Raw genomic sequence first — 288358 nt, 5'->3', positions numbered from 1 at the left:
TTTATGGAATTGCTGTAAGTTATAGATAGCTTATGAGAAAAGAGAAAATGTATTTCTTAAATCTGAAAAAAGAAAACATTAAAGAATCAGCAATGTTTCGAATTAAAATCCATTAAAATTATAATGATCCTCATTAGTTCATTTAGCCCCATGTAATTAATTCAGTTTTGTTTTTTTTAATCCATAGGTTTCTCCATTAGAGTTCTGGAAATTTTTACGCAGTTCAGTGGTATGATTTTAAAGTTATCAGAAACTTGTACTTGTCAGAAATGTTTTTGGCAACCCGACATTGCCATAGTATCCAAAAGCATGATTTTTGTATTTTACAAAAGTATTCCTCTACACTGAGCAATTAGAACTTATGATATGGGATATATATATATATATATATATATATATATATATATATATATATATGTATTTTACCATTGTTTTGTTTCTTAACCTTTGTAGCCTCTCCTGAAACTCTGAAAAAATAGGGGGAAAATCTTATTGTAATATCCTGTTACAATAAAGATGGAGAATAATTGTTCTACTCAGTTTGGATATAACCAGTATGCTCAGTCTCCAGACTGTACATATTGGATCTTTTCATCAACTTTACCGTGTTTCCCCAAAAATAAGACCTAGCCAGACCATCAGCTCTAATGCATCTTTTGGAGCAAAAATTAATATAAGACCCGGTCTTATTTTAATATAATATAAGACCCGGTCTTATATAACATAATAATAATTAATATAATGTAATATAATATAGTATAAGACTGGGTCTTATATTAATTTTTGCTCCTAAAGACTCCTTAGAGCTGATGGTCCGACTAGATCTTATTTTCTGGGAAACAGCGTAGTAAGAGGAAATCTAGAAGTCCAGGCCACCCCAACAAGGCTCCCCCCACTCCCCTTATGTGTCCAGGGTGCCTGGTACTCCCCAGTCAACAGTGGAGGCCAGTATGACTTGGTCTCGTCTGGAAGTACTCCTGCTGAGATGTGTAGGTTCTGTAACAAAAAGCAGCCTTGCGAGCTTGTGGTTGTGTATCCTAGCTCCTAAGTAGACACATGTGCACCTTCAGCTTTGAACTGTCTGCTTTCCATCCCTGAACAGGGGCACGGAAGCTGCAGGTATCAGCTATGGGGTTGGCTGGGGCTAGGTAGGCAGGTGATGGTGCTCAGGGCCAACTCAGTGATGGAATCTCTCAAACCTGACACACGGGTTATGGAGAGGAGGGTCATGCCCACTCCTGTGGAGCAGTGCCCAGGCTGGGTTCACTGCAAAGAAGCAGCTCCTCCAGGAAAGACCGGTCCCCACCGGTCCTTAGACCCCAGGGGCTGGTGTCTAGAGCATCTGTTACGGACTCTAGCCATCAGCGATCGTGTCTAGCGCATACACACCATCGCTGCGCAGCGCACAAGCCAGCCCAATGTACATAGAGTCAGGACTGGTACCCGTAACACAGGGAAGGGACGAGGACAATTTTTACAAAAGAAGAAAGTAGGAGGTTGGATTCCAAGCCTGCTGCCTACGTGCTCCAAGACACAGAACTCAGGCAGACGTTAATCATTCACTCAGAACAAACCATCCAAAGGCTATTAAGCAAAGAGATTCCCTTATGGCCACCCCCATCCATAGTTAAGACTACTACACACAAGCCACGGGTTGTGGCCCACGAAAGTTAAAGCTAAACCTGCCCCCATTCTTCGTGTATTTACAGAAGTTGAAGATAAACTTACCATTGTTCTTTCCTCCTTTGCCCATACCCAGAAATTGTCCACCGAAGCCAGAAAAGGTGTAAAAACCCTGGCCCGGTGGATGGAAGGGGTCTCTCTTCCACTAGCAATTAGAGACTACCACGCTGTCTGTGGAGTAGCCTTCCTTTTCTTACTCACTCTCTGCTAAATAAACTTACCTTCCCTTTAAACTCTGTATCGGCTCAGTTTGCATTCTCACGTTTGAATGCTTGGCCCAGGGCTTGAGTCCCCCTTTGGGGGATTCACCCTGCCGGCATCACCAGCGTCTGACATCTCCTGGCCTAGGTCCACCATCATTGCCTCCCTACCATTCACCTTTGTCCAGGACATTTTCTGGAGCTGCCCTCGGAGAGTCTCAACGAGCTTGGGAAATCCACCTCTATTGTACTGTCATTCACTGGTTCCCCAACTTGACTGCAAGTTGCAATCCACTGGGAAGTTTTAGAAAATACTCATGCTGGGTCCTACCTCCAGAGCTTCTGATTTAATCGGTTTGAGGTACAGCCTGGGTGTCATGAGCTTCCAAATCTCCCCACTCCCCGCTGTGATTCTAAAGTGTAGCAGGGTCTAAAAGCAACTGGTAAAGCTGCTAACCCTTCTCAGAGCAGAAGAGAAGAAAATTACCACACGTGTGGGCTCTAGTGCGTTGCTCCCTTTGGTAGGGCTCCCCCCCAACTCACAATTCTTCCTGAGCTTTTTCCTACCCTTGGCTCAGATGAGGGTAGCATGGAGCCCCTCCTGACACCCTGCCACTGCTGTACTCCCAGCATTTCAAGTTGATGAACTGGAGGCTGGATCATCACATCCCCCTGCTGCAATTAAGAAAGTAATAACAATACTAATTATAATTATAATTATTTTTAAACAATAAAATGACGTGCTCCGGAGAGTGTGCCAGATCAGTAAAAAATGCCAGCAGCATAAACTACCAACGGCGAAGACTGTAAATCTCAGAACAGCCACAAGTTTTATTTCCCTCATTCTTGCAAACTGCATAGCACTTGTAAAATCTGAAATGAGTCCCAAGAATCACATACATTTAATTATTGGAAGTTAACTCTAGCTACTTTGCCAATTACTTTTAAGGGGGGAAAAAGTAAAAAGAACACGTATTAAGGCAAAATGTGATATTATAATTCAGCCGCTAAAAGGGCCTTCAAAGAGAATATTTGAAATGAAGAGCAAATACAAGTATATATTCTGGGTTCACCCCTAAAAATATTCAGTAAAAATATCTACACTCCAAAAGTACTTATTTAGTGCCACTCCAACGTTTACCCCCATCTTTCTGTCCCCCGACAACATACATATGGAATCACCTATTACACACCCACACACATACATGCATGGTGAGGAAAAGGTGACTTGGGTCATATTTAAACTTACAGAAGGCGGCACGGGGTTTTGGAGTCCTGCAGAACTGGCTTTGAATTCTCCTATACTGCAATTTAAGTGTGACCTTGGACAACATATTGAAACTCCGAATCTCCATTCCCTGTAAAACAGGAATATTCTCACTTTTCTCACAGCACCATGGCATGGTTGAGAGGAGTGAGGCGGGACAAAAATTGAGGCACATCAGTGATGCTAGTCAAATCTTGGTTCTTTCTCGTCCCTTCTCTTAAATTCCTTCAACTGAAAGCCAAAACTACCTAGGGGCCCCTCTCAGGGTACTGATTACATTAACATAACTTTGCTCTTCCAATTACCTTTATTAGCACAACTTTACCATTCCAGGATATTCTTGGCCAAGCAAATAACCTGATTTTTCGTTATAGGAACTTTCCAGAAGACTCACAAGCTCTTCAATAGGAAGCATCACCAGCTGGTGTATAGCCTATAATTTTCTTGCTTCAAAACCTTTGCCTGGCTGTTTCCACTCATCCTAAACCTTGAGAGGCTCAATGTACAAATGAATAATGACCAAACCACAGGACAATAAAACTCTGACCCACAGTCTGCAGCAGCCAACCCGGAAAGCTCACTCATTATCAACAGGGAGCAGGAAGCCAACCTACTATCTACAAGTCACACCTACAGGAAGTCAGACCACTACCTCCACTCAACAGTCCAGGAAGCCAAACAATAACTCTTGTGACAACGGACCTCAAAACAGCCAGGACTTGACTGATGACTGCCAGTTCCCTGACAACTTAGGACCAACCTGAGGAGAAAGCCAAATAGGTACCCTAGCCAGTCACATGCCATGCCTTGTATCTAGTCTGTCCTGCCTACAACTTCCCCATGTGAGTAGGCTCCAATCAGGACACACATGAATTCCCTTTTTTCCACTATGTTTTCCCACTCCTCTGCCTTCCTTTGAGTCTATGGCAAATGCCAGGGGGTAGTGTTGGTGACAGCTGGGGAGCTGACATACAACCATTATTTATTTGTTGAGCATTGACTATATGCCAGGAACTGCTCGAAGCACTTGGGCTACATCAGTAAACAAAACTAATAAAACGGCCAGCCCTCAGGAGCTTACATTGAGTGGGGTGAGATATACAAAAAAAAAAAAAAAAAAAAAAGAGGTGTATAATACAAATTAGTGAAGGTGATAAAGTGTTAAGGATGAAATAGCATGAGATTTGAGCCAAAGGTTTCTGGCGAAGGTAAAACAATTTTCCCTCTCCCCTCCTAGGTTCTTGGCTGAGACCCCTTATAATAAAAGACAGATAATTGGAGGGGAAAAACAAACAAACAGTAGTTTAATAACATGGATACTATCTGTATACATGGGAGACACCCAGGAAAACTGAGAACACTCATAAATGGCCCAAGTCTTCACCTTAAATACCATCTCCAGCTAAATACAAAAGAGGGTGGGGGTGGGGGAGCCAGTTATAGGAGCTTATTCGGCAAAGCACAGTTACCAAAGGTCTGCTTGTTATGCAGCTGGATGTCACCGCCTTTTTCATTGATAAGAGTTTCTAGAAATTTAGTACCTCCCCTTCTAGATACAGACAGGGAGACATCCTCACGAATGTGGTTTACAGAAGGGTAACTTCTACTCAGTTTTCAGAGCTTTTCCTTTGCCTGCTGTTTCTTAAAAGTAACCAACGCAAGATAATCCTGATGCCAAAGAGGTATATTTTGGCCCGTAACATGTTCTGCTCCACTTCAGCTTTAAGGAAGGGAGGGAGCTAGTCAGGTGCACATCTGGGAGGAGAGGTCTCGGGCAGAGGGAACCCCTAAAGCCCTGAGAGCGGAAATCATCCTGCGTATCAGACCTTACAAAGCAGTCATTAGGATTGCAAGTGATTCTAAAACGCTTCCTTTAGCGCTACCTTGAAAGAGACTTGCCTATTTCCATATCTCCACTGCATTTGCAATTCAGTTCCCAATCAGAAATGCAATCCTATGACTCTCAGTGCACAGTAAAGAGAGTTAATAAATTATGTCTGACATTTCCAGATGGAAGGTTCTTTACAAGGATTAAATTTCGTGGTGCTTAGGACACTAAATATTTTACGGGATTTGCAGCAAGAAAATGTCACAAGTAAGGCCAAACTTTTAATAGCAAAAGAACAAAGGTATTAAAATGACTTTGCATTCATAAGCCCTCCTCCAATGTATGAAAACAATCAGCTTTCAGTCTTGAAAACACAATAAAAGATTGGTGCTGATTATTAGAAATCAGTGTCTTTGTTTTGGTAGTTTTTATTTTGTGAAGTTAATAAAAACGAAGTCATATTCATAACCGTAAACCAGCAGAGAGCACCTCTGCCGGACTTATGCCAGTTAAGAAAGTAATAACAATACTAATTACAGTTTTAATTAGTTTCAAAAGATAAAATGACGTTTTCTGGAGAGTGTGCCAGCTCAGTAAGTAAATAAGTATATAAGTAATAAATAAATAAATAAGTAATAAATAAGACCAGTCCTGCCCGTGGGCAATTCACAGCCTCAAGAGAGATGCATATAGATAAATAAGTGCAACAAAAATGGCAGGAAATAACAGAGGGGTGTTGATAAAGCTCACAGAGGAAGGGTCATTTGAAAAATGACAATGACAAACACAGCGCCTGCCATGTATTGGGCACAGTCCTAAGCACTTTACTGCCAGCAGCTCCCCGTATCTGAACCCCACTGCCATGAGGCAGAGATACATTCTGATCACATTTGTAGGGGAGAAAACTGATGCCCAGAGAAGTTAAGAAACTTGCCCAAGGTTAACACAGTAAGTCAGTGACCCAGTCAGGGACAGAATCCATGCAGTCAGTCTGGGACCCAAATGGGTGCCCTTCATGCCTATGCTTCTTCTCTAACAAGTGGGAGTTTCTCTTCAGGCAGAGAAAAGGAAACAGACATTCTAGTGAGCTGGACCGGAGTGTGTGCAAGTGGGGGGCTTGGGAAAGATGTGGCCACCAGGAGATGCCATTCATCTCTGTCTATGCAGTGAGCTGCGACCTTGAACTGGAGAGCAAATGGGACAGATGGCCTCTGGGGTAGGGGTTGAGTTATTTAAGTCCTAGTGTTGGAGCAGTAGGCTTTGGTGAAACAAAACAATTCATTGCGATCCCCCAGAAGTGAGATTAGAGATCCTTAACATTTTTACTCTCAGAATTTATTTCTTTGGGTCATGGCTGTGTCTACCTACGTTCCCCTCCCGAATCCCTCCCCAAGGGATCAGGAAAGTGGGAGACACAGATCATTATTTCCTTAGGAATAAGGAAGAAGAGGGAAAGGCCTGGAACAGAAGCTGCAGCTGGAGGAGGCCAACCTGGGGTGAGGGGACAGTTCTCTGGGGATGCTTTGAAATAAGGAATGTGCTTAGTTAGAATCCTCTCTACCCGGGAGGTCTCCCAACAAAGAGCGGGCATCTTTGCGATGATGTTGACAGGTTTTCTGCCTTCAGGTTGCTCCCCTTTCTGGAGTCTGAACAATTTTTGTAACATATTTCAGGGGAAAAAAAGTTTTCCTGAACTCCCTTAGGTTCTCTGGCTAGGTCTTAAAAAAAAAGTTGTTGACCTATAACATTGTATTCATTTTTCAAATACACAATACAGTCGTCAACTCCAGTCACCACGCTGTACCCAACTGCTGAGTGTTTTTATTATAAGTAGATATTGACTTTTGTCAAAAAGTTTTCTTCGACCCTCTTAGGGTCCCGGACTGGGTCTGAAAATTAAACTGACAAAGACAGATTCACAGAGAAAAAAAGTATATGCATTTTATTAAAATTTTACGTGTACAATGGGAGCCTCCCAAGAGAATGATGACCCGAAGAAGTGACAAGGGCAAGAGAATGTTATATCTTTTAGACCAAAGAAAAATAACGTTATAAAGAATGGACAAGACAAAGGGGTTTGGGCCACGGGCAGTAAATGGTGGAGAAGTAACGGGGGAGGTAAGGGTTGTTTTAACAAGGTTTGTTTCTACAGCCTTGTCCCCCCAAATTCTCTACCTTTGGTGACAAGCATGTCACCCCCCTCTCCTGGTGCAGGAACACATAGGGTTTTAGGACCCTTTTCAGGTCAGAATGACCTTCCCATTTCTGCCATTGAAGAAAATTCTTTCAGTTTAGAATATTTCACATATCAAGATGCCATATCTGGGGAGAGGCACACCCCAGGGCCGGTCCTGGAAACCCCATCAGTATAAATACTAAACACCCCAGGAATGCGTCATTGCCTTCACAACAGCACAGAACTCCTGGTCCTCTGTCATCACGCCCTCACACCTCGAACTCACCTCCTGAGCCAGAACAATGCTTCAGCCTCCCTAAACATCAAGGCCAAATGCACCCTGCTTTTGTTTCGTTGGGTTTTCTGAGCTGGCAAACTCTGACTGGTCTTTCTAGACCTATCACGCACCTGCGAAGCCCCCTGACTCCCCTTCCATAGTGTTTTCCCTCCACGAGGACACGTCTCACTCTGCCTACACCAGCAGCCCTTAGCTCTGAGCTCACCAGAGGGTCTGGTAGAAGATACCAGAGACTTGGACCCAGTTGGTCTAGGGTGAGCCCTGGGCAGGGGGACCCTGAATTCCGGAAGGACCCTGATATTCATCCTTAGCCTGGCCTGGCGCAAAGTAGGACTTCAACCACAAATCAGTATTTGTCCAGCAAGCAGCACTGACAATGGCTCAGTGAGTCGGGTACTATTGTTGCCCATTTGTAGTTGAGGAAACTGAGGCCCAAGGACATGAAGTGATTTGTGAAAGATTACAGGAAGTCACCTGAATTTACTTCTTCTGATCCCAAGTCCAGGGTTCTGCCAGCACCTGAGGAGGAAAGAGCGCTGTGGGGGGAAGACAGCACCCAGCAACGTGCCTACAGCAGATGGGACTGAAAGAACCTGCCCCCTTTGAAGGAAAATGCCCCCTTTGGGTTATTTCGATGTCGTGTTTGGGGAGGGACTTGTGTTGTCTGGATTCTCTGTAACCTTTCCTGAATTCTTCTTAAAACTCATGCTTCCTTAAAACTTTTCCCACCTTCTTGTTTTTAATGAATTATGAGCCATCATTTATTTATAACCCATCTGCAGCTGTCTTTACGGGGCAGAAAATGAACTACTTGCCAAAGTGATTACCCTTTTTATAGACTCAGAACAAATGCTCAGAGCCCATTCCTTCCTCAGCGGCTGTTGTGCTGAGTTTCTGAGGTCTTGTTTGATCTGTCGGAGTCACTATGCTCATTATTGGGACTGCTTAGGATTATTTTTCTAACTCACCCCAGAAGCCAGCCCAATTTACGCAGAAGGTTGGCTTCTTTCTGCAGCAGATCGAGCATTTTTAGCAAAAGGCTGTTCCTTCCCCAGCAGTGCACAGGTACTTTAAGACTAACACAGTCTTCCCTGGGTACCCAGGCTCTTAATTCACTTTTCACAGATGGGATCTCTTAGGCGTAGGGCTCAATCGCCGGGACGCATGAGAGGAAGCTTTGCCATTTATCCAGCTTAGGACACAAAACATTATGGCATTTGCATCCCTACAAAAATCACTACAAAAAACTGACTAGTAATTAATTGGACTCAATCTTCATATTTCATAGTTACCTTCAATACTCATATTTAGAAACATATAAAATGCATACACACAGAACGACATATTGGTCCTTCAGGAATCATTCCCCTCTGCCATGAACGGAGCACTGCCAAAGTGGCCGTTACTAGTTACTTCGTTTACAGATCTCCTCGGTACTTCAATTGTTACTGAATGTTATTATGTTAGAAGACTAAAGTTCTCCAAACACTGTATATAATTTTAAAGATGATACTAAACACATATTTTGAAGAGGGAGGTTAAGAAATCCAGTACAATTGCAACTTTATTATAGATGGAAATTCAATGGTCTGGATTCGTTCAGAAAAAGGATTTTAAAATAAAAATACATGAGGCCTGCAGTCAACATTACCCTAGCGTTTTGGTCTCTGATCATAGCCCAGAAATTGCCAGGTCTGGCCTCTCATTTCTTTTTTCCATGATTACAAAAAAACCTTTGAACTCAGCTCCAGAGTTTGCCTAAAGATTAGCCCGTAAAGAGACTGTAGGGAGACTGAAGATGCCATTTAGCTTGTGGTGCGGTGACTTTAAAGCTTTATTCAGGGATGGTGGTTATGCCGTAAGTGACTGTGATTTGGGGTGAGTCACTGAGCCCCCTCACTGCCCCAGGTTTTCTTACTTTGAAATGAGGCGTCTGTGTGAATCCATGACAAGAGAGTAGGAAGGATGGAATAATCGATGGGTGAGAACAAGGGGTAGCAGATCGTATGAAAGATTCACCACCCTACAGAAAAGTAGGGTGCACGTCCCACTAGATCCAGTCGCCACCTGGGGATCATCTCTTGCCCATCAGAGAAGGGGAGGAGGAGAGAGTTGGCGAAAAGAAACGAGAGGGTGGGAGAGGAGAGGGATGAGGATGGAGAGGAAGAGAGACAGTGAGAGAATGAATGAGTGAATGAATGAATGAACGAATGATTGAAACAGGAGGACAGTGAGTGAAGGCAAAGCGGTACACATACTCGCCAAGCCTGATGATGGGTGTGAAACTGGGTGGGGGTCATAACTGGCTGAGTGCCTACAGCCTCTAGCTTTTTACCGTCTTCTAGTCACTTCTCTGGAAGATTCTGGAGCCACCCAGCCTCAGCTCGGCAGCCTCACAGCGTTTTGGAGGCTGGAGGAAATGCCCCGTCTGAAGAGGCCTGGTCAGGGTGTTCAACACTGCAACTTTCTCAGGGTGGCTGTTTTCTTTCAGGGCTTTTTAATGATGACTGTAATTCCAAATATGTGTGTTTGAATTCTAGCATTTTAGACCGAAGGGAACTTAAAACGATACAATTTCACCCTTTAACTTTACGGATGAAGAAAATACAGACCTTATTTTAGTGCAGCATACGTGGAGTAATGCAAAAAGTGTCCGAGGACTTCATAAACATGGACATTCAGTAATAATGACACATTTCGTAGGGACTTTGCAGTGAAAGGTGGCCCATGGATGTCTACGCTATTTCACTGCTGCGTGTACATTGAATCTCCCCAGCTTGACTGCAAATGTATCAAGGGCAGAGATTATAACGAGCTTTTTCCTACTTTTGCAGCAAACACACATTCGTACACACTGCACGTGCTCATAAACATGTCACGCATATGCAATCCACACACATGTAACAAGCACATGTGTGTACACATGCATAAGTGCACGCAGGCACCCAGGTACACAGCACATGCACACACCTGGCCACACGCGTGCACACACATCAGCACACACGCACCTGTGCACATAAGCACACACTCATGCACACATGTACCCACATGCACACACCCTCCAAGTTCAATTTTCTCCACCGGTAGGTGCTGGGCCAGCCCACAAGGGCTGTGTGACTGACGAGGCCGTGAGTGATCTCACTGCACACACAGACGCATATTTAACATCTGTACCAACAGCTTTTTGAGGAAAAAGAAATCCACACAAATTCTTCTCGAGGACCTCCACCAAGGAGTAAAGAATCATAGCAGGCTCTGAACAAAAGTCAACGTTGCAAGACAATAAGAAAGCCCCCAAATACTTGTCTCCACCATGTAACCGTATCTCTGGGGGATTTCATCACACCTGTAGGTCTGGACATCAGATACCTGTTCTGAGGGAAGGAGGGACACTGGCTTCCTCCAGGCAAGAGTGATGCAACATAACAATAGTAAAAACAATAATAATCAACCTACATTCCGCCCAAACCCTCTCCACAAAGTGATGCTTTTCAAACTTAAATCTTCACTGGTCTGCCCTAAACCTTCCAGGAGCTCCCCCTTCATTCACAGTAAAACCGGAAGTCCAAACTATGGCCACATGATCAGGCCTCCCTGACTGGTTCACCTGCACCTCCCGCTACTCTCCCTCCCTCCTTGGCTCCTTCCTATTCTTGAGCACACAAAACAAGGTCCCACCCCGGGACCTGTGCAGTTGCTCTTGCCCCGGCCTAGACCACATTTTCCCGAAGCAGGCACACCGCTCACTCCCTCATCCTTCAGTCTCTGCCCAGATGGAACCATCCTCTAGAAACGAGCACAGCCCAACCCCTCCCTCTCTAGCCCTTCTCCCTGCATTATTTTCCTTCCGTGTCTTTCTCACTACCTGCACTTACCCTCTTTGTCCATCTCCCCTCAAGACACTGTAAGCTCTGTGAGAAGGGGGCTGTTTTGCTCACTACAGAACCGTGGCCCGCATGCACTACTGAGTACAAAATGCCCAAGAAGTCTATGTTGAATAAATAAGTAAATCTATTAAACATTAACTACGTGCCAGGCTCTTTCCTAAGTGCATTAATTAGGGGTGATCAAAAACTATGGTGAATGTTTAAATTTAAAAAAATTATTATAGCAAAGGACACATTGCCATTAATCCCCCTCAAAATACTCCCCTCGCTTCTAACACACTTATCCCATCCTTCTTGCCACTTTCTGAAGCAGTTCTGGAAGTCCTCTTTCATGAGTGTCTTTAGTTGCACTGTCGTGGCTGCCTCGATGTCCTGAATCGATTCAAAATGTTTTCCTTTCATGGTCATGTTGACTTTGGGGAAGAGTCAGAAGTCGCATGGTGCTAGGTCTGGTGAAGAAGGTGGATGATGACACACCGTGATGTTTTTATTTGACAGAAATTGCCATACCAGAGGTGATGTGTGACATGAAATGTCATGATGGAGGATGAAACTATTTGCCCATTTCTCAGGCAGTTTTCTACACACATTGTTTCTAAATGCTCTAATAAGCCCTTATAATATTCAGAGTTCACGGTAGTGTTTCTGGGTACAAACTCAGCTTGCCCAATTCCATCAAGGTCAAAAGACACAATCAACATCACCTTTCCGTCGGATGGCACAGGGCGGCAGCATTCACCGTATGTTGTGATCACACCTCCTCTACGTAAATGCGTCTGGCAAAATGCTTCCCATTGTTACGAAGTAATCACAGGTCTGAGAGAGGGTCCCGTCCTCAGGACAGAGTTGATCTTACCGCCCATGTCCATTTATACCCCATTGCTGCATAATCCCATAGCTACTGCCCTTTCATAAGCCTTTTGGAAGAAAACAAGTATCTTTTCATTATCTGCCCGGCACATGATACGGTGTTACTACTGCCCAGAATAATTGTCATCTTTGTCTTCTAAGAAATACTTCATGGCATTAATTCCTGCTATGCTAAAGAGCCTTCGTTCTCAAAGCAAAATAAGGAAACAAACTTCCTCTTTTTTTCAATTGGATAGGGTCAGCATACAGAGGGAAGGAAGACAGTGGAGGAGGGGGGAAGGAGACTTGGGTGGGTTACACAAGAGTTACAGAGAGATTACTTCGCCTCTCGTTCCATCTCATCTTTCAAACTCAAACCATTTTAGGAAATACCTTTCAAAGCGTAAGCATTTCTGGTGATGTTTCAAACCTACCATAGTCCCTTGACAACAAGAACGGCAGCTTTCTTCCAAACTATGAAGACAAATTCATAGGAGGAAATGTTTTTAGAAACATTATCTCGACACACCCCCAGCAAAAAAAAAAAAAAAGACAGTTCCCAATGGTGATGTTGACAAAGCTATTTATCATTCTAGAGCTGAAGAGAAAGAAGCATATGGTACACAAACACCTTTCAGGTTCACGGATGGGAATTTCAGAAGCTGTTTGTGAAAAACATCTCGGTTCTATACTGAAATGCCTGCGAAACAGCTGCCACCACTGTACAGTGTGCAATTCTTGGTGGCATTTGGTAGATTGACAACAAAAGAAATTGGTACTGAATGTACTACTGATGTCATAGAAATAATTATATAACCAAACAGTTGCTGAAATCTATTTTTAACATAAATCTCAATAACAGACATATAAAAATGAAAAATTTTGTAAACCTGTCACATACAGAAAAAAAAGACTCAAGGTTAGAGAATTAAAGTAAGCTAGGAAGATTCTTACCACAATTGTACTCAGAAAGGTCAAGAATGACCGCTCTCCAAAGCCTGTTGCCTGTTATCAGGCCCCATCTTCCTTAAATTCTCTTTAACTCTCCTCTTTCTTATAATTCTCTTGCCTTTCCCTCCTAAAATATTACACTCTCCTGGTTCTCTTCCTACCTATTTCTCTGAGACGTTCCTACGCTTCTCCTACTCCTTGCCCTTGAATAAGCTGAAATAAGTAGTTAAGAAAGTGATCTTGGACTGAATTCTAATCTGATCACTCTGAGTGATTTTGGGAAATAACTTAATGTCTGTGAAGTTCAATATTTTCATCTATCTAATCAAGGTTAGAAGTGTACTACTAAAATGTGAGTTCCCTTCAGAACTACGCTTTTGTTCAACTGCAGAGGGCCCCATTTCATTCTGTGTAAATGCCCTGTACCCCACAGAGTTTGTATGATGTAGCAAGCAGCCCTGGCTCCCTCACTAGTTGAAGATCTATGAGGGCAGACACTGTCTGCTTTGTTCATCAAGTACCTAGAACACTGTGTGGAGCATAGTAAACAGCCAATAAATATGTACTGAACATTGGCTCTGTCATTATCAGTTACTCAGGGTTTTGGTTTTTGTTTGTTTGTTTGTTTTTGTTTTTTAATCCTTCTGCTCTAACATCCTGCAGCATAGCTTCTACACTCAAGGTCATATCATAGTCCAAGATGGCTGCTGAAGTGCCAGCCATTGCATCCATAGTCCAAACAGCAGAAAGAAGAAAGGACAAAAAAGCATACGTCTCAGCAAATCAATTCTCTTTAATGAGCCTTCCAAGAAGTCACAAAACCCTTTCATTCATAACTCTGTTTTGAACTTAGATATGTGACCATACCTAACTGCAAGGAGATGGGAGATATACTCATAGTTTTGGGCTAGGCACATTGCTGCCCCAATATAAAACCAGGGTTCTATATTAGAAGAAGGAAGAGGAGGAGGAGGAGAAGAAGGTGAAGAAGAAGAAGAAGAAGAAGAAGAAGGAGAAGGAGAAGGAGAAGGAGAAGGAGAAGGAGAAGGAGAAGGAGAACGAGAACGAGAACGAGAACGAGAACAAGAAGAAGACAAGAAGATGGAGGAGGAAGAGAAAGTGAAGAAGAAGAAGGGAAGAACGTACATTGGATAAGTGACTAAAAGTTTCTGCCACTTACTTACAGACAGTAAGTTATTTCCCAAGCTTACCCAAAGAGTGATCAGATTGGGATTCAACCCTTATATCTGACTTCAAACTCACTTTCCTTACCACTTAGTTCAATGTCTTCAGTTTGGCACAACTCCCTCCCCGGGTTCTCCTCTGTGAGACCTGGGCCCAGGCGCTGCTGCCAAGAGCTCAGTACAGGCAGCGTACTTCTCTGTGAAGCAGCTTGTCACATTGTTGGAACAATAAATGTCTGAGAGTTTTTGTTTGTTTTTCGTCTTGCTTTGTTTGGGGCTCTAACAATCATTTTCCTGTGACTTTTGCCAATTTGTACTAGTTCTGCTCCATGAAACCAAACTGGAAAAAAATCATTTTGTTTTTCTTCAGTATGACAGTGGATGTTTTATTGAGTGATTGGACAATAGCCCTTCAAATCTTTTAAGAAAGACATTCCTTAAAATAAGCAACTCAAAGGTATGGGAGGGGGAGGGGGAATAACGTGATCCATGAGGGGAAAGAAAGGCCGTTAGTAACAATGACATTGATTAGGCACCTACTGTGTACCAGGCCTTACACTAGGTTCTCTGCACGGGCTGTATATATATATATCTTTTACTCCTCACGTCGACCCATGGGGTAAGTGTTCTTACCCCTGCCTGCACCACTCACCCTCCTGCAAGTTTACAGGTGAGGAAACGGAAGTTAATGCCTTTCTCGAGACCACTGGGTGACTTGTGTGATTCCAAACCCGCACACTTGACCCCTGAACCACGCAGCCTTCAAAGAAGCTGGGAGGGAGAATGACAACTCTGTGAGAACCATTAAGAAGAGAGCTAACCAGTTGTCTCAAAGCCCAGAGGGAAAGGACACCCACGGGTCCTCACCGCTTTTGAGAGTGCACTTGGGAACCCCACTGACTTGTGCTGCTGAGTCAACGACAGAGACATTTGTCATCTTATGGAAGCATCCTCTTCAAACTAAACTACCGTTCCAGGTCCCCACCAGTCATGCCACTAGCCATTCCCAACCGTTCAATGTGGACCCTCTACTCTACCCAAACTCTTTTCTTGGCCCCAAAATGCCCAACACACTTTCTTCTCAATTCAGAGCTTTAGTGTGTGATATACTTCCAATCTAAAAAATTCATCACATTCTTCTTTAGCAATCTAGGTTTGCCATTTTATTTCAAGACGCAACTCAGAAACCAAATCTGGAATTGGCTTTGCCGGATTCATCTCATCCTCAGCATTCATTTTTCCTAAGGAACAAGAACAGCAGGAGAAAAGAGACGTATAGCCTTGCAATTGGCCTTTCTTACCGCTAGGTGGGGATCTTATGATGGTCAGATGAAGTGCTGACTCAGTTTCCTAAGAGAAGTCAGGAAACGGGTCAGTCAGAGGCTGAAGCTTATAAATCAGCCAAGTAAGGCAAACATATATATTTAAGAAGAACTGAATACGTGAATAAGTGGAATGCATGATCTCGTGTGTGGACTCATAGCATATTGGAGCAACCGTGTGCTATTGTATGCTATGCCCATTTTCTGTCCACACAGCACTGGGCGATCAGAACCACCCTGGAAATGTTCTCAGTGGGGTTCCGGCTGACCAGTGGAATGAGCTGGGGCTCCGCTGTCTTCTGTCCCCCTCTCTGACCTGGGCCAGTCAGCTCTGCTCCTGTGCTTTCGGTGTCCTGGGCTGTACACTCTGAGGGCCCACCAAGCTTCATGAACTCGCTGGACTTAGTCGGTGGCCATGGAAACAGAGTGGGGTGGACCAGGCAATTAGCCCTTCCACCAAATGTTTATTCAGTACCGGCTGTGTCCCCGGCTGGATTGCTGAGTAAACATGGCGCTTGCCCTCTGAACCTCTCCCCCCGCCCCCCACAAGTGGAGGAGACAAACAAGACTCGCTGGTGTGAGCTGAGAGGACCTGGGGGAGGAGAAGGGCTAAGGAGCCCGGGGCTGAGGCGGTGACTTGACCTCCTGTTCAGGGCTTGCCTGGCACCATTCCTCCCCTCACCAGTTCTTGCCACTTCTCTGCTTGGGTTCCCAGCTGATGGCCAGAGATCACCTCTCTTCATTTAGAAAAAATTTAATTAAACACCATGTGGTGGCCTGAGAAGAAGCCTACCCTTTCTTCCAGGCAGGCAGAGTGCACAGGTGTCCACACCACCAGCAGAGGGCGCTGCACCAAACTGGCTTCTGTCAAGGGCATGTGCTGGCATGATACCTTGTAAGAAAATTCTCGAAGCTGGATCCCCATTATACACCCATTCTAAAACACTGGGTTTGAAGGCTCCTGTCAGTAACTTGCCTTGGGACATTTAAATTAAGAATGCTTTACAGAATTAGGCTGACCCGTGCGTTAGGATTCTAGAACGGGATGAGGGAAATCTGGGTGTCCCTTCATTTGAGGTCTGTCTGCTGGGGCACAGTCCCCTCCCCCCTTGGTTAATAGCAGCTGTCATTGACCCGCCTCTGTCAGTACTAAGCACTCTGCGTGTGTCATCCCTTCCAGCCCTCTCAGCCATCCTCCCACTCGTCCTCTCGGAGCCACAAGCTCTGACTGACCACGGACACCTCATGACGACCACCAGTCCATGGGGCTGGATGGATGGCTTCAAAGCCTCACTCCTGTCACGACTGCAGGCACGCACAGCGTTCCTTTGGGCCTTACACTTTAAATATGATGGCTTCACCTCCTGAAAAGACCTATTTCTCCTTCTGTGTTCCAGTTTCAAAATGTCCTAGAGAAGGATTGCCTTATAATTCCCCCATTTTAACCAGATGTTCACTTCTGGACCAACCAGCTGTAGTAGGGGAGGTATGATTCAGAGAAGGAAACGAAATTGGCCCCTGTTTGGTCAAGTGCCCATCCCAGAACCAATCCAGTGTGGCCAGAGGTAACATGAAGTTACAAAGGCTAGAAAGGTAATGTGGATGTATCGGGGTAGCAATTCCCAGAAGAAAGGGGGTACCAGGCAGAAAAGCAATAGGTGTCACGATGGAGAAGGAGAGAAGCAGGTAAGCCTGTAAGGTAGGCCAACTTGTGTGTGGCAGGCTTCCAGCCTTAGCCAGTGGATGAGTCAGGGGACAGAGCAGGGGCACCCAGGGAGGAGTGTCATGATCAGAGTTCTGTTTTGAATAGATTGCCATGGCCTGGTTGTAAAGGATGAGTGTGTGACAGGTGAGACTTGGGGCAGAGAGAACAATGAGAAGGGGACTGCTGTCACCCAGGCCAGCATTGAATTCATTTCATCTTACCTTGTGCGTACAATGTTGTATCTTGTTTCCTCTTTTTCCTTTTGCTGGCTTAATACTATTCATCGCTTTCTTCCCTGTGTGCCAGTGTTTACTACACTGCTGGTTATCTTCCTTTACCCAAAAGTCATAAGCAAGCTCATGTTTTTCTCCGATTCATGCCAAACAAAATGAAACTATTTCTACATACAAGGTCTTTTAATTTCCCATTGTCTCCTCCCTTAAAAAGCTGAGACTTTTAAAAAGCCTTTACTTCCCAAGTTTTTCCTTGAAACCTTCAGAACGCTCTCCTCCAAAGGTTTACTGTGATTGCTTAGTATGCCGTGTTTTACCTCATTGTGATAAAGAAGTGGAGTGTAGTATTAAGAATATCAAATAAGAAGGAGAATGCATTGACAAAGGCAAGACTGGAAGAGCAGGAGAGAGTCAGGGGACAGCCATGACGGCCTGGAGGTCAAGGATAGCTGGGGAGGAAAGAATAATTACACTTGAGTGAAATGGAGCCTCCAGAGCAGAGCAGAGGGAAATGAGAGGAAAGGGAAGAAAGACCAAAATTGCTTTTGAATCACTTTTGCATGTCAGCCTCTATTTCTCTGTTGGACTGTGTTTGTTGCAAGTCTGGTCCGTCGGGGGTCCCAGATATATGTAAGTTATAATTTGCTAAGTTTCTTTGTGAAACTGAGCCTTTGAAAAACAACCACCCAGTGAGGTTTTGAGATTTTTTTTGGTTTTGAAATAAAGATATAGAAAAGGACTACTAAGTGAACAGCTCGATGAAGTTTTACAAACTGAACAGAATATACGTGTGTACCCAGCATCCAGATCCAGAAATAAAATACGGCATGCACCCAGGAAACCCCCCTTATGCTCCTTTTTGATCACCGCTAAGTAAAAAGATAAACACAACCGTTGTTTCTAACAGGATAGATTAGGTTTTGCCTGTTTTTGAACTTTATCTCTATAAGTAGACTCATATGGTATGTTTTCCTGTGCATCCAGCTCCTTTGGTACAACTTTATGTATGTGCTATTCATCCATGTTGTAGCAAGAAGCTGTACATCAGTCATTCTCACTGATTTGTAGAACTCCATCCGGTGAATATGCTACCGTTGATCTATTCTTCTGTTGATGAGCTTTTGGGTAGTTTCCAGGTGGGGTTACGATGAATAGTGCAGCTCTGACCATCCTGTTAGCTGTTAATATGAAAACTACAACTAAATGTCTTCTGCCTAAACCATTAATTTATTTACCATAAGGAGTAGATCCAAGTTTTAAAGGAGGCGTGAATTAGGCAATCTAATCTTAGTCACAAAGGAATGTAAAGAACTATACAGCATGAGACAGAGGAGAGAGAGAGAACAACAGAAAAAGAGAATACAATTTTGCCTCAAGCCAAATAGAATTCAGTGGCAAGACAAGACCACAAAACTATAGTGTCTTCATCTCCTTGAGACACTGCCTCCATAAACTGACCTCTTGTGTCACACCCAGCTTCTCACAACAATAATAGAATAATGTAATGTTTCACTTACTCCATCGTTAATATGCCATGGTGACCCTTCCCTCAGTGTCTGCCCAAATGCCATTTTTGTTGAACAACAAATCCAAGATTTAATTACTCATTTTGCTGAGAGAGACCCTGTCATGTTTTAAATTACTTCTCCCCTTCCCCTTTTCCTTTAGATCTCCATAGGCATTTTCCTTTGAGATAGAATTTGAGCCTATTCACTATTCAGGAAACAAAATTGAAAATGATCTCTAATTAAGGCCATGGACTGTGGGTCCTCAGAGTTAGTTAGAAACGCAGGCATACAGAGTTTTCTACTATCAGAATTTTCTACCTTATCAGAGTTGACATTGAGCCCTACATCTGAATTGTAGAAAATGATTCTTCTAAAATAAACTGGCAAAGCACTGATGAACTTGCCATCTGCAGGAATTATTTTAACTTTGGAGTTGAACACAACATGTAATAGCAAATGTTGCATTCCCATCTCATGGATTCACCCAATTGCCATGTTTTCTGTTTACTAGTTGAAATGAAAGAAGAGGGGGAGGAGCTGGGGGTTGGAAGAGGGGGAGCGTGGAGGGGAGTAGGTCTTCCATATCTTTGACTGAAACCTGACAATGGCACTGCATAGATTTCACAGGTGCAGTTTGGAGGCAGGTGAAAACACTGATACGGTGCAGTAAACACTGTCAGCCTGGTAATTGGCTCTCTGTAAACACTGCAGTCAGGGTGAGAATTTGGAAGGAAAGTTCTGCCAAGAGCTTAAACAATTTTTTTTCCATCATTGATCGGTTCTTTGTTTGCAAAGGAAAATGTTTGATTTGAAAGGCTTTGCATTGCAAAATAGCTGTCAGGCCAGGAAAGAACACTAGATCTAGCGCCCAGAGACCTAGGCGCCAGTCCTGTTTCTGCCACGCATCAGCTGTGTGACTCTGGACAAGTCATCACTTCTCTTGGCCTTTGTTTCTTCAATGATGAGTCTCAAATAAATAAGTGATGTGAAAGTGCTCTCTGTAATGGTTCAGCCCTGCTTCCTGCCAATGAGATAAGCTGTGACAAGATATTTCCCTTGGAAAAATGAGTCTTACAGAAACAACGTGCCAGCTGATGATATAAATGTTTGCACTCTGTCCTTCTGTCAATTTTTTAATTCTGCCTGTTGGTTCTGGGCCATGTAGAAGGCCCACAGTCCCACGTAGGTGAGCCGTCTGGACATATATGTAGTGGTGGATTTGTCCCCACTATGGTTTTATTGCCCCATAAGTAGAGTGTGTAAGTGTGGGTGCATTGGTGGGGGTGGAGTGCAGGAGGAAGAAGCAGGGAGTCTGGGTTTCCAGATTATCAGTAAATGTTTTTTGATGGTAAAGCTAAATCGGGAGAGGAAAAAAATGAAATTAATCTGTTTTCTCCTGGAAAGCTGCAGGCCCTCTGGGACACACCCTCTATGCAGTCTCAGTAGGGAAGGACTCTGAAATGGGGTCTGAGGGCTCCAGGGAGGCCCAGCTCAAAAAGATTCTGCAATCACTAAGCACTAAACTTCCACCATCCGACCTTTGTGGCTCACTAGAACCCAGATGGGATGAGCACTTTTAACATTTCTGGACATGTGATAGGTATTCAGGTATCCAATCATTTTTCCAGTATCATGGATGGCCTTGGGTAGCCTCATGATCTTGAGGGTTGGGATGGGATTGTGGTAAACAGAAAACAAAAAACGTGTCAACTTTGCAAAGAACCAGCCCAGCACTGGGTTTTAGGGGTAACATATAAAGACTCTATTCTCAAGGAGGACAGTCTGGTCATAACCCCAAACAAAAGCAAATAATAATGCAAGTTAAAAAGTGCAAAGATAAAAAAAAAATTAAAAATAAAAATAAAAAAATTTTAAAAAATTAAAAGTGCAAAGATATGGACACCCATAACTTATGAGTCCAATATTCTCATTTAATAGGTGAGAAAATGGAGGCCCAGAGAGAGAGAATTGACTTGTTCAAGAACTCATACAACTCAATGGAGAAAAAAAATCCAATTAAAAAATGAGCACAGGATCTCAATGGACATTTTCCCAAAGAAGACATGCAGATGGCCAACAAGTACTTGAAAAGATGCTCAACACCACTCGTCATCAGGAAATGCAAATCCAAATCACAGTGAGCTGTCACCTCACACCTGTTAGAATGGTTATTATCAAAAACATAAGAAATAATGGCGAGGATGGGAAGAACAGGGAATCCTTGTGCAGTGTTGGTGGGAATGTCAACAGGTACAGCCACTATGGAAAGCAGGTTCCTCAAGAAATTAAAAATAGAACTGGCATATGATCTAGCAATTCCACTTCTGGGAATTTATCCAAAGAAAATGAAAACACTAACTCGAAAAGATATTATTTGCACCCCCCACGTTCACTGCCCCATTATTTACAATAGCCAAGTCGTGGAAGCACCCTAACTGTCCGTCCATGGATGAATGGATAAAGAATATGTCACACACACACACACACAGTGTAATATTATTCAGCCATAAAAAAATAAAAAAGAAACCTTTCCATTTGCGACAACACAGAGGGATCTTGAGGGCATTATGTAGTGAAAAAAGTCAGAGAAATACCAATACTGTATGATCTCTTTTATCTGTGGAATCTAAAAAAAAAAAAAAAAAAAAAATCACGCTTATAGATACAGAGAACATATTGGTGGTTCCCAGAGGTGTGTGGTGGAGAGTGGGAGGAATGGTTGTGGAGGGGGTCAAAAAGCAAAAAGAAAAACAGATGTCTATAGAGTTTCAGCCATTATAGATTAATAACTGGGTCCATTTGTACGGCAGTTGGCGACCCAGTCTATGACAATGAAATGTAACCTAGAATAGTTACGTAACACATAGGAGGTCACACAGCAATGCAATGGTTTGGTCATGATTTTTACTAAGGTCTGACTAAGTCTAAAGTCTAAACCTGAAGTCATTGGTCTCCCAAGTAGGACACAGGATAAGCCAGTTTGAGAGGGCAGGATTTAAACATGAGAAATTCTATTAATGTTTGTATTTTGTGCATATTTTTAAATGTACACATGTATTGATACAGTTGTATACAAATATCATTTATAAATAAAAATGTATGCTTATTTTGATGAGAGGTGTTTGAAATTTTTTTAACGGATGGGGTGAACTACGGAAACAGTCGGCCTGAGCGGTCCTCACTGTAAAATGTTGGTGGGCACTGGTGATGGTTTTGTCCCTGTGGTTTGCTGCCATTTGCCTTCAGATTTCAAACCAGAGGGACCTTTAGAGATGCCACTTGTTTTTCATTGATTACTAATTCATCTTTGCCTTCAAGTCTTCCTTTTTTGCAACTTAAGAGAACAGAAGAACACTTGCTTTGCCTTCCCTACCTTGTTTAGCTTCCCCGGAGCCTTTAGGCTAGGTCTTTTGCAGGATCTGTGGCTGGGGGGATACTTGTCAGCAGGTACTTCCATCCTCTTTATCGCTCTGATCGCTGCCATCCCGCATTCACTGTACTCAGACGTGTGTTTCTATGGAAGAGGCTTAGAAGTCTGACTGCGACCGGAAGTCTGACTTTCCTTCCAGACTGTGTTTTCCTGGCGGCCTGGACTGCTGCAAATTCTCTGTCACTTCTGTTTCTGACATGCTGCCTGGCCTCTCCCTGGTCAAGAATTTCAGCCCAACACCCAGCATTTCCGGGCATCCCGTTAACATGCTCTTCCCTCCTGGGCTTTCGGGGACTTTTCCAGTGATTATCACTGCATCACAAATTACCCCTAAACTCAGTGTCTTCATATAACATTTATTTTGCTCATGAATCTGCAATTTGGTCAGGGCAGGGTGGAAATAGCTTGCCTCTGTTCCACGTGGCCTCGGTGGTCATGGTTCAAGGCTGGGAACTGGAATCACCGGAAGGTAACTTACTCGTGTGTTAGGTGGTTATGCTGGCTGTCAGCCTGTCTAATGCTGTTCTCTAGAACAACTACACATGGCCTCTCCATGTGGCTTGGGCTTCCTCACAACATGGTGGCTAGGTCCCACCGGTGTCATGACAGAGAAAGTAAGCCAGACATAAGTCATATCACCGTTCATGACCTACTCTTAGAAGTGTCACTTCCACCACACTGTATTAATTGATGCAGTTGCAAACTACCCCCTATCCCGAACCCCAGTTTTAAGAGGAGGGAAAATAGGTAGACTCCATCTCTTGGTTGGGGGAGTAGTGATATTCTGAAAGCACATGTGGAAACACAAATATTGCTGTGCCACTTTGGGAAAATACATTTCACCACAGGGATGCTTGTCACGGTGATATCGTGGGTTCTGCGGGTCAGGAGATTTTATTTATTTACATTTCTAACCATGATTGGAGTTTTTAGGGCTGCTTCAAATTGCAAACGTCAGATTTTTTGCTCTTTGACTAAAACGTTTAAAATTAAAACAAAAATTCTCAATAACGTTAAGGAGAAAACAGAGCACACATTTGCATGCGTTTATAAAAGGTATTGCTTGTGAAGAATAAAAGAAGATTCTTATTGTTTATGCCAGCACAGAGGATGATCTTCCATTGATATTTGTTTTTGACACGGGAAGGAGACAGGATTTTTCAAGAGCTTTCCAAACAAATTCTTCTCTTGCAGTCTGCAAACACATTTCCATCTGTTCATGGCTGACATGGGAGGCAGCCTAACTTCCTTCAAGGTCATTGAAAGGAAACTTTGGTTGCATCTCAGTAAACACTTTCACTTGGTAAAATGACTTATAGAGTTATTGGATGAGTGCATTTTGGTGAATTCAACCAACAGATCTCTTGGATCCATCTCTAGCTTCCCACCGAGAATAGGCAGCACTTCAGCGACGTCCACAGCCATGTTTGTGAAAACTAGAGCTTTGGAAAGCAAGGAAATCTAAACCGATTAACCCATGAGACACGTTCAAGACTGGCCAGCCCCACCGAAAGCCAAACCTTTCAGGCACAGGCCTGAAAAGTACACCACGAAATTGGAAGTGGGCTGTTTATGTTATGAACATCTTCTGCCTTGTTCACTCATTTTGTTGAACATTCTTGCTCTTTAATGTCCCTGAAATTGATCCTGTTCCAAATTTTTCCTGTCTCCATCCTGATAGACGCTTCATTATCTCATGCCGCGTGCAATCACCTGACTGGGTTTTTCTGTTCCCTCCTACAAACCCAGCATCTGACACTATTGGTACCCATTTGGAAAGACTTCAATGGCTATGAGTTAAAATTTACATTTCTTCATGCAGCGCAAGAGGCCCTTTCTACTTCCAACCTCATCTCCTCCAAAATGGATACTCTCCTCCAATACGAAACACTGATATCTCCCAAAATACAACCCGCACTTTTCTTTTGTCATTACACCCCTGCTCCTGGCATTCTCTCAGCCTGGAGTGCTCTGCTCTTGATCTGTCCACATCCTGCCTACTTTTCAGGATTGAACTAAAATGCTCCATGCAGCCTTCCCTGATCCCTGCACCTGGAAGGGATTTCTCTCTGCTCTGAACTCTCAGAGCACTTTATTCGCTGAGCCTCTCTAGTTACTCACTTACTTTTTCTACCTTGTATTGTACTTTTTAAAGAAAATGTCTTAGTTTGCTTGTTAGACTGGAAGTTTCTCGTGGACAGAGTACATGTATATGATTCATCTTTGAAGGCACCACAGCTTCTAGGCCAGCATTTGGCACATGGGGCTCAGACTCAGTGTTTTCTACTCCAAACTCATCCACTTCCCCTTTCCACCTATGCGTTCTCCTGATTTCTCTATTCATGACACCATCTTTCTTCCATACTCATAGCACCACCTCCCCCACCAATCCAAACCCCTTCCCTGTTGATTTCTCCTTTGCAACCCTGTGCATCTGTCTTTTCATTGCATTTCCACTTCATTGCTACCTCCTTACTCGCCTGCCTTCTGACCCGAGCTTTTGTAATAGTTTCCTACAGCATTCTGGCCTTCCTTCAGCATCTCTATCTTCAAATTTATCTTATAAAAAAAACACAAGCTTAGTATTCCCGCAATGCTGCTCTATGCAAGTGCCCTCCTTTTCTCAGAAACTATACGATTCCTGATTTCCCCACACACAAGTCTGAATACTTGAATCTGGTGGGTGAGAATCCTCCCCGGTCTCACCTTGACATTTCTCCCTGGCTTTACCTCCCAGTTTTCCTACACTGGGTCTTCTTTCCCAGCTAAATCAAAGGCTCTGCGATTGGCCTCGCTTCCAACATTTGGACTGTGTCACAGCCTGGATTCCACCATTGCCTCTTAGAATCCTAACCAACTTTAATCCTGGGCCAAATTCCATGTCCTTCATGAGGCTTCTCAGATCCTCTCAGCCAGAAACTCTCTCTGGTTATACCAGTTTGCCACGTTCTGGTGATTCTGCCACCTTCTATCTCTCAGGGCTCACTTTCTCCTTTGTTCACGCCTTTTCGTCATTGTAAAAGGTTTTATTGGGACTACCCTGCCAGCCATCCATTTAGTTATATATTTTTATCACCATCCATGACTGACAAGTTAAACTTTTGTGACTATGACTATTAAAATATATCATTTTAACATGCTATTTCTAAATATTTATTGGGTCTTTGCTCATAACTCTTATTTCACTCAAGTAGCACGTTTCCTGGACTAGGCAACCCAGGCTTAGCAGACGCTGCTGCTGCCCCACCATTTCTTTGAGGCCCTTGGGCCCTTTAATACTTGGGTGGACTCCTACCAACTTCCAAGGGCAAGCACAAGGTCAGACAATTAAGTTTGCGAACTCATCCTAGAAAATGCTACATACCTCATTGCTGAATATCACTATGTTCACCTCCAAAGTACTCCCCTTGGGAAGCTGTGCACTGACGCCAGCACCTAGTCTACCCTTCAAAGTAATTTTGGAACTCTTTTTCTGGAATGGCCATCAGAGCTGTCATCGTATTATCCTTGATGTCCTGAATGTCATCAAAATGTCTTCCTTTCAGTATTTCCTTTATCTTTGGGTAAAGAAAGAAGTCATTGGGAGCCAGATCAGGTGAGTCGGGAGGGTGTTCCAATACAGTTATTTGTTTACTGGCTAAAACTCCCTCACACGCAGTGCCATGTAAATTGGTTTATTGCTGTGATGCAAGAGTCATGAATTGTTGGCGAAAATTTCAGGTCATCTAACTTTTTCACGCAGCCTTTTCAGCACTTCCAAATAGTAAACTTGGTTAACTGTTTGTCCAGTTGGTACAAATTCATAACGAATAATCTCTCTGATATCAAAAAAGGTTAGCGACATCGTTGCAATGAGTTTGCGAACTTAATTGTCTGACCTTGTATGGGCATCTCTTTGCCTGAGGGCGTTCTCTGTAGCCTGAGGGAGCTGGGGCAGGAGTGATGAATTAATATACCCCTGAAAAGCCCTCCACAAATGACTGAGAGGAGTTAGGGTATAAACACCCCAGGCCCCTCATCCCCTCGGGTGGGGTAAATCTGAGGAGTGTGTTTTACATTATTACCCAGAGTTTCCCCTGGGGGTTAAGCTCCAGACACTCACAAAAGTAGCTGGCTTGATACACTCTCCAGGGGCTGCATCCCTCCCATCTCATCAGTCACCCCTCCCTCTGAGTGCTTCCTGCCCCTCTCAAACAAGCCGCTTGTCTTAGACTCCTTCTCTCTGAATCTCCTTCTGAGGTAACCCACACTAGGACACCGTGTGACAGACCTAACATGTACCTCTGAAAGCCAATATAGCCACCATCAGAGTTTCGATTTAACATAAAGACAGTTTCCTTTCCTTACTCCCCACAGACAACGGGTGTGAGTTTCCATTTCAGACCGAGTGGTTTCCATTCCCTGGGCTCCTCTGACTCTCATGTATAGCTCACATTTGGGAGTGTAACTCAGGCAAATAAGATTTGTCGGATCCACCGCTCAGTTCTAGCTTCCATTGTGTTGATCTTTGTGAAATTCTCCACTTCAGAGCTCTCACCTGCCAGGTACAGGCCAGGCTCCTTGGTGTGGCATTCAAAGCCTCTTCGTATCCATCTCTCATGCCTGCCGATCTGTAGTAGTTTAGATATTGTGTGGTTTCCGGAGCAGATTAGTTGGTTCAAATCCCAGCTCTAACACTTAGCAACTATGTGAATTGGACAAGTCACTTAAACTCTCTATGCCTCAGATTCCTCCTCTGAAAGATCTGCATAATAACAGAACCTAACTCAAAGGCTTGTTGTGAGTATTACATGGGTGGAAAATACAATAAAATGAAATAGTGTCTGGCACGCAGAAAGCACTTAATAAATATGAACTATCATTAGGAATAGTAATATTATTAATATTAACATTAGTATTACTTATCTTGATATGCCAGAGCAAAGAGTACCTACCGGGGGACATGCATTTGTGAAGCTTTTGAAAAAGAGACCTTCCTGAGACCCACCCATACCTACTAAATAAGAATGTCTTGGGGTGCAGGGTGGAGGAAGCTAAGGAGAAAAGAGAACTAATTGCAATGTGGAATCCTGGACCAGATAAAGGACATTCACGGGCGAGATTGTGAGATTTACACGAGGTCTGCCGATTGATTAACAGTATGCTGTCAGTGTGAATTTCCTGGTTTCAGTAATGCCGTGGGGACTGACTGGCCAAAAGCTGAGTGAAGGATATACAGAAACTCTCTACACTGTCTTTGCAGTCTCTGTGTAAGCCTGCCTCCTGCAAGGTTGGGTGTTGTCTCCTAAACAGGAAGATGCCACACGTCTTTCCATGAGCCTGGCTGACAACAGCCACTCACTCTTGCTTTCGTGTGTCTGAACAGAAAGTTATTCTCCTGTCTCCTACGAGTCTGAAACATCACCAGCCTGTCACTCAGGGAAACAGAGAATGGGCTGCCTAATTGAGCACCCCATTTAAGCCAGTCCAAGCCAGCTTCCAAGTCCTACCTAGTCAGGGAGGAGGGTAGGTAGACAGGCCCCCCTCCCCTACCCCCATCAGGTTTCCATCTCGTTTCAGATTTGCTTTGTCACACAAACACACCAAAATCAAAGAACCAGCACTCAACAAAAGGACACGGAGAGCAATGACATCAAGCTATAACAACATCACACTTATAATTACCACCCCACGGGGCTGATCAAAACTTGACAAAAGCCCCCTCAGTACCTGATGTGGTTATTTTGGTTCCTCACAGCCAATAATGGCTTATTCTTCAGGCTGCATTTCCTATTGTTATGTCCTGTTGTGTTCAGGACTGTGTGTTTCAGTAACAAACTAACGGGGTAAACACAAGTGTCTTGGGAAAAATTCAATAATTCTTCTATTTATAATTTAAAATGAGTCCAGTGGAGTGTTCTCAAATCACACTTGCCATGGGTACAACACAAAGCAATAAGAATGTCAGCACAGACAGCTCGAAGCAGCAGCCAAAGAAAGAGAGAGAGACCCTCGTGTGCAGGCTGTGGCAGGCATGTGGAGGAAGAAGAAGAGCTAAATTATACCTGCTCTGTATGAAGAGTGCCTAGGACCTTGCCTACTACATCTAATCTTCTGAATGTTTCTGTGAGGAAAAGATCATCTTGTTTTGTACTGGTCTCAGCCTCTCATAAACCAACTTGGTCTGCTTGCTGAAGAGCTCTGTCCCATGTTGACATTTGCAAGCAGATCTCCCTCACCCAACTGTCGTCTCAATTGGTTTGACCAGTCTAAAGAGACTATTAAACTCCATGGCCACCACCACGATAAAACCGAAATCATCTAATTTTTAATATCACTTAATAAAAGGGCTACAAATGACACAAGAAAAATAACAGATAATATGACCTAATATTCTTGAGAGCCAGAACCATAACATATTAACCACGGAGCCCTCCAGCATTTTAGCATATAGCCATAAAGACTCAAGACTGGGGATACAGGATGATGTCTGAAGTTTCCAAAGTATTATGTAGCCCTTACATCTGAAACTGGACTCCTTAGCTTGCATCTGTGAGCCACCTCTGAGGAGCACTGGGCATTTGGCAGTTCTCCCTGTGTCTGTAGTTTGAAAGAATGGGATGGAGAGAGACAGTGGGGTTTCTATGAAAACAACACTGCACTGCCAATGAAGAAAGGACATGATCTAGTCCCAGCTCTTTTTCTCACTACGCATGGACTTGCGCAAGTCATTTAATCTGTGAGCACCAATATTTTTCTCTCAAAATGGAAAGTAAAAAGGATTTGCCTTATTTATAGAATTATGAAGATCAGTTAAGATCATATAACCCAACCATATATAGCAAACTCAGTTTGGTTTTAAGGACATGCATAGGCTGAAAGTGAAGAGATGGAAAAAGGTATTCCATGCAAATGGTAACCAAAAAAGAAGTGATTATATTTCTATCAGACAAAATAGACTTTTAAGTCAAAAACTGTCACAAGAGACAAAGAAGGACATGATATAATAATAAAAGGAAGACATAACAATTACAAATATATATGCACCCAACATCACAGCACCTAAATATAGAAACCAAACACTGACAGAACTAAAGGCAAAAAAATATAGTGATGCAGTAAGAGTAGGACACATCAGTACCCCTCTTTCAATAATGGATAGAAGTTCAACCAGGAAACAAAGGACTTGAATAACACTAGAGACCAAATGGACCTAACAGGCATATACAGACCATTCCACCCAACAGCAGCAGAATACACACAGATCTTTCTCCAGGATAGATCACAAAATAACTTTTAACATTTAAGATGATTGAAATCATACAAAAATGGAATGAGACTAAAAATCAATAGCGGAAGGAAAAATGGGATATTCATTAACAGGTGGAAATTAAACAACACACTTTTGAACAGCCATCAAGTCAAGAAGAAATCAAAAGGAAAATTAGAAAATACCTTGGTGAGTGCACATGCGCACACACACACACACACACACACACACACACACACCAACCCCCACAACATATCAAAACTTATCAAAAGCAATAGTCAAAAGCAATAGTCAGAAGCATATCAAAAGCAATAGTCAGAAGGAAGCTTATTGGGATAAATGTCTATATTTAAAAAGAAAAATAATCTCAAATAAAAAAATCTAACTTTACAACTCAAGGAGCCAGAAGGACAAATGAAGCTCAGAGTTAGCAGAAGAAAGAAAACAATAAACATTAGAGGAAAAATAAACAAAATAAAGAATAGAAAAATGATATAAAAGATCAATGAAACTAAAAACTTTTTAAAAAATATACTAGAAGGAAATGCATTTAAATGTTGACAGTAATTAACCTGGATAGTGGAGTGGTGGCTTTTCTCCAAATTTCTATATTCCTGTATTTTCAAATTTTTGTATAATGAACCCATAAATATATTTAATACAAAAATAAATATTTATTAAAGATAGCAAAAAAAGGGGGCAGCATTAATTTTTTTAAATAAAGAGAATAAATGACTCTTGATTGAAAAGAAAATCAAAAAGTTTTTTGGAAGATCCAGGGCTCCAGGAAAGGACAATCCATGAAGATATCACCTGTAAGTTTGCACCTAGATTGCCCATAAAAAAGGCAACATGAATATCTGAGTCACTAAAAAGTTACTGATATTTCAGGAAATAAAATTGTATTCACCAAATATTACCATAATATAATTAAATTTTCTCCTTTTTAGCTATGTGACTTGGGAACGGTTTTTAATCTTCCTGAGAGTCCATTTCCTCAGCCATGATGTGAGGTCAAGATTAAATGAGACAATGTATATATGAAAGCCACCACTTTTCCCCCTTCCTCTTCCAGCAAAGATCTTTTCATGTCTTTTTATTATAACTCCTTGTTTTATTTGCAACTCTTTTATGTGCAAATAACTGAAACCAACTGGAACCAACTTAACCAAGGCAAACAAACAAACAAATATACTGGAAAGACGCAGGAGCATCTCACAGATGGCAGAGCCAGGCTTCAGGGCATCACATGGCACCTGAACCAAGAACCAGCAAGCTGTCGTGACTCAGAGCACTGCTCTCACAGTCTGTCTCTGGGGCCACATGTCTTCATGCCTTCCGTGTCCGTGACATTCATTCCACCTCTCTCCCGTGCAGATGGACAGTGTCTGCTTTCCCTCATTATGGTAGCCCCAGAGCTCTTCAGTTTACTTTCCTCAGTACCAGCCTCTCTCAGAGACTGACAGGAAGTTGCTCACTCTCAACTCTTAATTCCTAGGAAGAAGTAGCTGATTGGCCAGCATGGGTCAGGTGTCCACTCCAGGTCCATTCAACTCCCTTCTGTTCATCTACACATATATGATTATACATATACAATTTTTATACATAATTTCAAGGGGTCCACAGATCCTCTGCGGCATAACCACGAGCCATGGACTCCAGGTGAAGAAAACCTGTTCAGGAGAGTTTTATTGATATAACTTACCTCCTCTTTCTTTCATATGTGAGTCATTAATATAATTTGCACAAGATAAACGTTCATATTCCAGAGGCACTTCTTATAACCTGATCATAACAAAATGCTCCTTGGATACAAACACAGCAACAGCAGTTATATTTTATTTCTAATTGACTGTGGCAACCACGTCTTTACAAACCATTGCCATCTATCCTCTCAGCTCAGCGCCCACCCGCAGCACCAGCAAATAACATTTCCATGGGATTGTTCAGTTATGTCACTTGCTGCTGCCCCCACTCTTATACACACCCACATGTCCTCTTAAGATTGTGCGAATTCTAGTCTCCTTTCCTTTCCTATTTTGCACCTGGATGCTATGATGTATGGAACACTTGTCTCATGTGAATGGCTTCCTAGCCAAGCTTTTTCATCTGTTTCATGTGTCCCACCCACCACACTGCCCCAAGTTGCATGCTTCCGCCAGGATTCTGAACTGCAAAAACAAACACAGAAAACCCAGAAAAATAGCTCCAATTTAGCTCCAAATATAACTTGGATTAGAGAGAGAGAGAGAGAGAGAGAGAGAGAGAGAGAGACAGAGACAGAGACAGAGACAGAGACAGAGAGAATGAGAATGGGAATTATTAGTTTATTACCTAAGAATTAGGTCATATGACTAAAAAGCGCAAAGTAGGGCTGGCATTAGGTAGCTCTGTATCCAGGGACTCAGGTCATCCAGACCAAGCCCATATTTCTTTTCTCGTCTCTCAGTTCTGCTTTCCTCTTTGCTGGTTGTATCTCAGACCGGGCCTATCCACAGTGAACACCTTCCTGCTCCGGGTTTATATTCTCCTTTTAGCTAGCAACTCCAGTAGGAGAGTGTCTCCATTCCAACAGTTTCATCAAAGTCTGAAAATTGAGTCTCTTTGGGAGCACTTTGAATCCTGCGTGCATCCCTGAGCCAATCACTGTGGGTAGGGAGACGGCAGGCACTCACTGGGCAGACCAAGGTCACATCATTATCCCTGGAACTGGTCCACCCAACCACCAGTGGGCTTGTCCTCACCAAAACCTTCCAGAGTGAACAGTGGTTTTACAAAGGAAAATCAGAACTATTGCCAGAAGGAGGAGGGACAAACAGTAGGCAGGAAAAAAGCACAAAGACCATGACTATGTTAAATTGCCGTGTCCTTTTTCTTCCATCCTCTTCTTGGGATCTTAGTTTTAGAGCATCTGTTCACACCCCAGAACAAATGACAGTTACCTTAAAACTCAGCACCCATTCTGAGGATCTCTCCACTCCAATACTATCCTTCTCTAGTGTCAAGTATGACTCAAGATGGTGGACCTTGAAACTCCTGGGCACTAGAGGGACAAATGATGGGACGGAAGTATAACCTCATGCTATCCACACCTCACATTCTGGACAAGAACATGGATTTGTTTTCCAGTCTTAGGTCATTAGTACTGGTTTTTTAACTTCAAGAGTAATTCTATACATGTGTGTCTAGGCTTCCCCATTCGTGACTCAGGAAGCAAAGCCATCTGTTCATAGCTAAAGATAATTAGAAGGAATATTATGGTTCCCACAAAAGGGATTCTGACCAAGCACACAGTGTTCTCCAATTTTTTCTCATTGTGCAATAACCAATGTAACTTGGGCTATAGCATCTCTTCTCTAAAGCTTAAGAGGAAGAGATTGAATTTGTTTTTAAAGCCCTATCAAACGTTAACACTTTTCCTGCCTACTTCTCAGTAGGCTCCAAGAAGCAAATGAGATAATGAGTGTGAATGTACTTTGAAAATCATAAAGTACAATTCAAAAGCAAGCTATTACAATTAAACAGTCATTTATTAAGTTATCCAACAATTATTTTCTAAATATGTATTGTTTTTCAAGCATCATGGCATTTTCTAGGACTACGAAATGAATAAGACACAGTGTGAAAAATGACAGACACTGGACAAGCTCATGCCAGGTAGACATTTGTTCAAAACTTCCTGGTGGTTTGCTAGCTTATCTATCTCAAACTATGCACACCCGTCATTCTCAATTTCCTGGTCTTTATTGGATTTACTACCATTTTAAGTAATACCATGGCTCAATTTTCTTTGTCATCTAACATTTGCTGTCATCCACCTTTCATTCTTTATCGCCTTCTTTCATGTTTAAAAATCTGTCCTTCCTCTCTTTCCTCAGAAAGCATCTATGACCACTTTCCTGCTTTAAGGAAAAGACCCAACTTTTCAAATGCCACAGAACTAAAAAGTTGCCTTTAAGTTTGGGACCTTATTATTAACAGCCAATGGCAGCTAAAACTTTCCTAATCGTGCTTTGTAAATAAAGGAAATTAATTTCACGGAGATACTTCCTTTCCAATAAGACAGAGCAATATCCCATACAAGCAGGCATAGTAAGGAGGTGGAAATTCACAGGGCTCATCATAACTGTTCATTGAACATGGCTTCTAAGTTTCACCGTCTTAGCCAGGAGCAGGGTTCCAGTTTTCATTCTACTATGCTGTTCTAGAGGAAATTCTCTGTTACTTCTCAACCCAGATGTGGATTCTCTGCCTCTGCCTCCCCATCCGCAACACTGTCTGGCCCAGCCCTTGTTCTACTATGAGTCGAATAAGTGGACTTGTAAGTGTTCCTGTTGTCTTTCATGACCCATGTGTCATCTCCAGGTAGAGAAGTCAATTCTGCTCTTGAAAACAAAACAAAACAGACAAACAAAAAAATTTTGATCTCTGTGGATAGCTTGGAACATAAAACATCTTTGCTGCTGTTATGAAGCCAGCCCATGTCATTTTTAATAGACATATGCAGCCAACACTTCTGGTCAGACCAGGTGATGGTAGGGGTCGCATCTCTGTCCTGTCAAAAGAGGGAAGTATATGTCAGATTTCATCCTGCACGATGTTTCTTCCGTCAGGTGAGGAAAGGCGAATGAAAGAGAAACTGAGATGTGAATGGGAAACAGAAACATTTTCTGTCAAGCTGCAATCTGGAGATAGAAGATGAATCTACTGCCTTTACAACCATTCACATCTAATTAGGAAGAGACAATCCATTAAATCGCTAGGCCCTTTATTTAATCACTAGTGAAGAAGAAAAATAAAACAAATAAATAAAGTGAGTGTCCCATGACTTCCATTATTCATCATTCTCAGTGTATAGATTCCTACAATTCCGGCACCGGCTGCCTGCTGCTTCTAATGACATTTTAATGGCTCTTTGCTCAGACAGTTTTGTTTGGAACAGTGGGAGAGAATCAAGATTTGGACATGATGCTTCAATAATGAGGTTGAGATTCCACTCAGGCTCAGGAGGAAGTCAGGGTCTGGCTAACCCTCAGCAGGACGTTTAAGGCCTCCTGCCTCAACCCAGAGGCCTCTGGTCTATTAACTCATAGTGTTGTTTGCCTTGACATTTCTGTGGGAAACGGAGACATCCTGAGTTGATGTTTGCTTCTGGGCAGACAAGAAGGATGAAGGGGATGGAGAAGGGAGTAGAAAGGCAGGACCTAGAGCTTTGTCTTACCTAGCACAACACATGCAAAGCAAAGTGGACGGTCCTGTGGCTACCATCCGAGGAGCCCCAGTCTTCATCTGACACTGGTTTCATGAGCTCATCCACTCTTTCTTCAACAAGTAGTTATTGAGGGCTTATTAGAAGATGCATTATCAAGACGAGGGAGTGACCTGAGATACAGGGAGATACTGCCCCCAGGGAACAGGCAATCTGGTACAAGAGGCAAGGGGAATGTCCCCAATGGTGATAAAGGGAGATTCTAGGATGAGCTATGCAGCTGGCCAAGACATCAAGCAATTCAAATCAGAGGAGGGAAAAGGGGGCGGGACTTCCTCAAGAAGACAAAGTTGATAGACTACCTAATGGGTTTTGAATCTATTGAGAGATTTACATAACTAGGGTTACGGGACAAGTAAGCCATAAGCACCTTAAAAACTAAGCAAAGGCCATTATTAACTAAAAAACAAAAACAACTTCCCAAAAGTTATGCCACAAAGGAAATGTAAATGGCTCAGTTGTGAATACGATTTCCACGGTCATTATAATGTAAACACTGACTGTTCATCAATCAGAATTACCATGTAACTATATTAGGACACTATGGAGAAAGGAAGTATGCTTGAGGAGTGTGGTGAAAGCTCACATTCTCGTTTTCCATAGAAGGAAGTCAATAGATAAATGTCTGAAACTGAGAAATCAAGATGTAGCAATATGAGCATGGCATTTAGAGAAATGGAGCTAAACCTCTCTTTCCAGAGAAAAACAAAATCAGTTAGAGGAGCTGAAAATAGCTGTTCCTGGACTATGGGAAATGAAGAGAGGGAATAGTGGAAGAAGCATGTTTTTATAGCAAGCTATGTGGAACTATGTAACTTCCTGAACTTTGTACATATATAACATGGATAAAAATAAAAGGTAAAACAAACAAAATAAAAGCAGTTTATGAGTCTCAATGTTGGATTTATCATAAGCCAGCTTGTTAGATAAAATATGGAAATTCCAGTTAAGTTTGAATTTCAGATAAACAGCAAATTTTAAAAAATTTAATTTTATTTATTTTTGGCAACAAAAATTGTATGTCTAAGGTACACAATGTGCTATTTTGATACATGTATACACTGTAAAATGATTCGCACAAGCAAGCTAATTAACATGTGCTTTACCTCACGAAGTTACCTTTTTGTTTTGTAGTGAGAACACCTAGCAAATTTTAGGTATATAATACAGCATTAACTATAGTCACCATATGGTACATTAGGTCTACAGAGTTTGTTCTTCCTGCATAACTGAAACTTTGTACCCTTTGACCAGCATCTCCCCATTTCCCTCTCTCGCCAGCCCTTGGTAACCACCATTCCACTCTCTGCTTTTATGAGTGTGACTTTTTAGATTCTACATATAAATGAGATCATGTAGTATCAAACAACTCTTTGATATAAGTTATGTCCCAAATATTTCATGGGATATACTGATACTAAAACATTATTCATTGCTTATCTAAAATTCACATTTAACTGGTGTCCCATATTTTTATTTGCCAAACCTGGCAACCCTAATCATGAAAACATCTTATTAGAAGATACCTTGTTTACTATATTACCGAGGACACTTTATAGGAACCATGGAAGAAATTTCTTTAGGGTCTCAGATAATATAACTCTTTCTGCAAAAGAGTTTATTATCTCCTGAGTAACTCATTCTTTTTTTTTTTTCTTCTGGACACCGTGAGCCATGTATGATCTGGACTAGAGTTGTCATTCTGAGGAAGTCTACCCATTGGTCTAAATCTGACAGACCCACCACAAATTCGGCAGTACTGATTGGCTATAGGCAATGAGGAAAATGACTACATAAACCAAACAGACAAACTTGATCATAAAAAAATTTTTTTAAACACACAAAAACTAAAACAACAACAACAAAAGAATCCCTTTCATTTTCTGAGTCAATCCATTTTTGATGGTCTCAAAGAAAAACGCAGGGCTGGTTGGGCCAGAGATTTCAGCACTGGCAGGCTGAACTCATGATGGTCCCAGGGGCCAGCTTTTGGGCCGCATAAGCCAACGTCCTTCAGACAGAACAGAAACGTATCTGAAAATCGGCTCACCCCATGAGTACCGGGCGTGAACCTCCACCGCCGGCCACTCATTAGGATGCCAGATTTCACTTCTTTCTCTCTGTAGGAAGAAAGTGTCTGTCGTTGAGGAGGTGATATCGTCAGTTGCTGGAGAAAGGGAATAAATTATCCCTTTCTTGACATCCTCTGCCAGCTTTTCAGCATCACTGACAACTGCTCAAGAAATAGCAGAACCAGAGAAGTGGGAATGAAGGAGGGGAAAAGAGTTTCCACTTTCAAGCTCCCATTGAGCAGACTCTCCTTGAGATCAATCCGTCAGCATCGGTTTTGCTCAGAACATCTCCTACTCCCCTGGTTTCCTATAAGACAACTCACAGTGAAGCCTGCCACCTCTACAGCTGTCACGGTCATGCGCTTCTCTGCTCTGGTTACATCTCACTGGGAGGGGACGCAATGCATGAAAAGGCATGCGAACTTCTGAGAGGGCAGTATGGGCGTGAAAGGGCACTCGCTGGGGTCAGATGGGCCTGTGTCACTGACTTATTAGCTGGACAAGTAGCCTCTTGAAGCCTGTTTTCTCATCTGTAAAATGGGTATAATGAGTCTATCTTCTCCCCAAGTTTACTGTGAGGACTAACTATAAAATGCTGAATGGGGCTTGGCGTAAAGGCTCACCGAATGTGCTTATAAACCTGCAAACCCAACCCTCTGAGCTACACAGCCCTCTCCCTCCAACCGTCCATCATTATTGCCTTCTTAGACCCACTGAGGGCAGCTAAATGATCAGTCCAGCACTCTCTGCCAGAGACGACAGGGGACAATGTCTGATACAGAAGGTGTGCTAGTTGCAGGTCTCAGGCCAGCTGGTGTGGCAGGAAGTTTCTGTGTGAAAAGAGTCCAGCATGGAGTCATCCCTGGGTAGGGTGCCAGGGCAGCACCAGCCTGCTGGACTACACCTGACAGTGCACAGGTGTGCCCTTCCTTTCTGAATCAGTGACTTGCTCACATGAGACTTATGTGAGACTTAGCAGCCTGAACGGTCTCCCAGAGCTCATGGTAAGAATTTTTCTGGGGTACCTGATTAGAAACATTGTTGGGGTGGCATGGCTGAGGAGGCTCAGGAAAAGCATTTTATTCTTAAGGCTCCCCACTTTAGGTGAGGAGGCAGGGCAAGAAAGGAAAGGCTTCTCAGATCCTATTCGTCACCCAGCCCAGAGCTGCCACAAGCTGTTTCCTTGTGGCTAGGATATTACATTTTCATTTGCATTGCATTACATTACATTACATTTTGATGTTACATTACATTTTGTGGCTAGGCCAAAACTACAACTTGCTCAGTCTACTATCCATTCATCCTTCTGCCTTAGCTCTGGAATCCCTCATTTTCAGCTGTGCACATGCATGCCCAGACTATTTTCCCATTTTCGCTTGCATTTAGACGTCTCCATGTGGCTAAGTGCTGGTCAGTTAGATGGAACAGAAGTTCTGTCCAGCAACTCCCAGGAAAGTCCCTTAAAGGTGGCGAACACTTGCTCCTTGCCACGTTCTCTCTTCCTCATTCTTACGGACTAGAATGTGGACATGACAGCTGGAGTTTGAGCAGCCTTCTTGGGGTAGAAGTCAAATGCTGATGGAGGAGCAGATGGACAGAAGGAGCTTGGGAAATGAGGATCTAGGTCTCTGTGAGCAAAGCCAACACAGAACTGGCAAAGGAGTTTCCAAACGTGGCTTTGTAGTTAGAGGACCTGCCTGCCTTTGTCTTGGGCAGGCGATTTCACTTCTTCGTGCTTCAGTGTCCTCGTCTCTAAAATGGTGCTAACAAGTCCAACTTTTCAAGCTCGTGGTGAAGAATGGAAATAATATATCTATGTGACATACCTGGTGCTTAGCACAAGCCCAGCCAATGGTGGCTACCAGCATTGTTATGGTGACAATTGTATGAGTCTGAAGAGGTCTTAATTTGTATTTAAGAATGGGGACTTAGAGACGTATTATTCACGGTAGCCCTGCAAAGTGCAGATAAATTTTATTATTATGCTGATTTCACAGATGTAGACGCTGGACTATATGACGTGTGACAGACACTCCTTATTTGTATTGGACATGGGATGTGAAATCGGTCTTTACTGCTTCAAACTCCCACTGTCAGAGGGGTTGTTGAGAAGAAATCTCTTGATTGTATAGGTCACGTGAGTATCCCAGACCTCATCTGAAAAACTTTAATTTTCATGGATCAGTTTATGTTTGTATGCATGGTTAATCAACCTAGAATGGTTTTTAAACGTTTATATTGCCCAATGTCGGTCTTTCCCGCTATTCTTAGCTTAGAAGATTGGTAAATCCCCACTATTTTTTCTTTTTTTGTCTACTTTGAATTTTTTACACCTAACTTCTTATTCCACCAAGAATTTAGCTTAGCATGTGGAATAAGGTATGGAATTGAGGTTAGTATGTAAAATGAGAATGAATACATTTTTGCTCTCAAATTCTTAACCACTTCACCTAATTCTGTTTATTGCAGATAGTCCCTTTCCCATTAAAAGACATTAGATTCCTATATGCAATCGAATGTGTTTCTTTCCCTTCTCATTTATCCATTCGCTCATTTAGCAAATATTAATTCAGTGCCTATTATGTGCCACACACTGTGCCGGACCTTGTGGATACAGCCATAGAAGAGAGAAGATTTACTAAACAAATAATTAAACTAACAATTATTGAATTATAATATGTCTAACCGCTATGAAAAAAAGAGAGAGTGCCATGATGTCTCACAGCAAGAGGACCTGATTTATTCTTGCACGAATATCACACTTTTAATTACTGAAGTTTTCTGAATTTTAATATCAAATAATTTAATATTCCCTCTCTAACTCATTGCTATTCTTGCCTGATTTTTCTGCCAGGTGAAAGTAGGGATGATGTTTTTCAACTTACAAAAATATCAAATTGTACTACTGAGTTAAATAAGATTAGAGTGATTAAATTGCAAATAATTGACATCGTTATGATATTCCATAATTCTATCCAAGTTTACTTTTATAATTCTCAGTAACATTTTGTAGTTTTCTCCAAATACACTGTGTAGTTTTCTTGTTAAGATTGTTTGTAGGCATTTCATATTTTTTTCTACTACAATCAGGATCTCATTTTTATTATATTTTATAACTTGTTTTTAATGTTATAATAGCAAGCTACTGATTTTTATGTATTTATTATGCATTCAGCTACCCTACTGAGTTCATTAATTCTCATATTTTTACTCATTTCAGTTTTCCATATATGCATTCCTATCTGCAAATAATGAGCTTTTCTCTTCCTTTACAATATTGTTTTCTATGCTATTTTTATTAATTGTCCAGAATGTCCAGAAAAATTAATAATAATGATGATTATAGGCTTCCTTATTTTGTGCCTGGCTTAATGAAAAGTTCTTCATTATTTCACTGTTTCATATGATGCTGGTTGATGGCAAGCATGATACTTTTTAATTGGGTTAAGAAAGTATCTATCTAGTCCTACTTTTTACAAGAGCTTTTATTAGGAACAGGTGTTGAATTTTATTATTTCTGCAATCTTTGATGATGTTTTTTTTCCTAATGATCTCTTATATAAGATCATTATTTTTTAAGAGTATGAGCTGCTTGCTCGGCTCACATTAGACTGTTGCTATTTGATTTTTTTTCTAAAGTTGGCTGCAACATTCTAGAGTAATTTGGAAGCTTTGGGAAGAGGTTTGGACCTGGAGTCAGCCCACCTGGGAGGTGCAGAAACAGCTCTGTGAATTCAAGTAGAAGATGCTCCAGGCTCCTGGAGAGACCCAAGCCCCAACAGACACCTGAGGGAGGACCACTGTAAAATGTTCCGTAATTTGGGGGAATACGTATTCATTTCTCTGAGAGAATGATGAATTGATTTGATAATGGAAGGAACATTGACATTTTCAGTGTTACAGAGTTAACAGATGAATAAACAAAATATGGCTAATGGTAAACTAAACTCTCTAACAGTGACAGGTTTTCACTCCCCTGACTTAACTCTTCCCTGAAATGGGTCAAAACCAAAGAGGGTTCCAAGGATAGAGCTTCGGGGCCACGTGCTGGACGAGGAACCCTACTGGGAGCATGTCATCAGGGCTGGATGGGACAGGCATTCTCCTGACAGCTGGTCCTTGTCCAGATGGATGTGGGGTCCCTCTAGCTCTTCTCTCCTATGTGGCTTAGAGTGGGGTGGGGGGGAGGAATCTACTCCTCAGGATGATTTCTTTACCTCCCCCCAGGAGGTATGGAGATGGCAGCTTAGGCCCACTCTTCTTTAAGGCTGACACATCATTATTCTTGCTATGAGTTCATCAGTTGACCATACAGGCCAGTTCCTGCTCAGCATCAAACTTCAGGAAAGAGTTCAGCGAACTAAAGTCTTTGTTAGTGACGAAGGGGACCCAGATGCCCCAATTTTTTGTTCAAAATAAGAAATCTAACCAAGTCTAGGTTTTACTTATTTTTATATCCATTCATGTGAAAAAAGACAGTGTCAGTGAACCTCTTCTGGTTTATCAAAGAAAACTCCCAAGCATTTATACCTTTCAGAAAACACAGATATCAAAGTAAACATTTTTCCATTACCAGAACAACTAATTCTTCAGTAAGACAACCATTAAGGATTGTAGAATTCTCTCCTCATAAGCCTCCTTTGTCATTTGCAAGAATTACTTTATGATGCAGAATGGTATCAAGAAAATGGAGAACTTTTTATCTTGCTGAGATTGTTTTCATCAGCAGTTACAAGGATGCAGTTTCAAGGCTAAACAGCCTAATTCCATTGTTTGGCCTCTGGGAAAAAGGAATAGGCTGAGAATCTGAGAATCTACAGTATGGAAAGGAGACAGATAGCCTGGAGGTACGAACAAATGAAATACAAGGCATGAGATGTCTTTCATCTATGTATTTAAAAGCCATTCCGATTTTTACTGATGTTTGCAAAGCATATCACAGAAAATACAGTTCTAAACCATAGCAATGGTCTCCTCCTTCCTTCACGTCTCAATCTTGCTTATCTACATTTTGATGAAAGTCTTTCTCTCCATTTCATTTCCAGCTTGCTGACAACACTCCCTGATAACTCAACTCATTTGGCTCTCCTCCACCCCCACTTCTGAATCCATCTTTTTTCTAAGTAAATATTTGCTTCCTCTTTTGAAAATGCCCTGGCCTCTCCCACTAGATGCTCCTGTCCAGATTGAGCTGACAACTTCAGATTTGCCCTTGGAAGGAAAGGGGTCAGGGAGATTCAAGGATTCTCTCTCTTGCACCGTCCGGGGGATGGGGAAGATGCTGTAAATCTCATAATTTAATTTTTCTTTATGACTCTTCCCATCAATGGGGCAATATCTTTAGGGCCCAGATTAGGGTGTACATTTAGGAAAAAATGGCTCACAAAACCCATTTGGCACACTTTTAGTCCAGACCACGGATACTTGGGGATGAAGGATGGAGGTGCTGGGAGAGGAGAGAGGAAAGCTGTCAGTCTCCAGAGGGACGGTTCCCAATGTTGCCTCGCCACAGAAATTCTGAGCCCTTTCTCTCAACTGAGAATCACCTTGATTTCTCCTCTCAATTCCTATATTCATTTTATCAGTAAATCCTGTTGACTTTACCTCAGAATACGTCCAGCATCTAACCCCTTCTTGACATCTTTCCTGCCACCACCCAGTCCAAACTGTCACCAACTGCCACTTGCATTATTACAATAGCAAACATGTATTAGTTTCCTACGACACAAATCTGTCTGACAATTCTGGAAGTCCGAAGTTCGAAGTGGACCTCGCCAGGATAAAATCACGGTGTCGGTAAGGCTGCTTTGCTTCTGGAGGCTCAAGGGGAGAATCCAGGTCCTCGCCATTAGCTCCCACAGACGACCTGCCTTGCTCAGCTCCTGATCAAGTCTTTGTCATGATGCATCACTCTCACTTTCCTGCCTCCCTCTTTCAGTTATAAGGACCCCTGTGATTACATTGGTCCATTGTGGATAATCCAGGACAATCTCCCCATCTCAAGGTCAGCTGATCAGCAAATGTAGTTCCATCTACAACCCTAATTTCCTCTGGTAAATTAACATAGATTAATTTACATATGTAAATAACAGAGTCACAGTTTCCAGGATTAGGATGTGGACATATTTGGAAGGCTATTAGTCTGACTACCACACCTCTAACTCAGCTGCCACCCTTGCCTCACTTCAGTCTCTTCTCCACACAGCATCCAAAGTGGTCCCATGAAACCATTTATCACGTCACTTCACTCTGCTCAAATCCTTCCCATGGTCCCACTTCCTGGTCCCAACACGCCACAGCATTACTAAGGCTTCTGCGAGTGCTATGAACACACTTGCTAATGCTGAATAATGCCTTCATTTCTGGCAAGGACCCTACTGCATTATGGGGAATAGGATTGTATTCTGTCTGCTCATGTTTTATTTATTAATAGAATGTCTTCATCCATATTCATAAGTGAGGTTGGTCTTTTGCTTTGTGTTGTCTTTGTTTGGTTTTGCTTTGCAGAATAGATTGGGGGCTTTGCATCTTCTATAGCTCATAAAATTTAAATAGCATAGAAATCATTTGTTCTTTAAAAACTTTGAAAATTGTATATCTTTAAATTTTTAAAAAGTTTAACTGTGCCTCAAGTTGATTAAGCATAAGAAACATGAAGTAGCAGGGCAAAGAAGCCTCATAGAAGGAGCTTTGTGTAAACGCATGTCATTTGTTGCCTTTCTCGGGATTCTTCCCATTCTGTTCACCCACTTTTTCTAACCAAAACAGAACAGAAAACTTGATTTAAAGCGCTCCTTTCTAACACACATCCAGTCCTTCCTTAGACTCTAACTCCTGAGGTGCTCATACTCCCAGGGTTTCAAGCTAGTTTGTTGTCCAAATGTCCCCAGTCCACAGGGGTCCTGTTCACCCTGGTTAGACGGAGGGAGCTAACTAAAGAGAAAGCCTGGAGTCACTTTCAAGGTTCTGGAGGAGCGAGGAGACACTTCACCAGTCCTTTCCACCCCCAGATGGGCCAGAACGAAAACAAGAATGGAACCAGCTACAATTCTCCCCACACACATTAAGACAGTGTCTTAGCTTACTCAGCTCGGGCTGCGTTCACAAAACACCATACATTGGGCAGCTTAAACAACAGAAGTTTATTTCTCACAGTTCTGGAGGCTAGAAGGCTAAGATCATGGTGTCGGCAGGGTTTGTTTCCAGTAAGAGCTCTCTTCCTGGCTTATGGACCACTGCCTTCCTGCTGTGTCCTCACATGGCAGACAGAGAAGAGAAGAGAGAGGAGAGCTCTGGTTTCTTCTTAGAAGGACACTAATCCCATCACGAGGACCCCACCCTCATGACCTCATCTACACCTAATTATCTCTCAAAGGCCCAGCTCCTAACACCATCACACTGGGGATTAGAGCTTCAATATATGAATCTGCGAGACACATTCCGTCCATAGCAGACAGATACTCTCTAGTCAGAAAGAGGTCATTTCCCACTTTAGTCTAACAAGAGTCAAGTATTACTCCCACCCACAACCTCTTAATTAAAAGCAACTAACTTGAGATTCACATACTGTTATTCTCCTTAACATCACTTCAGCCAAGTTTTATAACTACCCCTCCAAGAAAGACACTGAAACTGCTCTCAGAAAGAGCTCAAATCCATTGCAAAAGGGAAGTCCCATGGCAAATATGTAAACAAGATTTTAGAATGGAGATTGGAAGTTCACTCTGTTTCTTCGAACAAGCTTTTGCTGCCCTGAAGAGCTGATGGAAGCAGTTGTGGAACCCTTGACTGCCCAGTAATCTGTCTTTGCTGATCAGCTAAACCACATAATTGCTAGCAGTACTGGGCTTTGCTGTGTTTCAGCTATCCCAAGATTTAGATAGAAGTAGTTATGCATGTTACCTCCATACGTTCCTCCCATGTTTGCTAAGGAGGGTGGGGCATCCCCATTACAGTGTGAAGGGAGGTGTTCCAGACCATTCTGCAAGTAACCCTGCGTCCAGTACTGCAGTCTCAGTGCTGTGTCAACCACACGAGGGGACAGATGGTCGACACTATTCTCCCCGCTGCTCAGAGAAGCGTGGAACTAGCTAAGCTTATAGCAGTGACCAGGGGCAGAGGAGTGCCCTGTTATGTAGCTTATTGCTCAATATTTTCCTTCTCCCTGTAACTATCTCAAATCAACCAGAGAAGTAATAGATGTTATAAAGTGATGGGCTAACTAAAAGCCACAGGAGACCATTAGCTCCATTAGATTATAGTGGCAACCTGCGTAAGACATGACCCCTGGCCCCAAGCAACATACAGGAGAGTTGGAGAAACAAGAAACACAGGACAGGAGATTATCCAGATAAGTATTTAGCATATGCCTGGCACATAGTGTGGCTGCAAAAAGCATCAGCTATTCGTGTTCCTCTGGTTGTCGTTGTTAATACAAGGTTGTTGTTAGAAGCCTGAGAACGATGTTGAAACACACTGCTATCCTCACTGCTGACATTGTCAGCCTCCACCTTCCTCTGAGCCCTTGCAGGGGGCCAGGAGGCCGACAATGAGCCAGCGCTGGAGGGTGGTCTCCAGGCACACGTATCCACTCTCAGCTGGCCAACCATAAAGACTCAGAAGGGGGAGCCAGAGCCAAGACCTCAAAAAGTGCCAAGAGTCAGGGCCAGGGGAACCAGCACTAAAAGCTAGATGGAAACGCTGCTGGTGACAGGAGAGGAAGCGGTGGGTCAGGAGCCAGGTAGAGCCCGGAAGAGAAAAGAAGCCCATTTGGAGCAAATCAAGGAGGATTCTGGGAGGTTGTCCAAAATGGTGCTGGCATAGCCACAGTTCACCTTTGCAGACCACTGGGCATGGATGGCTATGTTTAACCACCCGGAAGCTAGCGTCAGGGCCCATACAGTGTCCTACAGGACAACGGTTCTCAAAGTGGGGGCCTTAGGGCCAGCAGTGTCACCTGGGAACTTGCTAGAAATGCAAATTCTCGGACCCCACCCAGACCTGCGGAATATGAAACTAAGGGCCCCAGCCCCTGCAATAAGGAACTACAGTAAGGCAAACTGTACCGCAACGTTCCTTGACATTAGCTATACCACGACATCAGCTGTGCTACCCTCCCTAGGTCAGTTAAATCAAAATCTTTGAAGGATAAGGCCATGAAGCATTGGGCTGTTTTTTTAAGTCCCCAGGTGGAAAATCACTAGCTCTATAAACCTTCCTAAGGAGAAATCCCTTTATAAATGAAGGGTGTTAGTACGTCATCATCGTTACCTGGGCTGGGAACAGTGGAGAGAGCCTATGTTCCAATTTTATCAGCCCTCTTCTCCGGGTTTTGTGTAGCCTTAAAAAACGCTTATTGGACGGACCTTGCACATTAACTGACTGCAGTTAGCGAGGCTTTCTCCTTTCCGGCCCATCATGTTACTCCTCCACTGTCAGAATAGAAACTATAATCCTTTGAAGTGAGGAAGGGCCGGATTTCCAGAGACCAGGGATCAACACAACCAACATGAAGACGACCGTGTGTGTCGTCTCCTGGATGACCTGGTCAAGACCAAGTGCTTTTTCAACTGAAATGAAAATTGACTCTGAAGTCAATACAGGTTCAATGTGTTTAATATGGTGGAGGATCTGCTGAATAATTTCATTGGGGGTTTAAATCTTCACTGTCTGCTCGGCACATCAATCCGTTTTCAGTTTGTTATGCTTCTCTACTGGAAGCATAGAGAAGCTTCCAGTACGATGCCCTCTCGGGTTTTTCCTCTTTGCTCTCCTTGTTCCTCCTCCTTTACTCTTCACATGATCTGAGAAATGCCGTGTAGATTTGATGTGAATTACACAGCCTTGGGTCTGTGCCTTGCTTGTGTTAAGACCACTTGCAGCTCCTTCCAGCCATAATTGCCAGTATAATTAGATGCAATTTTTTGCTGTGTGTACCTATGAACTAGCCAGAGAGGCTAGATTAATTACCATTCATAATATCGTATCATGTTAAAGGGCCACTTCATTCCTTCCTTCTTCTAAATTAATTAATTCACAAGCAATATGTGCTTAATAGTCTCTGAATAATTACCAAGCTGGTCCAGTCTTTGCTAAACTCAGCCCAACCAGGACCGTCACGCGGGTCCCCCCGCCCCCCGCCCCGGGGGAGCAGCACCAAGCGTCAGGGCCAGGGGAACCAAGGCTAAAAGCCAGATCCCTGTACGTGGAGCTCCCTCCCCCGGCATCTTCCCATCGCTGCCTCCTGGCCAGCAGGTAAACCAAACTCGCTCTCCTCACAGTAACATTTCTGATCATTTTTATCTGCCACTTTGCAAGAGAAGAGATATGGGAACAGAAATAACCTCCCGCTGCCAAAAAGCTGGTCTCATTACACCTAACGTAACATCTCATTGAGCTGCAGGGGTGATTGAAGGACAGTTAATGGTAAATGGACAAGTTCCACAACCATGGCCTAGAGGAGATATGGCACCCAGGAACTAAAGTCACCAGGGATGAGGGGCTGAATCACACCGCCTAGCAGGCCACACAGACCAGCAGAGGCGTTCGCTGACAATGAGGGAGATCATGAATATCAGCTGTGGCCTCAGACCAGCTCCCGTGATGGGGGCTGTCGTTTGTCCCACTAACCTTTTTCTTAGATGCCTCTGCCAGGAGAAGAGGCTTGCGGACATCCTGGAGAAGCTGCTTCCAGACATGGAATGAAAAAGTCGATCCATGCTGTGAACCCTCTCGTGAGCTGCCAGGATCTACTCTGAGGAATGAAGGATTTGCTGAGTCCTGCTGGCTGACAGCCCTCAGCAATTAGCCCTCTCTGAGATTCGCCCTTAATGGAAATACTGCTGTCTCCCAAGGTCACGACCCTTGTCAGAGGCAGCCTGGCCCATATAGAAGCAGAAAGACCCAGCACGCCCCAAAGAATTAGCTGAGGTCTCTAAGGCTGCATCACGGATGCTCTCCCCTCTGCCAAGCCTGCCTTCATCCCATTCCCTCCTAAGGTTGTAGATCCCCAAAGAACTCCCGAATAGACTTCTGCAACCTCATCTCCTTCTCACATTTTGCTTCCCACCATCCTGCAACAGAAACCCATTTTGCTCTCACACTCAGCAAGGTTCTCCAATCTAGCCCTTCTGGGATGCTATCTGGCCTACATCTACCATAGTCTTCGCCTGATTTCTGATTCAGCATCTGGACAGGGAATGGAAGCACTGTTCGTTGGACTGCTTCAAAATCCCAACAGCCATTATCATTAGGAAATCCAGGAAAAGGCCAGTGCACAGAGGCAGACAGGGCACCAAGAGCGTCATGCCATGTGGACCGTTATTTACAGTACAAGAACCCAGCCGGGAGACCGGCGGCCAGGAAACCAGGGGTGGACTCAATCACGGCGAGAGTGAACGTAATTTCAGGCTTTATCCTTCATAAGCAGCCTCACTGAAGAGCACCTTTCAGCTGAGGATAAGGCTAAGAATTTCCTAACAATGAGGAACAAACTACTTAACTTTGCTGAACCTACTTTCCTCTTATCACGTACCTGACAACTTCAGTATCTGACCAGCCCTTTGCAGTGGGGTCTGGTGAAAATAGCACAGGCTTGGGACAAGAGTGACCAGTGTCTGATTTCCAGTTTCCTTTTCACTATCTGCGTGACCCTGAACAAGCTACTTGACTTTGCCGAGCCTACTTTCCTCATCTGTAAAATAGAATAAGAAGAACCTTCCAGAGTCAGTGGGAGGATTAAATAGGATAATGATTGCAAAGCCCCCGGCCCAGAGCCTCGTCTCCAACAACTGATAAGCATTAGTATTTTTCACATAAAGAGTTTTTAAGTTTCTCAATGTGATGAGTTATGACTACTCTCCCTGACCCATTCATTTACCTCTCACGGGGCCATTACTAAATAGGGAGACTATTTACACTTGGCCAGAACAAGACATAAGTTTTGGGGCAGCTATATAGGGCAGGGAGTCATCTAATGAGCATGGCTTATTTTTATCCACCACTTCTGCATTTTAGACGTCACTATTTTGATACAGGTCAGCCCTTCCGGTAATGTGATATTCCTACTCACCTGCAAAGGGTGAATTATATAACACCTCTTGGCCTCAAAGGACAGAAAGCAACCAGTTACAAATGGACCGAGGGGTCAAAGCACAACTTAAAGACGTGTGAGATTGGGAGACCACAAGGCCAGATGGTGACGTGGCCAAGCCCAGGATCTTTGCTGGGACAGTGTCACCCTAGAAATAGTTTCCTTGGTCTACTGCAATTCTTGATTCATTTCTCCAGAGTCCATTGCAAGAAAGCAATGTCAGTAATTCAGGGACATGCTTCACTTCCTTCCAGCATCGCCTTCTCCAGAACTATCAAAGCGATGAGCTGTCCAAGGCTGCCATCAGGGAAGACCCACACCTCTGCCCAGCCATTTGGTGTCACAGCCTTTAGGAGTCAGTTGGCAACAGAATCTGTGGCTGGGAAGCCTGCTGTTTGACCCAGTGTGTCCCCATATCCCTGGGCTCCAGCTTTGGAAAAACTAGAAAACGGGCCTGGCCAAGGAAAGCTACTTAAAAACTGTTCAAGATAAAAGTCTGGAACAGCTCAAATTCGTCCTCCAACTTGTCTGAGAACTTGAAGTCTCACTGAGGAGCTCAGGCCCGGAATTACTCTTTCATCTCCTCTGACAGCCCGAGCTCAGAGCCTTTCAATTATGTGCATGAAAAATAGCATTTAAACTAGTAAACCCTCATCCCAGTGTAGTTGCACATTATTCAAAACCAGAGTAATGATCCTTTAAATAGAACTGTGGATTCATCTCTCTTTGCCACCAGGCCCTTACTCTTAAAAACAAGAATTAGCAGTACCACCAACAGAGACAATTTTACGTATTTCTATAGTCTCTTAAATTAAATTAACTAAATATAAGTATTATTGGTAATTCATTTGATTACTTACACTAACTCGGAGTGGCAGGGATCTTCTGGATACCAAGATATAGTCCAGTGTCTCTAAAAGTCCTTTCAGTGGACAGGTTAGCCCAGGCACATGGCACAGTCCAGAAGGTGGGCTCTGGACCCAAACTAACCATCCCCAGCTCACCTCCGTGTCACCTCACAGCCCTGACCTCAGTTTCCTCACCTGCTAATATGGGAGTGGGATGGCACCTCACCTAGAAAATTATGATGAGGGTTTAGTAGAATAACACTAGTGAACTACTTAGCACGGTACTGAGCATGTAGAAATGCTCAAGTGTAATTAAAACCATTCAATTTTTAAAAAATCATTCCTGTTTGAGATTTAAAATTGTTCCAGCGAGATTTGGCCCTTAAAACGTGAGCTCTGTCAGCTGAAATTCGGTCTGGTTCACTGTCAGAAAGTATGCCTGACAAGTCTCACAGAAGCCAAGAGACTGTAAATAAGTTCGCTAGTGTGAGCGAGAGACAGGCAGAGGGCGGCCCCAGCCATTGTGTCAAGCGCTGAATAGAATAACTGGGCAGACAAATCGACCCATTTATCGCACTGCCGTCTTCCTGGCTCCCGGCACCCCTGGCTTCAGGCCTCGCTCAGGGTCCCGGTTTTGCTCCCTGTGTACCTGTCGGGCCTGGTAGATGGCACAGTGGATCCAGCTATGAGCAGGATTCTCTGAGCAAGCAGCCCAGGTGGTTTTGGGGTACACTCCCTCTCCACTCAACTCATCCCTGGGACTGAGCGTCATGGAGGTCTCTTGGGGGTCATGGCCCTCTATGGGCAGTGCGGGAGGGGGGGTGGGGGGCACACCTGAGCCTGGACCAGATGAGCAGCCAAATCAAAATGTAAGTACCAAATGGACGTACACTTGGTCCCCAGTTTGCCCAGGACCATCCCTGTTTTAGCACAGAAAGTCCTAGGCCACCTGGGATGGCTGACCACCCGGGGAGAATCCTGGAGGTCCCTTCAGAGACGGTGCCTGTGCAAAAGTGTCAGCTTATGTCAGAGTGGGCGGGAGCCCAACAGCGCTGACCCCAAACCTTTCAATGGTGTTGTAACAGTTCTTCTGGTTTCTTCAAGTGCCTTCAGAGAAATCAATACTAGTCGCCAGTCTCTCACTGGGGAAGACCTCTGAGGTACTTAGGATCATTTTTATTTCACCAGTTTTCTCCAGATTGAATAATACCGGTCCCTTCAGGCTGTGTGCTCACACCTTGATACCATTGTCACTGTCCTCTGAGCTCTCTCCATATGCCCCAGGCCTTCATCCTTTGTCCTTCTGTTTGGAACCAGAGAAAGATCAAAGTCTACAGGAGTCAGACTTGCTCCACTGGGTCAAATTCTCACCGTTAGAATCCAGGAGGGGGCATGGGCTGCAGGGTCAGGGCACATGAGGCTCTAACCTGGCCTGGTCCAAACCTGAGTATCCATCCTGGCGTCCAGTTTAGGCCTCAGCTTTGTCAGGGGCGTGGGAAGGTGAGGCGTAAGACAGAAATATGTCTGCCTCGGGGTGAAACCAAGTGAGCGTGAATGGACTTTCTCCAGAGCACCCCTCTTACTCACCAGCCACCCCACCCCCACTCTCGGGGGCTCTCTGAAGCAGCCCTCGCTGGACAAGCCGCCTGAACATCAGCTGTTAGCCCTCAGCCCGTGATGCCTCCTCTGAGAAGCCCTCCCAGCCCCTCCTGCCAGCTCATCTGCTCCTTCTATAAGCTCCTGATGCCCCCAGAGGCTGCACCTAAAACTTCCTACTTCATGACTGTCTTGCTTTGTTTCTTGATTGTTTCATGCTAATTTTATTTTCTCAGTGATGTTTTGAGATCTTTTGGAAACAACAAGTTTGTCTCACTTATCTTACGACTCTTCTTCTCTTTTTAAATTTCCGTAGCATGTATCAGGATGTCAGGGAGTGAAAAAGCACTCAATAAATACAATCAGAGGATGATGAATGACTTTTGAAAACACCATCACCTAGCATGCAACCTCACACTCCAAAGCTCAATGAGTGTTTGTCAAATGAATGAATGAATGAATGAACACTGCCCTATCTCAGAAATGGACTCTACTCATCTACATTCCTCTATTCACCAGGTTGGTAAACAAGAATTCACCAGAAGCAGAATAAAAATATAAAAACTGGACTGAGACAAAAATATAATAGAGTGGAATGAAGTGCTTGGTATTTAAATGATTTCTCTACATTTTATGGGGGAAATCTTGGCTCCTTACCCACTCGTATAATTAGCAGAGCAAGCTGGATGTATATTTGAAATACACATCTACCATAGGCCCTGCCTCTAGAATTTTCACTTGTGTCACCTTTCAAAAAGTCCCTGTTTCTCCAGGGGCTATAAGGCAAGCCACAAGATGGCAGAATGTAATTATAATAATAATAATAATAATAATAATAATAATAATAATAATAATAATAAACAGCATACATTTAAACTACTGAGAGAAAATCATTCTGAGAGAAAACCTTTCATAGTACTTTCAATGCTTTTAGCTCAAGAAGATTTCTATTTACTAATGGTGGCAATTAAGGCAGAGTCTTAGGCTTAGCAAAGTGGTCCCTTACGCTAGCAGATATGCTAATCAATTTTCCTGCCATGTTTCATTCTTCCCTCTAGTGTAATATGTTGTTACCACAGCGTCAGATGGAGCCGCCCCTGTACTATAAAATCCATCTTCCTGGCCACATATGGAAACCTGACTGGCAGTGGCCTGTGAGATTCTGCTGAAAGAAACGTGAAATGCATGGCACAGAAACCCTAGCCAGGTAGCTTTCAACCTCACTTATTATCAGTCTCCTCATTTGTAAAACAGGCATAGGATTTTGGAATTAAATGTAATCACTTAAGTAACACACATACCACAGTGCATGGAATATAATAACTGCTCAAGAAATGTCAGCCATTGCAATAATGACAACTGTAAAATATATTGTTCTCAAGTACATTGTTCGGTTTTTGTTGTTAATGCTGAACCGAAAAGTATGTGGAGTTGGAGCCTAAAGCGACCATGTTGCGCCGTGAACAGGAGGAGAAGGAAAGAAACCAGAAAGAAGCAGGGATGAAAGCGACCACGAGTTCCTATCGTCCCAGTTCTGGTTCTGCTGGTTTCTTGCTCTGAGATGTTCATTAAGTGGAATCTCGTGCCCTTAAGTACGTGCCCCGTGGTAGCCAGCCTCCAACATGGCCCTCGATGAGCCTTACCACTAGAAGCCAAGCCCAGGTACAGCTCCTTCCATCTTCAAGGCTCCATCATAACATACACTGGGATTTCTCCCTCTCCTCTAGGTGGCTCTGGTGGAATCGTGTACCGTGTGGGAAGGAGAGGCCCACATTAGGAGGCACCACGGCCTCCTGCTGACAGCCACGTTTGGAGATACCTCGGACGCATATGTCATGCCTCCATATTTCACCCCCGTCAAGTCCACTGGCCTGGACGACATCTGAACTATAGTCTCAAGAGACCCCCTGAGCCAGAAGACTCAGTTAAGCCACTCCCAGATTCCTGGTCCTCAGAAACTGTGAAATGATGTTCATTGTTCTGTGCAATTAAGAGTGATTTGTTACACAGCAATAGGTAACGAATACATGGCTCTTTGCTTAAATTTGATTGAATGAATTCTTGTACTTTGCAGTGCACGATCTCAGGCCAGGATACTTACTTTCGAAACATTAGCTTAAGAACTAGAAATGCAGACAGAATTGTAATTGTGGAAGTTTTTTTCCATTTTCTTTTTCTGAGGTATATAGGAGCTGACCCTAGTTTAAGGTATACTACTTACCTATCTGCATCTGTCTTTCAATCATTTCCCATTACACATTCATCTACCCAGGCCATGCCTTAAGACTGGGGTTTTAAGATAGAAGACACATAAATAATACATAGTAGGGGGGGAATCACTTTTCTTTCAAAAACTCCTTTTGGGAAGGTTTCTTCAGAAAACTTCTTGATCAACTGTTTGATCAACTGACTTAAGAGTAAAAGTTGAACTTTCAGGATATGATCTATTCAGTGTGAGACTGTGTGTGTGTGTGTGTGTTGGGGTAGGAGGGTTGGAAGTCACGATGATTTGTGTACCTTTAGAAGAAATACAAGAAGAGCGAGAGAAAGGGAGAGGAAAAGGGTGGAGGTCACATGATCCATGATATGACTCTTCCCTTTGCTCCTCTCCCATCTTATGTCAAATTACTAAACACAACATAATTGAGGCAGGTGAATTGAAGAGGTAAAACCAGTGATGGGGCAAGACTTTGTGTTTATGCTCATGTACTAGAATAAGGACTGTCCAGGAAGCCCAAAAGCACAGAGACAGAGGAGAGCAGGAGTAAACATCAGGCACACAGAGAAACTAGGGGGAGGGAGGGCTTTTAGAGCTCTCATATTTGGGGGTGAAGGCTCGGCTGAATCTCTCAGGGCTCCTGAGGTCTCAGTGGGCCATCTTGGATGGACGGATGGATGGAAGGATGGATGGATGGATGGATGGAAGGAAGGAAGGATGGATGGATGGATGGATGGATGGATGGATGGATGGATGGAAGGAAGGATGGATGGATGGAAGGAAGGATGGATGGATGGATGGATGGATGGATGGATGGATGGATGGATGGCAACAGTGGTAGAGAGATAGACAGGTGTGAGCTCCTTGACGGTTGAGAGTAGCAGCCTCACCCCATTCACCTTTGTACATTCAGTGTGATGCATGGCAAAGATTTTATAAACTTTTATGGTGTAAATGAACAACTGAGTGAGTGGGTGAACGAATGATATACAAATGAATAAATAGATGAATTAAGTTGCAAGTATTCATCTAAGAGATGCTCTCTATCTAGCCATTCACTGTTATGCTCATCCTGAAACTTATCAGTTTATGTCATAAACTTACACATATTTCAGGGTTGTGGAAGATAGCCCACCAGCTTAAGTATACTTGCCATAAAGCAATGCTTTACTGCTTACAGAAGACATAATAATTCCTTCTTGCCCCCTAGACAAGCATTTATGTTCTGTTTTCTCTTTCTGCCATCCGTCTGGGGGCAGAGAGTGGAAAGAGACGGTAGAATGGACGTAACCAGCTAATGCAGAAACACACCTCCAGCCTGAGCAAAGCAGGAGCTACTACACATGAGCTGGCTTGCGCCGATAAACGTATTCTGATTCTCTTTCTCCGGTTTCTCCAGGACTCTGGAATTGAACGTGCCATTCTTCTCTGTGTATCTGAGCTGCTCCTCTCATGGGACGGATGTGAGAGTCCTCTGCCTACGAAGTCAGGCGCAAAACTTCTGCCAGCTCCACACACATCCACACGCAGCTCGGCTGGCCTGCCCTGGTCTGCACACCGTTGCAGATTAACTCGATTTAGCTGTCTTTTTTCTTAATCACACCGAGAATTTCAATAAAAAGGGGATCGTTCCAATACCGGCTGTCAGCGCCAGTGCACTCCTGGTAATTCTCACCTTGTCAGACCTTGAAATCCTCCTACGTGCTATGTAATCGTTCTGAGTTCAACTGAGTTTATGAATTATTTGCAGAGATTATGAAACCTATCAGATTACCTTTCAACTGCATTTGAAATGAAATTAACTGGCAAGGAAACCATAATGACTTATGGGAAGATTGTTCGTATCCTTAAAATAGCAACCTGATTTCCTCTTTCCTTTACCTACTCTGCCATTCCTTCACACTCCTCTCCAATTAGCCTGCTACTTCCATTTCCTTCTTATCGGAGGCTTTGAAGGGCAGGAGACTGGCGTGTGTGTGTGTGTGTGTGTGTGTGTGCGTGTGTGTGTACAAGCTGCTGATTTTAATTCAAAGAGAACAGTATGCCTCATCTTCCGGCTCAATTTATGCTCACCCTCCAACACCCCCTTACTGCTAGTGATGTTCTGGAAGGCAATCTTCAATGATGAAAATCAAACAAACAGAAAATTACAAACAGAATTATTCTTTTTCTTTTTCTCCTTTTATCGCCTAGAAGGTGATTTATAAATGCAGAGCTCTAGCCAGAACTTTCTCCTCAGCCCGCTCTATCACACTACCTTTTAAATATCTCACCTCAATGACCAATTGACATTCAAAGTCAACATACATGTGGTGGGGACCCCTACACATTCACAAAAACCCACCTAGATGAAGTTCCCCAACCTTGTGTGGGGGTGGGGGTAGCTGTCCAACTGAGCTCCAAGCAAAGTGAGAAACGACGTGTGTCAGTTCCAAGCCTGACCCCTTCAAAAACCTGTCACGGTATCCTATCTGCTCTTTTCCCATCTGTTGACTGAATGGAGAGAGTCCTAAAAAATGTGAATAGGTGGAGCGAAATGATGGAAGGAGCCTGGGTCTCCCAAGAAGGTCCAAAAATGGTTTGAGAGAGTGAGAAGGGGTGGCTAACTTTGGCTTTCACTGTGGTTAGGGTGAGGGTTCCCACACACAGGCCAGGTTCTGTGAGGCATGTAGACTTTCTTACCTGTTTGCCCAGATGTGGAGAAGAACGGGGAGAGGGAGTGATGGGGCTTGAAAACTGTCAGCAATCAAACATCCAAAATGGTGTCAGACTCTATCACACCATAGCCAGAATCACCTTCGCTTATACAATATCAGAACTGAACTCATTAGCTTCCATGACGCAGCTCAGACCTGCCTTCTTCCCTGCTCTCCGTGGGACCAGACTGACCAATCCCCTAAAATTTGGACACGAACCAAGGGAAACCTTGTAGGAGTGCTTGGGGTGAATGTCATTCTCACTGTCCACTTATCCTGCACTCACCTGCTCCCTTCACAGCCCCGGCTTAGAGAATTTCCAAGGGTTTGTGAGGAGAGTACGAGCGCTACCGCCGTGTTTCTGCCAGAAGCAGTGCACAAAGCTGAGCCAACAATCAACTGCAGACACCCCTACAGAACCTGGGGAACGGTACTTGGGCTTCCTGTCTACTACTCCCCCATGGTGGCTTCCGTGAGCCAGACTCTCCCATGCCAATAAGTAATCAAAGGTTTTCTAAACTGTTCTGAGTACAACAGGTGATGGATGCAGGGATAGTCACTCTGGGTCTGGAGAGCCACTTGTCTTGCCTCCTTTGAGTCTAGGAGTCGTATGCTTTAGTGATTCGAAGAATAAGCCCAGACAGGTTTTTGGTGAACAACAATTTGCAGATGCCCTGTACGTGCCTTTGCTTGTTTTATTGCTACTGAACCTGACACGATGTAGGACGTAGGCTGCAGGAGGCCTCCAGGTCACTTTGACATTCTTCCCGCCTCCATTTCTCATAGGAAACTGACTCCCACTAACTGCTGGCTGTTACCTCTGCCTCCTGCTGATTCCGAAAGAGATCCAAAATTCAACTTAATTTAACATATATTTCTTGTGGCCCGTTAAAGACTAAGCCCAGCTCGGGGGCTATCTAAATAAAAACCTGTTCTCAAAGAGTTTATAATCCTTGAGTTCAGAACCCTTGGGATTCTGAAGTCAGCCCTTCCTATTTATTTCTGCATTTGAATGACGTGGGCTAATTATCAGCAGTGTTGTCCAATTTGGAGCCAGCCCAACTTTTTCACGTTACTTCTGATACTTAGTTCTGTATGTGAAACCCATCCCATAATACATACTCATCTCTCGGTCCTGGACCCCTGAGAGCTCTGTCCCACTCTTCTCCCTGGGTCTCTCCTGCTGCATTTCACAGAAAGTGCCCCAAACCATCATCCCCATTGATTCTCAAGACTAGAGGTTCCACGCCGAGGTAGGTTTGGGAAGCCGGCTGATGTGTTCAGCCCAGCAGCTCCCACTGCTGTTCGCCCACAGAACATTCCTTTCACCTGACTCTTCTCCAGGACCTTCTTTGGGAAGCAACTATTCCAACACCGTATGAAGAGAAAGGGGTGAGAAGGGCTGCTTCCACCCAATTCTTGCCCTCTGCCCTCTTGGAGCCTTTGATTCTTTGAAAACAGTCTTCTTGAAGCTTCTCTGACTAGTCCTGTGAAATAAACTCGAGTGTGCCCTGCCCTGGGTACCCTTGAATTCCTCTGTGTCCCATGGAAGGCACATGGCTACAAACTGAACAGTGTTCCTCGTGGAGAGCTGATGGGGGCCGGGGACCCAAAGGCCATCTTCTATCACTTCACTCCAGACCTGTTATGATGACGCCTCACAGACGTCGCTTTGTGGCAGGCAGATCGCACATCTGGCTCCACATCCGCTTCGTGGCGATGAAACCATTGGCCACACCAGTCACCACTCCACCCCGGTCACACTCACCCCTTTAGAGGTGGCTCCTGACTTTTGTGAGCCTAATCTCAAGACCTTCTACATCTGCCTATCACATGTCCTTCCACGAGTCTGGGCTGGTGAGATCTTTTTGATAGCTCTTGTTTCTGTCCTGATTTCATCCTTTTCAGCTTTGTGTCATGCCAGGATGGATCAGGCGCTTTCATGGGAAAGTCACTGATAACAAAGACCTTGCACAGCACAGGGTGAAGTACAAAGCCCCGTGGCACCCCATCCAGAAGGACCTTCCACCTTCTGGGCTGACCCTCATCCATGTACCACCATTCTTGGGTTCCCTCTATTTGCCTCCCTAGAAAGTATCATCCTCCAACTTGTGCTGACCGTTTGGGCCTGGCGCAGACTGGGCTTCCCCAAACGGTGAGGCTGAAAAACCCATGGTGGGGGTTTCCTAGTAACGCAGGTGGCATATGTCTCCAGTGCAGAGTGTGATCAGGCCTCATTTTCTTAGTTTTACCTAGAAGTTGTTACTGCTAGAGCTGCCGCCGGGTCCTTCCTGCTGTTTTCTGCCTCGTTCCCAACCCTGTCGGGTACGGGCTAGATCTTGAGACAGTTGTTTTAGTCCAATCTGTCATGAAATACTAATTAAACGCAAAGAATTGCTGGTTTTTAAGACCAGTTTCCAAATGGGGTGCAGGGTTCCGAACCGCCCCTTGGGGACCTGGCCCATTTGCCAGGCATGAGATTATATCGTGGTCTCCATCTCTGTACCTACAAGGTACCTTGTAGGTTCTAGAAAGTTATCTCCACGTCAGACTTGCTCTCAATTTAGTTATGGGGGACTAAGAACCCCACAAGACCTGTCCTATGACGCCATCCACCATCAAAACGTCCCCCAAAGCCTCTGGTGCTGCCCAGCTGTTCTCATCGCTACAGTCAAAACAAACCGTTCCAGCCATGGCGTCCTGCCTGATGTGTTTCATTATAATTTAATATGGGGCTGGTATTTAACCGACTTCTCATTTCCCCTACTTCTCCTGCTCGAAAATATCAGAAACATATTCTTATCATAAAGGTGATGTTTTTCTGATGTGCCAAGCATTTTTGAAAAGGCCAAGGTTTACTGCCCAGACCCTGGTGCTGGCATTTGAACAGAAACCTTGCAATGGCATTTGAGCCTCTCTGTGCTGGCTGGCGGGTAGTCACACTCCAGAAAACAAAACGACCTCCTTGGACGGTTGCATTTCTAAACCACAAGTTGTGTGTCTGCTCCGTGAGGTACCTGGGGGGCCCAGGGAGGGAACTGGCTTGCCTGGAGGAGAGAATGCACGTAGAGGAATAGCCGCCCTAAGGCTGGTAGGGGAAGGGACACCCATATTGTGAACAGCAAGCCTGGCCGAGAAAGGACGAGCGGAGGAAGAAGTGACGGTTATTTACTGAGCACAGCATCAGGCCCTTTACAGGCACTGTCTCACTTATCACTTAGGCCACCGTAGCAGGGGGGTTCACTCCAGCATTTGGACAAGAACCATGGACCCAGCTCCATGCGGCTCTTTGGAAGCCTCCTGGGAAGGGACCCATCCTACAGGAAGAATGAGAGTCCCCTAGTCAATTCAAGAGCAGTGAGACTTGGGTCCAAATATCAAAGTATTTTCATGCTCAGCAAGTATGTTTCACTTATGTTACCTCCATGCCCAAGCCCTCGTGACCGACGGTGCATAAAACTTAAAAGGCTACTTTCCTATCATCTCTAGGGGACAAAAAGAGACTGAGTGGCAGCACCACTGTTGTCACCGCTGTGGGGTGGGTGGCAATCTGGCCATGAAGGCAGTGGCACCTTCAGGGTTTTAAACATTGGGTTTTGGTGGCGAAGCCCTCAGAGGCACTGGCCGCCAGCTGCCACTCTGGTCGCTGACTTCTCACTGTGGCCATACAGTGTCCCAGAGCTGGGAATAGTACATGCTGATAAGTGTGAACAGCGACGACTGGCAAATGGTTAACAACTAGCACTGGGGTGGGAGGGAGGAGAAGTGACCTGATCTGTATAGAGCATATGCCAATTTCTATGGTGCAAATATTCCCACCATGGCTGATTTCAAGCAACTAAAGGACATACTGAAGACAGAAATGACAAGAGATGCACAGTCTTATGCTGCTATAGTATGTCCACCACAGATACAGAGACGTAACCTCGAGAACATAGGTGAGAATAATTAGGACGTGATAAGTTTTAACTCTGTAGTACCCTGGTTGTTAATAATTTATTGAATTGTAAGCTTACATGATCCGTTTTTAATAATGGCTGTGTCTAACAACTATTTAGCAAAATCCCTAAAAAATTTAACAGTTAGCTCTCACAAGCCTGACCGGGCCAGCCCTGGCACACCACGAGCTGAAAAGGAAGAAAATGTGGGCATCCCGTGGTGTCCCGGAAGTCAAGTTCATACAACAGGAAGATACTCCTGGGGCATCTAGAGCTATTTGGGCAGAATTTAACGGGAGCAGAAATGATCCCAGAGAGGTGGGCCAAAAACTGGAATAGACTATTTTGTGGCTGTGCTGAACCTGTTTCTATTACCGGCATCAATTGAAATGCAACCCAAGGTGTCAGTACGCAGGTCTGTCTCTGTACAAATGCGGCTGTGCAAAATACTTCCATCACACGCAGAACTCTTGGCAACAAGGGAACTCTGCTCCCTGCTCCTAATCAGCACGAACCTAAGACATGTCTCCATCTCTCCCTAGGAATGCTGGGAGTTGTGTCCTGAAGAACCACCCCTCCGCTCAGCTCATTCTCCCCTCTGGCTGGAATGAGGCAAGTCATAGGGCACATTCCAGGGCACATCCTCAAACACCCACAGTACTTCCCGCCTTCTGCGTAAGCCTTGGGAGCAGCAGCAGCCCCGAGCTGTCCAGCTTGGACAGGCAGCCCTGAGATCTGGATCGCCTTTGCCCGAACAAGTTCTGCAACAGAGCAGGCCAAGTCCAAAAAAAGGAAGGGTTCGGAAATGGATCTGTGCAATGATGCAGCGTGAGCACAATTAATTGTTGTCAAAGCACTTTGCTGGCTGTATTCATCTCTTATGTAGGAGAATAAAACTGTCATAATGGTGACAACTTTATTCAACATTGGTGCAATTACCAGGCCTAAAAATAGGAAGCAAAGGGAGATTTTCTTGAGTGGGCTGAGCTCCATTACTTGTGTTGCATGTCTGGGACAGTCTGCCCCCAGGATCGAGGAAGGAAAGGAAGGAAACTAAGACTCACTGAACGTTGTCATGTGTTACTATGAGAAGCTTCTTACTGTTTTATTCTATATAACCTTCCCTTTAGCTCTGTGTGTGGAGGGGGAGTGGAGGGAAGCTTTGAAGACCAAAATTTGTTGAGCAGCCATGACGAGACAGGCTCTCCGTGTATAATTTACTTAAATTATCACAACCACACTCAAAGCCGGGTATTATTAGCCCCATTTCAGAGAGGGGAAAGCTGAGTCTCAGAAAGGCTCAGAAGCTTGCACAAAATCCCGATTACAAACTCCTTTTCATGGAGTTGCTTGCTGTGAAGCACATGCCTGAGCAGGGCCACAGCTGGGTGAGCCCTTCTCCTGTTGCTCCTTCACCCCGTTTGTCTCTTCTTTCTCACATCCCACTGCCCTCCCTGGACTGTCTCACCCTTTCAGGAATGCACAAGTGGTCAAGGCCCTGGAATCGGAAAGCCTTGGGTTGGAATCTAGGCTCAACGATTTGCTAGTAACTGTGACCTTGGCTCAGTTGCTCGACCTCTGTACGCTTTAGGATTTTGACTCTAAACTGGGGACAGTCACAGTTCCGTCTTCACAATGTTGTGACGGGGAGTCAATGAGCGCATGCACGTCCAGTGCTTAGCGTAGCGTCGAGCACACAGCAAACATTTGACAGCAGTTATCATTACCGGCTAATGAGCATGGCGTTGAAAGCGGTCTCAGATCCTGGCCTCCTCTCAGGGTGTTACAGATGGGACAAGGCAGTAGGAGGGCAGCTGGGTCCAGGGGTCTGCACTGCCTTCCCACACACCTGGTAACTTCTTTCCCTTCGGAGGACCTTGCCTTGGGTGGGCACAGGACATAGTAAAGATGGCCAGGAAGCCTCCCCCCTACAAAGAGTTGGGTAGTGCCTAGCACAGGCGGGGCCCTCATCTAAGTTTTTGCAAATATGAACTCACTTAACCTTTCTAACAAGGCAGCGCAGTGGGTGCCATTACTCACTTCACTTAGCCAAGGGAGGAGTAAGCTTAAGTGACTCACCGTCCTGCTCTGACTCAGGCACAGCCACAGCAGCCCCACAGCTCTGCCTCCCACAGGGAATGGGAACCAGGTCACCAACACCTGTGCTGTCGGTGCCCCCGAGAAACTCTCTCCTTGATGCCCAGGCTCAGGCTTGGTAGGGTACCCAAGGGTACCACTCCCTGTGTGATTTACCCAGGGGCCATTGCTCCTGCCTCACTGTCCTTCCTCCGTTTGGTTATTTCTGTGCGATAAACAATGAGAGACAAAGATATTCAAGCAGATACAGTTACGTGAGAAGAAGCAGACCTGGGTTGAAATTCTACCCCTGACTAGCCGTGGGTCTCTGCAAGTGACTCATCTTCACAGGGTTTCCTCATCTAGAAAACAGGGATATGACTGACCACATAGTGTTGTTATGAGGAGCAGACAAAAGCACGTGAAGCAGATAGAATAATGCCTGACCCTTCAATTTACTTCAGCTTCAAGCTACTATTGTGTTGGGCCACTTATTCGTAGCCCTGAGCTCCTGTCTGGCGAGTTCACCCAGGTGAGACTCCCCTGCCCTGAGCCTCCTGGTTTCTCATCTGTAAAGTGGGGATAAGAATATGCAACCTGCTTTGTAGGTTCATCGTGAGGGGTGGGTGAGGTCTGGGGTATATAAAGCACTTAACACAGCACCTGGCATACAACACCAACTCTGCCCACCACTCTTACTCTTACCATCATGGTTAGCTTCTGCCAGGATTGAAAATTGGCTCAAATTCCCAACAGACTACTTGAGTTTTTTTCTTTCCTAGCACAACCTGTGAGAGCAAAATATTTGACATTTCCCTTTCATAAACATAAGAACTGCCTAAGAGGCACTTGCAGGTTTTAAAGCTGTCAGAAGACCACCTTTGAGAAGCACCTCCCAAAATGAAGCCAGTCTGAGCCTGGCGCATGAAGGAAACTAAAACCAGGCACTTCTGCTATAGCTTTAGTTTTAAAATGTTCTCCTGTCATCAAAAGTTAATGCTACTGGGCCGGCCCGGTGGCTCAGACGGTTGGAGCTCCATGCTCCTAACTCCGAAGGCTGCTGGTTCGATTCCCACATGGGCCAGTGGGCTCTCAACCACGAGGTTGCCGGTTCGACTCCCACAAGAGATGGTGGGCTCTGCCCCCTGCAACTAGCAACGGCAACTGGACCTGGAGCTGAGCTGCACCCTCCACAACTAAGACTGAAAGGACAACAACTTGACTTGGAAAAAAGTCCTGGAAATACACACTGTTCCCCAATAAAGTCCTGTTCCCCTTCCCTAATAAAATCTTTAAATTAAAAAAAAAAGAGATTCTTAACAATAGCAGAGAAAGATAAAACTTGCTAGACTACTAAATAAAAAATTTAAAAAAGTTAATGCTACTTATCAAACCTTAACAGGACCTAAGTTACTTTGCTAGCTTTCAGGCATAATGGAAACGATGTGGGGTTTATAAAGTCACATGACCTGGATTCAAAGGCTGTGTGATGATAGGTGAGTCACTTACCCTCTCTGAGCCTCAGCTTCCTCACTTAGAAAATAGGAAAAAGAATAGTCTCAACTTCATAGGATTGTGAGGAAGGTCAAATGAGAAAACATGAAAGCAGTCTGTAAACTGTTCAGCACTGTGGAAATGTGAATTGCTGTTATTTACTGCTAAGAGAAATGATACCAACTTCAACTCTCAGCCACAGTAAATAGAGTATCTCAGGAGACACGATAAAGTATCTCCTTTATAAGTTGGAATCTGCATTTCCACTTTAACCATCTTCGTGTACTACTGTCCGCTATTATAAGCCACTTCAAATTTTTCTTGGAAGGCGGCAAAAATAGAAAAAGAAACAAACAAAATAGCTCCACGGTGAGACTTAACCTAAACCATTTACCCGCTCCATTCAGCTGCATTTGCAAGATAGCTGTGGAGTTAGATTTGCTGTCTGCAGCCTGGGAGCCCGAGCTAGTTCTCTGGATGGAGGGAGCCCGTCTTCTCAGCAACGGCATCAAACACAAGGCCAACCAGCCCTAAAGGTGAGTCTCTGCCCCAATCTCACTTACCCAGCCTGGACGATGGGCACTGGCCAAGGGGAAGTCTGCTCCCACAAACAGCACCTCGAATTCGCTGGTTTTATACCTGCAGCCTAAGAGCAAAAGTCTGTATTTTGTTTTCTGTAGAATTTTTAGAAGCCAAATGCCTTTTTGAAACTTTGCTTTTTCTACCTACCAGTTTACCAACCACATGGAGATGAATCCAGGCAGTAATGGGGTTTAAATGAGACAGCCAGGCAGGTGAGACACTCAAGTTGTCACTGCGTTTTAAACAGAGCACACGACGCGTTACACAAACACCATTCATAAGCCTGAGTCACAGGGTTCAGATGGGATCTGGGTACATGTATAAATAGCCTGTGTGTGTCAAACAGAAGAAAAGAAGGGGCATTGGGGGAATGGGGTCAAAATCATTGTGCCCGATTGGAACATTATAAAAATCTCAGCCTTGTCGTTATTTACAGCCCCGAGCACAGCTCCTGCACAAAAAGGAGAGAACGGCACGTGGAAAATTCTAGGTAAGCAAACATCCTCAGTGTTGACCTAAACGGTACGAACGCTACAGCATCATATGAGGAAGCTATAATTACGTCGTCTCATTTCTTTGTTGCCAAATGCCCACAGTTCAGAGCAGCCAGTCCAGCATTTTCTGAGCATGGAACTATCAGGGGAGCCTAGCGTTGACTAGTCTTCACCACTTGATCTGCACCCAATGACAGCGATGGCGCTGGGTGGCAACAGAAAAATACAGTTTGTTGTGGTGAAGAACTAACGACCTTGGATATGCAGTAAATGTTTAAAGACATCTTTTCTTCCCATGATTCCCCCCTCCCTGGCCCAGCCCCCCACCCGTGACTTTGGACATGACTTATCACCAACATATTGCCCCAAACCCAGCTCATGAGGTCACTAAGCTGGGCTCTCCCAAAGCAGGCTACGAAAGCAGGTGCCCCTGCAAACTCAGGGCTGGTTACAGCTGAAGGCAAGCGCACTCCTTCCAGATGCTCCCATGGAGGTGAAAGGAGTGGCCATGGCTTGGAAGAAACACAAGAGCCTTAGGTAGCCCACGACGTCCTTCAGGCTTTCAATGGGTCCCATAGACTCAGCTTTAACTCGGGGTCTTTCTGTTCCTCAGCAGACACCTTCCAGCTTTCCACTCCCACGGTTCAGGGCCTCAGTGTGAGCTTGTGGAGAGTTGTTTGAGGAAGTGGATTCCGAAGGCAGCAATTCTCACTCCAGAGTGGTCTAGTGTTTCATCACCCACGCCCACGAGCCCCCCCGCTGCTCAGAAGGGAGCTGCAACCTTGTTGTGGGGTGATGAAACACTCAGTGTGGGGTACGAACACCAAACAGTGTGATACACGGGGCAACGACATATGCACACAGTGAACTGGGCCCACCGGCTGCTGCCTGGTTCCAGTTCCCGATTCAGTGTCTGCTGGGTCTCTTTCTCACACATCCCCACTCTGGTTCCTTTTCCAATTGCCAGCAGAAGTGACTTCTCAGCCGCAGGCCTCTCCCATCCCGTCTCTGATGACATGCGTGGTCTGTGAGTTAAGAGCTCACTAAAGTGTAGATCATGCTGAATGCAGAGAGAAAAGGGAAAGAAGGCATTAGTGGGAAGCCCGTGGAGGATTCAGACTGGCCCTCTGAAGAGGGACCTGCCGAAAGCCGGACGCCGTGTCATTCCTGTCACTTTCTCATTCCTGTCAGTAGAGAAGCTCCATTATTCCCCCACAACATTGGCCTAACATTTGTTCCGAGAACATATTGTGTCCCTTAGATAAAAGAAAGATGTTGATTGCTCTAAGTGCCTGTTATTATTCTCTTCGCGATGATTATTATGGCGTTAGTCGTCTTTCCTGCAATTACAGGGCAGACGTGGGGGCAGGGTGAGGGGTGCCATGACCCTTTACTCCACCAGCTACCCTGTGCTTATTACGTGTGTCCAGGGCCTCCCAGCTTATGCTGGATGATATGTTCGAGCTGGGGAAGTGACCGCCAGCACCATTGCGAGGACTGATGTGTGAACACAGGCCCTCTGGACACATACACTAAATGGATTCTTAATTGGGGAACCCCCTGGCCCTCCTGTTTTTAACAGAAGCCAGGCATTAAACATGCAAAGAGTGTGTGTCCTGAGGTGTGTGTGTGTGGGGGGGAGTCTCGTGCATCCCTGTGCTCTTAGAACGGGCTGCAGGCTAATCCTGAAAGACCAAGGAATGTTCTGCACCAAAATATAGATTTTGTCAATTTGAGGAAAGAAAAGCAAGCATCTTTTTATGTGGTAAAGAGAAAAAAATGATAACCTGAGAAACAAAACCAAAGGAAAGAACCTGAAGTGTTTTACTTCTAACCCTATCCTGCAACATGGAACCTCGGCTACTCAGAAATGCTTACTGGGGCAATAAACATTTCTGAGGAGCTGAAGTTCCATTTTTGAGAACCTGTTTATTGAGTGCCTCCTGTGTGCCAGGTACCATCCCAGGTGCTAGGAAACAGAGGTGAGCGTTTAGACCCCACCCCTGCCTAGAGGGAGTGTACAGCCATGCCGTAGCAATAACAAGGGTTTAATGAGCACCTAGTATGTGCCAGGCACTGGCCAGGGCACTCACTCCAGCTACAGAGGCAAATGAAACAGACAAAGTCTCTGCCATGAAGTAAACCATAAATAACATAATTATAGAGTGAGAGAAATAAACATGCGGGGAGGCAGGCATGACCCAGAGTAACTGGGCAGGAGGGTGGTGCTACCTTAGGTAGATAGTATTATATCAGCCTGCTTTACACTCTTGATTTGAAAAGATCTTTATCTCAGGCAGGCAGGCGGAGTCCACACTGGACTAACCAGCTAGTATTAGTGTCAGTGTCAGCGTTAATGTATTAGTATTAGTATTAGTGTTAGTATTACTATGAGGATTAGCTACTCTCCATCCCATGTAATTTGCAAACCTCTCCTGGTCCACAAGGCAACCTGAGAAGGGGGTGTCTCTGGGGGCCGGGTGATTAGTGGGAAAAGCCCAAGCTCTGGGACCAGATAAATTCCTGTCAGCTAGGACCTGGGACACATCTCAGAACCTCTCTGAGGTCCTCAGGAACTGCCATCCCACCTTCACAGAGGTCCCAGCTGCTGTCACTTGAGCCTCTACCATTTGCTCAGCTCAGACACAGCTCTCCATACGCATGGGTCCCCTTGCCTCTGTAAAAGAGCCGCCTGGGCTGACAGTCCTGTACTTTCCACCAGGTCCGGATCTCAGGGACTAGGAGCTCCTGAAGCAGAAGAAGCACTGTCTTTGAGGGGCTCTGGAAAGCCCCCAAAAGATCAGGTTCAGCAGAGGAGGAGGAACCCTGGCAGCCACCCAGGGTCCCAGGGAGGCAGGAGGAGCAGTTATTTCCAATTTTGTTTTGGAAACAAAGTAATTAATGAACATGAAGGAACACCAAACTGAAGGACAGACAGTCAAACAGAACGTCTGGAACACAATCAGTTACAGAACGATCACATCCATCTAACGGTGGGTGGGAGCCGCCAACACCACCCCACACCGCCCCCGCCGCCCCACAGCCCAGCAGACAGAGAGCTGTTTTGCTTGTCTGTGAATTCCGATGCTTTCTTTCCCATAATGCCTTGGGCTCAGCAGTTACTGCAACAAAACTGAAATGCGGGAGGCTGACCTGCCTCAGCCTCCATCCAGACTAAGATGGATCCCAGGCTGATGGGGCAGGAGCCAGGGAAAGCCCTTGTTCTGCTGGATTTGAGAGGGGCAGTGCTGCCTCTGGGACAGGCCACTCAGCTATGACTCTGCAGCAGGGGCCATCTGCAGGCCCACAAGTACACTCCGGCGAAGAAACGAACCTCCACGTTAGCCCAAGGAATCAAGTCGCCAAGCGCATGAGGGCTTGGGCCACCCTCTTTAGTTTTCCCAACGCGAGAACCAGCCAGAGCAAGCTTTAGTTGCTAGAGAACTCAGACCTGGAGTCGTAAAGACTCGGGGTAACCTCAGAAATCTCCAGGGAGCCTTCAGAGACCCTCAGACTCCTCGCAAGCTGAAGCAGGCAATCTCCCAGGACACTCCATCCGGGAGCAGGAGAGAGGTCACCCAAGAGGACCAACCCTTGAATCCAAGAAGAATGTGGTAAAATAAATGAATCCTCTCCGAGGCTGAGTTATTCCAGCGGACGCTACACTTCCAGGGCCTCCGAGTCTTCTGGACAAGAGGCAGAAACAAACAGCACCCCAGGGCAACGGGTCTTACTCTCAGGTGTGCTGCCGAGCCTTGAAATCCTAAATCAGAGCTAAGCCCAGGAATCTGCATTTTTAAGAAGCGTTCCCTTCTCACCCTCTGATTAGTTGGATGTAGGAGCTCCAAAGACCACATTTCCATCAAGACTTTTCTAGAGGTTTCCTAAGACAGCCAGCAGTTAAGAGGTTAGTCTTTGGGAACTAGAGACAGACTCAAGACGGTGACACTATTAGCTGTGATTGGGGGAATTATCTAATCATCTCAGATTCCACCTGCTCATTGTTAATATGTGGGCAATAAGAGCGTTTATTTCATGAACCGAGCAATGCACGTAAAGCCCTTAGACCAAAGCCTGGCTCATTTCTAAAGGTGGAGTAATGCGGCCATCTCTCAGCCTGTTCCAGCCCAACGCAAACCCTAAGGTGGCCCTGGCGTCTAATACCTGCCACCCTCCTCTTCCTCACCCAGCCACTGTGAACCAGGCCATTTGGGAGACAGTGCTAGGAGACGGGAAGATATTGTGCCCTGCCCCAGGTAGCAACAGGATAGCAAGGTGACAGGGGAGACACCTCAGAGATGAACCAAAGGGGAACAGGAACGAGGAAGAGACGTTTCCAGAAAAGGCACTCTCTGAGGTATCAAACCAGAAGACAGTCTGTTTATAGCCATCTGCTTAGCTAGGATGTTCTGAATAAAGAGGTGAAAAAAGGGGAGATGCCTGAAACGGAATTGCTAAGTCAGTGTGTTTTACTCAATTAGAATGCTGTTATGTAATATCAGGAGAATTGTACATGTAAGCATTTAATGACCCAAGGTGCCACTGGGGTCTCTGTTATGGTCCCCAAGAATGCGTCCCCACAGGCTTGGGACCAACGGGTGACGAGGTTGTGTGCGCGGGGCCCCTGGTGACCTGACTGGCTGAACTATGCAGTTGCTAGAGGCAGCTGGGGAGCAGCAGGCCTGCTCGTCACCAAGAATCTTGTCAGAGCTGTTGCCAGGATGTGTTTTCGCTGTGTGGCCCTATGGCTGCGGCTCTCAGAGGGCAGGGCCTCCTGCAGGACCTTCTGCCCTTCTCACTGCTTCACACTGAAGCCCTTGCTCCTGAACCCGAGTCACACAGCTGGCGCCACAGGCCACCTCCCAAAGACCAGGAGGCCGGTCTGGAATCCGTCGGGCTCCGGCAGGAGTCAAACCCCCCGGCAGGGGCGCGGACTCACCAGTACAGGTAGTAGAAGAAGGACAGGAGGTAGAAGGCCAGTTTACACCAGGCCTCCTTCTGACAGTAACTCAAGGTGTCTGCGTTCATGACCACCGGCGGGTCGTAGGCCAGCTCAGAGCTGTCTGCCGGGCAGTGGAAGTACCTGTAGGGGAAGAGGATATGCGTCACTGGCTCTGAGGCTTGGAAGGGACATCTGACGTCATCGAGGACGGACTGGCCTCTGAGGAAGCTCAGTAAGCAGCAGTCCTCTGCTTCCTGCCCGAGTCACAGCCCAGGCAAGGCTAAAAGTATCTCAGCCCCTACCTTCCAGCAGGTAGGAACTCCCCCAAATACTCAGATCTGCTGGCACCACGGTGATTTCACCCACGTACAGAGCTGATGTAACGGAAGAAAAACATGTCACCTGGTGACAGCTGGAGGTACCAGGAAGAGCATCCTTTCTTGAGGGGTCTGCAATGTGTGTCCATGTGGCATCAGAACAGGCACAGGTGTGGGTGGATGTGGAGCTGCGTCCCTACTGCCTTGATGCCACTGTACCGCTAATTACTTCGGATTAAATATTGTTCTCTACCCAGACCCTCTTTTAAAATCCTGAGTATTCTGGGAAAGACATCATATTCCCACTGGAAGGAACAGTAGTTTACAGGTACTTTTCTGCTTGATAGAAAGACCCAGAACAGCAAAAAGAACAGTGGCCATCGTGGGGAGAGAGCAGCTGCAGAGGGAACTGGGCGAGTAAAAGAACAGTGGGTGGAAGAGAGGGAATCAACTTGCTTCAAAATGTCAATTGGCTCAACATGAACGTGAACCAGCCTCATTCATGGGAGGAGGGGGACTGTCAGGCTGGGAGACACAGGCAGGAGGCCCTTTGGACGTGTCAGACAGGTGGCGAGCACTGCCCTTGGGACTGTCCCCTGGCCCCCAGGGCCTCAGCCAAAGCCTCACTGGGAGGAACAAAGTGTGGCTGACATGGCTCCCGGGCTGCTTCTTTGTCAGTCTGGTAAAGGAATCAGGAGGCCGGGGGAAATGAAGGGCTCCTGTGAGGCCCCAGGACAGACAGGCTGTGGTTCTTGACTGTGACGAGGACCCGCAGAATGGCTCTGACCAGACTCATGAAGCTGGCTTTGAAGAATGTCCCTGGAATGGAGCCGCTCACAAAGCTGGTATTTCAGTTCCCACTTCCTTCCCCTTCACAGGATTGCACTGACATGACTTACTATCGGCACTGTGCTAAGTGCTAAGGGAAATCACAAGCCAGATCCCACGATATCTGCCAGCTCATAGCCCTCCAGGCCACTCGCCTCTCCTCTTCCCGGGAGCAGATTTCGAAACCTATTTGCTTTTGCTGTGACCTTGTTCCCAGGTGACCTCATTAAATGGAGGCAGGGGTGGCAAGGTGGCCAAGTGACTCTGTGGAAAGAGCCAGGGCTCTGCCACTCACCGGTCCCCAGACTGACCTTCTGCGGGCCAGTCGTTACCCTCTCTGAGCCTCGACTTTCTCATCTGTAAAATGGGGATGAAACTGCCTACTCCGAGGGGCTACTGTGATAATCATGTCAGGAGACCCATGCAAATAATCTGCAAAGAACAAGCACGGAATGAAAGTTCTACAGTTCTGCTGTTATTTACGCAAGCTAAGAGCTGGAGCAGAAGGGGGCTTTATCTGCATGAGAAACATCTGGACTGGACCTGTTAGACGGGTGGGGGAAAGACGAAATGAAAAAAGGAGGGTGTTCAAGGACTCATTTTTAAAGGACCCTTCCCTCCTCATTCCTTTTTCTTTCATTTTCTGAGCACTTATGAAATGCCAGAACGAGGCTAAACCCTGTCAGGGATTCAAACAAAAAAAAAGGAAAAAGAAAAGTAAAGTAAAACAAGGTCCCTCGTGGCAAGGAGACTGCAGTCGCTCTTCTCTTACACAAACGTAACATTCCAAGTGTAAGGACACTGGCTGCCTCTCCCTTCCCTCCCTTTTGGAGGAGTGCTAACCCTGAGAAGCAGCGCACCAATCAAAGTTCTGTAAACTAACCACATTTTTGACGCCCTGGAATGACAGCACACTATTCCAAGGACCTCGGGATAAATGCCTTTTATAGTGAGAAGAGCCCGCCCCCTGGGGCAGCGTGCCAGATGGCAAGGACAGAAATTGTGACCCATGCAAAGGTGAGGCTGAGCCCTGGCCCTGCCGTGTCCTAGCTGAGTGACTCTGGGAAGTAACAACCTTTGTGAGGTGCTGTGTCTCCATGTGTAAAACAGAGAAAAGGAACCCCACCTTAGCCGGTTGTTATAGGTACTGGAGGAGGGAAGGCGTGGAAAGTCCCTGAGTGGGTATGCAATACATTTCAACACCATAACGCTTCTGTTTGACTTCTCTCTAAATTCAGATTTTAGTAGAATTACCTGCACTTAAAGCAGGACTTTCTTATATAACCAAAGCATTTTCCTTCCTGCCTAAATCCGCAATTTCTTTTCTCCTGCTCTCGGTTAGTGGCACCGTCACCCATCCTGCCTCCAGCTCAGAGGTCCCCTCTCCCTTACCTCCTGCACCCCGTTATTAGCCAAGGCCTGTCCAGTTTACCTCTACGGGTCCTCTCCTTCTCTTCATTCCAACTTCCACTAGCCGTTTTCTCTTCACCTGACATTTCATCATAACCTCCTAATTGGATTTCGTCCTCAAAATTTCATCCTCCAACCTGCGCACTGGTGCTAGGGTCCCATTCCTAAAAGTCAGATCGGGTAATGCCATTTTCCTCCTCAAAAGCTTCTGAGGGTCGTCCGTTCCCTACAGGATAAATTAATTCCAACTTCCCCATCAATTCGTTTCAGACCCCTCATACCTGATCCCAGCTGTCTGTCAACCCAGCTCTGCTCACTTCCCTCCAAGGACCCCACATGCGGCCACACTGAACAAAGGCTGTCCCCAAACAGGCCAAGTGCTCCCTGACCTCTGAGCCTTCGCATATGCTGCTAGTCCCTCAACCTGAAATGTGCTTTTCCAGATTTTCCAGTGTCACTCTTCCAGTCTAACTTAAACGCTCATTTCTCTACATTCCTGCATACAGTCCACATATATCTATTAATATATTTCCCTCTGCCTCGAGGCTGTACGAGTATATTCCCTGAGGGTAGAGATTCTATTTTACATTCATCTTCTCTCCCCCACTATGTCTGACTTGTGGTCTGTGTTTCATATGTTTGCTAAGTGAAAGAGTGAATGCTCTCGACATGACTATATTTTTGGTAAAATCACAACGATGAGCTATTTGGGGGGACCAAAGCCCCGGGAGCCATGGGGTTATGTAAAGGGCACTTCATTTATCTGCGCAACACACTCTTCACTACTTGGAATGCCGACCGCTTCCCGCCTCCTGTACCCATACGGTGACTATAGTTTACGGAAAGCCCCTCTCACATGGTATGACGCATGGTCTTATCAGGAAACAGAATATTGAAATCAGAACTGTCCCAGAAAATCTAGCGCATATGAGAGGTGCTTTTGTTTTTCTTAAGATATAATTCACATACCAAAAAATTCACCTTTTCAAAGTATACCATTCCGTGGGTTTTAGCATATTCATAGAGTTGTACAACCACCACCAACACCTACTTTCAGAAGACTTTCATGACTCTCAAATGAAAACCTCGTACCCATCAGCAATCACTCTCCTTTCCCGCTCCCTTCCAGCCCCTGGCAACCACCAGTTTACTTTCTGTCTCTGTAGATTTGCTTATTCTGAACCTTTCATATCAATGGCCTTTTGTGACTACTGCCTTCTTTCACGTGTAATGTTTTCAAGGCCCATCCACATTGTGGCATGTATCAGCTCTTCACTGCTTTTTATTGACATAATGTCCCATCGTAAGGATATACTGCATTTTGTTCCTCCATTCATCTGCTGATAGACATTCGGTTGTTTTTTTTTTTTGGCTGTTGTGAATAAAGCTGTAGCTGCTTTGAACACCGACCTACAGGGCTGTGCTTATAGCGGGGCCTTCCCTGGCTGGACTCACGGGCTGAGCGTAGCTCGGGAAGAAGGCTCTGGAGAAAGGTCTCCAAAAGGAAGGGCCGAGAGGAAGGCCCTAGGTGGCTGGACCATTTGGGGGACATCATCTCTGGAGGGCAGGTTGCCCAAGCAGAAAAGGGTAGGGACAGACCCGTCGCAGGCAGACTTACCTCCAGAAGTGATAGAAAAGTAGGGGGACATTCAGCCCCAGGGTGAGCCACTCCTGAGCACACAGGAACATGATGCAGAACAGGCTGTGGATGGAGTATTCTGGCAGCACCAGCTGAGGAGGGAGCAGACACATAGGCCGCATTAGAGGGGGGACAGTCACTCACTCCCGCCTCAGCGGCAGCTGACTTCTGCCCCAGACGCCTGCCTCCAACCTACTGATAACACAAAGGGCCTCCCTGGAGCAGCAGGGTCACTACCCCAAGACTAGGACCCATTTCTGGGAAGTTCTCCTCTTGATGGTCCTGGAGCCATGCTTTGTACCCGGCCCCAAGTGGACACAGGCCCTCAGCACCTTCCTTACCAGAAGAGGGCATGTGTTTCTGGCAGTCACCTGACCACCGTAACGACTAGAAGAGGCCGTGCAGCCCCTGTGATGTCTGCCCGCAGGCAGGACCCACAAGGACAAACACTGATAGGCTTTCCAGTGATTCTATAACTGCCTGCTCCTGGTTTTCTAGCCCTTGAGTATCCCCCTATAGAAACTCAGAAATCTAAAGCAAATACGTGTATTTATTTCAAACATGGGAGGGATGGGGGTAAAATGGAGCATTTGGCTTGACGGTGAGGGATCAAGAGAAAGGACGTGTCATGATGATAAAGGAGGAAAAGTTAGCCTTTGGAGGAAGGGCAAAGAAGCCAGCTCAGACCTGGAAGGGTCACAGGGTGGAAAGCGACCAGCAGGAAGACCAAACCCCTGCCCCCCCCAATCCACCCACAGAGGTGTAAATGGCTGAAAAGAGCTTAAAATGATGTGGACCCCCTCCCAAGGGTGTTTACATCTCAACAGAAATCAAAGTGACTGCAAAGGAGAAATATGGTCTCCAGGCCAGTAGGCAGGAAACCCCAAGATAGAGCTGCGAATGGTCCATTTTTCCCAATCCTATAGGCGTGTGTGTGTGTGTGGGGGGGGGGGTGGTATAGTCCCTCACTTTCTCATTTCCATCTGCAGAGTGTTTTTTGCCCTTAGTAGAGACTTGACAAGTATTGGAGAAAACGAATTGAACTGCCCAAGTGCAGATGTTTGCAGCTGGCTGGCTGGCACTCGGGATGCAGCCTGTGTTCACAAAGCAATGTGCCCGTGGAACATGACTTTGGTCTCATTCACCTCTTGTTTTGGTCAGACAAGCTAACTGCCCAGATGGCAAATCCGGGGGCGTGGGGAACATGCATTAAAAATAAATACATGCAAAAGCACTCGTGTGAGACATGCATTTTGTAATGAAGTGGCATCTTCTTTACTCTCAAGTCCAGGGAGGCGTGACTTGCATGGACCCACGGCTTAGAATTCTCGCACAGTAACCCTGGAATCAACGTAAAAGAGCTGTCACTCCAGCTGCAGTGACCTCAGTGGGTGACCTGGTCGCCGCAGGCCCCTGTGAGCCCCAGCCACCTGGGGGGAGGGGAGGTGTGCCTATCGTTTTCCTCGCAGGACCGTGCAGCCATCCTTGCCAACTCCCTCTGCGCCTGGCCAAGGCACCACCCTGCCTGCTCCTGCTGGAAGAGAAAGCCCACGCTCTCAGAGCCCGGCATGCCGGCCCAGGAGGCGGGGGCTGTGACTCCCGCTCTGCACATCTCTCCATGTTTTTAATCATCAGTTTCAGCCACTTATGCTGAGATAATTAACATGGTTGGAGACAGCCACCCTGGGCCTGACTCATCTGTGACAGCACCAGCCCCGTCTCCGACTCCGTGACAAATCTGACTGATTACAGCCTGGATTTCAGGTCCCACTATTAATCACCACTGCTTCTTCCCTCTTTGGGACGTGATTTATAGTGGAAGCCGCCACCTCCCGAGCAGGGAGGATTTGTCATTGTCATCGTGTGGAGGAAAACTGCTTCATGGAGGCCAGCTGGTTCTGGAGGTCCCCAGCATGTGGGGGGCTGGGGAAAAGCTGGAGAACTCATCCAGCTCTTCTGGGTGGCTTCTCCCAATTGCCTCTGCACGGAACAGGAGCCTTACACGTGGGAGTGGCTCCTCCAATTCATCTAGCGGGACGTTGGGGAGCAATGGTGCCCTTTTAACACTCACACTGGTTCTCTCTTGCTTCCCCAGGGCGTCCCTGCCATGGTGCTGTGGAAGCTGTTCCTCCCAGAGCAAACGAAAATCGGCCAGGCCGCGTGCACCAGGCCTGCTCTCAACACATACTTCCACGGCTCTGCCTGTGGGAGCACAGAGAGGCCGCATTTCTGCCCCCGTCCTGCCATGGAGCTGCAGGGCTGGGGGCAGGAAGGTTGTGCAGAGAAGGCTGGAGCATGTACTAGTCAATGCAAAGAACCCAGAGTCTCCCTCTCTCCCCTCTGACAGAGCAAACAGCACTTAAGGTGCTGGATACTCCATCATCCTGAAACCGTACGTGAGGAGAGAGGCCCCAGGGCAACCGGTGACGTACATAGACTATGAGCGAGCAAGAAACGTGGGCTATTTTAAGCCATTGAGAGTGGAGAGTTCTTTCTTACCACGGTGTAATTTAACCTATCTTGTCAGATACAGAATGAGTAATCAATGGGAAAAGGAAAGTCGTGCTTGTCTCTTTATCCTCCCCTGACGATCCTTCCACATCCAGATCTTCTTTCTGCAAGCACCGGACAGGCTTAGGCAGGGGCTAAACGACCACCAGGCGGGCATCATGCTTATTCATGTGTGCGGACAGCTGGGCTACATATGTCCCCTCCCACCCCGAGCCTCTGTTATACAAAGACCACCCGGAATCACCAGCCACACCACAGGCACACTACGTGAAGCACTCTCCATACCCCACGACCACGAGTCATCCCTTAGCACTGGAAAACATTGGGCTTTTGGTAAGAGAAGCACGCAATGGTGCCAATCTCATTCTTTCATACAACAAACAGAGGAACTGTTTCATGTAGGCCAGTCTATTAAATTCCCATGTCTTACTATGCCCTGCTTTAGAGAGTTACAAATATTAAATAAGTGGTCTCAAGATAGGTGTTGGGGAATTGCTGAAAAGACTGCACTTCATTCCGACCAGGGGGGCTCACGATGGTTCTGTGATCAAAGTAGAACCAAGGGAAGTTGGAAAGGATGAGTCAAACCTGATCATGCGAGTGACCCAGAGGTCAGTATCTCAGGAGCACAAAAGCAGAGAAAGGTGACAGTCCCTGCTTGGGTTGGTCCTGCACCAGCCCCCCTGAAACGGCCACTTATTCACCACTGAATGGCATTATGGCCAGGCCTGACAGGAGCCGAGGGCTGGGGAAATGTTAGTTTTACTCCCCAGCCTTCTCAGCTCCTAGTGCTAGAGGCTTTGTGTGTCACCCTCATAAACTGAAGGGCGGGGACCTGTCACGAGAGCGTGATGACAACACACCCTCTTCTCACTAGACCCCGTTCTGAGGGATGGCCGAGGTCAAAGGTCAGGTGCAGGTCTCCAAGCACACTAGCAAAGCTCATACACTTGGTAGTGAGGATCTCAAAGATGTCACCCACGGCCCAGCTTCTTCCATGACTTCTAAGAGGACGGACGTGGCCTCAGGTGAGGACCACCTGTCCTGACTTCCTATCCAGATTCTCCACCGCAGTTTGCACTTCCTGGCCGACATTTCCATATGGCTATTACACAACCACTGCATGCTGAAAACTCGCATTCCTCCCGGTACCCAGAGACTTTATCTCCCAAATTGCCAATTTCTGCTAACGCCAGCCACCTCTAGTCCTTGGTCTCCTCCATTTCCACATCAGCCTGTTTCCACATCTTGCCATTTTTTCACAGTCACTTACACTTGCTCCTCCCGTTTCATTTCTACTGCCCCCATTTCTACTATCTGGGCCTCTGCACCTCCTTCCAAGGCTGGTCCAAGAAACTTCCAGCGGGTTTCTGTCGTTGTACCCACGCTCCCTCCATCCAACGGAGGAGCCACGACCTCGCCCCACTCAGGCCACACTCAGCGCAGCTCTAACCCTTCACCCGCAATCTCGTTTTTCCAGGAATTTCTTTTTAATTCATTTTATTTATGTTCAAAATATTTTGCTTCTAGTTAAGCATCTTCTTTTTCATTCATGTCTCCATTCAGTCACTGCTTTAGCCCACAGGTGATTTTATTTCACTGCTGTGGTGGACCGGAGCATTGGCGGCCAGGGGGAGAGCTCTTCCAACCCCCAAAGGGAAAGGAAAGACAGAGGCGAAAGAATGAAGCTTCCTGGGGGAGAAAGGGAAGATGGCAGAGACGAGAGGTGACAGCAAGCGCCCCCGTGCTGGAGATCTGCTCGTGGCTCCCACCCTGCGTCCCACGGGACAGGTTCTAAGGGCCGGTGTAAGCATCGCGGGACCAGACACACTAAGAACCAGGCCACGGAAGCCATCGGGAAGGTCCTGGGGCTGAGTGTAGCTTCAAGGGAGTGGCAGCTGTGAGACCCCGAGTCTCTACCCACGTCTGAATGGAGCCCGTTGACTCAGACAAGCTTTTCTGCTATGACCCAATGTGTTTAGTGTTAGCCCGCTGTCTCAAAGTGTAATAGAAATTCTTACCAGCTATATATGATCAGCTGTGTGATACTGAGAAAAGCAGCTAACCATGCTGTGCTATATTCTCCTCATCCGCAAATGCTAACATGTGCAGCCTCCGTCCCTGCAATGCTGCTACGAGGGGACAGGACGTCTTACGACGACTGCTCTGGAAGGTGAAGAAGCAGGAGCCAAGGAAGGCGCGCTCGTTGTGAGGGAACTGAAAGGTAGTGACAGCGCCCAGAACCAAATTTGCTTTCCCCGTTCTCCAGCTCATCTCCTCTCACCCCTGTCTGATTAAACCAAGCTTCCAGCTTCCCCAAGTGGGAAGAAAACCCACGGGCTGTTTAAAGCCTGCCTCTCAAACCATCAAACCCTCGTGGTTGCCTGATCCAGTTCCTTCTGTGTCTGCCCTAAGGTTTATCGGCCTGGTTGCCAACGAGTGTGAAGAAGAAGAAAAGGATAGTGTGTCTTTTACTTGAATCCCCAGCCTGTGCTAAATTGGCCCTAAGACAGGGGAGCCCATCTAGGATGAGCAGGGGGAGGGCACTTTCTCATAAATGTCCAGTATGGGGCTCTGTGATCCATTTGTCCCCAGGTGAATAATCGTGCATGTGACTCATGAGGGGACAGTGGAAGGAGGGAAAGGATGGCGTGCGTGGGCACCTGGGAGTTTGCTCACCTGGGAGACTATGCGCAAAGCACCCCAGCACTGTCAGGAGGGCTTATTCTGAGTCCCTTTGCTCCAAGGAGGCTGCTTCGTCTTTAATTGCTCTGGGCAACGCTCTCCTTGATGGGTCAGGCAAGAGCCCACCAGCCTGGGGTGGGGAGCCCACCAGCCTAGCCCCTGCAGGCTTCTGACCCCCACATGCCAGCCACCCCCACCTCAGCCAACATCTAGGATTAGGGGCTGTGACCATGGGAGGTTGCCTATTGGATGGTGCCCACATGTTAAATTGTTTGACCTCCTGGATTTTGTACCAATGTTTACCAAATATTTTTAAGAAGCTCACCCTGGTACATTGACCAGAGGTTTGAGGGCACACCAGGCACTTTCGTTTTGAAGACCCTGGGTCCCAGGCTTCACCCCAACTCCCCACAGGGCAGTGCCAGGCCCGTGCTTACAGTGCTTTGCTCACGAACCAGTGCTCATGGACTCGAGTCTGGCCAGGTGGCATGTACAGGTGAGAGCGTAGCATCTGCCCCCCGCTGCCCCCCAGCTCTCCAGCCAGCACCACCCTGTGGGTGGACGAACACCCACAAAGCTCCCTTAGTCCCCATGGCCAGAGGTCTGTAACCTTGAATGATGGCCGCGGCATCTTCCTGGGATGGAGGGCAGCTCTCTAGCTCCTTCCATCTCCAAACCCACCATCTTCTCGGCAGGTCACCTCTGTGCCTCCCGCTCCCGCGCTCCTTCCACCCGCCTCTGGCCCTCCTAGCCTCCAGGTGGACTGTCTGTTAGGGTTTTGGCCCTGCCCTGGCCACACCTCCCAGTCTGCCTTTTATCTTTGTTTTCAGGCAGCTTCCAAGACACACTCGAATTTCAAAAGCCTGTCTGCCAGTTTCCTTACTCTTGTTAAATTGCTGAACTACCTAAGAGCCCACTGGGGGATGAGGGGAGAACAAAAGCACTCTCTCCGGTCATGCCTTATGTTTAAAGGGACAAAATTCTCCCACAACTTGCTGGCAATTCAGACGTCTGAAGTTAGCACTGGCAGCGACCCACTTCTTTTCTTTCTTCGGAGCCCAGCGTAGGGGAGTAGGAACCCGTCCAGCACACGGGGAGTTAGATGAGGCAAACGCTCAGAATGCTTTGAGGAGAGACGCTAACAGAATGGGATGCTGTGGAACGACAAGGGCAGAGTGGCAAGGACGAGCCTTCCAGGGCTGACGAGCACCCCTGAGGCATTCGTTCAGCAAGTATTTATTAGCAGCATTTACCAGGCCATGAATGCGACACGGTCCAGCTGGGGGGGGGGGGCCTGCGATGGACGTAAGCACGTCTGTCATGGATTCCACAGCACGGCAACGTGGGGACCGCGTACAGACAGAGGCAGCATGCAAGCAGCAGGACGCTGGAGGAAAGGCTGGCGGAAGCCATTCATTCCGAGGGAGGAGGTGCGGGACGGTTCCTTGGAGAATTGCCTCTGAGTGGAGATTTACAGAAAGAGCTATATGGGGTGGGGAGGCAGAACGGTGAGGCAGAGGGCATCCTTCATGGAGGTGTTTGAGACCGTCACTTTTTTTCTTTATGTCCTAGAAAGACTTCACTTCCAAATCTGCCACAGAAATGACATTGAGACCAAAATCCTTTATACCAGCCTCCTCTTAAACGGGGGGTGGAGGGGTAGGGGTGGAGGGGTGTGAGTTGGGGGACACACACGACACGGGACAGACTTCCCGGAAACAGTCATGATGACTTCAGCTGACCAGGGAAGCCCAGAGACAGGAATGGGGCCCAGGGCAGAAACAAGTCACCTTCTGCCTTGGGTTCTGTCCATGGCCCGAGCGAGAAGCTTTGCATGCAGTAAATGCCAACACAGCTGCCAGCCCTGCCCTCCCCTCTCCAGCCTGTCCCAGCCCAGTGTGAAGGGAAGGAACCCCAGCTCTTACTGGGGAAAGAGGGTTCCAAAGCCCCAAGGCCACACCTTCCTAATTCACTGCCCTTCTTGGTGATGTTTTCACCTGAGGTCCCTGGTACCACCTGGTTTAAGTGACAGGAACTGCTGTGTTTGGTGGAAGGGGTTTATTTCATTGCACCACAGATCCTTCCTTCGTAGCAGACTGGGTCCTGAGCAGCACCATTTGCTTCCAAAGGACAGCCTTTTCCAGGATGACAAGAGGTGATTATCCTACTTACCAGCTATTGAGTGGTGTTAATTACCTATTACTTTCAGCAGGTTGGAGAAAGTGTTCTCAAAAGAAGCAAAAGAATGAGACTGGATGACAGATCAAGTGTTGGCCTTTACAGGAGAGCCAGCTGTCATCATCACCATCAATGACTATTTACTGAGTGCCCACTGCTGCATGTAACGGTCAGGATCCCAGAGCCCTGAGTGCAAAGGCAAGACACACGAATAGAGCCCTCCCAGACTGCACAGGTGGAGAGGTGGTCTCGGGGCAAGCATGCGCAAGCCTTCTGCCCAAAGTGTTACCAGGAGCAAACTGGTAACAAATTAACATAAGGAAAGAACAAAATATCACTGCAACTTTTGCCTCCAATAAGGGCTCCAGTGCCAGTGTCTTAGTGAAAAGATTAGATTAAGGAATAGGAGACGGGCTCTAGACCTACCTATGAAGCTACAGAACCTTGGATAAGCTTTTCTTATCTGAATGGACTCAGTTTCTTCATCTATAAAATGGGAATAGTCATAGTATCTACTTCATAGGAATTTTGTGAGTATTTAATAAATATGTGTGAAGTTCTTAAAACAGCCTCTGGACATAGAAACTTACACTCCATAAATATTAACTAGTGTCTATAAGAAGAGGCATTTGACCTGCACAATCCCTACTGTTTTTACCAGGTCAAATATTCCATATACTTTATAAAAAGCAGCAATTAAACTCCCTTGAAAATTAAACCAATGTATCTTCTCTTTCCCTCTCCAGTCTATTTCTAGAGCCTGCCAATTTTTTAAATTCTCTTCCTCCACCAATGTCTAGCCCCAGAAACGCCATGTGTTCTGGGGAATCTGATCATTTTGTGCGTCAACAGAAAAAGCGCCCCCTGCTCCTGACCATGATTTCCTCGGTTCTCTTGAGTCCCTGCTGTCTGTGTATGTGTCTGGGCCATCAGTTTGTCTTTGTGGATCTCTCTCGTACAACTGCTCTCTCGGCACCGGCCTGGCACATAGTAAGTGCTCTCAGCTAACTCACCATTTATTCGTTCAACAAACGCGTGCTGAGAGCCCACTGGGAGGCATCAAACACTGTGACAGGCCCTGGAGGTGCCAGGATCCGGGCATCCTCAGGCTGGAGGGAGAGACTGACAGCTGAACAATGGAACATGCTGCAGGCTGCACTTAAGTGACGATAAGTAAAGGTGTCAAAAGAAACAGCCTGCACAACAGGCAGTGGGAAAAGCAGAGGCAGGCACGGGCCTCGCAGGCGGCCATGGGGAAAAGGCTCCCGCTACAGAGACACAGAAACACCTCGGGCCAGTCCCAGCCTGCGTCACCTCTCCCGGGGACCACGGCCTCCTCCTCCTCACGGGTCTCCCCTCTCCAGCCCCTCATCTTCCCCACTCCCAATCCATTTTTCCACCCAATAGCCAAAGAACTCATTTTGAAATATAAGTGAGGTCACCTCCGTTCTCCGTTCAACCCTCCAAGGTCTGCCCATAGCTCCTCGAATAAAACCCACACTCCTTACGATGACCTGTAAGGAGTCATCTGAGTGCCCACTGCTGCATGTACGGTTACTAACGGCCAGGCCAGGAGCGATCTGGCCTCTGTGCCCCTCTGACCCCACACCCACCATTGCAGACACGCATCTGTCCGGCGTTGTTCCTCAGACCCAGCCTGTGCGTTCCCAGCTTAGGGCCTCAGCACGTGCTGTGCCTCTGACTGGCGAGCCCTCCCCGGACATCCTCACGGCCGGCTCAGAATCTCCTCAAGGTCACCCCTCAGGCGAGTCCTCCCTCCCCATCCAGTACCGGCTCTCTCCTTATTTGCTACAGCTTCTTCATGGCACTTAACATTATGTCAATGATGCATTTGTTTCCTTGTTTATGTCTGTTTCCCACACTAGAACAGTCCAGGAGGACAGCTTGTCTCATTCACAACTTTACCCCCATTGCCGAGAACAGCCACTGGCACAGAGTGTAATTTTTTTGTCGAGCGAATAAATAAACGGGTCCTTTGTTCAACCCCCACACAAACATAGCTATCGCCACCATCGAGCTAATTCCTGAGTGTGAAAAACCATAATAGCCTCCTCAGGAAACTACGCCAGTAGAGCTGACTCACGGACTTAGCACGGCTCCCGTTCAGTGGGCCTGGCCCCCGTGTAGCACCTGTTTGCCCACATCCACAGACGGTGGCCACAGCCTTGGTGGGCCCCTAACACATGTGTGCAACTGGTAAGAATGACCTGGGCAAAGAAGAATCGGTGCAGATTCAAACTCAGCTCAGCTCTCCAAGCTCTGAGCACCCAAGGCCCTGGGTTAAATATGGTAGGAGGCCCAGGGATGAGGAAAACCCGAAGAGCTTGCAATAGACCAGGGGAGATGAGTTGAAACCCTAAATTAATATATAATCCAAGGCAGGATATGGGGAGACTTGAACTAGAAACACAAGCATCGTGGGTTAAAGGAGAAAGGAAGTAGATTTGCCAACACTGGCCCTTGCTAAGCTACTCACTGCTATGGACAGAAGGTTTGTGTCCTTCCAAAAGTCCTACATTGAAACCTAAGCTCTAATGTGGGAGGTGATTAGCTCATGAGGGTGAGGCCCTCACGAATGGGATTAGTGCCCTTATAAGAAGAGACAGGACACAGAAGATCTCCGTCTGCCATGTGAGGACACAGCAAGAAGATGGCCGTCTGCAAACCAGGAAGAGAGCTGTCGCCAGAACCCTACTACGCAGAATTCCCAGCCTCCACAACAGTGAGGAATAAATTCCTGTTGTTTAAGTCACTCAGTCCATGGTATTTTTGTTACAGCAGCCCAAGCAGACTCACACACACACACACACACGCTCAGTCTCAGGGGAGCCTCTGCCACTTCTCCCCACTGTCAGGGCACAAGGTATGAAGCGGAATGGGCTGGCCAGAAAGGGATGACGGGCCACCTGCCCCCCAGCTATTGTCCAGAACCCTCTGTGGCTCCTGTGGTCCCCACGAGGCCCCCAGCAGTGGCTCCCAGCACTTCTGTGGGAGAAGCAAGAGCTCCAATGAGGAGGAGCAAGGACACAACACTTCCCCTCCTTTCTTATCTCCATTATTCATCACTCCCAGTAGAGGAGGGCAGGAGAGGATGAGAAGATAGATCCCACTTGGGGTCCTTCTCCCCACCCCGCTGGTCCCTCTGCTCCATTGAGAATCTCCCTTCTGGGCTCCTCAAAACCCGCTTCCTAAGCTCTCAGCCTACTTTCCAAACCACCAGACTCCTCATATTGTACCCCATTTTTTCTGCAAACCTCCATCCTAGCTGTGAACCCCAAGAATCTTGTTCCCCAGCAACCTCACTCCCGGAGCTAATGTATCCTTGGAGAAGCCAAGGCTACAGTGCGGACAGATGGCTTCTGTGATTCCCACGCAAAATTCAGGACGCAGAGCCACTGTGTTCACTCACTCACTCACTCACTCACTCACTAGCTACCAGGTTCTGTGTGCTATGGGGCGTATACAAAGTGGAATAAGACATCATCCCTGGCTGCATGGCGCTTATGTCCGATTGAGGAAAACACACATCGTTGTCAAGGAGAAGAAAGAGATATTATGAATGGGGAACAGATGGTCAGAGATGTGGGGGCCTGGGGTTCTGGGAAGAAGAACTCTGGGGTTCTCCTGAAGAAGAAGCTGAAGGAGACGAGTAATCCTCTGGCCTCACCGTCTCTTTGTCGTGGTCCAGGCAAGAGACGGTGGTAGTTAGTTAGGGCAGAAGGGGTGGGGTCGCACTGATGGGTCTGATAAATACACACCCCAGAGGCTCCATCCGTAGACCTCAGTCACCGATTAGGTGAGAGGTGAGCGAGGCAGAGGAGGGGTCGAGGCTCCTTCTCAGAAATCTTCAACAGCTGAGTGGTGGGCTGCCTGAGAGGGGTAGCATTCAAAGAGGAAAGGTTTGGGGGAAGGAGATATGAGCCCAACCCTGGCCAGGGGACAAGGCATCGGTCGGACACCCCGTTGGGATTAGAGAGCTGGTCCTCAGAAGAAGGGTTTGGAGGTTGTGGGATGTTGATGGCCAGCGACATTCAGGCTGCGTAGCAGGAGAGAGAGTGAGAGGAGATCGAGAACAAAGTCTGAGTGCCATCCTCGGGTTCAGCAACATTCAAGGGACGAGCTGAGAGAGAAGAGCAGCCTGAGAGGGCTGACAAAGAGCAAGCAGCGAAACACGAGGAAGACGGCAGGTGTGGTGGTGGGAAGGCCAGGGGACGGAAGGAGAAAGGGGCAGCCGAACGCGCCGAGGGAGATGAGCGACACGGGAGAAAAATGCCCGCTGGCTTCGGGGACATGCGAGTCACGGCCACTTCACACACTGTTTAGAGGCTGTGGAAAGTATGGCTGGAGAAGGGCCGTCGCTAGAGAGGGCCCTGGGCACAGGGCCTATTTTTGTTTGTGTGTTTGTTTTCAAGATGGTGCATGAGATCATCCCAACTTTATGTGCAGCCAGGACAGCATACGAATAGTGATCCACCCCTCACCACAGAAGGTGACATGAATCTGTGGATTGGCCCAAAGACTGAACCCAATGGGTTTTTATTTCAAATGATCGACTTCCAGGTGAATTTTTGGAAAGCACACAAACCATCTATATGCTGAGAACAGTCCACGCTTTTCCAGTAGCTCCCGCAGCTCTGAGGGGCGGTGCTGTCAGGTGTCCTAGAGCAGGTGTTCAATAACTTAATCTGACGACTGGATGAATGGAATGACCCTGAGACCTGATTAATCACTTTCCCCCGGGATTTCAATGCTGGCCAGCTCATTCATTCCATCCACTTATTCTTCAGACAGTATTCTTGGCCTAGCATGTACCAGAGCCCCAGGCCAGCCACAATTCACACCACTGCACATCCAGCACCATGAGTGTGTGGGAGGCACAGCACGCCCTTCAGAGCTCGGCCTCCTTCCACCTGGGAGGTGCAAAGCAGCTCTCCACACTCCTTGCAAAGGGAGGCTCCGGGATGAGCATTCAACCCCCTGCAGAGAGCCGAGGAACCGCCAGAATTATCATCATGGTCTCCCTGTTACCTTTCATCTTTTCCCTGGCACCGTGTGAGGAATTTGTCTCTATCAGCTCAGTAAGGTGATTCTCAGAGAGTTTAAGTAAATCTTCCGTGCAGCTGTTCTCATAGAAAACTCTGGAAATGTTCAACTGAAAGAGGGGCTATAGGTGCCATCCTGGCTGTGACTCCCCAGGTGGTTTCTGGAGGCTGTTTTAATTCCAGGGAACCCAGGCCTTGTAGAGGCTGCTTAGAAGACACACAGCATTAGTGCTATGAGTTACAATGTTTCCATGAAAACTTCCCTGAAACAGGAGGAACAAAATTCAGTCAGGCCAAAGTACTAAAATAGACCGATTTCATACTGGGTAGAAAACAGTGTATGCTTTTCTCCTTTCTTCCAATAAAGCTGGGCTGTGCGCATATGTGTTGGTTGATGATAATAATAGTCATAGCTAATGTTTATCCGGCCCCAACCACAATGTTAAGTGCCTCACTGCCTTATCTCATGTATTCCTTGCACAACCTCTAAAGTTGGTGCTTTTATAATCATTTTACAGAGCAAGAAAATGAAGCTCCGAGAAGTCAAAATAACCTGCTACGATCATACCCCGGAGTGACTCAGCCAGGACTACTGAGTGTAGATTTACAGACGTAAACCCCTGGATACACACATATCATACACGTGTGCGTGGGGCACAGCGAACGTCACCGCAAGGCCAGAGTCGTGTCCACACTGCTTGGCACTGCGCAAGGACTCAGCCGTGACCTTCACAACCACACATACTTCTCAGAAGTTACACGTTCTTTTCTCCTTTTAACTTTTCAATAAGACCAGAGATACATCAACAGTAACTGAAAAAATGTTTTTAATTAAAAAAAAGAGAGAGAGAAAGAGAGAGAAACGCGTTCGGGAAGCCACATGTGTGGTGACTGTGTTTTAAACAAATGATGGGACCACAGAGGATGGTTTCCTTGGCCGTGTGGGCTCCAGGCCTGGTTAACACACGGCTGAAGATACTTCTCTGAAGGTCCAGGAGCCAACAGCAGTACAGGCAGGAAAGGGACGCACAGCAGCAATGACGCTGAGGCTGCTGGGGGCTCTTGAACACGTTTTGGATTTAGTTAATTCATTACGATGATTTAAGGTGAACCTGAATCTCTCAGGGCACTGCTAAAACACGGCGTGGCAGCCAGAAAATCTGAGAAGTTCAGCAACTTAAAGCTTTCCTGAGTTTTCAAGGTGGTTGCCAGAGCAACCTCAGGAACCAGATCCTGGAAGAGCTGAAACATTCTATTTTAAAAACACCCAGTTGATCCTCAGAAAGCCAGCAATGAAACAACCAAATAATAAGGTACACAACAGGAGTTCTTATAAAGATGAGCATTTTCTCAAAACCAGAAATAATTCAATTTTTGAGGAATATTTTGACCCTGGGAGCAAACATTTCAAAATGACTCCCCAGAGTTCTGATTGTTACCTGCCTTTTGCACAAAATATTGAAATTAAAGGCTCCTCTCTCCACTTGGAACTCCTGGCTACAAGTTCCTTCTATCCTTCAAGTGTCACCTCTTTAAACAAGTCCCTCATACACGCATACATGCATGCATGCAATCATTCATTCATTCAACAAACACTGGTTGAGTAATTTATCATATTACTGTGAGCGGTATCTTGCCAGGTGATCCAAAGGCAAGACAACTTGATGACACAGTCTTGCCTTTAGGAAGAGTCCAGAAGGAAAGATGAGATAGGTACAAAAATACTCACAACACAAGGCAGTATAAGATCCTACCATGTGATTGCGGGGTGCCAAACGTCACTGGTGCCCCAAACTCTTGGCCATCAGAATCCTTTGGGAGAGCTTAATAAAAATGCAGATTTCCAAGCTGCACATCAGAATTTCCAGAGGATGGGGCCCAGGGATCTGTATGATAAATGCTGTGCATCTGACTCTGATGAGTCACCAGGTTTGGGAACAGCTGCTAAAGCTGAGAAGGATCACTTAACCCCCCAGCTGAAATGATGCAGATTTCATGGAAGTGGGGGGGTGTTAGGTGAGACTTTAGAGTCCAGGGAAGATACGGCACCCAAATGGAGGCAGGGTTACCTGGCTGGCCCGGGTTCAAGGTGGGAAGCAGCAGGACAACAGCCTGGGAAAGGCTGTGGGGAGGGCCACCAAGGTGAGGCGGAGGAGTTGGGACTTGACACAACGGGCAGTGAGGAGCCAATCAAAGCCTCTGAGCAAGGGAGTGACACGCACAGCAGTGTCAGCAAAAAGAATTTGGCAGAGTTTGATGGACGGATCAGCAAAAGCTGGTATCTGGTTTTAGAAAAAGCAAGAAGGAAACCTCTGTTCTTCGGAGTAAACAGATAGAAACCTAAGTTGGTTGCAGGAGGGATGACTAGGCAGAGATGAAGAAACACTGTTTCACATTTTTATATTCTGCTTTGTTTCAAACTAGTTTGTAGGTGGTTCACAAATGGGTTGTTAATTGATGATGACATACTTGTCTCTGGACAGCTATATTTATAGGATCGTGCTGAATATATTTGTGTTTTAGAATACTTTTCTCTGGGTTTGTTTCATTTCCTACTTTGGAGAAAATGCAATTTTATAAACACTCATGGACAGAGTGCCTATGTGTTAGGAATACAGAGGCGCCACGGAGAACTCAAGACGATATAGCGTTGGCCCTCAGGTAGACTGCCGCCAGGGAAAGGAGTCAGACACACAGACAAGACATCACTATGCAGGAAGACCCTAATTAAACCAGTAAAGCAGAGAAGGCAGAGATTATTTCCTGTTCCATAGATTAGACAAGAGTCATGGAAGAGGCAACGTTTGAGTTGAAACTGAAAGCAAATATTTAGCCAACAGAGAAGAACATTCCAGGTGATAACACAATGTAAGAAAAAGCACAGAGAAAGGGAATCACAGAGTAGAGTCTTATATATCTCTTTTCACAGCACTTGGTACAATCTCTGGCACATAGTAGGTACTCAATAAAGGTTGGGTTGGCAAATGAGTGTTGGAAAGGAAGTGGATTTCAGTAAGGTTAAAGATAAGTTAGGAAATCACAGAGGGCCTTAGAAGCAGAGCTAAGTATTGATTATTTATCCTCCAAAATTGGGATCCAGAGAAGGCTTTTGGATAAGGAAGTTATATGTGATCAATGTTTGCTTAGATCGTCCCAACAATGATATGTTGGGTGAATCGGGGAAGACGAGGGAACAGAACAAAGGCAGGGCGGGAAGGAACCATCTAGGAGGCTAAAAAGAAATGGGTGTGAGCTCCTGAGCACGTGGCTTGGGGGAGGCGGGTTATAATTCATAAAGCCCTTGGGAAACCATCCACGGCCCCATAACAGATGCGACAGGTGTTAAATCTGAGTGACTTGGAAGATGGTTTCTCAATGAACCAAGATGGGTTCACTGAAAGAGCAGGTTGGAAAGCAATAGGGAGCTTATGGCAGGTTGGATGAAGGGAGAACTCCGGACCCTCCAATTCCTCCCCTGCGTTCCTGCTCCAACCCATAAAATAGGAATTCCCACCAACCGTTTCCGTGTGCTGGGGAAGCGCAAGGAAGCAAGCGTGTGGCCGGGCTTCTCCTGCGCTGGGACCTGCCTGTCCCTGAACTGCACACAGTCTCTCTCCACTCCTGCGAGCACATGGTCCAAAGCCTGCCTCCTTGGCAACACAAGCCTGCAGCTCACCCCTCTTTGGCACTCTCATTCTCACTGTGTCCTGTACTCGAAGGTGCTAGAGTCCTGCCATGACCTCGTGTCTGCTCTTGAGGTGGAGAACTGCGATTTCATCAGCACTGCAAACCCCAATACTGAGTTTGAGGTACAACCAGGTAATAAAGATGCTCAGCAGATGATTAAAAATGCTTGCCTGGAATTCAAGACAGAAAGAGGAGGAGAGAAGGTATAGATTTGGGGGGTGCTAGAGGATGAATGGTGACAGACACCAGTATTGGAGCTGAGGAGAAAGCAGAAGCTTACATTCAGGTGCATACAGTGCTAGACAGATGGGGGCGGGGATGGCAGGAGTGGAGGTACCTGAAAAACACCCTGTGCATCCCAGGCCAAGGGGTCAGCCCTTACCCCACTCCAGCTGATTGCTGCCTTGAGGAATATGGTTCCAATATTGCCAGATCCTGCACATGTTGTCCCCAAAGAAGCTGAAAATCCAGATTTTTGTGTGAAACTTCCAGATTCTTAAAATTTTAAATGGGTCAAACAAAACAAAAATGCCAGCCATATGTGACCCACAGGCCGCTGACTGCAATACTTAGGGAACAAGAAGAAAATAAACTCAAGGGCGGAAGTGAACGGACACCTGTATTTGGGGTGTGACGGAGGCGGCGTCACGAAGGAGACAGAGCTGAGTGTGCACGAGACAAAAGGAAAACTAAGATGGTCTCATGTCAGGAAGCCAAACAGATGGAGGTGACTAGTGTGTCACACTACAGAAAGGTCGAGGGGGATGAGAATGAAGAAGTCAAGCTATTGGACTTGGTAACTGGGATGTCATTGGTGACCTTCAAGGTATCAGTTTCAACAGAATGAAAAGAGATCTGCCCCCTCGCATGGGGTCCTGAGACGAGTAGGATGAGGGAGTGCAGGCACGCGTGTCCATGACTCTAGAATCCACAATATTTGAAAGAAGAAATGTGTGGGTTGGTAACGTGAAGGGTTTCCAAGGTCGATGAAATCGTGTAGAACAAGGAGGACGAGATGTGTTTGAAGATGGGGGGAAAATCTGCTGGAAAACAATGAGAGAGAAGGTACTGCAGAAAGGGGGAGCTAGTTCGGATGTGCTCCAGTCTGAGTTACAGGGAGACTGAATCAAAGGAGCCCATGGGAGGGAGGGTCTTAAAATGGGGCGAGAGGGGCCCTGAAATAGGAGAGAAGGATCAGAGAGACGAGGGTGTAAAGCAGAGGGAGAAGTGACAGGGAGCCCCACGTCCGTGGTCCTCACTTCCTCGCGTGAGTGATCACAGATAAGCAACAGCAGAATAGTTGGGACACTTAAGGGACGTAGAGAAAGTCAGGAGCAACCAGTGGGGCCGCGTGACAGGAGGGGTGCGGGTGAGTGAAACCCTGCGACAATGAGGGGCGGGGATGTGGCAGACAGACGGGGCTGTGGCAGTGCCAGGGGCCGGCTCAGGAGAGGGGCAGGCAGGGCCGTGGACACTCAGTGAGTGTGGGGAGCGAGCGGAAGTCAGCTCTGGCTCTGACAGCCGGGGTCTCCGCCACACGGCCTGCGTGCTGTGCACACTAGTCTCCTGCAGGTGGTGCTGCCCCAGGGCCGGGTGGGGCCTGAGAGTCTGCATGTGTCAGGAGCACCTAGGGGACACCGTGCTGCTCGCTGGTCCGCAAACCACGTGAACCGCATCCTAGGGCTCGGGCTGCGGCTCCCACGGCTGCGGGGCCTATCTCACATGGAGGGAGAGAAGCAAGCTGCCTCTGTGAACTTTACGGTTAACTCGCTGCGGTCCACACCAACAGAAGGGGTCCCCGTGAGGTGCCAAAGCAGCACAGAACCCCTTATTCAAGGTGGGAGGGGTTGGAGTGGGTTTTGTGATCATTGATTTTCATCCAACAGATTTGCTCTGCTGGTCATTAGACTTTTATTGAAATGGCTGTCTCTTTCCCGTGGTCAGAAGGGAGACACAGCCAACCAAAGGTTGGCAATTTGCAGTAGGTAACAATACGAAGGATTACTCACAGGTGAGTGATGGAAAGTCAAAGGGATTTGGAAGTTAGAAATGAATAAATAGCCCAGTGAAATAAAGGTGAGGTATGGGGAAAAGGACCCAGTCAGGGTAAAGAGGAGACTGGGTTAGAGTTAACTGTGAATTGGGGGCACGGGGAGGGTCTCCACCTCCTGCAGTCCGTTTCCCTTTGGAGAAGGAGCAGCACCAGAATTCACCAGGCCTTTCTAGCCCAACTGGTCTGTGAGGCTTCCCCAGGGAACCCTGACTGCAGGGGTCTCAGGGCTGGACCCGCCTCTCCCTCCACTTCCTTTCACTCGCTCAGAAGGACTGAACACCCACCCTGCTGGTGACAACTCTCAGGCCCTGGCCTTCCGCCGCTCTGGGTCTAGCTGGGCAGAGAAAAGGCAAAGCTGCCTGCTAAGGGCTCGAGCAGACTTCTGCGCAGGGTGCTGGGGGAGCCCACGAAGGGCACAGAACCCAACTTAGCACAAAGGCTACAGGCTTCCGGGAATGGTGCCATGAGTGGAGCTTTAAAGAACTGAAAGATTCAGGGAAGAAAAAGAAAAGTTGAGAAGGAATGAACAAGAAGGGCGAGAGTGAAAGATGCTTACTTCGCTGTGTCCAGAGCGAGTCCTGTGGCCGCCTCAGGAAGCAGCGCCCTCCCCACGGAGCTCTCCCCCCACCCATGCTGCTGCTGATGGGACAGCGACACCACCCCCACTCCCCAACCCCCATCCGAGAGGCTGTCTCACGCAATTAGCAAGGAGGGCTCAAACCTTGGACCTCCTGCACACACATATCCACACCCCACAGAACGGGCACAGGAGACCCTGGGAGGGAGAGGAAAGGAAGAGGTGAAGAGGCCGAGCAACCAGAAAAGGTACTGATTAGAGAGGCTGTGACTCCAGACCAACTGAGAATAAACACAAGGAGGACCAGGGCTGGGGTGTCACATCCCCTCTGCAGGGGGCAGGGGGCAGGGGGCAGCCCCCAGGCCAGCAGCGGGTTTGCGTGTATTTTTGTATCCCCACATAAATATTTATATGAGGACAACAAAATATGCGACCTCTGTGGCAATGCTTCTCAGCCCTGCTGCCATTCATCAGAAATGCCTGGGGGAACTTCAGAAACTACCCACATCCGGGGACTTGGCCCAAAGGCCAATGTCTGGAAAAAAGTGGAGTGACTGTTCTGGACTAAAGGGGGTTATGGGAAACATGACAACCAAATGCAATGTGTGGTACTTGATTGAATCCTGGATTTAAAAATATATACATACATTCAGAACATTATTGGGAAAATGTCACTGTGAACTCTAGTTAGAAAACATTATACCAACAGTGTCCTTGGGTGTGATCATGATATCCTGGCTGGAGAATGTGCTCGTATTTTGGGGTGAAGAATGAGAATGGGTGCAACTCAATGGTCCAGCAGAAAAGGTGTATGGTCTGCACACGTGCGGGAGGGAAGAACAGATAAAGCTAACGGGATAGGTGATGAGTCTTGACGAAGACTGTACGGTAAGTCCTCACTTAATGTCGCCGACAGGTTCTGAAACAACCATAACAAAACCAGTCCTACCCCAGGCTGATGGATAGAAACCAGCGTCAAGTTCCTACAGCACCTCATGGATGTTATCATGAAACGAGGCTGAGGTTGAACAAAATGGTATCATTCGAGGACCTGCTGCGTACGTACTCATTACACGATTCTTTCAACATTCCCTTACATCTGACGTTTTCCAGCATTCCCCCCCCAATTTTTTTTACGTTCCCTTGTCCAAACCTCACCACTGCATTGGAACTCGGAGTGGGGTGAGGGCCTTGGCATTTTGTGAGCACTGCCAAGGGGGCTGTAACATACAGACAGGAGTGAACACAACTACCCTGTTTTATGTCAGAGCTGGAAACACTTCTGACCCCTAAGGGACGATCCATGCCAGCTGGTCAAAGGCTTTATCCAACTGTTGGAGGTGCCAGTGGACTTGGGGTGTCTGTGCACCCCACACAGCCCTGCACTGGGGAGGGGAGGGCCAGCAGCCAGGCCACCAAGGGCAGCTTAAGTGTGTTCATAAGGCTGAATGATGAAACCTGCTTCGCAAAGGGTCTCAAACTCGGCTGCACTTTAGAATCACCCCGGGGAAGTTTTAAAAATCCTGACGTGCAGGATGCATTATTCCAAACCAATTAAGTCAGAATCTCTGGGGATGGGACCCAGGCATCAGTATTTCTTAAAACTCCCCAAAGGATTCCCTTGTGCAGTCAAGTTTGAAAAACAGTGCCCTGAAAGAGCACTTTGCAAGTGTTAGACGTCACGGTTAACAATTTTGTGGGCCTGGCGATGAGGGTGGCAGGCTACGGATTCCTTACTGTCTCGGAGTCTTTACTTGCCTGGTCACCTCTCTCAAATAGCTAAGCAGTTCTTGAGGTAAGAATAGAGCTTTTGAACGGTGTACCAAGCAAGCCACGGAAGAGGCCAGATTTCGGTGCACTGGACTCTGCATAAGGTCTACACACCTCTCGGCACACCTTCCGAGTGACACTTCGGGCTGCTAGTCCGTAGTCAGACGCACGTGTCACATTAGTGCACACTTCCTGTAAGGAGGGGCCGAGTGCCAAGTGCAGGAACGGGTGACCTGTGCCCTGCATGGGGTAAGTGGCATCGCCTCCTCTGCATGAGGACGTCGCTGGGACCTCCATGTGTCTTTGGCCGTGAAGAGGAGGGACTTGCAGCCCTTCCCTCCAGGAAACAACCCCACGCCGGCTCGGGGTGCGGAGGCTCTCGCGTGCGCACTGTGGTGCTGTGGGAACCTGAAGGCCCTGAAAGCCAGCAGGGGACTTTCTGCAAGAGCCAGTCGGCCCTCGGGCCCTCGGGACCAGGACAGGGGGTGAGAGGCTGCTTGCTGAAGGAAAAACCTGCAGTTTCCGTAAAGTCTCCCCTGAGCTGCAAGGAGAGGACCCCGAGCAGGGAGGAGGCGGGAGGGGAGGGCAGTCAGGATCCTGGCCTCTGCAGGGTCTCTCTGGGAAGCTCTCCACCTTGGCAGACCAGTAGAATATTCTGGAGAGCTTCACCTCTGCCCGTGACAAACTGAGACTCTGGGGTGGGACCCTGTACCTGCATTTTAAAAGCTCCCCAGGACATTGGAATGTGCTGCCAAGATGGAGAAACTCTAGTCCACGACAACGACTTCCTGTGCATGGAACTCTGCCTCTGCCTCGGGCTGCACCTGGAGCTGGGACAGCCAGCAGCCCCGGGCTGCCCAAAATATGACGGCGATGTGGGGAACCGGACCTCTTACTCCGCTGGGGGGAGTACAAATTGCTTCAACCTTTTGGCGAAAGTTATCTGGCAATTCTTAGAAAAAGGCAAATTCATATACTCTTTAACCCAACAATCTGACTCCTGGGACATAGACACACAAAGGTGTTTATTGCAGGGTTATTGATAGGGGTCTAATACAGAAAACTAACACCAGACAAAATTTCTGTAAATGTGGAAATGGCTGGATAAAGTCTGTGTACTATGGAATATCACGAAAGCTTGTGCAATTGTTTCTACGAGAGCTAGATTTATAGCTACTGACCTAGAGGGGTGTCCAAGGTGTAATGGTATGTGGGGAAAACAAGCTATAAAAAAGCCATGTTTTCCTTATTGGGAAGAAGCAACAAACAAAAAGGCGGTCCTGAGTGTGTGTGAATATGTGTGTTTGTATGCACTTGTCTGCGTTTGAATGTGTGTGGAGATATCAGTGCAAAGACACAGACCCAAGCTTTTAACATTAGTTACGTCACAGAGTTAGGAACAGAGAGGGGTTGGGGAGCTCATCAATCTTTTCTGCCTATTCACTTAGCATCCTCTTCAAGTCAAAATGAGGACGCACTACCTTTTTAATTAAAACAGTTAATAAAGAAAAGACAAAGAGCGAGCTCCGGGGTGCGGCTGCCTGGATGCCACCCTGGCTTTGCAGGTACTGGTGTTAGGCCCTTAGCCCCTCCGCCGTCTTCGCCCTCATCGGTGAAAGGGGAGCAAGGGGCACGTATCAAGAGAGATGATACACCACGTCTGGCATATTCTATGTCAGATACAATAAGTTCATAAATGCTGGTGTTATGGAGAATCCTTTTCCGAAGCCACTGAGGACCAATCTTCTAAGCCTGGGTGAGCTCACCTCCTCCATCCAGCAAAGAACAAGAACCCAAGCCTCCCTTCACTCTGCATGCGTCGGCCTTCCCCAGAGCCCTGCAGGTGATGACTGTTTTGTGCAGCCTGCACAGAACTATGGGTGGGCAGTGTTCGTTATTACTGCCTCCAGCATGAGACAAGGTCGTGCTGTCCTGCAACCCAGTGACAACTTCTGGGCAGGGAAGCTCCTGCGATCTCCTGGGAAGGGAAGTTCTATAAATGAAAATAGTTACAATAATTATGTAACTTCAGCCCACCTCAGCAACTGGCACGTCTGCAAAGGCTCACATCGCGTACATGGAGATTTGGTCCTGAGCCTGGGCCTGCTGGACAGACAGGAACTGGACGGAGCTACTTAGAATGATAAATAACCCGGGCATCGTCCAGGGTGTGCTGAGCTCACTGTCTAAGCTTGGGAGGACGGCTTTGCACGCTGCTCCCTGCGAGGGACGTGGCAGCATAAAGAGGCAGGGTCCCCTTTGCTTGGTCCATCTCCCCTGGAAAATGACAGGGGTGATTCTTTTATTTTTTATTTTCCAATTTTGGGGGTATACCTGACATGCAACGTTATATTAGTTTGTTATACAATGTAATGATTCAATATTTGCATAAATTGCAAAATGATTAGCACAGGTCTAAGTAACATTCATCACCACACATAGTTACAGAATTTTCTTCTTGTGATGAGAACTTTTAAGATCTCTTTCAGCAAGTTTCAAATAAGCAATACAGTATTATTAACTAAGTCACCATGCTGTATATTACATCCCCAGGACTTATTTATTTTATAACTGGAAGTTTGTATCTTTTTAGCCCCTTCACCCATTTCACCCTCAGCCCCCTGCCTCTGATAACCACCAAGCTGTTCTCTGAATCGATGAGCTTGGTATTTCGTTTTGTTTTTAGATTTTACATGTAAGTGAGATCATACAGTATATGTCTTTCTTTGTCTGACATATTTCACTTAGCATAATGCCCTCAAGGTCCATCCTTGTGGTCGTAAATGGTAAGATTTTGTTCTTTTCTATGGCTGAATAATACTCCATGTTTTGTATATATATATACATATATGTATGTATGTATGTATACATATATATGCCACATCTTTATCCATTCATCCTTGGATGGACAGTCAGGTTGTTTCCATATCTTGGCATATCTAAGTGATTCTTCACAGGCTTTGCTCAGAATAAGTTTGCTTTTTATTCTCATAAACATGCAATAAAATCCAACGGAGAGGATCAAAGTCTTGCCCTCTTACTGGATTATACCTGTGGATGATGAGAGAATTCTAGTAAAATCTAAACCCAGGGGCTCAGCATTCACTCTATTTACTATTTGCCAAGGAGCAGAATTCAAGGTAAGGCCAATGTTTTCTCCCACCCAAGGGGATGTCGTTTCCATATGAACTCTTCTCTGGTGTGTGGATCCTGTTATAGGTTAAAACGTACCCCCCCCCCTTTTCATATATTGAAGTCCTAACCCCCAGTGCCCTACAATGTGACCATATTTGAAGACCGGGTCTTTCAAGCAGTAATTAAGTTAAATGAGGTCGTAAGATGCGCCTTGAGCCAATATGACTGATGTCCATATAGAAGAGGCGATTAGGACACAGACCCACGGACGGGACGACCATGTGAGGACCCGGCGAGAAGGCGGCCAACTTCACGTCACGGCGCGAGGCTGCAGGAGAAACCACCCCGCCGACTCCTGGGTCCGGGACTTCTGACCTGCGGAACTGTGAAGAAGTGAACTTCTGCTGTCTGAGCCCCCCAGTCTGTGGTACGTTGTTACGGCAGCCCTGGCAGACTAAAGAGATCCCAAGGGGACCAGCATTAGCGGGTGCAGGGTCTGCTGATGTCTCTTTCTCCCAAGCCATGAGATTCCCAACAGTCTTTTGAAACTGAGAAGATGCCTTTAGCCCAAACCTCTTAGCCTGTGTTTGACGTGGAGGATGAGAAGCAGTCAAGAAGGGATGGTCCAGCGTGGCACACCCGTGCACGTGACCGACAGTGGATCATGGGAGTGGATAAATGATGGGTGTCAGAGCGCGGCGTGCAACTCGCTCTGAAAATCCCAAACGTGTAGAACTGTCCTGGGAAATGTAGGGAAACATGTTTTTAATCCCTAGTGCATGGGAACAGAAGGACAACTAAAAAGGGTAGGGGTTGGCGAGTCAGAGTACACTTAAACTCAGACGCAGAACCTACCACCTGACTAACCTGGGCAATGAGCCCTGGAGTCTCAGGTCCCCGTCTCCACTGCTCGGAGCTGTTGGACGAGTATGTGGAATATTGTGGGTAAAGCACCCAGCACCTTCACCATGGAGTTTGTCCCACTCATCCAGTCCTTCAGTCAGCAAAGTATTACCAAATATGTGCTCTTCTCTAGGGAAGTACTAGGTAGTGAGCAAGAGACACAGACCCTGCCCCCGCTAACTTTACAGTCTACTGAGGAAAAGAAACATGCACAAAGTATTATACCTCTGACTTTCCCCTCCCACACTGCCTTCCTTTTAAAGTCCAGAATATTTGTGCTTGAAATATTTTATCAATCACTTGAATTAAGCCAGTATTCACCACTCTTGGCTTCTATGAGCAGTTGGAATCACCACAATGGCATGTATTAAAGACTAGTTTATACAAACAGGATTATACAGAACCTCGCAGAGGAGGTACTGTTTGTCATTTCACCAGTACATCTCGCTGATGTAATCGGAGCGATGTATATATTCCCCAAGGAGAGGGACCTTGTGTGAGTGGCTCCTTCATTTGGTTCCCACCAAGACCCCAGTGCCCCTGGCATCACTTCGTGCTGACGAGTTGAGTGGTCACAGCAGTGATGTCACCACTAAAAGGCCACAGTAGCAGGGCTGTTGTTGCGGTGTGTTCCCCGCCTACCTCCCAGGGCTCTAACCGGTGACCACTGTCCTCCAGAATTTCATCACGGCTCTGACCACTTGGCAGATACAGAAAGGGAACAGTCTGCTTTTCTGTGCCTTTATAATACTGGCACTTTGCCTCTGGATAGCACATTAACTTATTCAGTGCATTTTCCTGTCTATTGCCTGGTCTTTTCCTACTGAAGCAAAACTTGCCGTGTTTCGTAATTGTCTGTGCCACAGAGACAGCCTAGGACTCAGAGCCAGCGACTCTGTGCTGGCGGAGGACCAATGCCCCAAATTGCTGGAAGAATAACGAAGCCCATATAAGTTGCAAATGGAGCCAGCGTGGTGACGCAGCAGTGCAGCTATTCTGTGGGGAGCACAGGCATCGATTCGGCACAAGCAGGGAGCTGGAGGAATTCTCATCCGGGTCGCGGGGCTCTCTCTGTTGGCCCTGCCTAGGAACAGGTGACTGACTGCCCGGTTTTAACTTTAGGGACAGGCAGACACGGGTGATGCTACAGGCAATAAGAGCCTATTAGGATTTGGTAATATTGGCATATGTGGTGGCCTAGAAACATAACCCAGAAATGTTTCTCGCTTTTTCAGCAATTTGAAAAAGGGCAAGAATGAGTACCTGGAAGGGTGAGCAAGTAGAGGGCTGAAAAACAGATTTTTTACTTCTCATCACATTTTGGAAAAGAGAGCATCTGGAAGCAAAGCTCCCACCAAGAAAAACGAGTCGTCTGCACATTACGTGCAATGAGTCTTCCCACTGGTCTCCGAGGAAGTAGGAAGTTAGAGACTCACTCCTTCAGTCCATTTGGGCGCCGGTGGCAAATTATTGCTTTTACTCTGGTACCACTCAGAAAATTATGGCTCTCTAAATCATACCCTGGAGAGCTGAGAAAATAAAAAGGCCTACCCACCTGCACTGCCGAAGCCAAGCTTCCCCTCCAAGGCAGTGATTAGCAGCCTCGCTGTCCATTAGAATCACTGGGACGGGGGACGGGTCGGGGGAGTGCTTTGCAAACCCCAATGCCCAGGCTGCAAACCAGACAATGCAATCAGAAAGTGTGGGAGTGGGAGCCAGGAACAGTATTTTTTAAGCTCCCAGGTGATTCCCATGTACAGCCAAGGTCAAGAACCAGAACCAGGACTCTACATGTATCACTGCGCTCACACACTGGGCCGTGAGGGCTGCTGTGATGTGACAAAGCACCTGCCACTGGCCTTCCTTTGGTCTCCTCCACTTGCCATGATCCCAGGCTCAGCAGTGAGAATGCCGCCTGACACACTGAGAAAATAATCATCCGAGCATTATGTGGTTGCCGGGCTCATGTTCACTGATCCGTTTTGCTAATTAACATGATTGGACGTCACGCTAGAGAAGGCAACAGATCTGCAACATGTAAGATACGTGTACCCGCGACTATAACACAGGGTAATGTGTGATCAGGGCTTTGACAGGCTGTCGGGCAGGGATTGAGAGAAGAAACAAGAGGGCTGTTAGCTGGACTATACGTGTCCTCACAAGTGACCCGTCACAGCGCGCGGACATACACACACACACACACACACACACACACCCTCCTCAGCACACAATACAGGACTAAGTACAGAGCAGGTGCTAAATGAGCTCAGGTGAATGAATGAATTCACACTGCTACCCACTGGAACCCACCAAAGCCAACACCCAGGACTCAGCCCCTTGTACAACCTCCACTTGGCCCAGCCTCCTGCAGGTTCCTCAGCCTCTAGTCTCTCTCTTGCCCTCTCCCCATCTCACGCTGCCCTTGCAGTTCTGGGGGCACATAGGGGCTGAGTGCCCTGCACTGGCTGCTCTGCTGACAGGATTCCTCCCTGAGACTGAGGTCTGCAGCCGCCCTCCAGTGCCCTCTCTCCCTTCTCTCTGGAATAAAATCCCTGATTTTCGGCTGAGCACATAGCCCCCCAGAATAAGAGCAGGAGTGGCCATTTGCCTAAGAGCTGGGCAACGAGTTAAGTGGAAGTGGTGTGTGCAAATTCTGGGTCGCGCCCTTCATGGAAATGGCCTTTTCCTCTTCCCTCCTCCACCCTGCTGCTCAAAAGGACGTCGTGGTGCGACGGCCTCGTGGACAGAGAAATGCCCTGACGTTGGCAGAGCTCCACAGGCAGGAGGGGCCTGGGTCCCCCACACAACCTGGCCTGGACGGGCTTCCCCATCAGACTGAGCTCCCTCCCGTCTTCTCCTCACAGCAGAGTCCATATCAGCCTGCGGTATCTGGAGCTCCTTTTTATATTAATGAGAGAAGAAAGGTATTGAGGAAAACCAAATTATTTCTGTCAGAGCGGTCAATGATTGGGTGACGTCTCAGAGCAAAGCTGCCAGGAGTCCATGAATCTTTACTGCTCAGCCGGTCAGGCTGGGAGGCTCTGCTTTGCTGACGAAGGCAGTAACTTGACCGGCCTCTTTTTGCCGGTCACACCGTCTGTGGAGACTACGGGGGAAACTGAGTGATCGTCATTCTTGGTTAGTGGGCTGCAGAGTGGAGGGACAGGAAGCTCTGTGAACGGTATGGGAAGGCCCTGGCTGCTCCGGATGAAAGCAAATTGAAGCACAAGGGACACAGGGAGAGCGCATGGGCTCCGGAACCAGACCTATGAGCGTGGTGGCCTTGAGCAAGGTATTTAGCACCTGGGGAAAGGCAGGGAATTTCACCCAAGTCACAGGGCTGCTGTGAGGATTTAGTGCCAAAGCCGTCCCTGGGCCCTTCCCCAAACCTACTTAATCTGACTTCCCGGGACTGAGGTGCGGAGTGTTAGTCAGGGTTCTCCAGAGAAACAGAACCAACTGTGTGTGTGTGTGTGTGTGTGTGTGTGTATCAACATAGATATATAGAGAGGCGAGAGAGAGATTTACTTTTAGAAATTGGTTCATACAACTGTAGTGGTTTGGTAAGTCCACATTGTGCAGGGGGGGCCAACAGGCTGGAGGCCCAAGAAGAGCCAGGGTCGCAGGAGAAGCCCAAAGGTGGTCTGCTGCAGAATTCATTCTTTTTGGGGGAGGTCAGTCTTTGTTCTATTGGGGCCTCCAACTGATTAGATGAGGCCCAGCCACATTATAGAGGGTAATCTGCTTTATTCAAAACCCACCAATTGAAAAGTTAATCTCATCCAAAAAACATCCTCACAGAAACATCTAGAACAATATCTGACCACGTATCTGAGCTCCATGGCCCAGCCAAGTTGATACATAGAATTAACTATTGTAGGGGATGGGCATTCAGGGATCTAGGTTTTTAATAACCTCTCCAGACGTGATATGAGGCACAGCCAAGTTTGGGGACCATTCTCGATGATACACCCTGAGGTCACCGCCAGTTTCAGGATTCCTCTCCCCACCTCCACAAGGCTTCTTCCATTTGTGAAGCTGGTTGTACCAGCCCCACGTTGAACTTAGAACCACCTTTCAGTCACGTCATGGGTCAGGAAGCCAGGACACAGCCCGGACACAGCGGGCTTGGGAGAGCTCCTGGAGCCCAGGGCCCAGCTCACCCTGGGCTTTGGGTCAGCTGCTGGCCGCATCTCCTGCTGACTGCCAGTCTCTGTGGGTTGAAGCCCTTCTCCCTTCCCCTGTCCCTCAGCAGATCCAACGCTCCAGACCCCGGGGGGCCGTCTTGGGAGCTGCCTCAGAGTCACCAGCACATGCACCAGCCATCCAAGTCCCCGAGTATTTCCCAGAGTGTTTCCCCACCTTGGCTACCCACGAGAAGCACATAGGGGGCATTTTCAAAATACAGACGACCGGACCCTCCCAAGACCTACCGGAGCAGAACTTCCAGAAGTGGTTCTTAAATAGATGTACGTTGGGAAATCGCCACAGGGGATTATGAAATGCCAAAGAGTAAGAAGGCACCAGTTCCACTAATGACAAACACAACAGAACAGGGGACACTAGCATTTGCCACTTCCTGATACTATGCCGGCATATGATTTTTCACAACAAAGGCAGCAAAGTTTCGCTGAAAACTCTAAGTGCTCTCTCTAGACAATCAGTGAGAATCCCTGGGTGCAGGACGAGTGCCGTGCAACGAAGCCATGTTGGGGGGAGGGTCCTGGACAACAGCTCTTCCGACGCAGTGTTTTCATTTCCTTCGGTTGACACCCAGAAGCGGGATTGCTGGATCGCGCGGCAGTCCCGTGCCGTGTCGTGTAGGGCTGGACCAATTTACCGTCCCACCAACAGCAGCCCAGCGTTCCCTGTTCTCCACACCCTGGCTGCTTTTGTTACCTCTTGTCTTTTTCATCATGCCATCCTAACAGGTATGAGGTGGCATCTTATTGTCCCAACCCCTAAATCTTAATCTCCTTCCTGTGGATGGATTGATGACACTAATGGTGCCAATTAATGGCCTCCCTGTACCCACGCCCTTAGTCCTGTAACGCTGTAGTCCCTCCGACTGACCCTGGGCTTGGCCATGTGACTCATTTCAGCCAATAGGTCACTAGTAGATTTGGTGGAAACCAAAGCTTGAAAAAGTGCTTGTGCATTTCCACTTCTTCTCTATGACACCAGGAGAACAAGCCCAGGCTAGTCACTAAGGACAAGATGTGGAACAGAACCAACCATCCCAGCCGAAGTCATTCTAGATCAGCTAATGGTCTACTGACGCCCAGACATGTGAATGAGCCCCAGCCAACACCAGAGGAACAGACTCTTCTCCACGCAAGCCCAGCCAGGATCGGTGGAACCAACCAGATGACCCATGGACTCACGAGACGTATACATAGTGGTTGCTGTAAATTGGGGGAATACTCTCCATGCAATGGAGAACTAATAAGGAGGGGCCAACCAGCTCCCCAGGTTCAGGTGAGAAGCCAGAGCCCATGTGTTAGGAGCTGATGTGAAGCCCTCTGCTTCTCCTGCTGTGGCCTTGGGAGCAAAGTGGGAGGACAGAATTCTGCTCCAGCCCCGTCCAGCCTGCGGTTCGGCAACCCCGTGACAGCCCCACTGTTAACATGGATAAAATGTTCCACTCTTCTCTCTGCCTAACAAGGAGTTTGCCACAGAAAGCGTCTCAGAATAAATTATACACGAGACACGGTTTCTAAACTAGTTGCGAATTTTGTTCCAGGACATTTTTGTGTTTCTTCGAACATTCCCTCTAGGGGTGAACTATCCTACCAAGAAGTTAAATGGAATTAGAAAAGAGCCTCAAAGGAATCCACTTGGTCCCGCCGTGGTGAGCCAAGCATATTATAGGGTCCCCGAGGCCCTATGCGGCTTCGGTATTCGTATCGTTCCTTTAAAATAGCTGAGCAATATTACTGTAGTGGTCCTTAAGGAACACGTTTCAAAGAATTTGAAACCAACAATTTCCCCTATAATGCAGCCGATTAAAAACGTGGACTCTGCTCAGATAGACCTGCCTTCACATCCCAGGGCTACAAACTTATAAAATATGAGACCCCAGGATACATACTTAGCCACTCTAAGTCTTGATTTCCTCGTCTGTTAAGTGGGGCTATTAATTGTGACAACTTCATAGGGTTGTTGGCAGGATTCAAAGAGTTAATCATTTAAAGGTATATAATAGTCACTCAAGAAATGCAAATGGCTAAATTACCATTGTCACGCTTTAGAAATCCCCCAAGCAACAGAGAATTCTGATCTGGAAAACTGAGCCAAGGCTGGTCTCTCTCAGGCGTTCCACACAACTACCTTTGAGTTTATGCGTCTCTTTTCTCTGTATTAGGTCTCTCAATTGAAATACGCCATTTCCTCCAGAGGCCAGCAAGAAGACCAAGTTAACAGATAAGAACACTGGAAATCAAGTCAACCCCTTGAGGCAGGGAGCTCCAGTAATTAGAGAAAAGGCACCATCTTCACCATTCGGCCAAGCAGTTGATGCATGACAAATACTGTGCTCCAGAGTGACATGGGTCTCTCTTTCTCTGGGTTCTGGTAGATAAATGCATTTAGCAGCCTCTTCTTAGGTCAAAGAAATGGGACAGAGTTTGAAACTGTCTGCTTGTAAATTTGTAGAGTCAGCAAATGGCTAACCTCTGGTCCAGAATAAAATCACTTAAAAGGAAAAAAAAAATTTTTCCTCCTTAAAAAAGTGGTACATGCTTACAGTATCAGTTAGCTATTGCCATAATAATGCTGCATAACAAATCACTCGAAAATTCAGGCCCGTTTTTCACTGGGCCTTACAAATTTTATAGCCAGTCCTGGATACAGGGGTGGGTGAAGAATTGGGGACAATATGGTTAACTCTTGAACAACAATAATCATGTATACTTGCTCATGCCTCTAACAGTTGCCTGGTGGTCACCTGGTCCCGTCGATGTGGCTCTGAGCTACAGGTGGGCTCAGGTCTGTATCCCATGACTCTCATGGTCCTTGCACCAGTGGGTTGGCCTTAGCAATGTCAGAAGTGCAAGAGGGAGAGTGCAAACACCCAGTGACTCCTAAATACACACTCACATGCCTGCTCAAAGGCCAGGGGACAAATCCCGTCATGTTGCAGAGCGCAACATCCGGGGAGGGGACATACACTCTGCTTCTCACAGGAGGAACTGCCAAATCATCTGGCAAAGGTTGTGGAAACAGGCAGGGCCCTTCAGGGGTGTGTGACCTACTCAGCTGCACATGGTGCCCACGCTCAGAAGGGCCCCACCTTTGGTTGAATGTTCTGCTGTTAGCTTCACACATTTCCTTTAAAATTTCTTGTTGACATGGAGCCCCACACTTCCATGTTTCACCGGGCCTTACAAATTTTATAGCCAGTCCTGGATACGGGACAGGGTGAAGAATTGGGGACAATACAGTTGACTCTTGAACAAACATGGGTTTGAACTGCATGAGTTCACTTATACATGGAATTTTTTCAATAAATACCTGTACTGATTTGATCCACAGTTGGGAGTCCATGGACGCAGAGGGCTGACTATAGTATGCATTGATCTATACCATTTCATGTAGGGAACTTGAGCATCCACAGATTTTGGCTTTCGTGAGGGGACCAATGCCACTGAGATAGCAAGGAGCAACTTAAGTTTTGGGGGAGTCCATAGTCATATGCAGATTTTCACCTGTGTGGTAGGTCGGTCTCCCTAACCCCTGCATTGTTCAAGGGTCAACTGTAATGCGAACTTCCTATTTCACAAACGGACTCTGTATTCCAAAAGGGTCATATTCATTCCCCGTCCCCTCCAGCCCCTGCTTTCAGAACCACATCGTGCAATGTCTGCAGTGGATTCAGGTTTCACAGCACTGAGCTTCACGTCACACCATGTCACCTCCCTAAGACAGAGGGGTGGCTCTGGATAAGCCTGAGGAGGAAGGGCATAGGCAGCCAAAAGTGGTAACATTTGTGGCCCGATCACTGTAGTGTTCTTTCCAGAATTAAACCCGGAGCACTTGCCCCTCTCCCGAGCCTGTTTACACCTCTCCAGTGAACTCAACCCCCCACCTACTCCCACCCCCACCCGCTCATCCCTCTCTTTCTTGTCCCATTGGAGAGTAAACATTACCTATCCACTAGAGCTTTCTACACGCACAAATGTCAGAAAGCCTGCAGTAAGACAGGACATATGCGTGAGGAAATCAGGGCACTGTCATGCCAGAACGGACACCCGAAACTGTGCGACTTGGTACCTCCTCTCCAGCAGTTTCAGTCTGACTCGAAACCATCCCGGACATGAGGTTGTCTCACTTGGTTTAAGGTAGGTGAACATTTCATAGCCCCCCAGGAGCCATCCAGTCCCAAGGTTTGACGACTGCGGTCTATAAAGAAATGTTCTCTTTCTTCTCACACTAGTCTTGGGCTTTCACTTCAGTTCATTACCTCGAACCATTTCCTGAACTTGGAGATGCAGCAGGAGGCTCCTAGTCAGTCTTCTCCCCACGAGGACCCTTTCTGTGCCTGAAAGCAGCCATCAAACCAACCTCTGCTTTCCGTAGAGCCTCCGGCTCCCAAACCTGTACTTTATAGGGACCCACAGAGCCGACGACATGCGCAGCGGGGAGAGCAGTGCAAGAAGCAAGGGGCTCTTACCGTGACAAAATGAATCATACGCACAAGTCGACACAAGAATCCTGCAGTTCAGACAAATACCCAAAGAGCACATTTTCTGATAATTATAGAGCTAAAAATGGATTTCCTTTGCAAATCCCTTTCTTTCTCCTGAGAAGCTGAGGAGGTGGTTTAACAACAGTCAGCTGCTGAGAAGCATCACATTCCAGGGTGTTTAGGAGATGAGTTCCAAGAAATCCTTGGAAGGTACAGTTCCCAGAAGGTGGCGGTGCTAACTTACCCATTAACCCGCCCCACCACCGCCAACAGGCGCTCCCAGCTTGGAAATCTGAACTCAGAAGCCCATTCAGAATGAGACAGGCGGCGTTAGGCCCTGGCCATCCCTCCTTGTGACTCAAACATCAAATGACAGTTACCTGAGGAAATGGAAGGGGCGCTAAGGAGAATGCCGCCAGCCAAGCATGACCCCAGCCTGCTTCAGCATCAAATGTGTGTTCAGGGATGTTATAAGGAGTTTTGTGCGGCAGCTGAGGGTCAGGACAACAATAAAAATAACACTGAATGCGTGCTGAGTGTTTATGAGCTAGATGCATGTGTATTATGTCATTTAATTCTCCCATCTCTATGAGATGGGTGCTGTTCTTATAGAGAAAGGCAGAGAGCTACACGTGGGCTCAGGTCTGTATCCCATGACTTCCAAGAAATTCTTGGAAGGTACGGTTCCCAGAAGGTGGCGGTGCTAACCAACCCCCGTTGCACACCTCATCAGGGCAGAGGCAGCAGAAGCCTTTATGTGTCGCCACCGCCCTACACCACCTTTCTGCTGGAAGGAATCGGAACTGGCTAAGAGAAGACATTAACAAACTTAAAACACAAGTGACAACGAGGGCCGAGGGCACAAACACAAAGAAAAGAAATGGGATAGGAGCAAGTGTAGCTTAGAAACCTTCTGTGTCCATAATGAATACAATATAGAGTTCAACTTGACTGTAAAATATAAATTGGATGTAAGCTGTAAACACCCCACAACATGTAAGTTTTGTGCTGCGTCATGGGCAGTACTAGTACTGTGATGCTGAAAGATTATAGATTACCCCAGGGTTCCCAACAAGGGTGTAGATTACAGAAGTGCCAGAAAGTTAGCAGCCGTCATCAACTAACTGAATAAATATTTATGAAGCACTTCCTCCTCCTATGTCACTACATATGACAGCGAACAAAGTCGTTTTCCTTCCAGAACTTACATGCTAGTGGGAGAAGACAGACACACATGCCCTCAGTGTGTCTGTGAGAATACAGAGAATTACCAAATTAAGCTAACAACCAAAACGTCAAAGGCCAGACCATCAGAAATGCCAACAACAGGAAATCACATTCAGAGAGAAATCATGTTGACATCAATAAAAATGGCCTGGGGATCCGGGCACAGAGACGCAAAGGTGAAGAGGAGCCAAGTGGTAAAAAGATGGATGTGCTCATGGCAAGAGGACTGGGGCAGGAGGAAGGTGCCACAAGGGAATAAAGCTGCAGGCAGGTGGCTGGCTGCTGCCTCAAGGTGGTCAAGAGGCGCTCGCCACCCCAGTGCAGCCCCTTCTCGCATAGGCCACATACTTTGATATCGTTGGCTTTGACCTTTGAAAGGTCCAAGGGTGTGGGCAGTAGGACCCTGGCAGAGGCAGCCACAGGCCACTGCCTACTGTCTGGCCAGAGTCAATGGTTAAGCAATACAAAGGGATATGCAATACTAACAAGTGATAAATATGGATCAATGTTCCAGAAAGCTCAGGAGGGTACATTCGGGAGGGGGAGAAAAGGGCAACTTGGAGTGTGAAAGACACGTATGTGTCAGTCTTAAAGAACAAACCAGAGACTACGGAAGTGACAGCTGGAGCGGGTTATTGGTGTCCAAGGTATCACCTGGGAAAATAACTTACAAATTCGTGAGTTACCCTTAATACCAAATGTGATGTTATTTTCTTAATCGTGCTTTATTCTTTGGATCATTAGTATATTCATATGTACTTTCATTCTCTGAGCCAACCTCCCCTGCTATGATATACAAGACGTGGAACTCTAACATACTGAGTTTCTCAGAAAACATTAAAGGCCAAGTAGTAGCTTGAATACTAATTAACTTAGTGATTAAGCTCTCTCTCCCAATGAAAGCTATCATTACTGAAATATAGAAAAAATTTCAAAAGCTTGCAAAATTGTTTCCCTTCCCTCGGTCTTGGCATGGCATTTGGTTTCTCTCCTATTCACACAAGGCTCACACATCTCCTTTTGGGTTAACAGGTGGCTTTCCTATGGCCTGTGGCCCATCCGCTCTGGACAGAGGCCAGGTATGTCCTTTGGCTCAAGGCTATGGACACTGCTGATTTTACCTGCAAGCTGCTGTTCTTTACACTTGGCCGCACAAAGCGCACCCTTTCTTGACTGGAGAGTGACAGACTGGTCTCTCTGGCCCCCAGCGACGTCACAGAGTTGTGCCAAACACCAAGTTTGAGCTACACGTGCGCACATGAATATGCGTGCACACGTGTGCTTCCTGAACACATGGAGGCAGCTGTGACCTACTGCCCACCCACTCAGAGCAACACTCTGAATGCCTGGCTCCCCTTTTAATCACCCCTCCCATCCCACCACGCAGACACTTCCGGGGATGCTGTCCACCAAAATGCAAAGCTGAGTGGCAGACTGAAACCTCCAAGGAAACCCAGCATCCGTGGAAAACTTTCCCGAAGTCGGTCGGGTGGGAGCATTTCTGAGCCCAGCACCAGACAGAGAACGCCAGCCATCGTTATGCAGAGATAAAGAACCTGTGAAGCCAACCAGAGGGCCCTGGCAAATATCCAGTGCGGACCTGACACTTTGATTGATGGCTGCCCCTTTCAATGCGCTCCGCTTGTCTCTGGAGGCTTCCAAAGAACCATCACTGGCTCCCCCGCAACACACACACCTCTTGCCTTCCTGGGGAGACAGGCCTGCAGCAGGCACTGAGCCACGCCAGCCCCTTTCGCCCATGACCGCGGCGCTCTTGCACTGACCTTTCGCAGAAGGAAGCAGATGCGCTCTATGTTCCTCAGTCGTTCCCTCTGTCAGGGTGCACAAGGGGAAGGGAGACTGGAGGTTAGAGCGACAGAAGCCCCCACATTCAGCCCCCAGCAGCGAAGGCAGGACCCGCCAGAGACCCCTCCCGGCCAGGTGACGTGCGTGCTCCCGCCGATGGCTTTTCCTAACAAGAGTTTCTAACTGTTTCCCATCTACCTTGTCAGTCATTTGCTGTTAACAGAACTGCCCCAGAAAACAGCATGGGCTCAGCTTTCCTCTCAGCCCAGCAGAAGTGTCCACACTTTGTTCTACAGGCAAAGTCTCTCTCAGCCTCCATGTGCCCCTGAGACAGTCAGACTACAGACCAGGCAGCAAGTGTTCACTGAATGTCCTAAAGCCTGCAGCCAGCCTTCCTGGGGCTGGGAGTGGGGTGTCCCCACAGGCCTCGAAGAGCATATGTGCCCTGGTAAGTGCCCAAGGAAGAGAAGCTCTCTGCCCATTGGCTTTCTTTTTCTAAAATAGAGTGTATTTAGAGGAAGTAATCTCCCCGCTAAATCAGACACCGACAGCGCCCCTGGGCTAAGACTTTTCCGGCCGCCCAAGTGCACCTGCAGCTGGGCAGGTGGTGATGCTCACATCACATACCAGTCCCGCGCCCCCTTTCCTGCAGTAACTTCCTTGGTTCCCGAAGCCACTGCAGCGCAGCTGTGGCGTCTCCCAGGGCTCATTCATTACCGAGGCAATTTGGTTGCCATACATGTGATGGCAATGAGATTCCTCAGGGATCTGAAGAAGACATGTGGCTGGGACACTTCAATATCCTAAAAATCATAAATATCGCGATTCCTCTGTATCCTTTAAGGCCAGAGAGAGAACCCACATCGGTACAAACTAGTGTCCACATGGCTAGGAAGAGAGACAATGTCATCCTTAACACATGTGTGCATGCACACACATGCATGTGCACACACATACACACACAGAGCCGGGCATCGAGGCTTCCTAAATGGAGGATAACGGCAAAGCTGTGAGACAGCAGGCATGAAAGAGGGTGTACAGGACACACACTGGTGCCTCCACCAGCAGCCCGCTCCTCAGAGGACACCTCGTATTGCTCTACAGGGAGGCTGAATGCCCAGCTGGTGAAAGGAAGCGCAAGGGTCAACCTGAGAAACTAGGAGTAGAACAAACCATTCCTCCTTCTTTCCACTCAGACGGTCCGACCATCTCTGGAGCTTCAGGGGGATTGACATCCAAAGAACCAGCGGGCTTCATGCGCGTCCATTCAGAAATGCGTCACACCGATCAGCAATTACTTGTGACACAAGTCCTTCCACGCTGCTGTTACCAAGCAGTGAAGGGTTATTTCAAGCCACCTGGTCCTGACATGCCCCTGCAGGGGCCCTACAGAGGCCTAAAGAGCTTGGAGATGAATTAAATGAGGCTTCCAGAGCATTTCATTCCCTGCCAGGGCACGACATCATAAGTCCTGGGGAAATGCGTCTATTGCTGTTCCACTTGTGGTTTATAAATTTGTTTTTCTGTCTCAGACAAGAGTCTCTTCCCTGGTGGCCTCCGTCTGTCCACGAGAGGTCTGGCCTTCAGGTCTCAGGCTGTTTAATCAGTTCATTACTAATTAGAAGTGTAGCTTTAATAATAGGAAAAAGGAGTTGAGCTCCAGTTTCTATGCTATCCAGCCTCACTCTTCAACATTCATTCATTTTTCATCAACAAATAGTTACGGAGGGCCTACTGTGTGCAGGTTCTGTTCTGGCACTGACCTTGCAGAGAAGCTCCCAGGGGACTCTGCCAGTCCTCATTCCCTTTGTTCTATGTGAACTGAGAAACTCGCCTTGGGGAGAGGGTGACGGGCTCCACGAGAATCTCTCACGGTATCATCTCCGATCACCCGCGACCCAGTGTGGAATTTGCGTGACAGCATTGAGTGGCAGGACAAATGTTTCCCTAACATGTCGGCTGCGATCATACAAGAAGGCTCTGGCTGTTCTAGGTGAACCACTTCCTAGTTTGAGCCTTCACAACCAGGCGGAAGGAAAGCAGGCTCTCGACTCTCCCCGGCATTCCAGAACGGAAGCGCCCTCTCGGCCTAGAGCAGCTCTGTACACCGCGTGGGTATGGGCAAGCCAGGAGTGTACTGTCGGTGGCAAACACAAAAACATCCAGAAAGAAATGAGACCTGGGCTGCAACCTTTTCGGGCCTGGAGGAACCACGTTACAATGAAAACAAAATGCATTTTAATAATGATACACTTCACAAAATGTAATAAGGTTTCAAGTGGAACTTAAGGATTTGTTCAAGCAACAAAATTCTGCTTTGCACATTTGACTTTAAAAGGGTTTGTGTCTGTTTCAGAGAATCAAAGAACGTGATGCCCAGGGGCCTCAGTTTTAATAAAATCAAGTCTGTTAAAGAGACAGTGTCGAGTAGGTGGTAAGAACACAGGCGTTGGAGGTGAGCAGAACTGGATTCCAGTCCTGCCCTCACTGCTCAGGAGCTAAGCTCCTGGATGAGGGCCCGACGGTAAACGATGCCTGCCTGGCAGAGCCCTTGGAGGGTTAGACGTAACGTAGTATATCGAGTTTCTAGCATATAGTAAAAACTCAAAAAGAACAAACTTGCAGCCCCATCATAAGCCTGTACTTTACAGAGGGGCACATGGCAGCCTGTTCGCAGGTCTTTTGTTGCCTCCCTGCAGCTAAGAAAACAGCTCTTTGTCCCCTCACTAATAACGTTGCCATAGCCTTCCAGGTTTAGATGGTATCACACTAGTAACTCCTGGTGTTCTCACTACAACACGTGACTGAAAAGATCAACAGAGCTATTCACACAAAAACTTGCCTCTGCACCAGAAACCAGGGCCTGGAAGGAACTTTAAATAAACACAGGCCCAGTGAGTTTCGATGGAGACTCACATTCTCCACGGACTGTGTGTGCTCTATCCTGTGAGCCCAGCAGGGCTGGTCTGGGAGGAGTTTGGAAAAGGCTCTGGCCACACCCATGGAGCGTCCCTGGCTCTGGGTCACGGCTGCACTGAGCAGAGAAGCAGCAGTCACATCCTCCTCCTGTCCCTGCATCCAGGCCTCTGTCTATATCCATCCAAGGCAGAGGGAGGGGCATTCATGGCTGGAAGAGCAAGATGGAGCCGAACATGCTGGGGCAGGGGTCTTCTACGTGCTGAACCCGGACAGACAAGCACACTGAATGAGGGTCCCCAGTGGGAGGAGAGCTGAGCTCAGGCCCACAGAGCCTCTCCTGACAAATGCTTCCTGGATGGTGGATACGGGGCGAGCAGCTTTGTGCATCTACCCACCCTGCACGTCTCCCTCTGAGACCCCTGGCCAAGCGCAGCCCGAGGACAAGCACTAACGACGCTCCCACATCCCGCCCAACACGCGGGCCAGCGCGGAACCCTCCTGCTTCCAAGATGAGTAACCGAAAGCCACTAACGTGAGGCCTCGAGAGCCACAGCGCAGCAGGCCTTCTCCACCTGGGTTAGGGGCTGCCATACCTGACCTGCAGGGAGACCTCAGCAGGCCTCAAGAACGAGAAGTCTCCTGGACAACCTGAGCCAGGCACAGAGGTGCAGTCAGGGCCGAGGGTGTTCCTGCCTCATCCTGGTTCCTCGCCCGCCGCCCCCACCCCCCACAAGCCCTGGGAAGCCTGTGGTGACACCACCCTTCCCGTCACCATCACCCGTTACTCACCGCATGAACAGGGTTGCACTGATCTATGGGGCTCTTGAAATCCGTCCGTAACTCATCAAAGGCAATTATCTGAAACGGAATCCACAGAATTGACATGTTACTACAAACATGAGTCCATACACCACGTCTAAAGCTTCCTGTAGCTTTGCTTCAAAAGAATACAGGAGGCGGGAAGAGGGTACCGGGGACACGAGACTGGCCAGGGTTGGTCGCCGTCGAAGCTGGTGAGGAGCACTGGGGCTGATTGCACCCTTCTGTCTACTCCTGTGCTTGCTTAAAACTCCCCCAAACAGGAAATGGAAGAGACCTTGTTTAGGGTTCATACTTGTGACTAGTAGATAAGTGAGTCCCGGAGACCTAATACACAGTATAGTGATTCTAGACAACAAAACTGTGTTATCAAGATTAAACTCGCTAAGAGACTAGATCTTAATTGTTCCCAACACTAGAAGATAGGATAATTATGGGATGACCCAGAGGTGTTAGCTAATGCTACAATGGCAACCATATTGCAATACAGATGTATCACCTAAAACGTATACAACGTTGTATGTAAAATATATCTCAATTTTAAAAATCCCCAAAATAAAGCTTTTTAAGCTTCCTGTGCTTTACAAACATGTAGAGAAAACTCTATTGAGGTGAAGGCAGTTTGTTGGGGTTTGGATCAAGGCACAACAGTTTTAAAACTTCAAACCAGCACTTTCAGCTTCTCTCCTTACAGGAGGAAGCTGTTGAGTTTTTGTTTTTGTTCATTTTGGCAGAGATGCGAAGTGGAAGTCAAATGGACAGAAGTCAGGCAACAGGCAGAAGAGAAAAAGAAGAAAGCAGCGCTGACAGTATAGACATAACTCGAGCTGTCCAGAGGCTGGACCACCAACTCCTGGAAAGGCAGGGCCTCACAGCTTAGTCCATTGGACTTGGGTCCTCAAGTTCATTCTGGACAGAGACTCATAGCTCCCCAGAGAGCAACGGTTTCCCCATTAGTCTAGAGGAGGAACTCAATAGCTTCCTCCTGTAAGGAGAGAAGCTGAAAGTGCTGGTTTGAAGTTTTAAAACTGTTGTGCCTTGATCCAAACCCCAACAAACTGGAGGTGAGCTTCTCCCATCAAGATGAGACACGGCACACCCACATAAAGAACTAACGAGGGGTGAAGCTTCCTAACCCCAGCCACCTGTCCCCAGAAGGCGGACTCGGGCAGAACAAGGCACTGTTTGGCCAGTGGGGTGTCCTCTCAGCAATATCTCTCCTGGGCTGCACATAACTGGACATAGGCAGCTCCCCCATGAAGACACATCCCCGGGTCCCTGAACACTTGGCAGAATTGTGAAAGCAATGAAGCCAGCACACCACCCCCATGAGTCGCTGTTCCAGCAACATGGTGCTGAAAGTACCAAGTGAGTGAAAACAACCTACTTCCCTCTACAAAGCAGGTATAATTTTAAAGCAGTCACATGTCATCCTGATTTTTAATACTCCGGAAGAATTAGGAGAAAATGCTAGTATAACTTGTATTAAATAGACACATTTCTATATCATCCGTTGCCAGGTAATTATCCAGCCTGTATTTGAATCCTTTAGTAACAAGAAACTCATCATTTACTGAGGATGCGCGGTCCATTCCTGGCTACTTCTAATTAATCATTGTCTTCCTGTATTGAACTTCCATGACTCTCTGGGCTTCCACCCGGTCTAAGCAGGGTCAGTAAGCTATAACCCAGTCCAAGCTATAACCCAGTAAGCTATAACTGGCAGTCCAAAGCCAGCCGGTTACCCCTTTCTGCACAACTTGTGAGCTAACAATGGTTTTTACGCTTTTAAAATAATTGGGGGGAAAATCAAAAGAAGAATAATATTCTGTGACATGTAAAATTATGTTATATTCACATTTCAGCTTCCATAAAGTTTTACTGAAACACGGACACATGCATTCTTTCATGCATCGTGTATCCTTTCACACTACAAGAGCTAAGTTGAGTAGTTGCAACAGATGCTGTCTGGCCTGCAAAGCCCAAAATAGTCACTATTTTGCCCTTTACAGAAACAGTTTGCCAACCCTGGTCTATTCTTTTGCTTGCTCTCCAGAGCGGCACTGTCCAATAAGGCAGCTACTTACATTTGGCTACTTAAATTGACATTTTAATTAGCTAAAATTCAATAAAAAATTCAGCTCCCACATTTCAATCGCTCAAAAAACCATATCTGTCTGGTATTAATCTCTCCTAAACAGGATAGATATAAAACATTTCCATCATCACAGAAAATTCTATTGTACAGCACTGCTTTAGAGGCCAGTAGGACAGGCCAGGAGTGTGGAAGTCACTCTTCCACAAGGAACCCCACTAAGGATTGTCAGCTACTGTGAACCCAGCAAATCTCTGTTCTTCAAGCTAAATCTCTCCAACCTTTATTTATATAAACTGGCATGGAGTTGCCCTTTCATCCTGATAGTCTTCCACTGACACCATAGGTTGTAAATATCTGTACTGCGCTAAAATGTGACTGTCAGAACTAAACACCATATTCAAGGTGAGCCCAGCAGGCATGAAGAGTAAAAGTATCCCTCACCTCCTCTGTTCTATAACCTGTATCTCTGTTAATATAACCTGATAGCATTAGCTTTCTATAGCCACATCACGTCCCTGGCTTCATAATGACCTTGCGTTGCCCAAAAGCGCTAGGTCTTTTTCATGTGCTTCAGTTAAACTCAGTCCAGCCCATTCTGCACATGCACTGTTGGATTTGGGGTCCTACGAGCAGAAACTGACCTTTATCCCTTTAATTCCTCCCTATTCAGTTTGGTCCATCGGTCCAATCTGTTGAAATATGAGCCATCTCCCAACTACAAATCTAGTGAACATACTGTCCTCAGTAACCACAGACACCGTCACCCCGATATAAATGCAAGCTGGTTGGGACTGAGGGCAGAGCCCGAGGCTCCCCGTTCCTAGCTCCCGCGAGGATGGCATCAGCAATCCTTCGGCCCATTATTTATCCAGTTATAAAGACAATTCACCATATTTTGATCCAGTCAACTGAAGGTAAGTCTCCGGGTGGCTTCAGAACGCCCTATCTGTTGCCACACCAGATCGGAGCTCCCCAACGAGGCTAGGAGCCCATGGAGGAAAGTCAAGCCCCCGTGCCGTGGCTGTGACAGAAGACATGCCTGCAGAGTCCCCACGCCCAGTCCTGGCCTGTGTCCCTGTCCCTGTATGAGTGCTGGGAGGCGGGTCTGGACTGAAGGGGGAGGAGCCTGTGGAGTCGAGCTGCTGAGCGAGCAGGAGAGCAGGCGACCAGGGCAGCCCCTCAGCCCCCGACCTGAGGGAGGGGTGAAGGAAGAAAGGCCCACAAGCGTAGCTTATGCCTGTGAGTTCCAGGAGATAGTGGGTCGTTCACGGTGCTTTCTGATGATGGCGATGGCAGTGTATACAGTGAGAACAGAGGCTTCCAGCAGCCCCACGCCCACATGGTGACTACTCGCTAACTAATCCATCCATTCACTTGGCAAACACTCAGTGAGCATCTTTTTACACGCGAGCACTGGGCTAGGCCCTGCAGAGACAAGATCAACAAAATACAGCTCCTGTCCTCCCAGAGGGGGAGGCAAGCATGTAAACGGATCATTACATTACAATGTGACAAGTGCTCTAATCAAGATGATTATAATAGCAGCCACCATTTATCATATGCTCACGATGTCAGGCCCTGGGCTTCGTGCTGTGCATGCTTTTTATTCTTTATTCCTTCAGCCTCCCCATGAGGCAGGTACTGTTACTGTCCCCATTTTAGAGACAAAGAAACTGAGACCAAATGTTCTTAAATGACTCGCCCAAAATCACTGCTCTGGTGCCAGGATTCAAACCAAGGCCTCTCATCTTGCTGCTGTGAGGATTAAATGAAATGATGCACATAAAGCACCGGATACAATGTAAGTCACAATGCAGTAACTATTGTTCCTTCTGTTACTGTCGTTATTACCGCCAAGCAGGTGTTTGGGCCTCACCTCTCCGGCCTCATGACTCTCCTCCCTCCTGGGCCTCAAGCACAGTCATTAGTGTCACACAATCCAAGAGGACCCAGGCACTTTTAGGGGAAAAATAGTAGGAGCCAAGGGTAGTACCGCCCTGACGACGCAAATTTATGTGAAAGTAACCGCTGTTCTGTCCCAGGTGGCAGATGGAGCAATGGATGCTGGGAAGGAGCCTGGGATCGGCCGGTGAGCTGGGAAGGGAGGCATCAGCAGGCCCTGGACCAGCCCCTAGACCTGAATGATAAGTACAAATTAGGGAACACGGGGCACAGATTATGGGCCGTTGTCTCTGCCAGAATCTGCAGACACAGCTGGTTCTGACATTGCTTCCCTGGTTCCCACCTAGTTAACAGAAAACAAAGATGCCCCAGAGCCATACACTTCTGGGACTGAGGCCAAAAGAGGGAGAGGGGGCAGGCCCAGTGACGTGCTCCGCTGGCACTCCGCAGGGCCTCCATGGCTCCAGCCAACAGCCATCCTGGTTCGAGTAACATCCAGAGAGGAGAGGGCAACGAGCAGGCCCACACGCTCTGCTGACTTGCAGCCGGGAGGCAGCCACGCTGAAGAACACAAGCAGTGAAGGAGGGAAGGGAGGGGGGCGGTGGCCGGCAGCGTTTGGGGCCCTCCTGGTCCCACTCAGTCGGGCCACAGCCCCCCGCTGCCCCCAGTCCCCAGTCCCCAGCCAGCACATAGCCACCCCATCACGCAAGTCGGGAGCCTCAGAGCCCGCTCTGCCTGCCTGTCCCCACCTGCCTCCCACCCAACTTGAGCTTGCTCCTCAAATGGGAGACTTCAGGAACAATTTCGGGCTCTAGATGCTCTGCAGTCTGGTCCTCCAGCCTCCCACAGGGCTCTTGGAATTGTTCCTCCTTCTGGTCCCAGTGTCCTCTGTTCCTTTGGGTCAGCAAGTGCCTCCCCCAACTCCCAGTCCTGCAGGACCCTTGGCCGGCTTGGCCCACGCTCTGGGGGGGTGCACACCCAAGAGCGAGTGTGGACATGCATCTAGGAGGCTCCTACACCCCAAAGTATCTTCCAGGAAGAACCATCATTATTCATTCTTAAAAAATGTGCCATCTGCCAGGCACTGTGGTAAGAGCTGGAGGAGACGCTACAAAAAGCAGGCGAGGCGCTGCCTTGGCCAATGACAAAGGCTGTCTCCTCGACCAAACTTCACTCAGGCCTCCTGAGCCCTCTTCTCAACTAGGCTTCAACCTGGGGCTCCTGTGTCCATCCTTGCAGAGCCTCGTTTTGCCAGAATCCTGCTACGTTGCTACAGAAAAAAACCCCACCCTTGATGTCTGATCACCCTGGCCTGCCTCCAGCAAGAATCCTACCACATCAGTTTCGGAAGAATTCCCCTTACCCTGGATGGCTCCTCAGAGTAAGTTTCCGTCCACCAACCCCTTCACCCTGCTCCTTGGCTATAAATCCCCATTCGTCCTTGTTGTGTCCGGAATGGAGCCTGCTCTCTCTCCCCTATTGCAAGAGTCTGGAATAAAGTCTCCCTTATCACTTTGACAAGGGTTAGAATAGTTTTTTCTTCAACACCATCCTCGTGTGTTAACTCTGAAAAAAGCAACTGGGAGTTGCAGCCTATTAAGCAAGACATTGATTGTTCTGAAAGTAAATGTAAATTCTTCAATCAAATTGAAGGTCGGATGTGGATAAAGGGAGGCAGGACTGACAGAACTTAAAATGTTAAAAGTCGGTGGTGGTGGTTTGCTCTGTGTTGGTTTTGAGATCCTAAGGGGCAGATGATCAATTAACCCTACTCATGGCTCACAATACATTATCATCACTCTTTTATTTTATTTATTCTTTCATCAATTTCCTTTTATCCCTTTAGCCATTTCCCTCCATCCTAGACAATTACTGGTGTATGTTTAATGTGTACCTTTCTCTGTGCTGTGTTCTTGCAAAGTATGTATGTTCGCGTACCTATATTTTTCATTTACCTAACTCGTACCTCTTTCTAACCTTTTGCATCCAGCAGTGTAGCTGCAGGAGTCCATGGGTATAGCCACTACATCTTGTCTATCCAATGAGATAGAGATTGATTTGATCTTGCACCCCAAATAATGCTACAAGACCCCCATGCGTGTTCTCTTAGGGATTGGTGTGGCAATTTCTTTGAGATTTATACCTAAGCATGAAACTGCTGGATCATGCGGTTTATCGGGTTTTTTAAATTGAACTAAGCACTCCCTGACTGCATTCCATTTCCCTGCCAACACTTGACAGCATCTAGCTTCTAGTTTTTACAGTCTAATAGGTTTTAAGTGATCTTTTTGTTGTTTTAACTTGTCTTTCCCCAGTTAGAGCTTCTCTTCATATCATGGTTAGTCATTTGGGTTCTCTTTTTTGTAAATTGCCTGTTTAGCTGCTTGTCTATTTTTCTATGAGATCACTGCCTTTTTTTCCTTTTGATTTGAGCTTGTTGCTGATATGTGGTAGATATGAGTTCTCTTTCCATTTGAGACGTATTGAATATCTTCTTTCATCTGTCAGCTGTTAATTAACTCCATCTCTGGTATCCTTCACTGACTAGAAATCAAGCAATTTTTGCCTTACGTTTTACACTTTTTGAAGTTTTTATCTAAGTCCTTCCTTGCCCCTGAGACACAAAGAATCCCACGAGGTTATGAGTGCCTCAGGGATTACAGGATGCAATGCTCTAAGAGGAGACACTTTGTTTTGGTCACGGCTGCATCTCCAGCACTTGGATCAGAGCCAGTCACACAGCAGTTGCTCAATAAATATCTATTGAAAGAATGAATGAATGAGTTCACCATCTTCTTATTCTTGGCCTAGTGTTTGTAATAAATGCAAATGAGTGCATGAACAAATATGAAATATTTTAAACTTCTCGAAATACTTTCATAAATACTTCCCGAGTTGATCACAACCACCCACCCAGTTCTTCTTACAGACAAAGTGGGGGATGTCCTTCTCCTACCCCACACTGCCTCCCTAGGTGGGAATGTGTGTGCCTCTGCACCAAAGATGGAGCCCTGGGGGAAGCCAGCATGCAGAGGGGCCGTTCCCTGAGGGCAGTCACACGTCCACCCATCATGCAGCAGGTCCCAGGAGGCAGCGCTTCCGTCCAGGCCGGTCTTCTCCAGATCCAGTAATTAAGCAACTGAATTTACCCATATTCAGGAATGTGTCAGAACGCTCTACCTTATAAAAAAAATTATTTCAGGTGGTATTACATAAAACATAATTACATAAATTAGTGAAAATTATACAATTACATAATTGTATAAATGTGTATTACATATATAAATATATATAATTATATAAATATACATATATAATTATAGAATGATATGTATAATTATATACATTATATAAAATAATTGAGAATAAAAATTAGATTCAGAAAAAATTTCAAACCTAAGTAAAATGTAAAAGTTTAGAGGGAAACACACACACACACCCCATAGGGCTCAAAGAGCCAAATTAGTTGGCTTGAAATTTTGGAGCTAAGATGTCCAGAAGCAAAAGTGGAAAAGAAATCAGTTACATAGTTCTCAATGTCCATAAAGAAAAGGCAGACTAGTTCTTCAGGGGAAACAAACTATCCCCAACACTCACATCTAAAAACCATTTACTGCGCATATTTTAACAACGGTGGAGCACGCACACAAACAACACAGCAGATACAGCAATAGGCATTGGGTTTTTACTGCAGCAGCCCTCAGTAATTGCTGAGAACTCACACAAAAGCGTGACCCAGTAAAAACATTTTCTGGGGGAGGCAAGACAAGACAATACGGTCCTGATTTTGAATGTGCTTCAAATCGTCTGCCACTGATCTATCTCCCACGCTGGCACCTGAACAGCTGAAGGACAGGGAAGTGGATGTGAGCTTCTCCAGGACCACGGGTCATCAGCAATGGCTCACGACAGCTTGGAGGTCCCGTGTGCCAACAGAAACTCTGACGATGACGTGTGCAAATTAAGGAATCTAACCTGGCTTCTCCCTCCTGCCTGGGTGCCCACTTTCCTCCCGCCCAAAGCTGAGACGTAATGAAAAGTCTCCATGGACCCCTTCGGGTCCCTGCTCACCCTTCCCCACCCTGCTCTGGGGCCTGGGGGACTGATCTCTAATGAATGTACCCTCTGGCCTTCCTTGCCCTTTTTCTTCCCACGATTACAGGCCAATAGGAGGCACCAGCAGAAGACCACAGGGTCCTGGTAGGGTACAGATTCCTGGATCCTTTCCTGCTGGACAGCGGCTTGGCAGGTCTCTGCTCCTCTATGTGAGGCCACAGCTCCCATCAGGAGGCATACCCACCCCTACAGCTTTCTGGGAACTGCTTCCTCCCCTCCCCCTTCAGACCTGGGATGAAAACAGCTTCCCCGTCTGCTAGACCTGATGCTTTCCCATCTCTACTAGTCTCTTAATCCTGCCCCTCTGCAAAGAGTCCTTCCATGAAACTCTCCTCAATCACCCCCTTTCAATGCACCCTCTCTCTCCTACTGGGACCCTAACTGACACAGGAGCCTGCAAGAGACCTGAAGGTTAGGCCATGTTGCCTTTCCTAAAAATTAAAGAAAAAAATATACTCTGGAGACATTACAGCACGTGAATGAATGATGGATCAAGTCCTCAACATTCTACATTGGAGAGAAGGAAATTATTCTGACCTGGAAAAATATCAAAGCAAGTACTGCTGGTTACTAGTTGCTCTAGTTGCTCAACAAAGAGTCTTTTCGTTTGTTTGCTTGTTTTTTAAATCTCAGCAATGCTGCTGTGGAATATCTGGCTTTGAACAACAGCTTCCTAATGAATTCTCCAGGATGCATTATTTGCAAAGGATGTCGCTAAGAAACAAACGGAAGTGACCTGCCCTATGCAGTCATGAGGTATAACCAATTAAAGTCTGCAAGACATCTGCTGATTCTGGTTTTAGAACTAGGTTTCAGACAATGGCTAAAATAAACGTCTATGGAGGCCATTCCTAATTTATGACCAAAGGAAAAAAATTAAAACTGTACCATCAGCATATAGAAGATCCTCTTTATTCAAAACAAACAAACACAAGAGAAGGCCTGAGGCATGCACCTAGATTACCCAAAAGCAACTTCAAATCTCTAGCTTAGGTTAAAGAAGAAAGAAGGGCTAGAACACAGCAGCTTTACTTTGTTTATAATAGGAATCTGACCCAGTAGAACTCTCACGTTCCTACTGACTTGCACAAGTGTGAAGAAGTAACAATCACTGAGAGTTTATACTGAGTTCGTACAGCTTTGCCATTCACAGAGTGAAAGCTAGAAAGATTATAAACCGTCTTATATTTTCTTTAACAGATGCGTTCATGAGAAGCATGTAAAAGCGATGGACAAAAATGTAGAAATATTACACCTGAAACTCAACTGCTCGTCGTGTAAAATACTGGCCTGAGGAACGCAGACCCACTATTTAAGGAAAAAAACCATTTAAGGAAGTGTGGATGAAATGTCTAATAAACTGCAGTTGTTTTTAAGGATGAGGTCCTCCCAGGTTGAAACATGGTTAGCCAAAAAATGGTTTAGAAGGAAAATGTAACCTAATCAAAAATGTATTCTCGCCGTCAGAACTTGGCCGGTCAGTTGGCCCTCTCCATTAGCGAGTAAGGAAATTCCTGGTGAGTGACGCTTCTGCCATTTCCACCCACTTTGTGCTCTCAGCTAGAGGTGCCGACGTCCTGCGCAGTGGGCTGAGGTGCAGAACAGATGCCCACGTGCCCTGTGCCTTCCTCACCAGGGATGGGAAGCCCGGAGCATCCCAAACCCCACCCGCTGGTGCGACCCGGATTTATTTTGCTTCCGTGGCTTTGGTTTCTGGAAGTCCAGGGAAAAACCCCTGTGGGGTGTCTCTGCTGCCTTTCCTGCTCCTTCTGTGTTGCTGTGGTTTGTACAGCCAGGCTCCTTCCTCAGCCACCCTGCCCAGGGTAGGACCTGCTTCCTGTAAGGGCGACACAACTGCTGGGTTTTGCCTGCTAAACTCATCAGCCTATTGGCTCTTGCGCACAGACACCCAGCAGCCCCTCAGAGACTGGAGCCAGATGGTTTCCTGCCACCCCGTGTCCAGGCCCAGTCCGGGCATGTTCAAGTTACCCCCACCTCCCCTGCTGATGTGTTTCAGTACAGACACGGTCTGTTGGCTCCCATCTGGTCTGGTCTCTGGCCTTAGGCAGCCCACAGAGAAGAAAGGTCTCCCCCAAACCAAACATTACAGGGCAAACCTCCAGGCCAACACTCCTGCTTTGCAAGAATATTCACCATGTCAATCACATTATGAAAGTTTCTCATCCTCACTGATAGGCCGGGGGGTGCACATGAAGGTAACAGTGAGATAGCATTTCAAACCTATCAGACTAAAAAAAAAATAAATAACGGTAAGTTGCTGTCAGGGAAACAGAAAAAGGAACCCGCACCCACCCGCTGGTGAAAATGTGAACTGATACAGCCTTTGGAAAGCGATCTGATAATCCCTATTACTAATGGAAATATGCATACCCCCCTTCCGGGATGGAGCTCCTGGAAATAAAGGCACCACTAGGCAAACACAGAAGTGGAAGCACTGCTCCCGGTGGCAAGAACCCAAACACAGCGAATGACTGAATAAGCAGTGACACGCCCAGGCCGGGGCACATGACAGCCCCGTTAGAGCTGCACCAGGGAACTTGGAGACTTCTCTGAGCTGTTACTCAGTGAGAAAAGCAAGACACGGAACAATTTACAACCAAAACCAAGACACGCCCTACAAAAGCATTTGTTTGAATACGATTACGTGATACGAAGAAATATACGACAGGCGTACACCGGGCCACTGACCCTGGCGACCCTGAGTAAGGGAGGGGACAGTGGTGGGACGGGAAGTGAGGACGCGGGGGTGGAGGGAAGAGTAACAACAAAACCCACAACTTCTGAAAGTGCTGGTTAAAAAACGAGCATGTATAATTCTATTTATGTAAGATTATGCACATGGGTGACCATAAAGACACACGAAAGGACAGTCACCAGAGCGCTAAGGGAGGTTATCATTAAGTGGTTTCCTTCCACCACTCCTGGCTTGTTTGCATTTTTACAATAAGTGTGACTTATTCGTGTAATCAGGAAAATACCCCCCCTAAGCTATTTTACTGTTCACATTTTTTATTCCCTTGCTTTTCTAAGTCTGTTGTCACTCCAAACTCACTGCTTCCAACCAAAGAAGCCACAGCATAGAGGCAGCTGCCCTCTGCTCTGAGTTCACGTTCATTAGTTTTACCGCGTGTGCACGTGTGTGCGTATGTGTGTGCGTGTGTGCACGTGTGTGTTCTGTCTCTCTTTACCTCCCTCTCCTCCCTCTCCGGCCCCACATCTCTTGCCCCCCCAGCCCACCACCATCTGAAGAAACACGGAAAACTGAGGTCTCGTTCCAGAAGATGCCATCACACCGGGGTCCACACTGAACACAGGGGCTCCACACCGACCTCCTCACCTTTGCCCGAGGAGCCCCGATCAGAAACCGGGCAGCCGGGCCTGAGTTTGGGCAGCAACGATGGGGCTCCACCAGACAGCCAAGGAAACTTCTCCTTCGTTTTCATCTCAGAGTTGGGTCCTCACAAACCTTCCCCTAATCTCTTGCTTCCAAGAAGAAAGTTTGTAAGGCCTCTAAAACCTCATGTGAATAGAAAGCAGTTAGTGAACAACTTGCCAACTTGCTACACAAATTTTTGTTCTTGTGGCTGTTTAAATGGGAACAGTCCTTTCTTCCACTGCCCATCCCGACAGTGTTTTGCCAACACAAGAGCCCCAGAGTCCCAGAGCCAAAAACAGAACTCAACACAAGGGCACGAGGTTGGATCCTGAATAAGGGAGCAGGGCCAGGCCACTCGTCTCTGGTGCTCATTTGCATATGACTTTACATAAATTAACATGTTGGTCTCAAGAGACCTAATTGCAAGTATTTAAAATCAAATTGGTTAGTCTGTGCAACTTCTGGGAAGTATGTATCCAATTCCCCTGTCTGCTCGGCTGGGCCCAGGGACATTTCCATCCTATTAGTGTCATCTGACCTCTGCTTCTATCGTCACATGGGCTTCTGTGACTCTGACCCTCCTGCGTCCCTCTGAAAGGGCCTCTGTGATTACACTGGGCCACCTGGCTAGCCCCCATCTCAATAGCTTTAATTTAGTTGCATTTGCAAAGTCCCTTTTGCTAGGTAATGTAACGTAGTGACAGGTTCCAGGGAGGGTCCCCGGCACTAAAACTCCTCTGTGCTCTGCTTTTCATCCCTCTCTCCCCCGAAACCCGGCAGCCGCTGAGCTTTTCATCTCCATACGTTTGCCTTTTCTAGAATGTCATGTAACCTTTTCAGATTGGCTCCCTCCACTTAGTAACATGCATTCAAGATTCCTTCAAGTCTTTTCCATGGCTTGAGAGCTCATTTCTTGTAAGTTCTCCCAAGTGTTTGAGCTTCACTCTCTCTCAGGAGTTCTGACCCTGCTCGCTGCTTTGGTTCTTGTCCTAACTTGCAGTCTTGGCAGAGAACTTCCTGCCGTAGCCCTGGCCACACAGAACCACGTCCCTGCCAGCAACTGCTTAGTCAACCTCTGCCCACCCCTGGTCCCCAGGCCCAGAAGGGGGTGATCAGACACCCCATTGCATCTCAACATTCCCTACTCAAAGTTCATGCTCCATGGACAAGACAAGCCAGACTACTTAAGAGTTCTCCCAAATGCGTTCTGGCCATTTGAACCAATCCGTCCATCTTTCTCCTCCTCTCGAGCTGTCAAAATGCTCAGGCCCATATAAATGGCACCTCTCCATGATGCCCTCATCAGATGTGACCTTGATTTGAACCTCCAGCGTAGACCTCTGCTGACTTACATCAGACTCATTATCTTAGACTGTAAGATCTCTGAGGAGTGGGCCTTTATCTTACTCTTTATATTCCCTGTACATCCAAACACAGTGACTGACAACTGGGTGCTCAATCACTATGAATAGAATGAAATACAACTGGTCTCCCTAAAGGGCTAGCCAGCATAGAGCCAAAAATATCCTGTACATTGCCAAGGGCAAGAGATTATCTGATTTATGAATTAAACATGGTCTGTGCTTCTCTTTTGCATCTCCCGTTGCTTCCTGCCCGTTGGCCATCTCAATTCTTATTAACTCCTTCAGGGAAAGATGGCTGGGAAAAGAGAATACACTGCAACATAAATTCCTCCATTTGGCGGGGGTCAAAGGGTGGGGCGGTGGGGAGCAGTGCAAATGAACTGGATTTTGGATGTGCTTTGCTTTAGAATTTTAGGCTACACTAGATGTAAAGATCCACTGGCCACAATGGCCACAAGGCCACATGCTGCCGTAGCATGTGACTGGGACTAGTCCATGTGTCACATCACACATTGGACCAGGGCCTAAACCTCACTACCCTCCAGACTTTAGACACGTACACTTTGGAGACAGAGGACGAGTCTCACACATATTCATGGGCGAGGGGGTCTCACAAGTATTTACGGGCGAGGGGGTCCACATATTTACAGCAAGCTGCACAGCCATAACTTCAAAGCAGGTGGAAATGCTGACATGGCTGCTTTCTAAGCTCCACGGGACGTTCCGTGCCAGACATGCAATCCAGCAGAGCTGAGTGCCGGAGCAGGACAATGAGGTCACACAGAGTCTCTCTGTCCCTTCTTTTTGGACTTCCCTTCTAGAGTGGGGTCAGCCACCTTTGGGGAACCTAAGTACCCACAGCAGCACCCAGCAATGACCACATACCACAACAAGGCAACCTCCAAGGAAGTAACCCAGGAGAGAGGAGGAGAGGGAGAAATAAAAGAAGCCACGGAGAGGTAGGGCAGAGGGGCAGGTGGGGAGAGGAGGGAAGAGGAAAGGATCAAACATGGAGGGGAGATGTAGAAAGTAAACTACCGGTTTTTTTCTGGGCGCAACCTAGTGCCGTGCTGAGTATTTGCGCTCCTTTAAAATAAAAGAAGTCCAACAGCAAAGAGAAAGACAGCAGTTTCCTACTGTTCACGGATCAATGTGGTGAGGCAGCCCCCGCCACCCCGTGAGCACCCCTCACACAGGCTCTCACATGGTCCTGTTTCCTTAGCCACACAGAGAGCTCGCCACTGCCCGCACAGGGTCAGCGCAGGAGCGATCGCCATTCTCCTGGCGCCCCCACCCCCGCTCAGATGGACAGGCACTCGGCTGCTTATACGTCTATTGCTTAAGCTAGCTTTCAGCACTGGCATTTGCTGGTTCTGGTTTCCCAGACCTTTGAACTGGAGGCAGCCTACCTGTTGTGCAAAACCTCGGTCCTCTAGTGGCGGTGGGTGTGCATTACAGCTTGGTAGAGAAAAATTGGGTCTCTGATTAAAGACAAGGCTGTTCAGGCATCTGCGGGATAAGGGACAGTCATCGCTTGCGTCAGCCAGGGGCAACTTAACTAAGAATGGATGACAACAAAGATAAATGGATAAGGGTTAGTAGGATGCTTTTTTTGTCATCCCTAGAATTGTAGAATTTGTTTCAATTCATCTAATATGTCCTGCCTTGTGCCAGGCAGAAATGTTAGAGCTGAAAGGTCCCTCACACCTCATCCAGTCCAACCCCACTTTCTCCAATACTCTGTAGTCTATCTCTGTAGCTACCACTCTGGATGTGAAATTATCCAGCAGAGATATTTACAGTCACTTCCACACATTCAGTCGCCAAGCACGTGTCGAATGCCTGCTGCGTGCAAGACCCAGGCTAGGGTCCGTGGCTAAAACCAAGGCAGACCCGGGCCCTCCTTTCAGGAGTTTCAGTCTAAGATGTCCTCGGGGTCACTCAGCACCATTCAAACACCCCACTAAATTCACCAAGGTTTCACTCTCTCCCCAGGTGCCCCGAGCATCTGGGCCATAGGGAAATGGCTGTCTGGCCTCATTAAGGCAGGCTCTCCCTTCATTCACCAAACTTGCCTCACTTGGTCTTACTTCCACGACCCCCTGTCCTGCGTGGGTCGCTCCAGTCAAGTTGACTGTCCTGCCAGGGCCAAAGCAGGACTGGTGTGGTTATATTTAACATCCTCATGCATTTTCTCCAGTTTCCTTAAGTGCAGATGAGTCTCTGCGTAGATGAGACTGGAACCAATGTCCAAAGCACACTGCAAATAAGATGCTGTGAGCACCCAGCAAGCACCTCACTGGGGTGCCACGGGTCACCTGACACCTATCCTCTCCAGGAGACTGCACCTCCTTCAGGGCGGGCCTCGCTGTGTTCCCTATGTTCCCAAAGCCCAGGGTCCTTGGTGGATATTGATGGTTATGGAATGAGTAGACGCATTTGAGGACAGGAATGTAAGAGCTAAAAGCAAAGTTCATACTCTCCCAACGCGTGCCTACAGCCACCACCCAGACCATAGAGCAGATGTGTCCGAGTGACAGAGCACAGCCGGCTGACACAGGTACAAATCAGGGGAACAGGGGGTTCAAATTCCCAGGTATAAAACAAATAAGTCCTGGGGCTGTAATGTACGGCATAGTCAATAATATTGTGATAGCGTGGAACAGTGTCAGATGGTTGCTGGACTTATCATGGCGATCACGTCTTCAGGTATATAAATGTTGACTAACTATGGTGCACACCTAAAACTAATATAATATTGCATGTCAGCTATATTTTAATAAAAACTTAAAAAAAAACTGTTAAAAATAAAATAAAAATCTGCTGTTACCAGTGAGTAAAATACTCCCCTCCAAAATAACAATTTTTGAAAAAAGGAAATCTATCTAAGGGCACAGGGAGTGGGAACCGGTTATCCGATGCACATGACAGAGCCGAGAGCTGGAGGAGCAGTGGGAGGTGAGGAGCGTGCCGGGAGGTGAGGACCGCGCCGGGAGGTGAGGACGGCGCCGGGAGGTGAGGAGCACTGGGAGGTGAGGAGCGTGCCGGGAGGTGAGGACCGCGCCGGGAGGTGAGGAGCGCGCCGGGAGGTGAGGAGTGTGCCGGGAGGTGAGGAGCACTAGGAGGTGAGGAGCGTGCCGGAAGGTAAGGAGCACTGGCTGGTGAGGAGCGCTCTGGGAGGTCACACTCCCTGGAGTCAGGCCTGGCTCTGCCACTGACTATCTGTGTCACCATGGGCAACCTCTCTGTGCCTCCATTTCCTCATCTGAAAAATCGAGATAATAACAGGATCTGCATAATAGGACACAGAGGGGACTAAACCAGTCGCTACACTGAGAACAGTGCCTGGGAGAGTACGTATTTAATCAATATTAGTTATTATTACAGTGTTGCCTAGTCACAGCCTTGCAAAAGAGCAACAGAGGTAAAAAAAATCACTATTTAACAAATCTCTATGTCCAAACCGCACATAGCCAGCCCAGCCAAACCAGAATCCCTAAGGGCATAAATTAATCTGAATTTGGTGAAAATTTCCTGGCGATTCATGTTGCACATTGACCTTTGAGAACCCCCTGTCTAGGATACCTGGAAGGAAGACCCTAAATGGAACTACAGCAAGACGCAGGACAAACAAAGCCTATAGCTCTCGTGGTTTTACAAAAACACCTCAATTTTCCATGTCTCGTCCATTCTCCATCATCAGAGAGGGAGAAGAGACAGCAGACAGGACAGGATGGCTCACAGTCTATAATCTCAGGTGTTGTTCAGGTGATTGAGGTGTGACTGATTCTTTAACTTTCTTGGCAAACCCAAAAAGCACCACCCATTTATTTCCCACCAGATACTGATGGGGAAAGGAAAATGGGGGCCTGGCAGCTTCAGGAATTCTCGAAGGTGGGGACAGGACAATATTCCCATCCTGTGAGAGAGACACTAGAACATGCAAAACGGAACATGACGGAGGGGAGAGGGAACATGTCGTGGGGAGAGGCCCCTAGCCTCTACGAGTTGGCTGTCTTTAGAGTCAGAAATGTGCCAGTGCTCAAAATAGACCCTGGAATCCAGCTCGAGCTGCCCGAGCAAGGCCACGCCTGTGGAAATCGTGCTCTTAGCAACATTTTCCACTCAGACATCATAGGGACAGTCACAGGGCTGGTGGTTCCGGGCTCCCCTCAGGGCCTGAGAAACTGGGGTCTTGCCCTGGGCTGGTGGCTGGAAAGGGAAGCGAAGGCTGAAGACACAGAGAAGGCCCTGCTTCTTCACAGAAAGGACTGGGGGACGGAGAGGCAAGGGAGAGCCCTCTGGGGGCCTGGGGCAGAGCACAGCACCACTGAATAAAGGCGGGGACTCCAGAGGGGCCAGCTGGCCAAGGACGGAGGGGACGGTTCCCACCTGGGTCGGACAGGGTTGGTTTGGGCACTATTCCCGGGAAACAACTGGTGGCCAAGGACGTGCGTTTCCTCAGAAGAGAAGCTTCTCACCCCCTCTCTTCTCCTTCGTCCTGCAGGTGGGGCTAAGCCGCTGGTGATGCAGCAGGTGCCACATTCGGGGCAGCAGTGGGCTGGTGCCAGGGTCTGCCGCTCCCTTCAGCAGCTCTGCCACCAAGCGGTGCCTCAAAGACTCATCCCGGCATCTCTGTATCCCAATTATTCTGAAAAAGAGCCTCAGAGACCCTGGAGAATTGCATTTGCCTGATCAAAAAAAGCAAGCATAGCACAGGCAAAGTGAAATAATTCGGTGTCAACTGTGCCAAATGTCAACTATTTCATAGGAAACGTGTCACCTCCACTCTTCCTCACAATTGAGTGCTCCTTCCTTCACCTTCAGATCTGCTACTTAGGAAATGACAAGCAGTGGCCTTCAGCCCACCCCAAACACCACCCCTAGGGTGACGAGACACACACAGGGCACCTTGGCAGATGGTGGCCGAGGTCCCCCCATCATTACCCAAACCTCTGTCCCTGGGCTCAGTGCGGCCGCTGCTCCCCCAGTTCACAGCACAGGGGCGGGGCCATGCCCCTCGCTCCCCCAGCCCCTGCCACTCTGGGCACAGACACTAATGAGCAGAGAATAGACAGGAAAGACAGTGGGATGCGGAGGGTAAATAAATTATTCCGACTGCTCACAGGAACAAAAGGCTGAGCCTGGATTATGTGGGGCTTCCTGGGCGAACCTGGCACCGACGTCCTTTGCAAAGAAAGGGCTTTTCTAAGCAGCACCCCTCAAAGTGCCTCTGGGGCACCTGTGGCTTAAGGGCCCAGTGAGGCCAGTGGGGGGTGGGGCTTCTCCACAGCACAAGAGCTGACAGGTCTTCAGCTGTCACCGCGCCACCTCCTCGTCTCACAGCTGGGCAAATCACAGCCCAGGCAGGTGGACACACACACAGGTGTCACAAAGCAGAGGGCTTCCAGCCTGCTTTCACACAACGATGAACAGAGAACAAGAAGAACTGCAGGGTCCAAGACAGGAGGCCGACCGCGCTTCTGTTCAGCCGTCCCGCTCCTACTAAAACCAGGAGGGCTTGGAGGAGGGGGACCAGGGGACCCCATCAAGGCCAGAATCACAAAATCATCACATGACGGGATCTGAAAGTCAGGAGAGTGCTGGGCGGTGGCGGTCGGTGTCCCCTCAGAGACAGAGGTCAGAGAGAAAGATTCCCTGAGCCCTCGGGGCCACCTGCCAAGAAGGGAGGACAGTCCCGAGTTCACATTCTCATGGGGGTCAGAACATGCACAGACCAAACAACCCCGAGAATGCATTTCCTGAGCAGACAGGAAGGTCTGCTCTCTGTTGTGAGATACACGCATCACCGGGAGGACATACGGGGGTCCGGCGACAAAAGGGAAAGGAGGCAGCAAGACGCAAAGCCTGGGAAACGCCTGGAGAAGGAATGGACTTGGAAATACCGATTGGTAGAAAATAGAACGGCAAATAAAGGAAAGGATTACATGCTGGAGGGACACATGTGGGACCTAACTGAACGTAAAGGAATGACAACGTGATTAACTTTATTTAATGCAGGGTCCTGGCAGGCAGTCATGAGGGATTAAGAATCAAAAGAACCGCGGGGTGGGGTGCGGGCGAGACCCCAGCCCAATGCCTCCTGGAGCTTCCTAAACAGTCAGGGCCCTGGCTCCCACCAAAGACCAGTGAGAGATGCCCACCGACCCCGCCAGCCTCCTTTACAGAGCAGGAAGCTGAGGCCCAGAGCAGCGGAATGAGGCAGGTAAAATCAGGAAAGGCAAACGGAAGGAGAGCTCTACAGCCCAAATTCCAAAGGTCAGGCCTGACATGACAAGGGGAAGAATGGTCCACAAGAGGCAGAGGAGACTCTACCTGCTCCTGGTGGGCAGGGTCCAGAGGGGGCTGTGGAGCCTCCTGCAAGTTCCAGAAAAGGCTGGAGGCAGGGGCGGGGCAAAGCCCTGTCACCTTCCCTCGCCCCTCGAGAATCTCCCGGTGGCTTTCAATTCTTCATGTGCACCCTCTGCAGACACTGCCCGCCCTCTCCCAGCATCACCCGGACAGAGTAAAGCCTGACAAAGCGGGTCAGAGGTCTGGAGTCGCAGGCACAGGTGAGCCCTGCCTCATCCAGCAGTGCGTGGGCACCTTCTCCACGGACCCGGCTGCAAACCATTCTTCCCATCTCACTGAGTGAGCGTTTTCTTTCCTTTATGGTTCAGGCAGGACATACCTGAGTTATACTCAAAAGCAGGATTTGGATCTTGAAGACGCTATAAACCAGAAATGCCCGTTGCTCCGTTTCTGTTTCTTCCTTACTCATCCATTTGCAAAGCACTGAAGCCACCAGCAAATCTGACAGACCTTTGCAAGGCAGGGTCATGCGTGCCCCCAGCAAGGAGAAGAGCCCAGCGGAGGGACGGGGGATGGGGGTCAGACGGAAGGGTCAGTGGGCCAAAGGGATCCCCTGAAAGGCTAGGAGAGCAAAGTCCGAGGAGGGGGCCTCCCAGCAAACGTGACCACAGCGCTCTGTTTTCACCCAGCTGAGAGGTGGGTGGCAAGTAGCACGGTCTCACTGTGAGCAACAAGATCACGTGGTGACAAGCCAGCCGTCACCCTGCTCATAACCTCACGTCCTTTAAGACCATACTGAGTCAGAGGACAGACACCCTGACACAGAGAGAAAGGGCATGCCTTCCCTGATGATTTACAAAGAACTTTTGAAGGCAAGCGAGGGAACCAGCGCTAAACGAAACCGCTCCTGGAAATGCGTGACCGCGATGTCTTGCATGAGAGATGTGCTGCAGCAGGAGAGAGGCTGAGCCCCAATCCAGAACACCAGGAGAAAGAAAAGACCCCCTTCTGACAATTAGAGAGACTGCAACCCAGAGAGGTGAACCGATTTGTTGGCGGTGGTTTGGGGACGGGCACCCAAAAGCAGCACACTTTCTGTCTCACTCCGAATTAAGACTGAGTGTGTGCCAGGCCTCTTGTGCAGAAATCTCGGTTCACAGGCAGATAATGCACCTCTCAGAAAGCAAATACATGAAAAATTTCAAACAACGTTCTCATTCACATCTTCCTCTGGGCTATGCAACGTCTTAAATATGTGGACTGGCAGAATATAACGTGGGTCCCTCTTTTCTTAATTCAAGCAACACTGTTCTTTTTTGTAGAACACAATCAAATGTCACAAAATCCAATTATGAGTTGTGGAGGAAGCAGAGTAGGCCCTCAGAGAACGTCGTTTCGTTATAACGTTGATGAGATGCCATTGGAACCTAACTCTTGTTTCTATCAATTAGCCTGTGGCAAAACTGGTTTCCTTATACGTCATTTCATTTAAAACTCACAGAACCTATGGACAACGTTTAAGTGAGAACCTACTATGTGAGTCCTTTGTCTGCACAGCTGTAATGATCAAGTAGACACATTTGTATGCTTTATTTCAGTTGCTCTAAAACACAAGAGGTCGCCTGATGAAAACTCCTGGGACCGGAGGAAGAGAGTGGGTCTGGGAATCTAGAAACCTAGAGATCCGCCTAGATATGGGCTCTGCCATAAATAGGCGTGTGGCCTTGGCCACGTCCCTTTGCTTCTCTGGTTTCAAGGGTCCTCATTTCCAAGGGTGAAGACAGATGAGATGGTCTTAGGTCCCTTTAGGTGTCGGGATTCTAGGACTGCATGATTATATGACTGTATCCCCTTACAACAATGTAAGTCAAATTGAAAAAAAAAAAATCAGCAAACTATCAACCGAAGTCACCAAGTCTGCCCCGTTTCCTGAGGTGCCCCGTCAGCGGAATGCAGAGCGCCGTGAGCCATACGGAGGGAGCAGCGTGTGCGGCTGAGCCCCTGACCCCAAACCCTTTACTGGGTTGGGTTTCGGTTTATCGATTTGTTTTTCTTGAATAAAATGTTCCTCTTGGTGTATTAATATAAGAAAGGAAAACACAAGAAATATAAGAAAGGAATATTAGAATATAAGAAATATAAGAAAGGGAAAACCGAAAACCTGAGTGAGGACACGGGCTAAGAAGTAGCTCCAGCCACCAGATTCCCTGTGTGGTGCCGCCGGCTGCCCCTCCCTCCCCGTGGTCCCAGGCCCAGCTCAGTGGCACTGACCACTTGAAAACACCACGTTGCTCGGAGCCTCATTTCCCCTGGGCACACCAAACTTGGCTTCGCTCCTTTATGACAACCCTACAATGGCAGAGGAGCTCATTTTAATGGAGATGCCAGCACACAGCACAGCTGTGAGCCATAATATCACCTCCCAGCGAGGGACACGATTGATGCTGCCTCCCATTTACCGAGCAAAAGAACTGATTGTGGACAGTGGCGGAAGTGCCAACTTGGCGAATCGTAAGAGTGGCTCCTGGTCAGCATGCAGGCTGGGGGCATATTAAACGGTATAGAGGGGGCTTGAGAGGGAGCCTCCTGCCCCGGGCTCTGTATGAAGCAGGGGACTAAAACTGAGCATATCTGCTCAGCAGCCTAGATGGGGGGCAACAGGGGCATTTCTTGCTTTTCCAAGAGGAAAAGGGAGAGCTGGGTTTCACTTTACCATTTGTCCTCTAGAGTTTGGAGCGAAACAGTCGGGAGGGGACAACTGACGAGACACCATTTTTCTTATTCTTGAGTCACACAACTGCTGTTTCTTCTTGCTGGGTGAGCTAAACCACACCGAGCCCCCATCCAAGTGGCCTCTGTGAAAGCTGCAGGCTCAGAAGGCAAGACGTGTACCATGGCAGCATACCCCAGGGCCTCCATGGGATGTTTGAATGCTGAGAAGACGGAGCCCTGATTAAGGGCCATGGGGAGCCATCACCTGAACAGGGAAAACGTGTTCAGGGCCACGAGCCAGTAAGTCCGGCTTCCCGGCCGGGGCAGCTAGCTCCTCATCAGGCTGAGAACGAAGATAAGATCTTCTTCTGCAGCTCACGTGGAATAACATATCACAGGGTCTGTGGCCACAAGATGTGAACCTTTACTTTAGAGAAAATTGTGCTTTCTCTGCATATAGGTGAGGTGGCAGTTAAACTGAAGAGCTCAGGCAGGGAACATCTGTCATGTTTTGGTCCCCCAACATCTGCGCCCCCCTCCTACACTGGTGTGATTACCTCCGGGGCATTACCCTCTCCTCCTTTGAGTGCAGTCCTGGAGGGAGGATAAATCCAGGTGCCTGTCTTTCCACTGGGGAAGCCGAGGTCCCTGTCACACTCGCCATTCGTTATAACAGCCAAGGTCAGTCTACGAGCGTCTCCATCCTCAGAAGGAGGCGTTCAAGGACAGAAGAAGGAGGGGTCACAACCTAAATGTAGGTTATTCTGTACTTTCAAGTCTTGTTCTCCAGACTTTCCACCTATTCTACAGGCACTCCAGTTCCCTTTCCATGACTCCCTTTTTAGATTAAGGTGGCCAGAATTGGTTTCTAAGAACCTTAACTAATACCTTCTCTACGCTGCTATCAAACACCAAACGCCCAGGAAGGCCATCCGAAAAGAAACACCTGGACCGGAAAACAGGAAGAGAACGAAAGGCCCGTAGCCAGAAGTGGACGAAGCACAGAATTCTGGAGCTGGGTAAGAGTTCAGAGACCACTTTGTTCAGCTACCTCACTTTACACACATGAAAACAAAAGGCCCATGGAGACGCACAGATGTGTGTAAATTCAGGGAGCTTTTGCTGGAGAGCCCTACTCAGGCCCAGCCCCATTAGCTGCCAGCCCCTTTCTCGGGCATGACTTTCGGTTCTAAAATTGCCGAGCAATGAGAGAAAAGGATGGCAAGACCAAACATGTTTCTGTCCGGTTGTGTTCCTCCCGTCAGCAAATATGGTGTGTTGTTGCTTTGCGGGCCTCTGCGCAATTCCTTCATCACTCTCCAGAAGCTCCAAGAAAAGTGAGCCCAGGATAAGTCATGGTCCGGCAATGACGTGGCTTTAAGGCCCGCAGCCTCTGGTTCCGATTTCCAGCCCCAGATAATGATTCCACGTGCTCCCAGGGACTGTCTCTCCCCGCCCACTGCCGCACACGCACTCCAGCTCAGGGGGGCACTTCCCATTGTCACCTCCCCCTCCATCCTCACCAAGTGGCCGATGTCAGCTGGATGCCACCGCCATTCAGAACCTCTATCAGACAAGGGTTTCCAAGCCCCACCCGGTGGCCTGCTTAGGATGTAGGACAATGAGAACAATAAACGTTCTATATGGATTTCAGGCAGGTCCATGAGATTCACCAGGCCTGTACCATTTCCTGACAAACAGAGAAAGGAGGGGGAAGAGAAACAGCAGCATCTGTATATCTGTTCAGTGCAGAATTTAGAAACGGTTGGCACAAGTTTCTCTTTGGCCCTGGTCTGCCTACAGCTGCTCTGAAGCACCCCCGGCTGGCCAAACCTCTGGGCAGACATGCAGCTCTATCTCCACACACACGTCCACACTGGACCCCTCTGCCTCTGACACACCCAAGGGCGGGTCTCCTCGGGTCTACAGACAGTGCAGTGCGGTGCCCTCAGAATCCATCCCTCCTCCGAGAATTCCCTGACATCTGGGCCTTCCGCCTCCCAATTCCTCTTTTCTAATCTTTGCATAACGGAGGACTGGAATCATTGGGCTATTTCTATACCCACAACCCTTGAATGCAGTTGTTAATTCCTTTCCTCAATAAGGTTCACAGAACACATTTAAATATGTTTTTATCCCAGATACAAATGTCTCCATTATATAGGGTACCATCTGGGCTGCTATGTTGCTAGCAACTCCTTTTTTAGGGTTTGTGAATCAGTTGCCAACAAGGAAAAATAAAAAAAGGAAGTCAGCTCCAAGATTTTGCTTTCCTCCCCTGCATTATTCCCTGGCAGGAGAGCTGCATTCCATCATCAAAATGGACCATGTGAAGACAAAAACAGAAAAGATACTTAAGACAGACTACGCTCTGGCAATGTCAGCCCAGGTTCTAGACCCCGTAGGGAGGGAGGTGGTGTCAGCTAACATCCCAGCCCTGGGCCCTCCAGCTGGGCTAAATGCTACTACTGCACAGCCTCTGGCCGATCTTGGATCAGGTAAAGGAGAAGGACTAAAAAGAGGTCAAAAGCAGCAGGGAAAAAGGGAAGAAGGAAGGAGAAAGAGAAAGTAGTCACGGCCTGGGAGTCCCTAACGCCAGGGACTCGCCAACAGCCACAGACTTTTCCAGAACCAGCCGGCCAGCAGGCGCACCTGCTGGGAGGGGTGGGGAGCTGAGCTCTGGGTTCCAGGTGGACAAAACCTGAAAAGAATACGAATGGAAAAGCCGAGAGATAGAGAAAGGGGGTAAAAGGTGGATTCAGTGGCCTCGCCTGCAGTTCCTCCTTCACTAGGAGGAAAGGGGTCCAGAGAAAGGAAATCAGTGTGTCAGCCCATCAGGAACGTGTCCTGAGCACGTATCTACAGTCTGGACAGACACTGCAAAGGACCAGAAGTTAGAGCCGCACGGCCAGACAGCATCGTAGAAACCAGCCCGCGATGGGCCGTTCCCAGTGTCCGTCTTGTTCAAGGGCAGACCACGAACACAGGGTGGGGGCTCTCACCTCTCGGTGGTGAGAAGCAAACAGTGGCTGGGCAACTGTGTGGGGCTCACTGCTCCCACCGAGACGTGCAGCCCAAACTGTGTTGACTACAAATGGACACACGACACGGGCACTCCCTACTTCCCACCCCCACCCACACCCCGTCTAATCCCAGCAGGACAGAGAAAAGCAAATTCCACCCTCCCAAAATGTATGGCCAGGGAAGTGTGAGATTTCCGTTGCTATGGAATATGTTTTGTTGTGGTGGTAATTGCGTGTGTGTATGTGTAAAATTACATTTTTACAAATCTGGTGGTGTTTTTTTTAAACCACTTTTGTGACTCAAAGCCACTTAAAGACACTGGAAAATGAGTCATCTTCGAATGGTGGCCCACCAAGCAGACAGCCGGCCTCCTCTCCATGCCCGACGGTCCCTAGCTTAGAGGCAAACAGGACATCGAGAGGCTGCAGCTCCTCTTCAGCCCGGTGCAGCTGCCTGGTCCCTCTCCCTGGCAGCCACCAAAGGAACTGCTGGCATTTTGGGCCTCCTGTTGATTTCAGAGCAGAAATGCAAATCTGGTTTTAATGAACAAAGACTTTTCATGTTTCACATGATCCCTTTGTTCTTGATGTCAAGTGCATTTCTCAGTTCTCAAACACCCAAACATTCTCGGGCCAAAAATCTCAGAAAACACTGCTCTCTCTTCCTGATGCAATTACTCAGAAGAAACGACTCTGGTTGTGGAGCCATCTCCCTGGCAAAGCCCAAGAGCTGCTCCTGGTAACAATCCGTTTAGGGAACATTTATAAGTTCTGAACATTTACAAGGACACAAGGCTAAGACTTGAAGGAAGATTCTGTAACTATTTTATTCACCTAAAAGACTTGAGGATTCCAGAGTAACACATCCAAACAGACCAGATATGTAAGCAAACAAGTAAACCTGGGATGTTTGGGGCACTGCAGTTGGTCCATCCTAGAGGAAAGCAGAGACAGGCAACCAACAGGGGGCTGAGGAACAAGAAACCGCAGAGAGCTGGTGCAGCAAAGACTGAGAACCAAGAGCGTTTCTGCTCATAAAATGAGAGGAGCCACAAAAAAATAAACAATTACTATTTGATCCTGCATTTCCACTTTGGGGTATAGATACAAATGGATGGAAAACAGGATAACAAAGAGATATTTGCATACCTATGTTCGCTGCAGCAGCCGAACTACTGTATGTTCACAACAGTAGCCGAAAGGGAAGAACCAAGAGATGAATGGATAAACAACATGTGGAATAGACACACAGCGGAATATTTTTCAACTTTAAAAAGTCAAGAAATTCTGACACCTGCTACAACATGGATGAACCCTGAGAACATTATGCTGAGTGAAATAAATCAGACACAGAAGGACAAATATTGTGTGATTCCACTTATATGAGGTACATAAAGACAGAAGGTAGAATGGTGGTTACAGGGTAAGGGGGAAGGGAACAGGGAGCTAGTGTTCAATAGGAACAGAGTTTCAGTTTGGAATAATGAGAAGGTTCTGGAGATGGAGGGTGGTGATGGTTGCACAACAACGTGAATGTAGTTAATGCCACTGAACTGTACACTTTAAAATGGTTTAAAATAGTAAACTGTACGTTATACATATTTTACCTAAATTTAAAAAATCAAAATTAGAGGAGCCAGACAGAGCCCAATGTAGAAATTGCAGAGCCAGGTGAGTTCCCTTTGTCTCCCAGGTAGCCAGGGAAACGCAGAGAAACTTGAGCAAAAGGCAGCAGGAGGCTAGAACTAGGGAAAACAGGTATCCTGACAAGGCAACCTTAGTCTAGACCTGGGCTAGACTAATTAAATGATGCAAACTGGACAGAAATGCCCAGGCTAATTGAACCGACAGTTAATTAGCGTCTAAACAAGTTCTGGTCATACAGAAGTAAAGAAGACAGCCCCTGCCCTCTCCATGCCTATGTGTAACTGCGGCCTTCTAAATCCTTCAGCAAGAATTGTTCATTGCAGACGATGGCGTCAGAGTCAGAGAGTCAGGTGGTGATGGGAGTTTCTGTGCTCAGAGCCCTGTCAGGGGCAGGCGTGCCGAGGCCTGTGGTGGGGGGAGCCCCTGCAGGGTGACGCCATCCCCAAGCCACAGACTGAGTGGTGGCACTAACACTGTGCTGTGTCATCTCTCCCTTCCACGATGAGTCTCACAGCAGATGGTAAGAGAGGGTCTCAGTATCTGGGGGTACGGCCAGCTCACAGCCCACCCCAGCTGGGCTAATGCCCAGGCACTGCTCCCATAGCCGGCCACCACTGTCCCCAAAGCCACAGGCTCCCTTTTCTTCCAAGGGATGATACCTGCAAGGTTCTGGGCCCACAAGCCAAAGGAGACTGCCAAAGCGGTGACTTTCATTCCTCTTAAACCAGTCTGAGAGCCACCAGCCACCAGCCACGCGCTCCACACACATTCGCTGTGTCTGCCTAAGTTCTGCGAATAAGACCCTGCCATCCACCAGCTTCTACGTCACTCAGAGAACCCCAGTGGACACACACGAAAGTGTGTCCTACCCCAAGGTGACGTGCACAAAGCAAAGGAGCCACACGAGCTTTCTCAGGAGTTCGTGGTAGGCTGGAGTGAGCAGAGCTGGGAATGCTGACACTTGAGCCAGACACTGAAAAGACATGCAGAGTTTACATCCAAGAGGTTAGACGTCGTACCTTGTGGAAAGAGGAATAAATACACCTATCTAGGAGGTAATACAGTCTAGCTGTGGAGTTGGGGCCATCAGACGGGGGAGAGTAGGAGACTGCAAATGGTACATACTACACTGTCACAGGAGCCAAAATCAGACGTCGGACTCACGTGGCCATTACCCTCCGAGACCCAGGAGATCCTACACCCTGTAGCAGGGATCGCCCCGGCCAAGAGTCTGAAGTCTTTCAACGCCTACGACGCTGTACGTACAGAAATGCTGGTGGCTCCGTGACCGTCTATCAGCTTAATCTTGGTTTAGGTATCTTTTTTAGTGTTTCATGTTTTGGCTTTATTTTAGCATATGTAAGAATGTCTCATTTTGCCTCTCTTTCTATGCCAAATTAAAAATACCTGCCAGCCTCCTCATTCAGTTCTGGGTTGGTATTCAGAGGCCAATTAAGGATTTAATTGTGTACTTGGAGTTTTCAGTGACCTTTCTGGGAATGAATCGGATGCCCAGTGCCACGACAAGGCACGCAGGCGAGTCTCAGTTACCCGTGCAGACCAGACGTCCCGACTCTAACAGACCCCAAACAGTGGCCACTGCTGAGCCCGCAGGTCTGAGTTCAGGACCGATGTGAACGACCTCAGAGTTGGTACCGGGACGGACTTAATGTCTCGTCCCTAATACAGGTCATTTTCTTTTCTGAGGGACACTCCAGCGACTAGAAGAGGAAGCAACTCGGAAGCCACGTGAATGGCAAACACATCAGCCGGAGTTTACTATCTGCCTCACCGAAGCCACAGGGGGACAACCTACACCTGGTCGGGGACTGGGAGATGGGTATATTTCACAGTCATCTTGGATCAAAAATAGGTGCCACAAGATACCGTGGGAACCGTGTCTTACTGCGTCAAATCAACACAGCCCGTGCCAGACACGACATCGTCCTCTGCCCTGGGGCACCCACATGGGCTCCGGCCATTGTCCCACCACTCGTTCCAGTGGCAGAAATTCCTCTCTGGCGTCTGTTGTTCAGAACCTCGGCCCAGGGGGCCCTTCTCACCTTTGACCCCAGTGCTCTGTCCCACCTGGCGGTTCCCTCCACCCAGCGGCCCGTGCAGGACGGGGCTCCACTGTCGTCCCACCACCCTGGGCCTCGGGACCTCACGTGGAGCCCAGAATGTGCATTTTTAACTGACGTAAGCAGGTAAGTCTGGGAAACCATTCATTGAACAAGAGTTTGTCGAACTTGGGCTAGCTACAGAAGATTATCCAGATCCTGAATTTATTCATTCCACACTAACTGGACTCTGACCACCTCTGGGCTGGGCACTGAGGGTACATATGAAGATGGAGGGGCTTACGGGCCGGCACAGAGACATGTGACACAGTGGGGCTCAGATACAAAGGACACTCACTAGGACTTCCTGAGTACCAAGGCTGGTCAGATGAAGAACGAGGTGGGTGAAGAACATTCCAGGGAGATGAAACAGCCCGTCCAGGTCACTGGAAGAAGCTGAGAACCTCTGGGAACATAGAAGACAAGAAATGAGGTGAAACAGCTAACTGGGGTCTGGTCCTGCCGGCCCCTCAGCTTTGTAGGTGAGAGAAGCCAGGAAAATGTTTAGCATGGCAATGACAGCAAGAGAGCTTTTTGGGTGTTAGACAGGTCACCCTGGGCAGCTCTGTGGGGGGTCACGGAGGAGACCAGTTTGGAAGAGAGTACCTGGGACAGAGCAGGCGAGAGCCTGAGCTGAGGCAGGGAAAAGAGGGGGCAGACACGACTGGTGACTGGAGAAAGAACAGACGGGGTGGAGAGGAACTGGGGGTACTGGGTCCACTGACGCTTTGAGGAGCGAGTGTAGACACACCCAGCTTGGACCTGCCCTTGCCAAGAGCAGGGCCAGAAGAGGTGGGTCAAGCAGGGGCCAAAGAGGAAATGGACGCCTTAAAAAACACATCAGCGGAAGGGGCAAAATGCTAACCTTTGCTAATTCTGGGTGATGGCTGCAGAAAGGGGCTTTCTTAGTGTCTGCACTTCTCTGTAAGTTTGATGTAAAAAGAGGAAATGGAGGCAGGCTGAGGTGAGGCAAAACTTGTCTGTGAGGGAAGACTGGCTGTGTGGCACGAGGAGGGTCCAGGACAAAGGGGCTTATCTGACGGCTCAGAGACACCGCAGCCTCTGTATCTGCCTGGAGGGAGGACCAGCAACGGGCAGTGGCTGAGGACACAGGAAGTGGGGGTGAGTGAGGAAGCAGGGTCCTGGGGAGCTAGCAGGGGAAGAAGGAGCCCCTGATAGGAGCGAGACATGCTTCTTCGGAGTCTGGGAAGGAGGGAGAAATCGTGGCGGCAGAATCGGAGAAGAATCGGAGAAGTTGAGGGAGGGGCGGGACACGGAGGTGGCCCTCACTGAGAACCGCTGTCTTCTCTGTGAGTTGGAGGTGAAGTCATGTGCTGAGAGGAGAGGATGGGGGTTTTGGGGGCTCTGAGCAAATGCCAAAGGTCTAGAACAGTATTGTAGGAGCTGAAAGAACCGAGGGTCACACTGATGAGTTAGGAAGTGACAGGGGGCCCAGCTGAGGTCAAACCAGGCATTCATCTGGGTGCCAGAAGCCCTCAGGCACCTGTGGGGAGAGCAGAGTGGGAGATGGGTGGGTTCCTGGGAGACCAAGGCCTTCCAGTGGGGAGTAAAGGACACAGGGCACAACAGCTGAGTAAGGACCAGGTGGAGGATGACGAGGTCGCCGGCACAGGAATTGGATCCTCTCCTCTCGTCGAGAGGAGCCGGTCACGTCACAAGGGCCAAGAACAGGGCCTCGGGTGTGTGTGGGGCAGCGAGGGAGCCGTGGGCCCACACTGCAAAGGCAGATCCCGGCTGTGGGCCCGGAGGGAAGGCAGCGGCCACTGGAGGTGACGACCACCGACAGCACCTAGGATGGATGTCACAGGATGGGGGGCGTGACTGTGACCAGATGCCACGTCCTCAATGGATCCAGATGACAGCACCAAGGAGGCTGTGGAGTCCCCATCCTGATAGCACGTATATAGGACAATGAGGCGCAAGAGGGACCTGCTGGCCGACTTCCTGGGAGCGGAGGGAGCAGCGAACACAAGTCCAGAGACCACAGCTCAGAGCCATGCGATGCCAGGCAGCCAGAGGGGCTGGAAACAAGACAAGTGAGGTCCCTAGGCCTCGAAATTCCAGAGGGAACTCTGCCCAGGCATGGCTTCAGGGCCTGCACAGGTGGACGCTCCCATTACCTGGCTAAGGCCTCCAACAGTCACTGCCTTTCATGTTTGCTCAGCAGCTCCAGGTCACAGGAAATTGTGAACATGCCTCTGCGACATCCAACCCCAACGAGGCCTCGAGATGACACCAGGTAGGTGGGACGGGGGCCAGTGCCAGCTTATTTTAGGTCATCTCTGAAGTCTGCATGACTGTGGTGGGAACACGGTGATGACGGAAACCTTCTCTTCAGGCATAGTTCATGGAAAATCACCCGCCAACACTTTGACGCCAGCAAGCATGCGATGGCACAAGCTAGTGCAGACATTACACCTTAACAGAGCCATTTTCTCTGGGTGCAGCCAGTATTGTCCCCAAGCTGGGCCTCTGAGGAGAACTAGCTCCACTCTCACCAACACAGGCCCCTGTACTCCCGGTAACAGCCAGTCTTCTTTGCTTTAACAACTACAGTTTCCACGGTTTCAAAGCGCCTGGGCACAGCAGAAAACACATGTACCTGAACTACCTGAGAGGTGGCCAGAAGCCAATCAGAAATGAATTACCACGTCAGCCGGAAGTGGGCCAAGCCGGAAGGGAACAAGAAATGACCCTACGAGGGGTCACCCAGCCTGTTCCACATGCCAGGCACTGTTCTAGGCTCTGGAGAAACTGGTGAAGCAGAAAAGGTCACTACTGTTATGGCCCTTCCTCCCAGGACAACTGTGAGGCACTGGAGGTTGAGGTAGGGGGATGACAGAGGAGGGGGTTAGGGGAGGCAGAAGCGCAGAGGTCACAAGTGAAGGGTGGGGATGTTTCAAACAGAATAAAAAGTGGGACTAGGTGAGGCGAGTCTTCGTGGCCTCATCTGAGCAGACCAAAGTAGGGTCTTAAAAAGAGAGGTTCCTGCCAACCCCAGGCACCCAACATTTCACATGGCCCCTTTTTTTGTTTCCAGATGGATAATTTGAGAAACGGAGCAGTTTACTCAGTTTCCAGTAGCTGAGTCTGTGACGGCTGGAACTGGCTGAAAGGCTCAGCTGTAAAGACACTTCCCCTTGCAAAACTGCCTCTCAGGAAATATGTATTTATTAGCCAGTTAGAGCTCATTAAAACTCTCGGCTAACAAATGCCGCTGGGAAACCAAAGAAATATTGGTGGAAATTTATTTTATTTGTATGTTGTTGTAACTTGCAGTTGTAAAATGTGATTCTACATATAAAAAAAGTTTAAAAGCTAAAAACCGAAAAATAACTAGAAATGAATCTTTGATCTTTTCAAAGAATGGTTTCATCTGTGTTTATATACATGACAGTCTGCAAAAAGGCTTAAACGCATTGGCGCTCAGAGGACTCTTGTGGGTAAACATTGTTCATTTTATATTGGCTGAGAATAGACATCACTTCATATCTGAAACCCTTTAGAACACTTATTTTTTCTTCTAAACATCCATATGCAATTTTTAGAAATATACACAAACACAATGATTAGGAGACACTCAAATCTTTTTCTGGCTCTAAGATTAGTCGTGATTTTGTTCCATTATATGTCCCTGTATTTTCAAAATTTTTCAGCAATAAACCTGTATCATTTTATAAGCAGAAGAAAGTAACTTTGAAAAATGAAATACAATTTCCTCTTTTTAAAAAAGATATATAGTATGTTTGGTGTCTTCTTGTTGTTTTGTAACTCCAATCAGAAATTCCAATTCCAAATATTTACACAGAGAAAGGTAATCCTTTGGATAAAAACATTATCCACTATTATCAAAGATAAGCAATCCAAAGACAGTGACTTGAGTTAGAAAAAGGACATGGGCATAAGAGTCTCAGACTCATCTCAAATCCCAGCTCTCATCTGTATCAGCTGTGCAACCTTGGGCAAGTTTCATAACCTCTCTGATCCACAGTTTCCTCATTTGTAAAATGTCAGTTGTGAGGACTAAAGGGCTGCCTGGGTAGTAAGAGGCCATGTGACTGAAGCTATGCAAAAACCACGAACAACAACAACAACAAAAAAAAACCTCAGTTTTATTCCTGCATCTTCCAAATGTGACAAATGTACTCAAAGACAGTGGCTGATATAAACAAAAATTAATTGGTAATTTGAAATGTTTTCATTTGAAAACAAATGCAGATAAATTTTCACAGTAGTAAACAAGACTTGAAAGGAACGTTGTGCTTCTGGCTGGCCACATCGACCCTTGCTCCCAGATCGCCAGTGGGAAGAAGGGGAAGGGAAACAACTAGAGGTGCATCTGAGAGGTCCTTAGTGCCTAGAACCGGCCTACTGTACACACTCAATAAATAGTAGCTACTATTTTTATTACCCGTTAGTAGGAACGTACAGTTAAATAAGAAAAATATGCCCTCTTCCTATCTTACAGCCTAGACATGGCAGTGGGCAGTCCTTTTAATTGTTGTATATTGTTAAGTGCCCAATTCCTTATTTGGGATGTCAATATATGTTCAGCAATCACTATGGCTCATCAGATGACGAAATATACAAGGAATATAAGAAGCTGGAAAGAAAGCGAACACAGAGTCTAACATAGAACTGACTCGCCTAAATTTTGGTTGAGATAATTACCATCGTGTAACCAACACCCACACATATAACGTGTCCACTGAAATCAATGAGTCTCAGATTTTCCCTTTCAATATTCAGGAGCCAAATCAATGCAGTGGGGCTTCGGGAGGTTTGATTTGAAGAGAGGGAGAAGGAAAAGATTAGGAAAGGAAGAGGGGCTGGGACTTGGGAAGTGTTATTGCAATTTGAATTCAAAGAGCCACAGTTTCTTTTTATTCTTAGAAATTGGAATCTTGTCACTTGCACTGGGGATGAGGTCAGGACCTGACCCAGACTTGGAACCTGACCCATTCAGCAGCCCCTGGACAAGAGGGTGAGCCTTGGGGACCTGGAGAGCAGAGGTCAACATGAGGTCCCTGTGACGCCTGGTTTTGATTCAGTCAGCTATTAGTCTACCAGCGGCACAAACTGCCCATTTAATTGACCTGCTTTTAAATGATTTATCTTCCCTGAAAGAAAATCATTCTTTCTGATTACCCACTCTGCTTCAGGAGCTAGTTCAGAGAACTCCACACCTGAGAGCTTGATGGAGCTCTCTGGTACCTGCCACTCTCCGGCCAAGGGAAACACATAAACAAACAGCAAATGAAGTATTTCTGAAAAAAGGGAGTACTGTAGTTAGCTTTCTCAAATGCAGGTGTCTCCCCCAATCCAAAGAAGCAGAGGAAGCCCCTTTAAAACACATGAGCAGGCGTCTGCTGCACGGGTGGGTGCGATCTGCTCCGCACCCCTTTTTATTCTCAATTAAGTAAAGTTTTGTCTTCCCTTAACAACTGCCAACAACTTCAAGGCTCAATTTCCCACCATAGATTAGACCCCGCAGACTCGACTCAGAACTCTGGGGCATAGGAAGAGAGAGGGTGCAAACCCCTATCACTCCTCACTCGAAGGATTTTTGATCAGCCCGGAAATTCCTGTGTCTGAATTCCTTCTCTCTCACCCCCAGATCCCTAAATGAACTGACACATGGACTACCCCGCCTTGGACAGTCGGGGAAGGGTGGAGATCACCCAGGTCAACGTTCTCACTTTTGAGATGTGGGAGATGACAAGCAAGCCTCTTTCCTAAGGTGACATGGTTAGAAGCCTTCCTGCGCCCCGGGAGTTCCCTCTTCTCCTTCTAACAGGAGCCGCTCTAGCTGCTTAGGTCTCTTTAAAGATAAACCCTCACACTCACGTAGACCAAACACCGCATCTCACTCACCCTACGACTTTCTTCTGGTCTTCATCCCAGGTCATCTCCCACTGCATGCGTTCTCACTAAGGCTCCCCAGAACCATGCCTCAAGGAATTCCTCCAGGCCCTTCCCCATCACCAGGATGTGCTGGGCAGGGCAAGGCTGTTCATGGTGGGAGACTATGCCCTGCGGTGCTCCTTCTAAATGGCTTGGCCTTGGCCATTCTGCCCACCAACTCAGATAGTGAGGACAGAGTTTAAACAACCTCAGAGAAGGAAGCCGGAGAGTTTGATGGACTTGCCAAATGTTGCCCAGTCTTGATAAGGGGACCACCATTCCTCCATTCTGCCCTCTACCTCTCTTCCTACTTCTATTCAGAATCATTCCATCTCCTATTCCTACGCCACACCTGCATTATTGGGACCCACCACAACCGCCCTCAACCTGGGTAGCCCTCTGGAGGGATGGTGGGAAAACTGATGCCCCCTGGGGATGCTGGGGGCCTGGTGGAAGGATGGTTCGCCACCTCCAGGGGGTCTTCAGGAGTTGGATGGGTCAGACCTCAGAAAAGTGAAGGAGGAAACACTGTCCTCAGCCTTTTTCTACATGACTTTCCTCATTCATCCCTGTCCTTCCCCAGTCTCCTGCCTCCTGGCTTTTCTCCCGCCTTCTTCCGCGTCTACCCCATGACCTGGTCCCTCCCCAACCTGGCCCAGCCTCTCCCTACTTCCTCTTACAAGACACTCCGTCTTCTTTCCACTTTATCTCCAATTATGTCTAAATACAATCCACTACGGATGCTGACATTTTAAATGTTTAGTTGTTATAATTACTTGACTGCCGCGCTGACCACAGGAGAGATGTGGGCAGGGGAAGTCGGGGGGTAGAGGGATTGTCAGCGCCACGCTTGGGGCCCGGGACATCGGCCAGGCCCTGGCAAGGGTGCCTTGCCCCAGGAACTAGCGGTCCCTCCGCCTCCAGCCAGTGGCCGGGGCATCGAGGGCGCGCTCGGCGCCCCGGGCCTAGGATGCCACGAACCGCTCCCGCCCCGGGACAGGGAGCGACAGAGGGTCTAACGTGCACGTGCGCCGTGACTGGCCTCCCAGTCCGCCCACACTCGCCATGTGGAGACGGTGAGATGGCATTTTAGAGAATTGGGGGAAGGAGGTGACCAGGGGCGCGTTTGGGGCGAAAGAAAAGAGTTAGGAGCCGCTGCCGGTTACTCACGTGCCAGATGGCGAAGAAGATGAGCGCAGCGCAGAGCACCAGCGAGAGCATGTAGCAGAAAGCAGCAAAAGTGAAGGCCATGGCCGGCGGCCGGGCCGCCCGCACCCCAATCCCGCCACACACAGAAGAGCCCCTGGGAGGCCAATGCACCCCCTCGAGGAACGCTCTCCCTCCAAAAGAGGACAGAAAGGATCCACGTCTGCACCCTCCCCTCGAAGGCCGTGGGAGGCGGCACGCCACGCGGAGAGAGATTCAAACGTCCGTAGATAGGGACAGGATTCCCACAGGCTCCGGCGACCTGGGACGCCAGCCCGCCTGTAAAGTGTCGTTGGCGGGAACCGTCTCCGAATCCAAGAAGAAACCAGGTCGTAGAGAACTCCTGCAGATGGATGCCAACCAGCAAAGCCCTCCGGACAAGCACGGCGAGGGGTGCGAGGGCTCCGCCGAGGACCGAGCGAGAAGCTCCCGTCTCCCGGAACCCCAGAAAGAGCCCTGTGTCTTCCCGCTCCTAAGCAGAAGAGGGGAGGCGAGCGCACCGCTCAGGACCCTCCCTCGCCACCGGGGCGCAAACTGAGAGCGTCCAGCAAGGTGCCCGGGCGGACTCCGACCTCCTTCCAAATCCCAGAGCTGGCAGCGGCTCTTTCCCGGGAGGACGGGTCTTCGTGCGGCCGGGAAGAGCCAGGACCCTCCGGACCAGCGCCCCGGACGTGGCTTCCAAGGTTGCTATGCGCCCCTAGGCGCGCCCAGCCCCAGCTGCGGCCCTGGCCGACCTGCCTCTATCACCCAAGTTCCCCGAAACTAGGAATCGGACGCGGCGGGGCACAGGTTCCAGCCCAGAGGGCCTGCTCTCGCCCTAGCAGCTGTAGCGGCGGATTTCAAGGCCAAGAGCTGCTTGCAGCGGAGCTTGTTCCACCTGCTGCTGCCGCCGCCGCCGCCGCCTCTGCCACCGCGAGCACTGAAGCGGCGCGCCCGGGGTCCCCTCCCTCTCGGCGCCCCACCCTCTCGGCTCCGTCGCCTCCGAGCACGCCCTCCCCAGCGGGCGGAGACTGCGGCGGGGGGTGGGGGGGGGACTGGGAAAGGTGGGTTGCGGGGGCACCGCCGGGTGCTAGGTCGCCGTCGCCGCTGCAGTTGTGCACTCGCGCCTCTCAAGGAAACTTGAGGCCAGCGCGCAGGGCGGCCGCGCTTTAGTGGGGTGCGATGGGGAGGCGCAGGGACTCTTTAAACACGTGTGTCTGGAGGAGGTGGGAAGCTGCGGAAGGGTATGGTGTGTACCTCGCGCTCAGAGGCGTCAGCCGCCCCTTCCAGTTCTCGCAGTTTTGTCTGAATGGGAAATGTGGGAGCAGAGGGGGCTGGTCCTGTGTTGGTTGGGGATACAGGACAAGCCCTTGGACCCAGTATTGCTCGGATGGGTCTTCCCAAACTGTAATGCCCACGAAGGCTGCAGGCTGCGTTCGCAGCGCTGCTCCCATCCCCAGCAGAATTCTCCGTTAGCGTCTGTCCTGTGCATCCTCCAAGGTTCCCGCCGTCTGACCTTAGGGAAACGAGAGTCTGTCACTATTCTGGACTGAAGAGCCAGCAACCACCGCTCTGCATCATGGGGGTGGTCTAGCGGAACTGTCAAGAGCGTGTGCTTGTGGCGTCAGGCCTCTTAGGAGCAGCAAGTTGCTTAACCTCTTTAAACTTCGGTTTCCTCATCTGAAAAATAGGGGTAAGAATACTACCAGTCCACTTTAAGGGATTAAATAGGAACATAAAGAACCTGGCACAGAGCCTGGCACTTTGTACTCGTTCGGTAAAGGGTAGGGGTTAGTTACTCGCTGCGCACTTGGCCCCGTGGCCCAGCATCTGGGAAACTCACCGTACTTCCTTTGTAAGGGACTTCTGATACGGTATTGAAAGAGGCTCTGATCATTCCAGATGCAACTTGGGTTTCAGATAAGTCAGTAAATCCAGAAAGCCAGGAGAAATATCCTGGAAAATGACTGGCAAAGCCGGTGAAAAACTACAGCCACATCATAGCTTGCAGTGAATCTCAGAGCGCCTGGTCTCGTGCACAGAGTAGGCACTAAATAAACAACCTATTGATTCTAATCCAGTGTACTAAACAGTGTGCTAAACCCAGTGTGCTAAACAGTGTGCTGGTTGCACTGTTCACAGGTGTGATTCCAATGGCTTTAGAGCTGCAAGGAATGAATTACAGAGAGTTAGTCATACAACTACCATGTTTCCCCGAAAATAAGACCTAGCCGGACAATCAGCTCTAATGCGTCTTTTGGAGCAAAAATTAATATAAGACCCGGTCTTATTTTACTATAAGACCGGGTCTTATATAATATAATATAATATAATATAATATAATATAATATAATATAATATAATATAATAATACCGGGTCTAATATAATATAATGTAATATAATATAACACCAGGTCTCATATTAATTTTTGCTCCAAAAGACACATTACAGATGATTGTCCGGCTTCATCTTATTTTCAGGGAAACACGGTAGCTAGTGACAGAACTAGAATCAGGTCTGCAGACTCCTAATCCAGGGCTCTTTCCACTACACCCCAACATGCTTACAGCTATTTGGCTGTACCTCCAATTTGGAAATTAAATGTCTTTCAGTTGGAATTGGGGAAACTAGAGCAAGTCCAGTAGCTATTGACAAAATGGTCAACAGATCAGCATTTAATAGCTTCTGGGTCAAGACGGGCTGCATACTTGGCCGGGCCAAACGCAAAATGAAAATGTAGAGCTTCTTGTTAAAAAATTATTACTAATTTCAAGATAGTAACAGCAGAGCATCAAACCAGGTGTGAAGCCCTTCTGAGTACAGGACCCTGGGCAACTACAGGGGTTGCACACCTGTGAATACAGCCGTGCTCTGGGTATACTCTTTATCACATTCTCTTCTACTTAAGTATGTCTTCCAGTCTAAATTCTCATTAAAGAAAATTTGGAAAATACAGAAATGAAAAAGATGAAACAAATACCATAGTCTGCCACTCTCAGATACCACCAATGCAATAGTGATATATTTCTAGCTCTGTTTTGCTTTTTATTTTATATCAAGCATTTCTTTTAATTGTTGCAATTATACTGTATAAATTTTTGTGACACCAAAACAATAAGATAATATCAAAGGAAAATTTGATAATTCAAATATTTTGATTCCCTTTAGGGATGATCCTATTGTGTTTTTTTCTGCTGATTCGCACTTACAGAGTCCTAGCTCTTTGTGTGTCTAGTAATTTTTTATTGTATGTCAAACATTGTTTTTAAAAGTTCCTTGCAGAAATTTGAGGTCTAAGATGATGTTATCTTTCTTCGAGGAGGATTTTCTACTTCTTTTGCCAGGTGTCTGGGGAAAGAAGCACTCTAGAATTACCTTAACCCAAATTCAGGGTTTGAGATTTTTCTGGGCTAACCAGATGACTATGTTCTGGTTCACCCTTATTTATGTGGAACAATTTTTTTGGATCCCAGGCCAAAGCAGGTAAGAAATCAAGTCGCAAGCCATGGTGGTCCTGACTTTTGCTCCCAGTTCTACAAAGCACTAAAAACACAGCTCAACTTCTCAGATACCTCCTCCAGGCTAGCAAATGCTCCTAGGGCAAAATTAGCCCCAAGTGCTAGGCTGACTTCTCTGGATTCCCAACCACTCTCAGAACTTGGCCCCAATAATCCCTCACTCTCTTGTTAAGTCTTTGATGCTTATAAGATATTTTTGTATATCATTCCGTTTTTAAAATGTGTTCGGTGGGAGGATTGATCTCAATTATCTAGCTCAGCATTACCAGAATTAGGATTACCTACATCAATAGAATATTTCAAACAAACAAAAAAATGACTCTATATCCTACCACTTTGACTTTCAAGTCTCCACCCACATCATACATGACCTCTATTGTTCTTGCCCTTTCCCCAGCCCTGCTTTATCTTGTTTGATCAGTTTTCAGCCTCCTTAGGAACCACACAGCCATGTCTCTGAGGACTTGCCTCTTCTATGAGTCACTGACATGAAGCAGTGTATGGGTCACCTCTCCATCAGAACCCCAATCTCAGCCTCTTTCCAGTCTGCAGGAAATTGCTTCCTGCTTCCCTCCTGCTGTTGGCAAAGCCTCTCTCTCTCCTCTCCCAGAATCTCCCCAAAACCAGAAAGAAACTTTGACTTCCCAGATCTTCTACTTTCCACCTCACAATTTGTTCAGCCAATATTCATTAGTATAATAACGGCAGTGATTATGATAATACTGAAGGATTTCTGCTCTGATTGGTAAATAGTATAACAATAATTGTAGCAAACAGTAAAGTTAATAAATAATTAAAAATTCTAAATTAAGCTCATTCATTCAGGGTAATTGTCATAGGCTGTCACAAGGACCATTGATAAACAGGCCCCTCATACGCTCATTTATCACAAAGCACACCATGCTATTTACATCCTGGTTTATCACTCTACCGAAATCACGAGGGTGCCACTAATTCTAAATAGTTGTTACTTTAATTGTATTTGTGCACTGTAATTCTTCTGTGAGTGGTAAGTGTATGGTTTCAATATTTATGAACTTAAGAATTCATAAGTAAAATATTAAAAATGAACTCAAAGAACAAAGAGAAAACCAAGGGTGGATATGCGTATTAATATTCCCTTTAAATATCACACTCCCCAATATTCTGAGTCTGCAGAGAATAATTAATAATGAAGTGCTACTCAGAGAACCTTCTGATACTCTGCCAAACCCAAACAACCTGAACACCTTTTACACTGTGAAAGAATCAGCCCAAAATCACACAATGCTTGTTATTTTTCCAGTACAAAATAATTTGATTATTTTAACAAAAAATATGAGTGTTTCCTTGGTGCTAGGGATGTAAATATGGGATGCAAATGGTGCTCAGAGTTGATTGTGAAAAGACTTAGATCGTCATCATAGGGGCAATCACATTCTGCCAAAGTTCATGGTTTAATAAAACTTACAATTATCAATGAGAAAAACAATCAAAAGATCGGTTTCATGCAACAATGCATTTGAAAAAACAAAATCTTCTGAATTGAGAAATTTATATTTACTTTAACATAACTCATAAAATAGGAGGAAACATTTTGAAAATAAAAAAAGAATTTAGAGAATTAGCCTTAAGAAACAATATTCTGACAGCGATATCTGTACTTCTGTGGCTTTATAAGAAATAAGTGTTTCTTTGAAATCAATTTAATTCAACAATCAATAAAAGTAATTACACATATAAGGATAAGTAAAAGAAACTATGTAGAAACAAAGAAATATGATACATCACTTGAAATAAACAAATTATACATTCTAAGAAAGCTATTAGAATATCTAGTAAATTGTGTAAAATGACTGATGGCAAAAGTAAAAAGCATAATGAATTTTTAAGTTGTTTCTATTTATTAATTGCTGCAACTTTGCCAAATGCAAAGCTCCATGGATTAGAAGTGATTAAAATTGAATAAAAACTAACCCAACTCATTAAAGATAATGTTCCACAAAAACACGAGGCCCAGCCAACCCCCAGCGCTCCCATTCACGCAGCTGGGATGCCGTAACGTGGGGAGGCCCTCTTGGCTCTTCCAGCCCCAAACCCATAGGCAACTGCGGTCAGCGTCATGTGGAGCTGAGACTGCGCCCAGCTGAGCCCAGCCGAGAGCGGGGTCAGGAGCAAATAAAGCTGGCTGTTGTTTTAAGCAACTAAGTTTGGGGGTTCTTTGTTAGGCAGTGATAGATAACTGCAAACGTTCTTTATTCACCAAGTAATCTTTTTTAATTTGGTACCCACTGTGGACAGAAATCATGGCTTCCGGAAAGGGGAAGTGTATAATGAAGCAAACTCCCCCATAGCTTAGATCAGATATATCTCTCTCCAGATCCTATACCTCCTTTGACTCTAATTCCTACAGTCACCCATCACCCCCTCCAGACACAAAGGCTCTGGGGTCTGGGTCAGGGTGCAGTGTCCAGGCCACTTGGGCCAGGCTTCGGCGCCAGGGGTCACTTGTCCTACGGCTGCAGAGTACTTACTACCCTGTTAGTTTGGGGTTTCTTTTTGTGATACAATATACATGACATAAAGTTTACCATTGTAACCATTTTTAAGTGTTCAGTTCTGTGACATCAAGTACATTCACACTGTTGTGCAACCAGCACCACTAGCCATCTCCAGAAATGTTTCATCTTTCTAAACGGAAACCCTGTACCCATTATACAATAACTCTCCAACTCCCCTTCCCCAAGCCCTGGCAAGCACCATTCTCCTTTCTTTCTCTCTATGAATTGGACTACTCTAGACATCTTATATAAGTAGAATGTCACCCCGCCTTATAATTCAACTCTACACGTCTATCTCCCTCTGTAAACTGGGAAGTCCTTGACATTAGAGACTCTTTTTCATTCATCTTTGAATTATAATTACCCAGTGTCTGGCATATAATAAGTGTCCAATAAAGGTTCAACGGGTGGATGGATGGATGGACGGACGGATGGATGGATGGACGGATGATGGATGCAGTTGTCACAGTCCAGTATCATAGTTGACTTAAACAAGTTCTCCCACTAGATAATACGCAAATGCACTTACCTTTCACTTACTTACTTTAGAGCACTTACTACCCTCCAGGCACAATAAGCAGGGAACAGCCCATACCTGGAAGGAGCTCAGAGTCTAACAGAGTTGCACAGAGCCAACTATGACTTCAAGAAGAACAAAAAGAAAGGCGTGCAAGCACAGGGCTTCTGACGTCATGTCTGTTCAGCAGACATATTTTTCACTGAATTGAATCAGATGACAAGCTAGTCGGAAGCTTTGGGCTTAAATTCCCCCTTTCAAGCTGTGTTGATGTTTTACACAAGTAACTTCCTCTCCACATCCTTCGGATGTATCACTTCTGACATGAAAACCAGGTATAACCCAGCTTGATCTGTGCAAGCAGGACGCAGCAAATGCAGAAGCCACATTTTCACTAAAGTGGCGGGTATGGGGGGGGGCGGGGGGGAGGGTCTCTAACCAGAGAACTGCCAGTTTCAGGGAGTCCTTGGGTTAGGGAGGCAAAGTAATAGGGTGTAGCTTCCTGCTTGTGTTCCTAGCTCGTCTTCATGTCACCGTCCCTAGAATGCTGCCTTCTGCAGAAATGAAGTGATTTCCCAATGATTAGCCCTGGTAAACAGTCACTGCAGACAGATCGCAAGCAATGAGCCTTTGTTAGAAACCCCCATTCACACCTGGAGATGTATCATCTATTTTAACAATACTGCTTAAGAGGCAGCTGTCGCGTCAAGGGAAAGCGTCTCACTCAGAAACTGCTGAGCTTTTGGGGGCAGCTTAATGGTGCGTGCTGGAAATCTGAAATGCCCACAGCCTCCCAACTGGAGGACTAAAACCCAGCTCCCCGGTTTGACCCTTTATCCTCCTAAAACCTTGGTAGTGGATGCCTCAATAGACAGGACTGGCATTATTAATAACATGATAAGTCTGTGATGCCATTATTTTTTCTCTATTTGCCAATTCAGACAGGAAACTCGAGGGCCTGAGCTTTACCATCAGGTGTGAAATATTTTCCTGGCTTCCAGGTGCTGTGATCATGTGTGCCATTCTTAACAACAATGGCAGGCATCCTGCAGAAAGTCTCAGGCACTAAGTTTAGCCCCACAGCGAATGAGTCTGTAACTCACAAGATTAATGGTGGATCTAATTTTATGGGGTCTGAATATTACTGCTATGCTTTCCTTTCCTTCCTGCGGACCTCCCAGGCCCGAATCCAATGTGCCCTGAGAGTCCCTTGTCATCTTGTTTTCCACCCCTCTGTGCTCTACCAGAATTTCAGTTTTTAAAAGCTTTATCACTTACTTGTTCCATTTTTCTCAGTTTGTTCCAAGGATGTTAGAAACCATTATAAAGGTCAGTGTCTGCACACATACACACCCGCACACACTTGGAATGAAAGAAGCTCTTTTGCATTTGAACAAAAAGAAGTTCTTGAAGCTGCATGTGAATGACCACCAGGTGTCACATGGTAACTCTCCTAGATCATGACAACTGTGTCTGTGTTCTGTGGAAGTAGTTTATCAGCAGTGGTTATTAATAATCAATCTTGATTGCGTGCTGGGTGCCAGATCCCGGCAAGCACTTGCCAGGCACTGTCTCCTTTCATTCTCGTCTCTGCGGTGGCATCATCATCTCCATTTTACCAATGAGAAAACTGAGACTCAGAGAGGTCAGGTACTTGCCTAAGATCACACAGTAAAGAGCAGGATTCATACCCAAATTGATCTGACTCTAAAGCCTGAGCTCTAAACCCCCCTCACTGTACCCCGGGGCTGGAGGCCTAGAGATGCTGGCTTCCTGGATAGAAAATGGAAGGAACCCGGCAGCTAAGCCTCTGAGAATAAAAGCGGGCTGTTTTACAGTTCGGTATCTGCGAGCTATAAAAACAGAAGCTCTCCAGTTGGGACTGCGCCAAGCTTTATGTCCTGGTGTGCAGGGCAAGGAGTGGACGCCTAGATAGTTGGCCCTGATTAGTCTGTGGTCTCTTCTGATCCTTTGAAATGGGCCTCCAAGAAACCCATCTGCCCACTGAGACCAAGCTCCTCACCTCTACCATTGGTAAGGCCCAGAGGGACAGAGAAGCTAGGGAAGTTTGCCAAGGACACAAAGCTAGTAAATGGAAGGGTCAGGATTCAAACCCAGACAACCTGACCACAGAGCTGGCTCCCAAACCCCACACTTCACAAAGGGCCTGGACTAACCGCCCAGAACAGTGCCGATCACAAATGACTTCACAGTTCAGAGAGGATCGTGGCTGGGAGAGAGGGGAAACGTAATGGAAGAGTTGACTCTCAACCACACCTGTAAGAGCAGGTAGGATTTAGGGGAGTGAAGAGGTGCAGAGTGTCAACATGCATGTTATTTCATTGATCACTGAACAGAGCTGTTTGGCTCTGAGTCAATACAGGAAGAAGATGGGAAGTATAATAGAAAGGTAGGGCTAGGGGCATTGAATGCCAACCTGGATGAAATAAAAGCAAGTCCAAAAGAAGTTAGGGTCTACCTCTTCCAATTTGCCTCCCACATCATGTGTCTGTACATGTAACTTTAGGGAAGGAGCCATTTCTGCAGCAAGACCCATATAAATCTTACAGGAAAATGTAATGCACAAATGAAGCCCCAGAAGTCACCAGACACAGCATCACAAATTCAGCCAGCACCCATCACTTGGGAGAGGAAGGAAAGGGGAAGGTCCAAAGGCATGGACAGGGTACCTCTGGGGCACACATACACCCCCTGCTCATGGATAAGATGGAGAGCAGTCACAGCGAGAGGGTAGGGCATTTTAGGGGTAAAACAACCCAAATAAACCAATCATCCCAAAATCTTTTATAAGGTCATATGGTGGAACTTGGGCTTCAATTATTTATCCATTTATTCAATAAACATTTATTCATGATCTAGCGTATGCCAAGTACTGTGTTGGCATTTAAAAGAAAATATTCTGGTATACTGGTAATTCTCAAACATCTGAGCCAAACAGTAAGCCCACCGGCAAGCTCCTACTTGGGAGGATTTGGAACACCCTTCCCCCTGGGAAGCTGTGTGTTTGTGTTCTGAGTTTAAAATCTTTCCTCCTCCCCAAAACTTGAGTTGGGGCAGAACTATCACTTTAACCTCCAGATCAGCCATCAGAGATAAAACTGTCCGAATGTCGACAAACATCCATGCAGAAAGCAGCCCGGACCCAACCCTCCAAGAGTTAGCATCGGAAAGAGGCTGCAGCCTGCAGCTCACCCAGGACAGAATCACTTCCGCCTGCACATAGAAAGGTATGTAACTTACATTTCATTTAACCCCAGATATTCCACCTCATCTGAGGAAACTAAGCCATCGTGTTGATTCAGAATGTATACGTATACTAAGGATGACCTGTTATACCCACAAGAGCCCTTGAACAGGAAGTGGAGATGCTGGAAATTCAATGTCCTTCCGTGGCAGAGCCTGTGACAAAGAACCAAGCATTGCCCCGAGAACTATTCATTGGCCCTAATGTCCAGGCAAAGGTGAAGCAAAAGCAGATTCCAACTTGGAAAAGGAAGTTCTGACGGGGGCATTTGGGGATTTTCTGATCAGCAATAATTGTGCTCACTTAGCCACTTTCATCTCCAGAGCTCAAGCCTTTAATCAATTTCTCACAGTGATCTAGAAGGTTGATCCCCTGTAAAATGGCTCAAAAAAAAAAAAAAAGTGGGTCAGAGAGAAGCGAGTGGCTTGGCTCAAGGCTTGATGCTAAATCAGACTCGGAATTGAGAACAGAAGTTTCTAGGGCCAGACTGTACTCTCACAATAGGTCCCATAGCCTGAGAAGCCTGCCACCAAAATCCAAAATCTTTTTTTAACTCCTAGAATCAGCACCATCAAGTGAGAGCTAAGAAATAAGTTAAGTGTTGCCTAGTGCTGCCAGCAAAATGAAATAAGTGCAAAAATCTAGTTAATTACTCAGGACATGTTGGCAGACACCTCTGCTTGTCAAATTCCTGGTTGTCTGAATGGTTATTTACATCTGAATTAATTTGCACTGTGGGAGTTTTAAATATGAATTTTTTTTTTTTAAGTAGCAGCAAAGATCCTACCAGAAACTATGATGTTTCCAAAGACTTCCTCTCTTTCCTCTCTAATTTATTCCCAGACATAGGGGACCCTGCCATTTCCCTTGCGCTCAGAGAGATCCTAAGTGGGAATTCTCACTCAGACATCATAAGTGGCGCCACTGTCATGCCCCTGGCTCCTCCTGGACCCCGGCCCTGCTCCCTGGACCTCACACTCTTGCAGTGTGTGCAGGTTCAAGGTAAAGGCCCTGGGAAAATCTGAACAGTCTTTAAAACTTGAAAAGAAATGTATGAAGGTGGTGAACAGTTCCGGTCCTGGAAGTACACAGTTCTGGCTGTAAGACAAGTAAGTTCTGAGGATGTAATGACTCCAGTTACAACGCGATATTGTGCACCTGAAAGTTGCTAGGAGAGTAAATCTTGAAAGTCCTCAGCACAAGAAAAAAAAATTTGTAACTACGTGAGGTGATTGATGTTATGGTGGTAATCATTTTGCAATGTGTCAAATCCTTTTGTAGTACACCTTGGACGAATACAATGTTATACGTAATTATATCTCAATAAAACTTGAAAATGAATTTTTAAAACATATACTGAGGAAAAATAAAAGGGAACATTACTTACACACTTTGAATTTTTTTCCATTCATTCAACAAATACTTAATAAGAACATACCATGTGTCATTGTCACATGAGGTCTTGGGGACAGAGATATTTGGAGATCTACATCATCTCTACCCACCAGGAGTTCATGGTCAGTGGAGGAAACAAACACAGAAAATGGTACATATTTAGGGGTGGAGTGGAGCTGAGGTTGTGTTTTATATACTAAAACTCGAATATGCAAAAATTATAAACATATTTTCTGTAATTATTCTTATCTTGTGCTCAATTTCCAATGACGACACACACAAATCTTAAATTTTCCAATCGAAAATAACTTGAGCTCTTCTAAGTTAGAAACATTTCTTTCGGGTAAATATTTACTCACTTTCCAAGTTCAAATCCCCTATCAGGTCTGCTTCCCCTTTCCAAAGGAGCAGAATTGGGATTTTAATTGGGAAGGAAGTGGAGAGAGGTGGTACAGGCTGAAAATCGTGTGCTTCTGGTGCTGTTCGTACAAATGAATGCTTATTGGTCTGTACCAGGGGAAGCCAGCGGAGCTGGGGGCCTTTCCTGACCTTTGGAGACAGACGTGGCTTCCCATTTTAAGCATGTTCCTTGGTCCTCTCCTCATAGACTTCATGCCAGGCCAACCCACGCTGACTTTTCAGAGATTCCCACGTTCTTATCTTACACTAAGGCCGAGGAAAACACCACAGTCCACTGGGCCCCAAATTAGGAACATTTCAAAGAAACAAATTGCACTACCAAGAAATGCTTCATTTTGTTCAAAATGGTCACTGCAAATCAAAATGCTGAATCATGTAGCCAAAAAGAAAAATCACATGATTTGATTCGTCTGTTCATCAAATTCAAGTTTTGCAATCCTGATGGCAATGTGAATATTTTTACCAGCCTTTGTTCCATGACAAAAAGGATCAGCTTCCCAAAAAGGAAGGGTCTACATCAGCACTTTCGCTGCCTTTTAATGAAACATTGTTCTGGCATAAAGGGCTTGTGATCGAACCAGTTATTTATTTTTTCTGTTCCCCAAAGAAGACTTAATTCCAGCTTGTTCAAGATCAGGAAATACCTTGCTATCTTCACCATCACCAGACATAACACTGTCTCTGAGTCTCCCATTATTCTAAGGACGTTCAAGGGCAAATTAGACGTGCAGTGTTTATGCGGACTGTACACCTCTAGGCAATAGAAACTTGAGAGTTTTTTCTAGTGCCTTTGCTCTGTATATTATAACTCTTTTAAAGGAGAGCTCTGGACACAAATGAAGCTGGAAATTATAATAAAAGAGCTTTTAAAACTTTAATAATGATGGTAATGTCAGCAATGACAGTGTATAAAACTATCCTTTTACAAAATTGTCCACAAAGATCTTAAAGAACTATGTTGTCTGTGAATTATCTCCCAGGAAAGGGCTATGCGTGTGGTTACCACAGTCACGGGTGAGATGAGCCCAGCACGTGCCGACCCAGAAGATCCACAGATAGCAGGACACGGTTCAGAGCATTACATACATTGGAGCAGGCAATGCTCTTACCAACTCATGTCCTCGTTTTCTGGTTTTTTTTACAGTCTTTCAAATTGAACTCTTCTTTTTCATTTCTATTGCCACCACCATAAAGCCAAGTTCTTACATCAAAAGTAGGTTATTGCAATCACCTCCCCTTTCAGGGATTTTTAACCAGAGAACACCACAAAATTTGTTCAAGAGCTTTTTCCAAATACGGATTTCTTGGGCTCCACACCAGACGTCCTGAGTCACATGGTGGGGGTCCCAGCCCAGGTATTTAAAAATGTCCACGGGTGATGCTGAAGTGCCTCTCTGATTAGGAATCACTAACCCAAACAACCTGGTCTCTAAACCCACCTCCACCATCGCATCCCCTCCCCCAGTGAACTGCCCTAAAGCACCTCTGTGATGACATGCAAAGTCATCAGAAATTCCCAACAATGAACGGGATAGTTGGATAGTTGGCTCTCGCCCACTGATCCCCATATGCAGTTCAGATCTGATCCCTCACTCTTCTGCAGCTTGGCCACACTGGTCCCCTGCCTGGCTGGCATTGGCATCCTCGAGCTGGGACTCACGCCATCCCCTCCCCTGGCATGTCCCCACCACCCCAACACACATCATCCATTACTCCCTGGCAGACATTCTTAGCTCTTCGAGACTCAACCTCACGTCCAGCCTCCAGGAAACCACCTGTCATCACTCCTGACTCCATCCACTGCCAGGAAGCTTCTCTCTGTCCTCGGAATTCTTATAGCGCTTTGTGTGCACCTGGGGAAGGGAAGTACATAATACGATGGAGCGGGAATGCCTAGGAGCACAGATTCAAGGGACCCAGAGCAATCGCTTTAAAATACTACGTCTTTTAAATGTGTATATGTGAGTTTTGAATTCTCCACGATCTATTTATGGAACCCCCAATCCCCCCAAGAAGACATGCTATGTTTATAGTTGCCCCCAACACATGCTGTGTACACCAGTGATACATCAGTTGAAGTCACGTGGCTGAGAAACACAGAGAGAAGACGCAATAAAGATGTCTGAAATCATGACTAGATAAATGAAAAAATAAAGTCAACGTTTTCTCTACTCCACGGTTAAGGAGGCACACGTCAGCTCCTGACCTTGAAGCTTGCAGACCCAACCACTTCAGGATTCAGAAAAACGAGGCTTCTGGAACACCTTTAGATTCCTATGCAGGTCACTTAGGGTCCCCTCCCCTCGCCTGAGCTCAACAGGCTTTGCAAAATATGTCTTCCCAACACACACTCTCCCTCTCCAAGAGGAATTGGGTGAATCAAGTTTCTTACATTTCATGACTTACATATATAAGAAGGAAATTCTGCAGTGGGTCATCCAGGTATGTCGCACCCCAGATATTTCACTATCCATCACCACTATTTTAGATTAAAAACTACTTGGTAGCTACATCGGGGTGGAAAAAGTACATGTTTTGCTCTTTTCTATTTTTAGGTAGCATGCTTATCACAACCAAACCCTATGAAAGAAAAGCCTGACCACATCTATCTCTACCTGTATATCTGCTTCTAAAACTTTATATTAATACACTAACACACTTTAAGGCTTGGCCACCTATGGCTATCTATCAACTATAAAGAGCAGTTAAAAGAAATAAACCCACAAACAGCTGGAGGAGGCACAAAGAGATAAGATAAAAGAAACCCCAGGCTCTCAGCGTATATCAAAGCCAAAAAGGCCGCAGTATGTTAATTCCATCGATGAAAATTCATAGCTCACCCAGAGAAGAACGAGCTTCCCCAGTCCTGCCACACCCCCTCTGCCCAATTACTGCTGTCGGCGTTTGTTCCCATTATGTGCACACCTGCCCCTGTCACCTTTATCTGTCATCTGTACAGATAAAGGTTTAGTGTTACAAGCTGGCATACCCAGTCTGATGCCAATGATGTCAAAGATGTCCAGGGCGTGCAGCGCCAGCTACCTCCTCTCCAGGCTGCCAAGTCCTCCGTCAATACCTCCTATACTGTAATTTGGAGACGGACAGCCTGTCTCTCAAATTCCAGGCTTATGAGTGACTCAAATGTTATCCCTAAAGATCCTTAGCAAAGCAGATGAGCTGAATACGACCTGAACAAATCACCTTCCAAGAAAAGAAAAATGATGCCTGTCAACTTTAAAAGGCTAACCAGTCGATAACAAAATCATGGGCTCCTAAGAATGACAATTCATTTTTACCCCCATGATGCAAACTGTATCACTGTTTTCAAGAGTATCGTGTTTCCCCGAAAATAAGACCTAACCGGAAAATAATAGCATGATTTTTCAGGATGCTCGTAATACAAAATAAGCCCTACAGTATTTCCCCAAAAATTAGGAACGGGGTCTTATACTAATTTTTGCTCCAAAAGACGCATTAGGGCTTATTTTATATTACGAGCATCCTGAAAAATTATGCTAGGGCTTATTTTTTGGTTAGGTCTTATTTTCGAGGAAACACGGTAGCACAATTTACTTCTCTTGTATCCACATTAGGAGGTAATCCACATGCTTTGGGCTTCTCATAGTCTCAAGAGCAATGAGTATTTTGTTATGTGTCTGATTATTATTTGCACCAGTCTACTAGTCAAAATATAAGGTTAGATTAACTAACAGACAGTAGTCTGTGAAAGGCAGACACAAAAGTAAAAGGTTTTTAAACAAGGAGTAGGGGGAGTAAAAGAACTAAAGCAATGATTTCTAATCTTTTCCCTATGGTGGTGCCTCTTTTATTTCAAGAAATCTTATGGCTCTGGTTAAAGATGGCAGACTAAACACGCTCATCAGCCTCTGCTCCCACAAAAAAAAAAAAAACCCACAAAAATGGAAAAGAGACTTGTGGTATCAGAGAGAACAGGATAGAGACAACCACACAATAATGGAAACTGGAAAGCAGATGTGTGAGCAGTGGCTCAGTTATAAGACCTACGGAAGCTGAATCCTAAAGCAAGTGTAGGCACCTTCGGGAATGGAGGTGAAGTGGGGCTGAAAACGGGGACCTGACTGAGAGTCTGTGTAAGGTCCAGTTAGACCCCACCCCCTCGTTCCCTCAGCATTGCCTCTGCTGAAGACCAGAGGCTTACTCTCCAGAAGGGGCAAAAAGGCAGGACAGCAGGAACAGCTGAGCATAGGGATCGCACGTTAAAAATAAGAGGGGGATGATTTGAAGGCTTACAGGCTACATTTCGAGCTCCCCCCTCCCCACCTCAGGACAACTTCCAACTCAGTTCCTAGACACGGTTTTCAGACTTTTACTCCTTAGGAGACTGGAGGAGCCTGCCCCATCTGTAGCCCAGGTAGTATCTAAAATTTATGAAGAATTCCTACAAACCTCTAAGCAAAAGACATAGATCCCTATAGAAACAGGTTTGCTCCTCACAGAAGAAATATACACAGCCACAGCCAAATGAGAATATGCTCAACCCCATTTGTAATGAGGGAAAAGCAAAATTAAACCCACAATGAGATACCACTTTTCACACCTACCAGAATGGTAAAAGTTAGGAGGTTTGACAAAATGAAGTGTGGGCTCTGATGTAGAAAAACCAGAACACGTACATACTGCCAGTGCGGGTGTGAACTGGTACACGCACTTGGGAAACCACTTATTACCTAGTAAGAGTGAAGGTGCACATTCCCCACGACCGAGTGGTTCCACAACACAATTACACCCCAGAGCTCCTGTGTACGTACACCAGGGGACACATATAAGAGTCATTATGGAAATGGAGGCAATTCAAGGGTCCATCCGCGTTAAAGCAAATAAACACACTGTGGTGTATTCCTACATTACGACAGAGAAAAAGAACCAGTTACAGTGACTCAGGACATGGATACGTTTCACAAACAAACATGTGAGTGCAAAATGCAAGCGGCAGGAGTGAGTCCATTTCTGTAAAGGCCAAAACCACGCAGAACTACACAACATATCACTTTGGGATATGATGAAAAGTGAAAAGGATATTTTAAAAAGAAAACAAGTGATAAACACAACATTGAAGAGAAGAGCTTCATCTGAGGAAAGGAGAATGGCCCCCGGGGGAAGGACATTTCAGAGGAAAAGCTGAACACAGGTGTCAACTTGATTCTAATTCTGCACACGTCACATATATTTTAGGAATATCCTTTTGAGGCTATTCAGTATTTAGTCCAAACGATTAAATGACTAAGTAAAACACACAGCGTGGTGGCTGACATATGCTCGGTGCCCATTCTTCTTCTAATTCTTGTTTCACTATAAATATTCCAGAACAAATTTGAGGGAAACTAAATAGTGGCTCTCTCACAACTCCAATACTTTTCGGTAGATTGAAGAATGCCACGGGATTAGATTCCAGGTCTGCTCAAAGTCAAGGACTCACACATCTCCCCCACCCCTGGCTCCCAACCTTACACTACCACCCTGGTTCTTTGTGCCAACGTCACTAAAAATAAACATCTAACAGGGTTTCATCCTTTCCCCCACGTTCATTTCTTTTTTTAACTAGAAAATATTCCCTTTGTGAAACCATTATGAGAGAAGCCACAGCCCGACAGTGGAAGAAAATACAAATGGAGGCACGGTGGACGCCTGCCAGCCAGCACACTCTGTCCCACCTTCGTGCTCCAAATCATTACATGGTTTATCACCGGCAGGAAAGGAGTCAAGATAATGGCTTGCTCAATGCCTGCCTTGGATTATCCTCTGGCCCAAATGTTATAAATCCCTAAATCAATTTGAAAACATCTGTCACACAAAAGAGCCCCAAAGCAAAGAGTTGCAGGTAATGTTGACATTTCAGCAATAAAGGCTCTGATACTGGGCTTCTCCCTACAGCTTTGCTTTTCTCCTTCCATAACCATAAAGCGCTTTGGGGGTGGGGAACAAACACAAACAAGGCTTTATTATTTCATCCAAACAGACTTCAGAGAAGTGGCATCCAGTTATGATATAGAGACAAACAATAGAATTTCTGAGTTAATTAAATTGAAGAGGAGAAAAAACCAGGCCAGGGAAGGACTTTTTCACTGGTAGTCTAGAAGGAGGAGAAAGTGAATGAGGGAGAGGGGAAAGGAAGGTGAGCTGGCAGTGGGAGGAAATGACAATCGAGAGGTTCATTCATTCGCTCAGTCATTCAGCACCTACTGTGTGCCAGGCTCTATGCTGGAGAAAATAAACACAGTCCCTGCCTCGGGGAGAATACAGTTTAGCAGGGGAAAGAAAGCAGCCAATGAGTGATACGTGGTGTGACAGAAGCAGGGGCTGGTATGGGAGCACACAGCACCGGGCTTGGGGGATCAGGGGCTCAGGAAAGCCTTCCCAGGAGAGCACCACTAACTTCAGACTCCAAAGAGGAGGAGGAGTTACCTGACATAGAGGGATGGGGAGGGAGGGAGGAAGCGAGGGGCAGAAAGCCCCAGGCTGGAGAACTGCAGGTACAGAGGCTCACGGAGCAAACACTGAATACAGGAGGCGGACACTGGAGCAACAGGCCTGGAGCAAAGAAGGCAAGAAGGGCAGGGTGGGGCTCAGGCTCCCCAGGACCAGAAAATCTTCAGCCTTATGCTTAAGAGCAGAGCCTGGTGATACATGCACCAGGTCTATATTTCCCACTGTGCCTTGCACTCTTGCAACAAGAACACACTTGGTTGCAGACATGATGCAGGCTAGCAGATATGGCTGTGGCATGACAGTGACTTGGGATATGCAGCTGGACAATAAAAACTGAAACTACAATTATAAGACTTGTTTAAAATTTTGCAGGAAAAAACATTTGCAGTGACCTCCCTCCCCATCTTCCCCCGCGCACACACACACTCAGGTCTACTGCTCCCAGAAACTCCCTCATTGTATATTAAGAGGAGCCTCCAAACACTGCAAGATCATGTTGGGGAAATGGTTACCAGTTTTATGCCTGACTGCCGTTATTGAGAAAACCTCTGATGAATTGGATCAACTGGACTTTTCATGCCCAAATCTGCTCACACATAGCCACAGGGGCTAGGATGTGGTGGGCTATGTCTGCCGGCCACTTGTTTAGTCCTAAACCATCCCACCCTGCACCCCCTGTCCAGCGCCACAGCTGCTGCAGACTTTCCTAGCCAGAGACCTGTCAGGAACCAATGGAGCCATATCCATCACATTGGCATGCATTTGCTTCAACTATAATTATTTCTCCTGGTAGACAGAGGCGTCCTGGTGTAAGTGAGAGAAGGTAATCCCACTCAGGTGCATGGACCAGGCAGCAGGTGAGTGCTGTGAGATGGCTCTGCCATCTGCTGTTTAGAAGGAAGGGCTCACACATCCACCCACCCTGCCCATTCAACCCAGACTCTCCAGACCAAACCAAGCAGTAAAATCTCCATTCAGTTCCATTCAGCCCCTCTGGTCACATGGGTCCATGTGATTTCTTGCCCTCTTCCAATTCCCTCTTGACAATCATTCTGGCCTGATCTGACCAGGATAAAAATGCTGGGCTGTGAAGGACAGGGGTTGAGAGTGGGAAGCAGAGAAAATTTATGCTGTAATTTGTCTTGAGGTTATGGCCTTCTGTCCAGAGATGGTCCTGATAGAAATAATAATGGATTATGTTCCTAAAAATATTTAATGTCATGGCTAAAGCTAAATTGGTCTCTATTTTTGTCATCTTAGAAAACCAGAGACACATTCCAAACTGGTAGGGATTGTTTCTTGTGCCACCAGTGCTTTGCCATAGCAGGCATTTAGACACATGTATTAATGCTAGATGACGTATAATCAGTACCAGAAAAGGAAGTTTCAATAAACCAAAGGCCTAAAAGTACAAGCATGGACTACCCCACACAGGGCACCCCACCATGTGACTGCTCAAGGGAGCCCACTGTCAAATCAAACATAAATGTGACTCATGTCCCATAGACGCTTTCAATGTGGGAAACTATCCCCTGTTGGAAAAACATATATTCATCCTATAGATTTTGTTTGAGATTCCACCCTCTCTGTGGGAAGATAGTTGGAGACATCACTCAGTAGCAGACACTTAGGGACCAGATGGATGGTGAGCAAGAGGCTATTCTCAATCCAGGGCCAACAAGAAAGTCTGAAGCCAGAGCCCAAATTTAGTTTGAAACCTGGTCCCCAACAGTATAAAGTTAGAAACTCTCTTGAACCATCTGGCTCTTTTAAATAAATACCTGTCTGTTCAATCCTAGCATGGAAAGAAAGCTCAAAGGCTAGCTCCCTTTCCAGACACAACGTCTGTGCCATCAACAGTACCTAGCAGGGGGATGCTTTGCATGCACTAGTTGACTGCGTCTGTATTCATGGCTGTCAGTCCTAAGGATCTTAAAGTTCTTTGGAATCTTTCTGATCCCACAACTCTTTCACTCTTCTCTTCCCTCCACCAAATTCTTTTTTCATTATCCTACTTGAGGCTAGCGCGCGCGGGCACACACACACACACACACACACACACACACACACACACAATGTATCCCTATTTAAAATATGTCAATGTATCATTGTCCTTCTGCCAATCCACCCAAACGGTCGTTTCTTCTCACTGACCTACACCTCTTCACTTTCTATGGTCTTTCTCTCTCCTTCTTTGACAGTGATACAATTCATCTGTAACCCCTAAGTATCAACATTTCACCTATCTCTGTGAAGTCACCATCCCTAAGCATCATGAAAGATGCTGTCACCCAAGCAAACCAATGCTGCCTCTCAACGAACCCCCCATTTCCAACCATCACATGGCCTTAAGCCACCACACAGGGGCTTTCCATGTGCTAACCCTACCTTGATCTATTACCTTGACTAAAAGTGGCCCAACCTGACCAATTTCTTCCGCTGAATCTTCAGCCCTTGGAAACATAAGTGAAGGACCACAGTCTGGCGTGGGAGAGTTGGCAGTGAAACTACAGGAAAGGAGAGAAAAACAGGACCTCCTTTAATTGTTCCTCTTGTTTCTCCTAGCCAAAAACCACGTAAAAGAATAAGTGCGATCATGTGCAAATACACTCAGTAAACTGTTAAAGCCCTATACAAATGTAACAACGCTGTTCTTAATTCTTTTCACACACAAGGAAACCCCCACTTAACGAACAGAGAACTGATGTCAGCCGTGGTTCCTTTGGATGAACTCCATCTCCAGGGGGATTCAGTCTCAACCCTAGAACCATCTTCAACTCTATCCGTTCCCGTGCCTTTCACATTGTCAGGCACAAGTTTCCCTTCTCTCTTCTTTCAGAAAGTCCTTCAATCTCTTCTCCTTATCTAGTCTCTTTTTTCCTGAACTTAGCCCAGCCCTGTGTCACCTCGACACTGAAGTATGACTCTCTCTCTTACTCTAGGATCTGCTCAAGAAGCAGATGCCAAGACAGGATTAGACAAGCAAGATGTTGACTGGGGGAGATGCCTGTGAAAGACAAAGAGGGAGGCGGCAGGGAGAGCCTCCAGACCACGATGCAGGTCTGACAACTATGAGAGGAGGAAGGAAGATCGGGTAAGAAGAGCCTCAGACTGCAGTGCAGTCCTGAGAAGGTCTCAGTTGACCATGGGTAGTCTCCAATCAAAGGTCCTCGCTGGATGAGTCCCACATGGAGCAGAAATGGCCCGGTTTTGGTGCCCTCGCCATCCTCGATCACTGTCAGGGGACAGACAGAGGAAGCGCAGCCTCAGGAAAAAATTAATATTAGAGTAACGGAGGAAAGATAGTCTTCTCAATAAAGGTACCAGTCAACTGGATATACATAAGGAAAAAACTGAAACTTGGCTTCCTCTCACACCGTTCACCGAAATCAGTTCCTCGTGAATTGTAGAACTAAACATGAAAGACAAAAATATAAAAAAATATGAATGACAAAAAAAATTAAATGTTTTTAGAAAATAATACAGGAGAATGTATTTGTGACCAAGAAAGGAAACCTATAAACCTTAAAAGAAAAGAGGAATTAATTGGAATATATTAAGAACTTTTATCAAAATGAAGAACTTCTGTTTTGATAAATAGAAAAGAATGAAAAAACAAACCAGAGTGGGAGAATGTAGTTTTAACACATATAACCCGTAAGTAGGTCATAACCATATAACCAGGCTCATAACCAGACTATACAGAAACCACTAAAAGTCAATTAAAAATAAAACAACAGAGAACCCAGTAGAAAAAAGGGGAAGATATTGGAACCCACAAAAGAGGATCTCCAAATGGACAATAAACATGTGAAAAGGTGCTCAATGTCATTAAATAATGAGGGACATACACATTAAAACCACAACGAGAGATCACTAGACACTCGCTTGAATGGCTAAAACTAAAAAGTCTGGTAACAGCAGTGCTGGAAAGAATTTGGAGCAACAGAAGTTCCCGTGTGTTACTGAAGGGTGTTAAAAATGGTTCCATCACTTTGGAAAACTGTTTGCAACATTGACTTGGACTCCTCCGTCTGCAAGTACCAAGCAGTGGCATTACATAATATATAATATGTACACGAAAGACATGTAAAAGAATGTCCACAGCAGCATTGTTAGTATGAAGCAAATGTCCACCAAGAGTAAAAGGCATAGGTAAATTGTGGTACATTTGTTCCCTAGCATACCATAGTAAAAATTAATGCATCAAAGCTACACCCAACAATATGGATGAATTTCACAAATACAATGTTGAATGAAACATATTCTATGATGACATAAAGTTCAAAAACAGGTGAAACTAACCAAAAGCCATTTGGTGTTGAGGGATTCATCCTTAAGTGGTAAAACTACTGTAAAAAAAAAAAAAAAAGGAAAGACGTGATAAGCACAAAAGTCAGGACAGTGGCTACCTTTAAGGAGAGGAAAAGGGTGTAGGAAGATGGATGCAGGGGCTTCTGCGATGCTGGCAACGGTCTGTTTGGACCTGCGTATTAGCTTTATAATAATTTGGAAAAAAAACTGTTACTTTTATGCGTTTTTAAAAATTATGTTATATTTCACAACTTTTTGAAAAATTTAAAAAAAGAGAGAAACCATATTGATAGACCTAGCTCCTGCCCCTAGTTGTCTTCCACCTAGGCTTCCACCTAGTTGTCTGACGGGTAACGTGGGGAAAACCCTAGCGGAATGTAGGAAAGAGAAGACCAATCACAAGTAAGTTAATTGTATAACATGATAAAGCATGTTCATCTTTTTTAAACAACATAAGCAGAAAACAGAAGATATTATCAATAGAAACATCCTGTGCAGCAAAACGGTCTGCCTAGCAGGCCAACTGCATTGAGTCAAGATGACTTCGCCTGTGCTCCTCCCAGGGGAGGGGTCCCTTCTCTTCACCTGGCTGGCAGCTTGGATTGCAAGGAAAGATGGCACTGTGACTCAGACTGGCAAGAATGATGGATGGTTGATTTTACCAAGGTACTTACAGTGCCACCTTGCAAACGGTGCTTTCAGTATTCTGATCATTAATGGGTAAGCTGGCAGGCACTTTTTCATTCAAAGACATTTATTTCTTAATTAGAACGACCGGCTAATGTTAACATTTATTAATTATTTGACCATCTCACAGCAGTATAATTAACTGACTTGAAAGCTGAAAATCATACTGCCATCTTTCAGAAGTTGCGGCAGCGGGTCTAAATGAAAATGTGAAGTAGGAAAAGTTGCTTTTTCAAAGCCTTTCACAGAATCCTCCCCACATTTCACCCCCGGGACTGCTTACACAGCGCACCCTAGGAATTCTTTCAGATCCTGTGCACACCAGGGGCTTCGATGGGGGCGGGGGGGAGGGAGTCCTTGGCTGGTGGCGGAGCATTTCATCACATGTTGTGAATTCCAGCACATGGTGATAACAAAAAGCAGACCAACGTTTAGTTAGTGTTGTTGTCTTTCAGTTCTCTACAGAAGACGCACCCTCTTACTACCTACACCCAGGAGCTGTGCTCCCACTTCCACCCCCCGGGTGCCACTGTTCCTGTCCCCTGAATCTGGGCAGGCCTTGTGACTTGCTTGGACCAACAGAACACGGCGAAAATGATATTTTGGGATTTCCAAGCCTAGACTTCAAGAGGCTTTGCAGATTTTGCTCAAGCTGTCTTGGAACGCTGAGACCACCATGTTGGGAAGCCCCACCCAGCCTCCTTGAAGAAAGGAGAGCACGTGCAGGGAGAGATACAGCAAGCACCAGTTATCAAATGTGTGAGAGAGGGCATCTTATGTCATTATCCCTGGTCCAGCTATCAGATGACTGCAGCCGCAGGAGTGACCACCAGACTATCCAGCTGAGCCCAGCCCAAAAGGCAGACCCACAAATCGGTGAGTAATTCAATCAGTGTTTGAACTGGGTTCTCCTCCCAGCTCTGGCTCTTATTGGTGTAACCATGGACATCGAGTCACTTAACCTTTCTGTCTTTTTCCTTCTGTATGAAATGGGGGTAATGATAGCACCTTCCACAGGTGGTTATGACAAGGACCGAATGGGATTATGGGATGACGTCTAAGTGCCATGGTGGAGGCACTAAGATTTGGTAAGGACCAGCTACTAACCACAAATGACCTGATATGTGAGTGTGAACGATTCCTTGCTGGAGGAATCCCCAGAGTACACAGTGAAGAACGGGCAGAGGACTCTCGAACTCCTTAATTCTACCTCAAGGGAATAAAGAAAGAGAGCTGATGTTTCTCTGGGGAAAGACAAGTTATGTACTATAAACCGAAAGCAAACACTAAAGTAAAAAACAAAGAGTTATAGCTAACAAGCCAACAATGTAAATAGAATGGAATCATAAAAAAATACCTAGCTGATGCCCCAAAATGCAGAAAAGGAAGGGGAAAAGCACAAAGCAAATGGGACAACTAGAAAACAAGATGATAGATTTAAACCAAACCATATCAATAGTCACATTAACTGCAAATCATTTAAAAAGTATTATACATCTTGGAAAGTGATGGTAAGTGGAGCCACTTCTGCTTCCACTGCTTGTTTTCTAGGCCCATATACTCTACCTGCGGGAGACACGGCATCACTTCCTCATGTTCATTCATTTAGGGCATATTCCAGCTTCTGGAGGAGGGTACTGCTTCCTCACAGGGTACCATGTCCAAGTTGATACCTCAGTTGTGCCTTCAAAAGATGATTCCCTTGCTCTCTCAATCTGGTGGCTTCCGAGGAATGCAGTAAGTGATGGGGCCAGTGGATCCCATCATCGCCGTCCCACTGATGCAGCTTTTGCTGTTCTGTGGGTTACTTGGTCCATCACACTGTTACGTGGGATGCCATGTTGGTGGATGAAACGCTACGGCCCTCAGAGAGTGGTGCTGGCTGAGACCCTAAGGGCAGGAAAGACAAACCCATAGCTGGAATATGTGTCACTGCAGGCACGATGAGCCACTCTGCCTTCTAGGGAGGAAAGGGTTTAGTGTAATCAGCTTGCCACCGAGTGGGTGGTTGTCCCAAGAGGTAATGTCACATCCGGAGCCTAGCGATGAGCTCTGCTGCTGGAGGATGGGATGATCTGCAGAAGCAGCAGTCTTGGTGAGATGGAGGCCATGCCACTGCATCCATGCAGCCAGGCTCCATCCTGACAGCAAGGCTGCGCCCTCATGTGACCGCCGTGCTAGCCCTGAAGTGACCAAGGAAAGAGCTAGCTGACATCAACTGGCCAAGCCATTCCACCTAATTGGTCGTTTAGTTCCTCTTCTGTAGCTGATGCTGTGAGCCAGACCTGAGCCAGGACTACATTTATTTCCTGGCTTCTGTTCGCTCCCCCAATTTTACAGAGAGCCTGGAGGACACTTTGGGTTCCAAAGACTCAATTTCAACTCCAACCCTCTATTGAGCTTTCATTGAAATGTCAGAACATTTCCCTTTCCCCAGCAGTTACTCAAATAAAGGACAACGGGTCACTTTGGGGAAGGATGGAAGAATCATTATCATACACTTTTGCCATGGTGTTGCCGGGTCCTTCTGGGGCACAGACCATGGAAACACGGCCTCTTCTTCAGTCAGTTTGGGGTCTGAAAACTGGCTCAAGTCTGGAAATGTGGCAAATGATTATGACTTTAAATTGTGATGGGGGCCCCAGCCTCCTGGTCATCCATCCTTGATGGTTTTGACTGTATCCTGAGCAGCATCCTGGGTGCCCATCCAGCTTGCCTCTAGGGACATGGTATTCTGTTAACCATCTCCATAGTCAGAAGTATCGGGTCCCCGCGCTGTCACTCTAACCTTGCCTCTTGTTACAATAATCATCATGCTCCTTCTTGCCTCTGACAAATAAGTGCCAACACCTGGCCTCTATTACCTTGGGAGTCTACCATCTCCATGTCTATAGGGGAACCCAGTCAGGCAACCGCCTCTCCTAATGTCAGTCCCGGCCTACGGAGGAGAGTTACCACTGAGCTTCTCAATAACGCTGCTGCTCCTCTCTCCCTGTCTTATACTTTGGGACACTGTTCTCAGAGCCGCCCCCCAAATACAGTCAGTGGTGAGTTTTCCAGCTTTAGATAGTATTTCCATTCGAGCATGTCCACTTCTCTGAGCCTTTTGATTCCTTCTTTCACTCTCTGCCACACAGCATTTCGGACATTCCTACTTCAGTTAACACGAACCATCGCTTTTTCCAAGCTTCCAAGAACCATCCTAGCAGCACACTTGTATTAGCGCCATGGCCCAGGACCTTTGCCAAGATATTAAATCCTGTACCACGAGAGCATAGTCCCATATTGAGAAACTTCCACCGTCCAGCTTCATGTCCTCTCTTGATCTAGAGACCTTAGAATCCTTCCCCATATATACTCTCCCAGCTCCTGGCAGCAAACACTGTTGAGGTCTTGTGGCTCCTTTAGAGTATAGTCCCTTTTCTCCCCAGTAGCCCCCAAACTTCTCCAGCCAAGTTATGTTACGACATAACCCTATTTATTGGCTTAGTGACATCATCTTGAAGTAAGAGGGAGTGCCAGCCTTTAACAGGGAGGGGTGGGTCACTTCTGTGGCCCCAGAGATTCAGAGGGATCTACAGATTCACGACTTTATCCACCCAGATGTCTCCACTGCGTAGGAATTCACTCTGCCCCATTCAAGGCCCTGACCTTGGAGGAGCAGACTTGACAAACTGAGAATTCAACCTCTTCAGGGAACTGCTACTCTCACAATGAAGATCTGAGCCTGATCCTCAGATTGATTCTGCCATCTGGCTGCAGCTTTCACACTTAGCCTTTAATTGGTGATTAATACATTTAAGCCTTCATTGTCTTTCTTGAATGCATTGATTGCTCCTGTCTACAGCCCTCTAATTCTGTCTTCCTTTTTTAAATTACTACCTCCCCCTTAATTGACAAATGCCTGACATATTGCCCTGGCCAATGCATTCATTTCCTTTGGTATGTCGTATGAGAACTGCACCACTAGGCACACCAAGGGCAATCCATGCTCCCTTCCATCAGTGCTGGGCATCTCATTGCCAGTCTGATGGAGTGTGATCAATACAGGAGTTCAGTATATGTTTGGTGGATGAATGATTCATAGGGTATATGGCTGTCTGGCTATATGGATCGATGGATGGACAGACCAGATGGGCACATGGACTTCTACTAAAGCCCACTTGGTTACCCTGAGAAATAGCTGAAAACCAGTCATTTCCTAACCAAGGATTTTCCTTTAGTAAGAACATGACACTATCAACAGGGATAGAAAAAGCAATTCTTTGGGGACTTCTGAATTCTCAGTAACTAATAACAAATCAATAAAATCACAATTGAAATGGACGATCACTAACCAAATATAATATGACCACGAAACACTAATCTAAATTCTAATAAACGTCGGTCAAAATTGCTGCTCAGTCAGAGGAGCCAGAGGCGACCCTCTTTCTTTAGACCTGAGATCGCCCTGCCCCTCCAGGCCCGGAACCCAGGGGACTACAGGCATCGATGGCACTCTCAGCACTGCCTCCTTTAGGGTGTTTGTGGTACAATTGCCAAAGCCCAGGAGCAAGAAGGAAAAGGGAGCATTTAACACTGGACACCTCTGACATTGTCTCCACATCAATTCAGGGTTACAGGGCCCTCTCTCTTCTTCCCTAGTCATTTGTCAAATTGCCAAAGGAACTAGAATATCTGCAATTGTTAGGAGATCTTACAGTTCTGGAGATCGATATCCTTTTGTTCATTCAGCCTCCAGCATGGAGACAACCTTGCAGGGATAAACGCAGGTTGGCCCATCAGGGCTCACCCACCTTAGGACTATCAATTACTACTTCAACAGTCCAATAAAGTGGGTTAATGTCTGATTTCTGGCTTAGGTTTGTCATAGGCTTTCTTGCTAAAAATATATGCTCCATCCAGAGCTCTACTGTGTCTGGGTCAAATGTGCCCCATCACCACTGGGAGGAGCCTGGAAAGAAGGAGAAAGGAAGAAACCATCCTTTCCCCTGATTCTGTGGCAGCAGCAGCAACAGCAATAGGGCAGTGACAAAGGCAATAAATAAAGGTGGTGCCAGTGGCAATGGCAGGGCAAGTGCGGGCTCCTGGGTTCCTGCTCTGGCAGCCAGTTCCAGCAGCAGCTTCAGTAGCACAGCAGTTGTGGGCTCTTGGTGATATCATGCTGTCCCCTTTGCATCCAGCCCTAGCTATGGAGTGGCTTCCTAAAATGACCAAGCTTTGAGTAACTCGGCCTTCTCCCTTTTGCTCTTCCACTGTTCTAAGACCTTTATCACCATTTTCCTGTGTTAAATTCCCTCTGTTTAAAAACCCTAGAGTAGTTTCTGCTTCCTGACTAAACTAAAGCTCAGCTCCTAAAACAGCCCCAAGAAACTGACTCAAGGATAGGAATCCGGACTGGTTATCTGAGCTGACTTGCCTTGAATGCAGTGATAACCTCCGTGTCAGTGGGAAATGGGATACTGGTAGTCCAGGCTATGCAGTGGCAAATGGCTACTTGAATTATCACTAATGGCTGCTTGGAATGAAGTGCTTATGAAAGACATCCATCCGTCCGTCCGTCTGTCCATCCATCCATCCAAATAGTCAGATACCCTATCAACTGCTTATGGAAGACATCCATCCATCCATCCATCTGCCCATCCATCCAAACAGCCAGATACCCTATCAACCATCTATTCACCAAACCTACATTAAGGAGATGACGTGGTGGCTGTAATCGACCATTTAGGTGGGAATGATGAATATAAAGGTTCTGGATGGGCTCGCTGCTTCTGAACACACTGGTGAGTTCACAGACGGGGGGAAAAGAAAACAAGCTCGGAGCTTTAATAGCTCAGCAAATGTCTAGGTTAGAGAATCATAAAGCTTCTATAACAGCAAAAGAGAACCTCTTGTGCCTTACAGCCACAGAGCCAATCCAGCTAAAATGTCAGACCTCACACTGGATTGTGTGGGTTGCAGAATTATAATAAGCAGGTCTGTCATGTGACCTATGAGTCTATAATCATTCAGCCCATCAAGTTACTGTTCCAGGTCTTTCAGCCTCAGAGCAGTCAGTCCCTGCAAAGATGTGTGGGAAAGGCATTCCAAACAAGGGAGCAGCAATGCAAGGCATGGGCTTGGCTGGAAGGGTGAGGCCACAGCTGTGCAGGTCGCAAACCCCGGGCAGAACAGTCCCCGCTTGCACAGAAAATGGGAAGCCACTGACTTTTTCTTGGCTGGAGAAAGGTCTAATGAATCTAAACAGTGGTGGCAAGTTGGAGTGGAGGTGACGGTGAACAAGAGTGAGAGATAGATACAATCTTTTAAAACAGGAAACAGCAGTTTACGCCGTATGGAAAACGAAAAAGAAAGAAATCGTAACCATGCTTATACAATTTAAAGTTGCTAATGAGAGAAAACAGTACATCTCAAAGCTCCAAACAACCAACTGATGAATATCCCGTGAAAAAGAACAGCCAGCTGAGCACCGAGCTCATCCTTTCTGGGTTTGGTCCTATGGAAGTGTCTGCCGTTCAGGAGGCAACCGCATGGCCTGTTACCAGGGAAACTCTCAGATCTAATGAACAGCTTTACTCTTCTATAAGGGGATCAGATATTTTTACTGACTCAGCTCAATTTTACTGATAGGGGAAATTTATTCTTCATGTGCACACACACCCTTTATTAGAGTCTATTCTCCCTCTTTCCTCTCATGCAACTTTTGCTCAATTACCTCGAGAAAATGTCTCTCCCTCGATCCCCCTTGTCTTCCATTTGTGAGCCAATGAAAAATGACCCTAATTATGAATGATGACTTTAAAGTAATGCCAGAGATACATTCCTATGAGGAAGAAGGAAGGCCTACATTTGGAAATGAGATGAAATGTCATAAAGAACCATAAGCATCAAACCAGATAGCCTGGGAAAGGGCCCAAATTCCCTTCAGACTCTCCACAATAGTACCAATCTATGTTTTATCCTCCTTTAATTAAATATGAGTATATTTTCCACAGACATTATCATTTAGTAAAAGTGAATATCTTTTCTTCATCAATTTAAGGAAATGAGAGATTAATTACTTACATAAATGTTAATATTGCAACGGAAATATTTTTTACTAATGCTTCTCACAAATATACAATATGGCATCAATATTATACATTTAAATGGCTTCAGTGGGCCAGTCTGGGTACCTAGCTGCATTTATGATGGCATTTTTATGAGAAAATGCATTATATCTTTAAACAAACAGACTTTCAAGCTGATATCTGGAAATCTAGTTTTTGAAAGTTGAAAATTGCTTAACTCAATAAAAGATTTTAATGAGAAATATGAAGTTATATAATTATTTTAAATATAGTAATGGAGAATTCCAACATGCATGTTTAATACATGTGACATCCTTTTCTCCCCATCTAATTGGTTTTGGTAACCAGCCAGTTCTTCATTTGTTGTTCTTCAGCTGTCATTATGAATTCTGCTAGCTCACCAAGTGGAAAAAAAGATGAGCTGGAGGTATGAGTTATGCTGCATGAGTTTTCTAAATATATTTATTAATCCTCCTTAAATTATCCTCAAAGCTGGGTGTCTCTCTCAATTTAGAGCATCTTCTCACTTGGCTTCGTACCACGATCTCACTTTTATTGTTCATATAGCCAGATGCAGCTGCATTTATTTACATTTTTTAAATGAATGAAACTCTTAAGTTGTTGACACATTGGAGAGTCTAAAAATGTCCCATTTAATGTTATCCTCACGACCACATCCGTGAGGGTGGCAGTTGAATTAGCCCCACTTTGTAGCAGAGTTGATTTTCAAGGGAAATGTTTGAGTGAAAATGAAGGGTTTTAGAAAGCCTTATTATTGAGTGACACAGAAGAAACTATTTTGGTTACACTTCAAGCTTCCAAATGAAATTTCAAGTCAAGGCCATGAAACAAAAACCACAGGAGCAAAATGGAATGAGGGTGCAGCTGCATTTTCGTTTCAGACTTCCCATCGTCTACTTCTCCAGTAACTAAATTATCTTCTTTTGAACTTTTGACTACGGAGAAGAAAGAAGAAATTCTGAAGCTATGATACATACTTCAAGGCCAGCCTCTCAATTACCCCCATTGTACGATCTGAATACTATTCATTCATTCATGAACATTTATTGAAAACCCAGCCGTGTGTGATGGAGCCACAGGGATACAGAAATGAATAAAATTCAGTGGCTGCCCTTGAGAAGCTTACAATCTGGAGGGAAGGCAATCAGCTGTAATGTAAAACAAAGTGACAAGAAGTACTATAGTGGAAGAGTAAGCAAAATACTGTGGAAAGGTGAAGCAGGGGGTGATTATTTCCAACTAGCTGGCTCAGGGAAAGCTACATGGAGAGGTGGATTTGAATGGAAGTGAGGAAAATTCCACAGACAGTATAAGTAAAAACAGAAATGTCTGAATGGCAAGTTCAGGGAAGGGTAAGGAGTGCCGTGTGGCAAGTGTGGATGCAGAGACAGTCACAGTAGCTGAGAAAGCTGGAAAGATATGTTAGGGCTAAATCCTGGAGGGTCTTAAAGCCCCAACCAGGAAATGAACGAAATAGTTTGGGCAAGAAGGAGCCACTAAAGATTTTGAAGGGGTAAAAGTATCTGATCTGTGTTACAGGAAGGTAACTCCTGTGACCATGAAGGAAATGGGCTAGACATCTGGTATGTCGAAGCTATTGAAATAATCCAGAAGAGAGTTAATAAGTACTTAAATCAGAGAAGAATGAAGGTATTGGATTGGGAAGGAAGCTCAAAGGAAGAAAAAGAGGACTTGGCAATTGATTATTTGGATGCCAAGAAAGGTTGGAGTCTAGAGAGAATGGAAAACAGGCAATGGAAGGTGAAAGATGACTGGAGTTTCCAGCCCAAGTCACCACAAGGATAGAAGTCCCAGTAGCCATGACAAGTAAATATGGCAAGAGAAGCAGTATGGGGGAAAGTAAGATGTTGAATTAAATGTGGTCAGTTTTAGTTACTGATGAGAAGTGCATGTTAAGAGATAATTGCAAATTTGCATTTTGCCATAAGAAATTCAGCAGTAGCTATAGGTGAGACCCCTCAGAAGGAACCTGAGCAAAAAGAGAAAAGATGGGAAGATAAAACTTTGAGGAAAGCTATATTTACAGAATAAGTAGAGAAGGGGCCAGAAAGAATAAATCATAGGGAAGACCCAGAGGAATGTTCTTCCTGGGAGCTAAAGAAAGCAGGGATGGGGAGACATGAGATTTGAAAACTCTCCCAATTGAAAACTCTTTGAGATTGCTACTTGTGCTATGGCCACACCAAACAAATTAAACAGGGTCTCTCTTTAGGAATGGGATTATAGCCCCTAGGTCTCCTCCACACACTTGTTCAAAAGAGTCTCGAAAGCATCTGCTCTTGGCCAGTCAGTTACCGGGAACTACCACACCCATGAGGCTCTCATAGGATGAATTAAGCAGGGAACAAATCCAGGAGTTTGCCAAACCTGAAGTTTCAAACTTGTCCCTCTCAATTAATGTGTCAGATTTCTATTCTTCGATCTCCCCCACTTCCTAACTTCGGGCCTCTACCTTCAGTTGAGGAAATGAAGTCCCTTTTGTTTACCATGGGTGAAATGACAATGAGGAGCCATGCACTCTGCATCAGGTTAGACGAAATGGTTCAGGCATCTCCGTGGACCCCAACCTAGACGGCTATTATTGTCATTGTTGTTATACATTTTATACACATACTGGATAGTGTTTTATAGCTAAAGAGCACAGGCTTCTCACCACAACCCTGTAAGGAAGGTACTATATTGCTCTCCCTGCTTCTCACACTCAGAAATTCCCTGCACTAATCTCTCTTGATGAAAGAAACAGTGTGTTAGTTTCCTAGGGCTGCCATAACAAAGTACTACAACTGGTGGCTTAAACCAACAGACATTTATCCTCTTTCATAGTTCTGGTAGCTATAAGTGTGAAATCAAGGTACTAGCTCCATCTACAACCGGTAGGGGAGACTCCTTTCTTGCCATTTCTAGCTCCTGGGATTTTCTGGCTTGAACTATATAGCACTTCAGTCTCTGCCTCTGTCATTACATGGTCTCTGTGTGTGTCTGCCTTCACGTGGTAGTCTCCTCTTTGTGTCTATGTTGAAATTTCCCTCTTCTTATAAAGACACCAGTCATATTGGATTATGGCCCACCCTAATGGTTTCCTCTTAACCTGATTACAACTGCAAAGATCCTATTTCAAACAAAGGTGCTGTTCTGAGGTCCTGGGGTTTAGGATTGCAATGTATCTTTTGGGGGGACACAATTCAACTCATAACAGATGGGTTCAGAAGCATAGGCTGCGAGGTACCATGTTTCCCTGAAAATAAGACCTATCCCGAAAATAAGGTCCAGTTAAGACTGTCAGCCAGACGGACGCATTTAATACATTATGACAATGTTCCAGAAGAAGACGACATGATTGTATTTTAATAAATGTAGATTGTTGTACATGAAAAAATAAGACATCCCCTGAAAATAAGCCCTAATGGAGCAAAAATTAATGTAAAACCCGGTCTTATTTTTGGGAAAACACGGTATTTATGAATGCCTGTGTTTCTAAAGAGGCTGAATCTGCAAAGCATGCTGCCTACAGCGGATACTACCTATCAGCACACCTTTGCCTCCCCCTGACGACTGACATGGGGGACTTAAGAAGAAACCATCTTCTGACGTGTTCACTGTATTGTCCTACTCAGGAGACCCTCTAGTGAAGCTGTGAAAAGGTGAGGAATGTATGGGTCCGAGTTGTGAAGGACTTAGGGAGCGCAGGTGGGAGACGCTGTCCGTGGTGCTGATATGTAATCACGGAGGCTATACTTACACACCTTCCTTGTAGAAAACGTTTATGATGGTCTTACTCACTGGCTTTTTTCATGTTTGCCTTCCTGAGTCCATTGCTGCTACTTTCAAAGACTTTAACTGAAGAAAAATAATCTGTGTTCCGAGACCACAGAATTGCTATTTGGGTGTTCCCAAGCTGGCAACTGCTATTTTTAACTTTTTTTTTTAAATAGAATCAAAGGACAAAAATCTGGTGACATCTTTAGAGAGACTGAAGACCTAAAATTCTTAAATCTCAGAATATAAACTATAACTCTCTACTATCTGGCCCTATCAGCTCAACTCAGCATTCAACTCATAACAGCTTTGACCATTACGTGAATTACCAATTACCGAGCGTAACCAGCCTAGGTGAAGCATTATCCAAACTCTTCCACCTGCCACGTAAGACCCTCAGTAATCTCACTTAACCATGTATACATCTTATATCTGATACATGTCATTCATTTTACTTATTCATTCCACAAATAATAACTAATCACCTACTATTTGCTTAGCAGGTGTGATGGGTTGAACCGTGTCCCCCCCCCCAAAAAAAATGTTGAAGTTCTAACTGCACCTGTAAGGTACCTGGTACCTGTGAATGTGACCTTATTAGAAAATAGGATCCTGGCAGATGTAATTGAGTTAGGATGAGGTCATACAGGTGGGCCCTAGTCCAATAGGACTGGTGTCTTTACAAGAAGACGGGAAGAGACACCAAGACATACACAATGGGACAACACATGCGGTGACAGTGAGGCAGAGATTGGAGTGATGCAACGACACAGTGAGGAATGCCAGGGATGGCTGGAAACACCGAAAGCTAAGAGAAAGGCAAGGAGCAGATTCTCCTCTGGAGCCGTCAGAAAGAGCATGGCCCCATCGACACCCGGACTTTGGACTTCTAGCCTCTAGACAATGAGAGAATAAATTTCCGTTGTTTTAAGCCACTCAGTTTGTGGCAATCTGTTATGGCAACCACAGGAAACTATTACAGTAGGTAAGCCCCTAACGTTAGCCTGACTGGTCCCCCGTGCCCTCTCTAATACTTTAATCTTTATCCCAACTCTGTGACTTTGTAAGAACATTTCTCTGTTTGGAACGTCCTCTTTTCTACTCTGCACTTCTACAAGTCAATGAAGTCTACCCGTCCTCAAAGCCTAATTTAGGCACTCTGCAATGCCAGCACACAGCAGGCACTCAGTAGTGCCACGCTGGCTCCCCTCTCTGGAGCTTCAGGTAAACTTGGACCAAAACAGTCTTGGTTCCCAGGCCTACATCAGCATGTAGAAATTTAGGATTATATCTCTAACTCTTCACTGTGCCCAGAACATCTGGTAGGGCATGAAGGTAGAGTCCATTATCAGACGAAGTCTTACTTTTAGCAGGTTGGCATAACTATAGAGTTAAAGGGATTTTTACTTTGACCACAGAGTCCTACAGAGAACTCGTCAGATAAGCTCTGGGAAAGCATCTCTTTCTCTGCCTCCCAATCTCCTCTACCCCATAGTTCCCTCTGTCCTGTTCCATACTTTCTCCCCCAATAGGGTCCAAGCTTCACCTTGGAGGGGCAGCATAAGTTCATTGAGGTTCTGTGTGAATCTGGAGGAGGCACTAGATGCCATCATTCAGGATGGCACAGCTCTAAGACAACCCTTTTTCTTGCTGGTAGTGACCACTTCGATAGCACTCTAGCCTCATGTCAAAATCCCTGGCCTGATAAGATGGGAAATATACTGATGCATCCATCCACTGCCCATACCTGAATCTGTTCTTTCTGCCACACCTTCTTTTACATGTTTCTTACACATATGCTAACAAATGAATACAATGGCAGGTTGATACAGATTTATGTTTCAAAGTGGAAACACTCAGTTTCTCCATGCCAATGAATGACTGGATCCCACTGTAACACAAATAAAGTAAGAACTAAGTTGAACAGTTGCTGTGAACTAAAACAAGCTGGCAACCAATATTCAAGAGGCCGTGTGATGAATCAGAGTCACCCAGCTCTCCCATTTCAGGGGGGAGCAGTGAGAGCTGCCTGGAGCTGTGTCCTGGGAAGACTCTTCCCGACAGTTTCCAGCTCTCTCCCTCCCAATGACACACACTGTGACATAAGTGGTGTCAGCAGTTTGCCCTCCTCAGGCACGTGGGCAAGGGCTCTCGGGATGACAGCGAAGAACCTCAAAATTCTCCACAATAATTCTCAGTTCCACTGGTCGCTTCCTGGATGACTATGCACAAGTTGGGCAGTCTCTAAAATGGGGGGGCATCTGTGACATGACCCACCTGCATATGGTGGGTCATTATTGCCGTTTATAGGCTTCAATGGACTCTTTTTTAAAAGCAATGTTTTGTCTTCACAGGCCAATCATAAAATATGGAATCGGGGCCGGCCCGGTGGCTCAGGTGGTTAGAGCTCCGTGCTCCTAACTCTGAAGGCTGCCAGTTCAATTCCCACATGGGCCAGTGGGCTCTCAACCACAAGGTTGCCAGTTCAATTCCTCAAGTCCCGCAAGGGATAGTGGGCTCCGCCCCCTGCAACTAAGATTGAACACGGCACCTTGAGCTGAGCTGCCTCCCGGATGGCTCAGTTGGTTGGAGCGCATCCTCTCAACCATAAGGTTGCCTGTTCAATTCCTCGAGTCCCACAAGGGATGATGGGCAGCGCCCCCTGCAACCAACAATGGCAACTGGACCTGGAGCTGAGCTGCGCCCTCCACAACTAAGACTGAAAGGACAACAACTTGACTTGGAAAAAAGGCCTGGAAGTACACACTGTTCCCCAATAAAGTCCTGTTCCCTTTTCCCAATAAAAATCTTTGAAAAAATAAAAAATAAAATAAAACATAGAATCATGTAGAAAAATAATACATGATCATTATGGAACATTTGGAAATATGAAAGAAGAAAATTCAAACCACTTATAACCCCATGACCTAAAGGTAACCACTATTAACACTGGGCATTTTCCTGTTAGTTGTGTGTGTGTGTATGTGTGTGTGTGTTTGTATGTGTGTAAGCATGTAGATGTAGACATAGATAAATGTAGATATGTATGTATTTGTGTTTGTGTATATATATGTATATAATTTTTTATAAACTCTATGTACTGTAACCTACTTTCATTGTCTAACATTATATCAAGGTCAATTTTCTATGACTTTAAAAGTCTTTTTAGAAATCACTTTGCATGAAATTCCCTATAACATTCTATCATAGGCTTTTTGTAAATCACGTTGTGCTATAAATACAGAGTGGAGTTACTGGTAACAAAATGTTCATCAAACAGAACCTGCTCCTGGCACCTGTTTTATCAGTCTCAGCCCTTATTTTACACAGCATTTATCAGTACCAGTCCTTATTTTAGGGTTGGTTGCCTTAGTGACAAACATCAGGCCAAGTTCAGAATTTTATCCAACAGCCATCTCACTGGTACTTCTATAAAATGAAGATCAAGTCTCCTGCAGTAAGAAACAGTACTTTTTTTCTGTTGGGATTAAAACATTATCTTAGGGGCTCCCAGGATGGATTCCTTGAACACACGCGTGGTAAATAAGAGTCGTTGCTTATGATGTCAGCCAGTCACAGGGTGGACAGCAGGCTCAAGGCCCCTCGCCAGCACGAGCCCCCAGTGGGCAGATCTGGGCCAGGTCCATTCTCATTTCCCTCCAGGCACTTACACGCCGTGTGCCCACACACACAGCAACACTCAAACCCATCAAGCTTCTCTGAGCGCCTACTTTTGGTCTACACTGTGCCAGATGCTGAGAAGAAGTCTGATTTCAAATCTGGTGGGAAGATAAGATACAGATATTCATAATGAAAAAACACCAGGAGAGGTAACTGGCGAGGTCAATCTGCTGGGTCCCCGCCCTGGTCTCTAACCTAGAGCATCTGGGATGTCACACATGGCCTTGTCAGCTGAAGAGGAGGCCGAGAGGGACAGGTGCAGTGCTCTCCAGGCACCTGGTGATACCTCCATGGAGGACAGAGCCCAGCAGACCCTTCAGAATAGCCGTGAGCAGCACAAACTCCACCCACCCCAGGTCTCCTCCAAGCATGCCTGTCTCCTCTGTCTTGCCAGTTCCCGACTTCTCCTCCGGACTTTCTGTTTCCTGTTCTGATAGCTCATCTACTCAGCCTTTGGCTCTACACTCAGCAGTCATCCTTCCTGACGTCATTGTTTTACCCCTTGCTCCGCAGCCTGGACCGGAGGCTCACAGACCGCTGACGCTCAACGCCACTAGACTTGCTGTAGCTCCTGCTTTCCTAGGTCTAATGCTGACAGCTGACAAAGCTACTGCCTCAGCCCTCGCCCGCGGGTGGCTCATGCTGCTGTCACGTGTGTATGTGTAGGGCACGTGGCACCAGCATCATGACGTGCATGCATCGATGGCAATGCACAGTGACGTTCGTACCTGACTGTGGAAGGTCGGACGACCTTCCCTTAGGAGGGAGACACAGAGTACCACGCAGTGTGTGGGGAGGTGCTGCAGGCCAAGTCCTCCACGGCCTTGGATGCCCAACTAAACAAACAAAAGATAATATTCAACTAGGTCTTCCCTTTGCTGCCTTAATTCCGGAAAGCTAGGCATTTCGGTAAAAGCCACTGTACTCTCATTTAATTAAGAAAAGCTGCAGGACACCACACATACCCAAGGCATATGGAAGTTTTTATTTCCCGTAGCTGATCGTGACTATAGATTCTTAGTCACAGGTTTCAGAAACCCAACTCATGTGGTCTCAAGCAAAATACGAGACTTTGGGGCTCGTGCAACCAAAAGGTACACAGGAAGGGACCTGTCATCAGAGCAATAATGAATATATCAGGCTTGGTCTCCCTCCCACTCCTGTCCTCTTTTCATCTTTATTGGCTACAATTAGGTAGGTACTTCCCATGCAATAGCAAGACAGCCCCCAACGGCTCCAGGCTTGTATCCTACCGTCTAAACAACACCCATGGAAAGGGAAATTCTCTCTTCCAGGAGGTTCTCAAAAGTTGAGAAATTGGATCTCATGGAAGGGATGCTCGGTCCCTTGCCTATCCCTGAATCAACCACTGTGGCCCAGGGAAAGGGATAAGCCACACAGTCTGAGGGCTGGGAAGAGGCCAGTTCTCCAAGAGAAAATCAGGGTGCTACTATATAAGAGGAAATTGATACTTGAAGGTAAAAATAACAATCGTGTACTACCTTCCACCCTTTACCCTCTTGTTATCTATATACCCTTCTTTCCATTCGTACAATTTCAATATCTCTACCTAACATAATGGAACTATGCCACATGCATTCAAAAATTAAATCACTCCCTCTCTGGTCATAGACAACCCAAAATTATGTCCTGTTTTTGTATCCAGCTCCAAGACCAGGCTCTCTGGGTCCTGCAGATTCCCTCCCAATGAGGTCTAGCCAGGGCACCTCATAGTTGGGCACCCACCTGACTAACTGGCAGATGTACTCCCAACGTGTACGACAGTGTTCTTGTATTCAAGAGTGAAGAGAAAACAGGATAATACGATGGAATTTCCTGTTTGGAAATGAACAGGGGAAATGGCATACGATGTCAGCAGTCCTGTACCTCCTTCCTGTTCCACTGGACAACAGCAAGGGCTCACTCGTGGGCTAGCAGTGAGTGGGTAGCCTATCTGACAACGCTGCTTCTGGATCCCTTCTGCCCACTGCCGCCACATCTGAGCAGGAACACGGCAGGATGCTTTTGTGACCCACTTCCACATGGTGCAGGTTTGGGAATCGGGGCTTTGCCTGAGGGCGGAGCAGTCCCAGGCCCTTGTTAGCCATGCTGAGATTTCCCTGGGAAAATAACTCCCTCCGAAACTCAGTACTTATTACTCTTTCAGTCAATTTGCATTTAGTCATTTCATGGGATATTAACCAAAGCAAGAGATATCGTCCTTAATTTAGACTCTGGCCTGGGAGTTCTGTTTCTTAGCAGCAGCCTGAGGGCTCTACCCTCCTTCTCAACTTAAGGGCCTCTGTGGTGTCCTCAGCATCCGGGAAATTCAAAACTGTAGCCTGGAATGGGAAGGCTCAGCTAAACGGCCTCTCTCCTTGCAGCCCTGGGGATAATTGATATTTTAATGAATCAGTGATTCCTCCTCTTCCACCATCTCTTTTCCCATAGTCTATGATTAGAAGACTTTTTAAAAATGTTACTGTCACGTAGAGAAGCATAGAAATCATACATCTGCAGCCCAGGGGATTCTCACAGGTGAGCACACAGTGGCCCACGGCCGGGTCAGGAGGAAGACCACCACGGGACCCGCAGAAGCCCTTCCCCGTCTACCTCCTCCCTTCCCTCAAGGTCTCCAGTCACCTGACTTCTAACACCATATCTCAGTTTGGCCTGTTTGTGAAGCTTCAGAAATGGAACCCCACGGCATATATTCTTTTATGTCAAACTTCTTTCACTTAAAATTATATCTGTGAGACGCATTTGTGTTGTTAGACATCGCGATCGTCTGTTCGTGCTCATTGGTCTACAGTGCACGTTGTCACTACACAATCATTTACTCATTCTGCTGTTGACAGGCATGTAGGTTTTTCCAATGTGGGACTATTACAAAGAATGTTGCTAGGAATATCTTGTAAATGTCTTTTGGTGCACACACGCACACACATCCGTACCTAGGCGTGGGATTGCGTGGTAGCTGGGATGTGCGTACATTCAGCTTTAATAGAAAATACCACACTGTCTTCCAAAGCACCTATTTACACCCCCACCAGAAGAGTGTGGGAGTTGTAACAGTTCCACATCTTCATTAACACCGGTATGGTCAGTCCTTTTTCATTTTAACTATGTTCCTAGACTATAGAGTGGGATCTCCTAGCTGTTTTCATTGCATTTTTTCTATGACAAGTGAGATTGAGCATTTTTCCATGTTTATTTGGATATCTTCTTTTGTGACATGTCTGTTGATCAATCCTGCCCACTGTTCTATTGGAATGACTGTCTTTTTCTTATTTATTTATAGGAGTTCCAGATATGTCTGTCATATGTGCTGTGATATTCTCCCCCATCCTTGCGTTGTCACTCTGCAGTGATGGCTTTTGATGATCGTGAGGCTGAGTGGCAATCAGGCTCTGGGTCCTTCCTGGTTTTTGTCTTACCTTCTGCTCTGTTTCTGGTCTTCCTGATTTTGTTGGAATGAACTTCATCATACTGAGAACTAACCTCTTCCAATCCTGCAAAGCATAGTGCTACCTGGGTGTCAGCTACCAAAGGCAGAAAGGACCTTTTTATCAGACATATTTTCTTCTTTTTCTACTTCCAGATGGACCAACTTTGAGAGGAGTTTGTGTCTTTCTCATAGAAACTCACTGAGAACTTCAAGAAGTAGCCAACACATCCCACAGCCTGAAAAGTTCTACCAAGTGCTTTAATGGTCTGGCCTCAAATGGCACATGCCCTGAGTACCAAGAAAGAACGGACAACAGTTTAACTAGTTTCTTTGTTGGAGCAGAACAAAGACTGTTAACTTCTCAGCCAGAGATAGAAAGATCCTCACTGCTTTGCATCCTACTTTGGATGGTACATTTTAGAGTCTATCACTTGTAACACTCCACTGCTAGGTACTGATACCTAGCAGGAATCTCTTACAATTCAAACTAACTTTTGTAAAAAAAAAAAAAAAAATTTAAGTGGGGAGGGCAGAATTATTAGGTCAGGTCCTGGTATAAACTATCAGAGCTGCATTCAGGGGCTCAAGCAATTTCATTTGGACCATTTGGTCAAACTGTGTGTAGTCTGATTCATCCACTCACTCAACAAGCACTTACTTGGTACACAGGTGCCCACAAATGTACTAAGTGCAGGGGATACAATGACAAAAAAATATATGGTTGTGACCTTGGGAAGCTTTTACAGAAGACAGACTAATAAATAAATTGTAATATAAGGGGATAAGCACTAGGAAAAAGACACAGAGACTGGGCACCTCTGTGAGCATAGCGACAGGCTCTCAGCCGAGGCTTGTGGGGAAAGGGTGTCAGAGAAAGCTTCTCAGGGGAAACCAACTTGAGCTGAGTCTTGTAAAATGGTCTAAAAATGGTGAGGTTTGCAGTGGTCTTAACTCCCCCTGGGCATCAGAACCACTTGGGAAGGGGCCAAAGCTGAGTCCATTCCAGGCCAATTACCTAAGAATCGTTGAAGGTAAGGCCCAGGCACAGGTACTTTCTAAAAATATCCCAGGCGATTCTAATGTGCAGCCAGGCTTGAGATCCACTCTTCTTCAAGCTAGCGTGACAAGCAAGTGGTGCCTCCCAAACTACTGACATTCTCAGGTTAGCATGGCACCAACACAGAATTCAAGTTAAACAAACAAACAACAAATTGTAGTTTGGGGGTCGGCCCGGTGGCTCAGGCGGTTAGAGCTCCATGCTCCTAACTCCGAAGGCTGCCGGTTCGATTCCCACATGGGCCAGTGGGCTCTCAACCACAAGATTGCCAGTTCAATTCCTCGAGTCCCGCAAGGGATGGTGGGCTGCGCCCCCTGCAACTAGCAACGGCAACTGGACCTGGAGCTGAGCTGCGCCCTCCACAACTAAGATTGAAAGGACAACAACTTGACTTGGAAAAAAAAAAAAGTCCTGGAAGTACACACTGTTCCCCAATAAAGTCCTGTACCCCTTCCCCAATAAAATAAAATCTAAAAAAGAAAAATTGTAGTTCGTGTTCATTGCAATGAACTAGCACAGCAGAAACAAAAGGCACTTGCATTAGCAAGACCAAGATACAGGACAATTCAGCAATGGATGAATTAAGCGGGGAGAGTGTGGGGGGAACTATGGCAGAAATTTAATGGTTCCAGAAAAACTTGAACGCCTTGGTTTGGAGAAGATGAATCACAGCTTCAATGTACTTCTAATTGACTTGTCTTAAATCAAGACAACACAAAACCAAGGAAAGAAACAGAAGCCCTGACCTATCCTTACGCACCCCAAATCCCCCATGCTCTATCCTAATGAGTGAAATTACACTCAAGTGCAAACACTTTCCTTTGAAAGAAGGAAAAGTGAGGACAGAATGAAGAGAAGGGAATTAAGCAGAATATGAAGTTAAAAAAGAAAAGAAGGAAGGAAGGGAAGGAGGAGGGAGGGAGGGAAGAAGGAAGGGAGAGAGGCAGGGAGGGGGGGAGAGAGAGAGGAAAGAGAGAGAGAGAGAGAGAGAGAGAGAGAGAGAGAAAGGGAATTTGCATGTAGCCTAGAATATTCCTTTCTATTTTATATCATGTACCTTTACAAAAATAGAATTTGCCAGACGGGATCAGAGCATGGATTATGCTATTTGAAACCACAGTTCCTGCAGTGAGGGCCATAGCTCGAGTGGCCAAAAGAAGAGCCAGGCAATGGTACTGGGGTGAGTTGTGTGGCTGCAGGAAGAGCCAGGTCCTGCCCGCCCCCTTGGCGGGGAGCTCCCTCCCAGACAGGGTGTCAGTTACCCACTGGGCCAGCCCCATGGGAAGATGCAAGTGGGCCTCCTAACCTTCCTTGTCTCTCTTTAAAGTGCAGCTCTAGTATTTTTCACCTTGATCTTCCTTCTGTACCTGCCTCAAACTGAGTGCTATATACAGTGAAGAACACGTGGCACTGGGGTGTTAATTTGATAACTTTTCATCTTAGTGAGAATCCTTGGAGTAATAGTGCCTGTTTTCCCATCTCAAATCTCCACATGAAGCCTCCTCAATTTGGGGTTGTTATAAACCTTGCTTTCTGGGGGTTGTCGTCTGCCTCACAGTGTCCCTTCTCAGGACAGGGGTAAAGTGAGGCTCATTTCCTACCAGACGTTAAAGATGCCCCATCAGTGACATAAACTCAAAATCAATGACCCTGGATAAAAACATCAGCTGAGCCTCACCTGGTCCTTACTATTTGCAATAAATACCTCAGCACGTTCTCCCACCCTGAGTGGCACAGGTAAAACCTAGGGAAAGCTGAATAATAACAGTAATTAGCAGGAGTGTAGCTGGAGTCACCACGGCCATAATCAGTAACAACAACAATCACACGAATAGTAATAACAAAGCTGTGTCCCTTTCCTCCATAAACTACAGTCAGCAAAGTGAGTCATCACGTCAGTAAATGGGTACACCCCACAAATTGTGAAGGGTTTCACTGACGTGGGGGTTGAATATGTTCAATGGTAAATTACACACGGCTCATCCCTTGTATCTCCAAATCCAGACTCAGCCGGGTCGTGTAATAATCAGAGTAGTAACTGCCATTTTTTAAGTGCTTACTATATGCAAATGCTGAGGTAAAACGTGTTACAAACTTCATCTCCTTTCATCTTCTAAACAAGCCAAGGGGTGGGTATTATTACTAGCTCCTTTTACAAATGGGACATAAAGTAACTAACAAAGGTCCCACGTGTCGTAACTGGTGGCATTGAGAGATTCAGCTCAGATCCACCACACCTGGATCTCAAGACACGCGGTCCCCAAACGCTGTTCCTCCACAGAAAGCATAAAAGGAAGGAATCTGGACTCTGAAGGCTGCTTCTATCCTTCTTCCTCCACTTGTTTGACCCTGCACAGGTGGTTTACGTCTCCGAACCTCAGTTTCCTCGTAGTAAAATGAGGCTAATCCTCCCGCCTGGCCTGTGTCACAAAGTTACCACAGTGACTGAATGAAAACGACTGCTCTGAGGGCAGGGATCAAGTCTGTGTTGCATCCCCAGCGTTTTGTACTCAGAAACTGTCTATTGAAGTAATAATGCCTCCAGAAGTGCTTCGAAAGCGGTACTCCATCATCAAAGCACAAACGTGTGAGACGCAGGAAGTGCTATAGCCTGTGGCACCTCTGGTGAGGGCCGGCTCTGCCGCTCCAACCTCCCCGATGGCTTGAGTTCATTTCTAAACTGCATACACCTCTGGCCTCCAAATATTACAAATGAAGACCCCTGCAGTCTACAAACTACATAGGGGACCGTCATCGTGCTGACTGGAGGAGTCATCCCCAAAGATGGCACCAGCACATCAAGGTTTAGGACAGGAGGACAAGGCTGTGTTCCTGAGCCCCTTTCTAACCCCCTCCATCCCCATGGCCCAGCAGTCGTAATATCTTCAGTGGCTTGTCAGTGATGACATGCCAGTGTTTCTCTTCAGCAAAGATTGGCTCAAAAACGGAAAAGTGAGAATACATTTTCCCTCAGAGGGAAATGCTCTGGAAGCTGAGGTACCAAAGGCCAGTTCATGAGAATCAGTAAACCCTGAGATAAGCCGCCCCACGCCAGCCTGACGGCACGCTGTGCATAGTCTGAGTCTGCGTATGCTGCTTCCTGGGACAGCCCAGCCGAAGAAGCTCCCGGCCTGTCCTTTCTGCACAGCCCACGGCTACTGGCCAGAGAAGAAGGCCCCCTCTGAGGTCTGCTCAGCACCATGCCTTCTCTCCACAGCAACTCAGGTCTGTGGGGTCCTCCATCAGAGTCCAGGGAGCTGAGGATTGGGGGAAAACACAAGAGACGGAGAGAAACACAACGGATATACCCCACAGCCAGAACACTCGTGTCTGCTCATCATGACACCCATCTCAGGGTCCAGGTGAAATTCAGTCCACCCCCATTCTAAACATAGCTCCTCACTTCCCTGTCCCAGAAACAAAGCCAAGCTGGGGCAGAGGGTGGAGCCACCTGGCTTTATACTTATATCTCTTAAAAACCCAGAGGGGGGCCAGGAAGGCCTCACAAGCAGAGAGCGTGTCATCATTGAGCTGTCTGGGGACAGATCACCTCTTCAGATCTGATGGCAGAGGGTAGGAAATGTACTGCGTGCGGAGTCTGTGATCTGCCCCATCTGTTCAGGGCTGTTCTGTCCATGGCAGGTGCCAAACGGCCCATCAGCTCCTGCTGTGCAGGCGCATGTGGGGCCCAGGTGACAGGAGAAGTCTGTAGAGACGTGGAGGAGCAGGCCCCACTGTCTGGGGTACGCGGAAGGTTTGCACTGGCTTGACCAACAGGCAGGACGCCCACGACTCTTCACGGCAGCACTTTTGCTTTGAGATCTAAGAATCTGCCTCTGTGGCACTGAGCCTCTGAAAATACAAGGATGAAAAGGATGCCACAGCTGCTCGCAAAGTTTACAGTCTCCTGGAAAAGCCACAGTTGTGGCCAAATGGTACGGTTTCTAGTTGAATATGAAGTTAGAAAGGTAAACTGAGGCTGGGCTGTGAAGGGCTTTATGTGCCAAGCCAGAGTGCTTGGATTATATCTCAACATTTGTGATCGTTGGGTTTGGTGGGCTGCAAAAGAGGTCCATAGGGTGACAGAAGAAAATATTAAAATATCTATATTTTTATCTGTATCTAATTAAACGCAAATTAAGCTTCATGAATATTCACTATAAGCAGTGACTCTCATGCTTGCACTTGGTCCACCCATCAGTGAGCACAAGTCATGGAGGGTCTTGAGAGATCATGGGGGGAGAAGGGACATGTGTTGACAGTGGCGACTTCCTTTCTGGGTTCTCTCTCAGCGCCACGTGACCAACTACACACAAGCCTAGGAAAGTGGAATTACAGAGTGGACCTGGTTTATAATTAAACTAACCAGCCCCAAAATAGGCAAGAGGCTTAAATTTTTTCTTCTAAAAAAAGAAGACATGGATTGAAGTAATAATGCAAGACAAAGGAAACAACAAGAAAAGGGCAGGCCTGACAAGTTCTGAGTCAGCTGCATTGCAAGAATAAACAATGACAATGTAATCAGATCTCCCAAGTCAGCCAAAAAGTTTTTAAATTACCAAGAAGACTATTTAAAATGCAGCGTTACGTTTGCTGTTGGTAATGAGGAACCTAGTCCTAAATGTAAACGGTGTCTGAAATATTAGCTAATGATAGCAATGTAACCATCGCAATTAACGAGACATTTAAAAATACTGTTTACACTCATCATCTTTATCATGTCTTTTCTGAACTGTTATGCATCCTTTATAATGAGCAGAATCTGATGGTACTGTAATGCGTGTATAAAATTACAAGTGAGTGAGTACATCTGCTGGGCGTGCAGACTCAACACTTTTTCATTGCTAACAGTGGGCCATCGAAGGTCCTGGAAGTCACTGCTCAAAACGATGCAACCCAGAGCAGGCCTCGATCCCCATGTGGACCCCCTGTGCTTCCCATGGATCTCTCTGCTCAGCAACACGAGGACAAAGGTTAAAAAGGGAGGCTGGGCACTGCATCGGCACAACTTTGTCAAAGGCCATCTTAAGGTGTAAGACCTACCGGTTTAACCAGACTGTTTCTTCCCGGCCGTGGCCACGTGCCAGAGAGGAAACATACCCAGCTAAACTCAGCTCTGCAACTCACAGAGATTTGGGGCAATTCACGGCAATGCCACACGTGCAAAATAAAGGAGGTGTCGTCGGTGCTTTTATTTTAATGTTAATTACCTTATATGTATTTGAAGAGCACTGATTTTCCATTTATGGTAGTCATTTGCTTTTAAAATCAATTTATGTGAGTTCTATAAGAGTGGATGTTAAAATATAAGGCAAATAACTTAGCTGGAGTACAGATTTATGTGTCAAAAATTTGACAGATGGGATGTAAATGATTAGGAAGAACTGGATTAGAGGGCCTTTAGCTAGTGCCCAGGTATGATTCTTCTTATCGCATACAGATATAAAGTAAAATATTGTAAAGCCCTTCTAGCAAATAACAGGATTTAGACACGCAGGTTTCAGTTCAGGTTTTGCCCCATGTCTTACTTAGTCCGTCCAGGCTGCTGTTACAAAAATACAATAGACTGGGGGCTTAAACAACAAAATTTGTTTCTCACAGTTCTGGAGGCTGGAGGGTCCAAGGTCAGGGTGCCAGCAGATTCAGTGACTGGTGAGGGCTCCCCAGTTCTTCTCGCTGTGTCCTCACATGGTGGAAGGGGCCAGGGAGTTCTCCGGGGCCTCTTTTATACCGGCACTAATTTCATTGATGAGGGCGCCACCCTCATGACCTTATCACCTACGAAAGGCCCCACCTCCAAATACCATCACACTGGGGGTCACAGCTCAACACATACATTTGGGGGACACAAACATTCAGTCCACAGCACTTAGTCTTTGGCTTCTCATTTAAGATGAACAAATGCAAATCAAAGGCTGATAAATGAGGTGGTGACGGCTTCTGCTTCTCAGAAGTGGCCCTTGACCTCTCAGCCCGAGACCCAGAGACCCTCACAGGCCCCTCCTGGGGATTCCTATAATCTCTGGGCAGCTTTTTGTTTCTTTTAGCAGAAGAGTTGGGGGCGGAGGGGTGTGGGGAGGGGGCAGTGGTTTACCTGCTGTTTTCACAAAGAACGCTCTCTGTTGTGCTGCTGTGAAATCGAACTATTGTGGAAAGAAATGACCAGATCCCAGGACAGAGAGTGATGACCAAACAGACTAATAAAAACGTGGGCTTGAGGCCCTGAGGCTCATCCAGCCTCCATCTCCAGGATAACTGCGCGGGTTTGGCGCCCCCTGCTGCCCCTTTCCTGCCTGTGTCTGTGTCCTGAGTTCCCTGTGTCCTACGCATGTTCTCTTTATCCAGTGTTCCTTGTTCCCTGTGTCCTGTATCCCGTGTCCTGTATCCCCTTTGTCCTATGTTCCTGTGCCCCCTGCTTTCCCTGTGTCCTGTGTTTTGTATTCCCTCTGTCTCGTCCCCTGTGTCCCTGTGTCAGGTTTCCAGTGTCCTGTGTTTCAGACACACTGACTCTGGCGGGCAGGGAGGACCACAGGAAAATGAACATTAACCGTGGAGTGAGGGCACAGTCTTTCAAAAATGCACCTGAAACATCAACACTGTAAAACCCACGATGGTTAAGAAAATCAAGTGCAGTGAGGTGGCTTTGCACCTCCCCGTCCCTTACTACTCCACTGAGTTACTGTGCGACTTGAAGACACGACAGCGGAACCTGGTCAGTGTCCTCAGCCAGACTGTCCCCGTGTCACCTGGCTGTACCTTGGTACCAGCCCTTGCGTGCATCTGCACTGAGGCTGGGAGGGGGTGGTAACACAGGGGACATAGGAACACAAGGTAATCGTTTCTTCAAGAAACAATAAGCTTCTACACTGAGCTAGGAGGCATGGTAATAATACCGAAGGTGTTTAATACAGGCTAAGGGCACGGCCCCTGCTCTCAAAGACCTTTCCATCAGAATAAAAGAGAGAGAGAGATAAAAGCATAACGGGTAAATAACATCAGCTACCATGATTTGAGGCAGCCACTATACCACTGTGTCCAGTGTTAACAATCATGTAAGTTCATCATTGCCAGGTTACAGATGGGGAAATCGAGGCTCAAAGAGGCCAAAGGACAGAGGTCGAAGTGGGAGAGACAGATCTCAAACCCTGGCCCACTGGGCTCCAAACCCCATGCTCTGTGCGCTCACATCCTTCTGTGGCTTTGTTCTATCCTACACGGGGTGGGGAGCTACAGCCAGTCCTGTGGCCACACGCAGGCACAGACAGATGGGGGCACATATCTATGACAGTGTCACCTCCAGGGTTAGAGGAAGGCAAATGGGTGGGGATGGGGGAATATACAAATGCTTTATTTCTGTTAGGTTAAAAACAAACAAGGAGGGGCCGGCCCGGTGGCTCAGGTGGTTGGAGCTCTGTGCTCCTAACTCTGAAGGCTGCCGGTTCGATTCCCACATGGGCCAGTGGGCTCTCAACCACAAGGTTGCCAGTTTGATTCCTCAAGTCCCGCAAGGGATGTTGGGATCCGCCCCCTGCAACTAGCAACGGCAACTGGACCTGGAGCTGAGCTGTGCCCTCCACAACTAAGACTAAAAGGACAACAACTTGACTTGGAAAATGTCCTGGAAGTACACACTATTCCCCAATAAAGTCCTGTTCCCCTTTCCCAATAAAATCTTAAACACACACACACAAACACACACATACACACACACAAAACAAAACAAAAAAAACACAAGGTTTAAAACCCACACAGAACTCATAGTGTGTTGTTAGATAAAAATATTTTTAAATGCTCATTAAAATTGTTCATTGCAAAAAATGTCAGTATTTGTTCATTCCGGTTGGTAGCTACATATCTACACGGCTGTTTTACCTGTACAGCTCCATATTTAAAAAAGTTTTCCTAAAGAATATTTTGAAAGAAGAAGGAAAGAAACCGGAAGGAAATAAATATCCTCCAAGAATCTGAATATAAAATCAGGAAAACCATTCTACGCACTTAGCCACACACACGAGCTTGACTGTGCAACCACACATTCAGTCCGCGTGGAGAAAATTCAGCTATTTACACAGCGGCTTTCACCGGGGAACCTCTGAGCACTTCACAAACACAAATTAATTGCACCTCCTGTCACTTTCTAAAAGACAGAGGAGTGTTTTATAGATTGTTAGGTAGAGTCTGGGGAAAATGAGGTGTCTTGTCTGACATCACACCATGAGTTACGGACTGAATTGGGACTAGAGATTTAGAAACTCGACAAGCAGCCCTGCGGCCTAACCCCAGCTGTGATGGCATCACTGACAAAGGTGAAACCTAGAGCGTCAGCCGCCCCCACTTTGTTCCCGATATGCTTTCATATACCAGGCCTTTAAGCAGCAGCCCTTACAGAGAGGTCAGCCTCCCTTTCTGCACATTAAGCTTCATCTGAAAATATCTTTCCACACATAAATAGAGATCTTTTTTCAGGGACAACCCAAACCACATCCTCTGGCTTTGATTGTACACATCCAGCCAGGCTTTTTTAAGCATTGGGCCTACGGAGGAATGAAACAGCTCTCCCTTGCCTGTCCCTTTCCCCTTCTCTCAGCAGACAGGAACTGGGAGGACAGGGAAATCTGTCCACATCAGGGCTCTACCTCCCGGGGAGGCCTAGTCCCTCGAGAACCAGTACTGAGACAGACCACTGGCTCCAGAATCCCCTGCGGGGCAGCGGTAAACTTCTCTGGTTGCCGATCCTGGACCCTATTTCCTCGTACAGTTCCTCTTACCTTCCCACCTGAGCCCCACAGCACCAAGTGGAGGGGTTCTGAACCTCATCACCTCACACTTCAGGTCTCAGCCTCTAACTGGCCTCTGTGGCTGCTGGCCTCTGATCGTGATTGTTCCGAAAGACAAACTGACCATGCCAGGCCCCCACCGAAACTCTCTGCCACCCCACTGGCTGAGGATGAAGTCCACTCTCCTTTGCACAGGCCATGGGACACCTCCAGCCTCTCCTCCTTCTGCTCCCCCTTCCCAGAAGCAGAGCCCCTTCCCCCGACCATGGGGCAGTTCCTCATGGAACATCCATAGAATTCTGAGTCAGTCCAGAGTTCAATCATCAAGTATAAGTAGGTCTGAGGAGAACGGCAGGCAAGCAGCAAAGCCTGGAAAGTTCCAACTACAGGGAGCCATGAGAAGCAGACTTAGAAAAGCAAGGCCTGAAGCCCAGAAGCTAGCTGCTGAATTTGCTTTCTCTGTGCTCCCTGCGGCCAAAGGCGGGAAAGCATCCAGGAGACACCGCCACCTCCGCAGGTCCCCTTTCCCACACGGGGCAGCCGGGCCTTCCCTGGGTTTGCCACCAGAAGACACTGGCACAGGCCACTGAAGCTCTGAGGCCGTCCCGCAGGCTGAGGCACCACAATGACTCCAGGACTCAGGGTGGCACAGTAGCGCCCAGAGCCTGAGTTTTGGGTGCGTCTTGTGGCCAAGAGGGAGCCGTAGAGGATTTCTCCTGGGAAGTAACGCGATCAGATAGGGTTTGTGGGAAGACCACTCTGGCCGCTGTTTGGGGACAGGGAGTCAACTTGGGAGACGATGACAAGAGTCTGGGTGAAGATGAAAAGAGCCTGAACTGTGGCTGGGAGCACAGGTCGGGGAGCAGGGGCTGGATGCAGTCGTGCACTGGGGCTCCGGTGAGGGTGGTGATTCGTGAGGTGGAGGGAAGCGTGGAGCCAGAAAAGACGGGGGACAAAGAGAGGGATATTCAGCCCATCAGCCAGCAGTGACTGGCTGTTAGTTACATGACGTCTGCCCAGGAGAAGACAGGACGGGCTGCTCTGCTCTTTCAGTATCGGACACATTGCTCAAGTGCCTAGTTCTACTACTAAACTGCAAGTTACTTTATAATAAAAATCTTTCTTTACTTATCTTTGCACTCCCAGGGTCTAACACTGTACCTAACATGTAATAAATTTTTAATAGATAAGGCCAATAAGGTCTCACTGGCTAGAAAACAGGATTACATGTAAAATTAGTGGGAGAAGCTGGAAGGCAGAGTTAAGCCGTGTTTTAAAGGATGTTGAATGAAGGGTGTCCAGTTATTTGTATATTTGATTCTGTAAGTAATAGAGAGTCACTGAAGTTGTATGAGAACGACAGGAATTTGATCAGACCCATGCTTTAGGAGAACTAGACCAGCAACGACGTGTATAAGGGGTTAGAGCAGGGAGGAGCAGTCAGAGAGCTATAGCAATATCACAGCAGAGAGTTCCTGCAGTGTCACTAACGGTCCATGGCCCCATTCTACAGACTGCAAGTTAAGTCACTCACCATTAAATTGAAAATCACATCTCAGGAACTCCAATTAAGACAGACACAAAGACAGTATAAGATCCAACTGGTTTGTTCAAATATTTCTGTCTGTGCTGGGAGAACCTGCTCCTTCAAATGCCAACAGCATTTACAACTCTCCCAAGTCTGAGCCTGTGCCATGTTGTAAATTAGAAGAGGCCCACATCTGGGTTTAATGACCATTGTCTAAAAAGAAACCTATCTGGAGAATTGGAAAGGAAGGAAAAGCTTATGTTTAGGGGGAATAGGTTTTATCTCAAACCACCTAGCTTCCATTTGATAAAACTCTCCATTGCCAACCGAATGTCAGGCCTGGATTCTCACAATGCTTACATGTAATAGAAAATAGGGACCTAAACTGGAAGTGCCTCTTATTTGTTACTCTGGTGTGGCAGATGGCCCTCTCCTGCTATGCAGGGAAATGGACTTTGCTTTCAGAGGGAAAAGCCTATAAAATACTGATGCGTTGTCCAGGATCTGCAGAAATGATTAACCCCTTGCGTACACTCACCAAACATGTACAGCAGGTCCTTGGAGAACGCTGTTTCGTCCAACGTCGTGTGGCTGTAACATTGATAAGATGCCCGAGGAACTTAACTCTTGTTTATAGCAACAGGCTAATATTGGTTTCAGTACACATCATTTTGCCTGAAGTTGCAGAACTTATCAACCACTTTAAGAAGGGACTTACTGCATGTGGAATATAAACAGCATTGCTGAGCAGAGACTGGGCCTTCATCTTCATATAGCAGCCACAGTGCACTGCACGTGGCGAATATCTCTAAATGTGAACGTATGGACAACCAGCTTAATGAGAAGTCTCAACTCTTAAGGCATAAATATAGATGGGTCTCTTGCACTGGTGAGCCTGTGAGGTTTCTGCAGTTCAGTAAGAATCCAACCGGCAAACCAGATGCCAGGTCCCCATTTCTTGCAGACACCCTTGATAATACAGCAGGGTCAGAGGTGAATTTGGGCGTTAAAATGTGTTCTATTCAAAGTCTTTTGGTTTAACTAAAGGTCCTCATTGACAAATCAGGCTGCAGTATCTAACATCATGGGGATACACGTAAGAGACAAAGATCAAATATATACGTACATGTAACACACACTTACATCGAATTTATTATATGCCAGGAGCTATCACTTTTAAATTATTAATTTATTTAATTTAATGCTAATAACAAACCCAGGTACTATTATTATCCTCGTTTACAAATGAGAAACTGAAGCACAGAGAATATATTCAACCTGCCCAGGGTCATCCAATCTGTCGGGGCCCAAATTCTCGTGTCTTAATAGCAATACCTAGCCTCGTACACACCTCTTTTGTGGGTTGCTACAATTCTCTATTTGATTTATTCTGTCTGGAGTGATAAACATTTGATTTGTGTTGTGAATTGGTGCATCCCTTGCTTTAGGGATGAGTACTTCTCACATAGATATTGAACTGTTGAGAATTAAAATGTGACCATTTTCTCCCTAGTCCATTGCTAGGCACAGTCTGATTGCTTAATACGTGTAAAATTCCAGTACAGAAAAGGGTCTAATGTAAAAACAACGAATTCCATTTCCCAAGGGTGACTGCTAAAAATGGCAGCTAGTTGACTCCCCTTCTGATCTCACATTGTTACCCAATAAGGGCTAAATCGGGTTTAACTTCTGGGAAGGCCTTGGAAGTAGGGGACAGGCAATCTCCACTGTCATTCATCCTTCCTCAATGGAAACGCCCCACTGAGTAGCACTCACTGCAGCTTGGTCTGCCCTGCGGCAGAGGTCATGACTGCCAGCAGATCCTTTGTGACCACCCCGGAGAATGGTGTTACAGAGCAGAGCCCTCGTGCCTGGCAGAGCAGAGCCCACGCCTGAAGGGGATGGAGCAAAGACAGTAAAGACGGAACTTGTTAGCTTCAGATCTCTGCCTGAAGTGTCTTCCATTCCACTGTTCTTGCACAAAGAGCAGTGGCTGTGTGTGGAAAGAGTGCATGTGTGTGCAATGAATGGGAACGTGACCCCCTCCTGGTGACTCACACCAGCCTTGCTGAGTGTTTGGTGGTGTTTAACAGCCAGCTGCCTTTGTCACAAACAAATTTCATGCCCATTGCCTAGTCCCTAAAAATTCATTCCCAAAAGATCATTAACAGTTCAAAATTTATGGACCCATACTCCTTAAAATAAGGAAAATGCTTCCATGTGTTGGCCACCGTGATGTATTATAGAAATGTATACTTGAACCCTATGTCATTTTACTAATGTCAGCCCAATAAATAAAAAAGGAGGAGGACGAAGAGGAGGAAGAGAGGGAGGAGGAGGAGGAGGAGGAGGAGGAGAAGGATTAGGAGGAGGAGGGGGAGGAAGAAAAGGAACAGGAGAAAGAGGAGGAGGGGAGGAGAAGGTGGAGGAGGAAGAGGAGGAGGGGGGAGGGGGAGGAGGAGGACGGGGAGGAGGGGGAGGAGGAGGAGGAGGAGGAGAATGGGGAGGAGGATAAAAATGCCCATGGCTCTTGGGCACCAAAATCACCCCAACTGGGGGCAGGAGGGAGAGTGTACTTTCAAAAGTGGCAAACAAGATTAAGCCTTTCAGTCAATCATTTCAAAAGAAATAACCAAGGTTTTAGCGCAATAGGTCACAGGGACCAAAGTACTACTTTCAGTTAAAGCTTTGGTCTGTTCAAAGTACCTTGCACCTCTAGATTTTTTGTAATCAAATGACAGTTTACCAATTTTGTTGAACACTAAGAGTTTTACTGGTGTCAGTATAACCAATAAATAAAATTGGCTTTATTTTATGTCAAAGACAATGACTGAAAGGCACAAACAATATAAATGAAATGAAACAAGACTATAGAGTCAAACAGACCTGAGTTTGATTCCCAACCCTGGAGAGCTGTGTAATCTTGGTCAAGTTACTACTCAATGTCTTTGAACCCCTGTTTTCTCTTTGGTAAAATGGGGATAATTATACTTGTTCTACGGATTTGATGCTCTTGTGAAAGTTAAATGGGATAACATGCAAAAGTGCCCAGTACCACTCCACATACATTTTAGATGTTTCTCTTCCCTGTAATAATACAGAAAAACAGTAAGACATTACTGTGAAGTAGCATCATTTTGCAAATTTACAGATGAGTCAACCAAAATGGGGGGGGAAATGGATTCAAGATATTTGTTGGGTACCCAACGCATGTACACCACAATGCATGATATGGTGAGAAAAGAGAAGACATAGCCTGATTTTAAAGAGCTTACACTAAAATAGGGAGGCAAAATGTTCATATTAGACACTGAACAGCATGAAAGTCATAATAACCCTTACTGAGAACTTACAACGTGCTAAAGCATCGTGCTGACCACTTCAGGAATAGGCTCTCATCTGATCCTCTTAATAACCCAATGAAGGAGTTACTCTTATTCCCCATTTTTCCAGATGAGAAAACTGAGGCCTAGTGAAGTTCCGTTACTTATCCAAGACCACAGAACTCATGTAGGGGCTTTGAACTCAAGCAACCTGAATCTATAAATACTGGCATTTACAGGACTAGTTACAACTATGTCTTGGGAGAACTCAGGGGAAGATGAAAGTGGAATTAGATTAGTGACACAAGACTTCTTGGAGAACTGAGTTGGGCCCTAAAGGAATAACAGGTTTTGGACTGGCAGAGGAGAGAAGAGAGGAAGCAGAGTGAGGAAAAGGAAGGAGCCTCCCGCTGAAGGTGAGAAAACCAGGAAAGAAAGGGGGAACTTTCAAGGGAGATCCAAGATGGCAGAGTAGATAAACACTGGGCCTGCTTCCTTCCATGAACACATTAAAATTACAACTAAATTATAGAACAATCAACCTGGAGAATCATCCAAAGTCTGGCTAAACAGAAGTTTTATGACTAAGGATATAAAGAAGAAGCCACATCGAGACTGACAGGAAGGGCAGAGACACGGAAGTGGCTAAGCTCAAACCTCCATATGGCGGTTGAGAACAGGGAGGGATATCTTGGCTGTGGAGGTTCCCCACAGAGAGGCAAGGGACCCCAGCACCATACCAGCCTCCCCAGCCCAGAGTACTGGTGCCAGGAAGAGGAGTCCCAACAACATCTGACTATGAAAAACAATGGGGATTTGACTGTCTGGGTGGGACAGAAGGCTGTAGAAAACCCAGACATCCTCTTAAAGGGTCCACACACAGACTCTCTGGCTCACATGCACTCACCTTGGGTTCCGGTGAGGGACAGTAACTCAGGGGGTGTTGGAGACATACTGGGGTGCAGACTGACGTGTATGGCTTGGAGCAAAGGCTGGAGGACATTTTCCATATGGGATCCTCCTTTTGTGCAGCTAGTAGGCAGGTGCCATCTTTACTGTGTTGAACCCACCCCCACAGGCCAAATCTGAATCTGATTGGCCTGATGAGCTCTGCTGCTCCACCTGCTGACTCCCTGAGACCCTACCCCACCCAACTCATCGAACACCAGAGGCACTTTCTCCCAGAGCAGCCAGCCCCACCTGCATTGCACTCTTTCCTAGAGAATTATCAGAGTCCATGAACCCTGGCAGGCAGAACTGGCCTTGGTGTGCTCTGAGACTTTTGTTGAGTAGCTCCAGGCTCAGCACTGACACCAACCCAGAGTCTACATTAACTTGGTGAACACAACTCTTCCCACTCTAATGACTTGCTGAGACCCCTCCTCACCCAATGCATGTACCACACAAGGCTTTATCAGTGGCTGAACCTTAAGGGAGCTGGCAGGTGGCAGCAGGTGTGGCAGTTTGTGGAGCTACTCCAGGACCAGTATTGGTGGCAGATGTCCTCAGTTCACAGTGTGGGTTAGCACAGGCAGCAAAAAACTGCAGATCGCTTTGTAGCTCCTACCAGGTAGTCCCTGGCCAGTCACAGGCAGTGGGTGACCTGGGCCTGCACCAGAGCCCCTTGCAAGAGGCCCCAGAACCAACATACTTGAAGGTTGGCTTCAGACCACAGCAGAACACTGTCCAATTAGCCCACAAGCAGCACACCCAAAGGTAGTCTTAACAGGCACCAGAGCACACTGGGGCAAACCCCATTCAGTGCAGTAAGCCCTCTGCACAGCAGCCTGTAACCTGTGGACATGGCCAAACCCCACAGGCAATCAGCCTGAGGGTCAATCCCACCTACTGATGTGCCAATAGCAATCAAGGCTCAACTATAACAGGAGGGCACATACAACCCACACAAGGGATATTCCTAGAGCACCTGGTGCAGGTGACCAGGGAGACTGTGCCAGGGCCCCACAGGGCACCTACTACATAAGGCCACCCAGCCAAGACTGGGAAACATGGCAGATCTACCTAATACATAAAAACAGACACAGAGAGGCAGCCAAAATGAAGAAACAAAGAAAAGAAATACATCCCAAATGAAAGAACAGAAGAAAACTCCAAAAAAATAACTAAATAAAATATAGGCAAGCAACCAACCAGATACAAAGTCCAAAACAATGGTTATAAGGATGTTCAAGGAACTTAGTGAGAACTTCAACAGAGATAGCAAGCATCAAAAAGGATACAGAAACCACAAAAAACAAACAAACAAACAAACAAAAACGCCAGAAGTGAAGAATACAATAACTAAAATGAAGAATGCACTAACTAGAAGGAATCACCAGCAGACTAGATGAAGCAGCGGATAAAATCAATGATTTGGAAGACAAGGTAGCAGAAAACACCCAATCAGAACAGCAGTAAGAAAAAAGAATCCAAAAAAATGAGGATAGTTTAAGGGGCCTCTGGGGCAACATCAAGCATAACATTCACATCATAGGGGTACCAGAAGGAGAAGAGAGAAAGCAAGGGATTGAGAACCTATTTGAAGAAATAATGACTGAAAACTTTCCTAACCTGACCAACGAAATAGTCACACAAGTCCAGGAAGTGCAGAGAATCCCAAGAAGATGAACCCAAACAGGCCCACACCAAGACACATTATAATTAGAATGGCAAAGGTTAAAGACAAAGAGAGAATCCTAATAGTAGCAAGAGAAAGGCAACTAGTAACTTATAAGGGAGCTCCCATAAGATTGTCAGCTGATTTCTCAACAGAAACTTTGCAGGCCAGAAGGGATTGGCACAAGATATTCAACGTGATTAAAAGCAAGGATCTATAACCAAGATTACTCTACCCAGCGAAGCTATCATTTAGAATCAAAGGACAGATAAAGAGCTTTCCTGACAAGAAAAAGCTAAAGGAGTTCATCATCACTAAAGCAGCATTACAAGGAATCTTAGAGGGACTTCTTTAAAATGGAAAAAAAGGACCAGCCTGGTGGCTCAGGCGGTTGGAGCTCCGTGCTCCTAACACCAAAGGCCGCCAGTTTGATTCCCACATGGGCCAATGGGCTCTCAACCACAGGTTGCCGGTTCAATTCCTCGAGTCAAGCAAGGGATGGTGGGCTCCGTCCCCTGCAACTAAGATTGAACATGGCACCTTGTGCTGAGCTGAGCTGCCGCTGAGCTCCTGGATGGCTCAGTTGGTTGGAACGCGTCCTCTCAATCACAAGGTTGCCAGTTTGACTCCCACAAGGGATGGTGGGCTGTGCCCTCTGCAACAAACAACGGCAACTGGACCTGGAGCTGAGCTACACCCTCCACAAGTAAGATTGAAAGGACAACAACTTGACTTGGAAAAAGACCTGGAAGCACACACTGCTCCCCAATAAGATCTTGTTCCCCTTCCCCAAAAAAATCTTTAAAAAATAATAAATAAATAAATTAATTAATTAAATAAAATGGGGAAAAATATTAAAGTTATAAATAATAAAATGGCAATAGCTACATATCTATCAACAGTTACTTTCAATGTAAATGGATTAAATGCTCCACTCAAAAGACATGGGAGAGCTGAGTGAATAAGAAAACAAAACCATTACATATGCTGTTTACAAGAAGAGATTCACTTCAGATTGAAAGACACACACAAATGGAAAGTAATGGAATGGAAAAAGATGTTTCATAAAAACGGAAATAAAAAAAACAACCAAAAAATCTGGGGTAGCAATACTTATACCAGGCAAAATAGACTTTAAAACAAAGACTAAACAAGAGACAAAGAAGGACCCAGTAAGTATTTATCTGAAGAAACCCAAACGCCACTTTGAGGGGACATGTGCATCCATATGTTCATTGCTGCACTGTTTACAATGGCCAAGATGTGGAGGCAGCCTGGGTGTCCATCGATGGATGAATGGATGAAGAGGAGATGGTACGTATACAAGGGAATATTGTTCTGCCATGGAAGGAAATGGGTTCTTGCCTTCTGCAGCCACATGGATGGACCTGGAGGGTATTGTGCTGAGTGGAGTGTATGACAGAGAAAGACAGATGCAATGTGGTTTTGCTTATATGTGGAATCTAAAGAACAAAATAAACAAACAAAACAAAACAAAGGGGGGGAACTTTCTTAGGGGGAAAGGAAACTAGAGGGGTACCCTTTACAAACTGCTTCTTAGAACCTAGAATTTCAACCGGGCTGCATACGAGTAACGTCCCACATGTTTAAAGAACTCACCATAGTTTACAAAATGCTGACACAAAATTTTCCCACCCAATGATGACGAGAGGCCACATTTAATGAGCAAGTTGTCATAACCAAGTACTAAACTTGGCTCATTCCAGCCTCAACGTGACCCTATGAGGCAGGCTCTAGTATTGCCCCTCCTAGAGGAGAAAACAGAGGCCAAGGTCAGCAAACATGTGGCAACAGCAGGGTCTGAACCCAGATCTAACTTTGAAAGTCATCACCCAACCATACAGTCCTCAAAACAACCTACTGAAATTGTAGCAACTATGTAAGATGTCAGAGGGGTAATCGATTGGGGGAGGGGGGTTATTCACAATGTAATGGCTAACTATTACATTGTTTTGTACACCTGAAACAAAACAAAAAACAAACAAAAAAAAAACTATTGAGTAAGCAGGCCATTAGTAGCATTTGTCAGATGAAGAAACTGAGTCTCAAAGAGAGCAAGGAACTTGAGTAAATTCACTCCACTGATAACCAAAGCAGGTTTTGTGACACCTACTCCTCAACTTGCTCCTACCCCCACCTCCACCCAACTAGGACAGACTGCCCAGCACCCTTCTTCCTTCCTGTGAGGGGGCGTAAACTGGGACTCCTCTTAAAGAAGGGAACGCCTATTTGCCTTCCCAGGACTGAGGGGATCTCTCGGGGCTCCCCGAGCCCCACCCTCCTGGAGCTGGTTGCTGTGACTGCAGCGCAGCCGCGTGTTTGTGCCTGCTGGGCTGGGCCTGTTATTTCACAGTAGTTGGCACTCTCACCCGGGCCTCTGCCAGAGGGCTGGGTTGGTTTTCCTGTCTATCTCCTCTGCAACAGCTGTGTTTTCAATAGGGAGAGTCTCCTGCTTGCCTCTCCTCATGGGAGGACCCACTCCAACTCCCCGTATTAAACACTGGGCTCCCATGTGTGGCTGATCAGGGTTGTGTGAGGGTAAGATTAAAAGGGGGGGCCCAGCCCTGTGCGGTAGATGGGGACCGAGTGCTGAGTTGGGGCTCTCAACTGGACACCCTCCCTACACAGGCCTCCCTGAGGTGGCAGCCTGTGCCCCCAGGCTAAGAAGCTCAGCACCAGGAGACCCCATGGGGTTCTGGGAGGGACAAGCTTCCCACTGCAGGGGGAGGAGGACCGTGGGCTTTGTCAGTGTGAAGCCTGAGACGCTTCGACAAAGCAAATGAAAAGGAGGAGAGAGACAGAGACAAAGGGGAGGAAGGAAGAAACAGGAAGACGAGACAGAAAGGAATTAAGGGCCGAAGACCAACACAGGAGAAAGGGCGCCAGTCCTGGTTTTCAAACAAGTATGAGGCCCGTGTCTCAGACCTGCTTAATATTAATTCCACTTATACAAAATGAAATTTTATACAAAATTGAGTACATCATGGACTAAAGCGCGTACTGACTTTTAATATAAAAGAAAGACCATCTTCTTTCATATCCGTCTCCCAAGAGGGTGGGGACTTCATCCTTGCAGGAGTCTCCCAGGTTTCCTGCACCTGGAATCTCCCTGGGAAGAGCTGTGTGCCTTACAGTAGACACTGCGCCTCCCCCCTTCTAAGGTGCGCATCCAGCGCTTCCCACCTTGCTCCCGTCACCCCCACCGTTCCCATCCCATCACCTCAGCCCCAGCCCACGGCGCCCTGTCCCTCACACATTTCCCACCCATCTCACCCTTCCCTCCACCTTTCCTGCCTCTCTGGCTGTGTTCTTACCAATCACATGGTTTTTCAATCCAGCCCTTCCTCTCAGTGGTTAGAGAGGGGTAAACGCTTTCCTTTACGTTTGCCAGTGTTTAAATGGCTTCTGAAAACACCCACTGCTAAAGACTATTAAAAGGGAGACAGTCCTTTTCAGCTGCTTGTTTATGAAGACCTTAGCAGGGAATCTAGGCAGGGTGCTCAGAAATGACCAAGCCCGTTCACCTGGCTCACGTCCCCCCTCCTCTAACTCCTCCTAGTGGAATAGCAATCCACCTCCCCGCCAGGTTACCTGGACTCAGAGAAAGGCTTGCCCCTCCCCCCGCCCACGCCAGGAGTCTCCGGCAGCAGGCAAAGTGGAGTTAAGCCATGGGCGAGCAAGGCTCCAGAAAAAGGCTTTCAATTTCCGTGGCACAGCTGGGCCTCTCAGGAGGCCTGGGCTTCCTGGAGCTTCTGGCCCGAAGGATGAGTCCTCCCTCCACGACGTCCACGTGCAGTTTCTACAGGGAGAGACCCTCTGCGTCCTCACACATCATTTCTGGCCACAAGCTCAGACCACACATGTTATCTTAGCAGATGTTTGCTTGGGCCTCTCATTTCCATTTCATCCAGTAAAATGGCTTGATTTCTCCAGTTTCTGAGGAACCCGGGGAGACGAGGGCCTCAGTCTCTGGGTGCCATACTCAGCAGCACTCCTGGGTTCTGCCCACGAGTGGTTTCCAGAAAGAAACCATCCTGAACAAGGCCCAGAGGCTCTTCCACTCGTCTGCCCTCCCCAACATTCCTCAACACTGTCCCTCCAATGTCTCGTTCGCCCCTCTTCCAATCAGAGTCACCTCTCACAGGGACTCATCTTCCAGAAAAGTATCTCTTTGCAGACAAATTTCAGCAGAAAACATGTCAATGCTTAAAAACATGAACTTGAGCAGGAAAACATCTACGTGCAAGTCTCTATACCACTGTCTGCTGACACGTGACCTTGGGCATCTCGTCTACACCGCTCCCTCTCCACCCAGGGTCCTCATCTGTAACCTGTGTCTACCTCAGAGTGCTGTTGCCAAGACCAAGTGAGATGAAATCAAATGATGTGAGAAGAGTTCTTAACAAAGTGCCTTTCCCACAGTAAGCTCTCAATAATATTATTACTCATGACCAGTTATTCAACACTCTTAAGCCCCTACAATGAAGAAAGTATGAATCTCCCGATCTTAAGAGATTTTCTATCCAATGGAGGAATTATATAAATAAACAAAATTGGATATAATGCTGTAAAATAATTAGATATATATCATACACACACAGAAGGTGGCAAAGAAATGTATACACATTTTAAGAAAGGAAAAAACTGTATTAAAATTTCAATACTCAATATATCCCGATAACAAAAGATGAATACAAGTCACGTTTGACTTCTGCGATTACAAGAGGTGCTCAAAGTGGTTCCCATCAGTGTAATTTTAATACCGTTTTTTCCTTTCTTAAAATATGTATACATTTTTTTGGCACCCTCTGTACACATTGACCTTTGCCCCCAGTTCCTACTAATGTTTGGTCTTTGACCCCGGTTTCCTGGTTCCTGACACAGAGCTCTTAAAAACCTTGTGAGTTCCTGAGTGAGAAGAGTGTCTGACACAGAACTCCTAACTCCCTTGGAATTTCCTGGGTGATTGGTGTGCCTTTTGTTCTAACGCGTGACTCTTAGTGGGTTCCTGGATGGGGGCTGGTCACCAGAAAGACTGAGCCACAACTAGAAGCTTAGAACTTTCAGGCCCAGCCCCAGTCCCTGGAGAGAGGAGAGGGGCTGGAAATTGAATTAACAACTGATCGTGCCAATGCAATGAAACCGACATAAAAATCCCTAAAGAATGAGGTTTGGAGAGCTTCCAGGTTGGTGAACACATCCAGGTACCAGGAAGCTGGTGCACCCCATCTCCACAGGGACTAAAGCTCCTGGGCTCAGAACCATTCTGGACTGCGTCCTATGTACCTCTTCACCTGGCTCTTCATCTGTATCCTTTATTATATCCTTTATAATAAACCAGTTAAGTATGTATTTCTGTAGATTCTGTGAGCCCTCTAGCAAATTATTGAACCCAAGGAGGGGGTCGTGGGAGCCCCATTTTATAGTCAGTTGGTGAGAAGTACAAGTGACAATCTGGGACTTGCAATTGGTATCTCAGTCTGTGGGACTGAGCCTTAACTTGTGCAATCTGATGCTAACTCCAGGTAATGTCAGAACTGCACTGAACTGTGGGACACCCAGCTGACATTAGAGAATTGGTCCCTGTGTGTTGGGGCAGCGGTGGGGGGCGGGATCTGGTGGCAGAAGTATTGTGAGTGTGAGAGTAAGGGCAAACACACCACTTTTTTCTCGACAGATGCAACGTAGAATTAATAAATGCAGTTACGCGTGAGATGGGAGCATGGTGGACTCTGGGGAACAGAAGAGGAGTCATCTTACCAGGAGAACGGAAGAGACAAAGCAGTAGAGGTAGCGCTTGGAGCCTGTGATCAGTGGGAGCAGGTGGTACATTCCGGGAAGCAGCAGGAGGAAAGGCATGGAAATGCGAAGGGGCAGGGTGTGTGGAATGAACAAGGGCTGGATGCTTCCTTAGGTCCCAACCCTCCTTCCTCCTTCCTCCTTCCTCCTTCCTCCTTCCTCCTCCCCAACAGCCTCAATGTCCATTTAGGTATCAACCCAGTTCTGGGGAAACTGTTGATGGAAGGGGGAACCTCGCAGCAGGCAATGAGTCAGCACATCCCATTGACCACAGGGATTGGCGCAGGGGCAGACATATGACAGAAACAAGTCTAATCAGATTGAAGATGGATTAGGAGCGCTGGGGCAAAGACATTCTCTCTTTCTTTAGAGACTTGAACAAAGAAGCCCAAAGTCTAAGAGTTGCTGGCAGCCATCTTGGGACCATGAGAATCAGATAGAAAGAAACTGGATCCGTGGGGAAATTGTTGAGCTGCTGGATCAAGCCTTGCCTGAAGCTCATACTGATAATGAACTTTTCTTGAGCCAAAGTAAAAAAAAAGTTATTTCTACAATAAGTAAATAAACCACTGTATTATGTAAGCCATTTTGAGATAAGTTTTTCAGTTTCTTGATGTTCAAGAAATGACCTGAAATCATGCATAGCAGGAATTGTGGATACATTGAGGGTCATAGTAGACATTGAAAGTAGAAAGAATTAGAGAGTTAAATCATGAGAGGCTTTCCTTGCTCCATGCTAAGGTGTTGGACTTTATGTAGGCAGTGGGGAGACCCACTGAAAATTGTTGAGGAAGGGAGTGGTGTGATCAAATCTGTTTTAGGAAATTAACTCTGATGGCAGGATGAATGACAGAATGGAGGGAAGAGAGATTAGAAGAAAAAAAAATGTGAGTAGTAATGACCCTGGGAAAAAGGCGTTTTATCAACTACTCGCAAGGTCACAATGCTGGAAGTGGGCAGGGGCAAGCAGCAAAGATGCTGGTGTGGCAGCCTCTCTCTTATCACTGCCAAAGGCCTTGCCTTGGAGCTGAAGAATCTGGCGAATCCAAATCTTAATATTGCAATACCTCAGAGGGCTACCCAGTTGTCCCAGAAGTCTCAAAAAAACAGGAAAATTATTTATTTTAAAATCTAAAAGTTAATTTTAATTTACTTATATTTTTTAAACCATACTTTTAAAGGCTGCGGAAAGAATGCACCCCCAAAGTGTTTCCACCTCCAAAAGTTTGTAAATCACCCATGTAAATCATAATGCTCCCGCTCCCCTCCCTGGTGGGCGCAGCGGTCACAGCGCGGGTTGCCAGGTCCCCGGGCAGCTGCCAGTGTGCCTTCTGGAGCCTGTGGACAGTCAGGGGCCTCCAGAGCTGAGCTTGCTCTGTCCCTTCCATCCACGAGAAAATACAAATCTCTCCTGGCGCAATGCAAGCATCTTCATTTTCTCTTACTGCACTGGAAGTGCTCCGTCCCTACTGCCCGTACGGCCGCTCCCATCCCCCCCACCTCTAGCGCTGCCTGAGGCTGATAACGCCAGAGCACAGGGTTCCACCCCCTGCCCCTCCCCCCACCCCACCCCACCCTCTCCCGGCCTCGCAGGCGCCTCGCCTGTGGTGTACCAGGGGTTGATAACCTGGCAGTTCCCCTTATGACTTCTCCCCAGTCTCTCCCACAGGCAGACTGCCACCTGCATTCCAAACTGACTGTTTAATTTACATAATTCCAATCGCTTCCATGGCCAGCTTCCTGTTTTTGTAAACTCCTGTACAATTTTTTCATTTCATGAGAAGCAAGAACCTGGGCTGGCCATCACCCTCTCCCATCCTAGTCCCTCTGCCTCAAAGGAGACAGGGAAGCATCTATTTGATGGTTTCCCTTCTTGTTTTAGAAACAGCAGCTTAAAAAACATCCAGTGGTTTCCAATCTAGAGAATTTCATGCAAGCTTTTGACTTCACTGGTTTACTGGTTTCCTGTGAGCAGAAAGAAGTTTCAGGCTGAGTCAGAGGAGAGAGCCAGGCCCAGCAGTGATTCATTGGTGTTGCTAATGACACCCCTGCCACCACCACCAACCACTGTCTACACTTCTTCTGCTGGGGCCTCCATGTGAGCCTAACCCTGGGAGAGCAAAAAACTGAGGCTGTTCCCCTAGTTTTCTCTTCCAGATGGTGTAGCAGGAGCAGAAATGAGCACAGGCGAGGCTGGCCTCGAGCTAAGGAGACCAGCCGGGCCCTGAATCAGGTGCTTTCAGGGCTGCCTAGGAAGGCCTCGCTGCTTCCAAATAACTTCCCACCCTCCCTTTCCACAGGGCCTGCAGACTCCTCCCTCTGAACTTTCGTGGTCTTCCTGAAAGACACAAATAGAGCTTCAACAGGCCACGCAGGTCCTAATGTGATTCATGTGATGAACGCTGGAAAACACCAATCACTGGACAAAAGCACATGGAAGAGATGCAGAAGTGATAACCCAAAGACAACCAGGCCAGAAAAGAGAGGCAGGGAAGAGACACCAATGTCAACTACTTCTCAGTTTTCCCCAGGACCAGGCTGCGCTACAGGATCAGCAACGGGCAAATCCCTCACCCCTGCACCATGACTCGAGTGTGGGCATTTCTCCTGATTCCAGGGTTCCCTTGAGGGGCCTCAACAATAGGAGCCCACACAAGAGCTGCCTTATAAATGCATGGGTGAAATAAGGGGGTTCCAAACCTTGCCGTAACCACAACAACGAGAAAAGTTTATAGTCTTCATACAGCTTCTCCTGATTCTAGAGATGGAGAGTGAAGACAACTCCATGAGTAAATGCCCGGCTGGTCTCCTTAGCTCTTTTCTGACTTAATGTATCATACTACATCGCGGTATAATTGATTAATTCCTAGATTCATGAAAAATCAAGATATTCACAAAACATCAAATTCACCAGTTTCCAGTATCAATGTGGGTCTCAGTGGACTCACTGTGTTGTGTGGTCACCACGATCACCTAATTCCATGTGCCAGTAGCACTGAAATGGGCAGATGGGAAAGTCCTCCTCACAGCGCCCCTGCCCCACAGCTGAATGGGCCAGTCAGATCCCCCTCCCAGGTGGATGGTAGAGGGCAGATGCCAGAAGACACGCGCGAGAGGAGGCTGTCAGCAGACGCCTGAGGAAGCCCAAGTTCTGAGGTCCCGAGAAGGGAAGGTAGTTGCTCGGTAGTGGTTGTGTTGGCGCAGATCAGTGATCAACAAACGCCCACAGCTGGCAGGACAAGGGGCTGAGTTGCAGGAATCCCACGAGATCTCGAATAATTTTTCACTTCCTGGACCATGTTCCACTCCACACGACCAGAGCATATCCTCCTGCTTAGTTGGTACCTCTCTCCCCATGGATATCTCATAAACGTCTTATCCTTAACCAAAAGAAAACTGAAATTCTCCCCTTTTCTCCTCTAGGTCGGCTCCCTTCTCCCTCCCCCTCTAGCCAATCCTCCAAACTACTCACTGGCCTTCTTCCATTTTCTTTAACTCGCTCTGCCCCTCCTGCACCAGAGAATTCGGGAATGCTGGGCCCTCCCCTGGGAATGCTGCTCCCCTTACCACTTCCCTGAGCCCCTCTTCTCCCCTCAAACGCCCTTCGCCTAGGAAGCCCACTCCTCCAGGGATCTCAGCTCAATAGCACTGCCTGGGGGAGGACCCCTTGGAGCAGCGATGCCTCTTCTGTGCCCTCCTGGTGGCACCAGGCACGGCTTCCATGTAACACCTCCCAGTGCTGTCACAGCACACAGCTGGTGTGATCACTTCATTAATGTCTACATCCAGGTGGACTCAAACTCCACAGGGCAGCGACCCCGTCTATTCTGGCTCACCTTTGTACCGCCAGCACCTAGCACAAAGCCTGCCACCTAGCAGGGCAATACATATTTGATGAACAAATGAATTCAATATTGTTTTGTTTTGTTTAGGGATTGATCAATTGAGGTATAATTGACATATGACACTTTATTAGTTTCAGGTGTACAACATAATGATTCAGTATTTGTATATATTGCAAAGTGATCACCATAATAAATCTAGTTAACATCTGTCACCACACATAATTACCAAAAAACATTTTTTTTTCTTGTCGTGATTAGGACACAATCCCTAAGAGCTCTCTAGGAGAAAGTGGCTGTAAAAAGAGCCTCTAAAGAACCATTGGAGTTAAATTATAGAAACCAGTATTTACTAACACCAAGATGGTTATACCACATTGTTTCAGCCTCAGCCACAAGCAAAGGTTTGGCAAGAATGTGAATTCAAAAATAGGGATTGTCAGGCAATGGACTTGATAAACCAGTTGCTACTTTTGGTCTATTCTATCATCTTCCCCTTCCTGCTTTCAAAATGTAGGCTGAAGGAGGACCCAAGTGCGTGACATTGACTATTGTCAGACACATATTCTCTCAGCCTGCAGGTCTGAGAGCATTGGAAGGACACAGGGATAAAGTGGGAGGCTCGGCCTGCTAAGGAGACTAAAGTGGAATTAGTTCACTCTCATCACTTGGACTAGACAGCATTTCAAGCGGCCCGGTGATTTTTTAAAATTCTGTATGAAAATGATTTGAGATCTAATTTTTCAAGGTCCTTTTAGTCAATTTTATCAATAAGGGAAGTGAAATACCAACATGGCTAATAAAATATTCAGAAATTCTATTACCACCGCTTTTGATGAAACATCTATAATGAGACATATTTAGAAATCAATCCTGATGGCTTCTGAAGGACTGAAAGACATTCTTACTGATTTTGCCGTTAATTGGAAGAACCACATCTGATTCCACATTGTTCTTTCTCATCAGATCAATACATTCAAGATTACTAGCTGTTAAAATGCTGCAGTACTGCAGCTATTTTACATAGTGTTTTGGTTCTAGGCAATAACAAGCACAGAGTAGGGTCCATGAAGGAACTCTTACTTGTGTGGAGTGGAGAGGAGGTTATGGCAGCTCTTCCAGGTGTGCAAGAGAAAGGACTTGAGTCTTCTCTCTCCCCACTCTCCTCACCTTCAACCTCCACACACAGCGTTAGTCCCACCCTTATTACTGGGCACCCAAGAGGGAATGGGATCTACCTGGATTATCTCCAATACATGACAAAAGCAAATCATCTCCCAACTTACAGTATTTTTATTGTAACGGAAACAAATCACTTGTGATACACCTTGCAACTCATCTGGGCACCTGGTTGAGAAACTAAATAAGGAGTTGATTGCTTTCCTGGAAAAAAAAGATTCACTGGTTTCCAGCCCATGTTTCCACATTACCACTCCCTGCTAACCAAGGGGATATAATCTGACTTCCTTTCATCCTCTTTGTGGTTCTATATCACTTAACACAATAGCTGTGTTCCTGAAAACCTGTGTGCATTCTGTTTCTTGGAAACAGTACCAGATTTAAAAAGCACTAAGGGAGCTTTCTATTTGAAGGAATTCTACACTCAGCAAATATCAAAACTATGGCTAGAAAGTCTTAGTGGCATCAATGAGAAATGCTTATGACTCACTGTCAAGAGGAAACAGTCATAATCAAAATTCTGTGTACACTACAATGAAAATTTTTAAATAACAGATATACATGCAAGAAAATTTTGGAAGAGAATTTATCAAAAATGATCACAGTTACATTAGGGAGTTGGAATATGGGCAAGTTTTTGTTCTACTTTCCGAACTTTCTGGAATGATGTTTTTAAGACTAAACATGTAAATTAAAAGAATTCTGAGATAAATCTTATTTAAAAAGTTGAACAATTATTCGATGGTGCTATCAGTCTGGATCTTTCCATGATAAACTTCATTTAAATTGGGCAAATCTGTGTTCGGAAGGTTTTAAAAACCATTAACATAAAATTTAAATTTAACAATTAGAACAACCCTAAAGTCCATCAAAATTAAGGTGTAAAGAAGAAAAATACTGCGAAGCTAGAAAAGGACTCTACTGCTCTGAAGACAATTCCTGAAGCAGTTTTCGTGCACAGGACAGGCTACGACAGGAACCTCTCTCACCTTTGTGCTTTGTTCTGCACTGGGAACCATCCCTCTTCTCTCCGCCCTGCCTAGATGTTTACTTCTCATTATTTTTGCTAACAACACTCATACCCCTTCCTTGAGCCCTTGGGGCAGACTGAAACTACATTCAGAGAAGCCTCCAGTTCTCTCTACCCAAAATACATACATAAATGCACGTGCGCGTGCACACACACACACACACACACACACACACTGGCTAACCTTTCACCTTTGAGAGCCCCAGGTAGGTTTCCCTGACCTTTTGATTTACTAAGGATAACTTTAAAGGCCAAAAAAGGGCTTTTATATTTCCTTATGCTCTGCAAATAGCAAATTCTAGCATATCTGTTACACAAATCAGTCACCTACCCAGCAACCTCTTCCATTACCCACCATATCACATTTATATACAAAGACTCACCAAATAACTTTCAACCAATTGATCCCTTTAAAAAAAGAAGAAGAAGAAGAAAGAGTTCATTTCCAGGTTTAAAATACCCTTGTCGACTGGTGAAAAATAAAACACACTTTATGGGATGAATTAAAGGCTCTGGCGGTCAAGGCCCTCATTCACCAGGGAAACCACCGACTAAGTCCTTGTAAGTTGATTAGCTAGCTCACTCTCCTCCATTGTGGTATTGTTGGACAGTATAATAAAATGGCCACGGTCGTTCAGTGTTGCCATCGACAAATGGTGTCTGCTTTCCCCTTACACTTGCCTGAAGGCTTCTGCTAAAAACTCAAAAATAAAATCAAAACTTTTGGAAGTAACCTCAAAAAGTGATGCAGCAAACACGGTAGAGGTACTCTTCACTACTGGTATTACAGTGACCACGCTCATGGAAGCAGACTTCCCAGTCGGAATTGACATCATTTCCACCAACACCTGTCCGGTCTGTATCAAAGGACTTGGTTGGGATTTCCAGAACTCTCAGCACAAAAACAGACGACTTCATGAATATAGGCTGCTTAGCCCAAGATCAGCAAAATAAAAAATTCATTACCTGAGAGTCTGTGAACTGATTTAACTGTGGCTAATGTTCTACTTTGTGCAGGTGTATGAGGAAATATCCTTTTCTTTCTCCTTTATCTCTAACCATCAGTTTGACAGGACGTATTTATATAAACTGGAATAAAACATTCTTTAAGTGGTATGTTATTCCAACATCCGTCTTAGAATTCAGGGGGAAAAAGACTTGTGAGAATTCTTAGTATGTACTTTGAACTAGGAAACTGAAAGAAAAACTTAAAAATAGGGATTCTTTAGAATATATTAACAGACTTTATCTACAAACTACCCAAGACAATGGTAACAATGGTTAAATATTATTCACAATGTTTAACTAAGTTCCTCTAGTTTTCATGATCATGTAGTTACTAACTTAGGCTCAATAAAAATCGTCTTCTTTCCCATAAGATGAACCTGGATAAAAATTTGCCACAATAGGCAAGACACAAACCATTAGGTATGATAAGCTACTACTAGGATCAAGGAAGGACTATTCTTTATACGTTAAAGGGAAATGCCCACAAACAATGTGTGGTGAGTGTTGAACAACCAGCTCTCCAAAGGAAAAAGCAGCACTGCTTTGTAGCATTTGCCAATTTCTGTGGTGTAACTACTCCCAGCATAGCCAGTTTCAACACGAGATCACTGAACATGGAGTTGGGAAGAGACACGCAAAATAGTACCCCATTGAATAGTATTTCCACCACAAAGATATAATAGATATAAATAACCTCAGGAGCATACCTAAAAATAAAACGCCATACAATAATTAGGAAGTGATGGGTTTTGAGTATTTATTACTACTAATTTAAATATAATTTATTTAATTGTAAGTTATAAAGGTTAATGTCTAGTAATGGCTGTGTTTAACAAGCAGCTTACAAAGTTCCTGCAAATTTAACAATCAGCTCTTATTGACCAGTATGAGCCAGTTCCAGCATACCACTCCCAGATAATTGTCCTGGAACTATTCTATGGCTTACAGAATATCACCTTTACAGGTAATAAAGAATTTCCTAGCAGGTCAGGAAATTGGCAAACTTGAGAGTCTCCAAGAAAGGTTATACTTACGGGCTACTGCAGGCAAACCTCATAGGAGCAAACTGGATGGTCTTTGTTCCTTACCTCAGCAGCTGAAAAGGCAATAAAATAATTCTGATACATAAAAGTAAATTACAACTGCAGAGGATTTACAAGTTAACTCTTAAACCAAAACGGCTCTGGTTACATTAATACGTAACAAGGATGTCTTTGTATATTAACATCTCTTATACTCTATGTAAATGAAACTGGTTAAATAAAACAAAATACCAAATGAGTTACACTGCATCAGAAAATCTCCAGGCGATTTAGGAGGTCAAATCTGCATGTTAGAGTGGGACTTGACAACCAGGAGACATTGTGAAAACACGACGACACCCTGCTAAGCTGCCGTCATGGGATGTACCTCCCACCTGAACAGTGGTGGTGCTGGGGTTGTGGTCACTTTGAACACAGACTTTTAAAACAAACAAACAAACACACAAAAAACCCAGGATCATTCTGTTTATAATTCTAGTCCCCCAAATATGAAAACCTTGAGCCTTTCCTGTAGGTTACTGACTCCCTAACAAAAACGTCCTTGTTCCTAATATTTGCAGTGTTGACGTCTGAAGATATGACTCTATGTTTATAACTATTAAAATCATGCAAGAAAATTACTGCTTTTCTTCATAAACAGATTGATGGTAATCTCGGAGGTTTGGTCATTTTTTTCCTTTAAATACCTGTTGCATTTTTTATTCCATAAGCCTATCTTTCTAACGCCTAGACTCCCTTGCAAACCTCTCTATAAGTTTTTTCTTTTCTAAGTGTTTTTTTCTCTGAGTTTTTCTTTGACAGTCTTTTGCTTATTTGTCCCTATTTTTTGGCTCGACATACCTATCTAGTTTCTGCTCCTGTCATGGCCACGTGGACCTTGTCGCAGATAACGATAAACTCTGGGCAACATCTAAAAATAACTCTGGAGACATGGGAGAGCAACCAAAAAATGGTAGATACTGGTAAAGGATCAACGTTTGAATGAAAGAAAAAGCACTGGGTGAATTTCCCATTTTTTATGGCGTTTATCCTGAGGGAAGTCTTCAAATTGCACTATGCAAGGCAGCTAAAAGTCAGAAAGAAAACCCAAAGTCTTACTGGCTTGAAAAATCAGAGGACAGAGTTTGAGGGAAACACACCTCCTCGGAAGCAAAGGGGGAAATCCTACAAAGTAGACAGCCAAAAAGGAGGAGGGCCAAACGGTGTGTATAAATTCTGCCCAAATCTATGGCTGATGCCAGAACCACATACTTGTGAAGCAGACTTGAAGCGAGCCAACTAAGACTAAAAGAACTGAGCAGAAATTTGAGCTACCATTCACAGCAGAGAAGACAAGGTTTACAGTTTGAATTCAGCCAAGTTCACTGCCTACTATTAAAAAAAAAAAATACTCTTCAGGGAAACATCGCTGAATTGAAAATCTTTACAACATATCATTTGCAATGTCCAGGATAGAATTCAAAATTATTGAACATTCAAAGAAACAGGAAGACATCATCTATACTCGAGAAAAAAATCAAGTCAATGAAGATCAACCCTGAAATGATATATTGGAATTAGCAGACAGGGTTATAAAACAATTATTTTAACTAAGCTCAAGTCATAAATGAAACTATGCTTGTAATTAATGAAAAAATAGAAACTATCAGCAGGTAACTAGAAATTATGAAAAAGAACTAAATAGAAATTCTAGAACTGAAAAACATATATCTGAAATGTTAAAAATCACAGAATGAAGATGACAGAAGAAACAGTCAGTGAACTTGTACACTGATTAATAGATTAATTACCTAATCTGAAGAGCAGAGGAAAAAAACATTTAAAAATTTAAAAACCTCAAGAACCTGTGGGACATTATCAAAAGATTTAACATGTGTACAATTGGAGTCCCAAAAGGAGAAGAGAATAAAATGAAGCAGACAAAATATTTATGGCAATAATGGCCAAACATTTCTCAAAATTGCTATGTCCCTCTCTAGACTGCAAGCACAATGAAAGCAAGGAATTCCGAGTCAATTATAACTTTTCTTTAGTATAGTCTACATAGCAACTAACAATGTTAGGCTGCATAGTAGATTCTCAAATAATACATATTTATACATTCAGCCTCCACAATAATTATTTACTGAGTGCCTACTGTGTGTAAAGCGCAATGAAAGGTGCTAGAGACAGAAAAATGTTTAAGTCACAGCCACTGTGCTTAAGGAAGAAACGAGAATTTGAAAAAGAGAAGAGGAAGAAGCTCCACTATTTCTTTTTGAGGAAGGAATGGGTTTCCAATGGTCTTTGTTTTTCATCCTTTGCAAGGCAATTCATCGTGATTTGATTTTACTTGCTTATAACAATCCCTGCTAAAAGGAGAATATAACATTGTGAATGCAGAAGGAGAAGGGATCTCATATCAGCAGGCGATGGTTACAGGTATATCTTTTTTAAAGCCCTTTCAAACAGTCCTTTTCTCCCCTAATTTTGTTCATTTAGGACAAAAGGGGAGCCTTTTCTATACAATTTTCACTCTTTTGGTTTGAAGTTGCCTTTAGCTTTTAGGCAGATTAGACACCTGCTGATGATTAACCATGACATATTTTGATACTTCAGTAAAATATGGGGGAAAACAGCTGAAAAGGACCATTTCTCCACTTTGCGAAGAATACATAGAGGTATGCATACCTCTCCGAAACCTAGAGAATATAAGGTCAAAAAGATCGTGTGTGTGTGTGTGTGTGTGTGTGAGAGTGAGAGAGAGAGAGAGACAGAGACAGAGACAGAGACAGAGACAGAGACAGAGACAGAGACACAGAGACATGTACACACACAGAGACAGACTCCTAACATTCCTTTCTCTGGGTGAAACCTTGAAGCACTTCCCTCAGTCTGTTTTACAAACTATCCACTAACAGTTAGTGACTCTGAGAACCAGCCTGTCCACAGGTAAACTCAGCAAACCACCCCAACAGAGATGCACTGGTCTGATATACTCATTTCAAGTCTTACCGTGGACGTGAGGACACGGTTTTAAGGCACAAAGCCCCAACGAGATTCCTATCGTCATAAACCATAAACTTAGTAAATCCCCTTGAAATGAGCTGCTGGAAATGTCTTGTTTCTGTTATAAAATAGAATTCCTCCATTAAGATATAGGCAGAAATTAGATTTTAGAATGTTTGTAGGAGCCTCTGAGTCCGGGAAGTGGCATTTATGAGTTTGGTTATGGATGTGTCACTGGCGCTTCAAGTGACTTTAGTCAGTATTTTCGTCTCTCTGGTGCCCATTTAGTCAGTCAGTTGGGGATAATACTCTTTGATATCCATTTCACAGCAGCGCTGCATCTGTCATAACCATAATAGCTGTCATTGATTGAGTTACCACTATGCACCAGGCACTGTAATAAGCACTCTGGCTGCATTATTTCTAATCCTAACAATCATCCTGAAGGTGGGTGTTATTCAATTTACGGATGGTGATACTGAATCTCAGAGAGGTTTAGCAACTTTGAAAAAGTCTCACCAACGAGTAGGAGGCCAGGATTCTGTCAGATGCCTCTCACTGCATTTATGCCAGCTTGCTTTTATTCATGAAGCATAGCTGATCTATAAAGAACACTCAAGGTGTACATATACTCAGGAAAAAAAGAAGAGAGCTTAGGAACTGCATTGAAGGAGTGTCAGTCTAGATGAAAGATGAGATACGGCCTTGATCAACTAGAGACTGTAACCGAAGCACAGAGTAAAAGTTACAGACTGCACTTAAGGACTGTGCGCAAAACACAAAGCTAGAGTATGCGAGGTGAGTGGGGTGTCCCCTACAAATCACAGGAGACTCTTAAGTTTTCAAGTTGTACGCACCCTAACCTGGATAATAAACCAAGATTCCAACACACACACACACACACACACACACACACACACACACACACACGACAAAAATGGTGTGCATCCCCTAACACACGATTTCTGATGTCACTTCAAAATCAGTCCCTAACCTTTGCAAATCAGAAACATTAGGAAAATGCAGTTTCACAAGTCGACGATTGTGGATGGGTACATGGGAACTCAATGCCCCACTCTCTTTCTCTATTTTTCCAGGCTTAACATTTTCCATAATTAAAGTTTTAAAAGAAAGAAAGGGGGAAGAGAAAGAAAAAGACAAATGGCAGTCTGCCTGGGGGTGAGATTCTGATACAATAAATGAATTATGAAGGAGTTTCTGGGATTTCAAGAAGAGAAAACTCAGGGAAGAAAGAGGAAGATCCTCTTGTTAAAACCTGAGAGTGTTTTTACAAAAAGTAAGGGATTCTGAATGACCAAGAAAAGCCAGCATCGTAGAAGACACACCAGACTGTCTCGCTATGGAGGAGCTAAGTGACTACGGAAGGTGCTCATGGGAAAAAGGTGGGTTTGTAACAGAGAGCTGTTTCCAATGAACTTAACTGTATCCCAGAACAAAGTTAAAAAATACTAATAGAATATGCTAATATATATATATATATATGTATATATCTCAAAAATATATCTATACCGATGCTTCAGGGAGTCAGTCTACTTAAGCACCTATCAGGTACCCGCAGTTATTTATTTTGTCCTAGTTGATGTGGCTGTTTGCTGCCCTTGGCACGAAATGGTCAACTGTAGCTGTTAAGGTTGTTCTTTCAATTATGACTTGTAACCAGTGATTCTCAATCCTTTTCAAGTTAAGACACTGTACCATTGCTTATTTGATTTTATGAAACTCTTTCCCTTTTCCCCCATACAGGGAAGCACTTCTCTGATACCAAGCCAAAAACCTTATGAAAAGAAAAAAGAAAAAAGGAACTACAGACCAATATCCATCATGTGTCTTTATTGTCCCTCATCTCCCCTATCTCCAAATTTAAACAAAAGCAAAGAAACACTAATATGTGCTTATGAAATTCCAGCTCCACCCCACCCTCACCCTGAGATTTAAAATTCAGTGATTCTAAGAAGATAGCACAAACAGATCTATTTTATTGCGAGCACAGAGTCCTACCAGAAGGAAAGTCCCCCCAGAGGTTCAAGCTGTGTTACTTCTGTCCTTCAGTGAGCGCTCTCTGCCCCTATGCCACAGTGCACATGAGAACAGGAAAACACCTGGAAATGGCCGAGGGTCGCTGGATGGGTCACAGTTAGGTTTGGCTGTGGGTAACAGAAAACCCAGTCGTTTCCACACTTGGGTTGACTGTCTCCGTTTACTGAGAACCGGAAGTAAATGGTCAGGAACTGCGCTGGCAGCTCTGTGAAATCATCAGGGTCTCAGCCTTCTTCTGTCTCAAGCATGTGGCTTCATCCTCAAGGGCACATGACAGGTCTGCATGGATCTTTGATCTGAGCAGTAGGAGTGAGGAAGAGGGCGAGGCAAAGGGAGGTACCATTACTGTCATGACAGGTAAAACTGGTGCTACCCAGAGGGAGAGGTAGGTCAGCAGGTCAGGTGCCCGGCCATTTGGAGTCAGAAAGATGGTGAACACTGGCACCAGTCCTGGGATAGCACTCGTGCTGTCTTGCACCCTCGAGGGCGCTCCCTAAGAGAGCTGATCACCGGGGCGCAAACATGTCCTCTGGGTATAAGGACCAATAATTGAGTGTGGCACTAAGATTTGCTTTCCTGGAAGTGCTGCTGTGAAACAGCTCCACTCCCATGTCCAGATCCCACCCTTCAGGGGCTGCATTTCGAGTGCAGGCAGGGCCTCCCCTCCCCATGGACCAAATCCGGCACCGGGAGACTCCACGGAGACGCTGCCCTGAAATGCGTTCCATCTTCCTGTGAGGCCGCCCAGCTGCCCAGGGTTTCCGGGCCACCAGTGGTGAGTGGGTGACTGGGCACAGTCCAGCAAGAGGAGTGTTTGCTGTTCCCGAGCAATACTGGAAGAGTGGTTACACTCCACGAATCCATAAACGTAGGTATGTTGTCACTGGGGGTCGTGGGAAAGCAGTGGGAGGTCTGTTCAATAGTGGAAAGAAATGTTGCTATCAGACAGTAAGAAGCATAGAGAAGGTAGTCAGAAAGGGGTTGCTTTCATCGGACCTGGCTCTCCTACCTGCCCGCCGCAGGCCACATCCGCCCCCAGCCCTGCTCTCTGATGTTACACCCGGGGAACATTTGCCTCGCACCGAGTGGCCTCGCCAGGCCGTGTGAAACTTGGCTCTTGGTGGCCTGGCACCAGTGGCTGGCTCTCCAACTGGAGACCCTCCATTGAACATGACTTGGGGAAGTGGGCAGCCCCCCCAACAGGCGTGCTGCTCCTGCCCTCACTACCAGGACCACCAAGGAAGCTGGGAATTTTCCCTGGCTTCAGTCACACTGCTCCCAGGACCCGCTTCTACTCAGCTGCTGGCGACTGCGCCACCGTCAGCGAACAAGACCAAAGTGAGTCCAGCATCCTGCACTCCCTCCAAACACACGGAAGCACTAGAGTTCTCTGGACACAAAACCAGGAGGGGCAGGAGCCCTGAAGAGGAATATCCTAGACTTGTGGGCCTCCTACCTCGGTGGGCTACTTCAGCTGCAGTGATTAAAGTAACACATTCTTCTTGTTTAAAATAGACTCAGACAGAACGGAAGAGTATAAAGTAAAATACGTCTCTTTCAACCCCACACCTAGCTGCACTCCCTAGGTATCACACCATCTGCAGTTTCTGGTATATCTTTAGAGACATTTTTCTGTCCAAGTGTACTCTTTCGAATGCATTTGCAAGAGTTTTACTTATAAACAATTCATTTAATAACAATAACTGATATACAAAGCACATCTTATTTACATTGAAATTGGAAGTGGAAAAACTAAAGCAACTGAAAATGACAAAGTGGATGTTCAATTCTCCCAGAGTGCAGTTTTGGAAGTGACCACCAGGTGTCAGAGTTAGCAACAGTATTCCCCAAATTACCACTGGAAAGTTACAAGAAGGGAAAAGTGCCTGGGTGGAAATGAGATGGCGAGATGCCTCCCTAAACAGGATTATGTGGACCTTTGGCCCAATATTTTGTCCACTTAGAGTTGGGGGGAGGGGGTAAAGGGAGCTGTGAAAAAAACATGAAATTCTCCGATCATAGATTCCTATGCAGTTGGGTCCCCTTTGATCCTTAGGGAAGCTCTGCTAAGCGCTGGTGAATTTCACATGGAAAATGTAAAAATGGCTGGGCAGTCTTTCCTCCCATGGCTGCGAGCTACTTTTGGAAGCCAGGGCCATCGCTCCTCTCCTCAGTCAGACCAGAAGGAGGGATGAACACAAGAGGAGGACACAGGCAAGAAGAGGGTTCCGCTATGGGCATCCTCGGTTTTGAAAGGACAATCCAGTTCTGTATGAGGAGCCCTTCCTAATTAACCCTTAACTTCCTAGTCTGTCATTCACTTCCACTTTGAGTTCCTCCCATGTACTTCCTTTACCAGGCCTGACCTGGCTGTTGATTAGAGCTGCTGACCTAGAAAACATTCACCCTCCATGAGAGCAGGGGGTGGGGCATCTGACATCACAACTTTCAGGCTGTCCCCCAGGGGTCGTTACACTGCTCTTCCTCCAGGGGCTAAGCAGGGGCGGCCTTGCCGGCCCCACACACCCAGCTCTCCTGAAGCCCACACACGGCGGAGGGCTCCAGGAGACGCCCATGCTAAGCCTCAGCCTGTGTCTTCTCGGATCACCAACATGTGTCCCGGCAGGAAGGGGGATGTGGAAGCAGTTACGACACAGACTTACTTGTGCAAGGAAGGGACAATGACCTTGGCTCCAGAATGAGCAAACCTCTTCCCTGGGAGGGCACAGCTACAGAGAGTCAAAAAGAAAGGAAAATCCTTGCCCCAAGTCCCAGTTGGCACTTGTCTAGGCTGTTCCCGGGACCACATCCCATTTCTGGCCGTGGGTCCAGGGAAGGTTTCAGACAGGGTTCAGACCTACTACATACTGGGGCTTTTCAGGGGTGGAACTTTACTATGCAGAACGATGCCAAGCCTGTAAAAGCGGGTGGGAGGTGGTGCAACGGGAGGGGAGGAGGTAAGAAAAGATTTCAACATTCCATGGACAAAGTTACTGATATTTAAATACTACTCGAGTCTCACAATTTCCATGAATTCTGACAGGCAGATTAAGGCGATCTTTTTATGTGATTTGAATGACCTCATCTGCTAAACTGGTACATCCTACACAGGCCACACGAAGCAACAGTAATTACTTAAGTCACTATACACCTTAAATGCTATATACATAATTTAAAATGATACACCTGTGGAGCTATACACATAGGAAAAACGCCAGTTATTAAAACGTAGGTAGTATTCATATTCAAATATGACCGTGTATTATGTTTGATGTTTCAAACATAATATACAAGCCAAATGCTTCATTTAAAACTAAAAAGGGATAAAACAATGTTTATATTGGGATCTACACTAATTTACCATGACGGGTATAATAACTGTCGCTTTGATGTGGCCAACACTGGTATGGCAATTGAGATTTTTTTTTTCCATTATCCTATTACATATGACCTAAGAGGTACAGAACATGGAGCATCTCTAATAATGCTAACCATTGTTTCAAAGGGAAAGCTCTCCCTGAGGAAGGTCAGACTGAGCCAAGGGTACGGGCCCTCGCGCTCCGCCCTACTCTGCTCTGGTTTATCCTGGTGTCTCTGTACCTCAATACAAAGTCCTCCCATAGCTGCGAGCTACTTTTGAAGCCCAGGTTCATGATGGCCTCCCTCTGGGCACTGAAGTCACTGTTTGGTGTCCCCTGTAAAATCCTGAGCCCACTAGGTTCCGAATAAGTCGGAGCACCTCCCAAACCCCTGAGAAGTCTTGCTATCCATCACAAGTTCTACTTTATTAGGCCACTCAGATGACAAGGGTTTCCCAAGCCCAAGAGAGACTTCTGGTCAGGGTGTTTCCTGAGATCCCTAGGCCTCTAGGTCCTCTGGAAAAGGAGCGACCAATGGGGTTGCAGGCTGGGAAGGAGAAGGACTCAGCACCCCACCTCTCCTGTATCTAATACCTGGTTGCCACCCGCCCCCTCTAGTTTAATCATGTTTTGGGTAGGTGAGTCAGAGAGGAGGTGGGTGGTTATGTTTGGTTGTGCCATGTGTCTGGTATCCTAATGACCGTGACTCCTCCCTCTACTGAATCCTACTTCTAGAGACTCCACCTTCAAGCCCTGCACTCAGCCTGATTCAGAATCACCTCTCCTCACCAGTACCCAAGGCTGTTTCCCTTCTATGAAGCAAGAAAAAAAATCATCGATGTGGACACACAAAAACAGAAGACTTCCTGAATCAGCCATGAGTTTGGTCCCAGAGTAAGGCCACGCTAACAGCTCAGAGGTCACTGACCATAATTATCCCTCCCATAAAGCAGCCTTCCTTACCTGCAGCCAAGCAGCTTCTGAGGCAGTGACAAATAGCTGTGCCTGTTGAAACTCCAGAGGAAACATTCCTCACCAGGTCTCCCGGCCCAAGCTTCAGTGGACAGGCACCAAGAAAGTAAACAGACTAAAGCAATAGAAACGAGAGAACTGGTTCTCCTGCTCTGTAGATGGTTCATGACACTTCAATTATGTTCAACACAACATAGCCGAATTGTTTTTAACCTTTACAGAGCCTCCTGGCTTTGCCAAAGAAATATTAGTGGAGCTGAAATATTCAAAATATTAGTTGGACAAGTTGAAGCAGAGACGAGCAAAAAGATTCAAAGGTACAAATGCGTCTGTAAATGGTCCTATGTATAATCTTGGGTAGATAAGCACGGCACCTTTTCTTCAAGGAACTGTGAGTGTGGTACATTTTGGGTATTGTTTATTTGCAATGTGTGTCTCAGAATAATATAATGCATTTCCTGTAAGCAATTCCACGGTTAGTTCAGCAACTGGCAGAGGAACCCTCTGTTCTGATAGCCCCAATCGCTCTGCTGCCATGATTACCAGATTGAAGCCTAAAGTCAACACAAAGAGCTCTTAACACACAGTCTTCTGGACAATCTAACTTAGTGGCTAAACAGATGGGTCTCACTTGTAATATCTCTGCTGTGGCGCGAATGGAGAGAAGGGTTTCCTTTCCTGTCTTTGTTTCACGTATCTTCTCACCTCCATGCTGTGAAAATCTCCTTTCAAAATTTGTCAACGACATAATGCAAGCTCACGGTAAAGAGACATATCCAAGGTTCTTCTGATTATAGTATTAGACTTTTGCAAAAGAGTTACAATTTTCAATGCCTTGCAGGGGCCAAATAGATTTGTTTCCTAAGATCATCTTGAGCTGTATTCTTTTGGCCCTGAAGCACTTTCCTTTTTAAAATAACCATTCTTCTTGAAATATGGCCCACTTTTAATAGAGACATGGGTATAAGAAAGAGCTCATTTTCCTCATAATTCTATCAGAAATACAACAGCACAAGTTGGACCATAAATGGCAGGCTGACAGTCAACCTCATGTTTGGGAGGCAATAGGGAATAGTGGAGACTGTGGTGAACTGGAAAACTCATAACCAGTATAAAGGTACAAGCCACTGTTAATGCCAGCAATTAGTCTTGCACAAGTGTGAATTTAAATTTTTCTGGAGAAACCAGAAATCCAGATTCTCATAATTTCCAAATTTTTATATATGGACTCTTAAAAAAAAAAAAAAACAGCAGTCCTCAGGTCGCCACTTTGCTACCTCCCTTCAGCAACTGAAGGCACTATGACTGGGAACAGAAGATCTACAGTGGAAGTCGGGAACCCAAGACTGCCAGACCTAGCTCTGACACCAACCCACTGTGTCCCCGGGCACGACACTTAACCGTCCTGGGCCTCAGTTACCTTGCCTGAAAAGTTTGGACGTCCAAAATTCCTTTCAGTCCTAAATTATGATACAGCATAGTCAAATAAGTTTTCTCGATGGTCAATTCCCATAAGAATAACCAGAAACATTGAAAAGAACACAAAAGATAGATCATTGCGCCTCCTGCGGGTCTATTATGCCGTCTAGACATGGCCTTGGTGTGGCCAAGCCACTTGGTTGATAAAACTACAAGAATGTGAACACTTTTATCAGGCCAGATCTCCTTTGTAATAGCTACACACCCATTGGGGAAAATAAAAATTGTGTATCTCCAGTATATCCTGACTGGAGCAGGGAGACCCTCTCTATGAAACAGAACTCTCTTGGGTCTTTTAAATCAAACCCAGGGTTTTAAGGGAACAGTCTGAGTCCCAAAACAAAACTGAGCAACAGGCCACCCTGAGCCACGACTCCTGCTTTGCGAGTTCACGCCCAGCCTCCCTGCAGTGAGATCTGTGGTTGCCACACCGTGGCCTTCTGCGTGAGCCAACTGTACTCAGACCAGCTTGTTACATAAACCCAGTCATGGCCCACGTGTGAACAGGAGCACACGGCTCCCCCTGCACGGAAGCACCCAGGATTTCAGATACGGCACCTTGTTTTTGGTCCTTTTTTCCAGGGGGCACAGGAAGGGATGAAAAAAATACTAAGCTGGAAAATAATGAAGGATGGGTAAATTAAGGGCTTTTTTCCCGCTGCAAAGGTTAAAAATAGGCACCCTTTGGAGCAAACAGAAGTGTTCACATTCTTGTGCTTATATTAACTGTGTGGCTTGGGCAAGCTGAAGGCCCGAAGAACTGAAAGCCAAGTGAATTAAAAGCTGGCAGCTTCTTCACACAGGCCATCCTGACAGATAGCTTGGCTCCAAGTGAAGTGGGGAGGGGTATTCAGCACCTACATTCCTAAGCGCTTTTGTGCATCACTTGTGAACAACAGGGCCTTTTTATTTGGCCATTAGCAGCTGCCAGTAAGTATCCAGTATGTTTTAAAGAATGAATTACCTTTGACTCCAAAACCAGCTGTGATCTATCTCTTTGGTTCTGTAACTCTTAAGAGACATTTTCTTCACTGTGCCCTGGCTTTAGGTAACTAGTGTTTATTCTAAATCAGTTCATTCTTGTCGTAAGGTCTTTGTCATCTCTTCCTTTTGCGTGGAATGCTCTTTTACCCTGATCATCTAAAGGGCCGTTCATTCAGATCTCGGCCTCCAGGGTGCCCCTCAGAGAGGCCCTCTCTGGCCATGCAGTAAAAGTATTTACCCATGACCCTACTTTAATTCTCTGCCTAGCACTTCAACCTGATATATTTCCTGTTTATTTCTTTCTTTATTGCCTGTCGTCCCTCACTGTGGAAATAAGGATTTTGTGTCTTGTTCACTGTGTAATTCTGGCAGCTAGAACAGTGCCTTGAATATACCAAATGCTCAATAAATATGAGTCGAAAGAATGGATGGATGGTTGGACGAATGGAAGAACCCATCCAGCAAATGTCTGTGAAGGGCCTAGGGTGCACTGGGAAAACAATAAGGAGTAAGACAGACCCTCCTTTAAGGACTCCACAGTCTACCAAGGAAGACACACATTTCTGTGGTACAATATGGTAGAAGAAATGCTTACAGAAGTGTACCAAGCCTTCTAGCAGAGAGGAGTATGCGGACACTTTCTAAGGATGGTTAAGAGTTGGCCCAAAAAGCAAAGGTGAGAAGAGGGGTAGCCAGGAAAACACCTTGTTGAGAAACATCACAACAAAGGTACCAAGTCTGAGAGCAGACCCTGGGTCCAGGAGCCTGAGGAGGTTCCTGGGGTTGGTGCCACAGGCGAAGGAATAAGGGAGATGGGAACTTGAAAGAGGCACACACCAGTTCTTAAGGAGGAACCTCGTAGACCAGGCTCTGGATGTTAGATTTGAATCCTCTAAGCAATGGGAGCCATTGAGATGATTTTAAGTAAGAAAGTTACATGATGGCTTTAGGCTTGATGAAGATGATGTTCATGACAGTGAAGGAAACTAATTAGAGAAAAGAACAAAGTGTTCAGGAGGCTGTTGCCCAGTACAGGTGAAAAAATGTCAAGGATCCCAACTATTAGTGGTGATGAATAAAGAAAAGACAGATTAGAAAGCTATTAAAAGGATAGTCAATAGAGCTTAGTGACACACAAAATGTAGGGTTAAAGAAAATTCCAGGTTGTGGTTGGTTATCAAAATTAATCGTTCTCAATGTCGCCGGTTCAATCCCCACATGGGCCCCTGTCAGCTGCACCCTCCACAGCTGGATTGAAACGACTGCTTGACTTGGAGCTGATGGGTCCTGGAAAAACACACTTAAATAAATAAAAGTTTAAAAAAGTAAATAATTTAAAAAAAACGAATGGTTCTCATGCTTTAGGCCTGTGACGCCCTAAATCCACTTTGCTTGCGACGTGTCTGGATCTGAGTCTGCTGGCTTACATGAACTCATGGACACTTGCCCAAGTGGTTATCTATGGTCCTAGCACAAATGTTAATTTATCTGCTTACTAAGTCAATTTGTATAGGCATCCCTCTGCTGTATGTGCATCAGATCGACAATGTTGATGATTCCTCTGTTCATAAGGATCCACATATTCTTATTTCAATGCACAGCCATTTTTGGAGGCACACACTGATCCATCACCACAGAAGCATGACTATTGGTCTAAATATAGATGTGCCTGTCACCTCAGAGAAAGAACAGACCAGAAGTCATGATTCCACTTACTCCAAGGAAATTTTAAGGTGAGAAAAACTGAAAAACAAATCACTTTCAAGTTTCTTCAGCCTGTAAAACTGAAAGAAAGATCAAATTATGATTACCTTACCTATGTTTCACTTCTCTTGACCTTAACTGCTAATTGCACCCTCAGCCCCCTCTAATGCAGCCTCCACCCTGAACCCAAGGTATGTCTCACAATCCTCAGGGGGTATCCCACAGGTGCAGATAAGCAAGTATACAGTTGGTTATGGGCCAGCCGCCCTGCAGGGATTCCCCAGTTTATATATTCTCCTACTGTAGCCCCCATCTGCTGTTGCCACCTAAGAGGCTATATAATGTTAAGAGCATGGGCTCTGGTGCCTACCAGCTTGGATTTGAATCCTGGCGGTACCATTTGTAGGCTGTGTGACCTGGGGCAAGTTATATAGCCTCTCTGTGCCTTAGTTTCCACTCTTGCAAAATAAGAATATGATCTAACCCACCTCATGGAGTAGTTGTGATGATTAAGTAAGTTAATATTTATAAAGTACTTAAAATAGTACGTAGCACATAGCAAGCACTCAATAAATGTAAGCTATGATTCCTACTACCACTGCCCCTGCTGTCTCTGGGAAAACCTCTGGTGGTCCAAAGGGAGAGTTTAAATCTGATCCTTTAAAAGAATGAAAGATCAGCTGTAATGTTCAATGATTTGTAAGTGGAAAGCAAGTATAAACTGTAAAAACATGCTAAATTCAAAACCAAAGAAAAGTTCTGATATGAACTTTTAATTTGTCTTTGATGATGAAGTACCTGTCAATTGCCTTAACATTAGGACAGAGAGAAGAAAATAAAATTTTAAACATGATACCATTTACATTAGCATCAAAAACACCCAATACCTAGGAATAAATCTAATAAAAGATGTGCAAGATTTACCTAGAAAAATCAAGAAACATTACTAAGAAAAATTAAAGACCTATATAAAGAGAGAAACATGTCACATTCCTAGACAGAAAGATTCAATATTATAAAGCTATTTGTTCTCCCCAAATTGAGCTACAGATTTGATTCAATCTCAGTCAAAATCTCAGCACGTTGTGATGGAAATTGAAAAGATGATTCTGTTTTTTTCTATGACATGCAAAAGGCCAGAATAGCCAAGACAATCTTGAAGAAGAAAAACAGAGTTGAAAGATTTATACTACTAGATGGCAAAACAAAAAATTACAGCAACTAAGTCAGTATGGTATTCATACAAAGTTTTATCAACTGAAAAATAAGATACACAAACAGACCAATAGAATAAGAGAGTTTAGAAAGACATCTACACATGTACAGACCTCTAATTTATGCAAATGATACCATTGTAAGGCAGAGGAGAAAGGATTGTCTTTTCAAAATGGTGCTGATCACCTGCATATCCACATGGAAAAACCAAAGACCCTTAGCCCCTATCTCATACCAGTCACAAAGCTAAGTACTAGAAGGAGTGTAGACATAAATTGGGAAGACAGAACATTGAAACTTCCAGAGGATAACTAAGGAGAATATCTTCGTGCCCTTGAGGACAGGGAATGACTTCTAAAGTAGGACACGAACAGCACAAACCATAAAGGGAACAATTGATGAATTGGATTTCATTAAGAACTTCTGCTCATCAAGACACCACACCATGGGAGAAGAAATTTGCCATACATATATCCAATACAGGCCTGGTATCCAGAACATATAATGAATTCCACAAACCAATAAGAAAAAGGAAACACAACTTTCAAAGCAAAGGACTTGAAAAGGTACTTCATAAAAAAATATCCAAATGGCCCCCAAAAATACATTTTAAAAGGGCTCGATATCATTAGTCAACAGAGAAACGCAAATTAAAACTACAATAAGGTACTACTGGTAATGTTCGATTTCATAGCATGGGTGGTAGTTTCACAGGGAAAAATTCACTGAGTTGTACACTTAGGGATTTATCCACTCCTCTCTATATACTATACTTCACAAAAGTATGTTCTAAAAAAGAAAGAGACTTTAGAAATACATCGACCAAAGGCAATGTGTGGATCTTGTTTGGATTCACTTCACACAAGCCAATTGTTAAAAAGAATTTATGAGACAGTTGGAGTAATTTGAACATAAACTGTGTATTTGATGATAATTAAAGGATTATTAGTTTAGGTACCATGATGATATTGTAACAATGTTTTCAAAACGAGTTATTATCCCTTAGAGCTACATACTGAGGCATAAAAACATGTATTATAAATAAAATAATACCTTGGATTTGCTTAAAAATAATCAGAAGTGGGAGGGTAGATAAAACAAGAATAGATGAGTTGATGGCTCTGCTAGGTGGATGGTGGGCACCCGGGAATCGCTGTACTGTTCTACCTTGGTGTATGTTTAAAATCTTCCATAATAAAACCTTTGTTAAAGCTATAGCAAATCCCAGGTTTATGTATTTGGGCTACTTATGACTCCTCTCTTCTATCCCTCCCCAACCTAATCAAGTGGTGACATGTAGTGATGATGGAAACCATAACATTGAACCCTCAGGCTACAGGGACCTCAAGAAGTCATCTCGGCCATTCCTCCATCCATTATCAAGCCGAGTATCTGAAACAGAAGAGAACCTACCCCACATCTTCACACTGACCAGCACAGGAGACGAAGTATGCCTCTTCTCAGGATAGTTTAAAAAAAAAAAAATGGCCTAGGCACTGTTCCCCAATAAAGTCCTGTTCCCCTTCCCCAGTATAATTTTAAAAAAAAAACACAAACAAACAAACAAAAACAAAACTGGCGTAGGGACCTGGATATGGCAGAGCAATCATTCCCCCGTATTCTTTGGGGTCAATGCCAACGTGAGGTCTCAAGCAACTTGTTTGCCCTCCCTGAAAGAGTAGATTCACCAGAAGCTCCTGTGGCCTCCCTGCACTGAACCTTCTGGTCTTGTCCCTAGACATTAAGCTTATGCTATCTAGCAGCATCTCAGTTAGCTATCTTTGGCTTCTTTTGCCAGCTGACCTGGCTGGAACTGCTACTGGAGTAATCAAGTATGAATTCCTCCATAAATCAAGTCTGCCTCTTTCTTATTCCAGAATCCTAGATTAATGTAGACTTACACAATTTAGAAACCCTCATTAGACAGATACAAGAGGTTGCAAAAATAATCTGGCTCAGGCCTCCTGACTTAATATGTCTCCCAGGAAGCCTTCCAAGTCTGAGCTTTCCTAGTTCACAGTTAAACAAAATTCATTCATTCCTCTGGCCCTCATTCACCATTTCAAGATGTGACCTGTAATCTCCAGGTTGCATCTAGCTTAGTGTGCTATCCCTTTTAGGCAAAATGCTGCATTTCAGCAAGGAGAAATGAACTGTATCTTTGATAAAGAGCTTTTAGGCACTCCCTGTGGAAGCTTCTAGGGGGAGAAAACCTTTTACTGTCCCTCATGGGCTCACTTATCTAACAGTAATTAGGCTGATGAAATGATGAGGGCTTCAAAGGTGAGGGACCAACGTTTCATAAACACAAAAAAGGCAAAGTTCAAAAATAAATTTATGGGACTTGCTCTATTTCGTCTTTTGACCCCTAGGAATTTAAACAATAGGTACTTTTCAGACTAATACCCGGCATCTCCCAAAAGCAGTGTGCTATAGCTTACATATAATGTCAATTAAGTATGCACATCACACAGCTCTCCCACCACACACCAGCTACGTGACTTCAACTTTTCTGTGCTTTCGTTTTTCAGCTGCAAAATGGGGGTTACAATAGTACATACCTCATTAGGTTGATGAGAAGATTAAAGTAGTACACTACATGGAAAGTACTTAAAACAATATCTGGTAAGTGACAGTTTGTAGTACTATTTTATTATTACAGAATCCCTGCCATGGACATGTGCCATCACTGGAAAGAAAGAGTAAGAATGGAAACAGTGGAAACTTGGAAACAAAATGAAAAGAGCAACGTTGTTGAAACTCTGTTGGCTAAACCTTACCATCTATTTCTAGCTAGTATTTCTGTAATATTTGTCAATAATTTGGGGATAGAGACAAAGATATTCTGAGATAAGGGGTCAGTGGGATAGCAGGAAAGCAGACATCCTTATTATTTCAGAAATGTATATAGAAAGGCTGCTCCTATGTGTGAAGACACAAACCCCATTATTCAAGAAACCATCAGGTCTCGAACTCCTTCAGTCCTGATTTAGCCGAGCATGGCTTCGCAAGCCACAAAAAGAAGCTAACAGCCACTATTCTGCTCTTTTATGGTTAATGACCGGCACTCATAGGCTCGTTCATTCAACAAAGTTTTTCTTTTTTTTTTCCAATTAGGCTATTATGTTTTACATTTGCCTGTGCATTTACTATTATTTAGTAAAGAGCCCAATTTTAAAATAAAAATAATGAACTAAAAAAGTCCAGAAATCCTTTCAACAGTTTTTTAAGCATTATAAATAATTACCTACTATAGTCTTTCAAAGTTTTAAAAGTCTAGTCATTAGACCATTACTTCTACGTATATGGGCTGTGTATATATATTGAGGAAACATATTTTCTCATAATTAAAACTGGTTTGTTGTTAACAATCATAGTTGTATTTTACCATTATTATTTTATGATTATCACAAAGCAGGATAAACAGCATATATGAAACTGAGAAAAAGGAAGACTGCCCAAAGGGCCAGTTGTCTGCTATGCAGGGACTCCAGGGGCTATTAATTATTTATCTACTTTTCAAAGTTAATAAATAGGAGTGTCTTTTGCCCTTTATTCCCCAGATGAATTTAACCAAATGAGAGATGGGGGTGTGTATGTGCAGAGTTCACTGTCTGAGAACACAGGAGGTGCATGTAAAGGAAAGCAGCAGAGTTTTAAAAAACAAATATATTTAATGTCAATTAAATATGCACATCACTGCTTTATCTGGCATGTTTTCTATTATGATTAAGTTTTCATGAATATAGTTATAGTTTCTGCGTGTATTTTTAAAGACAAGTGTGCTTTAAAAACATAACATTTATTCATACAAAAAAGCAAAATTCAAATAACCCATCGACACTTTAAAAAGTCCTTTATGTAGTTTGTTAGAAAATGCAAACACTGAATGAAAGGATCAAATGGAAAAAATAAGAACCCCCATCCTCACCTCCCCAGTCCTTCCACCCAAAGGTAAACCACTGTGTGTGCTTTTCTATCTTACCAGGAAAAAAAAAAGTATGAACATATACTAATTTGTTTATCAAAATGAATATTATGCACACTGTTTTGTGACACGCATTTTTTATTCAGTATCATATCTTGATCCTATTACCAAATCAGTACAGGGTGATTACCACATTGTTTGCTCTTACACAGTGCTTTAGTGAATATCTTTGTACACATAGCTTAAGGTTACATGCATTTTGTTTTTTGTTTTGTTTTGTTTTTTTTAGTGTGACCTACCACCAAACTCAGTTCAACAAGTACAGCCTATCCCCAGCAGTCTATCTCAGCTGTGTGGCGGGAAAAGAATAATCTAATTTCCTTGGTTTATTTCAGTTCCTTCAGAAAATTTCCTGAGACACTGTGACTGACCCCACACGGGTCTCAGGAACAGCTTGAGATGGCTACTGAGAAAAGGACCATTTCCAGCTGAGAGGAGCTGAATACCTCTACCCGTTCACTTCTGACTGCGAAGGCTCCTGTGGCAAGGCAGTAGTCCCGTTTCCACTTGGATCCACCTGTGGCCTCTCCTACCCCCCTATCAGGAGTGTCCTGAATGCTTGTGGCATGAATGGAATGTTTGTAGAAGGGGGAAATAAGCAAGCACTGGAGAGACATGCATGGAACAGCAGGTAAAACTGCCCCATGACTATGCCCTTCATTCTATTACTCAGGTGTTGGAAACTCCCCGTTCACGGGAGACCAATACAAAGCATGACATTCCGAGTTGTGTGCCCAGAGGTGCACAGGAACACACAGTTCAGTGGCAGAGTTGGGGTAAAAAAAAAAAAAAAAGACGAGACGAGAATCCACAGCTCAGAAATATTAATAATAATAAAACCATCTTATATCTTTGCACTTAGTTGCCTCAAATCCTTTGTGAAATGGTGAAGAATTTAAATTATATTTTGAAACCTTTCAACTTAGTATTTTTCCAAGTATTTGTTCTCTCATTTGACCCACGCATCAATTTTCATCTATGAGGCAGGTAGGCTGGTGTCATTATCCCCACTTAAAAGATGAAATGACTGTGGGACATCCACGCTAAATGACTTTGATGGTTTGATGGGTGATGTGGCACCCAAGGTCAACAGCTAACTAAGTATCCTCACTTCAAGAACTGTGTTCTTTCCTGAATTCTCAAACCCAACAGGTCCAGCTTGCCAATTATAGAACCCCAAAGAAAAGCTAAGAATGAAGCTAGAGACGTAAATATAAATATATCCCTCTCCAGGAATACCTGGGATCCCGAAAACTACCTCTTCCTAATAGAAATTTAATACATTGAATAATATTGATGTTGTTAAGTATCAGGTTGAGATACCACACTTACATCTTGACAGAAGAATAGCACTCTCTCTTAGTTTTACAAAGACTTCTGTGAAAATTTGGTTATATGTTTTATTATAAACACACATACTCTCTCAACTTTTTAAAATCTAGTAGCTCCTAATTTTTACAATTAAGACACTGCCTTGGAGAGTACTAATGATTTATCATTTAGGTTCCTCTCTGATGACTTGAAGAAGGGGTCTTAGCCAGTTAAAGGACATTACAAGCAGCCTTCAAAATTAGAGGCCTACAGACATGATACTCACAGCGAGGCTAGGAGGCTGGAGTCGTGAAAGGCTCCCCTGAGGAGGTCCGTCCGAAATGAGCTGAGTCTTGAGAGACTGACTGGAATCAGAAAGGTAAGAGAAGGTGGGAGGGTGTGATCAGAGTGCACTTGGACTTCATAAATTCAGAATTCTAGTAAGAGCCGTCTTTGTCACATCAAAACTACGAAAGCTGGGCTATCCATATTCAGTTTAGACAGCAATGGGGCCCAGTTTCTTTCTCCTTCCATCCTTTTAGTTTTGTTAATGAAGCATGAGCCTTATCTGTAGCTACCACTAAATGACTGTTTCCCTGAGGTAGGCTACAGATTTTATTCAGAAGCGTGTCCCAGGGCTGCTATAGGCCAAATAAATTATTATAAGCAATGCTGCCAAAATTACATTTTGTATAAACAATAACCATAATTTTAACAATAAGGTTGTGTAACGTTCAACTACAAGCAGGGATATCTGGAGGTGTTGACTATCTAGTAATCCAGGCTCTGTGGGATACAGTGACAGATGCCCTATGGACCTTAGCTGGAACTCAGGTCTGTCTCAGGTGAATAAAAACATCGAATGTGAGTCACCTTCCAATTACACTGCCATCTAGAAGCCTATTAAGAGATGAGAACTACAAAGCTAACTCTCTATAAGATCCTGCATTGGTCTTCCTCTCCCTTCTTCCAGTTTGAGGGTCCACAGAGCTCAGATTTATACTAATGTCTCACAAGCATCATTTTTTATTATTATTTTTAAATGTAAATAGGACTGTCTCGGGGCAGCTGGTTAGCTCAGTTGGTTAGAAGGCGGTTCGATTCCCACATGGGCCACTGTGAGCTGCGCCCTCCACAACTAGGTTGGAACAACTACTTGACTTGGAGCTGATGGGTCCTGGAAAAACCCACATAAATAAATAAATAAATAAATAAATAAATAAATAAATAAATAAATAAAAATAAATGTCTCCCAGGGCCTCAAAGTTACTCTGAGTTATTAATAAATACTGTACATTTCAGGGATATAAGAAGCATTAGTTCACTCTATGTTTTTTCCCACAGGGAAACTACTTCAGAGAAAGATTTTTTAAATTTCTGAGAAAACGTTTGTACACATCAGGTGTATATACTACCAACCACATCCACGGAAATAATTGTTCAGGGTAATGTTGACCATTCACCAGGGGTCAAGATTCAGCCCAGTTCTACATCCAGGTAAGTCAAGGTGACTCAGAAGCCTCACATTTCACCTTAAAAAATTCCAGCCCGGGTCTCAGGTGGAGTCTGCATTCTCCTTAGGATGCATGTTTTGGAGGCAACTGCTTGAGCTTCGTCACTGCTGCCTAAACTGGGCAGTGACTCAAGAGGCAGCTGGGAGGGAGAAGGAGGTGCTGGGCCAGTGCTAAAAAAGAGTGGAACCCTCTCAGCGAAGTCCCTCCCCCCCTACACACCCACTGTCTTACTGTGACTTCTTGTCCCCTCAGATGTTGCTCTTATAGGTTATTTCACCTTCCCGGGGTGGAGCACAGATTCTCATCTGCTCGTCATCTCAAACCTGCTGGGATGGCCCCGGGCCCAACGCCGTGTGTGGCACCTGGCTGTGGATATGGGAGTTTCTCCACACGAAACCGAGGAGGTTGAGTCCTGGTTGCCATGAAGTGAGCCCACAGGGCCTACCCCACCCAGTGCCTCGAACTTCGGGTGGCAAAACCTCGCCACCTGCTCGACCCCCATCTCAAGCCCGGGGTGGAGAACGGGCAGTACCTCCGCACGTCTGACATTTCTAGGTCACACAAGTGTACACACGCACACACTCGCGCACGCGAACGCGGCCATCCTGTGCACGCCCGGACTCTGAGGGCGGTGACAAACTTACTCCTGACTGAGACAGCCCCGCCAGGGCGCCGGGGAGAGGCCGGGCCCGGGCTCCGGGTCGCGTCGGGTCGGGTCGGGTCGGGGTCTGGGTCGGCCCCCGCCGGCCCGCGGGCCTCTCGCCCCTCATAGCCCGGCCTGCCCCCCGCGCACGTGCCGGGTGACAGGCCCCCTATAGGTTCCATACCTGCCACCGGAAGTGAGTGAGGAGGGCAGTATAGGCATTTCCTGTGACGCGAGCGCCTGGACTCCATTAGGCAGCAGCTGGGGGAAGAATCAACACACCAGGGAGCGGAGCGGAGCGGACCCGAGGACAGAGGCGGCAGCTGCCTCCGCTGCCGCCCGCCGCCGCCGTCGCCACAGCCGGGGCTCAGCCCAGCGGCGGGCCCCGCGCCCCGCAGCCGCCCCGCCGCGACCCCCGGGCCGCGCACCCCGAGCTGCCTCCGGGAGGGGGGGGGGAAAGGGCCCGGATCCTCCTTCTCCCCCTCCTCCTCTCCCTCCTCCGCCCCCTCCTCTACCCCCCTACCCTGACCCCCACCCCGGCCCCCCTCACCCCGACCCCCGCCTCCCCTCCCCCGCCTCGCCCCCCCGGCTTCCCACCACGGCCTCTCTCGGCGAGGAAACTCTGGCCTCCGCTTCCTCCTCCTCCGACTCGGACACCGGCGGAGCCTCCCCGCCCCCGCGGAAGAAACCCCGAGCCTCGGCGGCGGAGGGAGCAGGAGAGCCCGGGGCTTCGGCAGGCAGAGCAGGCCTCTCCCCTCCGTCCTCGTCGTCCTCGTCCTCGTCGTCGTCGTCCTCCTCCTCCTCCTCCGTGGTGGTAGTGGTGGGACTCCCCCCGGCTGCTGCCCCTTCCGCCGCCGCCCCCCACCGAAGTAGCGGCCACAGCCTGGTCAGCGGCAGCATCATGCAGGCCAACGGGGCAGGAGGAGGAGGAGGCGGCGGCGGCGGCGGAGGAGGAGGGGGCGGCGGGGGCCAGGGACAGACCCAGGAACTCGCCTGCCTGTCGGCCCAGAACGGGGAGTCGTCCCCATCGTCGTCGTCGTCCGCGGGGGACCTGGCCCACGCCAATGGGCTCCTGCCTTCCGCCCCCTCCGCCGCCAGCAACAATAGCAACAGCCTGAATGTCAATAACGGGGTCCCCGGCGGGGCCGCCGCCTCTGCCACCGCCGCAGCTGCCTCGGCCACCACCGCCGCCGCCTCTTCCTTGGCCACCCCAGAACTGGGCAGCAGCCTCAAGAAGAAGAAGCGGCTCTCCCAGTCGGATGAGGACGTCATTAGGCTAATAGGACAGCACTTGAATGGCTTAGGGCTCAAGTAAGTATCCTTTCCAGGCAGCTGGTGTGGACAGACCGAAGGACGGAGGCTACCGGGGGGTGGGGGTTGCCAAGAGCTCGATCAAAGAATCACTGCTGGGCACGCAGGGCCCAGGACAGAGGAGGACGCAGCTCAAACTGGCCGACTCAGGAGGAGGAGCTGACCCAAGGGGAAATAAGGGAAAATCAATCAGTCTGACGAATTATGAGAGTAGACGGGGTGGTAGAAACCAAAAGGTCTCCCCCTCCCCACACACCTTCAGAGCTTAATTGTCTGTCAATAAAGACAGATGCGGGAGTGTGTCTCTGTCTGTGTTGGGGGAGGGGTGGATTAGAGCTGGTGGAAATAATGAACCTTGGAGGATTTGTTTTTCAAGTATATCTCAGAGGCATCTTTGTGGGACACCTCCCCACCCCCAGCCATGACAGACAACCCAGGCAAACTACCAATCAGAAAAGACAATCACCTACAAGTGTTTATGGGAACTGAGGGGCTGGGATCATCTGGAAGGAGGTTGTTGAATAAATCTGATGGGAATAATGAAGTAAGATACCACGTTGCTGTCATTTAAAGGCCCTTCCGTGTGTACACGAGGCCTACCACTAACTGGGCTGCAATCCCAATTTAATACCAAGAAGATGATTGCCTCTGAAAAAGGGACATCTGATCTGGTGAATCATTTATTTTCCAATACAATGTAGGTGGCCTTGTGTACCTAAAATAGGGTGAAGGTAGACAACGACCTTAGCCCAAAACCACCGTTTTGTGTACACACAAAGAAAAACTAAGGAGGTGGAAGGTAGGATTGGTGTCAGTGCCTGGGAGCCTGATGGAGAAGCAGAATCAGGCTAAGGGGAAAAACATGGAACAGTGTCCTAGCTTCACAGCATAGATAAAAAATAAGCTCCAAGGCCAGCTAATATGTAGTTTTGGATTTACAGATTTCTTCTGGGGAGAGGGTGGGGAGAGCACTTTTTAAAAGTGACATAAGTGTTTTGATTCTCGGGCAGATTATTGCACTGTTGAACCAAAATAAATGGGGCTGAATAAGAAAGCAGTGAAATATAAACAAATATGTAAGACTGATAAAGGAAGATTCTTCGATATCAAAATATCTGATGGAAGAAACTACATTTGATAAGGTTCTAAGCTCTCAAAGAGAAATATATATCATAGGAAGATTTATTTCACCTTTTTTTGCCAAGGATTCGTATGAAAACAGGTTTTGTAAATGCTAACAGAACATATTACTGAGACAAGAAGCAAGCTGACAGCAGCAGGACGAAATAACTCGTGACTGTTTGGAACCCACACCATAGTAAATTTGCTATTTTTAGTAGAGAGAGAAAGAGAATGATTTTTGATGCTGGATTTATTTTAATTTTAAAGACTGACCTAGTAGAATTTCTATGCAAACATAATACCTGAATATAAGGCTCTTCCCTAACAGGTCATATTCTATCACCTTGTATGGAGCTAACAGCTTTTGTCTTTTGAAATGTAGTAACATGGTTAGTATGTAGATCCTGGTTTTTCATTTATTTAACCCGTTGGTTACAACACGTTTTTAGAAATTTTATACTTCATTAAACTTCTGAGGCATCAAATGGCAAAAGTGGGAAGAACTTATTTTGATTCTAGTGTCAAAAAGGCTTTTAACTTGATATAAATAAAGGTGGCAGTTTAAAAATCAAGTTTGTTTAGCCAAGCACATTAGAGCTATTTATTTCTTTCTTCATCATGAGGTTAGCTTAAAAACTTTGGCAACTGTTTTCATAGGCATTAGTTTATTTGGAAGAGTAAACCCTAAAGTTGGTCAGGTCTTTTTTACACTGTATCTCTCCTGCAGCCAGACTGTTGATCTCCTCATGCAAGAGTCAGGATGTCGTTTAGAACATCCTTCTGCTACCAAATTCCGAAATCATGTCATGGAAGGAGACTGGGATAAGGTAAAGTAGGGCATATAGAGCTGTGTGACTGCTGCTAAAATTATATGTTTGATGTGCATTTTGTGACATTTCTGTTTTTTTTTTTATACCAATTTTTGCAGGCAGAAAATGACCTGAATGAACTAAAGCCTTTAGTGCATTCTCCTCATGCTATTGTGGTAAGAGGCGCACTTGAAATCTCTCAAACGTTGTTGGGAATAATTGTGGTAAATACACTTTTGTTCTTAGTTTCACATTTATGCTTATTTTAGTAGGTTATTGATAACTCTAGGCTTCTGCCTCTTATAAAAGATAAGACCTAAGAATAATTAAATTTCATGTAATTAGATTTGTAAATTAGGATGAGTGTTTATAATTTAAGTTTGAGTTTTGCATTTTTAAAAGCCATATTTAGGAAGTGTGTCATTTGAACCTAGTTTATAAATTAAGCTTCTATAAAACTATATTGAAAGATCATGCTTTCAGTGCTATTAATAGGAGTTGTATATTTATGGAGTAAAGGATAAATTGTACCTTTATATTATTTAAAATACTCAATGTGCTGGTAAACAATGTGTTTGGGTGTGTGGATATCAGTATTGCCTTAAGTAGCTGAAACTTTAATTATTATTTTTTAATCTTTGGGAATTTTAATTATGGTTAATTCAAACCAATTCCATTGGTGTGCTCACCATTTTCCATTCTTGGATTCTAGTTGTGTGAATTGACAGTGTCAAAATTTGTGTAATATGTATCACTCGTCTGTATGTACATACAGTGGTCTGTATGTAAATTTCACCATTGGGCTCTGCTTACTGGCCTTATTTCCCCAACAAGATCTATTTAGTAGTTTACCTGTTAGCCTCTTTCATAAATCTTGATGAATCTTTTATACTGGTAGGCTTTAATTCTTCAGTAGATGTTGGTGAGGGAGAGGAGGGGATAAGTTTTTTCCTGAGTGCTTGTGATTGGAAACCATGAAGAATCAGCTGCTGGCTGCTGGCTGCTGGCTTTTTAACTTCTAGCTGATTCATTTGTTGTCAAAAGCAGTTTCCTGTCTGGTGGGGGAGGGAAAGAGGGTGAATAGGAAGTGAAGTAGGGAAACCAGCTGTTTGTTAAATATTTGTAAATGAGTGTTACTTTCTGATTTTTTTAATTGGGTCAAACATTAATCTTTCTTTCTTTGTCTGTAAACCTAATAGAACCTCCTGGTTTTGCTTTTTGGGTTTGGTTTGGTTTTTTTAATCTTAATTGCAAGAGTTTTCAAATTCTTAATGTAATTTTATACAATAATAATCCTAGATAATGGACTTCAGGTGAATTAAAGGTGCAAACAACCATGAACAAATATGGGTTCCTTTAAATTGATGATCTAGTGTATTATCTTTTTTCATTTAGCAAACACTTAAAATACTAAAATTTTTAAGTTACTGTTGAATCAGACGATTGATAATAAATTAACTCATGGAATAATCAATTCCATAGTAAGTTTTAGATTAAAAATGAAAATACAGATGTTAAAATAAACATCTGTTCAAATGGATCACAAATTTTCCAGTGACTAAATTTTTCCCAGTCAGTGTATTTAGAGTTTTAAAAAACCCATACACCTCAGTATATTTTAATTGGGCAGCTTTTCATAAATTATTAGCTCTGACAGAATGGAAGGTGACCCTAAAATAAAGACAGTTAATGGCCCAAATAAGAATTGGGGTTTTTTTCCCATTGAACAAGTTAGCACTGCTTGTATGGTAATAATAATGAACTTGATGGGCTATTTTAAAATAAGGGTGTGATCTCTTGGAGGATTGTTTTCCTTTTTTAAACTTCACCCAAATTATATCTGTACTTTAGTAGTAAAAATATGAATAGGCTCACTTCCTCTTTTTTTCTTAATTTGTTTATAGTAATTTGAGACTTCTGTGTTGGATTTAGATTATATCTCATTAGAAACCTTCATTAGAAGCAACATGTAAACTGAAGAAAGGTAGTTGTAGATAATAAGGAGCAATCCTTTCTTTTTGCAGCCTGTTCATTCTATAGAACATTCTAGGATCTAATAAAAGATGAAGATTAAATCTCTGGCTGAGCCTCACGCCATCAAACTGTTTAGGTATTTATACAAAGAAAGGGGTTCCAATTTTATCTCACTTTAAGCATTGATGAATCAATTGCTTTTAAAGATTCAGTTCAACATTTTTTCACCTTTTTAATTGTGTTTAGATTTACTCCTCTCCCCCACTCCATCTCCAGAAGATAATCTAATGTAAGCATAAATTTGTAATAATACCTTAGAAGACAACTATTTGGGGTTTTTTTTTAACATAATTGTTTTAATTGTATGCCAAACACGTTTGATGACTTAGTCTAGACTAAAATTGTATTTTACTTTTTAAATCTGAATGTTTTTAGTAACCCAATCCACTTTTCCTCTGTGTCCCCCACTCTTACCCCCCACCATTTTTTTAGAATGGTTTCCAGTCAAGTTACTAGAAATAGCAGAATTTGCTCTGGATTTTCTGGAAGCTGAGCTCATGAATCAACATTCTTTAGTTTGGGTTCAAATATGCTTAGCCATGTCTAGGGAATTTGGGTGCGTATTTTGAGATCAATAATGTAGAAAACTTTCATATGTCTAAAAAATGTTTGATTCTTTTCGTTTTTTTTAATAGAAATATGCTTAGTGGAAGTGTTCAAATATTAACTTGATGTATAAGAAATAACTAGTATATTTTAAAGTCAAATAGGAGTTTTGAGAACCATGGTTTAAATATAATTAATTTCCCCCCTCCTCTGAGTCATTTAATTGATATAACTTGGTTATAACCTTTTTCAGAACCACTACTAAGTTAGCTAGGAGGCTGTCCTTGATAACCAGACTTCCTGTGTATCGTAACTTCAGAGTTTTTCTTAAACACTGAGCTCAATGTAATGTGGGAGGAAAGGATGAAGCAGTCCAAATATTGGGTAGGATGGGAGGCAACAGCTGGATTTACCATGTGAATGTAAGCTTTTTCAAGCTTTCCTAGTCACTTACCAATTTCAAGTTTCTGTTAGATAGTTAAAAGAGAGTAAAAACACTGCTGTGCCCAAAGATGCTGCAAAATTATGAGTCCAGAAATAATCTAAAAAATGAGGAGTTGAGGAAAGATAGAAAGGAGAGTTTCTCTTCAGAAGAAAAAAAAATCTTCATTTAAGAAGCTCATGGTCTTTTTAAAAACCGTTAGGAAAGCCCAGTCCTCACCTCAGCAAACTTCAATTTTGCCAGATTTTAAAAACTTTTTTAGTAAGTAATTAGCATCATTTGTGAAAAATGTTTGTTTTCTTGAAACTATATTGGCATTTTTGTGCCTTAAATTTTGGGAAGTAAAATACAGTTTTATTCTCTATCCTTATGACAGTCAAATACTTGAACTGTTTTTAAGGAGAATGAAATTTTCTTTCTCAACCAAATCTGTTAGCTGTACTTGGCCAGCAGCCTGGTGACTGCCATATACCCCATCAAGATTTGATATCTGTTTGAGGATATTCTTTGTCTTAATCTGGGTAAAATGACTCATAGAGAAATGTTCTTGCACTGCTTTTATAGCATTCCCTGAATACAGAAAAACGTGTTTATATTGGCTTCCCTCATAGTTTTACTTTGCCTTCCTCTTCTCTCCTGCCCTGCCTCTGCCCATAGAAAGAGAAAAACATGTTCTAGCAGGATCTTGGTGGGAAAATAAGGGGGGAATAGCCCTTGGGACACTGTCCCTACACACATTGGAATGGGGAAGGGGGTGTGCATAGGACATAATGATTGATACCCAATAAATAAATAAACAAACAAAGATTTGCCCTGAATTAAAAAAAAGAAAATTTCTCCCAAATTCCCAATTGCTAAGGAAATTTAGTGAAGAAATGAAATATGCATTGTGGCCAGCTCCATGTGGCATTTAAATGAAAAAAATCTGCAACTAAGTATGATTCTCAAGTTTGAATCAAAAATGCTATGTGAAGTGAAACTTTTAACAGTATATTAATAAATGGAAAATATGAGTTCTTCATTCATAAAGAATTGAAGTTTTTTTTTCAGAAGATAAAATGGTGAGAATATCCAGAATTAACTTCACATATAAAATCCTTTTGATTTTTTGATTGTTTTGTTTTAGTCTTTTGTCTTTAGTTTTTTTCACCTACTGGACTTCAAAGTATTTTTTATTTGACATAAAAGTAAGCTTAAGGTTCGATGTACAGCAACATACTTCTTAGGGCGTCTTGGTAACTAATCTATTTCTGATATATTCATTTAGTCAGTCTAACTTTATGTGTAAAATTTGGTAAGTGTAATTTTTCTGGAGTTATAGGAGCTTAGCTCATAGTTTGAAATTTTTTCTATTGTTCTTTAGCTATAGGTTTAAGATTAGGTTATTACCAAACATAAACAGTGAATCTTATAAAAGATGTATTTAAATGTATGCCAAATTTACATGAGAGAGAGGGTTTGTTTTTGTTTTTCTCAAGAAACCATTTTTATAAGCTTGTAGATTATGCCTTTCTTCTAAATACTTCCTAATAGAAAATCTTTTAGAGCAAGATTTATTAATTCCATAAATAGAATTATTTATTAATTCCATAAATAAATAATAATTTCTCCACACCGTTTTTTGAGACTAGTATATTTTCACTGTTTTTAAAGTAAGCATTAATAGTTTTAAAGTAAGTGGTTTTGAGATATTTACCACTATATTTCTTGGAGTCTCTAAATACAACTAACATTTCCTATTTACTAACTTTTCTACCTACATCAGTTGGCTTAAACACCACAAGTAGCAGAATACCTCCAAGTAGTGGTCCTTAATTAAGTTTAAGGTTTAAAAGAAATTCTAAGCTTGATAGTCATAAATATCTCTTTTCTCTAGCAAAAAGCTGCTAAGGTTATGATCACTTTCAAGTTAAAAGTAAAATAATAGAGTAAAGGAACATTAAAAAATACTAAAACCAAGCACATTTCAGAAAAAAAAATGTGAAAGTACTTCACAATAAGCTGGAAGTGATTTATCCTTGGGGGGGGAAAGAGCTGATAATAATTGTCTGTGCTTCATAGTTAAATGCATCCGTGATCAGATTGTTACCAATCCACAAACACAAATACTGAGTCTTTTTAAAGACTTTGGAATTCAGCTTTCTATTGTAGCCATCTCTTTATTGCCTCCTAGTGAGAGTGAGTCCGTCAAGCTTAGGCTTGTCTACTTTAGTCATAGGACACTCAGTACTTTGCACCCCAACCTCTAGTGCATTTGCTGGACAGCTCTTCTTATTTTCAGTAAGTCCAAATCTGACACTCTGCAATGTCTACCCATGGCTCTTGTTCTGTTTCCTGGTCCACTTAGTCTTCCACGTTGTGGCTTTTAAATAATTCCTCCATTAACTGGATTTTCTGCAATCTTTTCAAACCCTGTTTTATAAACCTGCCCCCCTTCCGCCCCCCAGTGCCCTATTGTTAAAAAGTCAGACTTAAAAAAACAAATTTAGAATACTTGGAATAGCTCTAAATTTTCAAACAAATAAAATTCTAGATGAATGTGTGGAGGGCAGAATTTATTTTTTCCTGTTTTGATGCCTTGGTCATTAATGATCTTACCTAATTTAAGATTATTTGTTCAAAGCAGTTTTATTAAGATGTGGAATTGAGCAAAGTCACATTTAATCTACTGCGACTCTATTAAACCAAAATATTTTGAGTCATATTAAAGCTTTATAAAAAGTTATTGTCAAAGGGCATAGTAGAATGGTTTCTACTGTTCTGTTTAGGCACAAACATTTTCTGAACCTTCCATCAACTTTTTTCCCCTGACTGCTGCTTTCTGTCATGTCAGAGGATGAAGTTTTTGCTGCTGCAGCAGAAGTACCTGGAATACCTGGAGGATGGCAAGGTCCTGGAGGCACTTCAGGTTCTACGCTGTGAATTGACGCCACTGAAATACAATACAGAGCGCATTCATGTTCTTAGTGGGTAAGGAAGCTTAGTTCTCAGACTCCAGGCTGATGGAAGGGTTCTTATTTTTATCAAGGTTTCCATTCCAAAGTTACATTTCTTTGATATTTTTCCAAGATCTGAATATTGCTAAATTCCTGGGTAATATTTGTCTGGATAGATACACTTATATGTTATACAAACTATTTTTTGTCATCCTAGGAAGCATTTTATATTAGAATAGAGAGATATTTCAGTGGGTGAAAGAAAGAAGAAATATGTATTGCTACTGAAAGGTCATTTAATAATCTATAAAAATCCTATGACAGAATATTCTGTAAAAACAATAAGCAATGAAGTTTCCAGTATTGATGCATAGAGACTTCTTTTTTAATGTATACTTATTTTATAACCAGGCCCTTGCTAAGCATTTAATATACACGCTGTCATTTTATTTTCATATCAATCCTTAGTGCCCAAAGGCTTGGTTCTGGACCTCCCCTCGGTTCTGCCTACATACTGTGTTTCCCTGAAAATGAGACCTAGCCGGTCAGTCAGCTGTAATGCGTCTTTTGGAGCAAAAATTAATATAAGACCTAGTCTTATTTTACTATAATACAAGACACGGTATTTATATACTATATTATATTATACCGGGTCTTATATTAATTTTTGCTCCAAAGGACGCATTATAGCTGACTGTCTGCCAAGGTCTTATTTTTGGGCAAACGTGGTACTCTTCCAGGGTAATCTCACTCTACCATGCCTTCCCATACGGCTGTATGCCAGTGGCTCTTAAATTCACCCTCTCATCTGACCTCCTAATGTATATATCTAATAGCCTACTTGACAGCCTCCATTTGGATGTCTAATTGGTGCCTCATAGTTACATGTTCAAAACAAAATTCTTGATTCCAGTTGTCCCTCCACCCACCCCACCCCCACATACCTCTTCCTCCTCTGGGTTTCCTCATCTCAGTAAATGGTAAGACCTTTTACCCACTCATTCAGACAAAAAACTTGACTCATCTTTGCATTTAAAAAAATCATTTAACTTTGACATGTATTTGCCTAACTCCAAAACATCCCAGATTTGTTCATTTCTCTCCATCACCACAATTTCTACCCTAGTTAAGCCATAAATACTTCTCCCTCCCTTAACAATACATATTTCACACAGCAGCCACAGAAATACATAAGTAAAACTATGTATTATCTTATTTCTCTCCCTTTCTTTAAACTTTCCACTGGCTTTACTAGCTCACTTAAAATCCAAAATCTCTGCTCAAGCCCACAGGTCCCTGGTCCTTTTTCTTATTCATTACTGTCTAGTGACTCTAATGTTAAGGTATTTGTACTGCCTGTCCCCTTTGTCTTAAAGCCTAAATGTCCTCTCCTGAGACCACCCACCAGGTATTCTGTCACATCACTCTGTTTTTAACTCTTTTTCTTTATAGCAGTTGTCACTATATGATAGGGCCCCAGCATCTAGAACAATATCTGACGCATAGTGAGTTTTCAAAGAATAGGCCCAAAGAGGTGTAGAGTTCATTTTAGGGTTTTTGCAGATAAGGAAACTGCACTTCAGAGAAGTGAAGTAGGCAGTTGAAGATATATCTAATAAATCAGAGAGCCAAGATTCAAAGCCTGGTTTGACTGATTCCAGAGGCATTGGTCTTTACCCACCACATCTTGCAACAGTAAATTCTGCTGGATATTTTAATATTGTACCCGACTATTTACCTTGCTCTGATTACCTCTTTCATAAGGTATCTGATTTCTGTTTTACCTAAATATCATTCACATGATGAATTTTTCTCTGCTCTGGTAACAGTACATACAATTTAATCATGTCTTTTTTATTCCATACTCAACTTCATCAAGTTTATCCCTTGAATATTTCACATAAAGGAAATGGCCAAGAGATGACAAGATGTGGAATTGGCATTAGAACCCAGGGTTTCTTCCTCTCAGTCCATTGTTTTCGGTTATACCATGTGACTTGCCATAAACAAACATTCATTTAAAACTTTAAGGTATAATGTATATTTTCAAAAGGGCACAGAAACAATTGTAGGTTACTTTTGCAAAATTGAAAAAGTAAACAATTTTCCATAGAATTATTGATAATAAATTTTACTCCCCAAAACTTACTTTACAAGGGAAATTTTCATAATATCCAGCTTATTATAGGGCGTTTTAAGTCTACTCATACTGTTAAAAAAGAGTAAGTTCTTCTCATCAGGTAAGACATTTTGTATACTAAATAGCAAGAGGGCAAGTGGTTCTGCTGTTGAATAAGAGGCTATTAAATTATTTAGATGCTCAATACAGTGAGCTTTATGCATGCAATTAAGATCCTCAGGTTAACAGAGGTTTCTGATACTTGTGTGATCATTTGTTAAGCTCTACATGTATACCAGCTAGTGACCAGGTACTTCATATACTCCATCTTATATGACCCTCACTACCCTGTTCAATACCCTTTTACAAGTGAGAAGAACAGATTGGTCTGAGAACAGAATATGAGACAAAAGAGCAGGAGAGTTAACTTGCCAGGTCTAATGTCCATGTTTCAATAATGCCTTCACTTCTTTTACTTTTAAGCCCGTTCTTCTATGAAGAGCCAGAAGCAGGTCAGGGCCACACTTCCAGCAGGGGGCCCTCATGTATTCTCCAGAATCCATGAACTTTAGTGTTTATGCTTTCTTCCGGCATATATAGTGAGTAATAAAACAGTTCCCAAATTTTCTGCTTTGGGATCGCCATACCTATCACAGGATGACACAGGATGGTTATCCAATTACACCATATTCATACTTTGCCTCTTAACCCTAAGCCAGTTACTTAAGCTTTCTGTGCCTTGGTTTCCTCATTTATAAAAGTAGAAAAATAGTGCATACTTCATACAGGATTGTTATGAATATTAAATGAAGTAGTAGATGTTGACTGCTTAGAACAGTGCCTGGCACACAATGTGGGCTGCATATTGATAATGATACGGACAGTAAATATAAGAATGTATTCTATTGAGACAACATATATAATAATATATATTTAGCTCTTCCTGTTGTATTACATTTTGGTAATTATATCCAGGTGCCAGATTGTATTAATGAATTGGGTCTACTCTAGAAATTTCTTCTTGATCCATATTTCTTATTAGGTTGGTGCAAAAGTAATTGCGGTTTAAAAGGTTGAAAATAATTGCAAAAACCGCAATTACTTTTGCACCGACTTACTAATAACAACTAGACATGCCAAGTATAATCAGTAGTTTTCAGTTATGTTTAATCAGAGAAATGGGTTTGATACTTGGTTCTTTCTCTGTCATATTTTTAGGTATCTGATGTGTAGCCATGCAGAAGACCTACGTGCAAAAGCAGAATGGGAAGGCAAAGGAACAGCTTCCCGATCCAAACTATTAGACAAACTTCAGAGTGAGTCTTAATTTTTGGGTTTCTGTGTTTTCTCTTGGATTAGATATTAAGAATCAATTAGGAAGAATTGTGTCTAGACATAATCTTACCGAGTGGTTATTTGGGGGAAAGGAGCTGGGAAGTTCATTAAGAGACACAGAGGTTAAATCAGAGGTTTTCAAACTCTGCCGTGGCGTCTAAGACGCTAACCTCAGAAGTCGGGAGAGGCTGCTGGTCCCGGAGCAGTTCTCTTTTCTTTGGTTTTGTGTAGTGATACTCCCCTTAAGATTTTGTTTGGGGGGAAAGTGCAATGGGTACAGAAAAAAATATGTAAACCATAGCTTTAGACCACAAGTGTTTTAAATATTTTGTTGATTTCAATAGTAAGGCCCACATTTCTTAGGTAAATTATTTTACTCTTCCCCCAAATATGTTCTATAATTTCCAAATTAGAGTAGGGGTTTCATTTCTGCCACATTTTTGTATACAAGATCGTCTTTCCCTCTGGTTAAATCATATTACTCTGTGTTTCATGTTTTCATGTTGAAGTGGGGGTGGATGGAGAGCCTAAGAATCAGAAAAGCCTGTGGTTGGGGAGGGATGTGACATTAAAGGATCAGAATAGATCAGTATCAATATCAAAACACCAGTTATTTCCTGAATTTTACAGTATCCTTGGTATCAGAAGCAGTTTGCTTGTCCCAGCACTTTGGCTTGCTCTTTGTTAAGTGGAGATTTGTCATATTTTCAGTGATGCATAGTCTCCATCTCTTACACAATCATTTTTAGATTTTCTTCTCATTGTCACCACCTTTTTATTTTTTGCTTTTTTTGGTTTTATTTGTTTTTTAGGAAATCCACATACAAATTAAAGCCCTCCTCTTCAAGTATATTCCATTCTAGTGGCAACATATCTGTTGGCTGCTGACAAACATCCATAAAACTCATGTGTTACATTGCCCAGGGCTGCTCTACCTAAGGGACACAGTATTATTAGGGCAGGGGCAGGTGCAGCAGGAGACAAGCAGATGTCTTTTAAATAAGTAAAAGTTTATGTTGTTTTGTTTTTTTAATTTTTTTTCTCTTTTTAAAAATATCTTTTATTATATTAAAGCCTATTTACCACCATCAGTGATGCTTCCCCCACGGCGTTTACAGACTCTCCTGCGGCAGGCGGTGGAACTGCAAAGGGATCGGTGCCTATATCACAATACCAAACTTGATAATAATCTGGACTCCGTGTCTCTGCTTATAGATCATGTTTGTAGTAGGTAAGAGGAAACTTCTTAAATTCTGAAGTAGGCTAACATTTTATAGTCTCTACTTGAACTTGGTTACAATGTTTTCTTTTCAGAGTTTTGTCCTGTAGCTATAAAACAATTCATGTCTGATTTAGCATTTGTTCACAACTGAAAATAGAACTGTTGAAGTTGAAAATTGAGAGAAATTTGTGTGGTATGTATGTTTATGTGATAAAACCATACCGAGTACACTAAAGCTGGAAAACCTTATGTTTCCTTTTCTGTCTGTGGGTTGATTGGTCATTTTCTGTATCTGGCCATATTTTAAGGACTTGTGATGTTGTGTGGGAATGTAAGTGAGCCAAGTGTTTGCTGTCCTTGGATGCCAGAGATCACTTGTGACTCTTTCTGGATGTTATGGCCATTTTAACTATGGCCCAAATTATTTTCTGCCCATAAAGATCATGGAAATACTTTTTTCCTAGTGAAAGTTATGCTTTTTAGTAGGAGATGGCCCCTAAACTAAAAATGGTTAGAATAACAGGTATTAACTTTCTGGTTTGGATTTTGTTTTTATACCTACCCATGTACATAATTTAACCTGCAAGAATTCAGGCTTCACTTTTGATGTTAGGAGTATTTTGAGTAAAAATGTCCTTACTATTTTAATGATCCCCAAAATTACAGCAGAGCTTTAATTTTTAAGATGCTGAAAAACAAATTGTGAAATCTTTCGAACTCCAGGAAGGAAATGATTTGGGTCTGGTGAACCAAATATGAGCAGCTGCAGTACATGTGGTCAGTTTCTTTTGCCAAACATCGTCAAAGAACTACTGAAAGGAGCGTGAATAGGAAAGACAAAAGTATATAAGTGTGAGAGCTTTGGAAAAGCGAGAAACTTCTGCATAACCATAAAAATTATATATATGCACTATGATTTAAGGTAATTTTTTAGGTGCATAAACTACTTTCACATGTAGTGGAGTTCTCACCTCACCCTCCCCAACGGCAATAAAAAATTATTATTATTATTTGAGCTGTTGGCCTTAAATTACAAGTGTTATTTATCTTCAAGTATTGAGTAAATACTTGGAGCACGTCTTAAAGGTTCTACAAGAAGTGATTAGAGATCCTTTTTCTTGATCCCTTTTTACTCTTTTAACACTATTCTTTGACTTGCTTATGAGAATTTTTAAGTCTTTTCATTTTAATTGAATAGAGGTAGGAGGAGATAATAGATTAAAAGACTATATGGTTTCATATTTCATAGCCTCCTTAGGAAATTTGAGATCAGTGTGAAAATTAAGGCAGTTGTGAACCCAAATCTTCTTTTGGTTCTTGAATTTATTGCTGGTGGAATACACTGAAAAGTATTTGTGATAGACTGGTTCAAGAGGTGTCCTTATGTTAAGAGCTTGCCTTCCCATTGGGAAACTGAAATCTGTGACAGTGTGACCTACATTTTTCCTAAGTGCTTTAACTTCTCTACCAATACCTGGGAAAGTAAATGAGAGAAACTATGTAGTCTGACTTTTTCCAACCCTCAGATCAAGAATCAGCCTCCTATAAACCTATGTAGAAAGCGCTCTGAAGTTTTACAAAGGAATGAAAGCATTCTTGCTCTTCAGATAACCACGGATTGAAAGGGCTTTATAACATTTTACAAACAAAACAAAACTTTGACTTGATGCTCCTCCTAGTTACCGTCCCCTCCCCACCTCTGCTTTAGAGCCGACTTAAAGAGTCACCCACTATACATTCCAATATCCACGTCCTTCCCTGTCCTTCTCACTTCTGTAGCATTAGGACTCGTGCAGCCAACACGACACCAGAATTGTGACGGGTGTTGGTGAGGAACATCTTTATTAAATCCATTCGCTACTTTCCAGCCTATGTCTTGACCTTTCTATAGCATTTGACTACTTTGCCTTGAAACTTTTCCTTTGAGTTCTAAAAACATTCCAGACTCGGCTTTAGTCCTGACTACGCTTTAGGCTCCTCTTATAGATTATATACTTGCATGCTTCTAGTGACTCCTAGGTCTGGGCTACAGCTACAGAATTGATCTCCAAAGCCTTGGACCTTGATACGACAATGTGGGTGTTGCTCAAGTACCTTCAGTGCAGCATGGCAAGTACAGAACTTTCCTCTCCTCTCACCTGTCCCTGAAAGTCTGCTTTTGCTCTTAAACTCCCTATCTCAGTGAAAGGCTACCATCTACTTGGTTTCTCCAAGCCAGAAAACCGGGAGTCAGTCAGCTTTGACTTTTTACTCTCAAGGTAGATTTTAAAGACACTAAGGAGGGAGATGTCAGGCTTAACTAAGTCAGTATATAGAGTCTTTAGAGTGAGTTGTGCCCTTTATTGCTAAACTGGGAAAATAGAACCAGAATTTGATTTAATACCTAGTATGCCGTACTAATCTAGAGCTCATCAAAAGAAAAGTTGATATTTTTTATGATTTGCTTTACTCAGTTTAGAAACTAGATTTTAGCATTGAAACTAGAAAACTATCTTCAGAAGTTCCATCTTAGCATTGAAATTAAATACCAGCTTTTCTCTCTTCTCTCTGGAGAATAGAGAATTGATTATGCTTAAGTGAACCTATAATTTTTCTTTAAATCCTGGTTTGTTTTTTTTAATCATTTGTGGGGTTTTTTTCACCAGCAACCAATGGAAGGATGTTTCCACAGGTAGCTTCATAAATATTAATTTTTTAGTAAAGGATTATTACAAAATGTTTTAGAAACTTAAAATGTTAAGATTCAGTTTGATTCAAATGTTTAAAACGCTACATTTTATTTAGTTTTATTTGGGAAGGTGCAGATATTTTATAGCATCTAAAATTTTAAATATATTTGAAATCAGAGACAGATAAACTATCACTTGTGTACATCTAACATTAGGCTTTTAATAAACTGGGGGGTTAACTAGTCTTTTTAAAAGATTAAGTTTTGATAAAATAATGACAATTTACATAACACCACTTCGTTGACATTCAGATACAACTGATTGTCAATAGACTGGATGATTTGTGTCCTGTAGTTTTGATTATGAATCAGTCCTTTTTTAAGGACATTTTGCTACTCTGATTTTAGATGTATCTTTGCATTTATGCTCAACTTTGGCCATTTGAATTTTTGTGTATTTTATGCCTAGATATAAAGTGTTTCTCACTGAATAAATGACATCAGTAGTGATTATTACTGACAGGAGGGGGGAATTATTTTTGATATGGAAAGTACTTATTTGATTGCAATTTTTATCCAACAGTTGTCTTAAATACAATTTAAAAATGATATTTGGAAAGAAAAGTGGCCTTGGAGTCAGCCATAGGTTTAAATCCTAGTTTAGTTATTTATCAGTTTATATCTTGTTAGTTATTTGCCTTCTCTGAGCCTTATGAAAATGGGGATGTTATTTGCCTTGCAAAGTAGTTTTGAGAATTAGCAACGCTGCATAGTAAGCGTGTAACACAGTGCTTGATATCTAGTAAGTGCTTCGTGAATGTCAACTCATGTTATGTTTCAGTTCAAATACAGAATAATAGTTTAATATTAAAGTAATTTATAGTTAGACAGTCTGAAAGTTTAAAGCTGCTTCCAAATACCCAACTGTTAAGGGAGCTTGCCATGTGTGCCAGATTAAGTAAAGAATGTTAATTTAATTTATTTTTAAATACATATTACCTCTCAGGCTAGTGACTTGACAGCATATATTTTTAAAAACAGTTTCATTATCGCAGAAAGCTCTGTGAGACAGTGCTGGTGTAGAAACTGGAAAGGGAAGAGTGGTCATTCTTATGATAACTTTTTCCTCTTTAACTTGGTAAAGTTAATCATAGAATTCCTTGCCGTCAATATATAATAACAACTGCCACTTACGAAGTACTAGCTAAGTATCAGACTCAGTCTAAATGCTTTACATTCACCATCTCATGCTTTTATTTCATCCTCGTGTAAGGAATTCTATAAATACTCTGAGGCTCAGAGGAGTTAAATGACTTGCCAAAGACTTTAAAGCTTATGACCCAGACTTGTCTGAATGAAGTGCCTATTCTCTTTTTGGTATGCCTAGCTGTTTTTATATAAATGAAAATATACATTATTCCTTCTAAAACAACCTGATGCCAGCCAATTTATACAGACACACATGAAGCCCTGGTTATTAATTTTTTATTATTATTTTTTTTTTAAATTTATTGGGGTTATTTTTATTTATATGAATTGACTTAATTAGACCAGAAAAATTTGTGATGGATAATTTACCTCTCTTTTAATCTTGAGAAGGGGGGAAAAAGAATAAATTTTAAACTGAAGCAGATTTTAGATTACTGATTTACCCTAAGACTGCCTTGACTAATGTTACGATATTTTCTTTTTTTTCACATATCAATATAAACGTAAGATTTACAAATGCATTCATAAAGTTTTTGATCCTCGAAGTTTTATCAGTTGTTTAACCTTTTTCATTATGATTAATCTATTTTGAAAGAATAATTATTTGTGGACTTCTTTGTTTTAGGAGGCAGTTCCCATGTTATACTCAGCAGATACTTACAGAGCATTGTAATGAAGTGTGGTTCTGTAAATTCTCTAACGATGGCACTAAACTAGCAACAGGATCAAAAGATACAACAGTTATCATATGGCAAGTTGATCCGGTATGTACTCCAATATGAGTGTTTACATTGCAAAAAGAGGTAATTTTTAATGTAATTGATTGAGTGTATTTTTTTAAAATATGCATATATAAGTAGTTTTTCCAAGAGCATTTTTTGTCATCTTTCATGTCTTGCCTCTTTCTGTGTTGTCTAGATAATATATTTAGATTAACATTATCAAAATTGTTGAGTGTTATGTGCTAGTGATTGTACTAACTCTGTGTGTGCATTGTCTAATTTACTCCTCTGAATAAATCTTTTTTCAAATGAGGAAATTGACATAGAAGTTAAATGTCCAGGCTTTCACAACTAGTAAGTAGCAAAGATAAACTCAAAGCCTAGAACATTTTTACCTAGACCTACCCGCTATTAGTGTCTCTGCCAATTTGTATCTTTGTTAATACATGGTTTACAGATTAATGCAATGTCCATTCTGTCACAAGTTAGAAAAGACTCGTTACCATTTTGCCTTCTGAAACCCTTCATTGTCTTGTGTAATTTGTTGAACTTCTGTTAAAACACTCCCTTCCTTTTCTCCGTCCAGTGATACATATGAAAAGTTTGTATTCTGGATTTAAAATTTTAAGTTCTCTCTAAAAGAAGGTTTGTCTTTGTTTATAACCAAGTGATGTGCAGATTTGTAGAAATAAGTACTTCCATTTCTTTCAGCCAGTTGAACATTTATCAAGCGATCAACAAAATACATGACTCCAAACAGGTTAAAGAGATAATATTTGGTTTACAGAGCCTTTCACCTAAAATTGTGAAGTGAATAATCTGATTTTAAAATTTATATTAGAATATGATATTAGCCCAGGATAAAGTTTGGGGGCTCTTAGGTTGGAAAAAAAAGACAAGGATCTGTAGAAGGAAATATTTTAAAAAGCAGAGAATCAAGTTTGAGAGCATGTGTCAATTCCTGTGTACCTGCAATATACTATGAAGGTCGAAAGGTAAATAGCTGTTCTTTGCCTTAAAGCAGGTATTCTTTACCCTTTTTTTTTGTATCATGCACTTCTCTGGCAATCTGATGATCCAATGGATGCCTCCTCAGTAAATATACAAACCAAAACACATAGGAAGCCCAAGTATGTATTGTATGTTCATTACTAAGGAAACCCGATTATATTGAAATACAGTTATCAAAATAGTACAAGAAAAGATACAGTAAAATAATATGTTGCTTTTTTATTAATATGTTAAATAACAAATTCTAACAGCAGATATTCTAATAACTACGAAAATTTTGAAGTAGTGATGAGCATAAATAATATTTTGAGATATATGCAACAACTGTAATATGTGAAAATATTTGAGATTTTTATTGAAAATCACCTATTACTACCTAATATAATATCTAATATAGTAACACTAATATGCCTAATATATCACTTAATACTACCTTGTTAAATACCTGCATTCAAGATTGAAGGAAACCCTGGATTTCAGCCCATGGCTCATGAAAAGAAAGATATGTGTTTTTTCCTCCCATTTAAGTTCAAAGATCCCTGTTTCTGTCCCTGATTGATGCCTTGTAGGTGTCAGGTTAAGAACCCCTGTGAAAGGAATGTAGAGTTTAGAAAGAGAAATCCAACACTGAAATAAGTATCATACAATATGTGTATATAAAGTATTGGGGAAAGAACAAAGGAGCTTTGCAGAACACTCACCTGAGCCTGGCTGTGCAGAAAGTCAGTAGCAGCCAGGTCACGGAGGCTCTTGTGTGCTTTGCTAAGGCGTTTAGACTTGTGTGCAAGCATTTCCCAGAGTTTTTGTCAGAGTATTGGTTATACAGAATTTACGAGATGTTACATGTAAAAGGCTTTTATGTTAGCTTGGGAAATGCAGAGTTAGTGCTTATATTCCAATCTGAGATAAAATGGGTTTTAGTTTGGTATGATGGTATTTTGTTATGTCAAATACTATTTGAAAAACTTGTAAGAAAATTAGTAATCTTCTTACATATGTATTTTGTGTGTGTATTTTTTAATGGGTAGGAAAAAAGAATACATAGAGAAACTTACGATTTGAGTTGATAGGATTCCACTGCCTAGTTTCCTCTAACAGGTTTTGTTACCTTTGCCCCAAAACCAAGAATTTTGCACGGTCCCCCTGTCAAAATCCAAACAAAGTTATGTGGATTCCATGAACATGGTATTTCACCTTTGCAAAGTTAGTACAGAGACACGACTTGTGAGCATATAACATGCATATCCTCATTTTTTTTTCAACTTTATCTTTTACAAGATTATTTTTTTATTACAGTCCACGACACAACTAGTTTTTGAGTTAAATGCTTCTAAAGTAGTTTGTCATCAGTTCAGAAGCAAATGTTTGTGAAGCTCTGAAGCACCACTGTGAATGAAAGTTTGTTCCTGGGATATCTTGAGCCTTGACTCGTTTATTGAATGATGCCAATTTGGCCTCACGGTGCTGTGATCTAACACAGATTGCTCGTGCCTCTGACCCCCTCCCAAAGAAGAATCAGAAGTAGTTGCATTAGCTATTTAATTTTGTCAAAACAGTGGCAATTTGGACTAAATAATTGGATGACTGATAAACTTAGGACCCAGTAAAGAGGCAAAATTCAGTAAGCTCATCTATTTCTCAGTGACATTTCTGGGGAAAAAATCCCAACCTAGTTTAATCAGACTAGTTCCAGACCCTTTTCTGCTTATAAGTAACTGCACTAGAATTTCCCCCCAGGCTCAAAACTGGTGTCAATAACTCTAGACCAAAGTCTAAAATTTAATTCATTGTTCTTCCCCACCTCTGGCTAAATTCCCACTTTCTCTATTCCCACGTTCATGCATATCCTCTAAAACAAATCTGGAGGTTGTCTTTGACCGTGTTTTGTCTCGTTCTGTCGCATCAATTTTTGTCCCAAGTATATTTTTATCTGACTTCTTGCAGTCCTATCTGAGTTTAGGACCTCATTTTGTCTTAACTCTGGCTGTTATGTTAGCTTCTGAAGTGTGTCCATATCCTGTCTTTTCATTGTGATTCATCTTCCACATTGTTGTATGAGTTTTCTTCCTAAAGCTGAGTATCACATATTCCCCAGCTTAAAAATCTTAAGTGGCTTTTCACTTACAGCCTTGTCACTTGTCACTTCATGTTTGCACTCTCCAGTTCATCCTGCACAGCTCAGGAGTATCTGCTTTCGAGTCAGGTAGCCCAGGTTCAAATCCCCACGTTTAAACAGAGACAAGTGTCTAACCTTTCTAAACTTTGATCTCTTTCCGTGTGATACGGGAGAGGAGAATAATACTTAGCACTTTTAGATTTGTGAGAATTAAATGAGATACTGTTTGTGAACAGTGTTAATGTTGATTACCACTGAACAAGTGGTAGCCCTGCTAGTGGGAATGTCCAATAGTGCACACACTTGGGAAACAGCTGGGCAGTTCCTCAAAATATAAACAGTTAGCCTGTGGTCCAGGGTACCACTCCTCAGTATCTGCCCAAGAGAAATAATAACGTAGGTCTGCACAGAAATTCATACACAGTCGTAGTGGTATTATTCATAATAGCCAAAAAGTGGAAACAACCTAAATGTTCATCAACTGATGAGGAGATAAACAAAAGTGGTCTATCCACACAATAGAATATTATTCAGTGATTACAAGGAATGAAATATTGATACGTACTCCAACATGGATGAACCCTGAAAACATGCTAAGCAAAAGAAGCCAGTTTCAAAAGACCATATGTTGTTAGATTCCATTGATATAAAATGTTCAGAGTTGGTGAATCCATAGGGAGAGTAGTGTTTGCTGGGGCTGTAGGGAGAGGGGATGGGTCATAACTACTAATGAGTATGGGGTTTCCTTTTGGGGTGATAGGAAATGTTGTAAAATTAGATAGTGGTGGTAATTGCACAAGTCTGTGAATATACTAAAAGCCACTGGGTTGTATACTTTAAAAAGGTGAATTTTATAGTACGCAAATTACATCTTACAGCTGTTTAAAAAATAAATGAGAGGTAGTTCTTACTATACCTACCTGTTTTTAGTTTCCTTGTCATCTTTATATTTCTGTTTACTACACAATGCCTTGTATACAGTAGATGTTTAATAGATGTTGCAACATGAACGAGTTTTTATGAAGCAAGCTGTTAGAGCTTCGGTTGGGGGAAAATTGGTGAAATTATGAACACTTCCTCAGAATTTCAGAGTACATCTTTACAGCTATTGAAGTTCTTGTGGCATAAAAAACAGTGACGTTAAGATGGGCGTTAACTGAGTTGTGTTTTCCCTCCTAGGATACACACCTGCTAAAACTGCTTAAAACATTAGAAGGACATGCTTATGGCGTTTCTTATATTGCATGGAGTCCCGATGACAACTATCTTGTTGCGTGTGGCCCAGATGACTGCTCTGAGCTTTGGCTTTGGAATGTACAAGTGAGCAAGTTCCATCCTTCGTGTAGCCTTTAAGTACAGCATAGTCCGCTGCACGCATTCACTATACCTTTATCCTTGAGCTATAGAACAGAGCCATGCGCCCAAAATTACCGTAATGTATCTCTTATAAAAGGTAATTCTTCAAATGGAACCCAAGTGTCCAGATGTTTTATAAATTTAAGTATTATGCTGCGTATAATAGAGCTTTTGGAAGAATGATCAATAAGTATTTTCAGGAATGTTGTACTTTGTACTGTGGAATTTGTACTATTTAGTGTGGTACTTTCTACCTCAGAAAAGATTTTACGTTTCTTAGTTTACATAACTGTACATGGAAGTTACTTTTCAAGTGTGAAAATATCAGCATTAAACTAAATTTTCTATTTTGATGGCAATCGTACCATCTCCTTGTCTATATTTAGTATTTTGATCTAGTGTAGTAAATTTAAATGGTAACTTACTGTTAAGGACTTTATTACTGTTGCTAAATGAAAACTTGAATTTTATCCAGGGTTCCATTTTAGAAAAACTCAGCATTAAGTTCACCATTGTCTACAGACTGTTTTGGAAACCTTATAGTTGTGATTAAAGAAAAAATTTTCAGTTTCCTTCTCTAAGTTGACTGGCTAGGTGATGGTTTTTGTTTTTTTATTCCCTTAGGCCAGGGAATGGTCCGGACTATGGTTTGGGTATGAAAGTATCAATTGATAGGATAGGGTTTTGAGTCTGGGAACCTGTAAATAAGTTGATTTTTACCAGGAGGATGAAGATGAAGCGCAATAGAAATGACAAGCTATAAAAATGGGCTAGAGGATAGAATGACTAATAAGAGGGACCTGAAGATATGCCATAATTCTAGTTCTGCTGTTATATCCAAGGTTTTCTTACTGCTCAGACATTTATATTTCAACCCCAGCTTTTTTGGAAAATTTTTAAATATTAAGAAAAATTCAAAGAAGAGTACAGTGATGATCTAGCTGTATGCCCACCTAGACTCAACAGTTATTAATATTTTGTGTATGTATACAAACATGTATACATACTTACACATATATCCCTATCCAAAGCATTTGAAAGTAAGTTACGGGTAGGATATTTTACCCCTAAATACTTAGTCACATATCTCCAAAAAAACAACATTCTCTTATAGAACCATCATCTTATCTAAGAACATTAACTGTAATTCTCTACTATCTAGTATTCATTTCATAATCAAAAATCCCCAATAGTTCCCAAAATGTCTTGATGCCATTTTTAGCAAACTAGTGTTGTACTGGGGATTGGGTTCAGAGGGGTGCAAGGCACAGAGTAGATGGCTTTCCACTCAGTGAAACAGGCTGAGGGGAATCTGACCTAAAAGACAAAGAATTTTTCTTCGTTAAAGCTTTTTTTCTCCCCTCAAAGGGAGGAGGTATGTAGTCATAGTCCTATAATAGAGACTCTGAATTTATAGTGCCTGGCAGTTTTCATTTGAGTTAGTTTTGAATTGCTGGACAGTTAAACTATATTCCAGCTTACCTGGTTGTTTTACTATGCATTATTTGATAGACTTGTTCTGAAAGGGTGGCCTTTCTTAGTCAGTTTCCAAATTGTTCCTTTATGCTTTTAGGTAGGTTCCTAATTAATATCCTCATGTACTCATTGTCCTGAGCATAACAGGAGAAAACACCATTCCTGCCTTCAGAACTTAATGTATTAACAAATTCCTGAATAGAAAATGCTGAGGATTTAGCTGTTGTATGTGTATTTGTGCTTCTAGACTTTTATTTTAACTGTTCGTATTAAGCAGCCCAAAAAAGTAAGTAGGTGAGGGCAGTTAACAATATGTGGGAAGGATTTAAGATTGCTGAATATTTTTTTTTCAGTGTAAGGGAGACATCTGGTTTTCTATTTTTATGCCCTCTCTGCTTTTATTACTTGGCCCCGTTTCCTGATCATACACTTTGTTTTCACTCTTTTTTTTTTTTTTTTTTTTTTTACTTTTGATTACCCATTTCTCACAGGAAAATTATGCCCATGTACTTTTTATTATACCAAGGGCAGCTATAATCTCTCAGATCCTGTTTCTAATCCATGAACAAAATGGAATCAAGACTAGATTAAATGGTATGTGTCTACCTTCTAAGTTGAATAACTTAGAAAAAAATAACAGGAGGATATCTGAAGGTTGTAACCACTAAATAGTCTTGCTTAGTTGGGAATGCTTTAGAAAATGGCTATGCTAAACAGTACAAAAATTCCTCTTTCTTTTCTGTTACTTTTAATTGAAATAAAGTTACATATCAGAAAAATAATTTTCATTTTTCTTCCTATCTTCCCTACTACATTTTGAGAATCTTGAATATGAAATTTAACATAAGTTAGACTGCCCAGACCCTTGGCCTAGACTAAGGGCATAGTTTTTCTACCCATTAATCTTGTTCTCAAGGAATATTTAGAATAAAATTTATAAAGAACTATGGACTGAGGAGCAGTGGAAACTCAGAAGGAATAGATATGTGGTGTTTGTTAGGCTTTTTACCATTTTACTTGGGAAAAGTTACATGTTTTAATTCGTGAATGTAATTGATTTTAAGATGAGTTTTATTGGAGTTTATTTCATCATATCTATTCTGTGGGTCACCTATGTGGAAACTCAGAAGGAATAGATATGTGGTGTTTGTTAGGCTTTTTGCCATTTTACTTGGGAAAAGATACATGTTTTAATTCGTGAATGTAATTGATTTTAAGATGAGTTTTATTGGAGTTTATTTCATCATATCTATTCTGTGGGTCACCTATGCCAGGCATTGTTCAACCCCTGGATTTTTATTCAAGTCTTTAATTTCTTAGAGTTACAAGCTTTTTTTGAAAGGCCAATTTAAAACAATTTATTTCTCTAATTAGGAAAACTAACCAGATATCCCAGTTAGTATTCTTTATTTTTTTCTTTACACATTCCCTTTAGAGGGGTATCTTGAAGGTCTTATTCACAGTTTTGTTTCTTCATAGACGGGAGAGCTAAGGACAAAAATGAGCCAGTCTCATGAAGATAGTTTAACAAGTGTGGCTTGGAATCCAGATGGGAAACGCTTTGTAACTGGAGGTCAACGTGGGCAGTTCTATCAGTGTGTGAGTATTTAGTGCCCTCTTTGGATGTCTGCTTTTTTAAAAGCAAATTTAGTTTGTTTAAATAAAGAATTCACTTGACTTTTAGAAAATATACTGTATTAAGACCTTTGCCATCTGTCTAGATAAGCACTGTCCTCTAGAACTTTGTGTTTTTTCTCCTTTTTTTAAACCATTTCAAGTTTTTGTACAAAGTACAGACTTTGCATTTATTAAAACGTTTAAACTTTGTCTTACTAAGTTTGTTCTTATAGACAAGTTTCTAATATATAGGAATGAAAAGATTTAGTATTTAATTTCTTTTGAGATTTTGGCCCTTTCAATTTTTTGTATGTAGAAAAGAAAGATGTTGAATTTCATGAGTAGACTGTCTTAAATATTTGAGGAATTAAAGTGGTGATGAGTGCTTCCGGGTAACTTTTCAGTCTTTATTTGCGGTCTCTGATAAAAATAAGTAATAGGTAAAAAGGCCGACAAGGTAGACTGTGATACAAACACAGTGTCATTACTGCCTATCTCGATTCCATGTCGCATATCACTGCCTGGCATGGTGCCAGTAGGCACTTTCAGATTTATTTTCAGGACTAAAATTAAACAAGATAATAAATTCCATCAAATCATTCACTGTAGCTAAAGATCACTTACCATAAGGGCTTTTATGTAAGCCATTACAAATTACCAATTTCTTTCATTAAGATGGCCATGAAACTCATGGAATCTAGTGTCATATTATCTCAGCATGGTTATAAGCCATTGGTTCTTAATTCCTTGGTACCAGATGACCACGTATGTTTCTGCTGACAGTGTTTGAACCTTCAGGATACAGGACTTGGTAGTTTCCTAATCTGTAAAATGGGAATAGGATGCTCCTCAGAGCTTTGAATATTCAATAAGCTAATGATCCTAAAAGCTTTGATCTGTAGCGCATGTTACAAATTTGAAGCTTTTTTAAATGACATAACAGATTCCTAAGTTCTGTAAAGTGTTAATTAATGTTTTAATAATCTTTTTCCATATTACAACTTCTGAATATTATAAGACAAATCCCAGTATAATGAATTTTAAAGGAATGTTTGAATTATTTTCTAATAGTAGTGAGACCTTTACTTGGAACATAGGGATTTTTTCTTTGTATTTACCTGTGTATGGTGGGTTTTTGAAGGGAAGACAGATTTACAGAGGTTCCCCCCCTCCCCTTTTGGTATTGTGGTGGTGAAATTTGACCTGCATTCAAATTTTCATGTTTGAAAAAACACTTATGGAACAATTAGATTGAGATCAGTGTCAGGAAAAGACAAACTTATTACAAAAAGATAGTTCTAAGGAATTCTTTTGTTTTTTTGTTCACTTTCTGAGTGCTGTTCAGTAATGAAGTTAAAAGTAATTTTCTCCTGCTCAGGATTTAGATGGGAATCTCCTTGACTCCTGGGAAGGGGTGCGAGTGCAATGTCTTTGGTGCTTGAGTGATGGGAAGACTGTTCTGGCATCAGATACACACCAGCGAATTCGGGGATATAACTTCGAGGACCTTACAGATAGGAACATGTAACTATTTTTTGTATCTATTAAACAGTAATTGTCTGATTTATATTAAAATGGTGTAGTGGGACTTGCTCTTTCAGAAGAGGAGTTTCCATTGATTTTAGTTTTGGTTTGATTCTTTGGTAATTTGGATTGATGGTCAGGTGATGCTTAGTCACTCAAATCATTAACTCAAATTCTTTTTCTTGATTGAAATATAGTGTATTATAATGATTACAAACAAAATTGTGACATTTAAGCTAGAAAATTTTATATTTTGGTAATTTGAATGTCTTGATTCCTGGTGTGTTGGCTTTTTACAAATTATTTTCTGATTACAGAGTACAAGAAGATCATCCCATTATGTCTTTTACTATTTCAAAGACTGGCCGATTAGCTTTGTTAAATGTAGCAACTCAGGTAAGTTTCTTAATATAATTTCAGAAAAATTTAGCTTAGTTCAAATTTTAATTGTGATTTTTAGTATCTACATAAACAAATATTTCCACTAATTAAATTTTACTGCATATGTTTGACCTTAAGTGTGTAGAATCAACTCTAAATTTGTCAGAAATTTAGTATTTTACATAAATAAAAATGTTCCATCAGGCAAAGGGATAGTCACAGATTACTTTTTTAAATTCTTTGCGTTGAGTAGAATAAATAACCTAATGTTTTCTTTTGCCTATAGGGAGTTCATTTATGGGACTTGCAAGACAGAGTTTTAGTAAGAAAGTATCAAGGTGTCACGCAAGGGTTTTATACAATTCATTCATGTTTTGGAGGCCATAATGAAGACTTCATCTCTAGCGGCAGTGAAGGTAAATTATTTGTGTTAACTATCAGTTCACATATATCAATGGGTTTAAAGTTCTGTAATTCTCTCAATTTGTGAAGGTGGTCTTGCCTCCAAGCAAATTCAAGATGTTAAAAATTGTATGAGTTATTTATCCAGCACACTGTTAATTTCCCCATTTTTGGAATGACTTGAGTCCTGCTGTCACAAATCAGTAGTGGCTGTTCTGGCCAAGTGGAGGTGTATTCAGTGCACGCATCAAATCAGGACTCAATTAAATCATTACTTTTTCATATGGTGACTTGTTTTTTCATGAGAGTGGTGGTTTTTAGAGGTTAGTAGTATCTAAAACGTCAAGGTTCATTATGATGTTTTTTCTGAACTTGCACAGAATTGAGTATAGTTAGATCTTCAGCATTTCTTTAATGGCCAAAGAGAATAATTCAGTTTGATTATTCATAGGGTCTCAGAAAAGCTGAAATTACAGAATTGTCTCTACTACCTTTTTTGAATAAACTTATTCTCCAGTTTAACAACATCAGTATTTCAGCCAGGCATATACCAAAAATAGTCAGTCTCATTTGAAATATAACTTGTTTAAAATATGCAAGCACAGGTTAAGTGAGGCAGTATTGAAAGTTAGTGTACTTTTTAAGGTGATAGAAATATAAATAATGGCAAATTATTGCAATTTTTTATTTAACATGTTTTTCTTGAGTACCCAATATACTGTTCTAAGAACTATAGGAGCAAACTATTTAAGTCACTTTTTGAAATACTAAATCCAGTTTTATACTCCAAGGAGATCCCATCTTGCCAAAAAAACTGATCTCAGTAGATAAGAGAATCATGTGACACATAAGTTCTTTCTTTGTGTGTAAAGAGTGTGAAAGGATTAGAACAAATAGAGACATTTAGGGATGATTTTAACATGAAGCATGTGAATTTATCCATTCTTTCTTTCCTAAAATAATCTATGTCAGTTAAGATTTAGAGGAGAGAAGAGTGGTTTGTTAGGTAACAATTGTGAGTTCACTTCTTTCCAGTCAAAAAATCTTTTTGCCTGTTAGTTTAATCATGTTATGTTCTTCCAGATTCTCCATTGGTTTCTAATTTCATGTGGTCTATGTATATTAAGCCTTCTGTTTGCTCTTTAGCTCCTTCTAATCTAAGATCTTTTTCTCCATGCTCTATTCAGTCCTGCTTCTGATGTGTTTTTTTCTCTCTGAATTATGCCTCACAATCCCCTGTACCTTTCTGGAAATAATATATACCCTAGAAGTGCTTAAACATATGTATGGCTACCATTATTCCTAATAATGCCGTTGTTTTTTTTTTTAAAGTCCAAACTAACTGAGAACTAAGCCTGGTGAATAATATAATTAAACCACATTATATTCTGGTTAGGGCTAAAAATGAAACCTAACTATGAAGTGAAGAGATTAGTATTCTCATGACTCAGGTGGTTGAGAATGGTTCTAAAAATGTTTTGAATAGCTTGTGGATATAGTGCATGTATACTCTCCCACGATGGCCACAGTATTCTATTTGTCGTGTATTTGTAAGGAATACATTCCAAGGACCTTCCAAATCCCCACTCTCGAGTTGCCTCAGTTGGCAACACACCCACTGAAAGCTCCCACATTGACCGCCTAGTTGACTGACAGACTTTCAGACCAAACACTTTTCTGATTACCCTGGTTCCGCCTTCTGTTTAAGAAACACCACTTACATTTAGCTAACTTTGTATAGTAATACGTGATGTTTAGTATGTGCTAGTCTCTGTTCAAAACACTTTTTCACATACAAACTTTGTCCTCATAACATGACCCGGTAAGTACGAATCCCCACTTACTGAGGAAGAGTTGCATAGTCACGTGCCCACAGTTACACAGCTGGTCAGGCGCTGATAGAAGGGAGGGTGTGGGCTGGGCTGTCTGACTCCAGAGCCCACACTCTGAACCACTGCTCTAATATTTGGTTGGTCTTTTAGAAGATTAGTTTTATTCCAAAATTGTTGGAGGTTTTGGTTTTCTTGGTTGCTTCATGAGATTATAAATAGTTTACTGCAAAGCCATTTTACGATGCAGATATGAGACAGTTGTCTAGACTCACCATTGAATTCTGGAGCAGAACCTTGAGATTTTAGTCCCAACCCCACCATTTATTAGGTTGGTCCTAAAGTAACAGTTTTTGCAGTTATTAACCTTTTAAACCACAATTACTTCTGCACCAACCTAATACAAGCTGCTAACCATGAGTGGGTTGCTTAACCTCTCAGTGCTTCAGTCACCACCCATAAAAAGGGGATAAGCATAGTACCCACCTCATGATGGTGGTGAAGATTGAATAATATACATGAAGTATTTAGTACCTAGTACATTGTAAGCACCCAGGAAAGATTTCGCTGTGATCTTCATTTTTGCTCTTTTTGAATTTGGATATATTGCTTTTGTCACCTCACATTTCCATAGAATTTTTATCTCTATCCTACATTTGTTTGCATTCAAAGACTTTGACTATAGTTATGTATTACTCATGTATTACAGAATATTTCAAGTAGATTTTGTGGTGACTTGAGAGCTAATCACCTTAACAGGAGAAAAATGTATATTTTATTTAAATGGATTTTCATAAGGTAATTTGTTAAACTATGTTAGATTTGTTCTTTTAAGTTCTAATAATCAAGTCATTTCTATGTGTAATGAATATTAAATTTAAAATTAGTTGGTTTGTTAATGTATAACAACTCCATAACTTTTCTCTGAATTACTGTTTATTCAGATCACAAGGTTTACATCTGGCACAAACGTAGTGAACTGCCAATTGCGGAGCTGACAGGGCACACACGTACAGTAAACTGTGTGAGCTGGAACCCACAGATTCCATCCATGATGGCCAGCGCCTCAGATGATGGCACTGTTAGAATATGGGGACCAGCACCTTTTATAGACCACCAGAATATTGAAGGTAACACCATTGTACAACATGCCTGTATTTTCTCCAGAGGAAGTATTGCCCTGCTTACTACAAAGTTGCAGCAGTTTTAAGCAGTACTTTGTTTGAAGTGTGGGATCTAATTTATTTTGTCCCTCTTTTAGAGATTGTACACTATCTTACTCTATCGTAGGAGTTTAATCTGAGATAGAGTGGTATTTTTTGTTTCATTGGTGACAGTAGGGAGAATAAGCTAGAAGGTGCCACTTCATTTACATCCAGTTAGCTATTTAGTATTTAATATCACTTTAAAAATCTTGCTTCATCATACAAGAAGCATTTTATACTTTTACACCCATGAGAACTAGCTAGTATATAGAATTTGAACAATTTGAGAATAATCTTGATTATGGATTTTTTTCTTAAAAATAATCCTCTGTTAACACCATGTAGCATACTAGCATGAGCTATACATGATGGATGGAGAAGGAGAAGGGAACTAAAATTTATCATGTACCTATGTGCCAAGCAGTATGCTGGGCCCTTTATATATGCTATCGCGCATAAACTCTTCATAGTCCTGTAAGAGAAGTGGTTTTATCCTCATGTCTATGGGTGAGAAAACTGAAGCATGGCAAGACTAATTACCCTGTTGGGTGCTGCCAAGTCTTCAGATAGAAAGATATTTTCTATTCCTTTTAGATACTTGGAGATGAAGAAAGCGCAAAGCCAGAAGGCTAACAGTTAAGGACATAGCTTCATTGACCAAGATACCAGTACTAGAGAGAAGAAATAATGAGAAATTTTATGTAAATAACTTATCCTTCTTTTTTCAAATGGAGCAACTAAAATATTTAGTTTGCTTAGAAGGAAGTAATTTACCTAGAAACAGATTTTTTATTCACCGTGGGTCCCACCTAAGTGTTTTTGAAAGAAAGGAAGAAAGGTGACCAACTGCTCTCAGTTAAGTTACTCGCAGCAGAGAAGAGTTGTCAGGGTAGCGTACGTGGTTTGGAAAAGCATATTCTGTATACTTTTTTGTGTGTCCTTGTGGTACAAACTGTGAAATGTAAAAGACTTGGCCAGATCTTACTGGCAGGTGAGGATATATGGCCAAAGATGAGAGTAAAAAACGTGAAGAGCATGTGGGTTGAAAAGTTTGAGAACTGCTGCTCGGTTCAGAACTCTGAAGGGCCTTTGTGTGTTTGTAGATTACTACATGACATTCTAACATTCCTCTGGGAAATCAACTGAAACCAAACATCTTTACCTTCTTTTGTCGTCCTAGTTAGAGTTCAAGGCCCACTCCCGAAGATAGGTGTTCTGTAAATCTGTAGCTGATTATATGTGCTTTTCTAGTTTTATTAGTCATTTTAAAGTTACTTCTTCAAACAAGCATATATGGTTTAAAGAAGTAGGAAAATAGTAGGTATATAGTAACAGATTTACTGTAAGTGGATTTGTTTCAGACGTACTCTCGAGGCTGTGTGTATGCCTCCACTGCAGTGGAATGTGAGTTGCGCTGCTATTGGGTGAATTTAATTGATCATGAATACTCACTATAATGGATAAGCCAAGTTTTAGCTCAGCTGTAAGATGTGGGTCCAGTTCAGCTTCGGCAACATAGGTATAGCCCTGAAAAAGATTCTCATTTACACCTAAAATAGGAAAACAACTTCTATATAATTAGATATTTGGTTATATGCCTTTTATGCAGAGATCTTCTGGGTTCTTTGTCCCTTGCTTGAAAATATGCTTTTATTATTATTATTATTATTATTATTATAACACTAGAGTTCCATACTGTATGTAAAATAGGATACTCTCAGGTACTAACACATGGTACATCTTGGATGAACCTTGAAAACAATATGCTAAGTGAAAGAAGCCAGACACCAAAGAGCACATACTTTGTGATTCCATTTATATGAAATGGAATAGTAGGCAAATCCATAGAAACAGAAAATAGACTGGTGGTTGCTGAGGGTTGGGTGGGGGTTTGTATATGCTAATGGGTGATTGGGGTGATTGTGGTGATTGATGGTTGTACAGTTCTGTGAATATACTAATAACTATTGAATTGTACACTTTAAATGGGTACATTGTATAATATGTGAATTATATAAATAAAGCTGTGACACAAACACCCGTCCCCCCCACCTCCCGCAACAGAAGAGTAGGGTGATATTGCAGAATTTCAAACTGAGCCATTGAAAGGAGAATTAAATACACAGTTCTACCTTGGACTTCCAGATCTTCCTTTCCTCTCTTCTGTTGTAAACTATCATGAAGATTTTTCTATTCTGTGTAACTACTTCAAGGTTCATTTTAAAAGCATGAGATTCCAATATGATTAGTCATTTGGGTTTGCCAATATTTAAAATAATCATGAGTTTAGACTGTAATATTAATAGCCTAAGACATGATGTAGACAAATTGTTTTTTTAATCATTATGATGAAAGTATCAAGAACTTCCCTTGATGTGATTGTTTTTTAATGTGATTATATTTTGTAATATCATGATGCTGATATTAAAACTTTCTAATATCTAATGGTAACTTTTTTCTCCCCTTCTCTTCTCTCTCCCCCCGCCCCTCCGCCACCTTTCATCTTGTCTTCATTCAGAGGAATGCAGTAGCATGGATAGTTGATGGCGAATTTGGAGCAGACGACTTCTGTTTAACTTAAATTAGTCGTATTTTAATGGCTTGGGATTTGGTGCAAACAAACATGATTGATAGCTGGACAGACATGCTCGTCATGAAAAAAGAACCATTTCTGAAGCCCGATTGGGGCCAAACATTTACACCTTGCTTCATAGTAACCAGTTGAGATGAAGCACGTCGTTAGAACGTTGTTGGACACCATGTTGAATTACCCCCCATCGGTTGTGAAGAACTGTGCTACATTCAGGCTTACCCATTGAACTCAGTATATATATTTTTTTCCCTCCTGCCTTTTGACTGGTGGGATACCATTCTTGTTGCTCTTCTGTGTAATGAAGTTTAAATGCTTGTTTGGAAAACTTTATTTAACAGTTTAGAAGGCTTGATAGAAAGAGTGCATTAGTCTGAAGAGTATACATTGGATAGGAAAGAATTTCCTTCTTTTGTTTCTCCAAATCTTTCCGCCTTATTTAGCTTGAGATCTTTGCAGCTTGGTTCATGGATTCTAGCCTTGCCCGTGTTGCAGTATATTCTGATGCAGATGAGAACCAGTGAACTATGTCAAAAGCACTCTCAATATTACATTTGACAAAAAGTTTTGTACTTTTCACATAGCTTGTTGCCCCGTAAAAGGGTTAACAGCACAATTTTTTAAAAATAAATTAAGAAGTATTTATAGGATCAAAGTGACTTCATTTGTATACATTTGGAATCTAAACCAGCTTAAAAACAGTTTCCTCTATGACTTAGCTACACAGTGTAACTGATGCTCTTCTGGAATACCACATGAGACCTGGTCAGAAGCAGTGCTTGGAAGGACATTACACAGGAAATTCAGAGTAACACTTGGAAGGTTTCCCCCTTTTGTTTTATTCCTGAAGTAACATCAGTACCTGATCTTGAATAAATTCAAGATTCAAAAAGAGAATTTTAAGTATATACCAACATGAGAGATCAGTGGGCAGTTTAGGTTTTCAGCAAAGCTCATTCCAAGTTGTTTTCAACTTGGGCAATCATTTTGGTGTGATCTAGCAAGAGAGTAGAAATCAGCAGATATAACCACTTTGGAAATTCATAGTATAATTGAGCTTGTTAGGAAAATTCAGCAAGTTACAAACATACTTAAACTGGGTTTAAAACCTCATAGTCATTTCTCTTAATTGCCCTTAATATTTTGACATATAGGAATACATAAATTTAAAGAATATTCCTTCTCAGTTTTTCAGATATTGCCATACTGAACCTCATTCTAAACTGGTGCTGTGGATAGTCTTTCCCTCTCCTGTCCCTTTTTAGTTTAAGGAAAGGTTTCCTTTATGGAAAAGCACTTTTAATTTTGAGAATTTCACATTTAAAATAAGCCAAAAGCCTGGTGTTCACATTGTGCTTTTAAACCCCATAACAGCTGAATACAACAACCTTAGTCTCCTTTGAAATTCCCTCCCTTTTTTGGTAGAGGATAAGTATGGTGACTGCAGCTGTTATGTTGGAAAGAGGAGTGGGAATACCCCCAAAATAAGACTCTGGTGACGAATAAGTCTTGTACCAAGTTCCCTGTTAGGCCCAGCCAAGTCTATAATGTATTATTACCATGAGCAGACTCTTGCGGGATCCACAAAGAAGAGGAATTCTTCCATTGGGGGGTGGGAAGTAGGGGATGGCAGCAGGGAGAAATGGGAAAGTCAGGGAAGGGGAGAAGAAAGAAAAACACAATTGGCCTTAAAACAGCACAGATTCTCCCAAAAGCTCTCACAGTAAGAGAAAAAGACAGATCGTGGTCAGCAGATTATTTTATCAAATTGGTATGTGTAAAAGATTTCTTCAAGCTCAATTTTGCAGAGACCACCACTTAAGAGAATCAAGAATTCCTGTTTTGATACTTCTAAGTTAAGATAACTATGTTCTAGTTTATCTGGTACTTCATTTTTCTTAACTAAAATTACTTTTTACTTTAAGCTTGAATAAAAATCTTCATTGATAACTGTATATAATTAAGTGGCAACTTCTCTTTACCTCAGTACAGTTAAATCGATGCATATTTTAAGTGATTCATGTATTATACCCTGAAGCCATTAATACACCCCAGTAATAACTCTACAGGAACATCCCTGATAAAGTGTGGGCATAGAAACTCCACAGCTGTTTACAAATTTGGTTGCAGTGCGCTTGCGTACATTAGTTATGTTCACTGAGATTTGTGCCCATCAGGGGCAATTTGGCACTCAGATTCTATACTTCACCCACCCAAGCCCTAGATCTGAGTTCTCAGAGTGCTTCTGAAGTACAGTTAAAAACACTTTAAAAACGTGGAGTTAAAGGGAGGCACATCTTACAAAAATATAACTCCATTAAAATGGAGTAACAACTATGCAAAGGTTTCTGCAGCAGCTAGGTGAGTTGGGGTTCCAGGTCTGTCTTAACTGGCAGCTTCCTATATGTACTGGTACTTTGCTGTGCCAATTTGCTGTAAACGTCTATTCCATGCATTTGCCACGCAGTGACGGGCTAGAAAGGTGAAATAAAGGGTGAAGAAACCTAGGGTTTTGTGGTACAACCTGATAGCAGGACGGTCTAACACATAGATGTAACTGAAAACTTGGGAGAGTGCTATAGTCTGCGTAGGGTCAAAAGTGAGAATATATAAGTAAACTACCAAACCAGCCTCAAGATACTAACAAATGTATAAATTGAAAAGTACCAATACTTTTTGCACATAGATCAAAATAGAGTGGAGAATTTTGGCTCCAAAAATCAGGTTAGTAGGCTCATTTCCATGTGCTTAAAAATGTTTTTGTTGTTGCTACTCATTAAGGGCTAGAGCAAGTATGGAATTAAATGTCTTTTTCCTTCAAATAATTGGTTATTAATAGTACAGTGTTGGATTTGGGGATTAAAGATTGGCGTGTGGGTGGTGATAAACAACTACAGTGGGGGATTTGTTGGGAGGGATGCAGCTTCAGTTTGGGGTTTTGTATTTTATTAGTGTTCATGCCAGCTACATTTCTGTTAATTTTATTGGCCAGGTAAATGTATATTAAACCAGGTAAGTAGTTTAAACAGGAAATTTTATTTGCAAATGTCCCTACAAATTGGCCCATTTTAGTGGGTGGGAGAACAAAAAAGGGATTACCTAACTTTAAATATAAACTAAGTAATTAAAATAACCTGCTAGTTGAGAAAAAATCCAATTTTTGTCAGTATTTTCTTAATCTGAAATCACACTAGTAGTAATATGGTGATTTTTATTACTAGGAGTGTTCTCCCTCTAGAGTGGCGTTCCATGACATTAATAGAAAACCCTTCTTTCCCACCCCTCCCCATTTTGAAATTTTCTTTTGTAGGATGTTGGTTCCTGCACACAAGAACTGACCCTATCACCTCTGCTCAGAGTGGTAAATATATCGTACATCTCTTGAAAGGGACATACCCATGTCAGTTTCTTTCACAGCAGAAGAATGGCTGCTTTTGAATGGGGAGGAAAGAAGACATTTTTCTTAATATCCTTTTTGTCCCATCTCAAAAATGTATAAATATCTTGATTTAGTTATATTTTAATTTCTCATTTAGACATTTAGACTTTAGCAGCTCTCTTTTGGGGTTGCTCTCCAAAATACTACTTCCATTTCAAAAACCATGTCTAATTTAATATAAACTGCTAATTTTAAAAGAAGAGGTGAATTTGCATTTACACTTAGACACTTTCTATAAACAGGGTGAACTTAATTGAGATTTGTCAGTGTTAAGCTATTGTTATAGTAGCTGCCCTATAGTTGCAAAAATAAAAATTAAAACATCCCCTATCACTTAATCCAGATAGCCTGGATTTAATGAAACTCATAGTATAAAACTGTGTGTGTGTGTGTGTGTGTGTGTGTGTGTGTGAGAGAGAGAGAGAGAGAGAGAGAGAGAGAGAGAGAGAGAAAGAGAGTACTTAATTCATTGAAAGGCCTGGAAACAGCTGTTCTAGGTTCTTGTCAGTTTTACTAAAAGTCTCGTGCACATGTGAAGTGCCCTCTCTGAATTTAAGGTTTGGTTTATACTGGTATATTTTTATAAGATTGAAATTGTGTCCCCATCTTTAACTTAAACATTTTCATTACCAGGGTCAATGTGCTAAAACCGAATCGTAACATTTTTAGGCACAAATGGAAAAAACGTTATTGGCTCCTTGAAAATGTATGTGTGTGGCGAGGGGAATAGAGCCACAAAAGCATGTATGTACTTACAAACCAAGCTGTAGAGATCAAGAAAAGAACTTAAGTGGTGATCTCAAGGTTTCTAAATTGTCAAGATTTACATGGCATTGTGGTGGAACTAGTTAACACTTAGAGCTTTTGGTATGTGATAACTATTTGCTATGGACTGATTAAATGTTTCAGAGGATTGTGTTCTTAAATTTTGGGGGGTTTTGTTTTTGTTGTTTTTTTTTTTAACTGCCTCTCAGATTATATTTAGTAGTTTAAATTTCTTTGCTTTATTATTTCATTAAAGCATAAAAAACTTCAGGTCTTTGATATTTATTTTCACCTGTTCTACTAATTATTTACAAAACACCCTTTAACTTTTATTTTATGAATGTGTAGTATATTAAACGTCTTTAAAATTTTGTTCAATTGAAGCTACATTAACTTTAATTTGCTTTACTGGGATTTTTTTTTTTTAATACACCTTTCCATGTCAGTGCGTAGCACTTAAGCAATCGTTTGTATTCCCTTTCGATCCAATAAACAGAATGAAGAAGTAATTGTTGCTGTGTTAGATCTACTATCCATTCATCTGCATGTTTAAATAGTACCATTTGTACCTTAGGCAATTGATTTCCTGAATTTGACTTTCATTTATTTATTTACCTGGAATTTTTAAGTGGGACCTAAGAAAGACTGCTTCATCTGTTGGGATAACTTTTTAAAGAGCTATTGTGTGAAATCATGGATTTAGAAAAATTTAAGGAACATTTATATGTTAAAGGAATGACAGGCCCCATTTTGTTCAAAAATATTACTGCATCTGAAATTATGCACTTAGGTATTAAAAACGTTGATTATTAGAAAAAATACATTTCCAGTTTGAAATTTAAATTTACATCATAATAATTGCATAGTTCTTTAAAGATCTAGGAGAAAGCATTTGTTGTGTACAAATCTACAGTAATATGTGTTTATGAAAAAAGGAAAAGAAAACCAATTACCCCACTGGAGTGAATGATCACAGAAGTGGACTTTTAAAATTTTTACTGAGAATGGAGTTCTATACAGTAAAAGGAACTTCAAATGTGAATAATCAGTGGCAGGGAATTAGTGGAGAGTCAGCTTAGGATACCAGGTCTAAGGAGGCGGAGAGGTTGTGCTTCCACACCACTGCTCACCAATTTGAAAGTCTGGTTGCAACTTCCTCTGATCAACAGGCAAGAGAAGGGAGAAGTTTTTCTACTTCCTTTCTTTAAATACAGCTGTACGTTACAGATTTAGCTAATTTGAGATCGTAAAGTTTCATGCCAGCTCCCAGCACCAAGTATAAAAATTTCCCAACCTTAACAAACCTTAGAGAGTTGTATTTTAAAACACAATCAATTCCCTTCCACTTCAGCAAAATAAAAGTGGATGGTCTTAAGTTACATTGTTTAATGACTTCTACTTGAATTTTTTTTCCAGAAAAACTTAACACTGTTAAGGAAGTTTCAACAACAGCGTGAGCCCACCATCCTAGCACTACTGCCAGTAACCTTCAGTGTCTGCCGTTGACTTTGGGGCAGTGCGATCTCCCTCGAACTTGGTGTACTTCAGCATGAGCTTGCTATATATGGAACTATTCTGGTCATGTAGTTAACAGAATATTAAATCAGCATGTAATTCAACTAATGCAGGAAACAGGGAAGGACAAATACATTTTCAATCAAGTGTTCATTTCCTTTCCGATGTGAAGATTAGTTGCTGCTTTCGTCATTATATTGATGCAACTGGGGTCCCTCATAATACAATTTAAGACTATGTCTTTTATCACCTCAGGAGAAAGATCTTATTTAAGACATAACTAATTAACTATGGTGATAGACCGTTATTTGGAATTCAAATTAATATGCTAAATGTTTTTCATTTAACTTTGATTTCTAAACCACCTTCTAGATCTCCAGCCAAATTGATGAACACCCCAAGTAATTTTATGTTATCAGTTGGCACTAATCCACTTACTGGTGGTTTTTGAGAACCTCAGGACTGTGCTGGATTACTTCAGCAATGAGACCAAGAATTAAGAGCAGGAGCAAGAAGGGTATCGAGAGACTGACTACAGTACTGCACACCTACTTGATCAGTGAGTAACGTGAATGCACACGGGTGTTTGTCTGGGCTAATAGACTGGATGCTTCCTGTAGGCCAGTCACTGGATGAGCCACTTGACATGCATTTTTGTTTCTCATGGTGGCTTGATGCGGCAGTGCTCTCTTAATTCCCATTGCACAAATGAGGGAAATAGGCTTAAATAACCTACATGGTATGGAGAAGCTGGTGCCTCTGAGCACGTTTGTAAGCTCTACACCGTATAAACCTCCCTTGGTCTGTAGATGGCCATTTAACCTTGGAATAAAAGTGACGTAAAACTTGTCAGGTGAAAAGGCGCCCACTTGACTGATTCTAGATAACTGCATAATTCATAAAAGAAAATGACACTTTTGAAGTTACATCAGTATTTTTCTCCACACAATTAAAACAATCAAAACATTTTATAGAGAAAATCTGCACAATAAATTAGAATCATCTCTAAATTGTTTTATAAATATGTAGTGGTTAAAATCATGGGTTTTAGAGTCAGCATACCTGACGAAATCCTATCACTTGGTGTGTCACTTCAGACAGTTTACCTCGCTTGTCAAAGTCTATCTCCCTCATCTATAAAAGCAGCTAACAGTATCTTACAAAACAGCATTGTAATGTGTGAGAATGCACATAGTAAAACCATAAGCGATTGTTTAAAGAGTTTGAAATTAATACAGAGGAGGCTCAGCAAAATCCAGAATATTGGGGATTCTACACAACAAATGATCACTATGTCAAAGGACCCAGTTTTTACAACAAATTAGAAGGAATAAAAGAGGAAAAACCTAGATTTCAGATACGAGACATTAACAAAATGAGATGGACAGATCTTGTTTGGATCCCAATGTGAACAAACCAACTATAAAACTTTTGAGCCAATAGGGTAAATTTGGGCACCAACTGGATATTTAGTACCAGGGAATTACTAGTTTATGTGTGACATTGGTACTGTGGTTATATGTATGTGTTTTAAGAACCCTCATCTTACAGAAATAGATAACGAAAGTATTACATAATCATGTCTGGTGATTCAAGACAGGGTGGGGGATATTATGGAGAAAACAAGGATGCCCATGAGTTTGATTACTGTAGCTAGTAAAACAAAATACCAAGTAACAGGGCTAGTCTTGTCCTGCCTGTCTCTCTGTGATAGTGTAGTGGTGACCAAACTGGTTGCTTTTATTGAATCATCACGGTCAACTCTCATCCCAATTTGCATCCAATCTATGAAACAGGCTGCTGATCCGATCAAGGGATAAGATGAGGCTCTAGAACAGGGGTGTCCAAACTGCAGCCTGCGATCCATTTTTTTATTGGCCCGCAGCAAATTCCAAAAATATATTTAGTTTACTTAAATAAGCCAGGTGAGGCAATACGTACCTCACCTCGAGTGAGTGGCCCGGCTGTTTGTGTATTTTACCGTATATGGCCCTTGGTTGAAAAAAGTTTGGACACCCCTGCTCTAGAACCTGATTCTGTGTTATAACCTCTCTCTTTCAGAGGTTATCAATTGAGTGACTTGAGCTGTGAGAATAGGTAAGATTCAAGTTCCTTCCTTGTTCAAGTGCCAGCCTCTTGCCCCAAGAGTGTGTGGTACTCAGAACAGCAGATGAGATTGAGCCCCTGGATCAACAAAGTGGGTATCCTGCTGAAGCACAGGGAGGGCACTTAGAAGCAAAGCAGGAGCAAGAGAGCTGGCTGCAGAGTGACCATAAGTGTGTAACTCAGAAGTTTACTGTGCCCTCAGTATCTGACAGATGCTCCATCAGAGTACAGAAATTAAGGTATTTGTTAAACCGATTCATCTCTTGACTGGGCTCTAATGCTTAATGGGAACTGGTACAGATGAAACCAACATTGCTCCATAACGGAAGGAGCAAACCAGATACACAGCAGAGGAAGCCACAAACCTCTGAGCCCTTGGCTGGCTGATTCTGACCACCCAGACACTCACTCTTCTTCACCCAGCTTCAGAGGGAAGCAACTGAGAACAAAAGCTTTTATCAAGGAATGTCTCGAGAAGAGCAACTTGAACTTGGTATCAAACTAACTCAGTGGACAATTCCTTTAAAGCTATGGCTCTGCCAGGTGGTTATTCCTGTGATGACAGTGCTAACCCTAATGCTTTGAAGGACGCTCAGTCATTAGATTGTATTTATTTAACTAAAGCAAAACAATCTGGTTACTAAGTTTTAGAATTTTCAGGAAAAGTATGGCTTAAAGCCAAAAGGCTTCACTGACAAGCCCTCAGAAAGCCAAAACAGCCCATTGTTTTTAACAGTCTTGTTAATTGAAGTTTCACTACACCAAGAATATGCCAACCTTTGTTAACACTACAGAGCAAGATAGTGTATTTGATTTAAAGTACATAAACTCAGGTGGCCGGAATCTAGACAAGCACAGAATTTCACTCACCTTCTCTATCTTCTTGTCTGTTTCTATATGTTAGAACAAGTTTGTTTACATTTTGGGGACAATTAATTGCACCTAGTACATACACTTTTCACCACAACTACTTCTGATAAAACATTACTGGGAAGTAACGCTGACTTCACACGTCTCCAGTGCACCAAATATAGCACTTTCCTTTGCTAGTCTAGCAAGTCTTAGAACATTTCACAATGTGGCCTTGAAAACAAAAGGGGCGGCCGGATGGCTCAGTTGGTTAGAGCACGAGCTCTCAATTGCCGGTTCCATTCCCGCATGGGATGGTGGGCTGCGCCCCCTTCAACTAAAGATTGAAAACGGCTACTGGACTTGGAGCTGAGCTGCGCCCTCCACAACTAGGTTGAAGGACGACTTGGAGCTGATGGGCCCTGGAAAAGCATACTGTCCCCCAACATTCCCCAATAAAATTAAAAAAAAAAATGGTGGGCTCTGATTATGTTGCTCCATTGCTGCTTCTCTGGTAAAGGACATCAGCTGGACTTCTTGCTGAAAGAGTAATAGAACAACACAATCAGATTTACGTGTTCATTCAGCAGTCACTGATTATGTGCAAGGCACTGTCAGGTCCCAAGAGCAGTAGGAGGAAGATACAAGTACGAGTAAGAGTGTACTCTGCCCTCCAGGAGTGTATAGCCTAGTAGGAGAGATTCACTGCATACAAATAACTAATACCAGATAGAAAGAGTGGTAAGTGCCCTGGGAGATAAAGTTCCATGAGAAGCTTTCTTGGCTCTCTCTCAACTTGGAGGTAAGACCAGGTGAGAGGAAGCACATTTGGATTTGCTCCATTGTCATCTGTGTGAGAAAAGGTAGCCGAGGGACCTGCCAGGCTTCGATGAAGGAGCTGCATCTTCGATCTTGCTTTCTCAGCTCTCTCAACTGAGGTGGCAGTGATTAGCCAGGGCACCTGCTACCACTGAGGATGCAAGGACAAGGGACAATGACACGACACAGATAAAAGTCCTGTGCACACAGGAGTCATC

The 288358-nt window shown here is 44.8% G+C and overlaps 2 protein-coding genes across 14 annotated transcripts; one reads left to right on the top strand and one right to left on the bottom strand.

The window, feature by feature from the left end:
- Positions 1-63852: 63852 nt before the first annotated feature.
- Positions 63853-245061, bottom strand: CNIH3 (cornichon family AMPA receptor auxiliary protein 3). Of its 12 annotated transcripts, XM_033099725.1 has the most exons (12): positions 244850-245061; positions 244041-244192; positions 242795-242873; positions 227559-228408; positions 222442-222503; positions 203307-203396; positions 203127-203208; positions 114270-114338; positions 110540-110587; positions 74260-74372; positions 70084-70227; positions 63855-66204 (listed from the first exon to the last, which is right to left on the bottom strand). In XM_033099725.1, the coding sequence occupies exons 6-12, from the start codon at positions 203327-203329 to the stop codon at positions 66177-66179; spliced, it is 507 nt and encodes a 168-aa protein (XP_032955616.1). In that variant the 5' UTR covers positions 203330-203396; positions 222442-222503; positions 227559-228408; positions 242795-242873; positions 244041-244192; positions 244850-245061; the 3' UTR covers positions 63855-66176. The 12 variants fall into 12 exon arrangements, with proteins under 12 accessions (XP_032955624.1, XP_032955625.1, XP_032955616.1 ...); XM_033099728.1 differs by lacking the exon at positions 227559-228408; XM_033099724.1 differs by lacking the exons at positions 227559-228408; positions 244041-244192; positions 244850-245061 and adding exons at positions 231819-231942; positions 244667-244841.
- A 173-nt stretch (positions 245062-245234) lies between these two features.
- Positions 245235-281464, top strand: WDR26 (WD repeat domain 26). Of its 2 annotated transcripts, none has more exons than XM_033099459.1 (14): positions 245235-245976; positions 247826-247925; positions 248027-248131; positions 253763-253899; positions 257203-257300; positions 258394-258550; positions 263044-263182; positions 267447-267587; positions 270579-270698; positions 272095-272240; positions 272558-272636; positions 272908-273037; positions 275797-275982; positions 278576-281464. In XM_033099459.1, the coding sequence occupies exons 1-14, from the start codon at positions 245567-245569 to the stop codon at positions 278599-278601; spliced, it is 1974 nt and encodes a 657-aa protein (XP_032955350.1). In that variant the 5' UTR covers positions 245235-245566; the 3' UTR covers positions 278602-281464. The 2 variants fall into 2 exon arrangements, with proteins under 2 accessions (XP_032955350.1, XP_032955349.1); XM_033099458.1 differs by having other exon boundaries at positions 245428-245976; positions 248027-248083.
- The last annotated feature ends 6894 nt before the right edge of the window (positions 281465-288358 follow it).

This window comes from Rhinolophus ferrumequinum, chromosome 27, assembly GCF_004115265.2.
Source record: "Rhinolophus ferrumequinum isolate MPI-CBG mRhiFer1 chromosome 27, mRhiFer1_v1.p, whole genome shotgun sequence".
NCBI classification, from domain to species: Eukaryota; Metazoa; Chordata; class Mammalia; order Chiroptera; family Rhinolophidae; genus Rhinolophus; species Rhinolophus ferrumequinum.
This window is presented reverse-complemented; position numbering and strand designations above follow the sequence as displayed.

Bases quoted from the DNA above. Each gene is read 5' to 3' on its own strand.
- WDR26 (XM_033099459.1), top strand. From the start codon at position 245,567: ATGCAGGCCAACGGGGCAGGAGGAGGAGGAGGCGGCGGCGGCGGCGGA. The intron at 270,699-272,094 runs GTGAGTATTTAG...TCTCCTGCTCAG, and splicing joins GTGGGCAGTTCTATCAGTGT to GATTTAGATGGGAATCTCCT. The intron at 272,241-272,557 runs GTAACTATTTTT...TTCTGATTACAG, and splicing joins GACCTTACAGATAGGAACAT to AGTACAAGAAGATCATCCCA.
- CNIH3 (XM_033099721.1), bottom strand. From the start codon at position 244,887: ATGCCTATACTGCCCTCCTCACTCACTTCCGGTGGCAG. The intron at 242,874-244,849 runs GTATGGAACCTA...TTCTGATTCCAG, and splicing joins TCACTCACTTCCGGTGGCAG to TCAGTCTCTCAAGACTCAGC. The intron at 110,588-114,269 runs GTGAGTAACGGG...GCACCCTGACAG, and splicing joins AGTGCAACCCTGTTCATGCG to AGGGAACGACTGAGGAACAT.